Below are 202,059 nucleotides of genomic sequence, written 5' to 3' on the forward strand. Positions count from 1 at the left end.
GTTTGCACAGTCACAGTAACATAGTCACTTTAAGATGCTTTCTTGTTCGTGTTTTTGTTTGTTGTGGTTACACCCGATTCAAGAGCCGAATGGCTCACAGGGCTATACCAAATAAATAAATAATATAAATAAATAATCCATCGGTGCGGGGTCGGACAAAATGAGAGGCGGCGGCGGGGGTTGGAGCACACGTGTGGTGAGGGTCAGGGGGGGGGGCACACGTGTGGTGGGGGTTAGGGGGGCACACGTGTGGTGGGGGTCAGGGGGGGAGGGCACACGTGTGGTGGGGGTCAGGGGGGCACACGTGTGGTGGGGGTCAGGGGGGGCATACGTGCGGTGGGGGTCAGGGGGGGCACACGTGTGGTGGGGGTCAGGGGGGGCACACGTGTGGTGGGGGTCAGGGGGGGCACACGTGTGGTGGGGGTCAGGGGGGGGCACACGTGTGGTGCGGGTCAGCGGAGTTTAAACTCCGCCGCTCTGCTGTCACGAAGGTTTTGAGTACGCACGTGTGTATGTTGAACTTCTTTCGCACCGTACGTGGCCAACCGTGCGAAGTGGAGGTGCGGGGGAAGGACAACAAACTTAACACAAAAATAAATTAGTTTTCAATCTCAATCTAGGTTTCACAGTGCATATCTACGGTGGCTTACTAATAATAACATGTGTGTGTGGCCGTATCAGTCACTCCAGCTGCACATTGCGGTTTAACCCGTATAATCTATTCTGCTATTCAGGCATGTCGGCTATATTTAAACATTCTTAAGGCGCTATTTAAATTCACAATGCTTCTAATGCCGCCAGACTAATGCGATGGGTGGAATGTTATCAAGACGTGCAATTATTTTTTTTAAATTGGATATTAAAACTCCTCTGACATCCCTTGCCAGATCAGCCCATCGCATGTTAATGTCGTGGCCTCCATATGTCACGTTTGACCCACAATGATCCAATTGCAGCAACTATGCGTTACCTCTGAGATGCGATCGCTCGCGCACACAACGCCTTTGAAAGGCGCCGGACTTTGAGAAATCAACGAACTCGCGTTGTTTATTCGTGTGCAAGTGTGTTGTCCTTCCCCAGCACCTCCGATGAGCACGGCTGGCTACGTACGGTGCGAAACAGAAGTTCAACATGCAGTACCATGCATGACATGCAAGCATCCACGCATCCTACAAGAAGCGTTCTCTTGAAGCCTTTGAGTTGAAGAAGCCACGGTGAGCGGTGAGTGCCTTCTGTCTGCGTTCAACAACCACCACCATCACCACTAAAGCCGAGCACTTCCACTTCATTAGACCAAGCCCCCTTTGAGGGGCCCTGCGAGGTATCGACACAGTGTGCCCCCTTACACGAACACACGCGTCTGGTGCAACATCCATGTTGTGTGCAACAGCCTACGAGATGTATGCATTATATATTGTAAACATTGTTTTAAAAGATGAATGTTGTAGTTTCTCAGATCTTACTTTTGAAACTCCGTGGAATTATGGACATTTTATTGCAGAATCCGATTGGAGTAGAATGACGAATCTATTAAGTATGCTACTTAAGCTCAAGGTACTTGCATCAAATTGTGTGTGAATAGTTTTGGCTGTTTTTCTATTACTATATACAGTATTGTAATGTACCTATACTGTTGAAGCCACCAGTGGCTGCTGCGTTCTTCGACATTTCAACAAAGATAGAATTGTGAATCGATTCGTGAACCCGAATCATGACAACCCATCAAATCACTGGGAATTTAATAATTACAGGTGCTAGACACCGGTGCTACAATCTTAAAAGTGTCCCCCAACCGGGACAGCGAGACCTTGGCCAAGCCAAAGATGCAGAGCTCGCATTAATAACACGGTTGCTTGGGACAGGCCTCAGTGTGGGACAACTCACAAGGACTGCCAAAGCCCTCTGGCGCAGGATGTGTGGATGCGTGTGTGTGTGTCTCATTGCTGGCCTTAAAGTGCATATAGCTTGGCACAAGCGCCGTGGTGACGTCTATTCGATTCTATTTAGAATTTATAAAATCGCCCTTTGAAAGGCGATTTACAACGCTGACCGACGGTGGTACACAAGGAGGCAAAAGGGGAGCAACGGGTGGGGTGCAGCGGCTGTCAGTGAGGGAGGTGACGGAAGGGATGGAGGGACAGGGGCTGGGAATGAAGCTGCTGATGTTGCAGGGGTAGGCACGGAGGAATAAGGTGGAGTGTGACGGTGAATGAGGATGACAGATGGGTACAACGTGGACGAGAGGCAGTGGGGTATGGGGCACACGCGTGAAGTGATAAGATGAAGATAGCTGCTGTGGCTGGGCATGCATGAGTTTAGGTGAAGGGTGGTAGGGGCAGTGGTCTGGTGGCCGGATATTTGGGCTGATTGAGGAGCACAGCGGAGGGCTGGGGGAGAGACGTGGATAGGTGCACGGAGAGAAAGCGAGACGTGGGAGCCGGGTCGGTAATTAATTATCGACGTTGGAGGAAGAGGACCGAGGGACTGGGAGTGGATTAGAGGCGGGGGAAGGAACCGGTAGGGGTGGAGGCAGTGGAAGAGAGAAAGCAAAAGAGACGAGAAAGGAGCTGAGGGCAGAGCGAAATGAGGAAAGCGAGGGGGAGAGTCTAATGTGGAGAGGGAGTTTTGTTCCAGTTCAAATCATGAAAGCGAGACTGGTTGCAAGGAGGTGGAGGGACAGTGAGAAGAATGGATAATTTAGATCGGAGGGCGCGTGAAGGGACCTATAAACACATGATAGAAAAGAGGTAGGGTGAAGAATTTACAGAGACAGCGGTGATAAACAAGCCAGCGAATGGGGTTTGTGGTTGGCATTGTTGTACCCCCACCCCCCCGTACCTCCGATTAGCACGGTTGGCTACGTACGTTGCGAAAGAAGTTCAACATACAGCATACATACATAGGATAAGTCGATCTTGCAGCCAACATTGGGATCGAGGGAGGCTATATTCAGGGTCGTCTCCTCGCGTGCTGCTCACGCACACTCTGTGTCGTCGTGATGCTGAAGCTGAGTCGACATCCAAATGGGTGGGAGTCAATGTGTAGGCTTTCACGGCCAATCGTCGGATTTAAAATTTGTTTATTTTGGGTTAGATCCTGCAGGTACAATGTCAACGCTTAACTATAACCCTCCACCAGCCGAGAGAGCCAATCAAATCAAGTTGTCTCGTGGGCAAACATCTAGTTTTTCAGTAAACCGGGAGTGTTGAAAAGGCAAGCAACACGTTAAAAATGTTGTATAAAATTGTCAGAATTATGATGTTGACTTCGCGAGAAGCGGTGGTCATCATCATTGTATAAACCATGTAGAGATTAAGGGCCGAGTCAATCACCGCCTGGGATGTTAACTCGTGGCCTTCTGATGTTGAGTCGAGCGCCCTGCCGTCAGCATCATCACCGCTACGCCGCTTGTCTCCACTCTCACGCTAGGGCGAACATTCCATAGCTGAACTCCATGATAACTCATAACGGGAAAGCTGCCTACACCTGGGTTCTTATTTTATAGGAAACAAAAATGAATGTGCGCATATAGCCCCCAGAGCTGCCTGCAAATTGAATATGTGCATCTCACTGTCCTCGATCAAATGCAAAAAAAAATGTGCACGTAAGTAGATGAGGACGCCGGCCGGACATGCAATGTCCTTCTTCCCCCGCTACGATCGTACACCCTTGTAGAGCAGGGGTCCCCAACCCCCGGGCCGTGGACCGGTCCTGGTCCGTGGCCTGTTAGGAACCGGGCGCACAGCAGCAGGAGGAGGTGAGAGTGGTGAGTCCGCGCGTGGCCCGCCCCCATTATTTTATTATTTACCACTTCCGTCCGCGCCTCTTTCCCGCACTGCGCACTTGTCTCGGTCACAGTGTTGGTAAGCCCACAAGCTCTAACCCCTAGTAGCCACAATGAGTAAGCCCACAAGCTGACCCCTAGTAGCCACAATGAGTAAAAAAAACAAACGTCGCTGGAGAGCTTCTTTGAAAAGGGGGAAAGACCCAATGATGACCCCCCCCCCAGTCCGTAAAAAAATGGTCTTCCACGAAACCGGTCCCTGGTGCGAAAAAGGTTGGGGACCGCTGCTGTAGAGGACCGTCCTGCAACCACATCCCATCGTTGCTATTGACCCATTTAACCAGCCTTTAAAGCGTCTTGTGGCGTGATTACTGAATGTTCCTTCCCCTGCTCTGACACAAAACATCTCCCTGGGAGGCAGAGCGCTGCATAGCGCTCTCGGATCCCGCTCCCCACATGGTATAGCGATTATTCTCTCCCGGCATGAAGTATTCACTTTACGTGTGATTTCATTTTTAGCAAACGACCTCCGTCTCAGCTGACGGCCGTCGTGAACCGGCCTGCCCTTCTACAGCCACAGTTCTCCAGGATTATGGAATATTTATCACACCACCTCCTCTTAGGGGGTCCCTATTTTTTCACACCTTGTTGCTAGTCGGGAATTTAAGGTCAGCAGTAACAGTCGCAGCCGGGTGGCTCAGAGGTCAGAGCGCTGAACTTGCACCGCTGAGGTCCTGGGCTCTCGTGGTAGTGGAGTTGATGATGTCAGTTCGTCTACAAATGACTGCTTAAACACACGAACAACAAAAAACCCCATCACATTAAATTTGATTCGGCACTAAATTCCAACTCTTAGAATTCGAAATACACCGGGTTGAATGTTATGCGACTAATCTCACTAATATGCAGAGCGAGCGGGAAGTTGGCGGCCTTTAATGAGTGTGGACCAGATGTCACTTGAATGAACCTTAGCGGTAGTTCTCTGGTATCTGCTTCCGTGAGCCGGTCTGCAACACGACCGGCTGGACTGCTCTGCGAGAGTTTCCGAAAGAATGCTGCGTCTCGTGACGTGACGCCGATAGCACAATCAGGATCAAATTAGGGGAGGATAAAAACAAACACCCAATATAAATAAATTAATAATGGCCGTCACAGTTTCCGCATTTTCTGGTCCATACATTCGCCTTTGGACGATGATTTGGACGCTGTAAAGTACTGCTCTGCTTTCGTCCTTTCAGCCTCTCGCCAAGAGAATAAAGCGGCAGACGCTGCACCTGCCCGATGTGAACCAAGAGGCAAACACCACTAAGCAGGCGGGCGCGAGGCCGCCCTGCAGGGAGAGACGCAGGTAACGGACAGGGCGCCTAAGGCCAAATTCTTGGTTCTTTCGGTAAAGTCACGTCGATAGAAAATAAAAACATTTTGAAAAAACCCACGACATTTCGATCGCAACGCAAGCGGTCTTCATTATTCTTCTTTTCTATCTACGTGACTTTACCGAAAGAACCAAGAATATGAATTCCTGCAGTCACGAAAGTTTTAAGTCACGCCTAAGACCAGTTCGCCATCTCAGTTCGACATCTGTTCATAAGCCCTGCTGCCAATTGCTATTACTGTACATAAAGGTACAGAACACAATATTTTTCAGTGTTTACTTTTTTGAGTCCACATTTAATATGGACAGAAATATATAATTTGTGCGTTGAGAAAAAAATAATGTCCTTACGAAGTTTCAAGATGATCAGCCAAAGATGTGGCTTTCTTGCGATGTTTGGTCACGTGGTTCAGATGCTGTTCACGTGCGAGAGGAACTCCTGAAGGGTGAAATGCCACACGCGTGCAGTTCAGCCAACCTATTTGATGCGCTGCCCCCTAATGGCTCCTGGCGTACACCTCCATGCGTCTACTGTGCACGATGCTTCTATCCCGTCGATAATCCAGCAATTCCTCCCTCGCCTCGAGCTCACTGAATTTGCGTGTTTGTGGCAACACGGCTTTGGCAAACGTTACTGTCGAGGCTGCGTCCAGTGTGAACGGCACACAAGAATAGGGCCAATGTGTGTCTGAGGCGTTCGTCAAACATTCACGTTGACGACGTTTTGAAGGTAACGAGCACGTGGCAATTGCTCGCGTGTGCGTGCACAAGCGTGGGTGCACGAGTGCCTTTAGGGTTAACTCCCCCTTTCCCCCTGTTGATTTAACCTTGCTGCTCTGATAAAAAATTAATCGTAAAGCCTGCAAAGCCAGATGGATTTCACCCCCCCCCCCCACCCACCCCGACCCCTCATTTCATCCTGCGTTCAATATTCCGTCTCGCACAAGCGGACAGTCCGGCACGATGCACCGCCACCTCGGGCTGCATTCATCCGCGCACGCGACGCGAACATACAAAGTCACGTGGCTGTTTTCTTGTTTTAGGCGTTCTCACGCACGCCCGTGGGTAGCAATGACAGCCAACAGCGGGTATCGAATACGTTTGGGCACAGCACACACGGGGTATATGGCCAACACTGTTGGCTACGTACGGTGCGTAAAATGTTCAACATACATACAACACCACCTGGCCACCTTTGTCTCCCCGGAGCAGATGTTCCAGCACCATCAGCAGTGCCTGCGAGCCAATGCAAATGCCGTTCCTCAATATGATTTTTTTTATTTTGCAGCAGATAGGACAGGCAACGCTGCGCTGAACACCATTCTCTACTACCAGATGACAGGCTCTCTGTATTAAGGACACTGATTTCAGCCTATTGAGCATTTCATGAACCATCTCTATCGTACAATCTTGATAGTGACCGAGTATTTAATGTAGAAACATTAAGTAAATTGCGAAGATTGGTCAATGTAACTTCAGGGGGCACTTTGGAGTGATAAAGGTTAATGTGGGGGAATCGATGATGTCACTTCTTGGGCGGCTTAAATCTGCACTTTTCTCCGGATGGTACAACTAGTCCTGAATCATTACATTCACTGGTTCTGGCTGTACTTATCATAGAATTCACTGTTGGATGCCAGGCCGAAAAATGTACTTCAATAACCGCACATCCAAAGCATTATATTTCAAACATTTACAATTTTCCTTTCTCTCTCGAGTGTCCCGTGTGGCTTCCACCATTTGCATGCCAACGCTCATCAGCTCACCGCCAACCATATTATCTTAGGAGGTAACAAAGTGCGCATTATTATTATTAGGTACACTTCAAAAACAAACGAATGCAGCAGTTGCTCATCTAATAACGACAACCACAGCAAACGGAGGTAGAGTTTTTGAGTCACATTTTAAAAACATTTTTAATATAAAAGTGCTTTCCTGTAAAATCGTTGCATTGAAATCTACTTGCGAAACGGTCAGTGACAGACACCGTTAACCTTCCCATTCACTGACCTCGCTCCGAAGGATTTTCTTGCGATTGTATAAACGGCCCCGTCAATCCCAGCGAAGGGTTTCAAATGCACATTATCGTGATGAAAACGACGTGGAGAGGACAGCGGGGATCCACCTCTCGACGCGTGACTCTTGCTCGCTCCCATGCCTCCCCCCGTGTCTATTCTCTTCCTCCCGCACCTCTCTGCGAAGTCGACCACCGTGGCTTCCTCGTCACCCGACTCTCCGACTACACCGCGGGGAGTGACGCTCTTCTGGCTCCTCTGACGCTGCTGCTCCTGGTGTGACGTAACAACCCCTTGGCTGTCAACCCACTGCTAGATGCGGCCCTCTGTACACCGTGCGGGTCATTGGGACCGGGGGTGGGAAGGGGGGGGTAATTTGACCATATTTCACCAAACCAGTCAGTGGGGGTTGGTGATAGTGGGGGGAGCCCTGTAGGTTCTTGTAAACATTCCACTCAAAATATGCAGTATGAGGGCACATAGCCTTTTGTGTCAACACCTGCTCACGTGAGCAGGCTTTGAGGTGGTGGTGGAAATTCCACATTTCAATGGAAGGGGGAAATTAAGTACAGGAAATGGTTGAAACGTATCAAGGAAGGCTGCGAAGATGGGCTCAAAATATGAGCAAAACAAAAGTGATCAATTAAAGGTTTCCAGAACAATTGAAACAGTTGAAGGACTGAAATATAACAAAGGAAAATGGCGTAATGTATATATGAGGCGAGTAAGATGCAGTTGCAATGCTTTTCGAAAAGAGAATTGCATGTGAAAAGTAGCATTCCAGCGTGGCCAAAGTGGTCATCGTTGACCGGCGTGTATCGCCCACGATGCCATGTGCGTCGTCAAAATGTAGAAATGAAATGAAACAGAAATTTGACGGCTCACACAGAAGTTGGCTTGCTGGGAATTACACTGAGAGACAGGGAGAGGCGCACACGGAGCAGAGAACACAAATTAGACACGGCATAGTGGCCGTTAAGGAGAGGATAGGGAATTGGCTGATGGATGCGAAATGTGACAGAATGTCAGCGAGAAGGAGGCCACATTGCCCAAGGGGACGACCACCGCGGAGATGGAGCGATGGGATCCGCGCAGGTGGAGGAGTCGGGAGGATTGTGGCATTGCAGGGCCGTGAGAGACGCTGTCGGTGGAGACCTTCATCCAGCAGTGACGATTACGACCCTCAACGACTGGAGAGTGTCACAATGCGCTGCTGTCATCTGACAGTGTTGGACGCGCGTCACGAGGTTGCCCAGGGGAGATCGGCTCTGCGGTTGCGCTCCATGGCAGAGCTTGGCATCTCGCGAACGCCCGGTGGTCCTTGGGGTCGATTGCCGACCACACACACACTGCCTCGAAAATAAATCATCTCAATACAAAGTCACCGAAACGAGACATTTTACAAGCTGTAAGTGGCACGCGAAAGACAAGACAAAGATCCCCCGCGTAGCCTGTAACAGACTGTTGGGGCAAGTGCTGTTAGCGAGCACCTATGAAGGCCGACGCGTCACGCGAGGGGGTGGGTGGCCAACACCACGCCCGGCCGCCTTTGTCTCCCCCAGTGGTGATGTTTACTACACACCGCACCAGGTACTCATTTGAGGCTGAGTCGACCTAGGGAAGGCCCAGGACCGGAAATTGACATCACACGCACGTACAAAACACAACCCACATTGCCAAATAATTTGCATTCATTACGTAATGAATGTCATCCTCCATTTAGGGGAAATGCTTTTGGGTGTTATTTTGTGTTCATCGTGTTTGAAAGCACACCGAGGTTTGGACGCTTTGAGTCCGCCCGGAGGGAACTTTCCACGGCGTTCGGGAGCTGTCGCACGAAATGTGCCCCAGTCTTCTTGATGCCGAGTGGCCGTGTGGGAGCCCGCGTGAAAATGTAATTCAATAACAACCCCAACCCCTCCTCCTCCTCACTGGAATTAACTTTGGAAGTGCAGGTGGGGGAGAGAGAATCGCCCACTCTGCGTACGGCACTACACTATTCATACTGCAATGTCAATTGCAATACGAAGAGCGAATGGTGCCACGCGAGGCGTGTATGCATTGCAGGTACGCTCGGTGACCTTTATCATTCGTTGCAGGCTCTGATCTCCTTGCGGTCCAAAGAGTTAGCCGAGTCCCGCGAGCAACATATCAAACTCGCTGTACCCGGCGTAACATACGCTGGTATAGCAGATCTTAAATACAGATTCACGCAATATTTTTCGACTCATATTTTATATAAGTAGAAGATATATAGAGAGCAGATAGATTAAAAATAATAATGAATATAGAAAATAAGAATATAGATATAAAAAATGATAATACACAATGTCACTTAAATAAATACATCATGGACATTTCCTCCATCCACAGTCTCTCGTCTTCTGAGCTGAAAACACCGTCCCGGAGTCGGAGCAGACGATCCGGGAACCGCAAGGCAGCCGGCTCATTGGCAGACACCCTCAGCCTTTCACACAGCGAGCACAGCTGTGGACAGATTGATCGGGCATGGCGAGCAGGTCGCCTTCGCGTCGATACGCGGGCGCCTTCGCACGCAACGGCCGCTTCGCGGGAATGGAGTTCAAATGCCGCGCCACCTCCAACGCCTACCTCCCTCCCTCCCCTCCCTCCCTCCCTGCCTCCCCTCCCTCCCTGCCTCCCTCCCTGCCTCCCTCCCTCCCTGCCTCCCTCCCTCCCTCCCTGCACAGGTGGTGCTGTGGTTTTTTTAATCCTTTAAATCGATTCCTTCCTAAGCAAAATAATATCTTAAAGTTTTTTTTTTCAGAGAGGGGGAAGGATGTGGGATGGAGACAATATCCGTTTGATCAGAAACATTTTCCCATTTCAAATGAATGGCATGTTTTTTTTTTAGTGGGTTTCGAGATGGTATCATGTGCCAAATGTCCATACATCGTTGCATCAAGCTGTGTGCGTACTTGCTTGTCTGGTGTAAAAATTGGAATTGGCAGGCAGATGGGTGGTTTGGTGATAAGTCCCTCTTATCAGAGAGCCTGCACCGCCAACATCTGTGTGGCCCTGACTTTCATGCTGGCCCATACAGCGACAAGGGCTACGAAATTGCAATTCCAATGCACTATCCCATGGACAAATTCAACGTTCAACGGGCTTTAAGATGATATGTCATACGCGGATATAATTATCCAGCAAAATAAACTTGCACACATCTGATCCAGTATGTGTATTGTCACCATAATCATGACATTCTGCCCTCTCTTTCAACCTCTTCTGCACCTACTATCTTGAATAACTTTTTCACGAGCATCTGTGCATGACTATACCTCACCCTCATTCTCTATTGCAAATGAGACGTATAGAGTATCAACGTGTTTTAAATCATTACCTACAATATCTTGGTTTCCATCACCATTAACATCGTTTGAATATTGTATATACATCTCCTTGCTTCTTAGCAGCCGAATAGTTGTCACACTCCACCACCAAGAGGGAACTGTACTTTTGCATGATGGCACCGTGCACGATTTAAATAATCTGTTCGTCCCGCAAATCTTCACGATCTTGCGACAAACATTGTCTATGAAGGCGAACGTCACGGCGGCAGCTTATCGTCGTACCCGTGCGGCCACCCTAATCGCCTGTGTGTTGTATAAAACAAGAAGCCACACGAAGATAAACGTGCCCGCATGGAGCGCCACACACTGCACAAATGGAGCCCATCGCTGGCACTCCATTCGCATCGACCGCAAGCAAGATCACCGCCACAGTGTTAGTGGTGGTAACATCGGCGGCTTTGTGCTGCCGGGGCAAGGAAACACATTTCACGGTGGTGCAGAGTGCAATGCCGGTATTTTGAAGGCAGGGTTGGTGGATCATGCAGATTTTTACATAAATACAACGTGCAGACCAGTAAATGGCATTTTCGTCAAATTGGCTGATGCCCTATCTGTAATATTTTTAGTTTTTTTTTTTTCACATGGGTAATCAATCTCCAGGTACTCCAATGGCTTCTCACGTAACATAGTCGGGGAGGAATTATTAAAAAAAATCCCTAATGTAAACCCTCTTAAAAAAGAGCTCGTGGCTTTCCTGGATTAAAAAAAAATCATTAATTTTGATTTGAACATTGGCTAAAGATAAATGGCAGCCAGTACTCAGCCAGACTGTAGCGGGTTAAAGGAACCATCAGTGACGCTGCAAGACAAAAACAAATGCCCTTTTGATGCTGCAATGGCACGGCTTTAAATTATTCGTACGCCAGCGACAGAGCGGGTAACCGTGTTCCGTCCAATGGCAGGAATTCAGTGCACCGTGCAGCAGCGTCTGGCTCATTACTCTTCCATTGTGTGTGAACTCACCTGCCCACGGTGCTGTACATACACAGCAATGAACCACTCGCACACACCACCTAAGAGACATGCAATTAATAATCACACTGATTTTCACAGTTTTCCTTTTAAAGTCACAATGTATTTCAAAGACGGTCACTGCATCGCACGCGCTGTCAGATGCCTTTCTGCGGCCGTCTGGAACGCTCTTCCGTCCGATATGAGGAAGCCACTGGAGCTATGCACTTTTCAATCTAGATTGCAAATTCATGTCTTTAAAACTGATTTTTTTGTGTTTAGTTTGTCTTTCCCCGGCACCTCCGATTAGCACGGTTGGCTACGTACGGTGCGAAAGAAGTTCAGCAAATGCACATGCAAAAGCGACGTGTGTATTGTGTCATTTTAAAGCCACGGGCGAACGGGTTAACTGCTCATCAACGTCATTATCGTCGCCGCTGCAAGAGCCCCCGAGTCAGGGATCAGGCCAGGCTCCGGCAAAGGCACACCACCCATTGCCGTGGAGAGAGGCACGCCGGGACAATGTGCCGTCACTGCCGTCGAGATGCGAGGCCGTGTCCGCTCAAACGTTACACGCGGGGGTTTAAAGCACACACACACACACGTACACACACACACGTACACACACACGTACACACACACGTACACACACACACGTACACACACACGTATCCGGGCATGCGATGATGAGTCGGGAGAATTAAAAGCCACGGGTGTGGTTGCCTCTATCTGGTTCCGATTGCCGTGTTGATGATTTGTGGCGGTGCCGCCAGAGCCGTGTGTGTGTGTGCGTCTTCTATTTGCCATCGCGCTTGAGCGCAACCCACCACCCTCCTCCTGCCCCCCTTGCAGGGCCACCGTTTTCACTGTCGCCAATTGAATACCTGTGAGGACAAGTGCATGCTGCTGGAAGGTGGTCGGGTATGCATGCGTGTGTATTAATTCATTGTTCTGCCTCGTTTTATATATGTATTAAAAAAATATATGAGCAATGCTTCGGTGTGATAAATATTAACATGGTGATATATTGCATTGCAACCCTTTCTCAGTTTGTGGCCAGTAAGAATTAGACTAATACTACTTACATTTTTGTTTACATTCGTCAACGGAATGTGTGTACATTTCCTTCACATTCACTGGAATGCAGTGTGACTATAGATTCCCAGGATTAAAAATGTTCAAAATAAATGTAAATGTGGAAATAACCACATGAACGGTATACTGTACTAAAGGTTACACAGAGTATACAAAGAGTCAACTTGTCAGCAAACCTCATCAAATAGCGTTTTTGACGCCAGAGACATTGCCACTACATTTTTTAAGTTTCCGTGAGGACACGGATTCCACGTGCTCTTTGTGTGTAAAATAATGCAGAGTTGTCTGCAAGAACACCATTTAGTGACATTACAGATGAATAAAAGCAGGCACAAAAATAGTGAAGGTTAGCCTGCCGCTTTATTTTATTTGGCTCTGTCATTTGTCCCGTCCTGCATTGCGATAATATTGGGGTGAGCACACACATCCACATAAATTACCTGCATAAACATACGTTTATTCATCCGTGAACTTGGAAAATAATACCATTAGTTTTGAGGAAGACTCAGTTAATTATTATCGCTTGCATTTTTAAATTCATGGCAAAATGATTTATGAAGAGGGGCCATAAACATAATTATAAACTGTAGAAACAATGCCTTATTTATCATGCGTTGGCCTCATCTAATAAACACACACAACAAAGCTTCAAATCAAGATTTAACACACACCCCTGTTAGATGCTAATGTAACACGGTGATTCTGCGCACTTTTAATACTTATTTTTAACAAGGAATATTAACCACCCTTATAAATATGCATGATTATTACAACTCCTAAACTTCTAAAGCTCTCAGCGCAAAAAAAGGTCACAGAACGCCACTTGCCAAGTACCTAAGCTTCAGGGCCTGTCCCAGGAGCGCCGAACTGGAACAGCACTTGGCAAAAGAAAAACAATGTTATAACGTGCACGTGTTTGATGTTCATGTTCTTGGTGTTCGGCTCTCCGTAAAAAAAAAAACTAATTATAATATGTAATAATACATGTAAATACAATCATGTTTAACACAAATCTGGCTGTCGCCTGATGAAGCTGGTTGTAATTACTGGCGAAACGTCGTACTCAGATTGTAAATGTTCTGGCTTGGCTCTCCAACACACCGGTGTGCTGTACTAGTGACGAATTGGCCACGTTCTGTTTACGTGACAACCCTTACTAGTTGGCTGTGTTGGGTGGTGGCGGGTTTAATGACACATTTATATATGCCATCTAACCCAAAAAACCCAGTATTATTGAAAATATAAGAATATATAAATATATTTAATACATAAAATGTATATAACGTAATTCATGCTAATAGAATCCCATAACGCTATACATTAATGATATATAAGAACAAAATTCCATATACAGCCACTGCCAAGCAAATTAAAACCATACTTCTACAAAAAATAATAAACAAATTTAGAAATAGCACCAAAGCAAGAAACCACAAACTACAATCCATATGCATCCATGTGTGTTATCTCAGAGCGACCGCGTGCACAGTTCACATTGACAATGCCAGTGTCTGTGGTGGAGGGGGAGCGGTAGTGTAGCGGTTAGCGCGCTGCGCTACGAACTTGGCCACCCGAGTTAGATTCCCACTATCGGCCAACACCAGTGACGATTATCTGAACCGGTCCTGGGCCTCCCCTAGGTCGTGTCAGCCTCAAATGAGTACCCAGGGTGCGGTGTGTAAACATCGCCACTGGGGAGAGAAAGGCGGTCGGGCGTGGTGTTGGCCACCCACCCGCTCGTGTTTCGTGCCGGCCTTCATAGGTACTCGCTAACAGCACTTGCCCCAACAGGATGTTAACGCTACACGGGGCATCTTTGTCTTTGATGTTGGATTTGAAACCGATGCTCTGAGGATACCAAGGACTGCATGTGCAGCAGGGCGTTGTCGTGCACCACGTGTCTGTCGATATGCCACACTTCCCACGAGAACGCTCACATTGAAAACAACGCAAAGTGCTTTCACAGTGGACCGAGCCCTATTTTATTTCAAACACAAATAACAATTTGAAAAGAAAACTATGCTAAAACGTAAGTCACCTTATGAAATAATAATAACGAACTAATTAAAAAAAGGTTCAATCAACAGCCACAAGGGCATGCCGCTCAGAGTCACCGTTTAATAAACTACAGACGGCCGTTTCTCAAACATAATGTGCACACACATTGAACACGACAACAATGTGGAGTTCCTGGCATTTTACAGGCTGTGCAGTCTAACATGCATTACAATTACTTCGCACTACTGCGTAGGCTGCAGCAGCAGCAGCAGCAAAGGCAGTTGTCACAACCTGGACATGCATCAGCAGCCTGCTCGCACGAAGTTATCCTCGCAGTGTTGCGATTCACTTGTTCCTAAGCTGGGAACTTTCCCGAACTATAACACCGCCGAGCACGCTGGGTTAACGTCTATGTTCTGGCCGACTTGACACGCGGCGAGTCCTCACCAGGCAGCGGCTGGATGTGAACCTGGGTCAATGGAATCGGAGTGCAGTCACTGTAAGCAAAAGACGAAAGATTCCCCCGAATAGCCTCAACAAACTGTTGGGGCAAGTGCTGTTAGCGAGCACCTATGAAGACCGGAACGGTACGCATGGGGGCGGGTGGCCAGCACCACACCCGACCGCCTTTGTCTCCCCAGTGGCGATGTTACACACCGGCACCAGGTACTCATTTGAGGCCGAGTCGACCTAGGGGAGGCCCAAGACCGGTTAAGATAATCGTCACTGACGTTGGCCGTGAGCGAGAATCGAACTCGGGTCACCGGGTTGTTCGCGCAGGGCGATGACCACAACACGACCGCTCCTCACACTCCTCGCACAGCATACGAGACCCTACCACGTCAACCAGACAAATCACACGACTCATTCACGGACCGCATCTATCTTGTGGTTCTTTTTTACCTTTAAGTTTATCACAGCTGTTTTCTCATTACCCCATTATCCCATGAACCGGACGAGTGAAGGGTTGGATTGTTAATCGTTCCACTCTGTTTCTGGTGTCCTCTTGCTGGCTTCCCCCACATACATTGAATGCAGCACACCAAGAACTGTAGTAGCGACACCGCACGAGGCCATTACTCTTGAGGCATGTCTTTGTTGTGCATTGGCTGGGAATCAAACCAAAGCAGATCAGGATAAAAGTCTCGCGAATGGCCTACAAAATTGAAACACTGATCACCACGTAAGAATGTTTTTTTTGCCTCATGCCACAAGGGGCTTTCCGAAGCATTCTACTGAATTTTAATCCAAGGCAGTGGCAGAATACGTCCCTATCTTCGCCGATTTATGAGGATTATTTGCTCCTCACAAAGTGGTAACGGCCTGACGTTGCTTTGCATGCGATAAATGGGTATCTGCATCATTACAGATACCTATGCATGCCGCACATGAAAGAACGGACTACGTCTACATTCGTTTAAGGAAAAACACTTTTTACACCAGATAAGGATGAAAGTGATTCTGTTCACATCATATAAACACACAGGACTTTGTAAAATAAATGCATTCGCTGAACGTAAAATATATTTCGTTGCACTGTAGCTATGGTTGCAAAAGTTTGCAGGGCGGTTGTATTTGCAACCATAAATTGTTTTTAATGACAACCCTTGCAGATATCTAATCGTTGGAACTGCGCAGCAGCAATGAGATGGAAGTTGAGCTTATCGAATCCTGTGAAGCCACAAGGAATACGTGCTGCAGGCAGCCCCTGCTGGTGCATGTCAACAACGAACAAAGACTCTCGTTTTGACATCATTTGGGCCAAGCGGTCATTTTCATTCAGGGGTCACAAACGCGGACCGCTAGGTGCTGTGGAATCATTTGGACTGAAACTGGGGCTGGTGACAACATCTGGATTACAACAGCACCGCTCCGAACAGCGCGAACGCAAAAGCGTTCCATTAACGCACGCCTTGCACGTGCACCAATTGACCATTGGTGCACGTGCTGCTGCATTTACAACGCTCTCCCGGCACTCGGTAACATGGAATTGAGCCACATTGTGAATATAAGTGCACGTGCGCACATCCAATTGATTGAATGTACACACATGTAACTTTTCAAACTCTCGTGAATTGTGCATTAATTACGTTGTTTAAGCTAATATTTGTATTCGTCTAGCACACAGAGCGAAACGCAGTTCATTCATTCGATTGGACCTTTAATTATTTTGTTGTACAATACGCTCTCTCTATAAACTGCAACGTTTCGTTGCTTGGTTCGGCAAGGTGTAGACCATGGAAAGTATCGAGGATAGCAGCCACCGATGTGGTCATAGTCTGCGGATACAAGAATCACCCAAGTTAAACTAAGAGAGCCACTTGCCTGACTGCGTTACACCACCGTCTCGACTCGGGCTGCGTCGGGGCGCACCATTGCTCATGCGGCTGGCCTGCGACCAATCACAAGCACAGATCTAATCGCGTTTTCACAAGGAGCCAATCAATAAGTGATTGCACTGCTTGCACGACGTTTGCCACAGAGTGGATCTGTCCAAACCCTGTTAATAAAATCATCCAGACAGCAATATCTGCAAAATTAAACTACTGGTAGGCGCCCATAAGAATGGTAGAGGTCAAGTAGACGTGACCTAAATAATCAATTTTCTATCATGGCCATCGACTCCGAAGAACCCAATAATAGACTTTAATCATTGTAAATAATCATCTATTCATTTGGAGAAGTGCCATACTGAAATATCCTTCAAGAAAAGTGGATTAACATTGGCAGCCTACTCGGACTCAAACTCAAGTCTGCAGAAGATCCATCTGTAAAGTTACCGTTGGATCGTTGTGACACTGTCGGTATAACCAAAAGCAGCCCTGCATTATGCAGTGTTCATATAGCCAAAGCAACAGATATGAACTCAACACATTTTCCAGCTACAGCTTTGTTCATGCCACCGTGTATAAAGACATCTAAAATTAGTACTATTGTATGCATTCCCATGGCTCTAGAGAGCTACTACCAGCGTCAAAATGGGACCTTTTTGCCAGTATCAAAGTACGAAAAAATAAGAATAGGTTGCCAGAAATGGTAAAACTTAATCTTATTTTTTTAAACTCCCAGCTGTTATCCATCCCACGTTTAACCAGTCATATTGCACCGTACAGTATCTGCAAGACCGCACGATTTGCGAAACCATTACGGACTAGCACACACGGCGTGTATGTGCTAATTCATTGTAGACCTGTAATCAGGGGATGCATGTGAGAATTCATGGGTGTGGCAAATAGCACAAGCTGCACATCAGAGTTAAAAAAAATCAACATCGCACCACTGCACAACAATTCGTAAAAAAAAAATGTTCACTTGTGAATGACCAAAGAAATGTCAATGGTGCAACCCTTGTCAATAAAAAAACGGAATAAGAGGGGGAAGTGCTCACAGTGTGCCTCCACACCCTTGAATACACAAATGAAAATCCACGTGAATAACTGGACACCTATAAACAATGTATTTCACCAGCAAAGGCCCACTGAGCTATATAATTATTTTTCAGAAGCGACCTGGCTACAAATGGCAGCTCAACGAAGTGGCTTTACATGCGGACACATTTATATAGCAGCAGCCAAATACTCTCAACGCGTGTTATATACGACAGGCGTCAGGATCGGAATCGAACCCACTACCTTCTGTATACCAGGCGAGGTAGTTAACATCTCGCCACCGTGGTGACACTACACTGCACCCTCAGCCCACGATTAACGACGTGGGCAAGTCTGGGATGCTTAACGTTAATCGTTCCACTTGCAGCAATACTTAATAAGGGGTCAGACAAAGAGAAGCGACGACGTAAAGGGCAATGCACCAGCAGTGCCAGAATAGACTGCAGCACTTGCTCGCTCTGTCCGTTGACTCCGATGGTACGAGCGACTGTTAATGAAGCTCGGTTGGGTAAGCACACCGCAACACACCAGGGATCCTCTACATTTACAGGGGTCCCCAACCCCTGGGCCGTGGACCGATACCGGTCCGTGGCCTGTTAGGAACCGGGCCGCACAGCAGGAGGAGGTGAGAGTGGTGAGTCCGCGCGTGGCCAGCCCCCATTATTTTATTATTTACCACTTCCGTCTGCGCCTCTTTCCCGCACTGCGCACTTGTCTCAGTCACAGTGTTGGTAAGCCCACAAGCTGACCCCTAGTAGCCACAATGAGTAAGCCCACAAGCTAACCCCTAGTAGCCACAATGAGTAAGCCCACAAGCTAACCCCTAGTAGCCACAATGAGTAAAAAAACAAACGTCGCTGGAGAGCTTCTTTGATAAGGGGGAAAGACCCAATGATGACCCCCCCCCCCCGGTCCGTGAAAAAAATTGTCTTCCACGAAACCGGTCCCTGGTGCCAAAAAGGTTGGCGACCGCTGCTCTACAAGGACCTCATTTATCCACTTTCTAATGCAAAATAAAAGTCTCCATTTAGCAAAAAAATCTACCAAAGAGATTATGAATAATTTAAATCTTGTCAAAGGGAGTTTCTGCCTATTTTTTATGCAAACGGGTCACCCTTCGAGGGTGTCTTGTTAACTACACTCTAAATGGCCTCTCCGCCAATATAGAAATAAAGGTCACCACGTTATCAGATTTAAATAAGACTAACGTTTTTACTCTCTGCGGTGACAGAGTGATGCAATCAGGTGATGTCAGGAGCTGGATAGGTTGTTGCATCTCGACACAAGTGATGGATGATGACTTGGGGAAGCATTCATCCAGCAGTGGACAGATCATGGCTGACGATTATTTCAATTTTTTGACTTCTACATAACCACTCAATATGATTGGTTCTCGCTTTTAAGGTGGCAGTTATAGGAATCGTACACATTAATGCCAACTGTTTTCAGCACACTACGTGGAGGTATGTGAGGACATACTGAAACATTGAAAGGTTGGGAGTTGAGAGACATCAAACATCATCTATTGTCCTTTGAGCTGGAGTGCATTGAGTTGTGATGTCAGCGTCTAGAGTATTCAGGAAGTGGGAATGCAAAAACACTGGCTCTCATACTTTTTGGGGTTTTTTTTCGGTAAAGTCACGTAGGTAAAAAATAAATAAAATAAATGAAAACGACTAAATTAAATCACGACGTTTCGGGCGCAACACAAGCGTCCTTCTTCAGGTGGGGACAACGTAGCGAAAGCACAAACGCTTAATAAGTGTGTCTCAGAGATGGCTGTGATGAGGGATTATATAGTCGCGGGGCATGGAGAGAGGGGAGGGGGTCACGGTGAGTGTGGGGGGCGGGGTGTGGGCTGGGAGGTAAAGTTGAGAAGCCGAGGGTGCGCTGGGAGGCAAGCCCAACTTTACCTCCCAGCCCACACCCCGCCACCACACTCACCGTGACCCCCCCCCATCTCCATGCCCCGCGACTATATCATCCCTCGTAACAGCCATCTCTGAGACGCACTTAAGCGTTTGTGCTTTCACTACGTCGTCCCCACCTGAAGGACGCTTGTGTTGCGTCCGAAACGTCGTGATTCAATTTAGTTGTTTGTACTTATTTTATTTATTTTTTACCTACGTGACTTTAACGAAAAAAACAAAAAGTATGAATCCTTGTTGCAGTCACGAAAGCTTCAAATCTACTGGCTCTCATCACTGAATAGCACAAAAAAAATACTATATAGGGCTTGAGTGGCGTTCATTATTGTCTTAATTGTAGGGGTGTGAAGTCGCATAAATTAATGTATTCATCTTTTTATTACGTCTCAATGAAAGCATTGCATCGTGCGTGCAAACATATAACAATTTTTCATTGTATATAGTTTACATAATGTCTGGTAAACCCTGCAGTGACAGGAGGCGCTGGCTTTCACCGCAATTGTGCGTGAAAAAAAATAGCGACTCGAATTTGCAAGGATTGTGAATTAAATACCGGGAAAACGAAATTTCAGCTACTTACAAAAACGGTGATTGCATGATTGTGAAAAGCCATAAATATTACAAAAAAATTAGGACACTTCAGAAATGCACAAACAATGAAGAGGTAACTGATTTTTTTTCATGCTGACAACAAATTCCAATATACATGGCTAACCTCACATTTTGTTCTCCCCGTCTTGCACTAGATGACATTCTCACATAAATCATAGAAACTCATTGGAGGGGAGGAGAATGCGGTGATGTGAGCAGACGGAGCACACAAGGACCCCAAAGCAAACATTCCAAAACAGGAAAATGATGGCAGCTGTTCGTCACTGCAGCTGTCTGCAAAATCCGGAACAAAAATGATTGGTACGTGCCGTAAAAGGAGTACCAACTCCTCGAAGTGAAAACGCGAGTTGGGGAGACAGACGTGAGAGGGAAGCGTCCGATAGGTTTGCTGATACAAGCAGCAGGCAGAACGGACAACGGGGTCACAGCATTACCGAGACTGTGGATCGGCAGGCAAGGTGACGGTGACATATCAGCCAATATCATCCAGTAAACAATCAAGCATAGTGCTCAGACAGTATTGTGCTGAGTGGCCCATAACGTAGCAGGCATGCCGGTTTATTCGTAAATTGTGGAAAAATGGTTCATCGGTAAAGATTACACAGAAATGCAAACGTAGACGTCGTGCTGTCATCTTCATCATCAGCCAAGGTCTCTCCACTGTTGGATGAAGGCATTGTTGGAGAAAGATGATGGCCAATAGACGTGATTGCTTATTTATTCGGAGGCAAAGGCAAACACCTGAAGGGACATCCATTGCAAAAATGGAGCGATGCAATCAGCTCTTGTTCAGGAGCTTGATGAATTGTTGCATCGCAAGACCACGAGAGATGATGGTGTTGGGATGGCCTTGATCCAGCAGTAGAGAGATAACAGCTGACAATGATTACAGATTAAACATATATACAGATCCGCCAAAACCTTAAAATAAGTTGTGTCCACAATGTGAAAGTCACATATAGACTAAATTATATAAAGAACAAACAATGGAGTCGTATCTTCAAACCAGGTTGAATCAGGGTGCATGTGGCATGTCACCTACCCTCAACAATGAACCCGTTGGTGTAAATGTATCAAGAAGTCCCTTTTCATTCAGAGAAAATACAATGTTTGAAGAAACATCAACATAAAACCAAATTGCCAATACTATTCTAGCACAGACTTCTACAAATCATTTTAACACCCCTATTTCTACAAGAGTCTGAAAAAGCGCACACATATACATTTGTACAACTTAATCATAGGAGGAAACAATAAACTCAAATGTATATTCTATATATTTGTCAGCTTATTTCAATGCTAGGTATTGCTTTACAGAGATGTGCAGGCCTTGTAATTACATTTGAACACTCAAACAATGCCTTGAATCAAAAGGCCACAAAATAAACGTGACAGTAATGAAATCTGTAAATAACGAGAAAACCCATCATAACCGATTGTGGGCACCCCACATATATGGTTCCCAGAGGCAGACTTTGCAGCAGTGAACATTGGTGGCTATACGGTAGTGCTGATGACTTCTAACAATGATGATCCCGGTCTAAAGACGTATATCACTGCTGCTGCTGTCAGTTGGTCATATTTGCTCACGTTTTTTTCGTGCTCGAAGACAGACAAGAGAACCACAATGCATTTCTACAGGAAACGCTGATGTGATTTTTGCATATGCACAAACGGCTGTGTACTTCTTACGTATTTTAGTTTAAGTCAAAGTGAGCCCACTGCGCTATTTGGTTCATAGCTTAGTGTCAGAATTGCAAGAGCTTGATCATGTATATCCTCTACGTGCACAATGCTATACTGAGGATCATTATCTTGGCTTTTAACCCTTTCAGAAGACTGTGGGTAATACACTACAGTGAGGAAAAAAAGTATTTGATCCCCTGCTGATTTTGTACGTTTGCCCATTGACAAAAAAATTAGCAGTCTATAATTTTAATGGTAGGTTTATTTGAACAGTGAGAGACAGAATAACAACAAAGAAAAACGCATGTCAAAAATGTTATAAATTGATTTGCATTTTAATGAGGGAAATAAGTATTTGACCCCCTCTCAATCAGAAAGATTTCTGGCTCCCAGGTGTCTTTTATACAGGTAACGAGCTGAGATTAGGAGCACACTCTTAACGAGCTGAGATTAGGAGCACACTCTTAAAAAGAGTGTGCTCCTAATCTCTGCTTGTTACCTGTATAAAAGACACCTGTCCACAGAAGCACTCAATCAGATTCCAAACTCTCCACCATGGCCAAGACCAAAGAGCTCTCCAAGGATGTCAGGGAGAAGATTGTAGACCTATAAAAGGCTGGAATGGGCTACAAGACCATTGCCAAGCAGCTTGGTGAGAAGGTGACAACAGTTGGTGCGATTATTCGCAAATGGAAGAAACACGAAAGAACTGTCAATCTCCCTGGGCCTGGGGCTCCATGCAAGATCTCACCTCGTGGAGTTGTAATGATCATGAGAACGGTGAGGAATCAGCCCAGAACTACACGGGAGGATCTTGTCAATTATCTAAAGGCAGCTGGGATCATAACCACCAAGAAAACAATTGGTAACACACTACGACGTGAAGGACTGAAATCCTGCAGCGCCCGCAAGGTCCCCCTGCTCAAGAAAGCACATATACATGCCCGTCTGAAGTTTGCCAATGAACATCTGAATGATTCAGAGGACAACTGGGTGAAAGTGTTGTGGTCAGATGAGACCAAAATGGAGCTCAACTCGCCGTGTTTGGAGGAGGAGGAATGCTGCCTATGACCCCAAGAACACCATCCCCACCGTCAAACATGGAGGTGGAAACATTATGCTTTGGAGGTGTTTTTCTGCTAAGGGGACAGGACAACTTCACCGTATCAAAGGGACGATGGACGGGGCCATGTACCGTCAAATCTTGGGTGAGAACCTCCTTCCCTCTGCCGGGGCATTGAAAATGGGTCGTGGATGGGTATTACAACATGACAATGACCCAAAACATACGGCCAAGGCAACAAAGGAGTGGCTCAAGAAGAAGCACATTAAGGTTCTGGAGTGGCCTAGCCAGTCTCCAGACCATAATCCCATACAAAATCTGTGGAGGGAGCTGAAGGTTGGAGTCGCCAAACGTCAGCCTCGAAACCTTAACGACTTGGAGAAGATCTGCAAAGAGGAGTGGGACAAAATCCCTCCTGAGATGTGTGCAAACCTGGTGGCCAACTACAAGAAACGTCTGACCTCTGTGATTGCCAACAAGGGTTTTACCACCAAGTACTAAGTCATGTTTTGCAGAGGGGTCAAATACTTATTTCCCTCATTAAAATGCAAATCAATTTATGACATTTTTGACATGCGTTTTTCTGGATTTTTTTGTTATTCTGTCTCTCACTGTTCAAATAAACCTACCATTAAAATTATAGACTGATCATTTATTTGTCAGTGGGCAAACGTACAAAATCAGCAGGGGATCAAATACTTTTTTCCCTCACTGTATGTGTACCAGATCCTCTTAAATTGTATAGACAAAGGAATTCTTCCCCAAGCTGGTGGGCAGCCTTTAATTATGATTCCAGAATAATGCAAATACATCAATACGACAAAGCAAAATGTTGCCGATCATACAGAATCCTGTTCATATGGTGATGTGCGACCTTTTGAACACACACTTAATTTTGCAAGAACATGGACCTCCGTCTCTTGGTCATGACGTTGCCCCCTCTCCAACTTGAACGATGCAAAGGGCTTTTATGGCTTGGGTCAAAAAGATCTCCGTGTATTTATATGGCTCACATGATTGTGGCCATAAAAAATGCAGTTATGCCTCAATGACAGCCTCGTCACTTCCTTTCCACCCGGTCATCGAGAACGTAAACTACACAACAAAGAGTGGCGGTGTGCTGCACTTCGCCATTAAAATAAGTCATCATTTACAGGAGGAACAAGATCTATTTGGAATTGAAAACGTCAGCATGTTCGATTTATCTACCAAATAGCAATCTTTGTTACACATAGCTGACAATGTTGATGATAAAGGGAATGGATTCGCTTTTTTCCCATTATGAAGGGCTACCGTCAGTTACACTGGTGTCAGTGCAGCGCATTAGCTGTAAGCCTCCCTCCACTGCACTACAGCCATGTGAGGTGCTGCAGGGTCTGTAATGCTGCTACGCAGGAGGCACAGGGATTAGAGGCTGGCGGAGAGGTTGTTGGTTTAAACCAACGACGCATATTCGTGGCGAATGCTTCGCGGATAATTCCTGTCACTTTGAAAGTTCATGTTGCTGGACGTGACAGTGTCGGACACACACGTTCAATGTTGAAACTTGGACATTTTTTGCGCGAATTTAATTGTTTCGCAGCACGTTGGTATAACACATTCTCTCATGCATGCAGGTCGAGACATCGTGTGGGCAGTTTCACCCCCCATCATAGTTCATATTGCCTCTTGGGAGGGATTTCGTTGATAAGGAGGGTAACGTCAGTGTATCGGTGCTGACATTGTTAACCAACGCATTAATTTGGTTAATGGAACGACATTCACATTGCACACCATTACACGTGATAGCGGTGAAACTTTAAGCCATTTTCCCTAAACCATCACCATTACTTTGTATTTCGCATATTCCAAACACTGGAAAAAGCTGTCAACTTCCATGAATGTTATGCTGTTCAGTAGGGAAGCATATTTTTTAGAGGATGTTAAATGTCTGAAAAAAATCGGGGGAGTGGGAAGGAAGAGAGAAATGTCCATTAAGTATTAATGCTACACAAAGCTTCGTTGTGCAAAGACATTTTGATATTGCGGCTGTCCTAAAAAAAAGGTGTACCCGGCATTGTATTGAATCACGTGAGGAGGCGGCGGGGGAGGCTCAGGAAATGGTTGCAAACTCCTTGAGGAGAATCTCTTGGCTGAGGGTGTAGAGGGACAGGTTCTTGCGCACGTCGGTGCTGATGGATCGCACCTGGGGCAACACGCACGCACGCGCACGGGTGAGAATTTCACGTTGGGTGCACACAGATGAACACAGATCCCCGTATAACCTCACAGACTGTCGCGGCAACCGCTTTTAGCGATAGCCGATGAAGTTACGAAGTGCACGAGAGCGAGGCGTGGCCAACACTTCGCCTTTGCCTTCTCGAGTGCTGATATTTATATACGCTCTAGCAGGGTACTCATTTAGGGCCTCGGAGAGGTTGTTGCATCGCTTGATACTTTTGTTATCTGCAGCTGTGACTCTAAATACTGGTCACTGGATTCAAAGAGCAGTGCACCAGCCACTGCTTTCCACACACAGGCTCATGCATGCTTATACAAAATATAAGTGCTCTTTATTAAGTCTTTATAGGGAGCTGGACTGTCAGCTATAATCAATAATAAACTGGTACGGTACTACACCTTCAGGTGACGATAGAGCCAACATCACACACTCTGGACTACATTTGTCTTCCCTGTGAGGATGCTGACACATTTCACCCAGTAGTCATTTGAATCTAGGCCAACCTGAAGGACCAAGGCATGACCATGTACCAATTGTGTATCATGGCCAGGATGCAAGATCATATTGCAGTGCAATAGCAATTATGCTCTGCTCTGCCTTATACAATTGAAAGACTAATTTCTAAAATTTAGTTTTCAAATAATGTAAAACAACTGAAATCTCACCAGTGAAATATAAAACATTTGAGATTTTCACATTTATGTTAATGAAGTCGATATTTTAAGAATTCTAATTGAGTTTTTCACGTCCTTTTTTGAAGTCCACAAATATTTCATAATTCTTTGAATGAGTAATGTGGGTAATGATCGAATTAAGGGCATTGATTTGTATTTTACAATATATTTCTGAGTAATTTTCAAATTTTATTGCCAATGGGCTGTACATTATTTTATTTACGTATTATGAATTTACAAATGTGAGATTTGGGCCACAATACCGATGGGATATAAAAGGGTGTCCACTGCCATAAATGGCGTCCCAGGGTGCCGTTTACTCTCCGCTTCGTAGCACGGAGCTTGCGCCGCGCTATGGAGCGACCGCAGGAATTAAATCACACCGTCAACTCGATAGCAAAGAGACAGGGTGGTGATAACTCGTGCTAACCGAGGTGCTACCCAGCTGCCTTAAGACCCCTGGCAATCACCAACACACAAAAGAGCGACTGCATAATAATAGGGGTTTTCCCCTTTTTTCTGGCAACAAAACTGAAACCTTTTTACAAGGATTCATGTCTGCATTAACCACAATACCTGGAGTCAAAATACAGGTATTGTGGTTAATGCAGACATGAATCCTCGTAAAAAGGTTTCAGTTTTGTTGCCAGAAAAAAGGGGAAAACCCTATTATTATATTTTGGTACTGGGCAAAGGAGGTCTAATGATGTAGGGTCACTATGATTGTGATAGGGTATATGATCACACAAGCTACCCCCTTCCCCCCCCCCCCCAGACACAGCAAGCACTGAGGCAGATCGTTAAAAAAAAGATATCGATGTAAAATCCAGCAAGGAAGTGATATCTGAGTATACGGAGCCAATAGAAAAATAGTTACAAGCGCTCGCTGCACTCTCAACAATGCACGCTGGAAGATTACAAAACTACGAGTCATGCCAATTGTGACTTCTTAATTGTGAACATGGCAAAATGGCCTGGTTCTTCATTATGCACGTTATATATGTTGCAACATACATAACTTCTGTTTATACGGCCTGAAGCTTTGCCACCAGGGAACAATTTCTGCACATGGTGTAAAATAAGCCAGGCTGCTAATGAAGGAAATTACTTTAACAGTAGCAATGATAAATAATGTTTTAAAATCGCGTGGAAAGGTATTACATTTTTAATACGGCGACCACTTCCAAACTTAGGCCTAAATAATTCAAGCATGCACAATGAAAATAAAGCAGAGGCAGATGTACTTCACAGAGAATGAATGGCTCAATTCACGCTTATTCACCTCCTCGAAGAGTTGAACGGTAAACACTACTCATGCACTACTTACTGCCTTCAAATGCAAGCTTATAACTGTTAAGACATAGAAACATTAATAGGGTGGGAAAAAACATTCAAACTCTTTAATCTAAATAAAAATACGGCAGTGTGAAGCACTGCATCGTTTAATAGCACAGTGAACCGTGAGAATTCCGCAAATTGGTGGTGTGACACAATTTTCTGTCCACATGTTTTTTACAGAGGAGCCAGCACCGCACGTCGAAACATTGGCAGGACTGACTTGTGCATGCAACAGTGATGGCTTAAAAAAGATGTTTTAATACATTTTTAAATCATGTTATTTTAGAGTTTTAGCGTCACGTAATTTTAAATAAATATTAGGAACGAATGATTAACAACCTTTAAAATGGCAAGGACTGATGTCGTCCCAAATTCATTATTGTGTTCGAGCAACCAAAAACACTCAAAATTCCAGAAAAAGCTTATTTTCAGAATGAAGGCAAATGCATGTTTTACAGTAATTTGTTAAATATATACTAAGACAGCATTTATTTCTCCATGTAAAAAAAAGCGATTAACCCTAGAAATAACTGTGTTCCATATAAGTCAAAGTAGGATCTGTGGCTCCATTCAAGATCTCACCTCGTGGAGTTACAATGATCATGAGAACGGTGAGGAATCAGTCCAGAACTAGACGGGAGGATCTTGTGAATGATCTCAAGGCAGCTGGAACCATAGTCACCAAGAAAACAATTGGTAACACACTACGCCGTGAAGGACTGAAATCCTGCAGCGCCCGCAAGGTCCCCCTGCTCAAGAAAGCACATGTACATGCCCGTCTGAAGTTTGCCAATGAACATCTGAATGATTCAGAGGACAACTGTTGATGCTCTTTGGCATCAACTCAACTCACCGTGTTTGGAGGAGGAGGAATGCTGCCTATGACCCCAAGAACACCATCCCCACCGTCAAACATGGAGGTGGAAACATTATGCTTTGGGGGTGTTTTTCTGCTAAGGGGACAGGACAACTTCACCGCATCAAAGGGACGATGGACGGGGCCATGTACCGTCAAATCTTGGGTGAGAACCTCCATCCCTCAGCCAGGGCATTGAAAATGGGTCGTGGATGGGTATTCCAGCATGACAATGACCCAAAACACACGGCCAAGGCAACAAAGGAGTGGCTCAAGAAGAAGCACATTAAGGTCCTGGAGTGGCCTAGCCAGTCTCCAGACCTTAATCCCATAGAAAATCTGTGGAGGGAGCCGAAGGTTCGAGTTGCCAAACGTCAGCCTCGAAACCTTAATGACTTGGAGAAGATCTGCAAAGAGGAGTGGGACAAAATCCCTCCTGAGATGCGTGCAAACCTGGTGGCCAACTACAAGAAACGTCTGACCTCTGTGATTGCCAACGAGGGTTTTGCCACCAAGTATTAAGTCATGTTTTGCTGAGGGGTCAAATACTTATTTCCCTCATTAAAATGCAAATCAATTTATAACATTTTTGACATGCGTTTTTCTGGATTTTTTTGTTGTTATTCTGTCTCTCAATGTTCAAATAAACCTACCATTAAAATTATCGACTGATAAAATACTTTTTTCCCTCACTGTAGGTGTGTATGTGATGGATGATGTCACAAGGGTCTGTCTGGTTGGATGTCCCATCGCCCACACGCAGCTCTCAGTGCTGCGAGTTCGGGCCTCGGGCTCTTACAGGCCAGTGAATCACACCGGCGAGGATTCTGAGCGATGGCACAGCGCTGGCAGAGCACCGGCGTGACAGCACCGCTGTTGGATTTCGACCAAGCGCTGAGCTTGGTCATACTTTAATAAGTCAGCTTGGAATTATTATTTATTTAAACACACCCGACTCCTTCCTCATAAGCTTGGCAATTGTTTTTAAAACGTTATTATGAATGAATTAACCTAAATTACAGTGCACATGCAAAGATTGTAACTATTAAGTAAAAAAAATCTAATTGTGGGGTTTTTTTTTTATTTGTTGGCATAACAATCACATACACAATGAGTCTACTTTTGCAATTGATTTTGCAAGATTTTGCACGTCCATTTTACAATAGATGCCAGACAGTTAATGCTCTAATGGGTAGCAGTGTGATTTGGAGAGATGCCACATCTTTCATTTTAGTTCCAACCACAATAGACGTATGACCATATAACATGAATGACAAAACGCACACATATACACACACACTAAAATATTGATGTTATTTAGCTCAATTCTAGTCAAATTGTCTCCATGCTCAAACGAACAACGGAGCAGGTGTTCGCATCCATTTCCGGAGCAGAGGTGGTAAAATAATCTACAGAGGTGGTAAAATAATCTACAGAGGTGGTAAAATAATCTACAGAGGTGGTAAAATAATCTACAGTCCCACAGTGGGGACCAGCCCTTTCAAAGGACAACCCACAAAGCATTTCTCATTTTATTTGTCCCGGTGAGAGATGATGGGCTAAGTCGTCTGTACGGTAACGCGTTTGCCACTTGTTTTGCAGATGTTCGCAGGTTTCAGCCCGAGCGGTCGCAACCGGTTAATGCTGCAGACGGATTAAACCACACATTTACGCCTTCTCCTTCACAGCAGAAGTTAAAGATCCTGTAACATTTCGATTTAAAGCTTTCGTGACTGCAATGATTCATCTTCTTTGGTTCTTTCGGTAAAGTCAGCGCTGTCAGCGCTGTCCTACCAGACAGTCTCGCCCCTTCACCTGATGAAGGCCGCTTGTGTTGTGGCCGAAACGTCGTGAGAATATTATTGTGTTATTTTATTTTATCAATTTATTATTTTATTCTCATTCTACGTGACTTTACCGAAAGAACCAAAGAAGATCCTGTAACATTCAAATAAAGTAGGCCATGTGGGTAGGTGACATGGTTAAAATTTGCCAAGTATGGTAAAGTACTAATAAAATACTTAATTATAGGAAGCACACAGCAACATCACCCCCCTTGACAACAAATTTATTTTGTAAATTAATATAAGAATACATGTCATCACATTTTTTTTTGTCGGGAGCAATACTTTGGGAGTGTCATGAATACTTGTGGAGCAGTTTTGCTCATACACATATCAGGCTGCCTGATGGCTCACCTTGCTGCTGTATTGTTAAGGGAGGTGTAAAGATCCAGAATCACTCCATGTGACAGCACATTCTTTCAAAGTCCACCACTCCTAATTCCAAGGTTTAATTAATAAATCTCAAGTGTTAAATGAACGTTACAGAAATAAATTATTAAACGTTATGAAAAATTGTGGTGGTAAAATATCGTGAAAAAAGGGGAAAACGCAAGCACTTATCCAGCCTTGCATCAATATGACTCTTTTTTCATAATCATATTACCCAAAGCTTGCCCATTAGAACCTGACCCAATTTATTCCACAGGACTGAACAAGCATATTACAATTTGCAGCCACAGAACACGCAAGCTACACGAGTTGACATTTTATTTCAAATGAAGACCTTTCGTTTAATTATTTTCGCTAAGTGTTACAAATGTTATGAATAAGTTTACTCCCCTCTGTGCAAATTCAGTAACTAAATGCAGGAAAACCTCACCAAATTCGGTTTTATTGAGTGCGTGTTTCAGCTATACCCATCCATTACAGGTTTCTTTGGGTTAGATCGCGTAAATGTGTCGTTAAACCCGCCACCACCCGACAGCCACTTAGTAAGGTCTGTCACGTACACAGAACATGCAATTAGTTACGAGTACAGCACACTGGTGTGTTGGGGAGCAAATCCACAACATTTACAAACCTAAGTAATTGGCTGGCTTGGTGTGTCTTTGTGTCTCTCTCTGCATGTGTGTCTGCCTATGCTGTTCCCGTGTCTGTGTTTTATCATTCATTCTTACCTGATGATGGTTGCTTGTGTTGCAACCGAAACGTCATATTCTATTATTTGATTCTATTTTCTACGTGACTTTACCGAAAAAAACAAAGAGTAATTGGCTGTGTCAGGTGGTGGCAGGTTTAACGATTTCAGACCATCGGAAATAGAACTGTTACTGCGATTATGACTTTGTTAACGTCTAGTTTTTTGGTGTGTGGATCCGGTCTTTTGTTGGAGAGGAGGTTAAATTTGGAAATCAGGTTGTCCTTACATTTGGTTGATATAGTGGAAGTCGAAAAAGATGGCAAGCTACCTTTTTTGGATGTCCTAATAAAAAGAGATGGTTCAATGAGCCACTCTGTCTACAGGAAAGCTACCCATATGGATGCTTACCTGAAACCAGATTCCCACCACCATCCATCCCAGAAGAATTCCCTCATCAAGACTCTGCACCATAGAGCCCAATGCATATCCGACCAGGAACACAGGCAGTGAACTCAAGCACGGACACCAAGCTCTTAAGGCTAATGGTTACTCCGACTACGCAATCCGCAAAGCTATCACTCCAACCATGAAGAAGGACCCTCTTGAGGAGCCTTTCAAAACCATTACTTTACCCTACATTGCGGGGATCACAAAAAAGATCTGCAAAATCTTGAATGAACACAAGATCCAGGTCCGATTCAAAACATTACATAAAATCCGTCATCTGGTTCCGTCTGTAGAAGATTTGATTCCGGACATACAGTACCCTGGTGTCTACAAACTAAGTTGCCTCTGTGGTAGTAGTTACATTGGAGAAACCAAACGCCATGTCTCGGACCGCATTCGTGAACACAAAGCAGACCTTAAACACGGTAGGACCAACACCTCGGCCGTGGCAGATCATTGTTATAATTCAGTAGGCTCACATGACATTGACTTTTCCAAGACAGAGGTTCTTTGTAAGCCATCTGTCTACCATGAGAGATTCGTTCATGAGGCTATCCACATATACAAGCACAGAGACAATTTCAACCGAGAAGATGGATTCTGGCCTAGCAATCATTAGAAAGATTTGATAAACCATTTCAGGTCTTAATTGATTGTTCACGCTTACGGTGGCTTTCAGACAGCATACATTAATTTTTCGTCTCCCCCCTCCTCTTTTCAGAACATAGATGGACTAGTCCTTCTAAATAAACTGCCAAATCGCCGCGCGTGGCGCTGACGTTTTTTAATTAATAAATACACCGTTTAAAAATAAATTAATTAATGCAAACCGACACACCTGATGATGACCGTTTGTGTTATGGTCGAAACGTCGTGAGAATTTTTATTGTTTTATATATATTTTATTATTTTATTGTTTCCCTTCAACGTGACTTTACCGAAAGAGCTAAGAATAACCATTACAACAATCTACATTATAGACTGCCAGTACACTCACTCCGATTAAGAACCAGACTACAGTCTACATTAATGTTTTTAGTTTTGTATCATTTTCATTTTATTTTTATAATGTTTATTCAATTTATTTTCATATCTACATGACTTTACCAAAAGAACCAAAGAATAGTACACACACACAAGACTTGGAGAGTGACTCAGCATCCCTAAGTACAATAACAAAGGGGGGAAATCTCGTAGAATTAGTTAAAGAAAGAGAGAGAGGGCGATAATTTCGAACCCAGGAATGCAACTCTATTTTTCCCATAAAGGTTCATCACTAGTCGAACGCAGTTTCGCCCAACACGGGGGTTTCCATTAATATAACCCCTCCGCTCTGAAAGGTTTTCCTGTACTTAAATAATTCAGGTTAAAATATTTTAAGAGCTACAGTTTAGCTTTAATACGATCCAAATTGGTAATTTTCAAATGTATTGGCAGACATTATTTATTCTTTTAGTAGAAAACATGCTGAAGCCATGTAGTCAGTCTGGATGTAGTATTTTTTTAAAGACAGTTTTATACATTTAAAAATAAATGGAAAGCATACCACGACATTAACTTGGTGAAATTAAAACATTTACCATGTTTTTAAGCGGACTTGTTCCATGTCCTTTTGGAAATCCAGTATCTTTGGCTGTAAAGCATTCATACCTTTCACCCTAATTGTTAATGTGCTTTAGTGTTGGACTCATTGCAAACACGGACTAAATATTTAATTCCCATTCTGTTTAACATTGAATTAGGCGACAAAGGCTTGCACAGAAATCCTCTACATTAACAGCAATTTGAAGGACGTGCACACAACGCAACTGCACGCTTTACGGGATTCGGGCACACACAGCAGATGTTCCTTCACGAGTACTTCATGGAAAACATCGTACAAAGCCACAGCAGACAAATAAATATCGGGATGTGATAATGTTTTTACTTAAAGTCGCATTTCTTAAGTAATCTAAATATTTTTCTATTGAAAGCTTTCGTGACTGCAAGCATTCATCTTCTTTGGTTCTTTCGGTAAAGTCACGTAGAATGAGAATAAAATAATAAATTAATAAGATAAAATAACACAATTTTATTGTGTTATTTATTGTGTTATTTTATTGTAATTTTATGTTATTAATTTATTATTTTATTCTCATTCTACGTGACTTTACCAAAAGAACCAAAGAAGATAATCTAAATATGTATTGTGATTTGTCAAAAAGAATCAATAGGAGCTTGGTGGCATTTATTTTTCTGCGCTATACTGCAGAATCACACAATTATTCAACCCTGCCTGAGGCCGTAACCAATGACACCAGCATCGGGCCCACCCGCAAACCTGAGCCCATCCCCCATGTGACATGGACACATCGACCTCACAATTATTTTTAATCCCCTTCATTGGCACAACATTTTTCTGCCGCATGCATCATAGGTCTTGTTGATTTAATCGCACAGCACGAGCAAAATATTTTATGACAAAGAATTACATTCCAGTGAATAACTGATGCAATTGAATTGTTTAGGGACTTGTTACTTTTAGCAATGTGTTAAAAGATAGTGCTGTATTCACAGTTTATGAAGAATACAATGGTACGGTGCTGGAGATGGTAGGTATCACTGCACGAAGTTTTTTTTTTTAAAACAGAATTCTGTTGGTGCAGTCAGAAGTGGAACTGCATTCGTAGATTACACAATTGTTGACAGTGTATTTGTGTTGGCATACGGTACCGTGTAGTATTGCTGGCACTTTGCTGAAAGGTGGCTCTGTGTTGACAATGTGTTTGATATGACACTGTTCTGACGAGGCATGTAATTATTCAGCCTCAAGCAATTGTATGAATTGTCACAATTCCAGTGAAGAATTGATCATGTGTGTCTCCTTTTTACGAAATTATTTAGGTTATAGACAATTTCCTTTCCGTCTCAAGTTAGCCTAAATGTAACATACAAGAAATTTGTGTATATTTTACAGAACCGATTCTCACACGATTCTATGCAGGCATTGTAATTATAATATTTACATGTAATCAATTAACTGATGCATCTTAACATGCCTGGTGTTGGCCGAGCCATCCGGCCAGGTGGCTGAGAAGTAGAGCGAGTGGCACACAACCAAACTATTCCAAGTTGAAGTCCTGGTTGTGGGTTGACTCAGCCCATCATGCCTCTGGGATCGATAAAATAAGTACCACTTTGTGGGGAAGCCTACAGTAGTTGTCCTGTGGATATACTCACCTGTACCGTAGCAATGTGGAATTCCTACCAACGGGACAGGAGCATTGCCTCAATACTCGTTTTGTCCTGAAATCACATTTGACTATCTTTTGGGAGTTTTGACATTCAAGCTGATTTTGTTGCTGTTAGAAGATTGCACTGCCGCCCCCCCCCCCCCCCCCCGCCGGCGCGAGTGTGGAAAAACCGGCGCCACGTTGGCTCACCAGCTGCGTGAAGAAGGCTGCCTCCTTGGGCTGCTCTGAGTAGCGCTCGTAGTGGTCCAGGTTGTCCTGCAGCTTCAGCGTGAGCGTGTCGTAGTTGGAGCGCACCACACTCAGCACCTGGGGAGTGTGCATGCACGTCAACAGTTATTGTTGTCATCAGTCGTCATCGCCATCAATGGGGCAAGATAGCCCGTACGTGACCACTGCACGTGTCCTCGTTTGTTGCCACTTAACCTCGGTCCTGTGCCGGTGCGCTCAAGTAGTGCCACGTCTTTCCGGCACCAATCTCTTATGTCGTCGGCAAGCCATTCTGTTAGGTCTTCATCTCTTTATGGTTCCTTCAATTATTATTACTACCAAGGACAAAGGGCTAGATTCTCTTTTTTATAGTCGTGTACCCCCCTGCCAGACCTGTCAATTGTCTGTGCGTGCCAACATACAGCTTTTATTTTTAATTACAAAAGATAAAAATTACATTTACCTGCAATTAAAACGTAAGGCATTAACGAAACACTAAATCAATGTACAATGAACTACATATTTCAAAATGAATGTTTATATTTCAAAAACAATAAAAAATCACATGTATTCTACCGTTTAAGCAATGTATATGTGTATGGTGAACTCCTTTCACACCGTACGTAGACAACTGTGCTAATCAGAAGTCATCATTATGATTACACTACAATGACACTACGAGAGAAGGCTGATATTCGCTCGCTGTGAAATGCTAACGAGATATAGAATAATGTATTCAGTTCATCTGTAAATGAATGCAGAATACATGGGAAAACGAAAGAGTACAAGCAGAGCACATGTGTACACGTTCACCAAATTCCATTTAGCATATGAGCACACAGCTTTAAAATTGCAAGCGCACATACGTAGACCAACCCTGCAAGACAATACCCTGTGTGACCACTGCCAATCAGATCATTTGTCTCACTTACCCCGGAGAGATGTCGCATGTAACTCCAGGGGTATGCTTACTGCAGGTTGGGAACTGCGACTTCATGTAATTACGAGCCGTTAGCCCCATACCCAACATCTTTATTTGCTTCGGATTAATGGGGGCTAAACTCTGGATGATGCTCGACGTGGACCGTTTAGCATGCTTCAAGTGCACGATCATGAACACAGGCTTACTTTGCAGCAAGGCCATTTGTAATTGCCATTGAGCATTCGCCAACACCACAGGATGTTAATTAAATTCCATTTTAATCTGTAAATTATGCACAGCCTGTGTTTCTTCGTGTTCCCACATGAAATGTGGCCTAATAACATGCATTAAATTAAATATATAGCAGCCACACACTGAATGTAGAACTCGAGACACAAAACCAGGCCGACTCGTTTCACGAATCAGAGTGGAACGGGATCTACTCTGCCATAAAAATGCATGTACTTCTCAATGAGTAATTTTTAATCAGCTCCACACTGGTCTCGACACGAGGTAGACCACACGGAGGCAATCATGCAAAATAGGACCTTTTTAGTTGACAGCTCAGGCTCTCGTTGATTACTCTAGTGTCTAGAAAAGTTGCATATATATGTATGCATTTTCATTAATCAATGCAGGGCTCCCAATGACAGAGTTGAATTTAAATGTTTTGGCAGGTTTGACGCAATCCCATCATTATCCTTCTGGGATCAGAAAACAAACACCACTAGGCAAGGCTGTGCGGCTCTGTAGAAAGTTAAAAGTGATTGGTTCCCGCCATAGGAACGTGGAATGAAAATCAATGACTCAAGACCATGAACGCAAATGAGCACCGCACGAAGCTATATTTGAGCATGTGAACGCTTCAACTTTCTGTTTGCTGAATTTAAATTAGCATGTGAATATTTATGTTAAAGAATTTGAGACTTGAACAAAACAGTTTGCAATTTGCAGTACTGATCTATGAAGGCATCAAATGTCTTAACATCTTAAGATCTTTGTCCACACAACACCAGATATTTTGCAGTGTTTTGCAACATTGAAGTGCAAATGAGGGAATCAAATATTGTTCCTAAGCAAACTCTCTCTGGTTCAACATGCTAACCATACATCTCCTAGATGAGCCCTTTTCGATATAGACTCAATTGCCATTTAGTTTAACAGTATCAAGATGACGTGCTAATACATAGATGAATATACATTGTCCTTAAGATTAGTCTGTGTTTAAGAAATACATTGACAGAGAAAGAACACTCTAACCCACATTTTCTGTCCCTTTTGTACCCAAATAGAATGTCTCAACACATCTTAATTCCACACAACCTCTTACATCAATATTTAACAGAGGTAAGTTACTTTTTAAATACCATTGGCCCCAGTGAAATATTGCATTGTGAATGCAGCAGGGGACACTATTTTCTTCCCCTCTGATGCTGTATACCTCTCTTTCCAGAGATACTCTCACACTCTGTACCTCTGCCGTGGTGTGGCTACTTCTGTCTCAATAGAGTACATATCCGTGCTATGTCTCTCTCTGCTTCTCTCACTCCACACTGCACGTGGCCCAATGCCAACTAATAATTTATCATCATGGTCACGTTACTATCGAGCACTGGGCCAGATAGAGAGAGAAGTGGAGACAGATGCATTGAGTGGGTGTGTGGAGCGACACAGAGGCATAGATTATTTTGCTGCGACACAGAGGCATAAATTATTTTGCTGCTATAAATGTCCACGTGATAAGCCACTTTGTTGAGCTATCATTTGCGGCCAGTTCGCTTCTGAAAAATAAGTTACCTGGTAACATAAAAAGTTACGTTTTATTTGTCTATTTTTAAGTGATTTGTTTACCTTTCCAATACTTTGCACTCCTATCCTGTTTTTGTACTGTTTGTTGTAACGTTCTGACCTGCCCCTACTAGACATCTGTGAAAAAGGGCTTTATAGCTCATCGGAATCCTCCAGTCTAAATAAATGTTCTGTTTCTGATGTGTGTAGTGAGAGAAGCAGGGAACACAACATGGAGATAACGAAAGTGAGAGAAGCAAGAGAGACAGCCAGAAAGACGTTGAGTGAGAGAAGTGCATCGCTAAGTGTCGCTATGTTGCACAGCTGATGTGCAAGCACGTCACCACATGGGAGTGCAAATTGTGGTTTCTAAAAACTTACAAAAGTAGAGAATTATGCCAAATGTATGTTCGAGATAGAATATTCTAGAGACGTGTAGATAATGATTAGTTCGGTGGACCCTTAAGCAGGAAAATTTATTTTAAAAATCCATGTACATTTTTGGAACTTAAAAATAGATCTTCTTTGGTTCTTTCGGTAAAGTCACGTAGAATGAGAATAAAATAACAAATTGATAAAATAAAATAATTTAAAAATAGATTTTGTAAAAATTTGAAACCAATCATGTACCGTCACTTTACTAGCTTCTCATACAGTGAGGGAAAAAAGTATTTGATCCCCTGCTAATTTTGTACGTCCCACTGACAAAGAAATGATCAGTCTATAATTTTAATGGTAGGTTTATTTGAACAGTGAGAGAGAATAACAACAAAATCCAGAAAAACCGCATGTCAAAATTTGCATAAATTGATTTGCATTTTAATGAGGGAAATAAGTATTTGACCCCCTCTCAATCAGAAAGATATCTGGCTCCCAGGTGTCTTTTATACAGGTAACGAGCTGAGATTAGGAGCACACTCTTAAAGGGAGTGCTCCTAATCTCAGCTTGTTACCTGTATAAAAGACATCTGTCCACAGAAGCAATCAATCAATCATATTCCAAACTCTCCACCATGGCCAAGACCAAAGAGCTCTCCAAGGATGTCAGGGACAAGATTGTAGACCTACACAAGGCTGTAATGGGCTACAAGACCATTGCCAAGCAGCTTGGTGAGGTGACAACAGTTGATGCGATTATTCGCAAATGGAAGAAACACAAAAGAACTGTCAACCTCCCTCGACCTGTCAAGATCTCACCTCGTGGAGTTGCAATGATCATGAGAACGGTGAGGAATCAGTCCAGAACTAGACGGGAGGATCTTGTCAATGATCTCAAGGCAGTTGGGACCATAGTCACCAAAAAAACAATTGGTAACACACTACGCCGTGAAGGACTGAAATCCTGCAGCGCCCGCAAGGTCCCCCTGCTTAAGAAAGCACATATACATGCCCGTCTGAAGTTTGCCAATCAACATCTGAATGATTCAGAGGACAACTGGGTGAAAGTGTTGTGATCAGGTGAGACCAAAATGGACCTCTTTGGCATCAACTCAACTCGCCGTGTTTGGAGGAGGAGGAATGCTGCCTATGACCCCAAGAACACCATCCCCACCGTCAAACATGGAGGTGGAAACATTATGCTTTGGGGGTGTTTTTTCTGCTAAGGGGACAGACAACTTCACCGCATCAAAGGGACGATGGACGGGGCCATGTACCGTCAAATCTTGGGTGAGAACCTCCTTCCCTCAGCCAGGGCATTGCAAATGGGTCGTGGATGGGTATTCCACCATGACAATGACCCAAAACACACGGCCAAGGCAACAAAGGAGTGGCTCAAGAAGAAGCACATTAAGGTCCTAGAGTGACCTAGCCAGTCTCCAGACCTTAATCCCATAGAAAATCTGTGGAGGGAGCTGAAGGTTCGAGTTGCCAAACGTCAGCCTCGAAACCTTAATGACTTGGAGAAGATCTGCAAAGAGGAGTGGGACAAAATCCCTCATGTGTGCAAACCTGGTGGCCAACTACAAGAAACGTCTGACCTCTGTGATTGCCAACAAGGGTTTTGCCCCCAAGTACTAAGTCATGTTTTGCAGAGGGGTCAAATACTTATTTCCCTCATTAAAATGCAAATCAATTAATAAAATTTTTGACATGCGTTTTTCTGGATTTTTGTTGTTGTTATTCTGTCTCTCACTGTTCAAATAAACCTACCATTAAAATTATAGACCGATCATTTCTTTGTCAGTGGGCAAACGTACAAAATCAGCAGGGGATCAAATACTTTTTTCCCTCACTGTATATCCTTTCAACAGGTCAAAACACGTCATCCCAAATAGCACTGAACTTCAATTTCTTCGGGTCTATAAGAGTAGGTATATTATTGTTTAACTGTATGCATAATGGAAATGATAATGAATATTCACGTCTACATTAGTGTCAGGTAACATTAATTTTGCCAATGCACTGGAACACAGTTTGTGACTTTATAAACTAATGTTCCTGGCCTCACTTAGCTTGACATCACTCAAATTGAGTGTCTCCCTGCCCAAAATAACAAATTAGCAGGCGCTCATCTCCATTGGCAGTCATAAGTAAGAGGTGGGAACTCTACATTCCTGCGACTGGGGCCAGTCTATCCACAGGATGACCTTGCTGATATCCCACAATGTGGTACTTACATTATGGATCCATGAACAGATTATATACCGGTCTAGTGCAGTGTATTGTTTTTATACAATCATAAGCACATTGCTTTTCCCAGAGCATTCATTTACAGGCAGGTAGTGTGCATTGATAACGCCTAGAACATTACTCCGCTGGCAGGGTGGCAGCATTGAAACCCTTGAGCACAGAGTCAAAATTTACTCAGTTGTGAATCGAATTGCAAACTGAAGGAGTTGAGTACAACCCTCTAGGCCCTGCAGCCCAGCTACTTACAAACAGCTTGAGGCATGACCTGCTGATCCGACAACACTGACGTCATTAACCTCTTTGAGAAATTCCAACACAACACCACTGACCAAAGCCCGTGGCAACCGTCTGCCTGGCTGAGTGGGTGCATTGAGAGGATGTGTGGCTGATTGGCCAGGCACTTCACTGTGCACAAATTCCTTCAAACATGCAATGTCACCTTACAAAGGATGAGCAAAACACCTTGACTATTTTTTTTCTCCTGCTTGACGTCACAACAGCAATGAAAGTTAAATAAAAGTAATATTTTTTTTTTTGTAGAAGATAGATAGATAGATCCTTTATTGTCATTTTCACCAGTACAACGAAATTTAAAGTGCTCACCAGTCAGTGCATCATTCATAAATTTAAATAAATAAAACAAGATATAAATTAAAAAATCAATAAATTTTATATATAAAAACTGCCCAAGTATACCCACATACCCACATAAAACTACATTTTGTCATTGCACATCCCTATTTTACAGTCAATTGTAAACACTATTACTTAATAATTAATTAGCAGTATTGAGTGTGGTAATTGCTGTAGGATAAAAGCTGTGTTTGAATCTGTTTGTCCTTGTTTTGACTGATCTGAATCGTCTGCCTGATGGCAACAGCTCAAACAGAGAGTGTCCAGGGTGAGAAGAGTCCTTTATAATGTTCTGCGCTTTTTTATGCAACGGGAGCTGTGTAGTTCTTCCAGTGTGGGGAGCGGGCAGCTGGCGATTTTTTGGGCCGTGTTGATGACCCTCTGCAGCGCTTTCCTCTGAGCCACTGTGCAGCTGGTGTACCATACACAGATGCAGTATGTAAGAATGCTCTCGATGGAGGCTCGGTAGAAGGACACCAGCAGTTTCTGTGTGATGTTATTCTTCCTGAGTATTCTCAGGAAGTAAAGTCTCTGCTGGGCCTTTATCAGTAGCTCAGAGGTGTTGGCGCTCCAGGTCAGGCCCTCCCCAATGTGAGACTCCCAGGAAGCGGAAGTCTGCCACCCTCTCCACACAGTCCCCGTTGGTGGTTAGTGGTGGAGTGTCCGTTTTCTTTCTCCTGTAGTCTATCATGAGCTCCTTGGTGTTTGCGGTGTTAAGGAACAGGTTGTTGCCCCTGCACCATGCTGTCAGCCGCTCCACCTCGTCCCTGTAGGCAGACTCATCCCCCCCAGAGATGAGCCCCACCACTGTTGTGTCATCAGCAAACTTCACAATGGTGTTGCTATGGTGGACGGGGGCACAGTCATGTGTGTAGAGGGAGTAGAGCAGGGGGCTCAGTACACAGCCCTGGGGGGAGCCAGTACTGAGGCTCAGGGCTGTGGATGTATGTCGGCCCACTCTGACCCTCTGTCTGCGGCCCGAGAGGAAGCTATGTATCCACATGCAGGTGGAATGTGGAAGCCCCAGGTCGCCCAGTTTTACCACCAGTTTGTGTGGGAGGATGGTGTTGAACGCAGAACTGTAATCCACGAAGAGCAGCCGCACATAGCTCCCCTGCTGCTCCAGGTGTGACAGTGGAGCATGCAGTGCTGTGGCCACGGTGTCCTCCGTGGATCGGTTCGCTCTGTAGGCCAACTGGTGGGGGTCAAGGCTTCGGGGAAATGTTGCAATGATGTGACTCCGGACCAGTTTTTCAAAGCACTTCATCACCACTGGCGTCAAGTGCTACTGGCCGGTAGTCGTTGAGGCTGGAAATGTGGGTTTTTTTCTGCAGGGGGACTATGGTGGAGGACTTTAGGCAGGATGGTACCATGGACTGTTCCAGAGACAGGTTGAAAATCCTTGTGAAGACTCCAGGCAGCTCGTCAGCACAGTTCCTCAGCACACGTCCCGGGACGCCATCAGGTCCCGCAGCCTTCCTCGGGTTGACGACCCACAGCGTGTGCCTCACCTCGTGCTCCTCTACTGTGAGGTTCAAGCTGCTGTGGACCGTGGGGCTTGGTGATGCTGTCCCTGGTGGTGTCACCTCAAAGCGGGCAAAGAAGAGGTTCGACTCCTCTGCCAGAGCGGTGTCACCATCAGCAGCTCCGAGGTTGGCCCTGTAGTTGGTGAGGTGCTGAACTCCCTGCCACACCTGCCTGCTGTCGTTACTGTCCAGGCGTTCCTCAATCCTCCTCCTGTAGTCAGCTTTGGCCTCACGGATGCCTCTCTTCAGGTTAGCTCGGGCTGTACTGTAGAGAGCTTTATCTCGGGATTTGAAGGCGATGTTCCTCTCCTTCAGCAGCTGCTGGACCTCCCGGGTCATCCAGGGCTTCTGGTTGGGGTAGACCCGAATGCGTTTGTCTACAGTGACAGTGTCTATGCAGTTTTTAATGTAGCACAATACACTATCTGTGAACACCTCCAGGTCCTGATGTTCGAGGACCCCCCAGTTGGTTCTATCAAAGCAGTCTTGCAGCTGCTGGGTGGCACCCTCAGGCCAGGTGGCGACAGTTTTTGTGATGGTAGGAGCCGTTTTCTTGATGGGGGCGTATGCAGGGATCAAAAGCAGGGACAAATGGTCAGACTGGCCCTGGTGTGGTAGTGGTCTAGCCCTGTAGCCAAGTTTGATGTTGGTGTAGACCTTGTCCAGAGTCTTAGTTCCCCTAGTAGCACACTCAACATGCTGGTGGAATTTAGGGAGTGCTGCCTTTAAGTCTGCATGGTTGAAATCCCCTGCTATAATCTGCACAGCGTCAGGATACTTGCTCTGCTGAATGCTAATGCTGCCATGTAAAAATACAATAGCTGAGTTAGCATTAGCATCCGGTGGGATGTAAACAGCAGTTATCATGACCACAGTAAACTCTCTTGGGAGGTAAATGGGACTGCATTTAACAGTCACATACTCCAGATCTGGTGAGCAGTGGCTGTCTACAGTCACTGTGTTAGTACACCAGCTGTTATTCACATACACACAGAGCCCCCCTCCTCTGCTCTTACCAGAGTCTACTGTTCTGTCATGGCGCTGTGCTGTATAGCCTGCTAGCTCAATAGCAGAGTCCGGGATGGATGAATGAAGCCAGGTTTCTGTGAGAAGTGGAATGCAGCTGTCCTTCACTACATTGTTCGCTGTAGTCTGTAGCCTCAGTTCATCCATTTTGTTCGCGAGGGATCTGGCATTCGTGAGAGATAGGCTGGGTAGCGGTGGTTTGAGTGGCTGCCTCCGTAGCCTGGCTAGCGCACCGGCCCTGCAGCCTCGCTTCTGCCTTCTCCCTCTACGCCGCCTTCGCCTCCTCCCCGCTGGGACGATAATCCACGGAGAGCCGGGGCTCCTCGCTAACTCCACGGGAATCTTGTGAAGACGGAGATACTCGCTTGTAACACTCTGTTCGTAACATAGTCCGATCTTAAGGAGATCGTGCCGGCTAAAGGTGTTACTCGCCCGACAAAATGTACACAAAACAAGACACAATGCGTACATAAACAACCATACAAGGGACCGACCGGACAGACACTGAGCTGCTGCAACTGTGTGCGCCGCCATTTCTCACCATCCCCATCTGCCATTGACACACTCCAGCTGTTGACTGATAAACCTCAGTATGTGCCCCAAGACTGCCAAAAATCAAACAGATCATCATTAGCAGCACGCCTGATCGATGCACTCTTGCATGAATGAGTTGGAGCGACTTGATGGCTACCTATGTAAACCAGGGTTAATGTAGGCGCTAAAGTCTATTGTCAGTTCAGCGTGCAAATGAATAGTCGCATTACTTGCTGTTGATGGCATGTGGCCTTAATATCTATTCATAGGGTGCATTAATAATAAGCAAATTAAACAGGCAAGTGCTCAAAATTAACAGAACAGAAGCAATAACATGATAAACAAGTCCTTGATAGGATAAATTCCTAACGTTTAACTCTATTCTTAGCCGAGGCCATTAGGCAGTGAACAGGTTAAACAGCCAAGTATGGTGACATTATTAGAAACAAATAAGTTGACAATAATGTACCCATCCCCTCCACTGGTGTTCAAGCAGACAGGAGAGACAAATTATGCAGAGATCACATGCGACCTTTAGTCCTTGTAGAACAAAGCTGTGGTGGTAGCTGACGCTCTTGACACATTAGGTCTGACTGTGCAGACATCTACGCTCGTGCGCACATGCCTTGCCATGTTCGTATGCGAGTGTGCTCGTGAGCGAGAACAGCACTTGCCATTACAGTCAAGTGCGCCTGAATAGGGGATCTCAGCCGTTGAAGTAAACAAACGTCCTTGCCACCCGTAAAATACACCACCACCAATTGACTTATTGTTGTAATTTGATATCGGGCGAATGCAGTGGCTAATGGGTGAAGAGATATCAGACTAATGCAATGGCCAATGAGTGAAGAGACCAATGTCAGTCGCGCAGTATCACGTCTGACAAAACGAATAGGTGCTGGAGATCTTATTACATTTTTATCAAAGCACATTGGAGGGAATATTTATAATAAAAGTGTACTTGAGGTCAAATTCAGCATTCAGGTTAAATCTGGAGCATTGGTTCACAAAATGCTCTTTCATAATAGTGATGGTGACTCAATTTGAGAGATGGAGGTTCAGCTTCAGCACATTGCCACAAGGTCCAGTCAAACGTCATCCCCAGACCAACTCATCCGAATATAAGTGCACCAAGCTGCACTGTAAGATCTGGTTTTAAATCACATATTCTCTTCTGTCCCGTGGTATTTTATATTGTAGAAAAAAAGAAAATGTGAAGTTTTTTAATGAAGATGGAAGGAATTTAATGATGTCAGGTACTTTCAAGCCATGTTTATATACTGCTCTCCCCCCCCCACCCCAAAAAATGCCAAAATGTTATTGATGCTCAAAATAACAGTTACGTTTTTGGTGCCCTGGGAAATTAGTAGATAGTTATTTATCAAAACAAACAGGTATGGCCCAGTTGCAAGCAGTGATAAATAGAACATGAATCGATTCACTGCATATACCCTTCGTGTTGTGACAAGGGGCAGGTAATGCTGAAACCTCAGGGCTGTTGCAATTCCTCACATTCCCCCCCACCCACACAAATCACAGAGGGGATATAATTATGCCGCATCATTTGTGTGACGCACAATACCCTCGGACTGCCTTTGACTTATTACAACCTACTATCACCTGCATCGTTGTGGCCTGCAGCCTTGACATTTAAATGGCTGGAACATGACTGTGTTATATACGCGCACTATGCTCACTGTTACTTGGGACACAAGCGGAAGGCATCCTGGTCAGTGTCGCGTGCTTACGAATCCAGTGACCTGCACTTGGTTTTCAACTGTTTTTGCTTCCTGAGGGGTCTCCCTCTGGCCACCACAACTGCACATTGCAGAATTAATATAAGTGGCTGGTGTACAGTGGGTCACAAAGGCCCACCATATGTGAAACAAACATCCAAAGCTGTATGGCCCTTCCACTATTTCGGTCTCTCTCACTGCATTTTTTTGCCACTGCCCTTTAATAACCTCCGATTAGCACGGTCGGCTACGTACAGCGCGGAATAAGTTTAACGTAGGTACATAGCCTGCATCACGTCTGAAACATTCCTGTTATAAGAAAATACAATTTTCTCTCACTGTATTCGGTCGTGTGCAGCACGTAGTTATATATATCCAAAAAAGTCCTTCACAAAATAATTTGAATTTGTTAAAATTGGACCTCTCAGCTTGTGAAAATGTGTGCTGTGAGGAAATAATAAATCATGAAATACTCCAACTCAAAAAGTGGCTAGAACAGATACTTAAAAAGAGAATAAAACGGCATTAGATTATGGCCTCACTTCTAAAGGCTGATCTTTAATGAATTGTCATGAAGTGTTACATGTCAATTCATCCTCCTGTAGACAATTTGTATGATCAACTATCCTAAAATATCTCCGATTTCTTTAACTCCTTCAGATGAATGAAAAGAAACTCATCCGTAACCAAAGCAAATTCCACCATTAATTTACAACTCTAAAATATATCATTGGGCCGCAGATAAAAATAACACAGCCCCTGCTAAAATTAACCATTGGATAAGGGTTAAGGGCAGTGCATTGTACATCCATCACTGTGCTGTAACAAGCAAAGGTGTGCGCAGTTATTGAGTGCTATGTGAAGGAAGTCACAAAACAAGAAGATTAATAGAGGTAAGGTGGTATAAAAATGTCACTTAAAATAAAAAAAAAATATTTACTCTGAAACGCTGAAAAATAGAAACTGTAAATGCACTGTTGGCAATTAACGGAGAATGCAGTCTTTACTAAATAATGTGTGTTCCTTCTAAAGTTATATATTTACCTATGCCTGTGACAAAGACTCCATTAACACATGAGCAAGGAACTATTCATTTTTCGTTGATGGTCTTAAGCCAGTTGTGAAAATTCCATATGTATGATGTCCTAATTTTAATGAATCTCTAGGGAGGAATGACCGAGTTTGTGTTCCAACCATAATCTTGACTTGTCATCTTCTAATTCTGAGCTGAGCAACGTGATTATCTAGGTGTGTATCTTCGAGGCAGAAAGAATGAGTTGAGATAAACAGGGAAGGGATGAGGCCGAAGCCATGGGGAATTGTGGGGCAGGTGGGAGAGAGGTAGCTTTAACAAATAACGGTGAAGTTAGGAGGAGAGGTACGGAGAGACACAATCCCTACCTGTTCCTCAGAGAGCTGGGAAATGTGGTTCACAGCGGCAAATGACTCAATTTTCGGGCTGAAGTGATTGACGATGGCTCTGAAATAGACAAATTGCAAGACATATATTGAGAACTCATTACAATTCAAAATGGTGTGAACTTTGCACCGTTATGTAAACGTGTGATATACTTTGCTTTCAAAGTTGCGACGGCAGTGAGAGGCTACTAAAAAGAACGAAGCGAAAAAGAGACCGTGCCAATCTCACGCAGAACATCTTGAAGTCTGACCAACATGGCCGTACAATACCCATCACAATGATTCACGCCCACATGATCCAGGGCGGAACGCACGCGAGGTCGACAATGATGCTTGCATGCATCTTACGGATTGCCATTCAGGGATCGAGTGGCTTTTAATGCCATTATCCAAGGCCACAAGCCCTAGCCACCTTTCCCTCTTTCCCTACACTCAGTATCTTTCTAGAACGGAATAATTTCACCGAAATAACTTGTATTATTGTTCCAGTGTCAACTATAATACGCTATGTGAACTTACCATGATTCAGGCTATACAGTAGCCTAAATTTGTTCTCCTTGATGGTGAATTATATCAGTAGCAGAAGGTATTGGTTTGGCTGTATGGGTAATCGTTGTTAAAAAAATAAAAAATGTACTATGAAAAGTTTACCTTTGATATGCAGCTTCAACCAATCCTATTTTAAGCTACCACATACTTCCATGTAAACAGCAAAGTTTTTAACTGGCTCAGTGATTCTTTGCTCATTTCGGCAATGCAGTATTGGTCCTCTATTTCGGTGCCTTTGAGACAGTGGTAACAATTCTGCATTTCCACGGATGATGGCTCTTGGGTGTCCCACAAAGTAAAACTCAATTTAACAACCCCCGGGATTTGAGCTAGCAGTCCTCTGACTGCGAGTCAAGTGCTCTAACCACATTACCACCCAGCTAGATACGCTGGCTTACTAGCTAATAATAATGGACTATTGGAGCGTTTCATCACGAATGCCTATCGCTACGTACTGAAAAGTAATTCACTGTCTCTGGAGACCGAGGAAGAAATCACGACCCTTACCCTCAGAGTACCGCATGATTTGTTGGCAGTACTGGAGAATAGAACTGAGATTACTTAGCTCAGAGAATAGGCCTCTTAAGATTGAACTGAATTGGTTTTCGAGCTCTCCTTTTTTACAAAGAGATTTTGAAGAAAAAAAAAGTATCTTCTCTGGAGATATGTTGTTTTGATCCAAAACTTGTTTTTATACATGTGGATTTGGAAGGGTGGCATTAGTGTAAGAGCAATTTAAATTCAGCTCAATGAGTTCCAATTCCAGGTCATTCTGTGCCCCGAGACATTTGTTACGTTACGGTTGCAGATCGCTTGCAAGTAGTTGTATATTGTGCAATACCAGTGACAAATGGAAATCTTTAACCTGGTTAAGACCGCGCAGAGATAAACTCGATTTAAAATTAGTACCTAACGTGATGTACAGGGAAAAAAAAATCCCTTAAAAATTATGAGTATATATACACACTCACTCACTCAGTCACAAATACTATACAGTGAGGGAAAAAATAATTTGATCCCCTGCTGATTTTGTACGTTTGCCCACTGACAAAGAAATGATCAGTCTATCATTTTAATGGTAGGTTTATTTGAACACTGAGAGACAGAATAACAACAACAAAATCCAGAAAAACGCATGTCAAAATTTGTATAAATTGATTTGCATTTTAATGAGGGAAATAAGTATTTGACCCCCTCTCAATCAGAAAGATTTCTGGCTCCCAGTTGTCTTTTATACAGGTAACGAGCTGAGATTAGGAGCACACTCTTAAAGGGAGTGTTCCTAATCTCAGCTTGTTACCTGTATAAAAGACACCTGTCCACAGAAGCAATTAATCAGATTCCAAACTTTCCACCATGGCCAAGACCAAAGAGCTCTCCAAGGATGTCAGGGACAAGATTGTAGACCTACATAAGGCTGGAATGGGCTACAAGACCATTGCCAAGCAGCTTGATGAGAAGGTGACAACAGTTGGTGCGATTATTTGCAAATGGAAGAAACACAAAAGAACTGTCAATCTCCCTCGGCCTGGGGCTCCATGCAAGATCTCACCTCGTGGAGTTGCAATGATCATGAGAACGGTGAGGAATCAGCCCAGAACTACACGGGAGGATCTTGTCAATGATCTCAAGGCAGCTGGGACCATAGTCACCAAGAAAACAATTGGTAACACACTACGCCGTGAAGGACTGAAATCCTGCAGCGCCCGCAAGGTCCCCCTGCTCAAGAAAGCACATATACATGCCCGTCTGAAGTTTGCCAATCAACATCTGAATGATTCAGAGGACAACTGGGTGAAAGTGTTTTGGTCAGATGAGACCAAAATGGAGCTCAACTCGCCGTGTTTGGAGGAGGAATGCTGCCTATGACCCCAAGAACACCATCCCCACCGTCAAACATGGAGGTGGAAACATTATGCTTTGGGGGTGTTTTTCTGCTAAGGGGACAGGACAACGTCACCGCATCAAAGGGACGATGGACGGGGCCATGTACCGTCAAATCTTGGGTGAGAACCTCCTTCCCTCAGCCAGGGCATTGAAAATGGGTCGTGGATGGGTATTCCACCATGACAATGACCCAAAACACACGGCCAAGGCAACAAAGGAGTGGCTCAAGAAGAAGCACATTAAGGTCCTGGAGTGGCCTAGCCAGTCTCCAGACCTTAATCCCATAGAAAATCTGTGGAGGGAGCTGAAGGTTCGAGTTGCCAAACATCAGCCTCAAAACCTTAATGACTTGGAGAAGATCTGCAAAGAGGAGTGGGACAAAATCCCTCCTGAGATGTGTGCAAACCTGGTGGTCAACTACAAGAAACGTCCGACCTCTGTGATTGCCAACAAGGGTTTTGCCACCAAGTACTAAGTCATGTTTTGCAGAGGGGTCAAATACTTATTTCCCTCATTAAAATGCAAATCAATTTATAACATTTTTGACATGCGTTTTTCTGGATTGTGTTGTTATTCTGTCTCTCACTATTCAAATAAACCTACCATTACAATTCTAGATTGATCATTTCTTTGTCAGTGGGCAAACATACAAAATCAGCAGGGGATCAAATACTTTTTTCCCTCACTGCAGCTCATAAAAAAAAAACTGGAACAAACGAAAACCACGCTGACATGTGATCTGTGAGAAGTTCAGAGAGATGATAGAGAAGACATTTCACTTCAAACAATGTGAAAATTCACCTGATGTTTACCAGGGCTTGTATTACTTTGCTGGCTGGCTCTTTCCATTGCCCATTGTTTGTCGAGTGCCTCAACACTGAGAACGCAAACAACACACACAACTCATTGCAATGCACCATCAAGCTACAATATATGCAATATTGCTTTATACTTATTGTTATGCAGTTTTATAAAATATGTACAGTAAAACCTTGGATTGCGAGTAACTTGGTCTGCGAGTGTTTTGCAAGACGAGAAAAATTTTAAAATAAATATTAATTTGATAAACGAGCGAGGTCTTGCAATACGAGTAGTAGTACGTATACGCGTTGTCTGCCGAGCGTCACGTGATCACAACTGATGTAAGAGTGCTTTGATATACGAGTGCTTTGGATTACAAACACGTTTCCGGAACGAATTATCCTCGCAATCCAAGGTTTTACTGTATATGTTTATACAGGATCATGCACACTCCAGCCTGCAAGCCCTCTCCTATCAAGTGGTATCGCTGTTAACCTTTCATTATATTAATTGCCTAAAAGTTAACGAATACATGATGTATTAATTTTACATTGAAGGCACTTTGCAAGGCTATATATCCTCACTGTATGGTATACAACCACGGATAAGTATACTTAAGTATTACCCATATTTGCAGCATACATAAATATTAACAGTCCTATGTATACCAATATGAGTATGTGATGCATCCATGAAAAAACTATATTTCATTTATATTCAAGGATATATTGATAAGCATATAATTTTACAGTAACTCATTAAACTATCGAGGAAAATTACATGGAATAATTAAATAAAGGTAATAACTTGATCGTAATTTTAAGTCCACCGTCTTATGGACCTTCCTGGTGAATATTTTATAGCGTTTATTCCACCAAACGCTGCTACTTGACATATGTTTGCATGCTGTATTAAAAGCAGAAATTTAATTAGAGTAATTCTGTTCATCGTAAGCCGTTACAATCAATCTAATTAATAACTTTTCCCCAAAAGCTATTTTTGAAATCCAAAAAGAACAAACCATAAAGGTACATTTAATGGCCAGACAAATTTTGCATTTGTAAATATGAAGACGAAAAAAATATTTCAAATCACGAAGGCTTCTATTGGTTTGTTTTAAGCGTGCAAAGAAATAACATTGTGTGTGCGCGTGCCGACACTAATAAGTAAATACCGCACCGGAAATAATAAAGTAAAAAAAAAATCTAAACAGCAGCCAAATGCGTGTGACACTGGGCTTGGGAGTCACAGGTTTCCAGGCAGCTGTTTCAGTGCTTGGTCTCACACGCGAACCCTGCATTTTAATGAGCACCTCAGGCAGCGCTATAATAAGCCCGACACAAGCGGGGCACATCACATGCACCACGATGTGAGGTGGTGGGGGAGATTTAAAACCATAAATAAATAAATTGATCCACACTACTTTTAACACTCTGGTCATCCGAACCAAAATCCTAGCACCAGACTATGGCCCGTGTGTTGTTACACATACGGTGCAGAGATGACCTTGAGATCATTCGGTAAAATAATTGCGTTCAAGGACCGAGTGATGCAAGAGGCAGATAGCCAGTGATGTATACACACACACACACACACGCGCGTAAGAAAAAAAACATCCTGTTTCAGCAGATTAACTGCTATTAGTGAGCACCTAATAGGGTCAGCACAGCACTCACAGGTGACATGGCCAGTACCGTGCTTAGTTTCATGTCTCCCCAATGCTGATGTTTAAGTAACACAACTGATCAGCAATTGATTCTTGCTGTGGTTGTCCCACCTGATGACGGACGCTTGTATTGCGCCCGAAACGTCGTGATTAAATTAATTGTATTCTTTATACCTACGTGACTTTACCGAAAGAACCAAAGAGTAGGGACCCCTGCAGTCACGAAAACTTCAAATCTAGATTACAACTGATCATTTATGGTTAAAGTTGATCAATGAGCGGACTAGGGCATAAATATATTATCCATGGCCAGAACTGGCTCTCATGTCAGTGATTTTGGTGCAATGCATAAACTAATTGAACTATCCCTCACCACACAAAACAAAAATCGACCATACAGCTTTAACAGACTGTTGGGGCAAGTGCTGTTAACGAGCACATATGACATACTGGTACTTTGTGAAAAGTGTCCTATGAGTCAATAAGCCACACGAAGAGCTGGTATGGCTAACACTATGCCTTTGGCTCCCCCAATGATGTTTACACACCACACCAGGTACTCATTTTATGGCCGAGTCGACAAAGGAAAGACCTAGGATGGGTTCAGATATCCATCAATGATATTAGCTGTGAGATGTCACACACAGATGCGCACACATAAAGATACAAGCATGCACCGAATACCGACTTGAGCATCCTGGACTAACGAAGCATGCTAAATAATACAACTGAGCTTTAGTATGTACGTTAAACAAGATTTTGATAGGTGGTCTCTGACACCCTGCGGCTAAAATACAATTGAATCCCATCTCTGTGCTGGGCATCCAGAAACGTGTATATAATTAACATAATACTTTTACATAAACAACTTACATTAAAGTCTAAGTTGTGTTTTTCGATCTCTGCGAGCACAGGCCAGTGCCATCCCCATCTGCGTTTGCGTGCAGCTACTCAGCACACAATTGTGCCACGATCAGGATTGGCTTGCTAGGAATGAGTGCAGATTGTACCCATGGAGTAGAGGTTGTCGAAGACCTGGTGCATGCGGATTATCTCGTAGTAGAGCTCGTCGTAGCTGCCAGGGGTCGGCAGGAACGTGTCCCCGAACGTGATGAACATGTTGAACAGGTTCACCACCTGGGCATACAAAAACAACGAAAAACATCCTCTGTGTACCAAATAGGCCGTTGGGGACAATGATGTTAGGGAGCACCTATTTAGGCACACGAGGATGTGCTGTGGACAGCACCATGCCAGGATGACGCTGTTTTCCTCCCAGTGGTGATATTTGCACAACGCATCAGATGGTAATTTCAGGCTAAGTCAACCTCACGGAGGCCCAGGACCGATTCAGACGTTCAACAATGATCGAACTCGGGTGGCCAAATTTCGATTTAAAGCTTCGGGGCGCTCTGTTTCCTCTCACACAGCTTGGGGGTCGCGATCTGAGCTTGGCTGTGTTCACTCCAGCGCTGTCCTCTAGACAGTCTGGTCCCTTCACCTGATGAGGGCCACTTGTGTTGTGGCTGAAACGTCGTGAGAATTTTATTGTGTTATTTTATTTTATCAATTTATTATTTTATTCTCATTCTACGTGACTTTACCGAAAGAACCAAAGAAGATGATCGGGTGGACAAGTTCTTAGCGCAGTGCGATATCCACTAAGCCACCGCTCCCATACGTGCACACACACATCCGCATGAGAAAGCAATGGATTGGTAATGTTCCCACTTTATAGGTACAGCATAAACCGAAGGACTTTGTTTAGAGGATTTCCCCAAGTGAAACCTTTGATAAAATAATAGTGGATGCTATTCAATAACTTCAATGAACGATAAAGGGTAAGATTCCTGTCTCGACGGAACCAGAGCCCACCGATAAAGGGAAAATAGTAACATTCAGCGGCAACTGCTGCAATTTTACAGGGCTAATGATTTAAAATTGGGATGGACCACAAACAATTAAATTTTAGAGCAGCCAGCTCTGACATCACAGGACAGAGATGCTGCTCCTGGTTTGTGGGAAACAAATGTTGTTCTGGGCACAAATGTTGTCATGCCAGGTGCCGTCCAAAGCACATGCACCTCCCCCACCCCAATTTAGTGCATAAAATGTCAAAGTTAATGTAACGCGGCACTGCACAACGCAACTCTATAATTGTGTTTACCAGGATGCAATTAAAACATAATCAGCCCCCCCCCCCCCAAGATGGAAGATCCCCAATACTTGGATTAAATCTCATCTGGAAGGAATTCAAAGCAATCAGAAACTAAGTGCTTGCAAAAAACCTTTGCAGTTGGGTATATCCTAACCTGCCATTGTTTCAGAGCAATCAATGCTTAATCGCATTCAAATATAACTGCCATTCACTCAGCACTAGTGATGGCTCTATGCCATCTCTCTCTCTCCTTCATATCGAGTCCATTTTTCTACTACCATCAACAACAACAACCGCCATTCGCCACTAAGTGGCGGTAACGTCACCACGGCGCTTATGTCAGGCTATGTGCACGTTAAGGCCACGTGAAGTGTCGAACAACCGCTGGGAGGAGGTCACGGGACACACCCAGGTGCCATGGGTCGACTGACTGATATGACTGGTCGATGCACCACCTGTGCCCCCTATTGTGCCACCATCACCACCAGCAGCAGCTATAGCACCCATCTCTAGTCTCATCGAAGGACATTGGAAAAACTAAAAGGCTAACACAATATTCAAATCGCTCATCATATTCAGCCATGGCCAATCCACGACTGAATTAATCTCCAAGCCACCACCACCTTTCATGGTCCTGCAATGCAATCCGCCCAGCTCATGGGCGGATTTCATTACTCCATCTCCCCACTGTACATCCTTTTCGGTGCGTTCCCTGCCTTGGCTGCCACGTCGTCATAACTTTTGACCACATTGCCTCAAATCGTTTCTTGTGATGTGTCGTCCTGCCTAACGGGCAGAATGTTGTCTTTAAACCTGCGTGGTTCTCTAATCCACCTGTTCCTCTTTCTGTCTCTTAACGTCATACCAAGCATATATCTCGCCATGCTTGTACTAAACTAAGACACAGCATATATATTATCAGGTTTAATTTTTACAATTATTTTTTATGAAAGAATGCATCGACAATTTGAGTGTAGACCTGGCCTTAATGGAAATTACACAATTCCATGGCAAAAGGGGCCAGTTTCACAAGCATGACATTCCGTCGCAAGCTGTCACTCAAGAGTAGCTCCTTTCCCACAACATATGGAGATATGAAGCAACTGCTCCAAGTTTCACAATGCATTTACAGAACAATGCGGATGATGACCGACAGCATCTTTATTAATGCACCCACACTTCAATGTTGATTAGGATAGCCGACAACAACGTGAGAACTAGATGATGTGAAAGTCTAATGAATTTATTAAGAAAAGCTCTCTCTGGGGCCTGACAAGTGCCCTTTGAGATTGCGGTGAATTTAGAGCATCATGTTCCTTGATTTGTGCCTCGCTAAATCTGACACTCTGCAATGCAGGTGACTTTCAAAAACTATTCAAATGTACTGTGATATCAAGATTGTAACGAAAATAATAAGATCAATTTCACTGCCAGACTTCTCACCCACACCTGTAATTGAGACCACATCACCCCCAATATCCCATCCCTTATACTCACTCGAAACCCAATCCCATACACTTGCTCTGAACCCCATCTTGGATCCATTCCAAGATGTGCTCGCCATCATCAAAATTCTTCATGCACTCGGCTCTGCCTACCTCTCCCCTCTCGATTCACTCTCGTCCACTCTCGTATCACTCTCTTTCCCCTCCGCGTGCTCTCCACTCCAGCAATAAACCCTTTCTGTCGAAGCCCCAAGTCGACGGCTCGCTCACTGGGAAGTCGCTAATTTTCCTGTGCTGCCCCATTACATAGATTCCTTCCTTTTGTTGAGGTCCAGGTTCAAGATCTTCCTTTTTTTTGCTCTGAGTATACCGGAGTGGTGGCGTGGTTGCAGCACAGTGGTTGGTGCTCTGTACTATGAACCCAGCAATCTGCATTCTATTTTAGGCCATGGCTGACATCAACAGTGGCCATCGTGGTGAAATACATTCACAAATTGATTTTTTTAAATGGCTGAAAATATCATAAATGAAATGACTAATTTCCTCTTTCTGAGAATAGGTTTCCCCTTTTTTCTGGCAACAAAACAGGTGTTAAGATGTTAAAACACCAAACTGAAACCTTTTCTGTTTATAGAAAATAAACATGCCCATTGTTTATGTGGTTATATTTATACGCTATACGAACAGCTGCCATAGAAAACATAGGGTGTAATATGAATACATTAATTGTAAAAACTATCACCAGAATTGCACCCTTGGTGTAAACTAGCCCTACTTCAGTCTATAAGTGAGCAAATGCATGTATATAGTTAAACTTTAAATAACATTTCTGGGACTAATTGGGCTACGGCATAGAGAAAATGCGCTGAAAACACTTTATTTCCATCGGCATTATTAAATATTGATCTACAAATGAAATAAACACATAACGAGCTAAAATTTCCAGCAATGGTCCTTCATCGCAGCGAAGAAGGGCGGTTGAACAAAGGCCATTGTCAGAAACATCGGTTCACTCATTTTCAGTCATACAGCAGTATTTGTGATTCATGATGACGGTAAAGTATTGTCAGCCTAAGCATCAGTGATGTCCTCATGTATACTAAAGCCCTAAGTGACCTTAAACATTTGTATCGCATTTTCAAAAAATGACATTCAGTGCTCCAAGAGGAATGCGTGATTGCAAGTCTGTTCACTCTTTTATCACAATCTAGGGAAGCTAAGTTGCTGATGAATCCATAAACTGTTAAAAAATTATGATGCTAGTTTCCATTTTCATGGACAGGGCACTATGTTTCCAGCTGGTACATATCAGCATACTTGCACAATTAAGTGTCAGATTCCCACGCAACACACCTCCGTCTCCCTCAGTACGCACCTCCGGTTAGTAGCACAGTTGGTGACGTACGGTGCGAAACAAGTCAAACACATACAGACATGAATGTGGGTTCGCACAGGACGGGAAGCAGTAGGTGAGGTTTGGACAAGGTACGCTACCTGCAGGGCGAGTGGGAAGATGTTGTGCTTGCTCAACAGCGCCGTCTCGTTGGACAAGAGGAACTTGAGCAGGCTGATCAGCGCTGTCCCAGAAACAAAAACGCACGGACACAGGCAAGCATGATTGTCGAGGCTCAGTACCGAGCATCACAACATAAACATGAGCATCATCACTCAATTTAGCAAGGGGGGTCAATTACAAAGGACATACTTCCCTTGGCTTTATTATGAAATTCATCCATTGAGCAAAATATAATTATATCCTTGTATGGTCCTTCCTGGCATCTTGTGAAGCTTTTGGCTAAGTAGACGCATCAAACGTAAACCTCGCGCGTGCACACGCGCACGTGTCCTTGGGGAAAAAAAGACGTGTTCTACACCGTAACTCAATCAACATTCATCATACAATCTGAGTATTAATGATGTGTATAACATATTAATGTTTCATACCGTGCTTGTGCAAATGAAAACAACGTTAATTATGAGCGATAATACAAAGCAGTGCAATGTTAATAGTGCCCATGACAAAGGAATGCCTTTGTGACCGACCAACATTAAAATCCACATCCTTCGCTTTGCCACGAAAATCTAAAACAACATAAAAGCGAGCTACAAAATCACTTGCCCCCCACCAATTTAACACAGATGACAACCGATGGCAAGGCTTGTCATGTGGTGACATTTTAGAATCGAAAAAAGGGCACGTGGGGCATTGCGTGCAGGCTGCCGTTGGATGCTTGAGAGCACTTGTTCACAGGGTGTGATATTCATCGCCCGAGGCAGTGGCGACCTGAATGTGCAGACAGCAATAGTGCCTAAATGCAGATGAGCGGAGAGGACAAAAGAGATCAATCGGTGCCTTGTCCCCTCTGCAGGACCCTCCCTTTTAAAAGCCATTCAGGATAAAATAGCTAAATGGGTTTAAAAAACGTGTGATATCAACATTTTGGCCCACCAAGTGTCATGGGTTTGGTGTTACATGTTGTTTATGTCGTTTGTGAAAATTCGGTCACAGTTCCTATGATCACTGTTACATTGCTTTTATGGCTTTATTTTCGTGATTTCGAAAAGTTTTTTGGTTTGGCCATGTTTGTTTGTTGTAGTATGGAGTTAGACTGATGGCCTTAATCTAAGTTGTTTTGTGGTTGTTCTTGTTGTTTGACTTGCATCCCACTGGGGTTTTTGCACACAGCGTTGGTGTATGGTGCTCTTTGAGGAGTATTTTGCTGTTTTTTCCTGGATTTTCTGTTTGCACAATCACATAGTCACTTTAAGATGTTTTTTTGTTCATGTTTTTGTTTTTTGTTTGTTGCGGTTGCACCCGATTCAAGAGCCGAATGGCTCACAGGGGTTTTACCAAATAAATGAAACGGAAAACTGAAATGTGCTAATTAACTTACAGCGATTTAAAGCTTTCGTGACTGCAAGGATTCATCTTCTTTGGTTCTTTCGGTAAAGTCACATAGAATGAGAATAAAATAATAAATTGATAAAATAAAATAACACAATAAAATTCTCACGACGTTTCGGCCACAACACAAGCGGTCTTCATCAGGTGAAGGGACGAGACTGTCTGGAGGACAGCGCTGGAGCGAAAAAGCCACGCTCAGATCGCGACCTTTAAGCTGTGTGAGAAGAAACAAAGTGCCTTGACAAAGGAATTAGCATAGAATTTAGCATTGAAATAGCTGAGTGATTAGCTTGTGACTGGTCACAGAAATGGCTATGTCAAGGCGCTTTGTTTCTTCTCACACAGCTTAAAGGTCGCGATCTGAGCGTGGCTTTTTCGCTCCAGCGCTGTCCTCCAGACAGTCTCGTCCCTTCACCTGATGAAGGCCGCTTGTGTTGTGGCCGAAACGTCGTGAGAATGTTATTGTGTTATTTTATTTTATCATTTTATTATTTTATTCTCATTCTACGTGACTTTACCGAAAGAACCAAAGAAGATAACTTACAGCGGTTACAATCAATGGGCAAATGGAATGTTTTGCACATCCCTAGTGTTTTGAATTTACCCCGTGTCTCCATTTAAAAAAATATGGTGCACTCTCGACATGTTTCCAAAATGTAAGCATGCCATGCATACATTCATTAAAGTGGCATGGATTTTCACACTGCATGGAAAAAGTCAAAATGGGAGCAGTGTTTATTGTTTATCAGGGGCTTGTGTACATGTTGTCTGAAAACGTTCATAGTGACTACAACTCAACTACAGATTCAACCGTGCATGTTCAACTGCAAGGCTACCACCGGTACAGATTTTCCGAAGGGCAATATAACATTTTAAATGATCTGCCCATTTATTCATTTATTGCAAGTTTGTGTATATATGTATGTGTATGGGGGTGCGTACCAGTTACCCTGGTCTAGTAACCGATGACACTTGGGGATCATTGCATGACCTTCTGCGAGTGAGCCTTCCCCTTGGCCTCAGAGTACAACTATCCTTCAGCAAGTGTGATGGTGCAGTGGTGCCCTATAAAATATGTATTTTGTTAAAAAAAAACATTGCCATGACTATTATTGTCAATCAGCGGCTCAACGAAACCAAGAGACTATTAAATTCACATTGAAATATTTTATGTCTGGAAGGTTTAGCAGTAACCTGCCTGCAAGGTTGTGGTGAGAAGTTTGTGATGGCTATGATATAAGCAACACATCAGTACACTGTTAAGGGGGTGTATATCTGTATACAAAAAATGATTATTACTAATATATACTGTCTAAGTTTATATGTATGCACACGTGAAACATAAGCAGCTGTATATGTCAAAACAAATCTGGTGCAGTGCTAGCTTCAAGTAGCATTGTAATGTCTTTCGGTTTCAAATCTATCACAGGAAATGCATTTGGACTACAAATACGGAGGCTCATTCTGTCGAACGTTCTTATATCAGAAGCTACATCAACACCGGTTGATGGGAGAGATGTCGACATAAGGGAGGGGGGGACGTTCTGAATATATACTGGGCAGTCAAATATGCTATTAGAAAAATGTCACATACCGAATTGCCAATCAATTCCCATCAATGTTGACATTACAAAAATCTTAGTTTTGTCACAACTGGGAAATGATGAGATTTTCACGATCGATACTTAATTGCAGCAATTTCCCCACATGGTACAAAGGGGTTATTTATTACAAACAAAGCAATATAATGATGCCTACAAATTCAAGCGTCTGCTAAATAAATTAATTGCATAAAATCACAACGCAAAATGGACGAAGGTACTCGATGTGCAAAAGTCACTCTTCCTTGGTGTTTGGCACAGAGATCAGCCATCCTGTGTGACACCAGAGGGAAGTCGGCTGTATGAGGCAGTACAGCAAATAGGTTCTCAGCCATTCTGTGTGGAATTTGAGGGTCATCCCATTTTACGAGCGCTTTGAGATCCTGGATGAAAAGCACTATATAAATGTAATGATTATTATTTCGAGTGACTTTTCTCCAGGCTTTCCAATTCTTTCCCACATTTTAAATCGATCAACAACAAATCATTGCTGGGCATCCCAAGCATCTTGTGAATCGCTTTTCTAAAAAAGTCAGAATCAGAATATTTATTAACACTGGATGAATCCCATGAGCTATGAAGCTTTTTTTCGGCGGATGATCAAAGCCAGCGCTGTTTCCTTGCTCACACGAAAACTGGGGTGGCCGCACGTCACTGTGCGTGGCCCTGAGCAAACGGTGAAAATTCCCAATTATCAAGGCCAGGTGAAAATCTCTTCACAGGACAACCACTGTCAACATTGCCATGAAATGGTCCTAATTCTATTGACCCCGAAGGGAAGATCGGTTGACTGAACCCCGAATCAAACTTTAAAATTGCCAACTTCTAATTGGGAGTTAGGTACCCTAACTTGAATAGCATTGAGCCGGTTATAAAAATATATTAAGTACTATTATAAGAAAAGCATTCCATGTAGACAATTCAGGCAGACAGGAAGGTGGGATGAGGCTGCCAATGCGTAAATAATAAAATATATAACACTTTGATACAAGAATTTAAAATATGTACTCATCGTGAAGTTGAAGTGTGACTCTACCACTCTCCAAATATGACCCAGGCCATATTCAATTGTTTCCATTTGAACCTTATGGCGGGACCCCGGGGTCCCAAATAAACGGAAGTCAAAATCGTAATTGATTTATTTTTGGCGACTCTACGTCCCACCTCGCACATAAACGCCGCGACCCACCAGAAATCAATCCTCTCGTTCTTCACCAAGTACCCGTCGTTGCCAAAATTGCAGTAGTCATAAACAAAACTTTGAAACTTTGATTAGTGCATCGCGTAGAGCTCGTCGAGAGGAACAGATTGCCGTATCGTTCGCCTTCAACAGACATAAAATGACGTCGCAACGCAGTTTATGCGAGAGCCGGGGGCTTATCGGACCCCAGGATCCCGCCATGAGGTTAATTTGCATTTGTGCACGGGAAAAAGCACACACGCTTGCATAAGTATACACGAACACAAGTGCGCTCTCATAGAGTGGAAGCGCTTTACTCCGAATCCCTGCGAAGACAGCAGAGCTATGCACTTTTAAATCTAGATTGAAAATTAATTTCTTTAGAACTGCTTTTAGTGTTCAGTGTGTTGTCCTTCCCCCACACCTCCGATTAGCACGGTTGGCTACGTACGGTGCGAAAGAAGTTCCACATACACAGAGTCACTGACCATCAAGGCAAGAATTTGGCTGAAACTCACCGGCCCAGAACTCCTGCCAGGTGTAATGCAGACGAACGCGACACTTCTTCTGATAGCAGATGAGCTTGTGCGAGATTGAAACGCAGCGCCTAAGGGGGGGGGGGGGGGGGGGGGGCGGGGGGGAATTGGCGTGTTAGAGCGAGGAAGAGACTGGCAGGGTGCAGCAGATTGCCAGCACTACTGAGCACGTGAGCTGACTTAACGTCAAATGTCACGCAAAATGGAAGTGTATTACCGCTTGAATTCCTGTGCTCTATTACAATACATCATCGCCCACTGGAACAGAAGGTAAATTTTACTGTTTGCGATTAATTTTGAGCATCACGTTTAACTGTAATCGCACGCGTGATTTTACATATTGAGTCAGGTAATGCTGTGCTCTGTAAGAGTGTAATGTCACGTTTGAATCCATCGCAGATTAATTTTACTGAGAAACATTTACTTTAGGTATAACTTATACAACTCATCCAGTGAAATACTCTAAACGCATGTTGATTCTAAACGTCGAGATAAAAAATGTAGGATCCGGAGAAAAATCCACGCGACCACGGGGAGAACATGAAAACTCCAAATATACAGCAGGCGTCAGGGTCGGGATCGAACCCACGATCTCCTGTATACTAGGCGATGTAGTCAACATCTCGCCATCGTGGTACCCCGATACAAAAGTGGCAATGACTATGACAATGCAAAAACTGCCACAGAGGACAAACACACTGGCAACTTACGTGTAGAGATCCATCGGGAATTCTTTCATCATGTGCGTTACTATGAACTCCACCATCAGGTCTAAAGAGAAACGTAAAAACAATTACCGACTGCAGAGAATCTCAGTGCCATGCCAAGACCGAGTGACAAGATGCTGCAGGCACTGCGGCAATGGATAAATTATAAAATTAAGGTTTTGTTTTTCCCCAAAGGAGGGTGACAGTGCTATGTGAATAAATGTACATTTGGCCTCCTATGTTAGGTAGATGACAAAACGTGCCTATAGCATTTCAAGTATCTGTCCTTTGCAGAATAACAGGCAACAGTGTCACCATCAAAACAACAACAATTACATTAGGGAATAGGTGCGGACTGCATGCGGATGTTCTAAACATCACATCCAAGCTAGGCAAATGTTGCATTAATTACTGTGCTGCACCCCACTCCCACTCTTTCCCAACAGTCCATGCTATTTATAATGAATCTCATGCTTCAATTTTGTTTTTCAACAAGGCACAACATGAAGCACTGGGTGACAAGTCTATAGATTTTGCTGGAAAGCAATTCTTATCAGTCTTTGCACGTCCCAGAATACTATCAGCATTACCTTTCTGACACAAGTCTGTGACGTGACATGTTTCTTCAATCGAGAACCCTCGTGTTTTGATTCACTGCTCTGGCGTTTACTCGGGCTCATAACGGCAGACCCAAATGCCATCGTCGTTGATGATGCAAGATAACAATGCATTGGCTTGGCGTGAGCTGCTGGCCAACAATGCACGAAAGACACGAAAACCTGTTTGCTCGCCACTATTCATATGGAGTTGTGCAAGGGCGCCAACATATATGAATGTGCAACGTGTTTGCTATTCAGCGGCAAACATTAATATTTCACGTGGGTACTCGGGGCATTCCCCATTCGCGACGCAATCTTACCACATATCCTGTGGCTTGCAGAATTAAGTATCTTGATTTACTGAGAAGCCATCACACTTTGTTCACGAAGCACTACCCATTGAAAGAGATACATCGTGCAATTTACACAAACACTCAGACATGCACAAACATACACACACACACTCTATACTCTTTGGTTTTTTCGGTAAAGTCATGTAGGTAAAAAATAAAATAAAATAAATGAAAACAACTAAGTTAAATCACACACACTCGACTGAAGATGTTGCAGGATTAGATACTTTATGCTTATGTTAATATTACACTCTAAACATCCACACATTTTAATGAGAACCAATTTTTACATTACTGTCCCCATTCTGTCATTGCTGCTGTTATTGACCATTAACTAAACGAGATAATGCTTTCCACCTATCTTACCTGAAGCATGGTCTGTATGCTGCTGGAACATCATAACGTCATCGACAATTTGGACTGAACAGTTGACAGAGAGCGCATCCCGCTCATTAACGTAAACCGTCCCAGTAAATGTTCTCACACGAAAGAAGGGTTTAAAACGAATTAAAAAGACAGCGGTTGAACTTGCTGCTTGCATAACACCAGTGTCAAGGCATGCCTTGTGGTCGTGGAATGAATGCAATTTTGAAACTTGGAATATATATATCAATTGGCACCTGCTAGTGTACATCGTGCATCACGTGAGGCAGTCGCATGCCTCGCGGCAAAGAAAAATAGCAGATCAAGCAATAGATCCTGCGATGATTACATGCTTTTGAAATATCACATTTTTTAAAATGCTTAGAAAACTATGCTTTCTTGCATTAACCTATACAGTGTGCAGAACAAATACATAATTACATGCAATTGTAATTATGTATACTACAGCAAGTGTTGCTAACAAAAATATTAACTAAATTCTCTAATGACCAACGGCTTTCAAAATGTAGGAGCTTTTCCAAGATGGAAACTATTTTGGAACAAAAAGCACCGATCTGTACACATCTTGCTGATCTTTTCAGCCCAGACACTGCATGAATCATTACTTATTGGGTGTCTTCCCCATGTCAAAAGTGCCACTTTGGTCAAGGAAAAATGTGAGCACTACACAATATATTTGGCATATCAACGATTTAAGTTTCAAGGGGGAGTGACAATACATTTTTATTTGACTATACAACATATTGAATACTCTTTGGTTCTATTCGGTAAGGTCACGTAGGTAAAAATAAAATAACAACTCTACTTCATTCAACATTCATACTTTCTGTTAAGCTAATCCTTCAGTTATTTCAATGCTAAATTCTCCTGTTTGATTTGTACTAGGTGCCTCTGTGGATGTGTAGGCTTTGACTTTAACATAGCCATTTCTGTGACCAGTCACAAGCTAATCACTCAGCTATTTCAATGCTAAATTCTCCTGTTTGATTTGTACTAGGTGCCTCTGTGGATGTGTAGGCTTTGACTTTAACATAACTATTTCTATGACCAGTCACAAGCTAATCCCTCAGTTATTTCAATGCTAAATTCTCCTGTTTGATTTGTACTAGGTGCCTCTGTGGATGTGTAGGCTTTGACTTTAACATAGCCATTTCTGTGACCAGTCACAAGCTAATCACTCAGCTATTTCAATGCTAAATTCTATGCTAATTCCTTTGTCAAGGCGCTCTGTTTCTTCTCACACAGCTTAAAGGTCGCGGTCTGGGCTTGGCTGTGTTCGCTCCAGCGCTGTCCTCGAGAGAGTCTCGTCCCTTCACCTGATGAAGGCCGCTTGTGTTGTGGCCGAAACGTCGTGAGAATTTCATTGTGTTATTTTATTTTATCAATTTATTATTTTATTCTCATTCTACGTGACTTTACCGAAAGAACCAAAGAAGAATCATAATATACTTGTTGACTTTTTTTAAATAAATGTTTTGTTGGCATTTTAGAGAATTCTTGTCTACCTAAGGAAAGTGCAAGAATATAACAATAAGATGGCACGAATTGCCTCCTACCCAAGTAGTGCTGCTGTGGAGCACCATCCAGCCTGGCACAAGTGACCAATACAGTGGCATGACCTCTACCACACTCACAATGGCGGTATGACCTACACCAAGATGGTGGCATGACCTCTACCACACTCACAATGGCGGCATGACCTCTACCACACTCACAATGGCGGTATGACCTACACCAAGATGGTGGCATGACCTCTACCACACTTACAATGGCGGCATGACCTATACCACACTCACAAAGGCGGTATGACCTATACCAAGATGGTGGCATGACCTCTACCACACTTACAATGGCGGTATGACCTCTACCACACTCACAATGGCGGTATGACCTACACCAAGATGGTGGCATGACCTCTACCACACTCACAATGGCGGCATGACCTCTACCACACTCACAATGGCGGTATGACCTACACCAAGATGGTGGCATGACCTCTACCACACTTACAATGGCGGTATGACCTATACCACACTCACAAAGGCGGTATGACCTATACCAAGATGGTGGCATGACCTATACCAAGATGGTGGCATGACCTCTACCACACTTACAATGGCGGCATGACCTATACCAAGATGGTGGTGAGACCTCTACCACACTCACAATGGTGGTATGACCTATACCACACTCACAATGGCGGCATGACCTATACCAAGATGGTGGCATGACCTCTACCACATTTACAATGGCGGCATGACCTATACCACACTCACAAAGGCGGTATGACCTATACCAAGATGGTGGCATGACCTATACCACACTCACAATGGTGGTATCATCTATACCAAGATGGTGGTATGACCTATACCACATTCACAAAGGCGGTATGACCTATACCCGGCATGACCTATACCAAGATAGTGGCATGACCTATACCAAGATGGTGGCATGACCTATACCACACTCACAATGGTGGTATGACCTATACCAAGATGGTGGTATGACCTCCACCGCACTCACAATGGTGGTCCGACCTATACCAAGATGGTGGTGAGACCTCTACCACACTCACAATGGTGGTATGACCTATACCACACTCACAATGGCGGTATTACCTATACCAAGATGGTGGCATGACCTATACCACACACACAATGGTGGTATCATCTATACCAAGATGGTGGTATGACCTATACCACATTCACAAAGGCGGTATGACCTATACCCGGCATGACCTATACCAAGATGGTGGTGAGACCTCTACCACACTCACAATGGCGGTATGACCTATACCAAGATGGCGGTATGACCCATACCACACTCACAATGGTGGTGTGACCTATACCAAGATGGCGGTATGACCTATACCACACTCACAATGGTGGTATGACCTATACCAAGATGGTGGCATGACCTATACCACACTCACAATGGCGGTATGACCTCTACCGAGATGGTGGCATGACCTCTACCACACTCACAATGAGGAACACCAGCTACAGTACGCATTTAAGGCTGAGTCAACCTCGGCATGACCCAAGACAAGTTCAGATGGCACTTCCTACTCATCTGTGGCTGAGAATGAAACTGTATTTCCAGGTTTGGTTTCAACATAGAATACATTCGCCCATTTGTTATTGGTTGTGAGCGGCAAGCCAACTTGGGTCGCCGGGTTCACAGGGTAGTGTGCTAGCCACTACACTACCACTTCCCATGCACCACACAAAAACACTTAAGACAACACATTTAATTCGATCTTGGCGTGATCCATGTACCCTAACTCCAAGTTGCAGGTATACATAATTACCACCGTGCATGATGACCAACTCAAATGCAGTGCTTCATCTGTTCGCGTGTCTCACAAAGACAAAGATCCCACATATAGCCTTAACAGACTTTGGGGCAAGTGCTGTTAGTGAGCACCTATGAAGGCCGACACGGCACACGAGGAGGTGGGTGGCAAGCACCACGCCTGGCCGTCTTTGTCTCCCCACTGGCGATGTTTAAACACCGCACCAAGTTCTCATTTGAGGCTGAGTCGACCTAGGGAAGGTCCAGGAGCAGTTCAGATAATCGTCACCAATGTTGGCCATGAGCAGGAATCGAACCCGGGTCGCCGGGTTCGTAGCGCATTGTGCTAACCGCTACACTACTGCTCCCCTCAATGTCTCGCACACACACACAGATAAAAAATACACAGAAGAGTCTGACTGTATTGGACAAAACATTACAAGATGGAATTACCGAGCACGGCACACGCCAGTGGGCGAGACGGCACATTCTTGTCCACAACCTTCTTGCGGTGACGCATTGGCTGCAAGAGATGGGGAAAGTGGGTCACAAGGGGGATGATTAATGATATCGCTTTCTAAACTGTTTAATTATGTTTAGTAGACGTTGATTATGCAGTACCTTTTGTTTATATAGTCTATTCAGCTGTGTGTTGCCTGGTCTTAAGAGCGCTTGACTCGAAAGATCGCAAGTTAACATTCCTGTTGTGGGTCAGCGCAGCCATCATCCAGGGATGATTATATTCTTGGTTCTTTCGGTAAAGTCACGTAGACAGAAAATTCAAATAATAAAATAAAATAAAAAATAATGCTTTTATTAATTTCGATTTATTTTAATTTTAATTTTCTATCTACGTGACTTTACCGAAAGAACCAAGAATAAGAATTCCTGCAGTCACGAAAGTTTTAAGTCCAAATTTAGGTTATGATTATGTTAGCACGACTTTGTAGGTAGTCAAGAGTAGTCATCCACAGAACAGAACGTAGGATTATCACTGGGGGGGACAGACGGTCACATCCTAAGGACGGTGGTGGTTGCATAAGAAAATCACTTCCAAATATATCCTGTTAAAAAAAGATGCTGATAATCTAATATGTGCTGGATTTAGTAATAATCGGGGAATTAAATGAGGAAAGGCTCAGGGGTGTGAGTTATGCAAAAGTGGAAGCCCTTGTCAAAAAAACAATGTTACAATAAATAACATTTGTTAGCATTAATCATCAGCTGAGCGCAGAGTTGTGCATTCTGGCAATATACAGCATAGTATCATGATGTGACATATCCGTGGAACATCACAGCGGCATGGAATTCCTTATCAAAGTAACAAGAAATTCCTCTAACTTAAAAGCAATTATCTGCGCAATTCAGTTTGAAATACGTAATAATTGGATTTGAAATTGTCAGTCGATGCACATACCAATTGGAACATGAATGCAGTGACTTCCATCAAGTGAAAATGCATATATCACACCAGCATCTTTTGAATTTACACGAGTTTGACCTCACACAAAAAATCCTGATCTGATAATGCATTTGAAAATAAAATGTCGTTCTTTGGCATTGGGGTTGGAGGCCAAGTTTGAGTACAAAACAATACATTACGCAAAATACCCACATCTATTTTTACTACAGCAGGCAGTGTCCAATGATACCAAACAGAAACAGGACATTGGACTTTGCATTGACTTAACTCGGTTAACCACAATCTTGGGGAGAGGAGGAACAAAACTAAAGAACAAATCCAGTTATGTGTCGCTCCTTTATCCCTACAGGAGCTGTAAAACTCACAGCTACAGGATGGTAAACTGTGCATATTGTCCACCGAGGATTCTGATGGCATGGGCCAGTGTGAATACACACAGGGATGGCTCTAAAGGTATGTTAGTGCTGGTGACAACGAATCAAATATATGGCGTAGCATGGGGTCGGTTATGGCATAACGTTCCTGACGGTCATGAGCCCTTAGGTCTAATTAAAGCAGATGGCAGATTATTTGTATCTAATTGGTGAATGTCCTGGAACAAACGAGAAGCTAAATGTCAGGAATTTAATATTGCCACACTCATGAGCACAGACTGAACTGAAACCCAAAAATGAGGCGTCCCGATTGCAATGTTGGGTCCTGGCAAAGCTGAGCAGCATGGAGTGGTGACAGCAGCCAGCGTATTGTGTATTGGGGACAAAGGCTTTTATTGCGATGGAAATTTGCATCTCATTTAAAACATAAATGCTTCGTACTCATTTAAAAGAGAGTGCATTAGCAGCAATCTAAGTTAATTTAAAACATGCTTTGGGAACAACAACAAAAAAACCGTATATTTTCAAACATAATAGAGGTTTTTTGGGTTAGATCGCATAAATATTTTATTTACGCGATTTTTTTGTTGTTGTTCCCAAAGCATGTAAATATTTTATTTACGCGATCTAACCCAAAAACTTCTATTATGGATGATATTGGTCGCGAAAGCCTACGTGTTAAACTTATATTTTCAAACTTACGCTGCATAACGCATTGTACCAACATTTTTGCAATGAAAGTGAAATCAAAGCAGGAATGCCAATAAGTTACCAGCTGACATGTTTTTACAATGAAACTGAAATCAAAGCAGGAATGCCAATAAGTTACCAGTTGACATGTTTTCAAGCAGCTGTATATAAACACGTGCGTGAAAGGCGCAGTGTGTGATTGTTTAATGTGCTGGTGTGTTCATAGTACATCCAGTATGTTGCATGCTCGAGATAAACATGAATGTGCGAGATTATAGGCGAGTGTGCTGAGCTAACACACTCAACTTTGCCCATTCATATCCAATTGGTCTTAAGTCTGATATGGATGATGGCTTCACGGGGGCAATGTTAATAATAAGCCAAGGAGTAAGGTTACAAAGACAACCAATTTACAATGATACGCACAAGCCATTGAGTGTACGTGTTTTGATTATTGGGTGGCCAAGTGGTTATTGCTGTGCTTGACGTTGGGGTCAAGGGTTCGCTGGACTGAATCCAACCTGCGTGCTCAGACGCCATGGGTTATCGTGAAAGAAGCGTGTTATCCTCGTTTGTGTTAAAGTAAAATAATAACTTAACATTAGTCATGTGTGCAAGGCCAATGTGTGCCCATTGTAATGGCCAATTTACTCACAATTACAATACCATCAGAGTTATGTCTCCATGAATCCTTGAAGGGTTAGATGCCCTGACATTTATCTTGACAGGAATCCTCTGAGCCTAACTGCTGCATTATACAAGTATTGGTACATATATAATGACAACACATGAATGAGCTCATGTGAAACATATAGGTGCATGAATATAACCTTGTAGTACAGTACCTAATTTGACAATTATTGCACACTATGGTAATATCAAGCTTTGTGTAGCTTTATGAGACCAATTATTAAAGTGGGCCTAATTATCCATGTCTTCTACAGAAAAAAGCCCTCCCATGCAAACAAATATCCAGAGATCATGTATTTCCTTCCATAAGGACATGTACATGATAGTGGGTTTGATAACCCAACCCAATACAGATTGCTTCTTTTCATACAACATTGTATCACACCTCGAAGCAATGCAAGCAAGTACATTATAAACGCACAACTCTTATAACCTCGGTTACCCCTAGTGTGGAATATTCATGCATTGTAAGCTCAATTAAACAGTTCTTTCTTGCATTGTCTACTGAAATAATTCAATGTCTGTGAAGAGTGTCGAACGTAGTGCCGCGGCAGTGAGCAAGACGAGCCCTCGAAATGGGAAAACCTGAGCTCACGCATGTTCTCAGCACATGCATCCCTGTTGGCAGCAACACACACACTCACCATCTGATGTAGATGAACACGAAAAGTCATGTTGTCGTCATGCAAGAAGGAGTTGGCGTACTGGTCCTGTTAAAAAAGAGCATCACGCAGCAACGGCATCAATTATGAATGCTCCAACTTGTAGCCTCACTCCGTGGTGATTCTCAATCAATACCCCGACTCTGGTGCTTTATTGGCACGCAAAAACGTAACATGCAGTGCATTAGGCCGCCTCTTTTTAATATAAATTCCTCACAGCGCTGTGTGGTTGTGAAATCCCAAAGGCAGGTTGTCAAGTGGATTTGAATGCATGAGCTAATCAAAGAAAGAAAATCTATGGCCACAGCTGTGTTGCTTTAAAGGTCACTCATCGCTACTGCCAAAAAGCTGATTATTGAAATGTGTACCTCTGCAATGCAGGTGAGGATAATCAAACAGAGCTTGGCACTGTTCAGTCTGTGTTCATCTGCAACAAAATAATAAATATTGCCAGTTAGAACAGCACAGCAATGTGTACAGTTATTATAACTATACCCACCATATACAAAGGCATACCTATATATAATTATAGCATACATGTCCGAGATGGTTAATAGTGTTTCCACTTGTGTTTATGCCTTCATTTCGCCAATACAATTTTCTGAAAACATCTTGTAATGGGCGTTCAACACGTTGCTAGAAGGCACAATGATGGCCAGCGGTCGAGGCTAGCAGGGGAATGGCAGCCAAAGGCACAAGCCCTTGAAGACGTCCGTCATGGAGATGAGATCAGACCACAGATTGTGATCATTTGGGGAGGCTTTCATCCAGCCGTGGAGATATTATGGCTGATGATAACATACACAAATATACCAATTCATGTATAATCCACCGATGTCGTTCAGATTGAATTCATTGCTCAATTGTAAAAATCTGCGCTCATCAACCTGCCCTGAGCAGTGTGGTGAAGTATCGTCAAACAAACCTCACAAATGTGGCAGCATTAAACCACAAGCAGAAGTGGTATCTTAAAAAAATAAACCAATTAATAAAACCGTAAATTTCCTTTTAATAATTGATGTAGAGTAATGCATGCTTACATTTAAAATTAACGATACGCTTTAAAAATTAATGACGTAAATGAATGCGCTATAAAATACAAAGATCCCCCGTATAGCCTTCAACACTGTTGGGGCAAGTGCTGTTAGCGAGTGCCTATGAAGCACGACACACGAGCGGGTGGTGGGGCAACGCCACACCTGGCTGCCTTTGTCTCCCCAGTGCTGATGTTTAAACACCGCATCAGGTCGTCATTTAAGGCTGAGTCGACCTAGTGGACACCCAGGACCGGTTTAAATATTTGCCACTGTTATTGGTCTTGAGCGGGAATTGGAACTCGGATCGCCGTGTTTGTAGCAGCGCGCTAAGCACTGCACTCTTGCTCCCGATGAGCTATATATACATATAACACAAACACAATGTGTTGTGTTCACATTCGTCACGTAAAAGATTAATTTAACTCCTAGAAAATATATAACAGCGTAGCAGTGAAAAGGGCTCAATGTATTCAAGTCTCAGGACCCGACTACCCCAGCATTGGGAGTCATTCTCATGTTGAAGTTATTTGGCATGGCGTTTGTGAGGTGCACTGATTACAATGTGATTGTGAAAGAACATGGGCATTGTAATGCATGTCGATGGTCAAAACACAACGAGTAGCTTGTTTAGACAACATGACATTACATCAATCAAGCACACACTCATGACTGTTATGATTCGCACCGAGTCGGGTAAAAAGGCATCAGACCCTCTCGTTAAAAAGGACACACTGAAAAATGCTTCTAGATATTCAAATTTAGAACAGGCATTGTGGCAGCGCTCATCTTCATTGGTGGCACACAAAGGGGGGGGGGGGTGGGAAGCCTCACCACACAATGATTAATTTCAACTTCTTACAATGGTGGAACATATTTTATTGGGAAAATAGGCTATGATGTCCGAACCGGACTCTGAACTCGCAAACATATGAAAATCGTACTCTTTGGTTCTTTCGGTAAAGTCACGTAGGTATAAAATAAAATACGTGACTTTACCAAAAGAACCAAAGAGTATGGATTCCTGCAGTCACGAAAGCTTCAAATCAAGATTGATATGAATATCAGTTGAGTACTCTAACCACAACACATCTGGCAATAGTTACTTTGGAAACATAACAAATTTATATCTTTATTTTTGAACCAATACATGACTGAATAGTTTCGCTACGTAAATTGTCACACACGCTGCCTTTAAATTGTTTGCCACGATAACGGAAGTGAAAGGCCAAGTCAACGGAGAACGCTTTCCCAGCACTATGTCTTAATCTCTCAGGGGGACAAGCTCGCAAAGAACAAGTTTTATCCGCCAAGGATCGGAAGGGTGACGATTCACGTGCCAACGCCATCTCCCACAGTGCCGTAGTACGGGCACGGGGCCAAAACTAAATACAGCCGACTCCATCTGCAGGCTCGTTGATGCAGGAGGCACCACGACACTCCTCCGCGTAAGACACCGCCAACTGTGCAGTCGTATCTTAGCATAACCCCCCCCCCCCCACCTTAAATAAGGAACATCTGCTGATAGAACAAAAGTACTTGTCCGTGAAGCTGCAGAGTGTACAAAATGTGAAAGTGAATGAATAATAGAGTGGGCCAAATCACTGATTTTTAAATTCACCTATGGAGAAGCATTACTGGACATCTGTGAGGAAGAGCTTCACATATCATCGGATTCCTCCAGCCTAATTAAAGAATCTGATTCTGATCCCGAATTTCACAATCTATTCATAAGCTCAGGAGATGTTTGCAATATAGATCGTTCGATTTAATTAAATAAAAACATTTATTCACGGACCAAATTAAACAAATGACACCAACAATTGTGTATATATACATCAATTCGTACCAAAGGCAATGGTTGGCTGCCAACTGATATAACTCAGTATTTTTTACATCAATTATTTTAAGGCATCAATAACGACATTACAGCAGCATTATTATTATTATTATCATTGGCCGATATAAGGTTGATTAATGAAGTCAGGATTAGTTGTGCTGTTAAAAAGTTCTCACTTTTAAAAAAATTGCTGATAACAGCCATAAAAATGCACCTCTTGATGACAAAGAACCAACAATTACATTCGAAACAAGCTGACTGCATTTTATCTGGGTACAAAACACCCTCCCCAGTGCACACAAATCCCATACTTGTCATGGAGAAGTCGTTACTTTCTGTCACCACTTGTTTCTAGCCACGTCCACACTCAAGGTACAATGTCAGGGTTTTCACGAGTTGGATTTATGAAAGAAAGATGCTATGCGAGGAGGAATTATCCCACATAGCCCAACTGAGAGCTCTCTATGCGAAATGACAGCCCTACTAAGGGGCTTTTCTTAGTATGTGCAGTAGGTTGGAATTAACTTTCTTCATCAAAATTACTTAATGACGTTACCATTTCTGCCAAATGCATTATCAATAATTGGTTGTGCAGTCGATGTATTACTACGAATAGTAGGACTCTTCTGCAGCCCTAACACTAGCATTTTTATCTTTACAAATATTCACCGAATCACTATTGCCATTTACTTTTAGATCACGGAATAAGGTTAACCAACAAGACTTAGAAAAAACTATAAACAGCACACTGCATAATACAATTGTGTGTAAAAAAAACAGAAACGTTCCAATATCTAGCATGCCATAGTGTCGATACCAGCAATTCATTCCTTTTGGTTTGATTAATTTGTGACATCATTAAAAAACGAGACTGAATATTAATTGCGCCCGCCGCAGTAACGAGCCTGATGGGGGCACTGTGGGGGCCTGTGCTGGTCTACGTTCGCGGTGACTGGCACCCATGCCGTACAAGCAGGAAGATGGGCATACAGCATCCCTCCCTCCCTTGCCTGTCACATCTCAGCTCGCTGACAGGCAGGGGGGTGACGCAGCCTGCGGGGCTCTCATTTTGCACTCAAGCGATTTAGCACAGCTGGGGACCTTCCATTACTTGCTGCTTCCCGTGGAACTGCGCTGTAAATTGGCAAAAATATTAATAAATAAAACCCCACTTTAATAAATAATGTACTTCGAAATAGACGCTTTCATGTTTTTTTTTTACACAGACTATGCTCGCAGGCCAAGCTGTGCATGTTTCTTCAGAAAGGCCTTAATGCCTGGAATAATTTGTTATGTTAAGTCAAACAGAAAGACCAAGTTTACTGTGAAAAAAACAACAGTGCACAAATTATAGCTCAATTGCCTAAAGTTTTCAGACCTGAAAACTGGCATAAATGTGGAATTCAATTGCATACTGTTCATTTTTATACCATCATTTGTTTTTTATCATACCTTAAAAGAGATAACAAAATAAATAAGCAATGTCTCGATTTAAAGCTTTCGTGACTGCAGTAATTCATATTCTTAGTTTTTTCGGTAAAGTCACGTTGAAGAGAAACAACAAAATAACAAAATATATATAAAACAATAAAAAATTCTCACGATGTTTCGACCATAACTCAAACGGTCATCATCAGGTGTGTCGGTTTGCATAAATTTATTTTGAAAACGGCATATTTATTTATTTATATAAAAATAACGTTTGCGTCACGCGCAACGATTGGCAGTTTGCCCAGGACTAGTCCATCTATTTTTTGAAAAGAGGAGGGGGGAGACGAAATTTCGTCTGCCAATCGTTGCGCGTGACGCAAACGTTATTTTATATATATATAAATAAATATGCCGTTTTCAAAATAAATTTATGCAAACCGACACACCTGATGATGACCGTTTGAGTTATGGTCGAAACGTCGTGAGAATTTTTTTATTGTTTTATATATATTTTGTTATTTTGTTGTTTCTCTTCAACGTGACTTTACCGAAAAAACTAAGAATAAGCAATGTCTCCTTCGCACCAATTACATTTGACTTAAATGAGAAAAATAGGCTCCATGGATTGACTGCAAAAGCACTTAATTTTCTTTACAAAGGTGGAGATGACCAGGTGGCTCACAAATCAGAGCATTGAGCTGGCATGGCTGAGATCCTGAGTCTGAATCTGGAAAGCAATCTGTGATTAAAAAATTCTCAAGTGTAGCGAGGTGATGGTCTCACCTGGGTGACCAGTGACTGCAAAACATTTCCCTTAAACTTGCTTTAACACTTGATTTGACTCTCAAGTGACAAACAATTGCATTGCACAGTGCGTGGGAATGTGCCCTCTACTGTGTAATGATCCAATGTGCAGTTTCATATTTTGGGAGAAGTCCGATGTAAAATCTCGTCCACTCTGACAAGTGGGGCATGCTGCTCTCTCGGTTTTCTGAATGGATTCTTCATCTCACGACACGATGCCCCTAGCGCAATTGGAATTAAGTAATACAAATTACAAAATATCACTATTTAGTCTCCAAAATACAGTTTTCTGGGGGGGGGGGTTAGATCACGTAAATGTTTGTCGTTAAACCCGCCACCATCCAACAGCCAATTAGTAATGTTTGTTACGTAAACAGAACATGCCAATTCGTTACTAGTACAGCACACCGGTGTGTTGGAGAGCCAAGCCACAACGTTTACCATCTGAGTATGACGTTTCGCCAATAATTACAACTAGCTTCATCAGGCGACAGCCAGATTTGTGGAGAAGTCCTCCTATTTCATTCCTTAGAGGGGTAGATGTGAGTCTCCATGGCCAATCTAATTTCAAGCTGATATTGTATGTATATATGTTTGCATGTTAGACTTATTTCACACAGAACGTAGCCAACCATGCTAATCGGAGATGCAGGGGAAGGACAACAATCTAAACACAAAAAGCAGTTATAAAGAATTAAATTTTCCACCTAGATTTAAAAGTGCATAGCTCCATTCGCTTCCTAATACCGGAAAAGCATTCCAGACGGCCACAGAAGAGCATCTGAAAGCGCGCGATGCGGTGACCGTCTTTGTTTGATGGTTAGCCAAAAGCCACCGCGAGGATGACCGGAGTTTGCGTGATGGTTTATGCTCCTTGACGAGATCAGCGAGGTGTTGTGGTTCGTTTGTGGCAAGCACTTTGTGTGTAATGAGCATGACCTTCTCGTACATGAGAAGCCATGAGCCGGTCTTGGAGATTCTACATTAATATGGTTTAGCTTATTCTCTCTATTAGACAAATTACTGTTCACTTCCCACAAAGTAGTACTAATTAGGGTTAAGTTAATTATGGTTAGGGAGAATAAGGATTTTCTGAAGTGAACTCTGAACTAGATTTGAATTCATGGCCTTCTGATTGCAAGTCAATCACCTTGTCACCAGACCAAATGGATGGACTGCAATTAGCAATGGATGCGGACATGCTGTTTAAACATCACATGCCAAAATGAGGAATGTGGGAGAAGCACGTGTAACCCCAGACAGAATCAAACAGTCTTCAACTGACCCGGGCATATGATCCTAACCATGTGAATCTGAAATGCTATAAAAGATAATTATTCCTTTAAATGGGATTTTTTTCATGTTCAGCTGTATAAAATGTGGGGTATTAGACATGCTCACTGTCCATTAATTTTGGAATGAAACGCTCCGATATTGTAATTTCAAAGACTTTTTGACAGTTTTGGTAATGGTGTGATTCTTCTCAGGTACATGTTCTATCACAAAAAACTAAGCTTCCAAGTCTTGAAATTTGACATCTACTTAAAGCTCGCAGCAACTGTTGAAGACCAGAATGGCCAGTAGGTTTGCTCTGCAATTCAAGCGACAATAATAAGGCCAAGTCTCAATAAATCATTCTTGAAAGTACCAAACAGAATACACCATGGCGAGTTAGTATACAAGTTAACACATAGTTAGTATGCAGTGCATAAAATGTGTGGTTTAAAGTGAATTTGGCTGCCTTTGATAGATTTGATAATGCATTTGTAATTATCAGTGTACTCTACAAATCTGCATGCCTGTAATCACACTGCCATACGGCTTTCAATGTGAAGCGTGTTTCTGGAAATGTGTAAAGAACAATGTGTGTCTTTGAAAAGCATCACAATTCATTTTTAACCCAACAATCAAATGACAGGAATAGGCATTAAATGCCATAGCATCAATCGTCACTTAAAAACACAAACTGCAAGAATTATTCTCCTGGGAAAGTGATGTCTGCACAATGAAGATAATAAGATCTTCAAGTTCATGAAAGTTATTAAGTCAGAAATAGGATGAAGTAGACCACTGTAGAGAGGGCATCGTTCATTGTCAGGATGTAATAATAAAATGGCCGTGAAAGAACGATTCATCAGCATAAAAAACAGCCGCTGTCACTCTGCAGTGCCCAGCAGGATCTCATTCATATTTATTGGTAAAATATAAAAGGCCTCCCTTGGAAAAGATACCTGTTATTATAATAGACTCCCAGATGTTTATTAATCTTGGAAATCTCTCTATCTATTTGGTTATTCAAAGTCTTTATCACTGCTGGTCTCTCTGGAGATGACACTTCAATTTGAATGCTTTGGGTTTCTCAGTATCGTTCTCAAATTCTCATCAAACTATTTTTCATTTTACATTACAGACTCCAGGAGCACGTTTATTTTATCTTTCCAGCAGAACACCAAACCAGTACTGGGCTGGGTGAAAATTAAGTGTCAATATTTCAATGCAACAATTTATAAAATGAAAACCTCTTTCAAGCAAGTACTAAGGGTACAGTGAGGGAAAAAAGTATTTGATCCCCTGCTGATTTTGTACGTTTGCCCACTGACAAAGAAATGAACAGTCTATAATTAATGGTAGGTTTATTTGAACAGTGAGAGACAGAATAACAACAAAACAATCCAGAAAAACGCATGTCAAAAATGTAAAAAATTGATTTGCATTTTAATGAGGGAAATAAGCATTTGACCCCTCTGCAAAACATGACTTAGTACTTGGGGGTAAAACCCTTGTTGGCAATCACAGAGGTCAGACGTTTCTTGTAGTTGGCCACCAGGTTTGCGCACATCTCAGGAGGGATTTTGTCCCACTCCTCTTTGCAGATCTTCTCCAAGTCATTAAGGTTTCGAGGCTGACGTTTAGCAACTCGAACCTTCAGCTCCCTCCACATATTTTCTATGGGATTAAGGTCTGGAGACTGGCTAGGCCACTCCAAGACCTTAATATGCTTCTTCTTGAGCCACTCCTTTGTTGCCTTGGCCGTGTGTTTTGGGTCATTGCTATGCTGGAATACCAATCCACAACCCATTTTCAATGCCCTGGCTGAGGGAAGGAGGTTCTCACCCAAGATTTGACGGTACATGGCCCCGTCCATCGTCCCTTTGATGCGGTGAAGTTGTCCTGTCCCCATAGCAGAAAAACACCCCCAAAGCATAATGTTTCCACCTTCATGTTTGACGGTGGGGATGGTGTTCTTGGGGTCATAGGCAGCATTCCTCCTCCTCCAAACATGGCGAGTTGAGCTGATGCCAAAGAGCTCCATTTTGGTCTCATCTGACCACAACACTTTCACCCAGTTGTCCACTGAATCATTCAGATGTTCATTGGCAAACTTCAGAAGGTCATGTATATGTGCTTTCTTGAGCAGGGGGACCTTGCGGGTGCTGCAGGATTTCAGTCCTTCACGGCGTAGTGTGTTACCAATTGTTTTCTTGGTGACTATGGTCCCAGCTGCCTTGAGATCATTGACAAGATCCTCCCATGCAGTTCTGGGCTGATTCCTCACCGTTCTCATGATCATTGCAACTCCACGAGGTGAGATCTTGCTGTGGTTTTCACACCTGATGATTGCTTGTGTTGCAGTCGAAACGTCGTGAGAATTTTATTGTTTCATATTTTTTTATTATTTTATTGTTTCCCTTCTATGTGACTTTACCGAAAGAACCAATAATAAGTGATAATTAAGTTAAATTGTTAAACAGTCACTGCTGTCATGTGACCCAGATTATCACATCACGTTCCAGGTCACAGAATAAACAAATTTGAGTTTAAATTTAATTCCACTGTCCAGAAATGGCCCATATAATTGTCCAGCCAAAATGCTTATAGAGCCCTACATAGCAATCCTATTAAAACTGTTGCAGTTTACATTTCAATGCTAAACACCAGAAATAGCATTCTATTCATTTACTAATAGCAAAGCAGTGATGCACTTTAGCATGGCTGCATAGTCTCAATTGAACAAACACATACTTACATTTTGCAATAGTTTCCGATTAATTTTCAAAATTGCAGAATATTACAGCAATATAAATAAATGCAATGTACCCAAAATTTCGGGTTGTGGATTACTGCACAGATGTCAAAAGAAAGAAAATTAGAATCAGCTCAATACACTTTTCCATTTACACAAAACACTGACTGAAAGCCTGAAGGGTGGTGATTAATGTCCGTGTTCTCAATGGTGATAAACTATGTATCTGCAGATACAGGATATACTGACAGCATGACAATTCCCATAATAGCAGCCTGGCAACATTAACAAAAGGACCAGAGCACATGGGCACAAAGCCCCTAATTACTAATTTTGATGTGAGTTTTTCTATATGGCCAGGTGGTGTTATGATTAGAGCACTTAATTCGCAATTGTAAGGTTATAACTTATATTCTCGTTCAGTATTATACTCGGCCTATCATCCTCTGTAGTCGATAAAATGAGTATCACTTTATTGGAAGTGATGAGTGGTCATGGCATGGACAAAATTGGCCCCAAATACTGTAATGTGGAATATTCAGGCTGCCAAATGAGATAAACACCACTCCATGGCTCATTTCAGCATGGAGGCAAAAACTGACGTGAGAGTTTTCCCTATTCCATCTCGAACACCACTATCCTCGGAAAACAAGTGTTTTTAAATCAACAGACTTTGATGTAGAGCAATGGCTACTGAATTTAATAAACGCTCTTTATTTATAACCAGGTAACAAACCCGTGGAGACAATGGGTCTGATTTACGCGTTGATTAAAAGGCAGCGTCCACAATTGCATTACAATTTAATGTCGTCTTCCATCCACGCTTTTGCATTGAGAACATAAAAGACAAGTGCACACACGTTCACTCGTACAAAACACGGATGGGTTCACATCAAACACCGAATGAACTCTGCTCGGTGGCTGACTGCGTTCACGCATTCACACAAGGGGCTACGATGCAACAACAAAATCACCCTCTCAACCACAGCTCTCACCTTTGGTGTCCTGCATGATGATGGAGCTGTACTTGAGGAATGTGATGAGGAGATTGCTGGTTTGGATGTTTGGATCAAGTGGGAGCTCTGTGCTGCTCAATGCTGAAGCGAAAACACCCGCGAGAAGCGGCAATCAGACAAGCACCGTGGGAACACAGAACGTGCGCCGTTCAGGCGTACTAGTGCTTAGAACAGCACCACGAGACTTTATTATTGACAGAGCCAGGAATAAAAATATACATTACAGTTTGTGATTGTATGCATGTATGTATGTTGAACTTCTTTCACACCATACGTAGCCAACCGTGGTAATCGGAGGTGCGGGGGAAGGACAATGATGAGTTGGCACAGATTACCACTGTGGATATTAAAAACGTGTTTTTATCTAACACAATGCAATGACAAGTTGAAATAAACATCCTATGTGGCCTTCCTAAGTCATGGGGTTGTCCTGTTTTGAATATTTCATGTAACAGTACTACTTTAGAATCACAATACCATAATGTGTTCAGACTTGCCCCAATCTAAGCCAAATGCACAATGAGTAGCAAATCATTCAGGGTGGCTGAGCATGAAGGTGTTCTTTTCCCCTAAAACAGACTCTCAAAATATTAATGTCCACAGCAACATACAGACTGATTTCCCTAACCTCACTCTATACATTGTGTGAGCCATCACACCAGGATGTCAAAGCTACAATCACATGAGGTCTAGGTTCATACAAACAAAGTCAGCTCCATGAGCAGATCAATACTCCATCGTGTTGAAATAGTATTAAATCACTTTCAACCAATCAATACATTTTACGGTCTGATAACTTATAAGCACTAAACCTGCTCCATCCTGTAGGCTCGGTCATTGGCAGAGGGTGTTTCGCTGCTAAATGCTTCAGGCCGGGTAGTGCATTTTGGATGGTCTTCTCTGCATGCTCAGTGATAACCATGATGCATGTTAGTTAGTAGTTAGATAGTGCACAGTGAATGGTTTTTAAACAGTGCTTAAGGCTGGCCATTTAATTGTGTGTGTTCTAAAGTTTATCTCAGATGCTGAATGGTACATTTAAATTGCCCTTTGTCAATCCACTTCTAGACGAAGGGCACCCCAAGTTGTGTCGGTCGTATTTTACCATGCTGGTCAATGCAGATTGGTGATCGGGGGAGGCCCAAAGGACCAGTTCAGAATCAGAAACTTTATTTAGACTGGAGGAGTCCAATGAGCTATGAAGCTCTTTTTCACAGATGTCCAGTATGGGCAGGTCAGCGGCTGAGATATCAATTACCACCAATGTTAGCCATGACCGTGAATTGAACTAAGGTCACCAGGTTCATAGCGCAGTGTGTCAACCGGTGCACTGCCACTCCACCATTCACAGTACCATGGTCGACTTTAGATCCATGGTGGAGGTTTTGTTTGTTACTTATTGGTGGGCACCGAATGTTAAAAAGACCATGTACATATGTATGTGTTGAACTTCTTTCGCACCATGCGTAGCCAACCGTGCTAATCGGTGGTGCAGGGGAAGGACCACAAACTAAACACCAAAGTGAACACTCATTAAATGAGCTTTAAACTATATTTAAAAGTGTATAGCTCCAGTGACTTTCTAATAGAGAGAAAAAGCATTCCAGATGGTCACAGAAGCACATCTGAAAGCGCGCGATGCAGTGATCATCTATATTCGACGGCAAGCCAAAAGCCACTGTGAAGATGACTGGAGTTTGCGCGATGGTTTATATGCTCCTTGACGAGATCAGCAAAGTATTGTGGTGGACCGAGCATCGTGAATTCTGGCTAGTCGGTGCTGGGTGATGAGTTCTGGCTGTGGCGTGTTGGAAGCACTCACAGTCATTGGCAGGAGGGGTGGTGCCTGGCTGCGGAGTGGTCGGGGTGGTGGGAGATGCGGGTGCTGTAGGAGGTGGGGTGATGATTCCCATTTCTGGGTGACTCTGGAAATGACATCACCTTCTTATGAACACACATTCAATAGTTTTCATGCATTTGCATGCTACGCAGCACAATGCAAACATTGCACTATTCACATGACAGCACATACGCACAACACACGCAAATAGACATGTTTGCAAAACAATCCATAAAGCTATTGTATGTACAAACATTCAATTGAATCATTGAAAATTGTTAAGAAGATGCAAAGTTGGGATAAGAATCTATAAGATAATTGCCCTCTTGTCAAATCTGAATAATCTTCGGAGTTATGGTCTATTGAACCAGTTCCCATCATATGTATATCTTTATAAACTCAACTATCAATATCTCTATGGTGCTCTTTAACATTTCAGTCATTTTACAGTGCAACGACTGACGGTCAGCAGTAAAAAATATCCCTGTTGAGTGATCACAACATTGTCACTAGTCCAGAGAGAAGAAACAAGCTAATGCATTTACGAGGGTAAAAAAAAGAGAAATCTCACATCATTTATTGAAGGACCTGTCAATTAATCAATACAAACTTGTCAGACATAAAAAAACAGGTGCCGTGTGAAATTGATGCACCTCCCGAGCTATCGCCAGCACATGCCACGAATAAAAATGGCCCCTTTATGCAATAAAACATTATTCAACCAAAACATGTAATCCGGGCGACGAGCAGAAAATTACGTGAGGCAAGAATACAATACTGTCAAATTCCATCCGAAATTAGATGTAGTAATTTATCCCAAAGAGAAAAAAACTGTCGATTTGAGCGCAGCCCATCTTCATACGAGTCACAAATATAAAGAGAAACGTTCCTTCCACTATATTTAAACGGTCTCTCAATGTGCAATTTTATGGGGACCATTTCTATGACAAAAAAGCAGCCAGCTCTTGAATATTTTTTTTACAGGATCTTAAAAATTCTGTTGATAGAAGTGCTAAACTTAACTTCTCATGAATTAAAGAACAAATGTGGCCCCTTCAATGTCAAGCCCTTGACATACACCTCGATGGAAAAGCTGTTAACCATCACGCTGGTAACCATGAGCCTCCCTTATTTTATATCTCTCAAAAGACTCAATACAATTAACACGAATGCTAGATCAACTCAGCTCTCCAGATTCACAACGTAGTGCACAAACCACTTTATAACAGCGTCCCTTATGCTACACTTAATAGAGAAGAAAATAGCAAATTTCAATTACAGTTTTCAAGTTCGAAAATTACAAAAACAGTTTCAACGTATATAAAAGCCAGGCTTAAAGCACTTATGCAAGGTCTGTTTTCTTAAAGTGGCCATAAACACGATCGTCAATGTCCGAACTCGAGCCCAATGCCTCAAGAAAGCTCAAGTTAAAATAAAACACACACCCCACGCTCCCGCAGGGCATTGTACACGTGAAAAAGAGCGCCTCTTGAGTATCCGTAACGCAACTAAGACAACGGAGCAGGCAAGTGACCCGCGCACTGAAACACGATTAGAAGAAAACCTCAACGACCAACATTGGTAACCCGGCAAACCAGACCACCAGCAGAGGACAACAACGAAGATAACCGTGCAAGAAGAACGGCCACGCTCAACGTGCTCCCCCTTCAGCACGTGGGGAGCAGAGTGGGAACAGAACATGCCGATGGCTGCTTCAGTTAACCAGCCTGAACAAGGAGTGACTAAAGCCTGGTTTACCCTTCAGTGGCTTTCAACACTTTCATGTGTGTTGAACTTCTTTCGCACCTTATGTGCATTCCCCCCCCTCCCACCCCCCCCCCCCCCTCCCCTTTTATCTTCTTCTCCTACAGGGGAATCAGAGCTTAGGAAGACACCAGTATGGTGTAGAGTTTATTGCAACAGTTTATTGAAACATGCGGTTTGGACAGGTTTCCATTGCACTGTAATCCGTAATGTGTTTGTGCTGGTGTCAACCGAATATCATGTCATCTGTGTGTAACTGAATCGTCTTGTTCATACAATACTTTGTGGGGGGGGGGGGGGAAAGTGCATACCTCCAGAGGCTTCCTAACATCTGAACTTTTGCCAAAACACCAACAACAGGAGGAGGAGGAGGCCAGACGAAGATCAACGACCACAGGCCACAAATGAGGGTAGATGAACATCAAGGAACGGGGGCCAAAAATCTGCCACCAGATTCCCAAATGCCTCCCCTCCACCTTTCTAGCTCACTAAGCTAGTGCGGAAAGTACAGCCCACTCAAAAGACTCAGGCTCTAAGCAGCCGTACTTCATAGCGTGTCTCTACAGTGAGGGAAAAAAGTATTTGATCCCCTGCTGATTTTGTATGTTTGCCCGCTGACAAAGAAATGATCGGTCTATAATTTTAATGGTAGGTTTATTTGAACAGTGAGAGACAGAATAACAACAACAAACTCCAGAAAAACGCATGTCAAAAATGTTATGAATTGATTTGTATTTTAATGAGGGAAATATGTATTTGACCCCCTTTCAATCATAAAGATGTCTGGCTCCCAGGTGTCTTTTATACAGGTAACGAGCTGAGATTAGGAGCACACTCTTTTAAAGGGAGTGCTCCTAATCTCAGCTTGTTACCTGTATAAAAGACACCTGTCCACAGAAGCAATCAATCAGATTCCAAACTTTCATCCATGGCCAAGACCTAAGAGCTCTCCAAGGATGTCAGGGACAAGATTGTAGACCTACACAAGGCTGGAATGGGCTACAAGACCATTGCCAAGCAGTTTGGTGAGAAGGTGACAACAGTTGGTGCGATTATTCGCAAATGGAAGAAACACAAAAGAACTGTCAATCTCCCTCGGCCTGGGGCTCCATGCAAGATCTCACCTCGTGGAGTTGCAATCATCAAGGGAACGGTGAGGAATCAGCCCAGAACTACACGGGAAGATCTTGTCAATGATTTCAAGGCAGCTGGGACCATAGTCACCAAGAAAACAATTGGTAACACTACGCCGTGAAGGACTGAAATCCTGCAGTGCCTGCAAGGTCCCCCTGCTCAAGAAAGCACATATACATGCCCGTCTGAAGTTTGCCAATGAACATCTGAATGATTCAGAGGACAACTGGGTGAAAGTGTTGTGGTCAGGTGAGACCAAAATGGAGCTTTTGGCATCAACTCAACTCGCCGTGTTTGGAGGAGGAGGAATGCTGCCTATGACCCCAAGAACACCATCCCCACCGTCAAACATGGAGGTGGAAACATTATGCTTTGGGGGTGTTTTTCTGCTAAGGGGACAGGACAACTTCACCGCATCAAAGGGACGATGGACGGGGCCATGTACTGTCAAATCTTGGGTGAGAACCTCCTTCCCTCAGCCAGGGCATTGAAAATGGGTCAAGGATGGGTATTCCAGCATGACAATGACCCAAAACACACGGCCAAGGCAACAAAGGAGTGGCTCAAGAAGAAGCACATTAAGGTCCTGGAGTGGCCTCGCCAGTCTCCAGACCTTAATCCCATAGAAAATCTGTGGAGGGAGCTGAAGGTTCAAGTTGCCAAACATCAGCCTCGAAACCTTAATGACTTGGAGAAGATCTGCAAAGAGGAGTGGGACAAAATCCCTCCTGAGATGTGTGCAAACCTGGTGGCCAACTACAAGAAACGTCTGACCTCTGTGATTGCCAACAAGGGTTTTGCCACCAAGTACTAAGTCATGTTTTGCAGAGGGGTCAAATACTTATTTCCCTCATTAAAATGCAAATCAATTTATAACATTTTTGACATGCGTTTTTCTGGATTTTGTTGTTATTCTGTCTCTCACTGTTCAAATAAACCTACCATTAAAATTATAGACTGATCAATTCTTTGTCAGTGGGCAAACGTACAAAATCAGCAGGGGATCAAATACTTTTTCCCTCACTGTATAAGAGACATGCCTACCGGCTCTCCCCTGCGATCAGTGGTGATCTCAGGGGAGAGCCGGTAGCCATGTCTCTTATAGAGAGATCACCACTGATCTCGTAGAATGAGCCTCGTGTCCCCCCCCCCCGCCACAAAATGAAACGCCAGAACCGGTAAAGCCTCAATGCTGCCTGTACGACAAATTCCACAACTTCAAAGCAGCTTTGCCTCCTTTAAGTAAAAACGACGAGTTACAAACCATGCCTATGCACCCCACTCCTTCCTCCTTCGATCTGAATGCTTTTGTGTGACAAAAAAGGGAGAACAATCTCTCAAAAATCAGACAGGACAATTGTGGGAATCCTTCAGCAGAGAACGGCACTCTCCTGGTGAAGCACCAAGGCCTGAATCTCGCTCAGCCTCCCGGCCAAAGTTCAAGTCACTAGAAAGCCACCTTAAATCATTCAAAATTATCACAATAATTTCCAACAGGTAGAAGGCAAATGGCATTCGAATGCATGTCTGACAGCGCTACCAGCAGGTGCACAAGACGTATCGTACCTCAACGATACACCATCAATCTCCTCGTGAAGAACAGAGACTGCACGTGAAGTACAGTTAACTTAAAAAAAACGAAAGGTCTTTACTTTTGTCCTCAAAATAAATATGGCACGGCATATCACACAGCTTTAGATGAGAGAAGTGAGGGTTGTCATTTTTCATCTTCATAATCGGGCTTTAGACTGTTTTAAATTCTCAAACTCGACAGGGGTCTAAAGCTGAAAATGAAACACTAATGCTTTATATTCTTTGGGTCTTTCGGTAAAGTCACGTAGAACAAAAAAATATAAATTGTTAATTTTTTGTTCTACACGACTTTACCGAAAGACCCAAATAATATTAATTCCTGAAGTCACGAAAGCTTTAAGCCAAGAACGAAAGCTATATTTGTCTTATTCTTAGTTTTTTCGGTAAAGTCACGTTGAAGAGAAACAACAAAATAATAAAATATATATAAAACAATAAAAAAATTCTCACGACGTTTCGACCATAACTCAAACGGTCATCTTCAGGTGTGTTGGTTTGCATAATTTTTTTTTTAAACGGCGCATTTATTTATTTATAAAAAACCGTTGGCGTCACGCGCAGCGATTGGCAGTTTGCCCAGGACTAGTCCATCTATTTTTTTTAAAAGAGGAGGGGGGAGACGAAATTTTTTATAATGTATGCTGTCTGAAAGCCACTGTAAGCGTGAACAATCAATTAAGAACTGAAATGGTTTATCAAATCTTTCCAATGATTGCTAAGATAGAATCCATCTTCTCGGTTGAAATTGTCTCTGTGCTTGTATATGTGGATAGCCTCATGAACGAATCTCTCATGGAAGCCAGATGGCTTACAAAGACTTTTCCAAGACGGAGGTTCTTTGTAAGCCATCTGGCTTCCATGAGAGATTCGTTCATGAGGCTATCCACATATACAAGCACAGAGACAATTTCAACCGAGAAGATGGATTCTATCTTAGCAATCATTGGAAAGATTTGATAAACCATTTCAGTTCTTAATTGATTGTTCACGCTTACAGTGGCTTTCAGACAGCATACATTATAAAAAATTTCGTCTCCCCCCTCCTCTTTTCAAAAAAAAATTAGATGGACTAGTCCTGGGCAAACTGCCAAATCGCTGCGCGTGACGCCAACGTTTTTTTTAAATAAATAAATAAATGCGCCGTTTACAAATACATTTATGCAAACCAACACACCTGAAGATGACTGTTTGAGTTATGGTCGAAACGTCGTGAGAATTTTTTATTGTTTTATATATATTTTATTATTTTGTTGTTTCTCTTCAACGTGACTTTACCAAAAAAACTAAGAATATGAATTACTGCAGTCACGAAAGCTTTAAATCAAAATCTATATTTGTCTGTTATGCACAACAACAAAAAATGCCCACAACACTCCTCTAATGCATTAAAACTCCACATGGAAGCAAACACCGAAAGTATATTTCTGGCGTATTAGCCAAGAATAAACTCAACCGTGACAAAGTAGGCTTTCCAACAGTTTTCTCTGCTGTAATTCCACGACTCTGATTGTGTTACGAGGGCAAAACCGTGGTAGAGAGATGCACGGGGCTGGGGTTAGGTAAAATGAATTATATGTAAAAAAACACATTCCTGCGGAGGGAGCTGGTAGGAACGTTGGGTTGCTCGGTCAATGGCCAGGGTCAACGGCACCACGTGGTGTATTCCGCAAATATGCCCGACTGTGAGGGCGGGCACAAGCCGGCGTGAGTAGGTTAAACGTTGAGATTTATAAGGGCACCACGGGGTGACCAGCCCCACCCCTCCCACCCCCCACCAAGCCCCACCCTCCCCACCCAGCCCCTCCCTCCCCACCCAGCCCCTCCCCACCCTCCCCACCCAGCCCATCCCCACCCAGCCCCTCCCTCCCCACCCAGCCCCTCCCCTCTCCTCCCATTTTTGGATGCACGACAGACAGACACAATAATCCCCTGTGGGCTGGTGTAACCAGGAGGTTCCTACCAGTAAAAATTTTTCTTGGTTACTAAGTGTTATTTTTTAACGCTTATGCCTAAGAAGTATAGAAAATGGCAATTATTCCCCACAAACTTTGCTTTTGTGACCAAGACTTTATGTGAAGGAATGACACAAATGCACACGTTTTCTCATTGAAAATAGATACATTTCAAAATATCACTGTCCTGGTCACAAAAGCAAAGTTTGTGGGGAATAATAGTCATTTTCTATACTTTTGAGGCATAAGCAATTAGGAAATAACAGAAACATGTTTTGTTACACATCAGCCTTGTGACATCGGTCCACTTCCAACCCTTTTGTTGATTTCCATGCAGCCTTTAATCTGCTTTTTCTATGCGGAAGAAAATGTTCAAGGAACTGTCGGAAGGTTTATGATGAACGATAGTTCACATCAAGCTGCGGACATAGGCTCCAAAGACAAACGGCAAAGTTGTAAAATGTCGTGAAGCTGAAACTTGCTAATGGGCAAGAGAGCGAGTGGGTAGGAAAACCCGGCAGTAGCCCCCACCTTATCACTCTGAAAGTTGTTGCAATCGAGCAAGGACTTTTAAAAACTGTGCAGCAGCTTAATAAATTAGGTGCCAGTGTAGCTGGTTGTTTGACGTTCACTTTTCCCGAGGCTTTGTATTTAAAGGCAGTCGGAAACTACACCGTGGAGAAGCTGCCACCATGTCTGCACCACAGGGCTGAGCGACGGAGCTCGTAACGTAAATATAAGCCGTCGAGACGTGTGCACACATTTCTGTAGTGCTCAGCAGCTAATAACTGCCATAAAAGTATCCGGGAAAAAGCAAGTTTACAAAAACGAACTGTTAGCCTCAGAGGTGTAAGCAAAATTCAAGCCCCAAGAACACTTATAACAAACGTCGAGTTAAAATATCAAAATGCGCTGTATGCATAGGAGAAATAACCTACGGTATTTTGGTTCAAATCAGCGTGCTTGGGAAAAACAATACGTGCGTGGCAATCAGTGTTAAACCCGGAGCCACGGCTTAATCATCGGCCAGTTTTGCTCTCAGGAAGATTCAGGGGCATTACCAAAGAGGGTTAAACTGCATTGTCACGATGCATATCTGTGGAGCTGGCTGCTCAGAAGGAACGGTGGGGGTGGGGCGGGGGTAGTGGTTGGGGATCGTTCGTTCAACATGGCAAGCCAGTGCCCCCCGATAGTGGGGGGTATGTTCAGTGAGATATGCCGTCTCCAATTTACAGAACACCAGGACTGTAGGTGTGTGAATAACAGGATCAGAAACGATACACAGTAGGAAACAATTCCCTCTCCTGAGCAGCAGACACAGCCACTGTTATTCGGCAAACCCGTAATACACTGGCACGCAAGCCTTGATAACATAAGCATAACACAGCATTATACTGTTACTTTTTTCCTGGTGTTGAGGATGAAGATTACAACCTTTATCTACAACTGTATATTGGTTTTCATGAATATAACGTTACTCTGTCTTCCTACTTCTAATATGCTGTAGTTGTATAATGCTTTTGTTGAGTGTGTCTAGTCCAAACTTGTCAGATCTTTCATTAAACGTGATGCCATTCTAATACAACATAGACTACAAAGGCAGTGCAATTTTAATTCCGTGTAATGTACAACTCAACGGTATAGCACCAAATGAGAATTTCCCCTTTGGAAGAGCTCAGTTCATATGATCACAGTGAGTTCAAACAACATAGCAGCAGCCAGCCCAAATTACAACGAAATGCATTCATAAACTCTCATTAAACCCATCTGATGCAGTCAAACTGCACTCTGAGAATACCTGCGTAGGTCTATATTTGAAAATCAAATCAGACTTCAATGAGCCTCTTTGCCCCATAAGCCACATCAACTATAAAAAAATACTTACGTGAGCAAGAACTGCCACAAAGTTCCGGTTGAGGTGTACCGCCTCATACAGCGCCAGCAGAATGGACTCATTCGTCCTGACAAGAAACATACCATCATCACCATTACTATTCATATCAACAGTAGTAGCATCAGCAGCAGGAAGAAATATCAATTATTTACAAAGTTAAATACACAAAATAGCCATTTGCCATCTCAGCCAGGACGGTAATGCTTTGTTAAGAACACGCGAGTCAAAGCCAGAAGAGTATAAGTTAAAATGCCAGCCAAGGGGTCGAATCAATTCGTCTTCCCTCCAGGCCAGATAAAATAAATACAAATTTGTAGGACGTCAATGATATTCAAAATGTGAAGAAACCCCAGCCATTTCTCCATTGCTGGCTGAGCGGCTGTATGTGCAAATAAGATGTCCCCATATTGCTCGTTTCAGGATATCAGCAATTTTACTCGACAGATTGCAATTGCATAAATAACCTAATTTTAATTTCCAATTAAAAAGTGTACTTTTAATGCTTATGAAATGGCTTCTAATACATACATAATTTTAATCCATTTCACTTCAAAACCACAACTCAACTTGTTCTAATTGATCCTGCTAATCAAAGACTGGTTTGTTTTTCCTCTCTTTCAAACGTAATTTGTAGTTTAACAAACGACCTGTATTCATTCTACCTCTATTCAGAAGGAATCTTGTCTCATACTTGAATCGTTGCTTTATTTTCAATGTGCAAGTTCAAAGGACCCAGGTAAATATTACCGACACAAACACGATTGTTGCATGCCTTAACTTTAAAAAATGTGGTTTCAGTTTAAACGAGAGAACTTCAGAGGTTGCCCCAACATATATAATGGGTATATAGCTCCGGGTAAGGGCATATTATTGCTGCAAGACACAATATATTATTTATAACGAATACGACTTGTCACCTGAATTTGCTCAACAAGTGAACATCTAATCATCTGAGCACATTTTTTTAAACAGTCATGCATCTTATGGATTCATAAAGAAACACTTTTGATTTGCTATCATTCCACAGTGTATGGATACTTGTCAATTGTTTCATAAAAATAAACTGCCTTATCCGAGAGACTTTTAATAAAAGCCAATGTACGACGTTTTATTTTGTCCTCAATAATCCAGTTTAGCCAGAGTATTTAGCAAGGCAAAATTAATTCACACATTGCAAAGAAAAGACACGTCTGTCGGATGACTTTAAAGAATATTCTTTGGGTCTTTCGGTAAAACCACATAGATAAAAAAATATATAACAGTATCACGACGTTTCGATCGCAACACAAGGTGAAAAAAAGGTTTTTTTCTATCTACGTGACTTTACTGAAAGACCAAAGAATATGAATTCCTGCAGTCACGAAAGCTTTAAGTCAAGATTTGACTTTAAAAAAGTTTCATTTACCCAACAAGGTCTGTGAAGCAATTTTGAAAATCCTTGCTCATAATGCACCATCTCTCAGGCTTTTGCAAGTGCTGACGCAAGCAGATGCGAATAAAAAGGAAAATATTACTGCGGGCCTGAGGGTATGTTCTTGCCCACACAAATGAGAAGATTCCACCCAAAGCAGCTCAAGCATTTAATAACTGTTGTGTACAAAAGGCACACAAGGGAAACAACAAACTTAAACTCCACTTTACCAATCTCTAATTACGTTGAAGTATCCCCCCCCAAAAAAAAATGCCTGAGGTGCACAACTCTCTAACCAAGGCATGTAGCACTACACCGTCCCATCCTACTATCTGTAAGATGGGCAACGGATATATTGCATTGCGAAAAACTAGCTGGAAGACACGTAGACGCTAAAGGACAACGCAGATGCTTTGAATACAGGACTGAGCGACTCACAAAAGTCACATGAGCCGCGATGGGTATGCGTGTCTGCAATGCACCAGTGATTCAACTTTAAAAACGTGTTTCCAGTGTAATTCTCCAAATGTCTATGGTGCCAGTCAATGATTATGCCCCCGCTTAAAAAAATCCAGTCTGTGCGGTTGTACAGCACCACTGTGTGCGATGAGAATGTTAGACTAAATGGCAAATAGTTGTCAGTTTTTTTTATTATGAAACTGTGGGAGTTCTATTACCGACCAAAATAGCCAAAGTGTGTTAGGTACAAAGACATCAGTTCAAATAAAAGGTTAAAACTGTCATCCTAAATTTGTCAACTAAAATACAATGAACTATTTCAAGTATAAAATACCCTGTGGTACATTGACAACTTTTTGTAACATATTTTCAATACATATTTGCTATGTGCTTTAGAAACGCAAATATTTGTTGCAAAAGATAATGAAAAATTCTTGCTGATGCCACTGGTAACATCTGTCTTTGTATGCGATTATGCGAACGTACTTAAGAGTACATCATTATCCATCCACCGGGGGATAAAGGCCTCCTCACTCCCCAGGTCACCTGCATCCGTTCAGTATCACGAGGCGACAATCGATCTGGCTCCTGCACACGAGCCGATCCCATTGCTCAAACTCCGTGGTGGACGTCCACAATCACATTTTCCAACAGTTGGTGCCGTTTTTGTAAAAGAAAATATCTTCGGTTATGTGTTATCTGGTCTCGGAGCTTGATTAAACTGCACAGGGCAGTATTTACTTAAAGTGCAATATCTGGAACTTCTTACACTTCTCTTAAATTCGATTTTACTGGAAGGGTTAATGGATTTTTTTTTTGGTCTAAAAATGTGCATAAAATTATTGTACTCATTGCAATATTGTCTCCACTAATGAGCCAAGGACTACAACTTGTAAATTAACAATCATCAACCTCTTACTCGTTGGTTCTTTCGGTAAAGTCACGTAGAAAATAAAATCAAATAATAATAGAATACATTTCGGTTACTTTACCAAAATAACCAAAGAGTAATTCCTGCAGTCACGAAATCTTCGAATCGATCATCAACCTCTTTCTCGGTGCTTTCAAACTCCCTTTGCACAGTGACATTGAATTCATTTCTTTATCGTGTTTTCTTCTTTCTCTTCTCAAAAATGTTCTGATCTTCTTACACAGCGCTATGCTTTTTGGCTTTCATGTGATATTACCATCCCTTTTCATCTCGCCTTCTTCATATTTTGACAGTTTCAGATCATGTGTTCTGGTTGCTTTAATTAACTGCGCACCTGAGATTATGACAAAAATTAATAACTCATGGATTTTCCCTTAAGCCCAAATTAATAATCTAAAAACAGTTCAATATTGTTATTTTCGTAAATGTTTATTACAAGTCACGTGCTTAAACCAAAGAAATATATGCGCCGGTTAATCCGAAATCCACATGGTCACCTCTACAGTACAGTAGTTGCCATATCTTTACATCAGTGGGCAGAGTTTGATTGATTTTTATCAGAGTGGCTCTGCTATAGACTTAGTGGACAGTCTTCTGCGTCAGAGCAGGAAAGTGTGATCACTGAGCACGCACATCGATCAGCTGATCGTTAGCATTCATTCTAAATCGAAAGTGTAACAATCGAAATCGTCAGTTGTGCTTAATTTAGTGATTTATCTGATCATTTAATATCTAAGTTTTAATTTATTAAACTGTGTGATGGCAGATAAATGTAACCATAATTTATACCTATATTAGTGTTTTTTGGTACAGGGATCCATGGAAATATTATATTTTTGGATTATCCACGATCTTGAATTATCCGCAGCTGCCCTCCCCGTCATGAGCGCGGATAATCGAGTCTCCTGGAATTTATTTCATCCTCTATGTTGAAATGTGTCACTTGTATGGCAAAGAGTCTGTGGTCACTTCAAGTGTTGAATTTGCTGAAATTGGACATCTCTCGTATATTGGCACTTATTCATTCGAATCACGTCCATTTCCCGAATTCCTTTTTTAAAAGGTGTTTATTACCTTTTCGGTATAAACTCTAACATACTTTCAGTCTCATCTCTCATGCTCATCTCTGCTCTTTTTACCTACATTTGTATTCAATGCTGCAATGTGTTTTGCCCTTCCTTAGAAGCAAATAATTTTCTTTAGTATATATTTAGTCTACTATCAATCTTCATGGCTTTGATAAATTCATAAAATGCATTTTTTTAGTTCAAATATCATTTAACGTTACGGCTTTGCTATAATTTCACATCACGTCTCTCTGGAATATTGCTGCACTAAATGCCCTCTCGGTAAGGAAACTCTACATTAGCCATTATTCACAAGTATGATGATTGCATCAATGGCAACGGCGTTGATATCCTGCTGATAATAATTATATTTATAAGCTGCGGGCTTATTCTATCTACTAGTGGGCAGAAACTGCTGTGGCATACATGAGGATGCTGCACAGCATTTGCCAAAGGAAGCCAGTGACTTTCCATCAAGGATCTTGGGTAAAGGCCAGCATAGAATGCCTTTCAGGCTCAAAGCTCTTCATTGATATCAACAGACATGTTGCCCATAAGCCACTGTCAACACAGTTTACTACAGCGGTGTGCTTTTAGCTTACTCTGCCCATTCCATCAAAGGGCGCTCATTATTTGTGTTACTGTCCTCGTATTATCAGTGCTACTGCTTGGAACATTGATTCTGTATGTGAGTTAATGCTCTGCATTTTCCGAATATGAGAAAGCATGTATTACTACAGCATACTGGAAGTAGTATATTTTGCATAGGGCTGTATTGACTGAGCGGTAAGCAGCGTAAACGTCCAAAGTAATTGTTATCCGATGACTTATGTACTGTACGAATATAAGTCAAATATTACTGTGCAATACGAGCTAAAACAATGTGACTCAAGCACAAAACATTTGTGTGTGCTTGGAACCTAGGCACAGCTGTAAAATCAATTATGACAATAACACGTACATTAATGTCTAAGGACACACGTAAAACATGTATACAACACGTTGCAAAGGAGAGCAGGTCATTAAACTAAATTTACTTTTTCCCCCAACATCAGCTCTATCAAATACACTGCCAACAGTAAAGCTTTAAATCATCGACTTAAGAATCCAAATTAAGTCAAAGTGTCTTCTTGCTCAAACGAGCAATGCAGTTTACTCAACTCCATTGGCGGCCCTGAACAAGCGGTGGAAATTCCAAATTCTACCACTCGCTCAGTGGCAGAGTTCAGCCTCTCCACAGGATGACAACTGCTTCCAACTCGTAAAATGCACTAATTTTATGGGTGCCATGGTGGCGATGTTAACGACCTTGCCTGGTATACAAGAGGTTGTCGGTTTGATCCTGACTGACCCTATGTTCTCCCCATGGTCACGTGTTTTTTTTTTCTCCTGGTCCTTCGGTATTTTTCCCTCCACATTTAGAAATATGCGTTTACAGTATTTGGCTGGTATACATTTCCAGATGATAAGCCACTTCATTGAGCTATCATATGTGGCCAGGTTGCTGCTGAAAAAAAGAGTCATACAGCTCAGTGGGCCTTACCTGGTAAAAATAAAATAGTTTTAGTTTCAAAAGTGTATCGTTTTGTTTGTCATCAACCATTGAGGGACATAATGGGCTGAACCAAATCCAATTTAGGATTTAAAACTTGCAACTCTTCAACTATGAGTCAAATCACAGGGTCGGCACAACTGACTGAGACCTGGCGGTTGGCGCGCTGCACTCACGGATACTGCCATGGTTAAGTGGGAAATTGGATATGGATGTTGGGGTAATCCATGGCAGGCAGTCTACCCCACTTTCCCACATTTCATTCTGTAATGATGATAAATGCGTCTTAAATGCACATTTCATAACCAGTAGCTCTACTCTCTGACAGCACACAGTATTGATGCTACAAAAATAAAACTAAGGCAGTTTCAGAAGTGTAAGACAAGTTAAAATGTATGTATATATATTCACTCACTTTCTAGCCTACCTGCGACAATAGGGTGACTGGAGGACAATTTACGTAAGAAACAAAGCCAGCAGTTACGCATCAAAAATAAACACGCATTCCCATTTTCCACGAGCTTCTCGCTCTAGTATAAATGGTCACACATGGCACCTCTGTATGAGTGCACAAATCACCAGGCAAATAGGGTGGCGCTTATATACATTGGTGTCCCTGGGCCAGTGAAGTGAAGTCCACATTCTGAAGATATGGGACTAACTACCCTTTCCACAGGACGAGTGCTGCTGGCTTCCCAAAGAAAGGTCCATAATTTATTGACCCCTAATGAATGATGGGCTGGGTAAAAACCGACCAGGATTTGAACCTGTGACATTAGAATTGTGAGTTGAGCAGTCTAATCACAGAGCCACCAGACACTGGTTTGAACATAACACTATATCAGCATGTAGCAGGATACATTTTAGCAGCAACTTAGTTTAAATAAACACAAACTCTATGCCACAGCAGAAGATCATTACACCATAATTAGTTACAATTAAAAACATCCCATTTTACTATCTGGCTGATTACAATTACTTTAACTGCATATTGCACACAGGAAAGCATGTAATGTAGCCAGCCCTCTCTCAAGAGACTGACGCAGTTAAAAGTCAAACATTAGGTAGAAGCAGATGCAAGCCAAACAATGTCAAAGCATCACAATACTCAGTGGTAAGGCAATCTAGATGATAATAGTGTTACAGACATTAAATGTGAATACAGATTTGTTGTAGAATTTTCCCATTTTAAAAGTACAGACAGGTTTGTCCCAGAATTTTCTACTTTAAGAGCAAACTGTGGAATATAAAGCACATTAATCCAGTAGAACACATTGTACCGAGGCAGGTTTATGGACTGTTGTATCACGTGACATGCCAACTACCAACAATTCCTGTATCCTTTCCAGTGACCTGACTTTAATGCTAGCCTTCGGGGCCAACAATTTCAGCTGGAATCTGTGCCAAGTAAATGCCTCCCCTCAAGTCACAACACACTTGAAATAAGAGACCAGAAATCTATATTTGTGAGCTATTCCAAGGAAACGATTGTAGCAGTGGTCATTTAACCATGTTATTCCATCCGATTGGTATTGTACCATTCAAATGGTTGAATGGCAAACATGTTTCCGTAGCATGTACCACGTATAGGGACCCAGAGTCAAGGATATCATGCATGGAAAAATAAAAAGGAATGGGAAAGGGAAACAAGCAGGTAAGGGGGGACAGAGAAAGATGATTGTCAAAGGTTCTGGATGCCGGGACGCAAGTCACCGAGAGGGTCGAGGAGGGCGTTGCTCAATACGAGTCGGCAGCAAGAGTTCATAGTTCATAGTTCCATTTATTTGGTATAGCCCTGTGAGCCATTCGGCTCTTGAATCGGGTGCAGCCACAACAAACAAAAAACAAAAACATGAACAAGAAAACGTCTTAAAGTGACTATGTGACTGTGCAAACAGAAAATCCAGGAAAAACATCAAAATATTCCTGAAATAGCACCGTGCACCAACGCTGTGTGCAAAAATCCCAGTGGGATGCAAGTCAAATAACAACAACAACAACAACCACAAGACAACTAAGATTAAGGCCATCAGTCTAACTACATACTACAATAAACAAAAACATGGCCAAACCAAAAAACTTTTCGAAATCACCAAAATAAAGCCATAAATGCAATGTAACAGTGATCATAGGGACTGTGACCGAATTTTCAACAACAGAGAAGAGGAGCGCCGGACAGGAAGTGGAGAAGAAGGAATGACTGGGCCGAGTTATCGGGATGAGAAGAGGATGATGATGATGATGAGAGGTAAGAGGGTGGGAGAAATAGCAAGCTGAAGTGAGCTGCATGGAGCAGTGTATGTTATCACAGGGGGTGGCGAGAGGGGATGGATTCATAATGGGGGTGGTCACACATAAATCGTGTGTAATTATGGGAGGTTTGAGGTGATTTAGATATATAGAAGTTCACTTAAATAACAATGGGTCTACATTCCATTGTTCTGTTTTAATATGAATTATATACTCAGTGTATATCGAAATATATACTCAGTGTACTCTGTATTCCAAAATATGCATATATGCATAGTAACACTAAATGTTAAAGTATAAAAATTGTTATCATGTTGTATCTAATACCTATATTTGTAATAGTGTATCTTGCATAAAACATGCATCTCTTTTTTGGAGTTTAAAGCATATTCACAAATCTTCCTCTCGCTCTTTATAGGTCAAAACGTTGTGACTTATAATCTCACTGATACCATTTTACCTCCTTATTGCTTCATTCTATCTGCTATAATAACATATCCTGAGTGATATCCTGAGGGATATGTGATCAAATGCAATAGTAACGCAGCAAGCTGCCAAGCCACTTACTTTACAGACATTTTCTCTTCTCCGTCTCCCACAAACATGCTTCCGACCTACAAATCAAATAGCCCACGTTAGAAAAAAACCTTTCGTATGTATGTAGCCGATGCCAAACATAATGTCACAGCCACAGAGTAGAGCTGAAAGATTATTGTATATATATAAAATGAGACAATTCAAGAGCTTCTTTTCAGGTGAGCTTGGGTCATGTGCACCAGAAAAACGCATGATCAGGACAACGCAAAATATCAGCCAGGCCAGCTTTAAAGATTTTTTTTTCCTAAAAATAATGTTTGCCCACAAGTGCCATTTACAAGGCCAGCATTTGCTGATTTTGACCTTTTTCGCACAGCTTTAAATTTCACTCTCGTCGAGGGAAGGGTGCGAAAAAACACAAGTTACTTGCCAGTGTAACAATGTGGCCACTGTGGTAGCAGTACAGAAGGTAGGTTTGGCCGACCTATCTGTATGGATGTGCGGGTGTTATCACCTCATGCGCGTAAGTTTTCACCAGCTATTCAAGTGTCCTTCAACACATAAAAAATACTCTACGATAGAATTGGCCATACATTCTAAGGTGTTTTAGAGCTCCATGTTTGTAAAATATGCCCTAGTCTAGTATTTAATTTCCCTGAAATTGATAATTTGCTTCTGCATGTGTGATGCTTAATACATCACCATGTTTGTGATGGCCGAGAAGATGCCTCCCTGGTGCTCCTCTTCCTTGGCTTTGTACTGCCTGTGGCATATGGGAAGCAAGGGAAGAAGGAATTCAACACGACGCATGTGACACTGCACTTATGAACGTCGACTGCTGCTTGCAAGACTTCACAACATTTTTCCCGCTTTTTCGCATGAAAATCAGTGAAGTTAGCTATACGACAAACTATCATTAATAACATGGCAAGCCATTACAAGGGCACTGCGCAAATTACTAAAACATTAAACATCAGTCATTCGTCAAGTGTAATGAGAAATAGATGGTGTCAACATACACCTCGCTGAGGACCTGAGTGTGGAAGCACCTAAGGAGCTCGCTACACCACGCTGCTCGAACGCAGCATGGGAGACGCGCGTCCACATTCTACAAATGGACGATCAAAAAATCGCCGAACCGCGGGGTGAAGTCCAAACCATCAAAAGCGCATCACCGACGAATTCGCCATCCGCGTAACATTAGCACCTCTGATTTGCACGGTTGGCTACATAAGGTGCGAAAGAAGTTCGACATACATACGACATCCTGGTGGTGTCACTACGATCCACACAGCGTCTACTGCTGTCTCCTTGTATTGGTTGAATCTACTTCGCTTCTACAACACACTTCAGAACTGTTGCATTTCCATCCCACCATACAAAAGAAAAATGATTGGTAAGGTGTGATTTGAGTAAGTTTTTTTTTTTTATGGAACAACCTTGTCTCTACTGCACCGAATTATGTGCACGTGGTACAAGTGTATACATGTCATGCATTTAGTAGACAGTGAATAGGTTACATCGTTGAGGAGTTAATCACTGACAAGAACGGACCCGATTCACAAAACATTTTCTGACAGGAGTAGTTTAGCGAACCCAATAAATTTTTCACACATGGTGAGCAATCCAGGCAGGTGTACTCTGCACACTGACCATAAGGAATTCAAATTGTGCACGTTCCAACAACATACCCCGCCGCAGTATACTACACAGCACCATTATGCTGCTTCACTATTACTGCAGTCAATGCCAAATGCATTGATTTGCCTAAAACTTGATCATTCTGAATCAGGAATGATACTCAAGGGTATCTAGATAACGAGTCGACATTCTAGCCAGTGCGATAGTCAATGGCACATTGTGATTAATTAAGAGCACACTGGTTCTGCCTCCAGGGCGTAATTATGCCACTTGCGACGCATGCACTGCTTCTGGTCTGTAACCCTTCCAAGGACCAGGACTGTTCTCCCCTGGGTCAGTTTCATACGGCCAATAAATTACAATTTTAAAAGTGACACTATATTATCCTGGCATTGCATACAAATTAAGACCGTGCAGGCTCCTCAAGACCATCGTGAGAACATAAATATATAAAACAAAACCCCATTCAGTTTTGCACATGGAGCGTATGCAAGAATATGGGTAATTAGGCGGCAGAAAAGAAACTACTCACTGAAAAAAATACAAACTTAAAGGAATTGCTATAGACCATTAATATCTCCTAAAAATTAATGTGAATAAAAAGTTTGGGGAGATACAGTAATATGTAATCGGGGAGATTTGTAGACAGTGAATAGGTTATAGCGGGGAGATTTGTATGTAGTGTTATTGCAGTTGTAGTAAACACCCACACAAATGCGTGCAAGCCTTAGTGGCTAAAGCAGATATTATTCCTTGCAAAAAGGTTTCTGTTTGGTGTTTAAACATCTCACAACAACTGTTTTATTGCCAGAAAGGGTAAAACCTATTCTTATATTTTGATACTGGCAAGGGAGTTCCCATTATGAAGTTCAACATGCATACATAAAATAAAAATATGCATACACGCACAAAGAGTCTCTATCATGTGATTTTATTGTGCATGTAATGTCACACAATGTATAAATATACCAACCTGTTGTATTCTGTGAGAGCCCTAGAAATGACAAGCCCTTCCCCCTGCAAATAAAAACACAAAAATTATTCTGTAAGTAAACAGACGTATTTCATATACTCGATGTGAACATGGAAGATATACAATTGAAGCATCCATTAGAGGTCTAACTGAAACTCGGGTGTACTAACGAATACAAATATAAAAGCAGGAATAATTTCAAAGGTGGCGTGCGCTGGCCCCCAACTTGAAAGGTCAAAAAGGCAATGGCCACCATCCCAGCCCACTTTGTTGCAAGGAGGGCACAGGATCAAGCACGCTTTGGACGAAACACCTTGGTTTCTGCCTCTGACCACAGCGCACATAAAAAATCACCAGGATATTCTCACAAAGTTTAAAACTTCTGCTTAATATATATTTGTGCTGGTGCTCAGGCTAATGGAACAAAACTTCTAAACTGAGCAAACTTATATTTCACAGAATGGTGCATTTTCACCTTTGTTCTCATGCCAATGGACTATGCTAATTATCAAGTTCATATAAATACAGGACAGTCTATCTAATGAATGTTACATGCGGCCAAACTTTGATCATTCATATTCTTTGGGTCTTTCGGTAAAGTCACGTAGATAGAAAAAAAATACAATAAAAATAGAGTGAATCAAAAATAATACAAATATCACGACGTTTCGATCGCAACACAAGCAATCGTCATCAGGAGAAAAAAAGAGGGGGAAAGCTGAGGCAGGCTGTTTTAAAGGTTTGAAATGGGTGTAGCCCAAGGGTCATAACGAAGTGGGCGGGGCTAGTGAACATCACTAGCCCCGCCCACTTCGACGATTGCTTGTGTTGCGATCGAAACGTCGTGATATTTTGATAATTTTTTATTCACTTTATTTTCATTTTTTTTACCTACGTAACTTTACCGAAAGACCCAAGGAATATGAATTCCTGCAGTCATGAATGCTTTAAGTCAAGATTTGATCATTCGTTTAATTATATATTTTCCAGACATGATTTTGTAACAATGCAAAGCTCATTGTACCTGCTGGGTTTGCAAGGAGCAGTATCAGTGTGGGGTAGCACATTACAAGAAAACATGGCTCAACTAAGTAAAGTGTATTTATGCTGTGATATTTATTGAGATTAAAAAGGTGGCCATAACCCAACCGATATATCAGGCCATGTACAGCAACTAATAAAGATGTACAACTAAAGTCGAGTGTCAATTTCAAAGGGCGGCTTGAGGTTTCATTTTACACTTGGAATGAGAATGCCCATGTGAATATTAATAATCAGTCTCTTCTCAAGTTAATTTTACAAGCATTATTACCTTATTTTAATAAGAGATGAGCTTAGTGAGCTAGGCATGCTTTTTAAAAAGCCCTCGGCCAAAATGTCACCCTATCTTATAAAGATTTGACAAGAGGCAAAACTCTCTCTCTGCTCAAGAGCAAGGAGTGACGGTCTTGAGCTAGTAGTGCTCATTTTACTAATTCAAGAGGGAAGAAGATGATGATGATCAACCCTAACGAGGAAGTAAAACTGGCAACCTCCCAATTGCGCATTAGGACACCGTGGGACGGCTATAACTTTTGTTTAACAGTGGAAATGTAAACAAAACTTGTGACACTCACATTGAGCGCCATTTCATCATCCAGGATGGATAATTTGACGATGTAAGGGTTTGCCGACTGTGGAGAGAACATTCCACGCATGAGCACACGCCAAACACATTCAGAATCTGCGATGAGCTATTAACCTCTTTTTCACAGATGGCCAGTAGGGCGATAACGCTTGAGAAGAACGCATAATTGGGCACTTTCAAAAACACAAGCGCACCCCTAATGTTTTACTGAAAATAATGTGTAATTATAATGGTATGCATTTACATAGTACGTAATAACACATTTAAACAGGTCCAGGGTATTATGTCCATTCGTATTACTTATTGAATGTTGAAAAAAAATGCTAATAAGTTTAAAAGCTTTGCACGAATTGCTTATGCATGTTATCACTGATAAATTGGCAATCTTTCAACAAAAACAATTGTATGCTGAAAATGAAAGATGATAAAATGCTTGAAAAAAACGTGATTAAATATGCTATGTATATCATATAGTGTGGAGACATTGATGGTTCAGAAGCAGTACGGAACTTGTTACTCAAGTAACTGGCCGGAGTTGATTGATTCTTGAAAGCCACCAAAATGTCCCAGAAACTTGTAAAAGTGTGCATACATAATGTGCATGCAAAATACATACATGATGTACATACGTAATCTACATACATAATCTACAAGCATTATGTATGTTAATTACCTGTGAATATCCATTGTAATTTATATGAACACATTAACCCCCCCCTCCTTCCCCGCTCTGGTCCAAGTACCTGATAGGCTCACAAGTGATGACATCACATTTATCCCTCTTTTAAACATACACTGAAAAATTATTTCTCCACAACTCTGGCTGTCGCCTGATGAGGCTGGTTGTAATAATCGGCGAAACGTCATACTCGAATTGGAAATGTTGTGAGTTTACTCTCCAACACACTGGTGTGCTGAACTAGGAACTAATTGGCATGTTTTGTTTACGTGATAAACCTTACTAATTGGCTCTGTTGGGTGGTGGTGGGTTTAAATGACACATATTTACACGATCTAACCCAAAAAAAACCTCTTATGGACTTGTGAAAGTGTTCAATATCCCACCTGATCCTTCAACTCATCGTGAGAAAACAACATTCTTACTGGAGGTGAATGACACATGCCAAGCCTCACAGATAAACCTTGAGCCTGACGGTTGTGCACAATTTGTAATGTCTCACAAGCAGTGCAATTTGACTGAAACGTGATTTTTGTGTTGCTTACCTGAAAATAACACACTTCTCAGTCCTATTTATTGCAGTGTATTCTAATCAGTGAGGATTGAATGAAGGTGGGAAGCATAAATGATTGCCCTCTGGTGACGGAACACCTGTATGAAATGAAGGCACTAAGATTGTATTGGACTCGTGAAAGCAAGGGCCGCCATGCAAGGGCTGCCCACCCCCTCCACGTTCCTCATCCCCTCGCGCCTCTGTGGAGGCCCGGTCGTGGGGCACGCACCTCGTTCTTGCGGTAATTGACGAGCAGCGCCAGCAGCACGACAGCGTCGTGGCCCAGCTGCTTGCGGCTGGGCTCGCTCGACAGGATCTGCGCACATTTCAGTGGCACGCTGTGAACGGAGCCGCAGCAGCCAGTGGCGAAGAGGGGCAACCTCGAGCAGTCGACCGTCGACGGCGCGACGCCGCAAATGTTGTCATTCGTCAACACCGCACGCGTTTAACCATGTACCCGCCGAAGCGACGACGCTCACAGGTGAACGTGCACACTTGGACAACAAGTCATGACAGATTGTGCGTGTTAAGCCATTAAAGGTTTTGACCATTCGCCACATTGTACGTATGTTTGTATGTTGAACTACTTTTGCACCGTACGTAACCAACAGTGCTAATTGGAGGTGTGGGGGAAGGACAACAAACTAAACAAAAAAAGCAGCTCCAATGAAATGAGTTTTAAATCTAGATTTTAAAGTACATAGCTCCAGTGACTTGCTAATATCGGAAGAGCGTTCCAGACGGCCACAAAAGCGCATCTGAAAGCGCGCGATGCGGTGATCATCTTTATTCGATAGCCAGCCAAGGAGTTCGCATGATGGTTAATGCAACTTCATGAGATCATCAAGATATTGTAGTTAATATGGGAAAAGCATTTTGCGTGTAATGAGTGTGACATTCATTTGATTCGGCATCGCTTGCAGATACTTGTCTTTGAATTTCTTTAGTGCCAAACTAGATCCACAAGTAATCTATGAGGAGCTTTTAAACCACTCTTCCATTACGCTTTGATGAGAAGTAGTTATTTTAATAGAATAACCTACTCTTGAATGAACTAGTCCACTCCAATACCGACAGTTACCATAATCACACTCCAGAAAGTCTGATGTAATCCACGATGTGCTGTGTTTCAATAACACCACGTACCATTCCAGGGTTTTTTCTGCACTGCTCAGCTAACAATGCTAAAGTAATTATTTGCAAGGAAGAGTGCACTGTCAACATCATGCAAAGGTTGGTTTGAAGGATATGATCATTCAATGCATCCGTAGGTACCACAAATAGGGCGGGAGCCTTGGTAAAGACCCGTGTGGCACACATTTACTGGCCTGGGATATATCATCTGTGTTTCCAATTGCAAATTGGATAAACAGCATTCAAACACATGGGATGCACTTTGTGGGAGAACAATTGCAGAGATTTAAATCACTGTGCATTAAAGTGGATATGCCAATTGAAAAAGCGTACAACTGTTTTAAGCAAAACATCCCCTGTGTAAACATTCAAATACCACAGCAATTTACTTTATCCTATTATATACACCGATTCCCCCAAAACACAACCTTAAGCGAACTATATTTATCTACACCACAAATGTGCACACATTTATTTCATGGAAAGATTAGTCACCCAATGCTTAAAAGGAAACTTCGGCCTTATTAAGTGGCAACCCATGGACAGAATGGAGGAAAATGTCCTTTTCAAGTAATAGGGGTCAATAAATGTTACAGAATTATACAACACGTATAAATCACCAATTACATAATTGTATATACAGTATTTACAAAATATGACGCATCGTTCAGAGGTATGGCACATTACTTTCAACCTATGGTGGGCTCATGGTAACATTCTCAAGTAAGCTATTGCAACAACCATTAAATACAGACATGCATAAGCAATATAAAATGTAACGTGACAAGGAAAGGGATATGATGGGTGGGAATAAGGCTTCTCAATTCATTTGGAGAGAGATTTTAAACAAATGTTCAGTGTGCCACCCTAATCATTTGACTGGTGGTAAATGCGCTGTGGACACAATTTTGATCATTATTGCAAAACAAAGCCCAGCAAAGAAGGACTTAGACAAGGTAAGTTGTTGTTAGGATTAATAAGCACTGTACATTGTGCCAAATACATTATTTGAAGAGCACCTATTTAAAGTAAAAATTAGTGAGGGAAAAAATGTAATACCTATGACATTTCCACCAACACAAAATATATATAAATGAAACTAAAGGTTTTCCTTGATCATATTTACAGATGAACACTTCCAACCCACTGTGCTCTGACAAGAGATGTTATTATTTCTTTAGCATATCTCAGGGATGGTGGAACGTATATCTGAGCTCGGTGGCACGTGGCTCGAGCCAATGCTTTAGAGGTGGGATTGGTGAATCACAGAAAGATCGTCACGTTCACGAGGCTTCCACCTGCAGGACTTCAAGGTAACCAGCATACAGCAGCATAACAAGTGAGTTGTTTACCACTCGGTATGAAATTTGAGTGGTTTAAAGTTGTTCTTTGTAAACAGTATTATTTATCAACAACGATTGCCAGTCCGATGATGGATTAAGGCCTTCCAATGCTGTCACCATCCCTCATGTTACTGCGATGCTCCAATCAATCTCACACAATTACCGACTTCGTCATTCCATCTCTAAGGTGATCATCCTTTCAGGCACATTCTCCATTCATACATCATCTCGTACAACATCCATCATTCTTTCCAGCTATGTGACCTGCCCCAAATTCACCTACTTTTCTTCACTGTCATTCTGATGTCTATTTTTAGCATTTAATCTCACACCCATGTGCTTCTCTTCCTATCTCCCAGTCTAGTCCCAAGCATACATTTCTCCAAGTTAAATTGTGCTTTTTCTAAAATTTGTTTCAATGTTTCTGATCCGTGACAAACCTGGAACTATAACACGATTGAAAACATAACTCCTTTACATATGTACACCCATGTTTAACTGCGTGAATTACATGTTCCTTAACTCGAGGATGTGATATTTCTAGGTTTGCATGTCTTTGCCTGCTAATTTGTGTTATGAGATGCAATAACCGGAGCATTTATACAATAGTTTCCATATAAATACTACAGCAGCCTAAAATTATTTTAAACATTTCAACCTTTCAGACACCCATTTACGAGAGTCTCTGCTTGCCACACAGATGGTTGTTGGCCACAGCACTGCAACATTATTCTTATAATGGGGAGAGGAATACTGCAGTAGTAATAATAATGCACTCTGCAGCATATGAAACAATAATACTCCTCTCTGCAGGACAGTGTAAACTGTACATCCATGGCTTCACAAACAGAAACACAAAAACCGCCTCTCACATCAAACGCCCTGTGTTCCACCAAACGTCACTTTAGCCAATGCATAATCTACAACAAACACGGTCTCGTAATGCAACACTCGTGGTTATACAAGTAAATGTCTTACCTGAACAATTGCCTCAAATATGCTGTTGATCATGATGTACTCCAAAATGGTGTTTTGACTGATGTTGTCTGTGACCTGTGTAAATGACAACAATAATTAAACAACAGAATTCATTTATTTCCATATAAAACCCCTACGGCTGACCAATTGAAAGAGTAAAGAGAGGGAAAATGTGGCATATCTGTGTGGACATTCGTAAGCGGGACTGCTAAACAAATGGAAATCATTGTAACATAATCTATAAATCAGTGTGTTTGCTGGGGTACTGGGTCATTTACATGTCGCTTCAACCAACGACTAAAAGTATGTATTCATTAAAAACACCATGAACATGCACAGCCCTTTGCCACATTCACTGCAGGATGTGACGTCGAAGTTTTGCAGATTTATCTGGGACTCATGTTCCTCCCCAATACCACGCAGGTCGTCAGGATTATTTGACCATACCTCACCATGCTGATCGGTGCAGGTTACGTAAACGTGTCTAGAAGTACAGTACAGCAATGTGTTTTTGCTGCAATGCCCTCTGCTGCTCAGTGTAGTCTTGTAGCCTATAGCACCTGTCATGCATGGTGGTCACCCATCCAAGCGCTATCCAGGCTCAGCCAAGCTTAGCTTCTGAGATTACCTACGATAACACCAAGAAATGTCTGTCCGTCCCGTGCGTGACGTCACTTCACGAGGCCCACCCCCTGCGTGACGTCACTCCACATGAGGACCACCCCCCCCCCTCATTAATATTCATGAGTGGGTGGATTTTTACACTAACGCAGAGGAAGGTCGAGCTGAACAAAAACAATTGTTACGCAAAGTCGCTTCAAATATGGCGTTTCTTTACAGAAAGTGACGGTAAAAAATAAATCTACATAGCAGTGCTACATCCGTGTGTGACGTCACAGCAAAAGAGCCCCCCCCCCCCCTTCATTAATATTCATGCCCGCGTGGAAATTTCCACTAACGCACAAGAAGGCCGCCCACTCCACATGCCGCACCCCTCCCCTCATTAATAATCATGAGCGGGTGACCTCACTCCACATGCCGCACCCCTCCACAATAACCATGATGGGGTGACGTCGCTCCACGTGCCGCATCCCTCCACAATAACCATTAGCGGGTGACGTAACTCCACATGGAGAAACCCCCCTCCTCATTAATAATCATGAGCTGAACAATTTTTCTATTGAATATTTCAGATTTACTGCAATATACACCCGTCCTTGGACGGGCAAAAAAACAAGTTTGACAAGATTTATCACACATGCCAACGGACATGGCCACTGGAGCAAAAATAATTACTTTGCCAATTGGAAAGCAGAAAACACACATCTGATCGAATCAGTGGACATTGCATATGATGAAAAAAAATCACTTAACTTACATCAAATTACAGAAGATTTTTGTACCTAATATGTTTATGCACTGAGGTCCAAGTGTGTTGCAGCGGTCACACACAATTATCAAAAGCTATTTATTTCACAGCTGTCGTAAATAGGCAGTGCGTATTTTGGGATACCCTCAAATATGGGCTCACACCTGATTAGCTTAATCAGAGATGCGTCTCATTAATTACAGTCCATGACTTGTTTGGCACTTGGGAAAGATCAGTAATAGAACTGTATTTTATACAAAAGACAAGTTCTGACAAGGTAAAGGCCACTACACGTATCATTGTAAGAGATTAATTTGCCTTGATGCTGTGTTGTTGGCTGCGTTATTGACAAACGTGCTTTGTAAGTCTTACTTCATCGAGCTCAATTAAAATAGTTGTACTTGGGGGGGGGGAGACACGAACCTTTAAAACCACACTGGAGATTTAACCACGAAACTAAAGTAAATACAATGTAAATTTTGATTTAAAGCTTTCGTGACGGCAGTAATTCATATTCTTAGTTTTTTCGGTAAAGTCACGTTGAAGAGAAACAACAAAATAATAAAATATATATAAAACAATAAAAAAATTCTCACGTTTCGACCATAACTCAAACGGTCGTCTTCAGGTGTGTTGGTTCGCATAAAAAAATAAATTTAAATAAATAAATAAATTTAAACAAAATTTATTTATGCGAACCAACACACCTGAAGACGACCGTTTGAGTTATGGTTGAAACGTTGTGAGAATTTTTTATTGTTTTATATATATTTTATTATTTTGTTGTTTCTCTTCAACGTGACTTTACCGAAAAAACTAAGAATATAAATACAATGTAGTTGTAGCCTCGTTCATCGATGTACTCCTGTCTTACATAGGCCAATCTGAAAATGGTTCTGTGCCTCCAGAGGAAGCCAATGGAAGAACAGGGTTAGCACCTGCTACCTTATAGCTGTGCTCAGTGCCCAGAGGGGATGGGCTATTTTCAGAGCAGTTTGGACATGCTGACTTTACATGTTCGCGCACACACACACACACCTTGCAGCCGATTCAGGCATGTAGCCCATACCTGCGAGTCATATCTCTAGCTGCTCTTTGTAGAAGACAATGGGTCTACGCTCCTGTACATGCAAGCTGTGTGACCATGAGAGCTGTGTGAGGTTGCTGTCACGCGCGTATTTGCGTTTAAGTGACATGTGCTTGAAACCAGGCCTAGGAGCATATACGCGGTGGGATCTTTGCAGAATTAAATTTGTGAGTGCACATGAATATTAAATGGCACGTGCACCACAAAAGGAACACATCAACCAGGTCCATCAGCTGCTGTCATTGTGCACGGCAGTTATTGAAGCTAGAGATCAATTGTCAGGCATAAGTAGATGCGCCTAGGCATGGTGCTGGTCCCACTATCTTGTATCATGCTGGTCAAAATAAGCAGTTAACAGGAACACCTGACCCAAATATGAAAGTGTAAATCGTAAACTATTAATTTATGCATTACTAAACCCAGTTCATACTGTTCACACAATTACAGCAGGTATCCATAACAATCGTGACATGTTTTCTCAATGTAATATAAATGGTACATGGTTGAATTCATTAAACGCGCTTGTCCAATCAGCATTAGGAGCCTTGGGGTAGGGACGCTTGTTTTGGGAGGCGCAGCGTGTGCGTGTCCAAGCAATGCAAACGCACGGTGACCAGGCAGAGCAGCAGCTTGAGGCACAGACTTTTGAGGCTGGGAGAGCCGTCCCCGCACAGCAGATTGTCCAGGCTCTCCATCAGACTCTGGGTAACGAGCACACCACACACGACAACAATCAGCAAAGCACAGCACTTAAGCGGCCACCATGGATCCCGCCCTCGTACATCTAACGGCCGTACACTTTCCATGCAATGCACATCGAGCCAAAGTCAACATCCATCATATTGCCGGGTCTCAGGTTTTCACACCGAATCATTTCCTCTTGTAATGCGATTTAAAGTTATGAGATTTCCCCATTCTCCGCTTCCCAACTGCTGCAGAACTTAAGAAACTGCTGCAGGTGTCCGAGTTAATCCAATTCACACACTACCATCGCACATTCACCTCGGCACATGGCCATGGAGCATTATTATTTCCGGATTGGGTTTATGCTATTTTAGGGAGTCCAGTATCATAAGCTCTGATGAACAAGCCAAGATAGGAAAATTAAATTCAAATATTGAAAGACTAAATAGCATCTAGAAAAGCAAAGGACTGAGTACAATGACGCCTTTTGGCGTCATCTGGTCCAACACCAGTGGAGCCTAGGCTCTAAGAAAAGCCGTCTCGGGTGTGGACCAATCAATTTCAAGGAAAGTGCATGTCATTATCAGAGTTGTCTCTTTTTGTTTGCATTTCGACTGCTTGTGCTGTGGTTATTGCAAACATGATCCCTTGTATAAAAGTGTCAGTTTTGGTGCCAGATAAAAGGGTAAAAACCTATTACTATTACTAATGTTACGATCTTTATGGGCTCTGTGGTTTGTTTCTGCATGCAAAATACTTAAGGAATTGGACAATCAAGCCGATGTAACATCCTCTTAAACAGTCTTAATACAGAGTGAGACTGCAAGAATTATGGCAAAGGAGCACAGTATTTTGATCAAGAGTCAACTCAGGACATAATTTCTCCAAGGTCAATAAAATAGGTACCCACTTTGCAGAAAGTCAACAGCGGTTGTCCTATGTAAATCGGGAAAATTAGAATTAAAAATAACCATTGCTGGCTTAAAGCAGTCAAAGATGAGCACTGCTCCAATGCTCATTAGAGGAAGGAGACACTGAATAATTGCACGAGGCAACAATTAGGTTAATGGCTTGTATGCGTAGCTATGGGGCAGTGTTTTAGCCCAGTGCCCTCCATCCAGACGTGTTTTTCCAACTCCCACCCACGTACGCTCCGATTCCCCCGTGTAGTAAATCATGTAGCTCAAGAGGCAGCAGGGGGATGGCGTTGGGAGAAAGCAGTCGCTAGTGTGAGGCACAAGGGTGATGAAGATTTATTGCAGAGGAATCACGGGTCACTGGTTATTGGCAAAACTTGTGCCAAGCCGTATGGAACTCTGAAGGACCTCTGGGGCAGTGTAATATGGCTCCATAATATGTAATGTGAGCTCTATATTAGTTGTGAACATAATGCACTTAGTACAATATTTCAGACACAGGTACTGCAAAAACTGTCACGTTCGCTGATTTTTGCACTTGACTGAACCCATCCAGTGAGCAACAACAAAAAGTGTTTTTGTTAAAATTACATTAATATTGATTTCAAAATGCAATGTTTGTGCTGGAAAGGCTTCAATATAAATTGCATTAAAATCAACTGGTAGAAGTGGATTAGGACTCACTAAATCTCCTGTGACTGATGATGGGTTAGGATGTATTATTATATTGATATAAATGATATGTAATTTGTTAGTAACAAAGCTACATTTGTGCAGCAGGTATTAACCATTTTATTTATCATACATAACCAGGCCTAACAATGCCAAAGAGAAGAGTGCATGGCTGCAAGACTGTAATCTTTGCATTTCGATGTAGAACATGACCACAATATGAAACAGTGAGAAAGGTGTTGGGATACATTGACTTAACCAAGAATACAATAAAAATTCGGATAATTTCTTTAAAATTATATGCCAGCAGAAGCATGATTCATAATTAAAGTGTTTTAAAACTAAAAGTCTAACAAATAACTCATAGTTATCCAGCCTCTGAAAATGTCTTCATTGAATTTTTCATCAATATTCTTCCTTGCAAAGCACAACTCAAGATATGACCAGAACAGTTTTTAAAGAAAACTTTATAAAATATGGAATGTAACCAAGATTATGTGAGACCCAGAGAAAAAGTTATTAAAAGTGTGTTATAAATGAGTGATTTAAAATCTTGTGATGGGCTCTATGGACTTGAGGCTGCCATTGTTCAAAATAAAGTCAACCACACAACTAGATCAACAATACACTTTAAAGACAGTCAATTTAACACCTTATATGCCTCATCATGCAAAAGCTACAGGAAACTAGTTTTGGTGCATTTTATTCAGACATCGTGGCATTATCCAATCTCCCACAGCAGCGGTTCCCACCCGATGGGCCATGGACCACTGGTGTCCCACAAGACTGTGGGAAGTGGCACGCAGTTCTGTTGCAGATGCCGTACCGCGATATTGCTTTTCTTCACAAAACACCACGTGTTTTACTTGCCACTGCACAACTAGTTCATAGTTTAAATGTCCATTTTACTGATGCATGGAGGTTCGCAAAAAAACCATTTTGATGGTCAACAGTGGTCGGTGGATCGCGAAAGGTTGGGAACCAGTCAGAGAATGTGTACGGTGACACCTAGTGGTGGCATCATGTAACAGCAGCGTCAATAAGTGCTCCAAATCTATCGTTTACAGCATGACGTTTATGAGAAAGTGCCTCATTAGTATTGGAATAATTACTTTTCTCCCTTGCTCAATTCGAATTGTTAAAATTCTGACAAGCAACTATAGAGTACGGTTTGCCCTGGAAAAGTATTTGAGGAAACTCGTAAGCATTCATTTGTGCTTGCATGCTGATCACCATGAATGAGCGATTTAAACTCCACACCCCTATGGCAAGGACAGAGGTCTCCACAGGAATAATTAATGCCGACTTCCCATCAAGAAGCACAGCCTCACCAGGTGGAGATAATATAATTGACAGCGGTAACAATTCAAATGATTAATTAACTACAAGACAAAAGTGGTTTTCCATGAGGGTTCTGCTTGGAATAAACAATTTTAAATGACCCGGTAAAGCCCACTAAGCTATGAGCTATTCTTCAGAGGCAACCTGGCCACATATGATAGCTCATAAAAGTGGCTTTTCATCATGTAGAAATTTATAGTTACAGCCTAATAATCTCAACGCATGTTTCTAAAAGAACAGGCCAAAACCAAAGAACCCATTAAAAAATCCATGCGATCACGGGGAGAAAGAACACGCAAACTACAAATATACAACAGGCATCAGGGTCAGGATCGAACCCACGAGCTCCTGCGTACCAGGTGAGGGACATGACATCTCACCAGTTGAAAACGTTTAAGTATTTTTGGGATTTTTTACCAGGCATAATCTGCAGCATTAAAAGAAAACCATGTATACAACAGAACACTCAACTCCACTCAGCAAATAACCCATCATAACCCTACTTGCTGTACTGTCTCGGACAACCAAAGCAACATTTTCCGAGAGAGGGGTGTCTGTTGGAGTCACACACCAACCCCACCTGCAAGTCACATTTTGTGATACAATATGTTACATTATCCCCATCTGTTATTACAAATTAATATCCCATTGAAATCAAGCGAATCCCCCTCAATTGTGTTGGCAAAGTTAAAGTATGATAATCACCTTCATCTCCTCCTCGGCGCTGTCAAAGCCCATGAGAATGTTGATGATATCGAAGCCGGTGTTGGGCATGTTCTTCTGATGAACTCCTCGCAACAGGCCGCACAGCGTCTGGGGAACAAACCAATTTAAATATTGCGTTATACCTCTTGATAATTATCCGTCGGCAGCTCATGTGGGTTGAGGATTGACCATGCCTGACAAAATTAATGTCTTCATAGGCGAGCTGCTCCCCACTTTTTGGGGATCAGTGACTCACTGCCCATGTGGCCGCAAATGTCTGCAAGCAAATGGTGACGAATCATTTTAACAGTTTCAATTAAAAAACTTGACAACTTGACACATTTTTTCTCGGTGTATTATTTTCTGTATGCAATGTGTGTTATGCATTGCCGTGTGAAAGAATTACCTTGTTTTATTCGTCTGCATCACTAGTCTATCAGATAAACAATAAATGTTTCTATAGCCGATTTAAATGTTTTGCATTATCCGTGCTTTTGTTTTATCCAGGCCATTCTTCCTCTCTCCTCACGATCCCAGACAATTGAGAGTTGACTATATGTGTAGCTCTATAAATGTTTGTGGCACTATAAATGCAGGGTTTGCACGATGTCTCCATGGAGCCTAATTGCTTGAGAAATTAGACGAGGCTCATCTCTCTGTCCGTGGCCTTATGTCAGTGCAGGAATTTCCACATCAGCGTTACTCGATAAAGTCAATCCACAGGTCAATAACTATTGACTGCCTACAAAGTGGGACTCATTTTGTAATATTCCCCAAAAATGATAAAATGAGTTGAACCCCAAGAGGGATTTAGCTCATTTCCTTCTGATAGTTATTATTAATTATCATTATTTTGCTTGTTTATTCAGATTTTGAAAAGGTGCTTTATAAAACAGAGTTAATTATTATTGTTAAAAGCTTCACTGAGTTTTAACGCACTTTTTTAAGAGGGTCATGCCAAGTTTAGAAAAGGGGCAATGTTGTGAGGGGTAATTCCAATAATGTAATGTGCAGGTAATATTTCAACATTGGGATGTTTGGCCAATACCAGTTACGTTGGTTTTTTTTCAACCATGAGTCATGTTCTCTCACGTGTGCTACCCAGACAGCTGGACAACAATAAGATTATCTTAAATACACTGTGCAAATATCAATATAGAAGAATAATGCTAAAGAGGGTTGAGACCATACAATGCTCCAACAGTGAAAATCTAGTTTAAGTAAACTCTATGATTATTTGACGAATACTTTCCATGAACTGCAAAACTCTGCTATTGCTAACTATAAAGTATAACGTACATGTGTCATACATGTGCAGTTCATACGAAAGTATTTCTGTTGGAAGGTCACAGGTTTGAATATTTTGTCTCTCTCTAGCCCATGTACCACGTTGCTACACACACCTTGGGAATAATCTTGTATGGAAATATTCAGCAGATGTTTGATGCCAATTTGAAATGTAATTTATTCATTCATCTTTAAATAGGCATTTGTAACATGCACAAATTTAACTTAACAGAGGAGTGGGAGAATAAAATAAATAAATGGGAAAAGTCCTCAGATTTTGACAAAAGATCGACACCAATACTAATCTGTGCAGTCAGAAAAGAGAGTGTGAATTCCAGATGACTGGAGCTGTGACAGAGAACCAACGTGAGCTGTGATGGAGAACCAACGTTCACAGTGTCTGCTTTGAGAGACAGTTTTGATAAGGGGTCTGACTTCTCCACACTTGGGAGCATTGTATATCCAATGTGAATTGCTGAATTATAAGCATGCTCCTGGGGCACATTGATGCGTGGGGTGCATCACACACACACACCTGCAGGGAATTGACTACACGGATCTGGTGCTCCTCACGCAGCGCCAGCACACTGTGGTGGAAGAGCCCGTTGATGTTGTCCTTGAGCTGTAACAGCATCTCCCCATTCAGAGCCTCCAGCCGCCCCTCAAGGTACTCCAAGTTCACCTAAAAAATAACAAAACAAACTCCATTGATGCTGTGACCTTAATTGAAAAACGACTTCAAGGCACTTTCCAGTACATACACATCTTTCACACATTTTATACAACGCTGTCAAACTTCCCCCGTTGTGAAAATTCACCCAAGAGCAGCATTAATCCACTTAGCATGCACTCTCATCAAATACCGTATCTGGATAAAAAAAAACTCATGATAGCCCTGATTTGGGCTCTGACTTAAAACGTAACGTAGAAATGCATGACAGAAATTGTAATGGAAAGCTGGTGACATAACGGTGCACCAAAATTGACAAATGCCCTGCCACCAGCACCATCGAGACAGGTTGGGGTCTGACTGCTGCATGCTGTTACCCCCACAGCTCCACAACTGTAATCCAGATTGGATTAATTTGTTAATATCCATAAACTTCAATGAGCATTAGTCAGTACTTATTCATACCCAGTGGCAGCCGAAAGGTAAGGAGAAAATAAATTGTTTACATGGAAAATTCAGTCTTTTTATGGCACAGCCAAGCAAATATCATATTGAAATCCTGCGTGATTTTACTATCTCCTAGAGGCACCATCTATTAGCCCTGCAGCTATGTCTCATGCACATGGTGACTCGGTCTCCGTGTTAAGTACCGACCCCAAATCCAAGTCACTAGAGTCAGAAGAAGGGCTAAGTTGTTATTGTAAAGTCTGATTGTAAGTGAACAAGCAGTGCTTCAGCAATAACCCTGACAACGTCACTGCTGATTCCACTGTCGGCTGAAACCTAAAAACCCTTGGACATCAAACATGCCTCTGGGTCAGCACCTCCCACAAATGGGACAGTTAATATAATGCATTTAGCCTTTTTTAGCAAAAACTTCTAAAAATAGTTTATTCCAGATGTATTTGGCAATCTCATCAGATAATCCAAATTGCTGAATGTAATGCGGTTTATAATGCATGTTACAGTGTGTCAAGTACACAGTCTTGGATTATTTGGCAAGAGCAGCCATGGCATTGTGAAGAAACAACCGTTTTATTCCAATGAAATAATCAAAATTCCCATCATCATGCTGCCATATTCCAAAGGGACGATGTCTTAGTTTTGGTTAAATGTATTTCTACTATAGCCACCATAAACAAATAGAACACAAAACATTTGTCTTAAGGTGACAAAATAACACAGAGCTGGTTTAAAAGTCATCACACCCACTGCTGCTAGCATACATACGAAGTAAAGCTGCATAAATCTGCAAACTGAAGCTGAAGAGGTTAAATAGAAGTACAACTATCACCAGCTGGGTGGGAAAAACATCAACATATGATGACATTTGTCAGTGCAAGTTTCCCTGGGTGAATGCAAAGTATGGTATTTTATCAAATTTCACAATGCTTACATGGCATACAGGGATGTGCGCAAAAATGTATATCTCACCTTCATTAAGAAGAGCTCCTCCCAGAATCGAGGATTATTCTGAGCTGGATCCTCAGTCTAAGGTAACAAAAAATAAACAAGATCATACTGACCACTGTATTACTTAGCAATGTCATTATAATCAGACCAACTCACAGTAACTGTTGCAGCATACTTTACAATGTTTTCTAAATATTGTCTCACCACTGAAAATCATTACATTGCAACACTATAAATAAACATATTCAAAGATCCACAAATGGTAGTGAGTCATGGAACACTGTTCTTAAATATTATTATTCCTTTTTAACTTATATATGTATCGGGCAACAAACTGCCTGGATAAAACTCAAAGAAAGTCAAAAAAAATCTCAAGTGTCTCAGGACCTTTGGTGATTCTAAGCCAGTGATGGAAATTCCACATTATCTTGAAGGCGATAAGTCTCTCCGTGATATGTCAAAGTAGTACTCATTTCATTGACCTCAAAGGTATGAATTCCTGAGTGGACCCTCAAACTGGGATATGAAATCATAACTTTGCAACTGTTCGTCGAGCACTCCAAACACAGCTACCACCCAGCCCGTTGGAAACCTACTTGTTGTACTGCCTCCGACAGACAATACCTCTGTTGCCAAGCCACATTGGCTCCAATGCTACATTATCCACCTATCCTGGCTTGAGGTAATTTGACAACAGGTATACATCACCACCACTGCAACCACACACATTACCCATTTGCTCTCCCTGCACCACAGTACCTTGAAGATCTCGTCATACATGAGCACCACCTTCTCCTTGAGCATCTTCTTGGCGCTGGAAGACTTGCGCAGGAGGCCCGCCTTCTTCTCAGGCTGTGCCATGGTTGAAGGCCAAGCGCAGCAGGACCAAACAGCTCTGTGCAGGCACACACACACACGATCCCATTGCATTATACTTGTCATGTTCTAAGCCCTGTAATCAAATATATGTATACACTGCTTGCATATTTGCACATGAATAAACTCTAGTAACAGAATCAGACCAGAATGTACTTCGGACGATCATTGCTTACACTCTACAGTGCACATATTTGATAAGTATTGTAGTATGACAGCAAAGGACCATTGAGAATTGTGATTAGCACCGGTAGGATAGTGTGCTGTGGCCAAATGTTACAGCAGCCTTTCCCATGGTAAGCCATAACTGACAAGAGAAAACAATAATAGATGCTGTGATTTGGCACACTCATAAGTTTAACTTCAACCACGGCACAATAATATTCGCATGTGAACACTTCATTCACATGCGTGTTATATAAATGTTTTACTTTACACTTACTTGTTTTGTAGCTTATCATTGTTTATAATTAATTTTAGAAAGCAAAAAGCCTCACAAATGTTACGTCCTATACAAGCCCCATGCACAAGTGTTAATTTTACTCAAGTGGCATATTAATCTAAAAATGTCAGCACATTTCAGTCATGTATTTAAGCATTGATTAATTTACTCTTATCAATAAATAATTTACTAATATCAATAAATAAATTTACATTTAAAGGGATATATTACAGAACTTCATCCCTTGTCACCAATAGAATGCAATCTTTGCCACCACTTCACTACAATAGCTAAACTAAATCATGGGACCTCCTTTGCCAGTGTCAAAATATAAGAACAGGTTTTCCCCTTTTTTCTGGCAACAAAACAGGTGTTAAGATGTTAATACAACGAAATGAAACAGTTTGCAAGGAATCATGTCTGCATTAACCACAGAAACTTGTGGTGAAAATGCAAAAAAAACATGCTCTGACACCGTGTGAGACGAGGCTCGAAAGAAAGCTGTCTCTGGTGTGGACCAATCAGATTCAAAGACAATGCATATACTGTCAGAGTATGTTTTTTGTTTGCATTTTGACCACAAGTATTGTGGTTAATGCAGACATGATTCCTTGCAAAAGGTTCAAGTTTAGTGTTTTAACATCTTAACTCTTGATTTGTTGCCAGAACAAAGGGGGAAACTTATTCTCAAATTTTGCTACTGGCAAAGGAGGTCTCATGATGTAGCTGCTCACCCCGAGCTCTCATTACTCTGATAGTGGCATTGTCTTTGTGCTGTGTGGCGCTTTTTGGCATCCTCTGGTCTAACACCGTGCGAGACGAGGTTCGAAAGAAAGCTGTCTCGGGTGTGGACCAATCAGTTTCAAAGACAATGCATATATTATCAGAGTATGTTTTTTGTTTGCATTTTCACCACAAGTATTGTGGTTAATGCACACATGATTCCTTGCAAAAGGTTTCAGTTTGGTGTTTTAACATCTTAACACCTAAATTTTTATTTAAAGCTTGCGTGACTGCAGGGATTAATATTCTTGGTCCTTTCGTGACTTTACCGAAAGAACCAAGAATATCTTAACACCTGTTTTGTTGACAGAAAAAAGGGGAAAAACCTATTCTTATAGCTAAACTAAACTTAATACTCTACCAATATTTGCTAGAAAATTTAAAACATTCAAGCCACTCAAATTGTCGCTTTGACTTAACCTATAAATATTCGTTGCATTTTGTGAAGAATATTTACCTTTGTACAATGCACATAAGCCTTTACAAACTAGAACAAAAAACTGTTTCTAAAAAAGCTAACCATTATGCGATAATCAGCCATGCTAACATAAACACTTAATTTTAAATAAACCAATGCCAAGATCATAGTAATAATAAGGACAATGTTGAGGAAATAATTTTGTAAGATCGAACCCACCAGCCTTTTCAAATAAATAAATCAGAATGTGAATTATGAACATGCCGCATTACGTAGACTCCCAAAAATGATAAATCCGTTAGCCAAATATCTCGCCTCATTCTTTTCAGCACAGTCAAAGCCTTCGGGTATTTGTACAACGGATAATTTCTCATCGTTTTCCTTGCAACACCTGGTGCAGGTGTGCATCTAAAGCGAGTACACAAAAACTGTATAATTCTTTAACAATCTGGCTCCAGATTAATGCAATGTTGCACGTGTATACCGCAAAGGACTTGGCTCCACCACTCCCATTCAAAGGTCCAGTAAAATGTAACAACACCTTGTGTATGACCTTCGACCTGCAAGCACGATTGAACATAACCAATACTCAATGTTCAATGTGGCAAATCAAAGTATTCCAGAAATACTGTACACCAATATTTACCATTATGCAAATTCCATGTAATTGCACTTAACGCTGCACAATGCCAATGTCTCAGTGACAAAATGACAATTATTTAGAAAAAGTGTAATTGTGCATTATTCAGAAAGCTACAATTACAGAAATCCACATTCGGATCGAGAGAAAGTCATATAGTGCATATGACCTTGATTTATCACCAAGAGTCCATTGAGACATTATCTTTTTCAAAGCAGACCTGGGATTGAATACAGTGAGGGAAAAAGTATTTGATCCCCTGCTGCTTTTGTACGTTTGCCCACTGACAAAGAAATGATCAGTCTATAATTTTAATGGTAGGTTTATTTGAACAGTGAGAGACAGAATAACAACAACAAAATCCAGAAAAAAATCCAAAATCCAAAAACGCTGCAGGATTTCAGTCCTTCACGGTGTAGTGTTACCAATTGTTTTCTTGGTGACTATGGTCCCAGCTGCCTTGAGATCATTGACAAGATCCTCCCGTGTAGTTCTGGGCTGATTCCTCACCGTTCTCATGATCATTGCAACTCCACGAGGTGAGATCTTGCATGGAGCCCCAGGCCGAGGGAGATTGACAGTTCTTTTGTGTTTCTTCCATTTGCGAATAATCGCACCAAGAAAGCACATATCCCTTTAAGAGTGTGCTCCTAATCTCAGCTCGTACCTGTATAAAAGACACCTGGGAGCCAGAAATCTTTCTGATTGAGAGGGGGTCAAAAACTTATTTCCCTCATTAAAATGCAAATCAATTTATAACATTTTTGACATGCGTTTTTCTGGATTTTTTTGTTGTTATTCTGTCTCTCACTGTTCAAATAAACCTACCATTAAAATTATAGACCGATCCATTCTTTGTCAGTGGGAAAACGTACAAAATCAGCAGGGGATCAAATACTTTTTTCCCTCACTGTAAATGCATCAAAACAGCAACACCAATGTATAAGCATCGCAATGCAAAAAAGTACTGTATTCTAAAAGTATGCAATTCATTTTTTACATCTGAATATACTACAGATGACCATACCCCTTCATGAGCCTCACCACAGCTTCGTCAGTCAAGTGTATCATGGCAGACTGTTTACACCTTGAATTAGAACTGCTATCATGTTATTGAACAAATATCCGTTCCATATCGTGTCCTAAATAACATTTTAAACATTTTCAAATCACTGTAACTTAAATATTTTGTAAATAATGCTCAAAGAAGTTTTTTTTTTACCAATTATCTATCCACTGGTAGATCAACGCCATGTCATGTAGCTGTCGTCTCTCGCGGTTTAGCCAGGGTTTGGAGTCATTTTCTGGGCTGCAATGTCATATAATTAATTAATGCATTCGCTTTGAGGCCCTGCTGTCAGTCGCAGTGCCAGTCTGATGCACCCATCACCAACCAAATCATCCATGTGTAATGCATGTTGTTGCAATGGCTGCCCTTATATGCAACTGTGCAACAAACACATTAAGACGAATGTTTCCAGTGCAATGGGGGCTCAACACTGCCAAAACCCTGTAATGGCAACCAGCTAACAAGGGCTGGAAACTTGACTTTGTTATAAGGACAGTGTGCGGCTGTGGTCCATTGTTGCCTCACGATATGCAATTTATGACTTCCTTATCAGTGATGTTGGTGACACGGGGGTTTTTTTTCTGAACTTTACATGATTTTGTGTAATGGCTATAAGTAAACCTGTGCATACATTTTATTGTGGTGTCTGCAAGTATGCAAGTTTGAAATACGCATGAAAGTAAAAGTGCACCCCTGTCTGAAGTGGGGTGGTGTTCATCTCCTGTAGCTATAACCCAGGTCCTTGTCTCGCCCCCCCCACCACCACGATAACATTGATCACCACTTTTCAAATGAGCAGAACCATTTTAAATGATGCCCATATCCATTGCCACGTTTTAGTGCTCTGCTTCCTTGTGCTCCGCTTCTTTCCCTGCATTGCACTCTTATTCAATGGCTACCGCTTCCTGCCCTATTTAAGTACTACTGTACCTTCGCTCAGATTGTATGTCCTTTGTCAGCATCGACCATGCCCTCTTGTTTTGCATCAAACCCCTGATCATGCACCATGCTCCATACGCCGTCAGCACCTTGATCAATGCCCAATGCTGTCAGCACACTAATCCATATACCATACACTGTATCAACACCAAGTCCTGTTAACGTAACACGTACATTTTTCAGTCAATATCATAATTCATAATTGATGCTATTTTTGGTGCGCGTACCATGAACGTGCCCTATACTATCAGCATATGGCCTGTAAGCAAGACGAACCCATGCCTTGTCAAGTGACCCAGGCTCTCTTGTCAACTGCAACCCATGCGCCCTGCCCTGTATCGGGGAGCTGCCCAAATCATCTGCTGCAAGCACCGTAACCGTGCCCCGTGTCCTGCAACACGTTCACCAACTTGCCCTCTTCTGCCAGCATCCAGGATGGCTGTCCTGTCCACTTGCCAAATTCCAAACACTCGTCTCACTAAACCCAAACCTGTTCCTAATGCCGGCCTCAACACCCCCACAGCTCCGCCAACGTGCTCGCGTGACCAGGGCGGCCGCTTCGACTTTAAACAACAGTACCACCCCCCCTCCACGAAAACAACAGGCGCCATCCGCCACTCAGTGCACTTTTTCGCTGGCAGTTCACGAAACAGACCCCACGTGTATGGGTGAACCGAATGACTGGCAGATGCGCCACAGTACTGTACAGTACTCCAAAAGGCAAATATCCTCCCGTATAGCCGCAATAGACTTTTGGTGGCAAGTGCTGTGAACGAGCAGCTCCAATGAAGGCCGCCACGGCGCACGAGGGGAGTGAGTGGCCAGCACCACGCCCGGCCGCCTTTGTCTCCCCAAAGATGATGTGTACGCAGCGAACCAGGCAACTAGGGGAGGCCCAGGACCGGTTGGCGCACATTCGTCCGTGTCAAAAGCACGCCAACGACGCATCAAGAGCGAGGCGACCGTCACTCACCTGGGTACAGTCGCTGACGGACGGTGTCAGAGCGGGGTCGCAGTGGGGTCAGAGAGGGGGGCGGGGCGGGCGAGTGAGTGAGTGAGGGGCGGGGCGCTGTCGCTGCAATGAGAAGGGGGGGGGAGAGAGAAGGGGGGGGAGGGTCTCGAGGCTGTGGGGGCACAGAGAGGCGGTGGGGGTTGGTGGGGGGCGAGGGTGGAGTGGGGGGGGGGCCTGTAAAGGGGGGTCTCGCGCGCTCCCCCTGATCGAGCTGGGCCTCGCGCGCGCCACTGACGCGCACCACTTCCGCTCTCTCGCGGTGCGACACTTCCGGGTCTCTTCCCCCGCCCACTCTTATCCCCCACCCTCCCGCCCTCTCTCAGCCAGCCCCCAACCCCCGCTCTCACCCTCCGCCCACTCTCAACTCCGACGCCCCGCCCACTCTCAGCGAACCGCCCCCCCCGCTCTCACCCTCCGCCCACTCTCAACTCCGACGCCCCGCCCACTTTCAGCGAGCCGCCCCCCCCTCTCACCCTCCGCCCACTCTCAGCCCTCAACCCCGCCCACTCTCAGCCAGCCCCCACCCCCGTCACGTGACGCGGATTAAAAGCGTGCGGGAGCCCTGTCAGGGGGATGAATGAACTCGCGACAGAATGAATGATAAATGTTTCATGTTTTAGGCCCCATATTTGGAGTCAAAAGGGCGTGGCTTTGAGCGGAGAAGCAATACTGGAACGGGAATCGACGGGTTTTTAACGATCCAATACTCGACTAAACGGGAATCTACCGAGCACATAGCTGTGATATTTAGAAAGGAATTCGTTTCAGTGATTCCTCCATCATGGGACCTCCTTTGCCAGGACCAAAATATGAGAATAGGTTTTCCCCTTTTTTCTGGCAACAAAACAGGTGTTAAGATGTTAATACACCAAACTGAAACCTTTTACAAGGAATCATGTCTGCATTAACCACAATACTTGTGGTCAGAATGCAAACAAAAAACATACTCTGATAAGAGAATAGGTTTTTCCCTTTTTTATGGTGTCCTCTGGTTTTGAGACGAGGCAAAAAAAAGCTGTTTACAGGAAATGCCGAAGTGGTTTTTAACACAATCCCCCAATGTGGTGATTGATGCAAAAGATGGCAGTGAATTTGAATACAGTATCCATCTATGAAGATGATATATTATCTGGTATTAATCTTTAACACAACCGCCCAACCAATTTTTTGCTTAAAATGTGTAAACAAAAAATACATCCCATTGTGTTAGTTTTGTCAGTCTCTCTAAGCTGAAACCTAATATTGACAGTGATTATAGACTTATTAACCAGCTAGCTAAATGAGAGTCCAGTCTTAATGCGTTTGCTTTACAAGATACTCACCATGGCAGATGGTGACCGGGGCCCACCATCGTGAACGCAGCTGCGTTTGAGTACAATTGTTAACTCCATTGGGCGAGGTTCCCCGTTTAATTCTCATTTGCTTTATCTTCATAGTCCAAGCTCTCAATGTTTAATCGCAAGCTCTGGATACAGCCGCATTCATCCCGAAACCAAACATGGCAACGATAGCCTATGCAATTTAGCGTTGCCAATTACAACGAATGTTTAACCCGCAAGATCATACGTCGGCAGTATTGTCCGTAAAGCATTGTAGCTCAATGGGTTATGGCCGTAAAGAACTTGAATGTTAATTATTTGATGTCCATAATAGATTACTATATTGCGTGGTGCTGTCAATTTTCAGAACAAAATACTCATTATTTAAGACTTCCTAAGTGCAGCGCAGCAAAAACTGAGCCAGTTCACACTTCGAGTGAAGGTACAGGACACTGACGTTTATTTTAAATCGTGAAATTAGTTTTATTCAGAAGTATACTGCCAACACGGGTGAACAAATAGGCAGGTTTCCTCTTGCAAAATCTGTAAATGTCAGCAGATGCTGCGACCATGCGTGTTAATTGGTGTACCAATTCAATAATTGGCAGAAGGAGCGGTGTGCTGCACGGGTCAACCGATGTACCAGGGTTGCCCTTTAAGTTGTGATCATCAGCATCCCGGCTAAGATAGTGGGCAAGAGATAGTGGGCAAGACTCTGGCTAAATGGTCATGGGGAACGTTCTAGGGCACATCTGTTACGACTCCAAGCCCACGTGACGCCGTGTAAACAACACCCCCGGGGGGTGAGGGCAGCACCACCACCACCAACCACTATTACCATCAGAATGAGAATTTGTATTTATCCTGGAGAAATCCGATTAGCTTTGATGCTATTTTTCACAATCTCCAGTAGGGGAGGGTCAGAAAGTTAAAATAAATAAAGCAATGGGAATGCAAAGTATATGACAGGTAAGCAAATAACTATAAATACACAATATTTATTTTAACAGGTAAAGTCAACTGAGCAATTAGTTATTTATCAGATGCGACCTTGCGACAAATGACAGGTCAACGAAATGGCTTATTACGTGGAAATGTATGGCAGCTAAATAATCTAAACGCGTGTTTCATCATCAAATCATCAAAATAACCACGGCAATTGTACATGATCACCAGCTCCATTGTCACTGTTATCAAAAACAGCATAATTATAGCTTAGACTACCATCATAATAACCCTCATCACATCACGACCAATAACATCGTCATAATATCGTTACAATCAGATATTACCTGACCCACTTTACCAATGCTAACATAACATCACGATCACCACAATAAAATAGCAATACATTCACAAAATAAGCGGCTAACATTCTTATCATCTCCATCACAACTTGCATCACCTGCCATTTCGTGACTACAGCAGTGCAACCCAGCACACATTTTGTAATGGGTCGCTAATTAGGTTCCAGTTTTCACTGGGTAACTCCTGAGAGAAACTCGTTTAGGGAACGAAAGCTCATTGGTATATAAAGTTTTTGTATTGTCATTAAATGCGCCTACACATATAGTTGAATGGACACATCAATTAATTCATCATCACTATCGCCATCATCACTATCACCATCACCACATTCACTATCGTCATCAGTAGCATCACCACCATCATCACTATCACCACTATCACCATCACCACTATTACCATCATCACTATCACCATAATCACTATCACCATCATCACTATCACCACTATCACCATCATCACTATCACCACTATCACCATCATCACTATCATCACCATCACTATCATTACCACCATCATCACTATTACCATCACTATCGCCATCATCACTATCACCATCATCACTATCACCACTATCACCATCATCACTATCACCATAATCACTATCACCACTATCACCATCATCACTATCACCATCACTATCACCATCATCACTATCACCATCATCATCACTATCACCATCATCACCACTAGCATCACCATCATCATCACCATCTTCATCACCACCATCATCATCACCATCATCACCACCATCATCATCACCATCACCACCGCCATCACCACCACCATCATCATCACCACCACCATTACCACCACCATCACCACCATCATCACTACCACCACCACCATCACCACCACCACCATCACCACCACCATCACCACCACCATCATCACCATCATCACCACCACCACCATCACCACCATCATCATCACCATCATCACCACCACCATCACTATCATCACCACCACCATCACCACCATCATCACCATCACCACCATCATCATCACCACCATGATCACTACCATCATCACCATCACCACCACCATCACCACCACCATCACCATCACCACCACCATCACCACCACCATCACCACCATCATCACAATCATCACCACCATCACCACCACCATCATCACCATCATCACCATCATTATCACCATCACCACCGCCATCACCACCACCACCATCATCACCATCACCACCACCATCATCACCACCACCATCACCACCACCATCACCACCACCATCACCACAATCATCATCACCATCACCACAATCACCATCACCACAATCATCATCACCATCATCACCGCCATCACCACCATCATCATCACCACCATCATCACCACCATCACCACAATCATCATCACCATCATCACAATCACCATAATCATCATCACCATCATCACCACCATCACCACCACCATCATCACCATCACCACCATCATCATCACCACCATCATCACCATCACCACCACCATCATCACCATCACCAACATCATCACCATCATCACCATCATTATCACCATCACCACCACCATCACCACCACCATCATCACCATCACCACCACCATCACCACCATCATCACCACCATCACCACAATCATCATCACCATCATCACAATCACCATCACCATCACCACAATCATCATCACCATCATCACCACCATCACCACACCATCATCACCATCACCACCACCATCATCACCAACATCATCACCACCACCATCAACAGTTTCGCTTGTGACCACATCTCGTGCCTCCCTCGTGACTCCCAGAGGCTCGGTGCCCGGGGACCGCGGCGAACACCGCCGTCGACACCAGATGCCTCTCGCGCACTCGTGCCGACTCCCAGAGCTCATTCGCATTGGCTCGAGCTGGAGAAGAGATCCATCACGTCCCCTTCAGACGTGCAACAGAGCAAAATGTCCCATGGACGTGGTCGTGCACACCCTTTAGACGTTTTAATGACCGGCAACCGTGCGTGTGTCATTCGCCTGCCAATTAAGATCGGTGCAAAACATTCGAGAGTGCCGGGGAATGATGTCCGAGTGCTGGGGCGAGCGTGAGAGAAGAAGCGCACAGCGACATCGCCGCTGCTCAGACAGCGGGGGGTGGGTTGGGGGGGTTGTGAATGTCATACAAACTTTGCCCGCAACTTCCCTTCCACGCAAATTTGCCGCGGTCCCCCTCGCCTCCTCCTCCTCTTCCTCCCAGCTGATGCAGCCTTCGTCAACATCGCGAAGACGAGGAGAAGGTTGCCGCCGCTGTCTCCACGCCGCTCGTCGCGGATTAACGATGGCAACAAAAGCAGCAACAACAACATCATCAGCAACAGCAACATCATCAGCAGCAACAACAACATCATCAGCAACATCATCAGCAACATCATCATCAGCAGCAGAAGCAATCGGAGCTCGCTAGCAGCTCGCTGACTCTCACATCATCACGGCGTTAGTAGGAGACTCGCTCTCTCGTCACACTCACACGGGGTTGTTGTTGTTATAGGCGTTCGTTAACTTCACACTTACACACACACATGGACTCAATAGGCGCTCGCTAACTTCACACTTACACACACACATGGACTCAATAGGCGCTCGCTAACTTCACACTTACACACACACATGGACTCAATAGGCGCTCGCTAACTTCACACACACACACATGGACTCAATAGGCGCTCGCTAACTTCACACACATGGACTCAATAGGCACTCGCTAACTTAACACACATGGACTCAATAGGCGCTCGCTAGCTTCACACACATGGACTCAATAGGCACTCGCTAACTTAACACACAGGGACTCAATAGGCGCTCGCTAACTTCACACACATGGACTTAATAGGCGCTCGCTAACTTCACACTTACACACACACACATGGACTCAATAGGCGCTCGCTAACTTCACACACAGGGACTCAATAGGCACTCGCTAACTTCACACTTACACACACACACAGGGACTCAATAGGCATTCGCTAACTTAACACACATGGACTCAATAGGCGCTCGCTAACTTCACACACAGGGACTCAATAGGCACTCGCTAACTTCACACTTACACACACACACAGGGACTCAATAGGCATTCGCTAACTTCACACACATGGACTCAATAGGCACTCGCTAACTTAACACACATGGACTCAATAGGCGCTCGCTAACTTCACACACATGGACTCAATAGGCACTCGCTAACTTAACACACAGGGACTCAATAGGCGCTCGCTAACTTCACACACACGGACTTAATAGGCGCTCGCTAACTTCACACTTACACACACACATGGACTTAATAGGCGCTCGCTAACTTCACACATGGACTTAATAGGCGCTCGCTAACTTCACACACATGGACTCAATAGGCGCTCGCTAACTTCACACACATGGACTTAATAGGCGCTCGCTAACTTCACACTTACACACACACATGGACTCAATAGGCACTCGCTAACTTCACACTTACACACACACATGGACTCAATAGGCGCTCGCTAACTTGTCCAGCAGCGCCCATCCGCTCGGGACAGGAGGTGCCCGCGTGGACGTTGCGGGGGGACGACGAGAGATGGACAATCGGCCGACGAGGTGACGAGGCGTCGTGGATGCGGCGAGGTGATGAGCGAGGTGGACAACTGGTAAAAGTTGGAAGGTTGACGCCGTGGTTTGACGATGGACAGTGGAGGCGAGGTGTTGACGGCGGAGGGCGAATACAAAGTGTTCAAGATGGACAATGGAGCGAGAGTGTCTGGTGTGGACGCGCTGTTGGAGGTGAACGATGGAGGTGGAGCATCGGGCGTTGACAGGGCGACGGCGAAGGTGGACAGCAGAGACAAAGCGTCGGGTGCGGGGAAGTCGTTCAAGGTGGACAATGGAAACGGTGGGAACAAGGTGTTGATGATGGCAAATGGAGGTGGAGCATTTGGCGCTGGCGAGACGTTAAAGGTGGGAAATGGAAACGTGGCGTTGGACTTGTACAAGGCGTTAAAGATGGATAAGAGAGGCGAGGCTTTGTGTGCGAGCGAGGTGGAAGATGGGGCCAAGGCGTTGCGTGCGAACGACGTGCTAAAGAAGACAAACGAGGGAGGCAAGGCGTCGGGTAGAGACGAGGTGGTGAAGATGAACAAAGTTGACAAGGTCTCGCGGAAGGCCAAGAGAGTGGCAAAGATGGGCAAGTCGCCCAACACTGCCACGGTGGGCACGGCGTTGAGGAGAGACGACACCAACGCGCCGGATGGGGCGTGGGGACTGGACGAGGTGGACACGGTGTGCGACCTGGACGCGCTGGACACGGTGTGCGACCTGGACGCGCTGGACACGGTGTGCGACCTGGACGCGCTGGACACGGTGTGCGAGGTGGACGATTTGGGGCCGCTCGAGCAGATTCTGTCCGCTGGCGTCCTGGCCAAGGTTCGCTGTGGGCGCTCGTTCGCCATGGCCCGTAGCGGCCGGGCGCTCGTGAGCCTCGACCACGCCGACCGGTTTGGGTACGCCAACGTGTCGGACGCTATCGTGGACGTGCTCGTGTTGCCGCCGCCTGGGACCGCCGCGACCGACGCGGCGCCCGAGCCGGAGGAGGAGGAATCGCCCGCGGAGGCGACGCCGCCGGCGCCCCCTCCTGCTGTGGCGCTGGTGGCGGTGGTGTTCGAGAGCGGGCGCGTGGATTTCTGGAGGAGCGACGTGCGGCGGCAGCGGCACGAGATGTCACCGGCAGGACGTGCCGACCTGTGCATCAGCCCTCGTGCCAGGGTGCTGTCGGCGGCCGCTTTCTCGTCGTGCCTGCTGTGGTGCGAGTCCCGCTCCTCTTCCGCGCCGCGCTCCAGCAGGGACCTGCTGCTGCGCCACTGCGTGTGCAGGCGGGCCGTGTCGCAGGCCACCGGCGGCGGCGGCCCCGCCACGCTGGGAGGCGTGCAGGTGCTGCTCCACGGCTGTCCCACCTTGCACGTGGTGCCGTCGGCGGACGTGGTGCACCTCGTGCCCTTCCAGCGGAACCCCACGCCGCTGCAGTCGCTGCTGCCGCTGTGGTCGCCGCGCGATGGCACCGTGTCGGCGGTGGCCCTGCGCCGCGGCGGCGTCGTCTGCGCAAGGCGCCCGGACTCGGACGCCGATTTCAAGGGCCTGGCGCTGGGGTGCGCGAGCCCGCCGCCCACCGGCGAGCCCATCGTGGCGCACACCGCTTGCCGCGGAGGGGGCTTGCTGCTGGGCCTCTCCGACGGCCGGCTGTGGCGTGTGGAGCGCGACGGGGCGTGCCGCGTGTTGTGCCGCTGCGATCTGTTGCGGCGCGGCTCGCGTTTGGACATGCTGGCTGTCAAAAACGCATTGGCCGTTGCCTCCGATAGGGACGTGGAAATGTTCGACACTCGGAGTGGGCATCTGATAAGGAAAATAAAGGGCGGCGTTTGCATCTTGAGCATCATGTCGGACAGGGACGAGGATGAGTTTCGTTTTCTGACTGAAAAAGGAATTTACCGAGTTGACACAGAGCCAGCACGATCGCACGGCAGTGGCAGCTTGAGACCACAGGACGTTTTATCTGCTTGGGTCTATGAAGAGGCCTGCAGTTACTACCAGAAACGAAGTTTGACTGGCAACAAAATTACACCGGAGCAGCTGAAACAAGGTGGCGCTGGAAAAGGAGCTGCTTCTGTTGTGGCCATCCTTTCCCATGCCGTGTGTCCCAAAAATACCAATTCACAGGCCGCACCCTTTTCTGTGAATCTGGAAAATGCACTGAAGCCTTTGATCGAAAGCTATGTAAAAATTGAACAAATCAAGCGTACATTTGTTGTGGATGATGAAGCAGAAATTCAATACGCCGAGTTCATCAAAGAGGAGGTATCCAGGCTGCTGCAGGGCAGGGACATGGGCACACCTCAGCGATTCCAGAGTCTCCTTGACACATTCCTGAGTGAAACTCTGTCAGCAGTTTGGGACATCCTGGGGCCCAATAATGATGGAGCGGCAGCAGCAGGAGCAGCTGGAGGAGGGACAAACGAATCCTGGCGGTGCGTGATGCAGGAGAACACGGACCGGGACTGCGTGCCACCCGTCTACGAGCAGCTCTGCGTGGCGCTGTACCAACACCGGCCCGAGGATCTGCTTCCCTTTGTGGGAGCGGCGCAGGAAAGTCAGCGAGCGGTGCCCAGGTCACGTCTGTCGGCCGACAGTGCCGCCACACCTCCGCACCTGCGAGCGCTGTTCGTGCTGCCGGAGAGCAAAGGCGGCGGCGGCGGCGGCGAAGAAGCGGCGTTCATCCGCACCGAGCTGCTGTGCAGAGGCTCGCCGGAGGACGCAGCGCAGGCCATCCAGCTGCTGCTTAGCATGGGCATGTGGCAGCAGGCTGTGGCGGCCGCCAGCCGGTACCGCATCGACAACCAAATGCTGCAGGCCCAGGTGTTCACCACCTTCCTCGATGCGTTCACCTGCAGCCGGGGGCTGGACCCGTACGTGGGCAAAGTGTGGGAGTTGTGCCCGGACAGCATGACCGCTACGGACGTGCTGGCCACGGTGCTGCACAATTTGCCCAACTCGCACGACGAGGCGCAGCCCTTCGGTCGGAGAGACGCGCAGATCACCATAGAGCTCCTGCGACCACTTTTGACGCGGCTGCTGCTCAAGGAGAGCGCACGGTTTGAGATGTGACGGCGTGGTTCTTTTAGTTGCAGAGCGACGGTACAAAGTTTGATTTGAAAAGAACATTTAAGGAATATACCTCGTGACATTGCCGGTGCGCATGCATTGGTGGCACAGCACTTCTGGAAGTGGGTTTTCTCTCGAGAGAGAGAGAGAGGGGGGCACCACTCCATTAAGAGGTGGAGATACTTGAATAGGTTTTAAACTTTGAAGTGCTTGTTGCTGCATTGCATATTCATTCACATTGTGCCTGAATTACGGCGACTGAAGTTTGCCAGCCTTGTGTTACTGAGGGCATGTTTAATTGGGGTCTCAGGAGAAGTGGCCTGTCTCGCCTTGTCTTCATGTTGCGAAAAGCTGCCTCAAATCGGTCACTTTGCATGATGCCTAAATTGCACCATTTTTTTGCATGCGGTAATATTTAAACGTTCTTTCCTTTGCTGTTTATTTTCTGTTATAAATGAGCAAAAGTGCTGTTCTCTTAAGATTGTAAGGTTGTAGCAGTGCATATTGTATTTGATGAACAATCGTGATTAATTTATTTTAAGTTTGTTGCAAATATACATAATAACCATTGCCACAGGCCATGGCGTTCAGTTTCACTATTGGTTCTGTATCAAATGTAGGAACTACAGTGCAGTAATTCGACCATGCTAATCTTTTCAAATATACACAGCAGCCCAATGTTCGTGACTCATTGTGGTCCACCTTAACATTGTTCAAATTGGGTGTGCAGTGCTATTTGGTTCGAAGTAATCTTTGTTAATATTTGTTTGTTAATATAAAGTAAATTATTGTAAAGATGTAAATTATTGCCATTGCATTAGCTTGCCATGGTGGTTACAAAAAGCAAAACAATCCGTTGCAAGCAAAATAACAACACTAAGTATTTCAGCTAATAATGCCACATCAGCAAAACCAATAATAGTTATTTATTTTCTGGTACAAAGTGTCAGTATTTATATGAACATGAATGTATGGTTCGGTGCGTGGCACTAAAAGTATGGGATCCGTTAGCCACGCATACTCGAGGGGACTCAATGTTCCAGATGAATGTGACCCGTCTAAATGTTGCCAGCAAGGCAGATTCTATGCCAGCCACATCCGATATATAACAGTGGGTGTGTACCTAGTTGCTCTACAAGGCAACACGATTTAGATGAAGCACAACTGTCTAAGATTGTGGAATGTATGTTCGGGTTGTCTGAACAGATGCTGTATTGTCATATAAAATTATTTTAAAATGAAGCAGAAGGTAACGACTACTACTATTTCCTTTTTCAGAAATGTTTTTACTTTTTTCGATTTTCAAGTTCTTTTCGCTTAAACAATTGTCCGCATGAATGTTTGATTAAATACGTGAACTCCCGCCGCTTCTTCTTTCGTGACCACGTCACTGCACAACACTTCCAATTTTCCAAGGTAGCACCCACAAATAAGCAGATTTGATTGAATGTCACCATGGGGGGCAATCATTGTGGCATGAAAATCCGTCTGCGGGAATCCCCTCGAGACCCCCCTGTGGCCCTGGCAGGAGGCACGGACAAGACATGGCTCAATGGTCTCTCACTTGCGTGTGGATTTTCTACAGGGGGTGGGAATGTACGAGTTGCTCAGAGTTTCCACGCCTTCTGATGTGCAGGAAGCAGCGATGATTATTAAAATAACATCTTTACGTAAGATAAGTGTTGATGTCCGTGATTTTTTTTTATATTAGCTTAATGGCAATCCGATGCACAGGAAAATTGCGTGCAAGATTTGCTTTTATAAAAATAGCTCGGTTGATATTTTCACACACTGATATCCATTTAAATGTTTTCCTATAATTGGATTTAATCTTAAAAAATTTAAGAAAGGAACAAATTCGTGGTGCCAAAAATAGTTTGTGCTGATATGGCCGAGTTTCTTTGGAAAGCTAAATTGAATAACGAAAAGTAGAGTACCAATGTTTCCAAAAAAGAAAACGTGTAACCAGTGCATAGTGCTATGATTTTTTTTAATGGAAAAAGCTCAAATGTGTGCAGACAAGCATGGAAAGATGCCTTCTTGAAATCACATTGGACCATTTATGAAATAGGCTTGAGCAGGACACCGTCAGTCGAAGGGACGGCGGCTCAGGGTGGAATGCGCCCCCCGAAGCCACCCGCAGCAGAGGAGGCGCACGTGGGCGCGCGACGATGAAATCTGGGAGCAGCGTGCAGGTGGAGGTCTGTGGCTACGTCGCTGGACCGTGGTGGATGGCGACCACTTGGGGGGAGGGGCATTTATCCACAGGTGGATTCATCATGACCGACGGCTTTCTTTTTTTGGTTGATTAGAAACCATCCTTCCAACAACATCAATTAAACACCGATATTTTCAACTGTATGCGCTGAATGTTTAAGCATTTCTCCTTGATGTGCTATTCTCGGATTGCAGTCTGACCACTTTTTTATTCCAGTTACGTGATAAATGCGTTGAATAATGCAAGCTGTGCCTTTACCTCCTCCCGGGCCTGGTTAGTAGGGACATTTGTGATATCTAAAAACCGACATCCGTCTCAGTATGAACCTCGCTAATGACGTGTGAAGCGTGCGAAACAATTCTTTGAAATTAAGTTTTATCTTGATTTGAAGCTTTCGTGACTGCAGGAATCCATACTCTTTGGTTCTTTCGGTAAAGTCACGTAGGTATAAAATAAATCACGTTTCGAGTGGAACACAAGCGTCCGTCATCAGGTGCACTCTGGCCACTTTGTATTCTAGTTACGTTATAGATGCATCAGGTGATGACGGACGCTTGTGTTGTGCCCAAAACGTCGTGATTTATTTTATACCTACGTGACTTTACCGAAAGATCCAGAGTAGTAAGTTTTATCTTGACAAAATATTGCAACGATCTCGAAACTGCACACCTGACAATAATTGTATAGTATCTCATATCAGGCAAATGGCAGTGGTTAGAAGGTGTGATCCAAGCCAATCCCCATCAAGGCCTGCCATCCCTCCAAGAATGATAAGTGCTGTACCACTTTTTGGAAAGTGTACAGTGGTGATCCCGTGCATTGACTTCCCCCATCCATGAGAATGTGACATTGTGAGACTAAGGGCCGAGAGATGAGCTCTGTCATTGCTCATTGAAGCAGGGTTTTTTTTGTTTGCTGTATAAGCTGAGAACATCTTCTTTGGTTCTTTCGGTAAAGTCACGTAGAATGAGAATAAAATAATAAATTGATAAAATAAAATAACACAATAATATTCTCACGACGTTTCGGCCACAACACAAGCGGCCTTCATCAGGTGAAGGGACGAGACTGTCTGGAGGACAGCGCTGGAGCGAACAAAGCCACGCTCAGATCGCGACCTTTAAGCTGTGTGAGAAAAAACAAAGCGCCTTGACAAAGGAAGTAGCATAGAATTTAGCATTGAAATAGCTGAGTGATTAGCTTGTGACTGGTCACAGAAAAGGTTGTGTTAAAGTTAAAGCATACACATCCGCAAAGGCACCCCTTGACAAAGGAATTAGCATAGAATTTAGCATTGAAATAGCTAAGTGATTGTCGATACCAGGTGAGTACAATTTAGTACCGCAGAGGTGGTTTTTCCAGTGAAAGGTCGCAGTATATCAGCAAGAAAACGTGCCAGTTTATATAGGTGGGGGAGTTGATAGTAGAGACGATCAACTCCCCCACCTATAAACTGGCACGTTTTCTTGCTGATATATTGCGACCTTTCACTGGAAAAACCACCTCTGCGGTACTAAATTGTACTCACCTGGTATCGACAATCAAAGGCATTTCCCTGTCCCCAGACGACCTGCTTGTCAGTTTTGATGTGGTGTCCTTGTTCACCAAAGTCCCGGTACCTGACACCATCGCTATCATTGAAGACCTGGTTCATCAAGGACTGCACACTGATGTACCCCCCCCCCCCCTGGTGAGACATTGCTTATCCAACACATACTTCACCTGGAATGGAACTTTCTACAAACAAACTGAGGGCACCCCAATGGGCTCCCCCCTATCTCCGGTTGTAGCCAATGTATTCATGGAAAAATTTGAAACTGACGCCATCCAGACTGCCACTCTACGCCCGACCTTATGGAAGAGGTACGTGGATGACACCTTTGTCATCTGGCCACATGGCCAGCCTGCTCTAGACCAATTCTGCGACATCAATTCCATACACCCAGCCATCAGATTTACCATGGAGGTCGAAAATGATGGCAAACTACCCTTTTTGGATGTCTTAATTAAAAGGAGACATGATGGTTCAATGAGCCACTCTGTCTACAGGAAAGCTACCCATACAGATGCTTACTTGAAACCGGATTCTCCTCCACCATCCATCCCAGAAGAACTCCCTCATCAAGACTCTATACCATAGAGCCCAATGCATTTCCGAACAGGAATACATTACCAGTGAACTCAAGCACGTACACCAGGCTCTCAGGGCTAATGGTTACTCCGACTACACAATCCGCAAAGCCATCACTCCAGTCATGAAGAAGGATCCTCTTGTGGAGCCACTCAAAACCATCACCTTACCCTACATTGCAGGGGTCACTAAAAAGATCTCCAAAATCCTGAATAAACACAAGATCCAGGTCCGATTCAACAGAGTACATAAAATCCGTGATCTAGTTCCATCTTGTAAAATATGCTGTTCCAGACATACAGTACCCGGGCGTTTACAAACTAAAGTGCCTCTGTGGTAGTAGCTACATTGGAGAAACCAAACGACATATCTCGGACCGCATCCGCGAACATAAAGCAGACTTGAAACACGGTAGAACGAACTCCTCTGCCGTGGCAGATCACTGTTATAATTCAGTGGGCTCACATGACATTGACTTCTCCAAGACGGAGGTTCTTTGCAAACCAACCGGCTACCATGAGAGATTCGTTCATGAGGCCATTCACATATACAAGCACAGAGACAATTTCAACCGAGAAGTTGGATTCTGGCTTAGTAACCATTGGAAAGATGTTTTAAACCATTTCCGTTCTTAATTGTATTTTACGATGACCTTCAGACCGCAGCTCTTTCGCTGGCATTGACTCTTAATACCTCTCACACCACGGTTAATGGTATGGTTTACAACATGGAGTATAACAGCGCCTCGCAGCTGTCTCTCTCCCCCTCCTCTGTTCCGACCATGGATGAACTCGTCCGTCTGAACGGGACCCGTAGCCATCCGTGTTGCTAAAGTTGAGGGTAAGAATCCACCCATTTTTCGCCATATAGCATTGTGATATATAATGACTTATTGTTGGTAGCTTAGCTGATTGGAGAATAAAGTTTATTGATAACATTGAGGTAATTTATATTTTAGTATTTTTATTGGTTCACTATATAGTATTCATTATATATTGTATTGTATACCCAGTTACTGTGAATAGCTCAGATGTGTAGGCCTTGACTTCAACATATCCATTTCTGTGACCAGTCACAAGCTAATCACTCAGTTATTTCAATGCTAAATTCGCCTAGTTATTTCAATGCTAAATTCTCCTGTTTGATGTGTACTAGGTGCCTCGGTGAATGTATATGCTCTGACTTTAACATAGCTATTTCTGTGACCAGTTACAAGCTAATCACTCAGCTATTTCAATGCTAAATTCTATGCTAATTCCTTTGTCAAGGGGTGCCTCTGCGGATGTGTATACTTTAACTTAGCTATTTCAATTCTAAATTCTATGCTAATTCATTTGTCAAGGGGTGCCTTTGCGGATGTGTATGCTTTAACTTTAACATAACCTTTTCTGTGACCAGTCACAAGCTAATCACTCAGCCATTTCAATGCTAAATTATATGCTAATTCCTTTGTCAAGGCACTTGTTTCTTCTCACACAGCTTAAAGGTCGTGATCTCAGCGTGGCTTTCTCACTCCAGCGCTGTCCTCCAGACAGTCTCGTCCCCTTCACCTGATGAAGGCCGCTTGTGTTGTGGCCGAAACGTCGTGAGAATATTATTATTTTATCAATTTATTATTTTATTCTCATTCTACGTGACTGTACCGAAAGAACCAAAGAAGATGAATCCTTGCAGTCACGAAAGCTTTAAATCGAAGCTGAGAACAGTTGTGAACCCCTTAATCTTACAAAAATGCATATTAAACACACGACTGCGACACGTGATATCACAGACACGGCAATCACCACAGAACACATGGGTAAGAGATGATCACATTTATTCAACGGGTCTTGGGTGCAGACAGAACAAAACATGGTCTTTAAAGTGAACGTCGGGTGTAGCATATCAACGTGTTAATGTAAAACGCCTGTAAATTCAGACTGTACGTTCTTTAAAGGAGAGTTACAAATGACAGTACAGATCAGGTATTCTACAAAACGGGAACATTTGCATCGCTCTCCAATGTTAACTCAATTATGCCGAAGCTCTCCCACCACGCGGTGCGATCATTCCTGCACAAGCTCCCACAGCTAGGAACGAAACGTCGGACATTTCGCCCAATAACTCGTGGTACAATCCGCAAACACATCGGAGAGCCATGCAGCACACCCGCGTACGCAGTGGAACATTTGAAAGGTGTATATTACAAAGATATTCTAAGATAGAGTATGCAAAGGCTGTAACGTTAAAACTATTGCCACTTACAGTGTCAGTTTTTCTATTGCAGCATTCGTCAAAGTTGCCAATTCGGGAATGACAAAAAAACCGCTTACATTTCCGAGACATGACTGTCTCAGTCATATGACCAAACCCCCCGCCGCCAACCTCGCCTTAATTTTGTAAGCAGAAGATTCCACATTACATACGCAGTTAGCTAAAAAATATAGTTTCATTCGTACGTTATTTTCCGCCAGCAATACAAAAATGCACCTGTGCCTCTATAACCTCTGAAAGATAAATGCCAAACGAATGTGCTGCTTTTCTTCAGGCCATGAACACGACAGCAGCCCGTTGTGGTGGGGGTTGTGCAGTGGTCGGTTGATTCGAGATAGGTTGGCATCGTGCGCCGTGACTGCTCCACGGGCAATAACCTCCCAAAAGTGCGAACACCGACAACCCCTGCCCGTTTGTTCATACAAATACAACCTACGGTGGGAGAGTTGCCCACCCCTCTTAGACGTACGTGGTCTTCACATTCGTCGTTTTACTGGTAGGAACGAAGTTGTAAACTGAGTGTACCAGCCTGCAATAGATTAATGTGTCCGTCCGTCCCCTTTCAATACTTTAACGAAGTGAAATCTCGTGCTGTTGGGTGTAAAATCAGCAATAGACAGCGCAGAGATTTGTCCTACCAGCCCACCCTACAGGGACCTGTTAAAAGTAAAAGCGAACACAACGGTACACAACAAGCTGGCCAAGTGGGGCCATAACGTGGGGGCCGTAACATGCGATGTCAAACTTGCGAGTGGAATCCACCGACGTTTGGTGGCAGAACGCTGCGCTCTTATAATGAATGTGCACGCGTATGCAAATGTTATAACGGTTTTGTATTTTTGTTCAAACTTTTATATTTTTTCAAACTTAAAAACTCGCGCTCTGATGCTATGTGTATACATGTACGCAATTTAAATCCACAGTTTTCGCTCTCTTTAAGTGGCTGTGTACGGTTAATCGTGGTAATTCGCTATGGTGCACAGACATTATACGATGTCGTTGCCTATGTTCATATGACAGTACTTGTATACAACTTGAAATATAAATTGTTCATTAATGGTGCACTTTACGAATGTTAAACCGTGATAGAAAATTTCCACGACCATCACTTGAACTTTGTATACCAACAATCAACATACATTTTCGTAGTAGTAGTCATGACAAATACCTTTCTATTTATATATTCTAGTAAAATAAATAAGAACTACATCATCTGCACTCTAGGTGTATCCTTCCTCCACTCGCACACAGGAAAACCAACCTTAATAAAATCGTTAATCGCCAATAAAATGAAAGTTAATGTTTGAAACGAAAATGAAAACATAATTTTAGCATACATGAAAATAAAACAACTCAAATATATAAACTAATTCGTCTAAGAAGTCGTTGAACAAATATTATTTATCTTTGCCTACTGTTGAGTGTTGTTCCACAGCAGACTTTTTCTACGCGGAACATGTCCATAGCAAGCGACAGAGGGATTGGACTCAGGACTTCGCTAAACATCATGTAAACGACGAGGGCTCCAAATGAAATCATTTAAAATCCGAATCGCACTTAGAGAGTGTTCAAGTTGTATTGGCAAGCACAACCTTAGATTGTTGTGCATGGCGGGCAGTCGGCAGTTACTACACTGGCCTCGGCATGTGCTGTCAGGGTGATTAAATCGGCTGAACCACAGTTAATTTTTTTAAACCAAAAAAAGAGAGTGCATAACAAATGAAAGCCCAATGTACACTTGTGGAGATGCCACGATGTGCTGCAAGTGGATGTATATATACGTGTGTATGTTGAACTTCTTTCGCACCGTATGTAGACAACCGTGATAATCTGAGGTGCGGGGGAAGGACAACAAACTAAACACAAAAAACAGTTCTAAAGAAATTAGTTTTCAATTTGCCCCAAGGCAATTAGACTGCAGACTCTTAAGGATGAAGATGGGTGGTGAAAGCTGCCATCTTTTCCTTATATAATAAACCTAGCAATGTTATTTAATCAATAAAATATAAAACTTATTTAATCAATAAAATATAAAACTACGACTGTGTGAGTTACTGTACAAATGTAAGGTGTATGGTGTTGTTATAATACAAAAATATACATGCTACACATTCAATATATCTAGTGCAAGACAAGCTTATACAGCGTCTGCCAAATATTGGTTACATGGCAAGCGACTTGCAGGACTTAAAAACAAGGTAAGCATCAAAGAACGTAGGAACAAGTCATAGCAGTACTTGTAATACAACTATGTCATCTATGTTATTGCCTTTTAATGTACATAAATTGTTTACTGCTTTCATACCTTCTTGAACGCGATGTGGCTGCAGTGTTGGCGCTCCCACAGACCCAACAAAACAAACCAAATCAATGTAACAAAACTCCAGGAAAGAGGAACATTTGACGTGCGGAAAAGAACGTTATTTATTGGGTAAGCTTGCGCTAGAGAGCTTAAGCATAGCTGTATTTATTTTACACTCGACAACTATACCGCCATATTCTTGGTTCTTTCGGTAAAGTCACATAGAAGGGAAACAATAAAATAAGAGAAACAATAAAATAATAAAATATATATAAATATATTCTTGGTTCTTTCGGTAAAGTCACATAGAAGGGAAACAATAAAATAATAAAAATATATTCTTATTATTTAAATATATTTGATTATTTTATTGTTTCCCTTCTACGTGACTTTACCAAAAGAACCAAGAATATGAATCCCTGCAGTCACGAAAGCTTTAAATCAAAATTTAATTATACCGCCAGTTTAAAAAAGGCTTACTTTACTGCTAAAGGGTTGACATTCTTGGGTAAAGAAAACAAGTTACATGTAAAAAATACAGCCAATGATAAAGCAATTAAAATAGCTCCACAGGCACACTGCAGCACAGTGGAGAGTTTAGTTTTCCAGAACATGTCGAATTCTCGTCGCGATTCCACACCACCGACAGAACGAACAGATTTCCTCACTGCCATCTTCATCCCGTTACCTAAACAAAGACAAGAGTGCATTTGTACCGCGTATATTTAAAAAGTGTGGTAATGCTTATTTGCACGGTTGTTAATTGTATACGGTGCGCAATATAATTGTGTACCCAATTTACCACACCCCCACCCCATCATGTGCACACAAACACACTTACACTATTGGCTGGTCAATCAAATCCACTAAAAGTGGCATGCAAACAAACAAACAAAACAAAAATCAAAATAAGGTCATTACAAATGATTTGGCGAAGCAACATTCAGATGGAATATAAAAAAACAACACAATTGCCATCATGTGTGTATATGCGTATGCACAGTAAGGCACAGTAAGACTGGGAGCAAAGCTCCGCCGTGCGTGCAATGACCCATTGTAGCAATATGCGCCACGATTTTTCTACCCTAACCCCAACACAATCCCCAACACGTGTTTCATGACCTCTCACATGTTACTCGCCCAGCCAGGACTGTGCATTTCCTGCCTGCAAAGGTGGCGGCGTGTCCATCAATGCGCATTGCATTATGGGTGTCCATCGATGGAAAATGAACAAGCAGCTAAATGATAGCCAACATGTAAATTTTTGTGCAACCCAGTTAATATTCTCAAGACTGAAAATCAGTGGCATTTAAGTCACGAAGAAGCCTGTTAAAGCAGCAGCCCCTTTTTGTAATGTCCGATATTAAGTGGGTTACACCAAAATCAATAGAGCCATCATACTGTGGTATATTAAATAATGCACTCCACAGCAGTCAATGTAGAAGTTACAACAGCACTTGCTAAACAACAATAAAAAACTACATGACACTGGATCAGTGCTCTACTTGGGCAAAATTATTAATCGAGGTCAAACATATAAAAGTACAAAAAATCCCCAAAGAGTGACATATTAATACCACATGACTCTCAATTTTTTTTAATGTTGTATCTGTTGACACAAGGAAAAACAATGAACACATTTGAGATTAGTACAGATGGTGATGTGATTGACTAAACATGAATAGTGCTCTGTGCCTACACCGAGCAGCACAAGCACATGATTTAAAGCGCATGAAAAAACAAGGACAACGTTTAAACAACAACACGATCGAGAAGCACACACATGGAGACAAATGGATTTTCCTTGGGCCTAACAAGCCAGTTTCGTTGAAAACAGAAGGGGATTTTTTTTACTCTTTGGTTTTTTTCTGGTAAAGTCACGTAGAAATAAGAAATAATAATACAATTACATAATAGCATACGACGTTTCGATTGCAATGCAAGCAATCATCAGGCACAGAAGAGCTAAATTTAAGAGAGGAAACACAGAACCGCAGATATATATAGACACCTAAGTAGAGGGAGTTAACACAGTGACACAAAGAGAGACACACGTATGGAGCACAGAGAGATAGGGTCTCTGTGCCGAGGCCTTAGCATGTAGGGGAGACAAAGAGAGATGGAGAAGCACATCAAATCGAACACGATTTAGTAAAATTTGGAAACAATATAATGCAACACAGAGGGTCGGTCAAAACACAATTAACGCATGGTCTGGTTGATTACGTTATTTGAAAGATTGCTAAATTATAAGTTAAGTGTGAAAAATTGAGAGAGAGATAAGAACCTATATACGGAGATACAAAAACAGACATATAAGTAGAGAGAGAAGAAGCAGAGACACAGAGAGGAATATAATACAATACAGTGTAGATAGCAGGCCAACATAACAGTCAACACTCTACCTGGCTGATTACGTTCCTCTAAGGATTGCTAAATTTAAGAGAGTGATAGAGTACAGATCGCAGACACATATATAGACATCTAAGCAGAGAGAGTTAGCACAGAGACATATAGAGAGAGACACACATATGGGACACAGTGAAACAGTGTCTCTGTGCCGAAGCCTTAAATAGAGGGGGGGGCAGAGACTGAGAGATAAAGGGATACAAATTAGCAGGGACTAACTTGGAGCAAGAGGAGGCACACCACACACATGTGCATGTGCTGCGGAGAAAGGTTTAATTCTGCAGTGAAATTACCCAATATGCAAAGAATGTCCAAAGGCGATGCATCCTACTAGAGTGAGGGAAAAAAGTATTTGATCCCCTGCTGATTTTGTACGTTTGCCCACTGACAAAGAAATTATCAGTCTATAATTTAATGGTAGGTTTATTTGAACAGTGAGAGACAGAATAACAACAAAAAAATCCAGAAAAACGCATGTCAAAAATGTTATAAATTGATTTGCATTTTAATGAGGGAAATAAGTATTTGACCCCCTCTCCATCAGAAAGACTTCTGGCTCCCAGGTGTCTTTTATACAGGTAACGAGCTGAGATTAGGAGCACACTCGTTAAGGGAGTGCTCATAATTTCAGCTTGTTACCTATATAAAAGACACCTGTCCACAGAAGCAATAAATCAATCAGATTCCAAACTCTCCACCATGGCCAAGACCAAAGAGCTCTCCAAGGATGTCAGGGACAAGATTGTAGATCTACACAAGGCTAGAATGGGCTACAAGACCATTGCCAAGCAGCTTGGTGAGAAGGTGACAACAGTTTGTGCGATTATTCGCAAATGGAAGAAACACAAAAGATTTGTCAATCTCCCTCGGCCTGGGGCTCCATGCAAGATCTCACCTCGTGGAGTTGCAATGATTATGAGAACGGTGAGGAATCATCCCAGAACTATACGGGACGATCTTGTCAATGATCTCAAGGCAGCTGGGACCATAGTCACCAAGAAAAACAATTGATAACACACTACGCCGTGAAGGACTGAAATCCTACAGCGCCCGCAAGGTCCCCCTGCTCAAGAAAGCACATATACATGCCCGTCTGAAGTTTGCCAATGAACACCTGAATGATTCAGAGGACAACTGGGTGAAAGCGTTGTCGTCAGATGAGGCCAAAATGGAGCTCTTTGGCATCAACTCAACTCGCCGTGTTTGGAGGAGGAGGAATGCTGCCTATGACCCCAAGAACACCATCCCCACCGTCAAACATGGAGGTGGAAACATTATGCTTTAGGGGTGTTTTCTGCTAAAGGGACAGGACAACCTCACCGCATCAAAGGGACAATGGACGGGGCCATGTACCGTCAAATCTTTGGTGAGAACCTCCTTCCCTCAGCCAGGGCATTGAAAATGGGTCGTGGATGGGTATTCCAGCATGACAATGACCCAAAACACACGGCCAAGGCAACAAAGGAGTGGCTCAAGAAGAAGAACATTAAGGTCCTGGAGTGGCTAGCCAGTCTCCAGACCTTAATCCCATAGAAAATCTGTGGAGGGAGCTGAAGGTTCGAGTTGCCAAACGTCAGCCTCGAAACCTTAATGACTTGGAGAAGATCTGCAAAGAGGAGTGGGACAAAATCCCTCCTGAGATGCATGCAAACCTGGTGGCCAACTACAAGAAACGTCTGACCTCTGTGATTGCCAACAAGGGTTTTGCCACCAAGTACTAAGTCATGTTTTGCAGAGGGGTCAAATACTTATTTCCCTCATTAAAATGCAAATCAATTTATAACATTTTTGGCATGCGTTTTTCTGGACTTTTTTGTTGTTATTCTTTCTCTCACTGTTCAAATAAACCTACCATTAAAATTATAGACTGATCATTTCTTTGTCAGTGGGCAAACGTACAAAATCATCAGGGGATCAAATACTTTTTCCCTCACTGTACTTTTTGATGTAAGCACGGTTTTACAGGCTCCTGTCAATCCACTGCCGGACAAAGGCCACGCCACACACCGTATCCGTCTCAGTGGTTTCTTGACGTACTTAAACATGCTGATCCGTTGGGAGTTGGCGATGGGGGTTGCCCAGGATATATATCACTCATCACTGATGTAAACCGTGGCCAATAATTTAACCCAAGTGGCCGTATTCATAGCTCTATGGCGATGACCACTACTATATTACCACTCTCCCGCTGGAAATATATTTTAAATGTGCACTCTATTTTAGTTAATCCACCACCTTTAAACTAAACATGTAGGGAAAACCTGGATGTAATGAATGCTAAAGCCATTCCTAGCAGTCTCAACTGTTGTGTGTGTGTGTAATTGAAACACAGTAATTAAAATAAACATGCCATAATATATACCAAAGGTAACAGAGGCAAGAGTGTGCTAACCGGGAATCAACAATCCTACAAAGCACAACTTGGGAGTAGAGATGTGTAAACAAAAGTGACACCAAGGCCAGTTGAGTGTAACTCAATCCTGGACAGATTGCTGCCATGGTGTTTAGAGAGTCTCACTCTACTCAACATCAACATTCACAGAATCCACATAAACCGCACTGCGTACAAGGGATTCATATATCGCTTCCCCGATAAGGATGAAGTATCGATGGGTTTGTTATGGAGGAGCAAAACTAAACGACTCCACCTTCTCGTACGGATGTTTAAACCATGCTCCGAGCCCAATCAAAGGCTGCATCCAATAAGCACATCGGTGCAAGAAATACCAAGCAGCCGGCTTGCCAAACAGCATTCACTAGGTGTGCAAGCATGCGGTTCGGTAGAGTTTCCTGAATAACACGTGTGGAAAAAGACCACATTGCAAACGAGGGCAAGCACTTGCGCAAACACACACAGTCCGCATGCTGATGCTATGAAATCCGTATTAGAGCATTGTTAGTATGCACCATGCGTTGGCTAGTTAGTACGGTTAGGGTATTGGGATTGAGCGGCGGGGTTGGTACTTACTACCCTGGTTATCTTAGGGTTGCTCTCCCCACTCGGCTTGCCTGGGAGGGGTCAAGGTTCGGGGACAACGCTCCCAGCTCTCCCCAGAGTAGGGGCTTGCAGGTTCGTTGTGCATAGCGGACAAGCGTGGACGCATAACGGAGGCTCAGTTCCACACGCAACACGTTTATCAGTCGCACATGTTGTCTGTTTCGAAATCAAATATTCTACGCATATGTCAAGGTGCTCTTTTGCGATTGTACTGCTTATGCTCCTTGGGTTGTTAAGCTAACAACAGGAAATGGTATGCAACAAAAACGCGTTTTAAACCCGCTTACTCGCTATGAAATGTTATATAAATGTTCACGTACTGGTCATTACCTGCCAATGAACTAACGCATGCATCCCAATGAACAGCGCTACAAGTTAGGAGATGGACACTGTCCGGCATGCTCATTGTTAACGTGCGTTAATAAAAGGGTGGATGAGGGAATTAATGGAACAGCCATGTGAGTTTAATACCCATATTTTAAGTCTTTCCGTTTACCTTTTTGCAACAGGATTGTCAATGCCATGGGACTGTCTTGTCTGATAACCATTACTACCAAAATCCATACTGAAACAAAACATTGGCAAGATTCGTAAATTGTTTAAATAAATATGCAAAACTTTATTACGTGTAAAATTCTGTATTTAATGCAGACTATGCACTCAAGGCCACAGCATTCATAGGCTTAGTCGGAGCTGTTTCAAGCCCAAGAGCCAATGCGTTTGGGTTAGAGGCTTTAGATTGGCAATTGCATTGGCCCCGATTTAGGGGGCAGAGGCATTGGCCTGACGACGTTACTGCTATCGGCTCCATGCTGGGAGGCCTTTTCTTTAACAAACTTGAAACTGTCGAATGTCTTAAGGGCATCAGGCATATGCCGTCTTAGAATTTAGCCTCGACAATGAAGGATAGCAGATTTGATGACATGCAGCAATTGATTGAAGATTTTTTTGTGGAAAGCACTTGCCAGTGGCAGATCCTTCACAGCCCTGGTTACTGTTTGCACTGGCAGGATAAATTAAGACTTCGCCATGAACGCGTGACTTTTAGTTACAAGTCTGCTGAAACAAAAAACACTTAAAAAAACATATTTTAGAAGATGAAAAAAGCCATGGAAGCTATCATTATATTATATGGATCAAATCACAGCTGTGTTACTGTACATATTCATGTGGTGTGAAAATATTTGAATTGAATTATAAAATGGCAATCTACATTGTATGTCCAGTATAATGACTCTATATATAATAATTTTAATAATCAATTACTGTAGTACAATGTATTCGTATTTTTCACATATTACTTGTACAAAAGAGTGGTTATACTTAATGGTAAATTATTATTTTTGATGTGTGACAATTGTAAAAATAAGTTTACAAAAATTCAACTGAAGAAGAAAACATCTTACTTGGTCATAGGTATGTGTTCATCTCTACAAAAAATAAGGCAATTAATGATTACTTTTTATCTTTTAACACTGTGAGAATGTGCATTGTTCAGTCTATACCACTGAAAAATAAGAACATAAAAACCAATGACATTAATTAATTTGTTGCAAGGGTATTTATTCCCCATCACATGGGACTCTTATAGAATCCAACATTACTTTGTTATAATCCCCCCATATTAGTACCAATTATAATAATGGGACTGCCACTCATCTCTACTGGCTCCTGTTGAGCCAGAAATGGAAATTCCACATTCAAACGACGAGAAACGGGCCATGTGATGAACACTCTTAACTTACTACGAAACTACCACGTCAATGTCTCAACCCTGGAGGGGACGGTAGGCTGAGTCGACCCCCCAACTGACATTAGAACTCATTGCACCCTTCTCATAGTGAGTCGAGTGCTTCACTATAGCACCGCTTAAACCACTTAACACAGCTCAATAGTCTCTGTATTACATAAGAAACAAATGCAGTATCTCGTATTAATTAAATACTTGTAGATTCATTTCACTAGAAAATGGCCTGAGTATTCATAGAAAAAAAACCCGACAGCATTTAAATTCGTAATGTGGTAAAACTCCAAAAGCTAAACCGTAAACAATGTGAACTTCTATGCGCTGCATGTGTATTATCACATCGCATACTGAATGGAAGAGAAGTAGAGTGGCGTTATTAGCGTGGATGATAAACTGAGAAAAGAGGCTCACAACAATTTTACATTTGCTAACAAACAAAAGTGTGCAGTTGCGATGAGAAAGGCATGCAGAATTTTACAAAAAAAAAGAAGAGGCAAATATTCCAAAGTGGAACAAACCAAAAAATAACACGACTTAAAAAGTAGGAATGGTTATCAGAAGGTAAAATGCCAGATCCCCGAGACTGATGAACTGCAAAAGGCGAAAAAAGAGAGACAGGGCAGGCATGAGATCACACGACAAGTGGACAAGCAGCAGGGTTCCAGGCCAACCGCAGGGAATCAGTGTTTGTGTCTACTCCTGTGGATGGAGTTAACGTTGACATTTCCTGCCTTCAACGCTTACATCTACTCTGTCAGCTGTGCCGTGTGTAGACCAAGCCCCTGTATTAATGCCCCTTAAAACACCTCGCCCAATCACTGAGAAATTAACGTACGGTACATTGTTTAAATCTACATGGACCCCTTGATGAGACCATTTTAAGCTGATGCTTCTCGATTCTAAGAAGATTTTAGATTCACATTTAAGAGTCACCGGCAAGAGGAACAAAACCAAAACACAAACGCACCGTGCACACCACAGTAATAACAAAACAGGGAAACCTCAATCGCTTTGAAAGGGTAAGTAACACGCAGTGGAAGGAATTGAAACCTAGGTAAACGTCTCATTGCCCTATGCGGGTGTTGAGGTATGTACACACATTGGTTTAATCATTATTAAGGTGAAGCCGATGACGAGATATCGGACTGTCAGTCTATTGTCCGAATACCATTTTCGTCTTTAGCTTCAAGTGTCCATTACTTAGTAAAATTACTGAGGCAACAAAAGCACAGTTAGTCACTAAGCAGCACCCATCTATACAGGATGTAAATCATTTATATAGACGGGCAAAAGGTACATTCCACTGCATTAAGCATCTGTTGCAGCATCACTGTTCTCACAATGTATACAGTTATAAAACTACCTGGGCCACGCAGCGAGGATAAGCCACTCACTAACATCGACAAGTGCCCGTTTTGCCTCGCTCTTCATGTGGCCGTGGTTTCACGACTTTTTTTGGTCGCGTGCGACGAGCATTTGGACGTACACGGCAAAGCAGATTTCACACGGCACTCACTCATCGTACACGTCCTCGGTGTCCATGCGCCGGTAGTATTTTGCCAGCTTCACGGCAAAAATGATGCTCGGAATTAAAAACACAGTCGCCCAACCGAGGCCAAACCAAAACGCGTTCTGAAAAAAAAGAGACGAGACAAATACAGTAGCCTTTAACGGGCTGTCGGGGCAAGTGCTATTTGCGAGCCCCTATTAAGGCTGGCATGGCACACGAGGGGGGTGGGTGGCCAACACTATGCCTCGCTGGGCCACCTTTGTCTTCCCAGTGCTGATGTTTACACACCACAGCAGGCATGCATTTAAGGCTGAGTTGACCAACGCGAGGCCCGGGACCAGTTCAGATAATCGTCACCGATATTGGCTGTAAGCGGGAATGGAACTTGGGTTACCGGGTTCATAGCGCAGTGCGCTAACCACAGAAAATAATCTAGTTTCCTCCAAAATGTCTAATTATTTTTCATTTAGAAAATGTCCCAATGCAGGACCCTTGTGCCAAATGCTACTCTCTGGTACACAACTCAGTGGCGTCTCTCACCAGCGAGTCCATCACGTAGCTGCACGCAATGATGTCCACAGAGTCGACCAGATTCGAGACCGGTTTGCAGGTGGCCACCTTGTTGGAAATCTGCACAAAAGAGTGGAACTTAGCAGACACACAAATTGATATCCGTCCGAGTGGTCTTGCAGCTCCCCACAATCAACTAACTCACATTTGGTACAGGTGTTGCCAAAGCAATTATTTATAACACGCCTTTTTGAAACGTGTTTAAGGGCCTGAGTATTGAATGGCACCAGTTGTTGTATCGGTGGAAGAGACAAGAAAAACCAGACGCGAATTTGTGCAACATTGACCTGCGGGTAGTATTCGGGCTCAACAGCACAGGTCTGGGGCGCTGTCACCCCTGCCCAAACAGTTCGAGGAGCGGCTTCTAACAAGCGAGCGACACTGGCTAGAAAGCCACTACCTGGTCCCTCACAGGTCCGTGGAAAACTCGAGAATTCCCTGGCAAAACGGTGAAGGTGTCAACTGCAGGACATCCAATACAAATGGGCTGAACATGTACGTTTACAATAGAACCTAAAGACAGCGCTGGCATGCAAACGTGGGTATCTGTGCCACACCTTTCAATGAACTTAAGTTGCAATCCAATCCACTTCGATTACACCGTACTCCAGCTTTCAATTTGAGTGGTAAACATGCAGTGTTGCACCTACTTAAAATGTTCCCAGTTTCACGGTGGATTGTGGTTAAGAATGCACGTAATAAGTCAGTAGGCTACTAAGAGGCGTGCATTGTATAAATTGTGCAGCTTTCATGTACTCACGGAAAACTTTGTCCAAGTAACGTAACTCTCAAAGTATCCTATTATAGTCTTCATATAGGTCTTCGTTTCCTTAAAAAAAAGGCAAATATTGCAATGTGTTACAATTGCTGAAAAAGGTCGATGTACATTTTCTGCAAGGTGTTTTCCCTAAAAATGTTCGTTCGTAAAGGTCTCATTTGTTACCAAGGCATCCACGAGGCATGCAACTCAAATTACTTGGCTGTACAACACAAATCATTCTTACAAAACTGAAGCCATTGAAAGAGAAATTCCTTACTCAATGGCCCTCACCCAAAATTGACTGACTGAATTGACGAATATTTCCTAAACACATTTTCTCGAAGGAAACTTTTATTTCAACATTCTGCATTACAAATTATGTGATACACATGGCATTTTATTCCACAGTGAAGGAAAATAGACAATACAGTAACACAAACATAACAACTTACCCCAATGATAACCTGTGAGGCATTGTTATTGATGAGACTCTGGGCAGTGTCCAATTTGTCAATGACTTCGGTAATCTCACTCTAGAATTCACACACACACAAAACATTTAACACATGTTTTTGTCTCTTTTGCAAGTGCGTTAAGTGCACGTGTGGATAAGCATGTCACAAGCACGCGTGTGTCCACGTGGGTCCCGCACACACGTGTGATGTTTATTATTAAATGTAAAGTGACGTTGGTACGCAAATTCCAATCAACAATAACCATCAACAGACATTATTTCATGATCTGGATCAATTTGTGTCCGTGATCAAACTCAAGTAAAATATTCTACGTGAATTAGTCTCATTTCACTGGAGTAGCTATTCAGTGTGAATGTGATCACAAGTCCCAACCTGCAGAGCAAGGGATGTCCTCTGAAGAGAGTTCAAACTCTTGTTCAAAGTACTCTGAAAACAACAACAGAAATGTTAAGCGCTCATTTCGGAATTAGTCAACAACAATCAATTAAATATATATTTTATTATGTACAACACCATGTTAAAGGGTACATCAACAGCACGAGTATGAACGTTACTGCTTAAGTTTTCTGCCATACGGCTCTCCGGTGTGCGTTCGGGCTGCGCCACATAATATTTTTTCGAAGACCGACGGTTTTTTCCACGTGCTGGTTCATTCAGAAGCTCCCCGGCACGTGGAGGGAAACATCGAGCGCTGCGAGCCGGAAAGGCTTCGGAGAGCTACAAGTGTGAACATTCATCAACTTGCACTTCGAGTCTTCCCCTTCACAGTACAGGACACCAAACGGAAGTGATTGTGATTCAGAGAGAGAGAGATGGTAACATTTCCATTAAAAGACAAGGAGACGGAGTAAGGCTGATAGAAAAATAAAGGTTCTCTTACCCTTGCTCCAGTATATTTCTTATTTAGTGTATTGGATGAGAGCGCAGCATGAATGGAGAAAAGTACAAGTCAGAAAGTGGGCACTGTCATTAATTTACATTCCTTGTAAAAAAATATATAAGATAGGTGAAAAAATAATCAGAAGAAGCATTTGAAAGGGGGGGGGGGAATTAAAATGAAGGAAATATGAAGACAAAAAATGTTTATAAGAATTCATACAAAAGTGAAAATTGACGAATGTTTAAATAAACACAAAAAATAGAAAATATAAACCAAATACACACAGAACAAAAAATACACCGATACAAACTGCGACTGGAAGGTATACACAACACGCGGCTGCCCTTACCCAGACTGGAAACTGTACAGGTCAAGATAACCTCAGCCACAGGCCAAATACGCTGTGATGGAGGCAAAACACCCAATTGTATTTGTAGGAAATATTAACAACACTGTCATCTGCAAGATAACCCCAGTTTTGGGCAAGGGAAGCCCCACGATTGTACCCAGTAGACCACCACCAATCACTTTAAATATAAACATCAAAGCACTTACTCTTTAAATATTTACCTTGGAGTCACAGTGTCAAATCGGAACACACGCTCATGTTCAAAACACAACAATAAGAAACATCTTTAAACATTAAACTGTTATCATTAATAAGCAAACAATTCACGCCTACATTTTTAAATGTCAACGACTGTGGAGGCTTATTACTGGCGACGGAGGTTTCGATTATACACGGGTGTTTGCACCGTGGCAGCGAACCCAGCCTGGCACAAGCACTGTGGTGACAATCACCGCCACTTGGTGGCGAATGGCGGCTGTTGTATCAGACGAGGGGAACACTCCATATCCCACGCGTAGTGCTGATGCTGCAACGTGTTAAATTTGTAGCAATGGAGGTGTTGTTGAAGAGTGGGGAACCACCACCTCCATCAGGTCACACAAGTGTGGCCTGAGTGAGGTGTGCCCGATGATTGGGCCCTCACGACGGGATTATCGGTACCTGACTGTGGATCCACACTCTGGTTAGTCGTGGGTTCAGCAGCAATATGTACAGCGCACATTATTACAATTCATATTTCATGATCGACGAGGTTGTTGTTGTTGTTAGACCGTATTTTGTGCAACACAAATATTTATACAGGAGAAACTGGATACAAGCACACTTTATATAAGCACAGTTCCGGTATAAGAAATATCGAACATTACACTGGTGGAGGGAGTTCAAGGGCAACTTCTGATACAAGCACACTTCAGATATGAGCAAACCTTGCTCTGCTCCCAAGAGGTGTGCTTATTTAATCATTATTTAATAACAAAATGCCTTCCATCTGATCTCGAACATTAGAAGGGGAACCCCTCCGTAGCAGCTGTCCCTCTATGGCAAAAAGGGACTCAGAACCAGCCTACAAAGTCGGAATTAGTCTGCTAATAGGGGTGGTAATTTCTATGTGTAATTCCAATTGAGTAATTTGTGATCCTTTTTTAAAATTTGGCAAATTTAGACGATGACAGCAGCACACAATGTATGGCCCACTCTTTTCAAAAAACGTCACGGGATCTTTAACGTCCACTGTGAAGCAGGCAGCGTGTACCTTACGATGTATACACACCCGCAGGACGAACCAGGGCCTGTCGGATTCGGACCGCGAACCTCCTGAACAGGCGGCTTAACGCTGGAAACACTGGGCTGTCATCATTCCATATCCAGTTTCTGCTGTACATAGAACCCAGCCACCGCTACGGTGTGTAACGCTGCTAGTGTACATGTGGTGGTATACGATGCGGGAAATAGTGAGGTGCACAGCCCATTGATTGGAAAGGCATACAACCCAGGCCATATTACGGTGTGTAAGCCAGCCATAAGTAAAGTACAAACCATTGGTAAGGTGTACACACCCGAATAGCATGGTTGCATATGTACGGTGAGAATTAAGTTCAACATGCATACATACAAAGTGCACAACCCAAGCCACTGCGATGAAGTGTACAATGCTGAACATTAGTGGAGCAAAGGGCCTAAGGCAGGGAACCAGCAGGGCACAGTGCTCACCATGCTGCTGTTGAGAAGCACCACTTGGTTATAGTGAATCCAGCGGATGCTCGCCGCATGTCCCCGCAGCGCGTTAGCCAGTGCCCCGCTCTGTGGCCACAAACAGTCGCACGCAAACGTAAATCATCGTGAATCAAACGTAAATAATCGTGAATCAAACGTAAATAATCGTGAATCAAACGTAAATCATCGTGCACAACCGAACAGGGTCGACCAAACAAGTGCCCCACGTTCGTTACAAATAAACCCAGCTCTCTTAAAGCAAACTCTTGATTTTTCCCAGAACTCCACCCCCACCCCAGAGGTCAACACATTAATGAAATTAAGAAAACGCAACTTTAATCATTCGTGCTATTTAGGCTCACTTTAAATAGATACATTAAGGGTCTTACCAGAATGGCCACATTTATGTACATAAAAGCATTTAAATAGGTTTTACACTGCAGCACTGTGAATGTTTTTAAAAAAAAACATAACATGTTAGCTATGATTAAACGCCCGTGAATGAGAGTTCATAGGCGTCTGCACACTTTAGTTTGGCTCATTCCACACTTCAGCTGGGAAAACCTGAATGAAACCACATGCAGATTTTTCAAAGCATTGAAATAGTAATATATTTGAGAAAATGAAAGCGTACAAGCTTGACAAAACTCACCAGGTTGTTAGCTTTTTCACTGAGTTCATCGGCAAATAGAAGCAGATCAACCTTGGTAATGCCTTTGTTGAGCTGTAAGGAATAAAAAACACAAACTTTAACGTGCAATGTTCTACACCAGGGGGCACTACATGCACAGCAGATAAAACCCACCCAACTATTTCAGCACAATATTCCCTACTAGACATTATGCAACAATTGAAGGTACATATCACGATGTTTAAATGATGCAGTGATTCAAGGAGGTTTGGAAACGCGTGCTTTAGCCAAGCGCTATTGCTCAACTTGGCAGTGCAAATGTCCAGTCATGGACCATGGCTCCCACCAACCAGGGCTGTGGTATTTTCCACGCGCTACAAAAGACATTTATTGTAAATACCTCCTTACCACCCCAGTGAGTTATTTCAAATAAAAAAAAGACATTTAATTAACAAAGTGCAGACATCGCCCATTTATATTTCTGATTGTAATTTACGAAACAAAAAAAATTTCCACGGTGCAATTTCCACATTGTGTTTTGTCCTTCTCAACGAATACATCGTGCGGTGAAACTGCAGGGTGGGTTCGAGGAACTACCCCTTCGTTTGGGTCCCTGTTGTTCACATCCAGATGAGCCGAGACTACGAGCGAGGGCCTCACGCTGATACTTTGTTACGACCAGCATCATATCGTCTTAATTGCCGCAACTTAGCAACCACGATTCTCCTCCCGCAGTGTTCACGACCCTTGCCGTGGGATATTTAAAATGTTTCATTGCGGAGAGCGGCTATAATTCCACTCCACGTCCCCCACCCCCCGAATCCTTTCAAAGCAACGATGCAAAAACAAAAACGGATGAGCACGTGTAATTGTAATTTTCCAAGAATGGAAGGCTACGGTTAAAAAAAAAACTGCATTATGTGTACACAAACAGCTACATCATTACACAGCTTTACCCAGTAAAATATGAAGGGTTTTTTAATATCTAATAACATGCCACCTTGCACTGATAAATGCTTCTCATGTATCGCAGGCTGTTAATCATCAGCGTGACATCAGGTTACGATGACCCCTACTTGCGGTGCATGTGGCAGCTTTGTGTTTCACAAGCAGATGGTGCGGTGCTTAATTATGGACCACTACACATCACCAAGGTGACCAGAGTGGTGGAAAGTCAGACTTGTGTACCATGGACTGTACTATGAGTCTAAGGTACACAGGTAGGACCCTTGCTCAGAGCAAGATGAACTGTGACACTGCAAAAACATGAGGGACGACCACGATGTGGAGAGGATTTCATCCAGCAGTGGATGATGTTGATGATGAAAGCTAGAAATGTAATAATAGGTGTGTTCATGGATTACAATAAAACACTGACATTAGTTATCGTCCTCATATTAGCTTATTTTGTCTTCTTTAGGTTCCGAACATGGCTAGTTTCTTCTTCTTAGATCAAGCAGGAACTTTGCTTTTCCTTTCCTGGGCTCTCCGGGACAAGCTACCCAGGCGAGAGGGGCGAGGATTGGGCCTTTCGGGCAAAAACTTTTACAAAGGTCTGTTTTCATTACTGCAACTCACTTTGATAAATCCCACTGTGCTCAGCTTTTTTGATCCACCTATTTGCTTTGGCTACTTTAATGTAATGAATTAATCAGCCTACACACCGAGGTTCAAAAGTTCAGGGGCTTTTGTTTCCCACTGCAACCAATCAGCTGGCAGCAGTGGGGGTTAGTCTCTAGGCAGTGCGCGAAGAACGAAAGAGCAAACGCATTCTCGCAATTGCACTTTGCACAATTAACATTGGAGACCGCTCGCAGACAATAAAAGCTGGACTGCTACGGAGGCCGCAGACCAGTATGAGCAAGTTTCTCAAGAGATAGTCACCAACCCTCTCAGCAAGAACAGCAGAGGCACGCAATATTGAATACATGCACACACATGGATCTCTTCCCATTTAGTCCTGGAAATAGAAACAAGCACTCTTATAGTGAGCACCTATTCAGACCTAAAAGGCGCAAGAAGCGGTGATGTGGCCAGGACCTCACTTAACCAACCACCTTTGTCTCTCCAGCAATGATGTTGACATGCTGCGCCAGCCTTAAGGTAACTTATTTAAGGCTGAGTCTACCTATGGGGGGGGGTTCAGAACAGTTGTGTTCTCTAGATCTTCAGAGGTCATTACTGTGAGTAAAAGTGGTGTTATGCATGACCATGAAATAGAAATTGATCATCGGGAGCGTGACACCGTAAGTGAACCCCACACACACACACACAGATGACACGGACACAGAACCTCTGCAGTGAATGCGCTGAAGTCGATTTTGTCGATTCCTGTCGTGGCAAAGTCCAACAGGCTCTGCTTGACACTGGGTTCCAGCAGCTTCATGTCCGACAGGTTCGCATTGATGGGGTCAAATTTGCTTGTGATGTCATTCGTATACTACAGTGGTTTTCGGTGGCGGTGTGGAAAAGAGACAGAACACCGGAATGAGGCGGTTTATTTGATTCGCACAACATTTCAAAAGAAGCCTTTATAATAGTAATACAACGGTGAGCGTGCAATCGTGTTTCCGATCACGAGGAAAAGATAACATGGCGCATTCTCACATAAATAATTCAACTGCACATAAATAATATAAACTGATTCGTACAAGGACTCCAAATCACAGTGTAATATAATTGTGCTGCTATATAACATGCGATATATGTTGGTGCATTTTCGTGAGTATGTACTTACCTGAGTCATGTTCAGGAGGCTGTCCAAGTTGAATAGATTTGAGAGTTGAAACGCAGAATAAATCCCTTTGTTCATTTTGCAATCACTGCAAAAACACACAGGCCCTAGTGATTCTAGACACTCGTATTCCTATTAAGCCAGCCTCAGAGAAGGCAGGTTCCCGATAAAACTCTGTCAGTACCTCCAAAACACTTCACAAGGTGCATTTGCACTCTCCTGTAGCCCTCTCTTGGCTAGCAGACCTCGACATTGATATTCAGCTCTCAAACGTATTTTCATCGGCAAGACTATTGAATTTGGAATCATAAATCGTGTAAATGGAACTGTTTTATCTACTCGCATGACATACACCAGGATAAAAAAAACGCACACAACTTGTGTACCGCAATGAATCAATTCGCACGGAACCATTCCAACTGCAGTGGTTCTGTATGTATGTGGAACTTATTTCGCACCGTACGTAGCCTACCGTGCTAATCGGCACAAGAGGTGCATATCTGCCAGCGGTATCCACCGTTTACAGCCAACGCGCTCACACTAAGCGACTCCATCAAATCAATAATTGAATACATTTACCACATTTTTATTCCACATTTCTCTCTGCAAAAGAGCACCATGAAACGGGGTGCACCAATGCGGGCGTGGCACAGCAACAGACTTGCCTGTATACGCCTTCAATCGTCATATTCAGGTCTGGCTTGTTGAAGAGAACTCCTGGCAAGAGATGCTTCGGCTTGAACAGATTGGGCGTATCGAAGAACTAAGAAAGGAAGGAACACATCTTTTTTTTAAACTGTCAAAAGTGGGAAACACGAAAAAAGTTACGCGAGGGGGAGGAGGGTAGGGGGTGGTGGTAGTCGGGTTCATAGACGGTTCAAATGCTCTACTCCCAAAGATGCCGGATTAAACACAGAGCCCAATGGATCGAGTGTGGTGGATTTAGAGCAGATGTCAGGACATTTTAAAAGGATAGGGACAGCTGCACCAAACAGTGATGCCGACTGAGTTTTTTTATCATTCTTTTGATCAGAGTTTTGTTACAGTCACAAGTGTCAATCTAAACAAACTAACAAAAAACCTCAACAGCAGTACGGTACGAGTGAGAATACAGCATTCACATGCCACTTTAAAACCAGAGTGGGTCAGGAAGTGCCTGATCTTTAAACTTGGGTTACAAGGTTACACCGAAAAGGCATCCCAAGCACTCTGTGCGGCGATTTCTTTCAGTCACTTGTGGGTTTCGGTAAGTCGTGATGAGATACCACTTGAATGGAGCAAAGAGCTTTGTATGCTGCCGAACTTACACACTCCCAGAGGTCCGCGTGGCTGATGGATGTATAAAGGAGTTGTATTTTTTTTATGTGGAGGGACAGATATGGGAAGCAGTATTGTCCTCTTATTTATTTTTATATGTCGTGAGCTGGGAAACCAACATTATTTAAGCCTTCCACAATGCACTCTTATTGTTTTGTGTCGAACAAATCCTCAACACGTTTACAAAGCACCCAATGCATGTAATGTACTGGGAAAACACAAACTATTCACTTGGGAAAAATATATGCAGCTCACTCTTTGATCCTTTGTGAAAAGAGTAAGGTGTATTCTTACCAATGACTCCACATAAACAGGGCTGTTATATTCACCTGTTTGTTGCCACAAAACATTTTTAATAATGAGCTGAGTTTTTCTATTCAGCATAACTTATATCTCAGTGATCGAGACAGACAATGCTTAAAGATAACACACGCTCGCACATGAGAAAAAGTCACATCAAAAATGAGAAAAATATTAAGGATGCTACCACATGCATACTTTTGCCAACCAATAAAGTATGGATGGATATCGGTTAAATTCATTGCACTACGATTTGGCAAAGCTATAATTGGAAGGAAGACAACAAAGCCAAGTCACATGACCCCCGAGGGCAATGAACCCAGTAAATCATCTCTCTCCACGAGGCCCCACTGGAGCACTCTCAGCACTCCATCGTCCAGCAACGGTGCCCTCTGTAGCCCCTTTTAGTCCTAAACCCATTTGACTTAAAAGGCGTTAACTCTTACAAATGAATCAAGCGTGCAAACCAAGTGGGATCCTCTTGCTTCGACTATCAATTAAGTGCCCACGGCATCTCTGGGGAAGAACCAATAAAACAAAGTTATTCCTTTACCCAAAGGTAATGAACGCATTCGCACAAGCGTTGGGCTATTTGAATATTCACCTCTATACTACAGGCTGAAATGCAGCTCATTTCGCAATGTAGCATTCGTAACGCTACATTAAGTATACCCAACCCAGCCCTACGATTAGCACGGTTGGCTGCGAAATAAGTTAAATATACATACATGCAACATGCCTGAGGGGTCTGCAATCTAAGCACCAACTGGTTTGCCTGCTGCAACTAGTGAGGAGTCAACGGTGGGGGCTCCTGCGGAGAGAATACACCGTGTCAGAATGTGGAATGTTTCCACCACTGGTACAGAACCTTCCACGAAGACGACCGCCTCCCCACACTCATTTGAGCAGAGACACAAAATAGGCCCAATTCTCGTAGTTTTTGTTTCCACACTTTTGTGGAATTCCGCCATTATCCGAAATTGCACGTGAGTTTTTTTTCGCCAAATTCATGAGACAGTTTTACACCTAACTCGCAAATCAGTCGCTGGGATTGTGGCGACAGGAATCAGCGTCGTACGTGGCCCACGGCAGCAGGCTTGCTCTACTGCCACACCGAGCAACTAATCAGGCCTCCATCTCACGCTAAAAGGTTCCGCATAGAGCCTCTAACAGCCTGTTGGAGCAAGTTCTGTTTGCGAGCACCTATTAATGCTGGAATGGCACACGAGGCAGTGACGTGACCAGCACCATGCCCATTCGCGTTTGTATTCCCAATACTGATATTTACACGCCGCACCAGGTACCCATTTGAGGCCGAGTCGATCTAGGGGAAGGCCCATAACCAGTTTAGATATTCATCACCGATGTGAGCTGTGAGCGGCAATCGAACTCGGGTTGCCAGGTTCATAGCACAGCGTGCGAACCACCGCTCTACCGTCACACACACATGCACTCATGAGTGAGACAATCTAAATGGATGCAATTCATTTGCACGTCTTCGTCGAATGTCGGGCAATCCACCCAGTTTACTTGATCAGCAAAACCCCATAAGGAGGACCTCACGGAATCACTCCCCCACAGAACAGAAGCGCGCATGCGCCGACCTTAAAGAGGTTCTTGTCAGCCAAGGCCTGGCAGAAAAGCTTTTCCACGTTCCCGCCCAGGACGAACGTGAACGTCACCACCAGCATCAGCAGCCACGAGAAGATGAAGCTGAAGGCTACGCCACTGCTCACAGCACAAACACATACGTACAGTGCAAAATAAGCTCAACATACATACATATATTCGACACACAGGGTTGTGCATTTACACATCCCACCACGACGATCCAGGATTGGTGCTCCCACACTTCATTTTTCCATACTGCACAATACACTCCCGAGTGTTCTTAAAGTGGACACGTGGCTCAGAGAAGCAAAGCACTGAGCTTGTGCTGCAGACATCCTTCATTTAAATCCAGGTGGCTATTCATGATTAAAGGCTTTTAACTGTCCTGTTTTGATGTGTCTCAGCCCAGCTGCCAATGAATACAACAAAATGAATACGGTTTTTCACTTCATTTAGTCTCGCCAAAGCCCTGAGCAGTAAAGGGCATATCCTATATCAACGGCGCGCAAACAAAATTCTTTGAAGTGATGCTTTCAAATACTGGAACCATATTTAAGTGACAATGACTTCTGTGGCATAGCCTTCCAAAAAACACGTCACGCAATCACGCGACGCTCATTGGAGGTTGGGTGAGGTTGCAAAAGGCCGTTTTTTGACCTTATTTCTTGATTTTAATGGCACCAGCAAAGCACGTAATACTGCAGTTCCTTAAGTATGAACCATTCATGGATAACAATAATAATTTGCTTTTCATATAGCATCTCGGAGTGCTTTACAAGTGATAAGCGACACGCGTCTTATCTAAAACTTTGAAAGGGGACCCCCCCCCCCCCCAGTGACAGTTGTCCATGTGCTGCACAAGGTGGCTTATCACCTGGCCTGCAAGCGGGCATTAATCTGTCAGTAGGGGGCGATGATAGCTACGCATATCACACGAGTCATTTGTTGGCAATGACTTGAGCATACAATGTCCGACTCAAATCAGAAATGTATTTCCCGAGTAAGCCCATTCGGCTGAGCTCAGAGAATCCTTAACGTCCACCGTGAAAGCACACGGCCACCCTAAGCTTACGCTAAATCCACCCCTCCCAACAATAACCAGGGGGGGCCTGGCCGATTCGAACCGCGGACCTCCGCAACAACGAGCTGCGAATGCCGCTCGCTACTGCCGGGGGGGGGGGGGGCCGCGTCACCGCCCCCCCGTACCCGCACCGCCCAGCGGGCAATTCGCTGCTCACGCCATCAGGAAGTTTCCGCCGGTGTTGGAAATGCAGCCGCGCGTGGTGGGCGTCGCGTGCTTGTCGTAGCCACACGCCCCGCACATCAGGCCCAGCAGGTTGAAGAGCACCACGAGGCCCGCGAGCGAGCAGAGGACGATGCACACGAGCCACCTGCGCGACAGCGGACGCACGGCACGCTCGCATCGGTGGGCCTCTCTCTCGCGCGTGCGAGCGAGTGCACCCCCCCACCAATACTCATGTTGCTGGGCCTTCTCCCCCCCCACCCCTGCCAACACAGAGACATCTCCTCGATGCGGATTTTTTTTTTTTATGCGAGCTTGAAAAACCTTGCAGTTTTCTTGGTAATTAGAGCGACGCTCCAAAGATACCAACAGATAATTCTGCCTCCGATGTCCAACTGTAGAATGGCCTGATGGCGAAAATTACCGGCCACGGCAATACACTTTGCATATTTACAAAAACCAAACAAGTCCACGCAACTATTTTTTTAATCAAATTGTTGCGTAACACTGAAGATGCATGTCATTAAATGCAACTCACGAATCAGCAACTGTATGTACGACTTAAACGTCAAGAGTTTGCGCTTACTCATTTAATACATACACCTGCAGCGACGTGCACAACGAATACGTTGGGGCCCTTCTTGCAAGTACACTTATATACAATAGCTCTCAACCCTTCCACCAAGCTGTCATCATCAGCATGTGGATGGGGCCCATCAAAATAAATTATGGCTTCCCAGTGGTGTTCTTGCAATGCAGAAAAAAAGCCAAGCCGGGAAAAAAAACAATAGATCTTCAATAAAAACATGATCATAAACATTGTTTGTTCTGTACCCTTAAGCGGGCGGGGATTTCCTGCCCTGGTTCTCCCTACCCGTGAACCATCCCTCCCCCCATCCCCTTCTAACATCCTATACATCAGTCGGTCAGCCAGTGTGTTTTGGGCGAGGCCCACTGAGTTCTCTCTCAACGGCGACCTGACCAACCAACAAGCATGGTACATGAGAGAGGGTTTACGGTTGGCTACGTATGGTGCGAAAGAAGTTCAACATACATACACACATGACTAATAGTACAGTAAATAACTAGAACTATGTACAAAGGAAATCTAGTAAGAAATCCCAAATTACCACGTTATGCATGACACCAATGAAATGAAACTAACCCATATATAATTGCATTTCCTACGTTGAAGGAAGTTCTAAAAATGACATTTTAAAAGTTCCAGTCACAAATGGCTTCACGAATGGCACCGGCAAGTGTGGAAGTCGTAGTCATCAAGCGACGCCTTCAATGCAGATAAAGAAGGTCGGGTCGGAATGTTGAGGCGAGTGACCAAATTCATTGCAGAATTGATGTGTGCCTCCATTGAACTCACCGCTCCTTCTCAAGGAGGATGCGTCCACGCGAGCGCTCTCAAAGGCGAGCCTTTGCCTGTTTCTACACCCAACAACAACGTTTTGATCTCTCATTTCTTATAGAGACAGCTTCCCCATTTGTGCACGAATACGGAATTATTATTGTCACATTGCTTACTAGTGCAATCTTGATGGTTTGATTTGTAACATGAATAAAATTCACAAATAAATAAAGAATTCGCCCAGATACTCGCGCAGTATTTGTCTTTGTGGTCATTAGTGATACGTATACAAGCATGCTCAGCATTTCCATTCCTGTAAGAGGGTGTGGCTTTACGCTGTGCACTAGAGAGAGTCATGCCACAGCAAGCAGACCCGCGGGACAGCTGAGACGTCACGTCACACCCGACAGCGCTTCACTCTGGCCGTGCGGCGCTGCGCTTGCCTGTAGAAGTCGTACTGGTCAACCATGGGCAGGTGCTTGTGCACCAGCGCCTGGCCCATCTCCAGGTACTGGGTGCCGTTGTTCACTATGAGCTGAATGGGCAGCTGCTTCGCCGTCGTCTTTATGCTGGCGCCCACGTTGTCGAGTAGATCCTTCACGCCTGCTCACACGCACGCACGCACAGGCCGGCAATGAGCGCTGGCAGTGCGGTTCCGCCAGTTTGCCAGAAGTTGTGGGGCCATGTCACAGACACCATGATGAATGACCAACCACCTTAGAAGCAGAATCTCGTGTCTCCACGTATAAATTAATAAATGTTTTAGCCCATCGCCTCGTGAATTTCCATAACAATATGCCGATGGACTAAAACATTTATTTTGAAATACAAAATGGAGTTCTGCTCATATATATGTTTTAACCCATAATGAGCCACAACATTGCATAATGACTTTGAAGATTAACACAATACTCTATTTTTTTTTATCTGAACGTCTAACAATTAACTCACAAGCACGTCGAAGAAAATGTGTTGTCGTTGTTTAGAATAAAGCTAAATTATTTTCAATTCCAAAAGTCAAATTGTCCTTTTTGTGTGTGGAGGTATATGTCAAAAGCACATGGTGACCGGACTTCATCTATCAGCAATCCTCGGGAATTTAGGCACAGAAAATAGAGCCCTCTGGTGCATTTCAAATGTAAAAGTCATTAAGATGATTGCACCGCAAGTAACTATTCAATGATTTCACCTCTAGAGCCCAATAACAATGAGAAGCAATTGTGGAGAAGAGTGGCAGGAAAATAGTTTCGCACTCAATAACAAAACAGTGTTTTGGTCACTCATTAAAAACCTGGTAATGCTGTGGAAAAATGAATTGATGACGAAGCAACTATATTTAGGTTTCATTCTAAAATTCCCACACAGTCAAATGCTTAGAATTGACAAAGTGGCTTCATGTGTTAATGTTTAAGGGATATCTTCTGCAAACCCTTGTTTGAAATTATCAGCAGAGAATGGATCTAGAATAATTTATGCAATCAAAAAATCTGTTTAAATATACATACTCGTTATTGAAATCCAGTTAAAATTAACTATCTTAGACCAAGTCTGACGAAAGCCGATAAACTTTTCATTTCACGAAATGTTGATCTACTTGAGAGTGGATTGAAATGTCCTCAAGCCCGAATCATCTCCACTCATGGTTTACCAACTTCATCTCGAAGGGCTGCAGTCCGTTTCTACATTTCCATGCTCATCAATCATCTCCGGCCACATACACTTTCAATGCCAATCAACGGATGCTATGCCCTGCATTGCATCTGCCTATGAGCAAAAGGAAACAAACGTGGACCGAGCAACAGCCTTGAGAACCGGTGACCTAGATAACGGGCTGCCACCGAATTAGTCCTCACATTCATTCCGTGAGTTCACAAAACCTCACCGCATCCAATTTAAACGCACGCACACCTTGATCTGACTCGATGAGCCCTCGAAAGCACATGTATCGTAGTCATATATCTGTTATGAAACTGAAAATCAGCTACTTGATGATTGCCAAAAATATTAATTACTTGGGTCATTTCTCAATTATTTTCTTTCACTCCGGCACTAATAACCATACATGCCTGGCATACATGATTCGTAAATACTCTGCTGATGCATGCAAAGCACCCATTAGAAAATGTAAATCTACAGCACATGGGGCCGATGAGGCATTTCTTGTGATAAAGCGTACGTATTGTGTTGAAGTTAATTATCTGTTTTCTTGTTCAGTGTTAAGTCCAGTTAAATTATAGAGCAATATGCTATATGCTATACAGCCAACTCTCAATTATCCAGAGTGATGGATGGCCTAGATTCACTAATAACACTGATAGTGCAATACTTCAATACTTGCCACCATGTTTGCGGTCACGTGGTCGATAGGCCATGAATGATAAGCTGCTCTAACGAAACCTGTCAACTCGTAAAGAAGATATTCTATTTGTGTTTTCTCAAGCACGGGTAATCCGCACCCGGGATTATCCACCCATGGACTATCCAGAGTTAACTGTACTCAAATCTGGAGCCAATTTTAAACACATTAATAGTGAGGCACTTAAAAAGCAGACCCTTGGCTATTCCGTTCAAATTCATGAAGAGAAAAACACAGGATGCTTCTATGCATGCTGTGTTTACTGCACTTACGCAATTTCGCTGAAAAGACAATGTTTAATAATCCAGGCAAAAGCAATACGAACGAAAAAATGTTTGCATTACACAAAGCAGTGTCAACTCGTGGAATTCCATGCTCATCAATAATATGTGAACAAGTTTGAGAAAACCAGCTGCGTATTATTATACTTTATCACCGCTTTGTTATCTTACCTGCAGCAATGTTCCTCGTTTGCTGTGTAATGATTTCAGGCGTGTCATTAAAAGTTGCGTAACCCTGCGCAGGGGGGAAAATTACCACCAAAAATTAAACATTGATGTCGGAAATTTACGATTTCTTTCGTGTGTCGCCAATACTCTTAACCTTTACATACGATGATGAACCTGATAAGTCTCAGACATATTACGACAACTTGCGCATTGCAAGATTTAAAAAAAATAGAACATACCTTGTCAACCATCGCTGTAATGTTGGTGTCTAGCAGTCTGTTCACCTGCTCCAATTCCCGGGACACGTCCTGCAGCTGCACAGGAAGACAAACACCACCATCAGCTCTGCGCACTGTCAAACTAAACCAAACCCGGTCCTTTTAATGTTCAGTAAACCTGTTCTTCAGTGCTCATTGTACTTACATTGTTTCTAAGCTCATGCATTAATTAAACATTTACAGCGGTTAAGCTTGGTCTTTTTTATCTGGAAGAACACAATTTCATGTATTCTACACGCACACACGGTAAAGACGGTCGGGCCCTCTTGTGTTTAGTGGTATGCGAGGGCAGTTAAGGCTGCCATGGAAAGACAACATCCAGCCTCTTTTCATAGAAGCTCTTCATTTTAGCTTGAGTTATTGACTAAGGGGAGGGAAGTTGGTTACAGTTGCATCTCATGTGTATAACTAAGACTTTAAACCCAGGAAGGCAGCCAGAACCAGCGCCAAGAATTGCCCGAGCTCTATGACTCTATATGAGGATGTTTGACCATCTCCATTGAGTACTTATACAGGAAACCAGAGCCCTCAGAGACAATTCACATGGATGGAGGGTGGTAACACTCAATCCCCGTACAGATGGAATACAGATGAAAATGAACCAACTGGCTGTACTGCCACACCCTGGCAAACAAGGAGATGGCGACCTCGCAGCCCAGCAGATTTGAGTTTCCCGAACGTGCTTGTGATCCACCAACCCTCGCCTCTGCGGTGCTGTGGATTAGAGGCCGCGTGAGGAGCCACCAGGACACTCAGGGCACAGCGCACGCAGCGCTGGCGCTCACCAGTTTGCTGTCCTTCCCCTGCACCTTCGATTATCGCGGTTGGCTACGTACGGTGCGACAGAAGTTCGACATACATACATACACACGTACATACCAAGCTGAAGTCGGCGTGGATATCCAGCACGACGAGCTGCCCCGACATGGCGGCGCACTGCTGTGCCCTCTGGCACATTGGGTCATTGAGGGTCGCGTTAAGGCTGTTGCGCACGGTCGTCAAGTTCCTCTGCAGCTTCTCCGTGCCGTCGCGTAGCACCGAGAGCGACGTGTTGACGTCCAGCAGTGCCTGGCGCGTCGCCGACATCACTGCCCGTTCGAAGATGGGGGGGGGGGGGAGCGCGTCAGCGAGCAAGCGATCGTCGTTGCGGTCATCGCCATTGGTCACGTGGCCGACCTTTGGTATCTCCTCGGCGGATTAAGGGTGTGATTTTCTCACGGACAAATGCGCTTTGGAAATGGGTAAAGACGGCCGCTTAAATTTCACACGATTGGCATTCTTGCGAGAACACAATGTTATTTTGTGAAATTATAAACGTCCGTTACATTCGATGTGCACTAACTTATATACTGCATCATTAGACTTGTCTTATCAAAATGTTATTCAGAAAACAATGTACATACAGGCAGGCCTCGCTTAGTCCTCAAGATGCGTTCCTGGAGAAGTGGGGTCTGGTTGGCTGAGAGTGTGCGTCGCTCTCATTGGCTGAGTCAATGATGGGGGCTGCTACGTGTTCACTCGAAAGCACTTTGTAGACATTTTTGTTTTTGATGTTCTTCATTTTCTTAGTAAAAACGATAACGAATGTGTGCTCTATGGGATCATGCTAAGCGTGGTCTGCCTGTATACTTAAACTAAAAAACGGCAACAAGAGCGGGCATCATTCAATTGCAATGGGCATCTTCAGTTACACCACCAGATGCAAGTTTGTTACAGTGCGGACATTTAAAACAGCAAATCGTTTTCTGAAAACATTGAGCAAGATTTCACTACAGGGAATTCATAATGCTATGACAAGCAATCGGGAAAAATAAGGTATAAACTACACGCGTCAACGCACTTTGTGAAACTAATTGGAACGCTGATATGCAGCCAACGGACTACTAATGGGAGCTGCACTCGAATTGCGGCTTTAATTTCCACGTTGAAGGGAAGTGTACCAAACAAAATAACATTTTGATTTAAAGCTTTCGTGACTGCAGGGATTCATATTCTTGGCTCTTTCGGTAAAGTCACGTAGAAGGGAAACAATAAAATAATAAAAAATAAAAAACAATAAAATATTGAACAATAAAACCTGATGATTGCAATGATGATTGCTTGTGTTGCAGTCGAAACGTCGTGAGAATTTTATTGTTTTATATTTTTATTATTTTATTGTTTCCCTTCTACGTGACTTTACCGAACGAACCAAGAAAATAACATTTATTCGGGACAGACACAAAGGGTCACTCAAGTGTTGCGTTACCTTTGGTGATTTTCCCCCCAGTGACTTTGGAACAAAGCGAAATAGGGAAACAAATGTTTCCAAAGATCAATGGTACAGAAGCAAAGCAAAGCAGTGTTGTTAGTGAATGCATTTCAGCAGCCAAAATCAACAGAAATAGCAAACAGAAAACCAAAGCAGGTAATCAGATCCACGATTACACATTTTAAATTTGAGTTTAGCTCAAGCAACACAGAGAAGGAATGGAATGAAAAACAATGACTGGCACATGACATTTCCAAAACGCAAATATCATCAAGTGCAAACAGTTTGTCGAGGAGAAGGACACGCATCTTATTTAAGGCCGGGGTTGTGGGGCTTCTGGAGCTGGCCCCGCACCACCAAATGTCCCTTATGCCCCCCACCAGCATTCCCTCTCCTCTGCTGTACACCACTCGCATTTTGCACCCCACCCCCCAACGCAACAACTCTGCCCCCCCCCCCCACCGCCACTGGAGCTGGGCCTGATTGGAACCTAAAATGTGAACGTTTTTATTTATATTTTATAAAACGGTTTCACTCCATTGCCTTTGCTCTCGCGTAGCTGTGGCGTGCGTGATGTAGGTGTGCACTGCGGCGAACTTCGTCCGCACTGCACGCAGCCAACCGTGCTCGTCGCTGGTGGTGAAGGTGCCGTGTGGACACTGACCGTTGGCCATCTGTAGGGCAGCCTGCAGTGCGGGATAAACCTTCGTGCCCAGCCGGCTCTGGATCCTCTGGCCCAGCAATGGTCCCACCTCTGCAAACGTCCGAACCGGTACGGATCAAATCGAGATGTAAAGCAACTGCAAACGCCATGACCCCGAACACTTACTTACTTGCGTGGCAAGCCAAGGCAAAAAAGCAATTAGTCACGCTGTGAAGCAAAACTGCAACGTTAATAGCATTAACACTGGATAAAGCATTTTAAACACCAAAATATTTTTATTATCAGATGTAAGTTCACATTTAGGATGGATTTTTTGGGGGGGATTGTGTTAATGAAAAAAACCCATACGTGAAGTCCTTGCCACAAACCTTTCAAAACACCAACCGAATGTTCTTAAAATAGACGCTTTTCCTGTTTTCCTCTGTACGTTTGCACTCCATCACACAGGGCCCAGCAGATGAGCATAGATTAGAAGCGAACCGCTAGGGGGACTAAGCACCCCCACTCAAGGGCTGCCTGGCCACCTGGCCACGCAAACATCTCTTATCTTACTTTATATTTACATGCCCTGGTAGCAGCGACACCACCCTTCAGAGTCCTGAAGGGTGGTGTCGCTGGCATGCCTCACCACCATTAGCCCTATCGTGCTCTAAGCAGCTCCTGATTGAATCAGGCCCTTGTGAGGGCAACAAGTCACGGGATACCCACTCCACGTGCACTGGAGCAAGTGCCACAACGCAACCAAGTTAAAGTGTTTATTTTGTATTCATAATTGACTTTTGGGTTAGGCCACGTAATAATCTGGTCAAATTTCTGTCGTACCAACTGACATAGCCAAACACATTAAATTGTTGCGTGTACATTTTTTTTATGCTCATTGCGATTATTTTTTCATATTTAACCATGAATTGTATTTAAATCAGACTAATATGAAGGTTTCAGTACGAAGTTCTTATAGCGCACATATCAGGAACAGTCACGCGGACAAACTTGGAAAAATTACCTCACGTACATGTTCCATGTACTGTAACTTGTAGGCCTTGGCAAGAGTGTACGGTGAACAATATATTTTGTTTGTCGAAAAATATACGAATTGTGCATCTGATATGGTGTATACAAATACCAGTGGCCTCTGTGCTGAAGTAGATAGGCATTTTCTGGAAAACAGGAAGGCAAACGGCGCGATAGCTTGTGCCCACAATTCCGCCGGGTGGCTACTCTTCCTCTATCCTACCTGTTTCTATTCACTCATGGCATGCCGCGCGCCAGTACAAAATATAAATCTTGAATAAATAATCACTGGCTGAAGAAACACACTCATTTTCTTTAAACACATGAAACCACGTATGCCCAAACTCCATGTCTCACCCCCCTCCCCCCGGTTTTCAAATTCTAGCAATTACCAGGTGCGTGGTGCACAATGTGTACCCATTTCATTGAACAATTGAACGAATAACGGTCGTATGGACACCGACATTATCGGCTCAGGAGAGGGAGGCCGCACGTGCAATTGAACGTGATACACAGAGACCGTCTTGCCGCGTCTCCACGACCGCTGTGGGGGATGAGCCGGCTCGGTCGTCCGCACACTGGTCCAACACCAACAGGCCTCGGCCACGGTTCCTACGGCAGCCCTGACCAGGCCGAGCCGACGTCAAGCAGGCGGTGGCCTCACGGGTCTCCCCTTCCTGAACGGGGACCGTGGCGGCTTTACCAAAACCACCCTCGCAGCCGGTCACAGCGTCACATCCGGATATCAACCCAGAGCCGGTGGTGACCACCACTTAGTTCAGCTTCCAGCAGGAACGTATGAACGTGACAGAGACATTAGCTTGGGGGAATCCTCTTAATGTAGCCTGTGTTGAAACGCGATTTGCAATAGTCGTTCCACCGATCGCTTCCCAGAAGGCCGTGGAGGGTAGAAAAGGGCAGTGGGGCGAGGGGGCGTGGAGCGTGATGGTCAGAGCTCCCCTGCAGCCTCGTGGCTCACGAGTATGGGGACACGGACAGGGGCCATCCTGCTGATGTTGCGCCCGGTTTCCAGCGGTCATGGAAACATAGCATTAGTCCCAACGGGGTCCGCACCGGGATATAACTAAAAGTTGTGATGACTATGAAATTCTGCCTGAATAGAAAGGACATTATTACCCGGCACTGCAGATAATGCCAAGAGATGCGAATACAATTACTTACTATGATTTAAAAAGTTAAACATTTACAGGTACATAAAACCCCAAAATGAACAAGCAACAACCCTAAATATTTACACTCACGGTCGAGGTCGGAAACCGCCCTGTCCTTCGTGATGTTGTACTTTTCAACGATGTAGTCGATTTGCTAAAGACAAAGAAAAAAACACACTCAAGTCAGTCACACGACTGCCTTGTACCCTGTTCAAAACCACGCTTCGATATGTGAAGTCACAGCCACAAAACGAGTTACGCTGCTGACTATTTTGGAGTTGGAATCCCCCTTTCGTTTAAATTTCACGACAAGTGGAATTCTACAAATTAGCCGCAATGCTCATCTGCAATTTGCACAAAGCCCCCTAATGAGAACCACTGTGGCGTGCACACCACATGGGCGACGTGCAAATGAGCTGTTTATTTTTGGCAGGGCTCTTGGTGGTGAGAAGACAACACCGGCCATGTGCCTCTAATTAGGTCCAACTCACGTCCGTAATGAAAGCAAAACGTGCCGCGTCATTGCAGCGCAGTGGCTGACTTTGCTGCGGTGCAAATTGTGACCGCAGTAAAAAAGCCTAAACTTTAAATCTGGCCTCACTATTAACCTTTTTATGTATGTGCTATGGAGAAGGGCCATTACCCAAAGCATAATATATTTTATACTTTTCATATTAATGCAGTGGCATTGATGAATGCGTCGAGTTGTTCTTGTTGTTTATGTTTTGTGTGCCACTGCGAATGCGGTTTTAGCGAATCATTTTCTAAACTTTCATCTCCATCCACAGGTGCGTAAGGCGCGTGGTTTTCGGTTACATTTAACAGAGAAAACCGCGCGGACGTGAGGCTGGGGCAGCTGCCGCTTACGCCGGGTGTAGTGTTGAGCAGGGTCCGGACGTCCTTGAAGTTGCTCGACAGCAGGGTCTCCGACTGCCGGATGGTGTTGGTCACGTTGTGGTTGGCCACGTAGGCACACACAATGCCTGCCCTGCACGGAGACGTGAAGGGAAAGCAGAAACATGTTTGACTTACCACAGAGAACACACAAATACCACTGGCTTAATCTCATGTTTCTGGTAAAATACTCATATTTCGTCACTCTTGGGTAGAAAAATTAACAAGTCGCCACAATTTTCTACCGAATCGACTGCTTTTCCCAATGGTAAAAAAAAACAGTTGAAGCTCATCCATTCCATAACACCAGATGCTATGGTGCGAGCGACTGCAGCTTCATGGGACAGCACGAAACCTTTCAATATTTATTCTAAACAATTGACGTGTGCCCTGAAAGTAACATCAGATCATACGCTACCCTATACCGTAGCCAACGAAAAGGCCGGCAATTACAGCCACATGATTCGCTCACTCATATGGAAATGGCCAAACATGAAAATGCAGGGTACACCCGAAAATGTCTTGAGGCTCCGAAATGCTCTCCAGTGTATATAAATGTTGTTGTTGTTATTAAATAAATGTATTTATAAGATAACGCCATCAATCTACTCCCTGTATGTTAACTGCATACAGCTAGTTCAGTGCCTAGTTCAGTAACCAGAAAATTTGGGTCACAAAACAATCATGCACGTGCCTCCTACACTTGTGAGTGACTACTTCTCTTTTGTACCTTACATATCCACACCCTCCCTCTGTCAATGTAACACGAGAATTTTGACCCAGCTGTTGTGAAAACGAAAGTGGCAGCCACCCACAGTGAACAATCGACAGCAACCCCGCCGCCAAGCTGTCCCTGTGCAGAACGCGTCCGTCTCAAATCCCTTCCCACAAGTTTCACAATGTTGCCCTCTGCTTTTAAACACGCTCCGCAACAAGCCGCACGATATCGTGCACAATACCGAGTGAGGACCAAAAACACAGACGTCAGTGCCGTTTCTACAATGCTTATGTAAGGCGTGGGATTATATAAAAGCTAATTATGAAAATGGGCCGAGTTTTCGTTTTTTTAAGTTTGTGGTGTCAGGTGTGAGCAATTAATTAAATGGGAAATGCATGCCTAGCGTGCAAATATTTAATTGGCAATTATTATTACGCCGAGCACAAACGTGGGGGTCCTAACATTTCACCCCTAATGAGATCAAGGACACTTTGGCAAACACTCATTGCGTGAAGGGATGGCAAAAACACTGCCGCCGCCTTCACTGCCGCTGCCGCCACCAACAAGCGAGAAAGCGGCCGCCACCGCCACAGGCGAGCAAGCGGCCACCACTGCTACCGGCAAGCGAGCAGGCGAGCAACCGCCACCGGGGAGCGAGCGAGCGGCCGCTGCGAGAAGAAGTGTCGGCGGAACGAGACGACGTACGCGATGACGAGCGTGACGAGGAAGAGCGTGGCACCGAAGCAGCTGCGCTTGCAGTCGGCGTTCTTCCGCTGCCTCTGGTGCATCTCTCCGCCGCAGTTCCCGCAGCAGCGGCACATGCACAGGCAGCAGCCCACCAGCGGGAGCAGCAGCAGGAAGACGACGCCCAATGCCGCGCACACGATGAAGCCGAGCTCATAGTAGATGATCTGATGGCAACGGTTGGGTCCGGTGAAAGCACAACGTAAGCGCACGGCCACATCACCGACTCATCCACGCCAAGTTGAACCGCCACACTTGCAGGTTACGACACTTAACAATGGTATCATAATTTCGAGGTGCAAGGCGCTGCACAGCATTCACCATAGAGATAGAACTCAGAGGTATGAAGAACCACAGACAAGCGGGAAGGCAGCCACAGGATTGGCCAGCACCAACCAATGCCCAAGCTCTGAGATCCTCTACATAGTCTATCAACATTTTGTGCGATCCACCAACCCTCGCCTCCACAGTGATGGTGTACAGGTGTGCGCCTTGTTCCCAACGCACTGCTCCAGTTTGGAATTCCCTCAAGCACTTGTTCACTTGCTCTTTTAAGCGTGCTCATTTTAAAAAAAAAGTGATAACTGTTATATATTACAATTTTCAGGCCACTTCAAACCAGGTACTCAGCAACTGTGTTTAAAATATAAAAAAGCCCAACATCAGCCATCACCTCTCACACAAACGCACGCTTACTCCGACGGGGCCACTCTTGTTTCACCAGACAAACCGTCGTGGGTCGTCAACATTCTTACCAGGGTCACGCGCACGGCCAGCGTGTGTGTAATATTCTGAAAATTGGGTGGCTTTGTTACGTGAAAGCCTACCGGAGTACAGCATAAAAAGCTTGGACATCTGTTGGCGAGGTTTAGTGAAATGCCAAGGCGTTAGAATTGGAAATGTGCCGTCGTGATGTGATAAACCGAGTGAATATACGATGAAAATTAACGCCAGACTAGCTCTGGGCAGGCGTCACTAATGGCACGGAGAGATGGCCAGCATATTCTTTTTTAAACATGAATCCTTTTAAATACTCTTCCAAGTGATATTTTAATATCTTCTTCGACAATTTGGACCAGTATACCACTCTGAATGGCCAACTTGTTGTAAGTTACATTCATCTGTTATACATCCAGACAGGTTTACCAAAAAAAACATAAAGAAAGGATCACAATGGAGTCAGCATACTCGAGGAGCATACCTACAGGACAGACAGAAAGACTTATTTTTACAAGCATTTAACACACAGTTCGCTCTGAAATACCCATCAAATACCGATGCGTATTACCACTGCACATACACAAAAAGCACACAAACATTACAAGACCACAAAGAATGGACAGTGGCTATTTTAAAATATTCACTCTTGATTCATGAACGCAGACAAAATCCTTTCTGTTCTAAAACATTTCAACCGAGTTAGATTTGCAAGGGGCAGTGCCCAAGCCTGAGTAACAGATCCAGGCGTAGAGCAAAGGTCACGACAGACGCGCCAGGTAGCACAATGCTGTGTGCGTGTCATGAATCCTTGTTGGGAATCAAGACTTAGCATCGCATATGGTAGTATCAGATGTAATGGGCTCATTACTATGTGCGAACTTCTTATTTAGAATCTGATCAAATCAAGACATAACAGTATCGGGTATACCCAGCTTACAATCACAAGGAGCTTTTTTGTCCAAAATAAGTCACAGCGAGTCCATTCAAAAACGTATTCGTATTAACTGCTGTGAGAGAAAAAATATCCGAGACACTCGTGGAAATAGTGCTGTCACCATTATAACAGTGAGACCAGCACTGACCTTTTGACATCTGAATTGATAAACGGCTTTAGTCAATAAGGACCTTCTGAAGTTGACTCTCTGTTGACGTTTTGATTTAAAGCTTTCGTGACTGCAGGGATTCATATTCTTGGTTCTTTCGGTAAAGTCACGTAGAAGTGAAACAATAAAATATTATGTTATAAAATAAAATATATTTGTATTATTTTATTGTTTCCCTTCTACGTGACTTTACCAAAAGAACCAAGAATATGAATCTCTGTTGACGGTTCGCTGGCAAGTTGTATGTCATTCAACAAAACCTAACCGACCCGGGAGAACACCACTGGAAAGAGGCCAAATCTTAAGACAGCCATCATACGGTTAGACTTACGATACGTTGGGGACAGAAACAAATGGTGCCGCCTTATAGGCTTCATACATAATGGCGGGACTGTCTCCTTGCTGTGGTTTTAGGCCCACGTTTAAAAAAAAGGAGCATCAGTGCCTTACTTTAAAGAAAACGGGGTTTATTACCAGGGCAGCTCAAAACTAATGAGCACATGCAATGCTGTTTCACAGATACGCATACCTCAACATGCATAATCTATTAGGCAGGTCTTCCCTGTGGCTGCGGAGACCTTATACCCTGACCCAAGTCTAAGACCGTAAATTATCTCTTTGTAATTATGGCTGTGATACGAATAAACTTGCCTCTGGATGTATTTTTTTTAAAGTCCACCAACATTCTGGTCACGTAGATACACACACATAGACAAATAATCCCTCACAAGGAATTAAGTCACGTGCTATTTGCAAGCACACAGAGGTCAATATATGTATGTTGAACTTCTTTCGCACCATACGTAGCCAACCGTGCTAATCAGAGGTGCGGGTGAAGGAAAATTAACTACAACAGAAAAATCACGTGAGGATTTGACTTGCCAGCAATCAAACAGCCCCCTATCTCCCCATATAGACTATCTTGGACATTTCAGTAAGCGAGCACCTATTAGGCCAAAAAGGCAGTCTAAAGCAGACATGTGGCCAGTGCTATGAAAAGCTTGCCACCTTTGTCTCCCAATAATAATTTCAGTTTTCAATTCCTACCGGAATTGTGCGACAAGAATCGAACTAGCAGTGTTGGAATTAGTGCAATGATCGATCCACATTTCCCATGCTCCTTCATATTTGCCTTTGCCAACAAACTCACATACATAAAGATTGCCCTTATAGCCATGCATACATTTGAGGCAAGTGAAGGTCGCCACTGAGCGCGAACGGGGTGGTGTTTACTACGCACCGCACCAGGTACTCATTTAAGGCGGAGTCGACCAAGGGGAGTCCCAGGACCAGTTCAGATCATCACCACTGATGTTGGCCATGATTGGGAATTGAAGTCGGGTAGCCGGATTCATAGTGCGTAGTGCGTAGTGTGAGCTAACCACTACGTTGGTGTTCCCCACCATACACTTATAACACATAACAGAAAACCTTCACGGCAAAAATTGCTTCACGTTCCATTTTTCCTGGGCAAAACGGCGTCGGGTAAGACATTCAGCCACATCAGACGTGACCATGAAAATGCAAAAAACGTGGCAAGTTGCGGCGGTATAACGCCCATCCGAGGTTAGGGAGCGCGGCGCGTTCCTGCAAGGTCGAGATCGGCCACTGCAAAACCTCGTGGCAGCCGCCATCACGCAGTCTTCAAACCGGTGGCTATAACCAACCTAGATACATGGGGGGGGGGGGGGGTGGCAAAAATGCTGCAGAAAGCCGGCACACAGCAGCAAGCGTGCCGGATCTTCCCGCGGGACGCGCGGCGAAACCAGAGAGCGGCCGCGCATAGCTACGCTAAAATCAACGCGAATGAGAAATTAAAAGGAGAAGCGGCGGTGGAGTTACCTTGAGCATCAAGACTACTCTCTCAGCCTGATGTGCCATGCACGTGGCGAATGAGGCATGCAGCGTGGAACAACAACAAAAAACACGTCCATCGTGAGGCAATCAAGCGCAGGGCAACAGGTGAAATGAAGTACCGAGTTAATTTAATTCGCACGACTTGCCATTACAAAATGAACTTCCGACGATAACAATGCAGCGTCAAAGACAGTGACTCGCGGGAAATGCATAGCGTGAAAGTGATGCACGGCGACACAAATGAGTGGCTCGTGATTGCACAGCAGGTACGAGCGAAAGTGAAAATTGTGAACCGTGCAAACTAACCTGGTGATAGTCCTTGTTCACGACTCCAAAACCTTGCTTCATTGCTTTGGCGAGTAGCTCTGCAAGAGAGAAATGCCACAAGAATATAAACATCACAATCTCTTTGAACAAAAACAAATTCATGAATTATTCCCGGTAAACGTTTTCAAAGGTGTGCATCACGTAAGTTTTGCTTTGATATACACGCACGTATTCTATGCAACCATAGAGCACGTAAAGTGCCGGTGTGAAATATTTCTAAACCAAAATCTAACGTGAGCGTAGAAACTTTAGCGCAAATTTGTGAATGTAAATTGTGCCGAAACTTGCTCTGGAGCAGTGGTTTTCTGCATGTGGCAAGGTCACCACGTGGGGTTACACGAGACATCTCCAGGGAGTACGCGAGACAATTCAGAATCAGAATATATATTTCTAATGGAGGAATCCGATGAGCTATAAAGCTCTTTTCACAGATGTCCAGGAGAGGCAAGTCAGAACGTTACAACAAAAACACGACAGGAGTGCAAATATATGAGAGATAAACAAATCACTTTAAATTTATACAAATAACACTTTTTTTTCTTTAACTAGTAAAGCCCACTGAGCTCTTAGTTTATTTTTCAGACGTGACCTGGGCACAATGGATAGCTCAACGAAGTGGCTTATCACGTGTATATTTATAGCAGCAAAATAATCTAAATCATCTAAACACATGTTTCTAAATGTGGAGGGAAAAACCAGAGGACCTGGAGAGAAAATCCACCCGAGCAGAGGGAAAACATGAAAACTCCAAATATCAAAGTGTCAGGGTCAGGTTCTAATCCACAACCTTCGGCGTACCACGTGAGGGAGTTAACATCTTGCGACCACGGCACCCCGTATACTTACCTGTTGTATGATTTGGCAAACCCGTGCACTTGGGACACCCCTGTCATCCACTGTTCTACTAACTCATGCTCTCTCCCTCTCGTTAATCACAATAATTTTCCAAATACACAAAGTAAATTCAAGTCCGTTCCAAAATATGATTAACATTCCACATCCCGTGGACCTCAGTCTTAGCCCTCTGCTTCTTGGTGATGATAACTCGGCTTAGAATATACAAAGTGATTTTTTATGTGTTCTTAAACTGTAAATATATCGTTAATTATATTCAGTTATTTAGCTTAAACTAAATGTGTTAGTTGTTAATAATGTGTAAATGTAATTAAAATGCAGACTTTTTTTTCTTTTTGACCAAAGGCCAGCCTATATGCTGGTAGGGGTATGTGGCCAGTTGACAGGTCAGGTAGGCGGTACACGAGTAGGCCCACGAACCCACAAGAACAATAATGAGAATGTGGAACCTTGTTTACTGCTGCATAGCGGCCAAAACAAAATGCAGAGGGCACTGCACTGAAAATCATTAATCAAGCAGCTGCAACATTTTATAATAATCTAAAATGCTTTGTATGACCATTTAGCACTGACTCAAAGTGCAGTGATATACGTTTATGACACAATACACACTTCCAGTTTAACAGCTTCACATAAATGTGTCTCGTTAGAATGACAACGTGAGCACTAACAGAAGTGACATTGTGCAGTAAACGTCCGACAGGATTAACGCAATTGAATAATTTGTACGCGTGGCTCAGCACAGCAGGTGACAGAGGTTTACCCACTGATCTATTTGGCCAGATTACTCAAAAATTCATTATCAAATATTTCATTGCACACTAAGCTCTCGCATGCCACCTGCGGAAAGCTCCCGCGAAAGTAGGTCACCGCACAACACAACGCGAGGGATTTACAGGCCTGGCAGCCGCACATCGAACTGGGCGCCCAAACACTTCCCGAATATCGTGAACATAAAACAGCGAGGGGAGGGAACGCATCCAGACTCACTAACAATCATCTCGCTATGTTTCTGTTTTTGATCTGCAATACGCAAATCACCTCTGTATTAAGGCACATTTCAGCGAAACAAGTTTTGTCATGCATACGTTCACTCACTGGCGCAACCAGAACAGAAATGTACAAATAGTTTATAGAGAATTGTAATTTTCAAATAAAAAGGTAATTTTCAGACCCTTAGCAATTTCCTGCGGGACGATTGCCTCAACGTGCGGTTATAGTCGTGGGAGGTGTTTGACCATACTTCACTACGCCGGTCTGCACAGGTTGGTGACATGGTATAGTGAGGGAAAAAAGGTATTTGATCACCCTGCTGATTTTGTACGTTTGCCCACTGACAAAGAAATGATCAGTCTATAATTTTAATGGTAGGTTCATTTGAACAGTGAGAGACAGAATAACAACAACAAAATCCAGAAAAACGCATGTCAAAAATGTTATAAATTGATTTTCATTTTAATGAGGAAATACGTGTTTGACCCCTCTGCAAAACATGACTTAGTACTTGGTGGCAAAACCCTTGTTGGCAATCAGAGGTCGGACGTTTCTTGTAGTTGACCACCAGGTTTGCACACATCTCAGGAGGGATTTTGTCCCACTCCTCTTTGCAAATTTTCTCCAAGTCTTCTTTGGTTCTTTCGGTAAAGTCACGTAGAATGAGAATAAAATAATAAATTGATAAAATAAAATAACACAATAAAATTCTCACGACGTTTCGGCCACAACACAAGCGGCCTTCATCAGGTGAAGGGACGAGACTGTCTGGAGGACAGCGCTGGAGCGAAAAAAGCCACGCTCAGATCGCGACCTTTAAACTGTGTGAGAAGAAACAAAGCGCCTTGACAAAGGAATTAGCATAGAATTTAGCATTGAAATAGTTGAGTGATTAGCTTGTGACTGGTCACAGAAATAGCTATGTTAAAGTTAAAGCATACACATCCGCAGAGGCACCCCTTGACAAAGGAATTAGCATAGAATTTAGCATTGAAATAGCTGAGTGATTAGCTTGTGACTTTAACATAGCTATTTCTGTGACCAGTCACAAGCTAATCACTCAACTATTTCAATGCTAAATTCTATGCTAATTCCTTTGTCAAGGCGCTTTGTTTCTTCTCACACAGTTTAAAGGTCGCGATCTGAGCGTGGCTTTTTCGCTCCAGCGCTGTCCTCCAGACAGTCTCGTCCCTTCACCTGATGAAGGCCGCTTGTGTTGTGGCCGAAACGTCGTGAGAATTTTGTTATTTTATTTTATCAATTTATTATTTTATTCTCATTCTACGTGACTTTACCGAAAGAACCAAAGAAGATGAATCCTTGCAGTCACGAAAGCTTTAAATCAAAACTTCTCCAAGGTTTCGAGGCTGACGTTTGGCAACTCGAACCTTCAGCTCCCTCCACAGATTTTCTATGGGATTAAGGTCTGGAGACTGGCTAGGCCACTCCAGGACCTTAATGTGCTTCTTCTTGAGCCACTCCTTTGTTGCCTTGGCCGTGTGTTTTGGGTCATTGTCATGCTGGAATACCCATCCACGACCCATTTTCAATGCCCTGGCTGAGGGAAGGAGGTTCTCACCCAAGATTTGACAGTACATGGCCCCGTCCATCGTCCCTTTGATGCGGTGAAGTTGTCCTGTCCCATTAGCAGAAAACACCCCCAAAGCATATTGTTTCCACCTCCATGTTTGACGGTGGGGATGGTGTTCTTGGGGTCATAGGCAGCATTCCTCCTCCTCCAAACACGGCGAGTTGAGTTGATGCCAAAGAGCTCCATTTTGGTCTCATCTGACCACAACACTTTCACCCGGTTGTCCTCTGATTCATTCAGATGTTCATTGGCAAACTTCAGACGGGCATGTATGTGTTTTCTTGAGCAGGGGGACCTTGCGGGCGCTGCAGGATTTCAGTCCTTCACGGCGTAGTGTGTTACCAATTGTTTTCTTGGTGACTATGGTCCCAGCTGCCTTGAGATCATTGACAAGATCCTCCCGTGTAGTTCTGGGCTGATTCCTCACCGTTCTCATGATCATTGCAACTCCACAAGGTGAGATCTTGCATGGAGCCCCAGGCCGTTGGAGATTGACAGTTCTTTTGTGTTTCTTCCATTTGCGAATAATTGCACCAACTGTTGTCACCTTCTCACCAAGCTGCTTGGCAATGGTCTTGTAGCCCATTCCAGCCTTGTGTAGGTCTACAATCTTGTCCCTGACATCCTTGGAGAGCTCTTTGGTCTTGGCCATGGTGGAGAGTTTGGAATCTGATTGATTGATTGCTTCTGGACAGGTGCCTTTTATACAGGTAACAAGCTGAGATTAGGAGCACTCCCTTTACGAGTGTGCTCCTAATCTCAGCTCGTTACCTGTATAAAAGACACCTGGGAGCCAGAAGTCTTTCTGATGGAGAGGGGGTCAAATACTTATTTCCCTCATTAAAATGCAAATCAATTTATAACATTTTTGACATGCGTTTTTCTGGATTGTTTTGTTGTTATTCTGTCTCACTGTTCAAATAAACCTACCATTAAAATTATAGACTGATCATTTCTTTGTCAGTGGGCAAACGTACAAAATCAGCAGGGGATCAAATACTTTTTTCCCTCACAGTATAAAGGACAGGATCAGGTCAGATATAATCGACCACTGATATTGGCCGTGGTGGGGAAACTAACTCAGGTCACCGGCTTCAGGAAAGTGCTCAGGCCCACGGTACCACTGCCCCCCACACACTACAGTCTTACCATTACCATGGATGTACAGGTTAAATGTCAAGGTAAGTAATGAAGCTGCTCATCAGTAATATGCATTAATATAAAAGGAAAAAACAAGAAATTGCTCAATGTTATTTCAGATAATAAACAATTACATTTGATAGCGTTCATCGTGGTGGTGTGATGGAGCAGCTGTTAGCGCAGTGTGCTATGAACCCGGCGACGTCCTAAGTTCGATTCCGAGCCACAACTTATCATATGAGTGGCGAGTGATATCTGAACCAATTCTGGGCCCCTTCCTTCACCAACCCACACTGGCCAGCGCCAGACCCCTACAACTCACACAGCATAGAGAGGTTGTCATACAACCGTAAAGTGATAAAGGTCTGTACATTTTTTGTATTACTATTTTAACTTGTCAACCCAATAAACAAAACGAGGTGATCGTTTTTATACATTAGATTTAAAGCAAAACTTGAGATATTAAGCGTGTTACTTGAGTGTTTTATTCTTTCTGCATATAAAAAATACATTGTTTTAATATTTAAACAATCAACCTTTATCTGCAGGACGCAAAACCCAATATTATCACCCGCACAAGGGCACACTCAACGTTTTAAACATGAGTGCACTCTTTATTAAATATGCAGCTGCTCCAGATTAAAACGGAAATATTCCGTGAACCGAGGTCAAAAACACTGATCTCGTGCATCGTCCGTGGAGCTGTCAGAACCGGATGCACAATTTGACTGCCATTCGATTTTAAAAGAGCAACAAATCACGTAGCGTCCACTGCACGCATGCAGAACACCGCAATGTAATCTTCGCGCATTTACTGTATGCAGCAAGGGACAAGGACGTTCGTTGTACCTAAACGGCCTAATTAAAATGACCGATCACGGTTTCCTCCGCTAACAAAAAGACTACGCAGCTATTCCTCGCACAGCGGTGTCCACAGCAGCGGTGTCCAGCTCTGCTTTTGGTATTACACAAAGGGTACACACGCGTTAACTTCTAAGCATTATGGTTCACTCATGGAAATGCATTCCGTAAAAAAAATACTCAGCACACGTTTTAATATTTTTTCGTTTTAAATGAAAAGAAAACTAGATGCATTTTGGAACTAAGCATGGAACATTTAACCGTATTGCATATCATTTAAATAGTGCTTGTTATATAGTACTTGTTTTTATAAGGAAATTCTACGGAGACTTAAGACTCTTTCACAGCTGCCCTGAAATAGGGATGCGTAGCCAACATATCTTTAACGAGCACTCATGAAATTTTAATGACACTGGTCTTTGGAGTTGACACACTTTTCATATTCGGGCCATACCATGTGCTATTAAGAAGGGCCACTGACTGAAACATCACATATTATACTACTTTTCCTTTCAAGGCAATGTTGTTAACGAATATGTTCAAGTTTTCACACTTGAGCATTTTCACAATTGTTTCACAACAACAATATGCACACACAGCGAGGTTTTACATGTTTGATTTGAAACGACCAAAAACCGTGAGACAACCAGGCCCACTCATTCACACATCCACATGCTATGCTGAGAACGCATCTCAGTCGCATTGCGATTCTCACGCAGGGCTATACATTTCAACCATTCACTGACAGATACCCTGGTGCACACATGCCATCCTCAAACTTACGTCTCGAGATCACATCAGTGAGCCAGTTAAAAACACACTGCATGTCCGACAAGACTTTTCACCATTTAACCGCAAAAGGGCTGTTGACGATTTGCAAAATAATTCACCTCTCCCCAGTTGTTTGGTTCATTGCTGAGCTAAAGTGGCAAAGTGAAATGGCTGATAAGTCAGAGGACTCTTCACACTCGCGAGGAAGAGTGACGGTGTCGTAAGGAGTGAATTGTCATTTTAAGCCACGAGCATATGTATGTTGATACATCATCATGGCACTGATGCAATCCGTAGCAAAAATAATTTAAATGGATATGCTGATGTGTTCTTCATTCTCACTACTGAAATACACAGCAATATTTTAAACATTTTAATAGTTCTATGTACTTCCAATCAAGTTTACTATTAATAATACTTTTCTTTTTAGTGCCTTTTGTACCACAAGGTTCAGGGACACTTCACACGTGTTAAGATAAAACAAACATTTACAGAGACAAACGTTGTCACAAAAAAATTAAACGCATCAAAAGGAAAAATGAACAAAACAGTAATATAATTACAAGATGCTAGAACAAAATAAGACGTCTACATTTGAGAAAAGAATCTTAAGCGTTGACTTAAAAAGGTGAAGCCTGATGCAAACAGGCAGAGAGTTCCACAGTCAAAGAGCCTGGACAAAAAAAACACCACCTGTGAACGTGATTTTTTATTGATAGGCCCTTTAGTTTTTATCATGAAAATCTACGCCTTGTTTTCTTTTAATAACTGCAATGCATTAAAATGTACATATAAAATACATATTTGCGGTGTTCGCTGAGAAAGGCAACAGTTAAAAAAACAATATCGTGAGATGTAAATGGTAATTGACAGCTAAAAAAGTAAGCAAAAGTCAAAACATTTTAAGGACAATTTAAGGTGCGGGCAAATTTGCGAAAATCACCGTACAATGAAGTTTGAATATGACAATGTTACAAAAAAAGTAGCAGCAACAAAGTCAATCACGTGCTGAAAACGGTGACATCCCCATCACATGCCGTGGATATTAATGGCCACTAAATTATCAACGACAGGGCATCCGAGCACCGTTTTGGACTGGTCTTGTAATTAGCCAGAGTGGCTGCTCAGGCGGTCTTAGCCTCCTAATAAATCGGTTTAAAAATCAACAGAAATCCTGTTCTGAAAATCCCAACCACTCGGCAACAGAACTTGTTTTGTCCAGCATCACAATCCTGCACTTGTTGCACTGCCCTTTCACAGTTGCGATGGAAGCGGCTCCTATTGCACACCCTTTGCCTGCGTATGGATGGTACCACACGGAGTGCCCATTGACGTGCTGACGGCAATTGTAGAACGTGTACTCGCAAAACTCTCAACTAGCCAGCTGGAAGGCAATTACTTTCTGCCGCTTATCAAAATGAAACCCACTGCATAAATAAAAATGGAAAACCTTTAAATTTGGATAGGTTTTGCATAAAGGATGTAAATTGAAATTGGGCAACCAAAGGAAACACCATTGTGAAGCCTGAATATAAACAGCAGAGCAGGTGATAACAGGATGCACAAGACTGCCAATGGCGTTTGATGTTAGGCAGGCAGACCCAATGCCACACAACACAGGCCGTGCGCGACCGTAAACTCGTGAATGCCAACGGCCCACTGGACATATTTACAGGTTACGCGTAAGAAGCGTGCAGCTCTTTTCACACAGCAACATGGGGGGGGAAAAAAAACAATGATTAAAATTAAGAGGACAGATGCCTCCTACCAACAGCACTCGGCAAAGGCTCAAGATTAAGGCCATCAAGTGAATTAACTTCAGTCTAATGCTCAAGCCTGTGACATGTTGCTATGGAGAGAAATCCTATAGTTGATATTTTATAATCTGCCACAGCCAGCAGAGCTGTCCAATCCTGAGCCAGGCCTCCGTTATATGTAGTACAATGCCGAGGCCACCACTATATGTGCTCTGATAGATTGTGTTCACAGTCAAATGTCGGTCTCACTCAGGAGGTCGCACTTACATATTGTACATGTATTTAAAACTACACCTGTATACAAAACAATATTCTGACCACAATAGTTGTGGTCAGAATGCAAACAAAAACACTGATAGCATATGCATTGTCTTTGAAACTGATTGGCTGTTTCAAAGACAATGCATATGCTGTAAACCTTTTGGCGTCTTCTGGTCTAACACCGTGTGAGACTAGGCTCTAAAGAAAACTGTCTCTGGTGTGGGCCAATCAGTTTCAAAGACACTGCATATATTATCAGAGTATGTTTTTGTTTGCGTTCTAACCACAAATATTGTGGTTAATGCACATATGATTCCTTGTAAGAGGTTTCAGTTGGTGTTTTAACATCTTAACACCTGTTTTGTTGCCAGAAAAAAGGGGAAAACCTATTCTATTATTATGACTGTTGATGCTATCTGCGATTTTGTTCATGGTGCAAAAGAAGTTCAACATACATACATATTCATTCAGAGTAAAAAAAAAGGCACATATGGAGAATTTTTTTTGTTACAAATATATAAAACTATTGACACTTACAAAAATGGGAACAGGTGAGAGAATATATGGATGAACTAAAATGTGAAATATCCAAATTATTCTTAATGTAAACAAGTTAATTTGTTTTGATTTAAAGCTTTTGTGACTGCAGTAATTCATATTCTTAGTTCTTTCGGTAAAGTCACGTTGAAGGTAAACAACAAAATAATAAAATATATATAATATTTATATATAAAACAATAAGTTAATTTGTGCACAGTAAATTTATATACCACCAAGGAGTGAAAAGGCAAAATCCTCTAAGGATGGAAATGCACGCACAGACCAGGGCATGGCCAACTGGAAAAAGCTAAAAATCCAGGCTAGTAGGGATATATGGATTTCAGCTTACAGAGGAGAAAACATGAAAGGCACCTATCCAATACTGATAATAAATTGAATATAATAATCCTCAGATGTAAAGCATGTATAAATAGGATGTTCTTGCATTATTTTTCAGTCAACTTTTATTTCAAATGTCAAAAACATGGAGAAAGCTATGACACCTCACGAGTATGTCTAGCAAAACACACGTTTCAAACGTGCCTCCCATCGCGCCTTCAGGCCCAAACGACCGTTGGGTGGTGCTCACCTCCGTTGGCAGGCTTGAGGAGCTACCAGATCTGGAAATTCCACATTACTATGCTTAGGGTCGTTCTCTTTCTCTGGAGCAAAACCACCGCTAACTTCAGACAACAAAAGTATTTGTTTTATTGGGCCCAGTTAGTCGATCGGCAGGTCGCGTGTGGTGCGGTGAGGTGTGGGTGCTGAAACCTATGCCACGACTTCTGGCCGTTATGGAAGAGTAGACCAAAATATCTTCTACAGGGACCCTCTAAAGTTCGTTCAAGTAGAGGCCTTTCTGCCAGCAGTGGCGTGAACAGGTTATTATGGGGCTGCACATTTTCCCTTTTAAATCTACGGAATGGATGACCTGGTTAAACTAATATAAACTGCATATATATACCAACACTTCAATATAGTCACACAATCTCACAAAGCACTCACCGTGAGGAAATGCATTCGGCTGAACGAGGTCCAGAAACTTGTGCACCATCAAGAAGAGCGTTCCGATGGCGCCGGCGTCATAATTTGTGTCGGTCACGTACGTGGCCATAGGAACTTGCCCAAAGTCCAGCGTAGTGGACGGCACGCTCGTCTGACCTCCCGCCAAGCTCGCCAGGAGGACGAGCGCGAGCAGGAAAAACACCGCTGGGAATGCCATCATGCCACCGGCCATCATCGCTATGGGAAGGCTGCAAACGCTAATGCACAAGGGAGTGGTGCGCCACCATCGTCTTCCGCGCGAAAGCTTCTCACACTGTGCCAGCGAACACGGTCCCAACAACGCTCACGTCCAGATTCTCGTTCTCATCGTATGATCAGGTGAATGGTGCTCATATGTTCACATGGCCGTGGCACCTCCCGTAGTCCTGTGGGGTATCTGTGACATCTGGAAAGACAATAACATAAATTAAGAGGGTATTTTAAACACAATGAGACTTTTACAGGAACGCACACACAAAAAAAGCCGGCTGCTATATACAGCCATATACCAGTTCACCGAATAAATAATCTGCAGCTGCACTTAAGACGAAATCACACCGGGTTATTTGAAAGGTTCACACAGTCACTGCTTGGTCGCACAAATTTTTCCAATCAAATCGGCCACACGGATATTTTAAAGGTTTGCCGATGTTTTAAAATCGTAATATGTTTCGCTTGTTTGAATTGCCATTTGGCTCGCTGCAGGCGCAATTGAAACAAATATTTTCTATCACAGCGAAAATGTTATTGGCCACTCAAAAGAACGCCCTTTATATACAGTAAAAATACGAGTAAAACACGATTTATGGTTAATTATATTGGAACGAAAGACTACACATCTATATTTGCCTAGATTTGATTTTAATAAGGTATTTGGCTGCATTTTATTTTCAGTTAAAACGTAACGGTAACATTTAAAGGGCAAAAAGTACATCTGAGATTTGCAACGAAAAATAATCAGATGCTCCGACACGTTTTGTCAGTATTTACAAGAACATCTGCAATTACTTTACCCCATTAGCTGGGGCCATGCGGCAAAGGAGATGTTGCATCTTAGCGGTGTAGCCCCGGATAAAGGATAAGAAATTTAAAAAAATAATTGCTCGTATTGCCTTATAATTACGATTTGAAGAGTGTTTGAGATGATGTACGACACCAACACGTCCAAATCCTGCGTTAAACGTTTCTTTTTTTTATCGTAAACAATAACCACCGGCTTACAAAAATGGTAAAGCCAACACCACGCACGAGTAAAAAAACGCATGACCATGCACAAACTTTTCCCCTGATTACTTCAAATGACAGCACACAACTGCGATGAATACAAATGCAGCTGAATGTACAATCGCGTGCCTTTCAAACATTTGCCACTGGCTCGTCTAACAAAATTTGCTTTGGTACGTTATATTATGCCCGTTCACGCTGCTATTATGAGGGACCCTGAGCTCTGGCTTAGCACCTCGCGAGTTGTCGATCGAACTTTGCGTCCAATTTGTGATGCAAGTGCACGTCTGAATTTGCATTGATTATTCTTATCATTATTATATCATGCGGGTTGCTAGTTATAATAATAAAATATTCATTTATATTCAAACTTAACTACTTTCTTGCATCAGCAGTAGTCACAACACTGTCATGGCTTGTCGTTTGTTACAGGTGAAAGTAAAATGTTTCGTCTCATCGCCTTACAGACCATGTACGTTTAGTCAAAGGCCACTGTCAGACAATGTCACAGCCAATACTGAAACGCTGCCTATTCATCGACGCAATATAACCTGCATAACACCTAAAGATACACCTACAATGTGATGAAAAAAATGTAATGAAATGGGATTTTTTTACCACTGAAAAATGTATGTTTAAGATCCTGATGCCATGAAAAATTATCTATAACATAACACAAAGCAACACACGTTTGGCTCTGTTTAAATGTGAAAGCGATGAAATTTATTTGCTGTCCGTGGAATATTCTTCGTGATTACCTATTCGTTGGTTAGGCATAGGTAATACTGAAAGAAAATGACATACTGTAAGGGTTAAAGCACTAGCAAAGGCCCCCATGGGGAGATATTTTAAGGAATATTTAATTGAAGAATTTGTCAAATTCTCATCAGCATGCCTAATCCACAAATACTCCAAGTACCTTCAAGATAGCAGTAGGCTGGGCTGGCAATTCCCCCCCCGCCTCCTTAAATCAAATTATTTTCTATGCAGTGAGTCATTTATTAAAGTCAACATTTCAGCCAATAATCCTTCATCAAAATCTGTCAAGTTGAGCGATTACTTTTCCTCCTTAGTTGTGTTTATGCTCTAATAACAACACCCTGTGAAGCTTGAGCAGTGCGGGCTGCCTTCCGCCGAGACGCATATTATTATTATTATAATACCAGGCACTATCCCTGTCCCCCAGGTGCCTAGAGGACAGGCCAGGGTCGAGCTGCAGGGTACATTGCCAGGCTCCAGAGAGCTGAATATATAGATCCAGCAGGCACTCCAGATGCTTCTAGAACGTCCTAAGAGGAAGGAATAGAAAGGCCAGAGGCCAGCCATTGTCGTGCCACCAAGGCAAAGTGGGCATGGAAAGAAGCCAGTTCATCTCCCTCCTCTTCTTCCTCATCATCAACCTCCTCCCGTTCCTCAGTGGAGAACTCGACAAAAGAGGGGGAGTGCTTTTCTCCCTCATCTGAGTTGGATGAAACGTTCCCTAGGGAATTCCCCCAGACAGACCGCAGAAAACTAAGGAGAGTTATGTCAACCCTGCAGTTGGAGTTTAAGAAGCGGAATCAATTACCAATTAGCTCAACGACTGCTCACCATATCGCCCTTAAAAAATATCTTTGAGATGGCAACACTAATCCCCAACAGGATGTTGCAAACATTTCAGGCCCGCAGTGCAATATTCCTAGAACTGCACCTGATAACATCACTGCCTCATATACAACGCCACGACGGCAGTGCGCACAGCTTCACATTTACTGCCCGGAGTGCACAAGTGGCAACGCGCTGAGAGTTTGTCTTGAGCTCGTTATTGTAATTGGACTGGGCGGAAAGTCGAAATTATTCAATTATGCCAACGCGGGGGGACGGGGGGAGGGCTGTGGAAATAGCTGAGACATAAAAGATTTGTTTTCAACAATGGCCTCCGCCATCATGAACGGCAGGCCCTTGGGTGCAGATTGGGGCGAGAGATAATTGACTGTGTGGGATATTTTACTGACCAGGGTTTTTTCCAACATTTAATCATATCCAATAGTTGTCAAAATGCATCGTGTTCAAACATATTGAACAAAAATGGAGACTTACACTTCGAAAGGGATGGTGCAATCCAAATAAATGCCCCGTTTTTTCATAAATTCCATCCAACAAAATGCAAATGAAAATACAGCAATCGAGCTCAATAAAACAGCAATTAAAAAGGTGTCACTTGTTGGAAAGACAGAATGCTTGTATAGGCTGTCCCTGATTAAACAAAGGTCACTAATTGACTACACAGGCGGCGTGCAGTGGTATTAAACTGTGCATTTGTTGAATGAAAAATAGAGGAACAAATGACAACGCGAACATTCGTGTGGGATTTGGGCACTGACACCAGTAAACAAATGTGATATTCATGGGAACCTTACCGACGTTGATATGCATGGGTTCTGGATAATTTGGACAAAAAAAGATTGTCCACACAGTGTAAGCATATGTGCACCTATAGACACTACTAAAAGTACCTACTCTTTGCCATTGTATAAGATACGCTACATATGAGCAGTGTACTTGCAAGCTATGTAGTAAGCAACTTTAGTTTTTATGCAAGCATCTACTTTTTTATCAGCCACAACATTAAAAAGAGCCAACTACACGAAGACAAAGATCCCCCACGTAGCCTATACAGACTGTTGGGGGAAAGTGCTGTCAGCGAGCTGGTACGACACACGAGGGTGGTGCGGACAGCACCACGCTCGGCCGCCTTCGTCTCCCCAGTGGTGAAGTTTGCACTCTACACCATGTACTCATTCGACCTGCTCGCCACTGATGTTGGCCGTGAGTGGAAATTGAACTCGGGCCAATGGGTTCGTAACAACGCGAACCCACAGTCGGACTCCCACTCGAGATGAAACACGCAATTATCTACCACCAAGGTGATACTCCCACACACTGTACGCTCCACTGGGGGGAAGAGAGGGGTATTCATCTCCCCAATGAGCACTGTGTGTGTGGACGCGGTACCAGGCACAGACACAATGCATTATCTTACCTTGCATTTTCCATATAGCAACGCGGATAACGATTGTGCACCTTTATACAACATATACACAAGCATCTTCCCAATCAGACTGATAACTTCAGGTTTGATCTTTATGGGCAGTTTCTCAAGGCATTGTTTCTCTGTGCGTTGCATATTATTCCTGGGTATTTTGTGCCACCAGACACTCGACCCCCTCAGCTCACCATTGGTTATGGAGTGGAGAATTTCCCATACCTGGGCAGTGTGCTTATGTCCAGCTCCGGTTCGAAAGCAGAGATCTCACTACGAATCAATCGGGCGGCATTATCTTTTCATCGGCTGCGCAATGTTGCCTGGAAGCTACCTGGTCTGTCGCTCCCCACGAAGCTTCGGGTCTTCTCGGCCAGTAATGTACTCCCTTCTCTATGCTTGTGAAACGTGGACGCCTCTAATTTAACATCTGCGTCGGTTAGAAACATTCAGGCTGGCATGCCTACGATCCATCCTGGGTTTAACCAGGCTGGATTGTGTGAGGAGCTCACAAATCCTTGAAAGATCTGGACACATTCCCATCAGTGAGCTACTCTGGCAGGCAAGGCTGCATTGGCTGGGTCATTAAGCCCGCATGCCTAGCCACCGCATGCCCAAATAGCTTCTGTTTGGCTGCATAGAAGGGGCTAAACGGGCACGACTTGGGCTGGAGAAGAGATGGACTGATACGGTACAGGAGGCTGCGGAGCGGAGTGGAGGAGGCTCGTGAAGGATGCTACTGGGAAGTTGGAGGCAGTCGCCCTCCAGCAACAACGGTCTAATGATGTAGATGCTCACCCCGAGCCCTCATTACTTTGATAGTGCATTGTCTTTGAGCTGTACGCCTTTTGGCGTCCTCTGGTCGAGCACCAATTAGGTCTAAGCTCAAAAGAAAACCGTCCCTTGGTGTGGGCCAATCAGTTTCAAGGACAATGCATACATTATCATAGTGTGTTTTTTGTTTGCATATGACTGCAAGTATTGTGGTTAATGCAGACATGAATCCTTGTAAAAAGGTTTCAGTTTTGTTGCCAGAAAAAATGGGGAAAACCCTATTATTATATTTTGGTACTGGCAAAGGAGGTCTAATGATGTAGATGCTCACCCCGAGCCCTCATTACTTTGATATTGCATTGTCTTTGAGCTGTAAGCCTTTTGGCGTCCTCTGGTCGAGCACCAATTGGGTCGAGGCTCAAAAGAAAGCCGTCCCTTGGTGTGGACCAATCAGTTTCACGGACAATGCATACATTATCATAGTGTTTTTTTGTTTGTAAAAAGGTTTCAGTTTTGTTGCCAGAAAAAAGGGGGAAAACACTATTATTACATTTTGGTACTGGCAAAGGAGGTCTAATGATGAAGTTGGAGGCAGTCGCCCTCCAGCAACAACGAAGGGCAGGGAAGCAATGCTCGCAACAACAAGTGGAGTGCCGGGCGGCTAAAATTAATCAAGTTGGCACAGTATGGGGTACAGCTGGTGCATGTACCGGTAATTTCAGTCAGCCAACCCATGGCACCTGGGTTTGTCCCGAGAACTCCTGTCAGCAAGCACGTGGCCTCAAAGTGCACCTGGCCTGACACAGACGCCGTGGTGACATCACCGTCTCTTAGTGGCAAATGGCGGGTATTGGTATTGGTTAGATATTATAGAAAAACATCTCCAGTGCTATATGTTAAATGTATGGTGGAGTGACAGAACAGTGGTTAACGTGCTGCACTATGAGCACGGCCACCCGAGTTCGATGCCCATCCATGGCCACCCGACATCCACGGCTAACATCAGTGGCAGTTGACATATGAACTGGTCCTTAGCAACCCTCCTCCGAACATCTTTCACCAACCTACAATGCCCAGCATTGTGAAATATGGTTAAACCTTAAATGTCACTGTGCGGGGAGGCGTTCATCCAGCAGTCGATTAATGAAGGCCTCTCATGCAGTATGTGCACGTATGGCGTATACTGTAAGTGCGTATATTTGTACACACAGCATGCCCCGTGAAGTGCTGCTGTGCCGTCAGGGCAGCTAATAAGAGACCAATATGTTACAGGTAAAACAATGCAGCAGGCACGAATTGTTCTCCACAAAAGAACAAGAAACTCCCTCTTCCTATGCCTTCATAACCTATAAAATCCTATGTCCTCATCCTTCACTCCCCCCCCCCCCCATTAGCCAAATCCCCATTATCCTCCTTGTGTCTGTATCATCCTTTACCACCTCGTCCACATCCTCCTTCCTCCAACATATTTTATACCCCCTCATCAACCTCCTCCCCCTCCACCACAACCTTATTCACCAAACTCCTCCTCCAGCACCCCATCATCGTCTACTCAGACATTCTCTTGGCCTCTTCGGCTCCTTGCCCACCTCCCTTCTTCTCTCTCCCGCTCATCTATGGGCTTGGCGATGATGTACACACACTCGTCAGGGACACATTCTCTCAGGTGGTTGGACCAGGCTCTCGTGGAGTCGAGATCTGTCGCGCGAGGAAGAACAGACCTGCATGACAAAATACACACTACAGAATAGGCAGACACTGCAGACACAAGAGACAAAGACAAATAAAGGCTTTTTCAGGCTGTTGGGGAAAATGCTATTCGCGAGCACCTATGAAGGTCGCAAGAGGGTATGGCGCGGTCAGAAACCTTATGTCTCCCCGGTGCTAAAGTTTTACAAATTAACCTTATGGCGGGACCCCGGGGTCCCGAATAAACCGAAGTCAAAATCGTTTTTTTTTATTTTTAGCGACTCTGTCCCACCGTGCACATAAACGCCACGACCCACCTGGCGTGGATCATTCGGTTGTCGTCCAAGCGCAGCGAGGACGAATGCGCATTAGAGCTGAACAAGTGAATGCACTCCATGTTCGGGTATGGGCAGGACCATAAGTCTTAGCCAAAGCTGCTCAAACTGCCTACACGACTTAAGTCCTTTATTTGTCATAACGGTATGCATAATACAGTGAAACTGCTCTGTTATCTTCATTATTATTTGTGACCTACCAATGTCTGCGGCCAGGATCAATCGATGACAACCCTGTTACCTGCAGATATTTAACAGATAAGATGCGTTGCACCGTTAACTCCTCCTGTCTGATAATATTTATCTTACTCTTTGGTTCTTTAGGTAAAGTCACGTAGGTAGAAAAATAAGATAATATATGATGGGGTTTTTTTCTAACTACGTGACTTTACCGAAAAAAACAAAGAATATGGATAGCAAATTTTGATTTAAAGCTTTCGTGACTGCAGTAATTCATATTCTTAGTTTTTTCGGTAAAGTCACGTTGAAGGGAAACAACAACGTGACTTTACCGAAAAAACTAAGAATATAATATGGATAACAGTCAAGAAAGCTTCAAATCAATATTTCTCTTGTCCGTATGCATCTGTGCAGATTTTTTTGTGGTTAAGCCATAGTCCCCACATACCGCTCGCATCAATGCGGATAAGAGGAGCGGCGACCCACTACTCTGTAGAGTAACATTGGTATAAACGCTTGTTACAATATGGACAGCGCATTGAAAACGTCCTATTTTATGTACTGCTTACAAAGTGCATTCACAAATCCACACTGAGAAACACGATGATTGACAGAGGGGTGTAAATTATTTTTGGCTAGTGTATTTAAATAGAGGTACTGCAGCTAAGTAGTTTTCAGTTTTAAAGGCATAGTTTAACAAGGCATTTGCCAACTTCCTTCAAACCCATTGGTGAAAAGGAGCAAAGTTTTTGTTTACATTATAATTTCATGTATATGCGAGAGCCGGGGGCTTATGGGACCCCGGGGTCCCGCCATAAGGTTCATATACCAAACCAGGTACTCATATCAGGCAGAGACGACCTAGGGGAGGTCCAAGACCAGTTCAGATATTCACCACTCACATTGGCCAAGAGTAGGAATCGAACTCGGGTAACCCAGATATAACACATTGCGCTGACCACTAAGCTACCGCTCCTCACAACACTTCACTAGATACATTGCATGCACTAGAGACACTGCAGACACTATAAATACCACAGACACAAGAGACCCGTCACTAATGACACTTCACGCACTGCAAAGGCAATATGTACACGAGACACTGTACAGATGGCAAGATGTTCACTACCTCGCCTGGTATACAGGAGCTATATAGCTCAGTGGGGCTTACCTGGGAAAATAAAAAAAGTTAAGTTTATAGGTCGGGGAACTGCATTCACAAGACACTCTAGGCACAGCTGTATAGGCTAAAGGAAACTAATTAACCACTCCTTCCTACACGCTCATCAATTTGACAAATTATCACAATTAATAACTGGGATTCGATTCATAATTATATTCTGCTTGGATTGTTTTTACCGTCTCGTTTGTATTTTTAAACATGTTGTTGGTTTCGTTTTTTGCAGTTGTTTGTTCGCACCATCAGCCAATGGACCATGAGCGTACCACATGTTTAATTTGCAAAAGAAAAAAGCATCAATCCTGACGAATGTGATCCCATACACGCATCATGAGCCTTAAGAATCAACATTAATAAACTGATGCATCATTACATCCCTATGACAGACACCAGAGATATTCACTTGTCACAGGAAATACACAAAAGAAACACCGAAGACACTAGATGCCTTAGAGACACTAGAGATATGAGAAAAATAAACACTATACAGTAGAGAGGCACTTCCAATATGCCGGTCAAAGCTATCAGACAGTTTATAACGTGGAGTTTTCCTGCAGCATTCACTGCAAAAGATGTACAACTCCACTGGAAAAAAGCGAGCGGTCAAATAAACTTAAACATAATAATTATTTTCAAAGGTAAAAATGCCTGAGCGAGAAAACAGTGCGAATGAAATTCAAATAGAATATTGTTCAAAATCCATCGGATGCTGATAACCCGTTGTTGTATACTTTAAGTTTATTTCACCACTTTCTGTCTTCCAGCGGAGTTGTTAATCTCTCGCAGCGGAGGCCCTAACAACCTGAAACAGCAAATCTCCACATTATAAATTGTGTCCGATAGCTAGACCTCAGAATTCCGAGCCTGGTGCGTGAACACTAAGTCCTAAGAATGCTCAAGATGCCTTACGTCTGGCTCTGTGAGCTTTGAGCAACAGCAGAGATTCCTGAGAATCCTAATAATGCCTTCGTCTACACGTGAACAAAAACACTGAACACATTTGTCAATAACACTGTAGCCTTAAAAGGAAAAGACTATAATAGGCGATGTTTTGGCATATGGCCCTTCTTCATTGCACATCAATAACAAGACCAGATATAGAGTGGATAAGAGTTGGAGACTGCACTTAACAACCATGGGTGTCTACACGTTGGTCACTTTGGAGGATGTGTACAATACCTGGGTTATTTGTCTCTGTGTGCTTGTTGGTCATGTACAATGATAAAGTGCCCTAGTCTGACTTAGCCCTAGGAAATATCACGAACGCATCCACAAGAGAAGGGTGAGGACTTGCACTGAGCGTGGCTGGAGCGACATTGATAGGGCAAACAGCACCGCCCACGACACCCACTTGCCAAACTTTCAATGGACATCAACAATATATTCTGTAAAACATATTACCATAAATATCAGCGATTTGACATAACATCCACAATGACATGTCAACATCAACAATGCGTTTACTGCTCATATCGACTACAAATAAATATCAACAATGACATCAACAATAATGATCATGTGAATTCGGTATCATCAACTCCGCGTGTATAAATATTAGCAACAGGCGTACAACTATTTTTCAACTTAAGTCACAATATAACCACAACTCAAACGATAACACAAACAGCCGCATTATAATATCCACGATCGTACCCAACGAGCGGAAACCACCAAATTGTTACATTTATCCCACCGGAGTGGATAAACGTCTACAAATGAAACACGAAACATAACAAGAAATACAAATTATATGGGTAAAAACGGAACAAAAATCTAATCATTGAAATGCGAATCCATGCCTCTTCTCGGTAACCTAGACTTTGGCGTCTGTTCTGAAGGGTAGAAGAGACCCCTGGTCTCTCCTGAAAGTTAAAGCCGAGTACAGTACTGAATTACAGTGTTGACGAGCGTGGTGAAGTATGGTCAAACATCCCAACGACAAATGTCTCCCCGTATTGTCTTAACATACTGTAGGGGCTGTTCGCGAGCGCCTATTCAGGCCGGCCACGGCACACGATGGAGGAGGGGGGGAGGGTGGCAGCAACAACGCCCGAGCGCCTTTGTCTCCCCGCACCAGGTACTCATTTGAGTCGGAGTCGACTTAGGGGAGGCCCAGAACCGATTCAAATAATCGTCGCCGGGTTCGTGGCGGAGCGCGCTAACCGCTGCACCACCGCTCCCTACATCCCCGCAGTGACCGTGTAGGAAGAGTCGTAAGTTGGTCTTCTATCCAGCAGTCAGCTTGCCAATGGGGTTTTACAATAATCATAAGGGATGCATTTAGTTTTATGAACCGTAAACACTGAGTACTGCTCCCAGAGTATATATAATAATAATTACATTTATATAGCGGCTGTTCGTCGGGAATCTCAGGGACACAACAGCAGCAGCAGCAGACACTCATCATAACAATTATATTATAAATAAATTTTAAGAACAATTTACTCAACGAAACTAAAAGTGTCATAATCGGAAGCGTTTACAGTGGGTTAAAGGCGCATATGTTCTACTTATGTCTGTAACCCACACAAAGACGGCTCATTTTCTTGTTAGTTACAGACCCAGGCTGTGAGACCACCCTACCCCCGGCACCGTTACAAACGAATGCGAAAGCCTCATTCATGACAAAAGTAAACAAACTTCTACTTATTGTTATTGTTGTTGTTGCTCCACCCCGGTGCGTGAACATCATCACGTCCAGAACCCGCGGCGTCGCCGCCTGTCGTGCTCCACCAACTTCAGTCGCTGTTTATCTCTCCCTCGCTCCCAAACGAAGCAGCTTTGGCACCGAACGCTCTTGGCTCGAGACAGAAGAACAATCCCCCCTCGCCTCGCCCGGCACTCACTCACTCACTCCGCAGCGCACATCACTGAGCGGCCCGCGTCGGCTGGCTTCCAGGGGAGCTGAGTAGCGCGACGCGAACCAACTCACCCGAACCGACCGTCCGTGGGTCGAGTCCACGAGGTGACGGTCGGACGAGTCCACGAGGTGACGGTTGGACGAGACGACGAGGTGACGGTCGGACGAGTCCACGAGGTGACGGTCGGACGAGACGAGGTGACGGTTGGACGAGACGACGAGGTGACGGTCGGACGAGTCCACGAGGTGACGGATGGACGAGACGAGGTGACGGTTGGACGAGACGAGGTGACGGATGGACGAGACGAGGTGACGGTCGGACGAGTCCACGAGGTGACGGTTGGACGAGTCCACGAGGTGACGGTCGGACGAGACGAGGTGACGGTTGGACGAGACGAGGTGACGGTCGGACGAGACGAGGAGGATGGGTGAGGATGGAGAGTGGGCGACTTTAGTTGGTGCAGGGTGCAGGAGGAGGCAGCAGCAGTTAAGTGACGAGGGGAGAGTTGGCGAGGGCACTGCCAGCCGCGCTTCGCCTTCAACTGCGAGCGCGAGGAGCAGCAGCGGCACCCCCCACACCACCAC

At 43.4% G+C, this 202,059-nt stretch overlaps 3 protein-coding genes and 2 long non-coding RNA genes across 27 annotated transcripts; 2 read left to right on the forward strand and 3 right to left on the reverse strand.

Annotated features, from left to right (window-relative positions):
* The first annotated feature begins 456 nt into the window (after positions 1–456).
* Positions 457–12,228, forward strand: LOC142924169 (uncharacterized). The gene is made up of 4 exons (XR_012941350.1): positions 457–1,221; positions 5,023–5,132; positions 7,362–7,452; positions 9,548–12,228. It is a non-coding gene; the product is annotated as an uncharacterized LOC142924169 (long non-coding RNA).
* A 2,318-nt stretch (positions 12,229–14,546) lies between these two features.
* Positions 14,547–125,327, reverse strand: ARMH3 (armadillo like helical domain containing 3). 2 transcript variants are annotated; one of them, XM_032950348.2, is made up of 27 exons: positions 125,034–125,327; positions 119,653–119,788; positions 118,915–118,971; positions 117,346–117,492; positions 115,524–115,631; positions 111,813–111,905; positions 108,749–108,823; positions 105,523–105,609; positions 104,051–104,107; positions 102,435–102,478; positions 100,523–100,583; positions 99,851–99,897; positions 91,605–91,680; positions 83,259–83,361; positions 81,416–81,517; positions 71,656–71,714; positions 71,270–71,335; positions 67,902–67,971; positions 62,822–62,882; positions 62,094–62,182; positions 57,384–57,466; positions 53,297–53,423; positions 50,621–50,696; positions 47,366–47,444; positions 35,151–35,267; positions 25,318–25,452; positions 14,547–25,197 (listed from the first exon to the last, which is right to left on the reverse strand). In XM_032950348.2, exons 2-26 carry the CDS (start codon positions 119,752–119,754, stop codon positions 25,360–25,362), a joined length of 2,079 nt encoding a protein of 692 aa, XP_032806239.1. In that variant the 5' UTR covers positions 119,755–119,788; positions 125,034–125,327; the 3' UTR covers positions 14,547–25,197; positions 25,318–25,359. The 2 variants fall into 2 exon arrangements, with proteins under 2 accessions (XP_032806239.1, XP_032806237.1); XM_032950346.2 differs by having other exon boundaries at positions 14,547–25,452.
* LOC142924170 (uncharacterized) lies at positions 63,891–67,895 on the reverse strand. The gene is made up of 2 exons (XR_012941351.1): positions 65,855–67,895; positions 63,891–65,802 (listed from the first exon to the last, which is right to left on the reverse strand). It is a non-coding gene; the product is annotated as an uncharacterized LOC142924170 (long non-coding RNA).
* A 4,119-nt stretch (positions 125,328–129,446) lies between the features above and the next one.
* On the forward strand, positions 129,447–135,704 carry HPS6 (HPS6 biogenesis of lysosomal organelles complex 2 subunit 3). Its single transcript, XM_032950345.2, has one exon. The coding sequence runs from the start codon at positions 131,375–131,377 to the stop codon at positions 134,342–134,344; it is 2,970 nt and encodes a 989-aa protein (XP_032806236.2). The 5' UTR covers positions 129,447–131,374; the 3' UTR covers positions 134,345–135,704.
* Positions 135,705–140,489: 4,785 nt separating this feature from the next.
* PROM1 (prominin 1) lies at positions 140,490–201,855 on the reverse strand. 22 transcript variants are annotated; one of them, XM_032950325.2, is made up of 29 exons: positions 201,547–201,855; positions 190,172–190,616; positions 180,377–180,435; positions 176,352–176,557; positions 174,902–175,022; positions 174,125–174,188; positions 171,852–171,941; positions 169,816–170,024; positions 168,898–168,972; positions 168,662–168,725; positions 166,297–166,456; positions 164,489–164,641; positions 163,244–163,367; positions 160,688–160,785; positions 160,026–160,110; positions 159,582–159,728; positions 157,310–157,381; positions 156,655–156,744; positions 154,596–154,613; positions 154,088–154,141; positions 153,692–153,772; positions 153,240–153,308; positions 152,450–152,539; positions 151,916–152,031; positions 150,059–150,082; positions 149,149–149,217; positions 148,626–148,717; positions 144,087–144,111; positions 140,490–143,933 (listed from the first exon to the last, which is right to left on the reverse strand). In XM_032950325.2, exons 2-27 carry the CDS (start codon positions 190,404–190,406, stop codon positions 148,636–148,638), a joined length of 2,655 nt encoding a protein of 884 aa, XP_032806216.2. In that variant the 5' UTR covers positions 190,407–190,616; positions 201,547–201,855; the 3' UTR covers positions 140,490–143,933; positions 144,087–144,111; positions 148,626–148,635. The 22 variants fall into 22 exon arrangements, with proteins under 22 accessions (XP_032806216.2, XP_032806219.2, XP_032806224.2 ...); XM_032950328.2 differs by having other exon boundaries at positions 148,623–148,717; XM_032950333.2 differs by lacking the exon at positions 149,149–149,217.
* Positions 201,856–202,059: the final 204 nt, after the last annotated feature.

Source organism: Petromyzon marinus, chromosome 9 (assembly GCF_048934315.1).
Source record: "Petromyzon marinus isolate PM22_M1 ecotype Great Lakes invasive population chromosome 9, UKy_Petmar_22M1.pri1.0, whole genome shotgun sequence".
NCBI classification, from domain to species: domain Eukaryota; kingdom Metazoa; phylum Chordata; class Hyperoartia; order Petromyzontiformes; family Petromyzontidae; genus Petromyzon; species Petromyzon marinus.

Bases quoted from the DNA above. Each gene is read 5' to 3' on its own strand.
- ARMH3 (XM_032950348.2), bottom strand. From the start codon at position 119,754: ATGGCACAGCCTGAGAAGAAGGCGGGCCTCCTGCGCAAGTCTTCCAGC. The intron at 83,362-91,604 runs GTAAGTATTTTT...TGTCATTTCCAG, and splicing joins TTGTGGCAGTTCTTGCTCAC to AGTCACCCAGAAATGGGAAT. The intron at 57,467-62,093 runs GTGAGTTTCAGC...TTTCTGGGACAG, and splicing joins CTGGCAGGAGTTCTGGGCCG to CGCTGATCAGCCTGCTCAAG.
- HPS6 (XM_032950345.2), top strand. From the start codon at position 131,375: ATGGACAGTGGAGGCGAGGTGTTGACGGCGGAGGGCGAATACAAAGTG.
- PROM1 (XM_032950329.2), bottom strand. From the start codon at position 190,406: ATGATGGCCGGTGGCATGATGGCATTCCCAGCGGTGTTTTTCCTGCTC. The intron at 160,786-163,243 runs GTCGGCGCATGC...TTCCTTTCTTAG, and splicing joins CTGACAAGAACCTCTTTAAG to TTCTTCGATACGCCCAATCT. The intron at 156,745-157,309 runs GTGAGTTTTGTC...TTGTGGCCACAG, and splicing joins GTGAAAAAGCTAACAACCTG to AGCGGGGCACTGGCTAACGC.